The 265,283-nt window shown below is 48.9% G+C and overlaps 1 protein-coding gene across 4 annotated transcripts; it reads left to right on the top strand.

The window, feature by feature from the left end:
• Positions 1-102,495: 102,495 nt before the first annotated feature.
• FRMPD3 (FERM and PDZ domain containing 3) lies at positions 102,496-259,550 on the top strand. Of its 4 annotated transcripts, none has more exons than XM_050965756.1 (18): positions 104,217-104,301; positions 161,443-161,508; positions 172,056-172,147; positions 201,608-201,762; positions 203,073-203,175; positions 204,356-204,401; positions 208,870-208,974; positions 211,381-211,488; positions 212,446-212,577; positions 214,212-214,331; positions 215,021-215,157; positions 217,133-217,259; positions 218,108-218,197; positions 220,251-220,430; positions 245,550-245,697; positions 251,327-252,148; positions 254,786-257,630; positions 259,277-259,550. In XM_050965756.1, exons 4-18 carry the CDS (start codon positions 201,615-201,617, stop codon positions 259,371-259,373), a joined length of 5,208 nt encoding a protein of 1,735 aa, XP_050821713.1. In that variant the 5' UTR covers positions 104,217-104,301; positions 161,443-161,508; positions 172,056-172,147; positions 201,608-201,614; the 3' UTR covers positions 259,374-259,550. The 4 variants fall into 4 exon arrangements, with proteins under 4 accessions (XP_050821715.1, XP_050821713.1, XP_050821714.1 ...); XM_050965757.1 differs by having other exon boundaries at positions 172,056-172,175; XM_050965758.1 differs by lacking the exons at positions 104,217-104,301; positions 161,443-161,508 and adding an exon at positions 102,496-102,724 and having other exon boundaries at positions 172,056-172,175.
• Positions 259,551-265,283: the final 5,733 nt, after the last annotated feature.

The raw sequence follows: 265,283 nt of genomic DNA, 5'->3' as shown, positions 1-265,283 counted from the left end.
GCATCGACTAGGAAGGACAGTAGGGGTGCTTCCTCAGCTCTGGCTTAGGTACTGTCACCTCCAACTTCCATTATGCCAGCACCAGTGGAAAGGCCATGCCTGGCAACGACCATTGACATAGCCCCTTCAATATCTCAGGGTATGTTTCTGGTACTGACCCCTGTACTGTCATCGTTACCAACATTGCTGCATTCCCACTGGCTAAGGAGTCATTGGGACGTCTTATAGCTCCCCTGGGCTTGGCTCTTCTGCTGCCTTTGGAGTACTCAGAGGGTTCCTCAAGGTCTGGGTCAGAATCTTCCCCCACCTCTCCCTCAGCACAGGTCAACAAGAGCCTCCAGATTACCTTCTGAAAGGCAGTGTTGGTAACAAGAACAAAGACTGCTTTGGTATGGTGACCAGCCATCTTGTCTGAGTCCATTCTGGCTCCCAGTTCCATTGGCCTTGCCTTGGTGGTCTGACTGGAAACCTGAGGGGTTCCCAAGGCTTCAAGGTCCTGATCATCAACACACTTTAGGGGACGGTCCCCAACAGTAAGTTGCTCCCCACAGCCTATCTTTTGAGAAAGGTCAGCCAGAGAGCAACTAGCTAAAGTCTCAAATGGAAGGCCCATAAGAGCTCTGCTTAAGTCCCACATGGGAACAGGAGGCTAAAGATCAATAAAACCTATGAGGGATTGACCTAGCATTGGATCAGAGAACAACGACTTTCCCTCGAATGGAGGATGGATCACTGAGATTGCAGCTATGTGGACCCATAGGGAACTGAGAGAGACCTGAAGACTTGAGGTGTAATACGTACTCACGGATATCCTGAACCAGGGCTGGGTACCTTGAGCAGCTGACCAGATGGAAAAGTGCTTCCATATAGGCAGGTAGGTGGACTTAGCAAATTGTTTTCTACTACTTAGCAGGACGAGCTGAACTGCGGTTGAACTGTGACTGGCCTACCCATTCAACAGCTCTGCTGGGACGCTCAGGTTGCTCAAGTTTGGGTGCCATATCTGACCATAGTGTTGCGACAACAGGTCTGGAAGAGCCCTGGGGGCCAAATCAAGGGCCTACTTATGGGATGTTTCTTCTAGACATACATAGGGCTGTTACGTGGTCCTCTGTAAGTCCCTTACTCAGTATTGTCATGACGACTGCTTTCAGATCTCAAGCAAGTTTTGAGAAAACAGTTTTGAGTTGCTATTCAGGTAGACTCTGAGCCCTACCACCTATCCAAACATCTTGGGAGTCACCTGAGGGGAATACACCTGTGAACCATTCAAAAAAGAAAGAATGGTTACTTACTTGTAACTGTTGTTCTTTATTAATTCGAGAGTCCACCCTCCGTCCTCTCTGCACCAGAATTTCTAGCCTTGTATTGCAGTGTAAAGGAACTGAGGGGATTCTAGTGGGAGGGTGCCCTTCAATAGTCTTGAGAAGGGCCACAAAGACACGTAGGGCACATACACTGCTTCACTGGATGCTGCTATGGAAAATTCTCCAGCTTCAGGCGCACTAGGTATGCATACACCTGAGGGAAATACGACAGTTACAGATAACTAACTGTTCTTTCTGGAGAGAAAGAATCATAGCCATGTGGGGCACTGTCTGTATGCAGGGGTGTGTCATGTACACACATGGACACATCAGGTATGTGTAGGGTTGTATGGAGGTGGGTAATTTATAGGTTGTGAGAGCCAAATACATACCTGGTGCAATCAGCTGCAATTCCATCAAAATCAAGAGTTGCACCAGCAGGTCCCCAGGATAAATTTTGTGTCATATTTGGGTTGCCACCTGTGAAAGCAAGCAAGCGAGTCATGTACATGTGTGTGCATCACATATATGTTTGTAGGATAATCATGTGCAGATGATGGTCCATGTAAATAACATGGTTTATTGGACAGGGCACTGGATTGGGATTCAGGATTCCTCAGTTCTGTTCTCAGGTCTAACACTGACCTTCATCTATGCCTGTATTTCCACTCCTGTCTTTGTCTTGTCTGTTAGACTGTGGACTCTTTAGAGCAGGGAATGCATCTTATAAGATGTTTGCAAAGCATCTGGTGCCGGGAGCCCACCCTCAGCGGGCTTTTGTAGGTGTTACTGTGGAGGTTGTGGTTTATATGTCAGAACATGTGGGAAGGTTTACTTCAGGGCTGGCACAGGACTATGGAGCTGTGTGACCATGAGTGAGAGTCTGTCTCTGCAGCTATGCTGCACCAGCGCTCCTCCAGGCGTACCAAAGACAATGGGGGTTGTTGGCTCTGTGGAGGGACTGCAGATCATATGATGTCAAAAGAAAAACTGCAGCTGGACAGTGAAAACATCCCAGACTCATGGCCAAGGCAATGTGTGTGTGAAGAGCTGAAGACAGATCAAATAATGATCAGTGAAGCTGTCCAAAGCAGAAAAAGGCATTTTAAACAAGAGATTAAAAGATGCTGTGTGGAAGATCAGATACAGCCCCTCCCACCATCCTTAATTCGTTTTCTCTCTCCCTTCTGCCCTCCTTAATTTCTATCCTGTTCAGTGCCCTCCCGCCTATTAGCATGCAGCATGGCAAAGGTTACAGTATTGTCCCCAGAGCAATTCCCAAAGTAGGCGAAGCTGGTAAAGCTGATAACAGATGGATTATTTTATTATAGAATTAAGTGGCAGTATGACAACCAGTATGTGTGCGGCCCCCATTTTTGCACTCTCATGAGTCATGAAGACCAGACCCACTGGGCTTGTAACCAGCAGCTTGATCTCATCCCTAAGTAGGCAGCATTGCCTAGTGGATAGAGCACTGGATATGGGGAAACCTGGGTTCTAGTCTTGACTCTGCCATTGGCCTGCTGGCTGGCCTTGGATAAGTCACTTTGCCTTGCATCTGCTGCTGGAATGTTTGACGCCTAAGGTCTGTGCATGATTAAAATTTCAATCTACTTGGGGCAGGGGCCATCCTTGCAGGTGTGAGGCCAAGCACAGTATTGGCTTTCAGTGAAAAATAATTAATAGCAGAGCTGTTTTGGGGGATCCAGTAGAGGTTCTTCTTCCTCTACTTGTTTATGTAATTCAGCCAGGCTTCTGGTCTAAAAGGGTCAAACCACTGTCATTCTTCCTCTGGCGAAAATGAGGCAGCACTTCATTTCGTGACCTCAGTTTTATCCTCTGCCCTTCATTAGCACCAGCCATCTCTGTCTGTCTGATAGGGGGCTGCTAGCCTCTCCACATTGCTGGGACAATACAAATAGTGCTCAATTAAATGGTAATGTTCCAAATGTAATTATTCAATTAATATTGTAATTGAATTATTTCAGTTTAATTACTCCATTAGGAATTGTCTCTCTCTCCCTCTGTTTCAAGTCTCTTTCTCTCCCAGTGGGATGGCTGCACAATGCAGCATCTGGCCTTGAGAGGAGAACTGGTCTCATTCAGACTCTGAAGGGGCACTAATTAGGTTCAGAGAATTCTGACACTGCTGAGACACAACTGATTTGCTCACGTCCCAGCTGAGGTGAATGCACTATGATGGTATTGCAGGCGCCTTTCCTTTGTTTTCCTACAGCAAGAGCATTTTGACATGCAAGAATGTTCGGGGGAAGACAAAAAATGGAGAATACTCATGCGACTGTGCACTTGCATAGGAATCGGTGCCAGATGTGTTTGGCAGCCATCTTCTGGGCGTGGATGTCATCCAATAAAACATCAGACACAATGTAATCTCTTGTAGATGACCAATCACACAATGCAGCTGTCAAACCAGGACTAGTGAGCACTCAAAGCAATGGTTGCTGGGATTTGTTCATGATGAAGGTATTGCTCAAGACAGCAGCTGACTAATTCTGAATAATGAACCCATCTGCGCAAACAGAAGTTTCTCTGTAGAGGTTTTACAAGCAGAAGAAGGAACTACGGCTGGGATTAGAAAGGCAATAGGAATTGGGCATCTAATTCTCTTATGCGCCTTTTGAAGATCCCAGCCTGTGTGTTGAATGAATTGTCTGCTGGGATTAGTTTTTCCAGCTCTCCTCAAGTCATTCCTGGGGCTAATGGGACTGTCTGAGCCCCCCTTCCTTACCCCCCAGAGCACTGCCATAAATATCCCCAAATTTCCCCTTCATTCCCAACTTTCTCCTGAGCACCTATTTCTTGTTCATGTGGCACACTCTAATTAACAGATACTTTAAAGTGAACATCCTTTCTCTTTCTTCTGACCATTGTGAGCTTTTCAAATTCCAGAGTGTAGAACATTTTGACTTGCATAGCATTGGCCCTGGCTCTTACTCTTGTTAGTGTGGGACACTTGGAGCAGTCTTCGCTTAACAGCTCAGAGGTTCAAGTTCCATGGACAGCCTGGGCTTATGCTTAATGCTGACACTGCAGCATAGGAGTGGGAGAGGGTTGGTATTACTCCATTCTTCCAAGGGATACACTGAGGTCTCTTTGGCCTGTTCCTTGTGGGAGTGAGGAAGATGAGGAGTTAACCTAGGGTACGTCTAGACTACCCGCCGTATCGGCGGGTAGCGATCGATTTCTCAGGGATCGATATATCGCATCTCATCGATCCCCGAAAGTGCTCCTGTCGACTCCGGAACTCCACCAGCACGAACAGCGGTAGCGGAGTCGACAGGGGGAGCTGCAGACATCAATCCCGCGCCGTGAGGATAAGAGGTAAATCGATCTAAGATACTTTGACTTCAGCTACGCTATTCACGTAGCTGAAGTTGCGTATCTTAGATCGACACCTCCCCCAGTGTAGACCAGCCCCTAGTATCCTGACCAAGGTTCCCTCCCAGTGAAACTGGCCCTTTGTGTGAGGCAAAGCTGAGCATGTGTGGGCTGCTGTGTTTGCCTTCACTCACTCACCTCCCGTATCCTGGTGTCTGTCTGTGGGACTCAGGAGGCAGCGTGGAAGAAGCATTGACCCTCATGGAGGGGCCAAGCACATTGCTGTGCCTGGGCACACCTAGACACAGGAACTGCTCCCTGACAGCTCCCCCCTGCTGCACTAGCTACCCCAAAAGGATGGGGGGAGCATCACAGCAGATAGCTGTGCCGGCTGTCTAGGGAGGAGAGCATCCTCTACACCCTCCCAAGGGGTGGAGCTGACAGCAGCAGTGCTCCCACTCAGCCCTGGGAGGTATGACGCAGTGCCTGAGGTACATGCCTCCCATAGTTCCTGCAGGGGCAGGGGATGAGGGGTATCTCCCATGGCCTTTATTATGGGCAAGTACCTATGTGCCATAGGCACTACTGAAATAGAGCCACCTGGAGAGCGGAAAGCAGCCGTGGTTATAAGGGACACAGTGACAACCCTGCACAAGAGGTTAAGACAGGAAGTGATGAATGCCATAACCACATGAAACCACCGGGAGGGTGGGGGGTGAGAAAGTACAGCAGCTGGAATTCTGCCAGGTGCTGGTGGACAATCACTCAACACTTCCAAACTAATGACACGGGATGATTGTTTTAAAAGTGCCTGTGCATTGAGGTGTTAACTCGCCTGATAGCCCTGGAGAAGTAAATCCTGCACTTACACCCAGAATGAGTAGTGACAAGTACACTGCTCCCCTTGTGCCTCAATCTCATCCTGTGGGGTGAACTGAGAGTTGTCTCCATGGCCCACTGTCTCCTTGGCCTCTCTGCTGAGACAGCCACCATAGCACTGCATACTGGACTGACTCCAGCAAGCTCCTTTCCCCACAAGGTCTCTAATGGCCATATGCGATCAGGGACTCTGTTTTACATCACATCTGCAAGGAGGAAATACACTGGATGAAAAGAGCTAACGTCTCCACTCATCATGCAAAATGCATGGCGTAGAATTGCAAAGTACCATTCAAAACTACATCGAAGCTGGACAGACTGCAGTACTTTCCAAACAGATGGGGCCAAATCCCCCCTACTGTAACTCCAGTGACGTCAGTGGCTCGGCATCAGGGATGCATTTATCTCCTGGGGCCAGGCCATGTATTTTAATCTCCTACAAGCTGGCTGATTTTATATTAATTTCCATATTCTCCTATATTACAGCTCCTTATGCGCTCCCTCAGTCACACCCCTCCCACCTGCTCTCCCGCATCTATGACCTGCAGCCTTGTCTCTGTTCTAGGGCCTTTATCCTATCAGCATTATCTTCAAAGCTCTGCCTTTTCCAATTTAACAGGGAATTGGATTTCCTTAGCCTGTGGTATCTCAGCATCTCTCCTTTCTCCACTTCTCTCCTCTCCCCCCGCAAGCACACTTTATTTTTATATACACTATACATCAAACTTCATTGCACCGCGACCCCTTCTGACAACAAAAATTACTGCATGAGCCTAGGAGGGCTATGTGACATTCTGTACCTTGTGGGAGCACGCTGTAACCAAGGCTGGCTCCAGGCACCAGCTTATCAAGCAGATGCTTGGGGCAGCAACTCCAGAGCGGGGCGGCACTTTCAGGTATTTGGCGGCAATTCGGTGAAGGGTCCCTCACTCCCGCTTGGAGCGAAGGACCTCCCACTGAATTGCCACAGATTGCGATCACGGCTTTTTTTTTTTTTTTTCTTGGCTGCTTGGGGCGGCAAAACCCCTGGAGCCAGCCCTGGCTGTAACCTCCCATATTCCTCATCTGTATGTTATTGTGATACTACATATAAAGCATGCCTTGCAAGGTATCAGGGGAAAGGGTATGATCTGCCGAAAGTCATTCTCTATCCATATATGTGTAGCATTAATGCATATGAAGTTATGAGAATTGTGTTGTATAGTTGTCACTAAAACATGCTGTAAATTGGGGAAAATCAGCCAGATATTAGCTCCCCACAGGCAACAGCAAGGAAAGTAACCAATGCCCGGGCAGGGTGTGAAACAACCCATCAACAGCCACTGTCCAGCAAGGGAGACACAATGCAATGACTCACCGGCATGAGGCCACACCAGGGGAATTGCTCAACCTTGCCTGGGGACTCAGCAATACCCCCCAGACATGCCTGGACTTGTGTTTTCCAAGCACATGGACTGAGGGTACAAAACCGAACGCAGGGGGTCCATGTTGGGCCTTTCGCCTTTACCCACCTATGCTACAAGCAACAAGGAGACTCTGAAAACTCCAACTGAGGGGACTGGCCCACGTTTCAAGGGCGAAATCTATGTACTATGAATTGCAATATCCAGTGGGGTGAGAAAAACTGCTTAATCTAGATGTTGCCGAGTCTAACAGGGTTGAGAGTTTAGACTGCATACTTATATTTTCTTTTCTTTTGGTAACTAAGTCTGACTTATCACTTAAAAATCTATCTTTTGTAGTCAGGGGCAGCTCCAGGCACCAGCACGCCAAGCGCGTGCCTGGGGCGGCAAGCCACGGGGGACGCTCTGCCGGTCGCCGTGAGGGCAGCAGGCAGGTGGCCTTTGGTACTTTGCAATACCTAGAGCTGCCCCTGTTTGTAGTCAATACATTTGTTTTATTGTTTATCTTTACCAGTGAGTCTGTATGAAGTGTGTGGCAAATCTGCTCAGGGTTTGCAACGGCTGGTGTATGTCCAATTTCCAGTGATGAAGTGGTGAATCAGTCAATAAATCTGCATTGGTCATCTTGAGCAGTGCAAGACAGTATATTCCTGGGGTACAGTACTGGGAGCTGGGGGATATGGCTAGTGCCTTTCTCTGTGTGATTCATGAGGGGCTCTGGGAGCATTCATGCAATCTAGCTGGGTGTGGGGCTCCACATGCAGTTGTGCTGAGTGATAACAGCACCTGGAGGGGTATGCTACTGGTCACTAGCAAGGCATTGTGAGAGTCAGCCCAGGCTGGAGAGAGTCCAGGAGGCACAGCGGTCCCACAGTCCCATGTTGCACCCCTGGGATTCCATCACAGGGGGACTGAAGCCAGAGTCTGCCCGAGCCCTGCTGCCCCAGGTGAGGGAGCCAAAGCCCAAAGGCTTCAGCCCTGAGTTGGGGGCTCTTGGGTTTTGGCCCTGGGCAGCGGGGTTTGGGCTTAGGCTTTGGCCCTGACAAGTCTAACACCAGCCCTGGTGACCTCATTAAAATGGGGTCCCGACCCACTTTGGGGTCCCGACCAACAGTTTGAGAAGCGCTGCTATATATTATGGCTCCGCCGCTTTGGAGGAGCCTTGTCATTGGCCTGCATATGAGTTAGGTTCTTGGGGCCAGATTTTCAAAGGTATTTAGGCAGCAAAAGATGCAGTTAGAAAAGCTGCTTTTGAAGATCTTTTAGAGCCTAAATACCTTCGGCAGATCATACCCTTTCCCCTGATACCTTTTAGAGCCTAAATACCTTTGAAAATCTGGCCCTGAGGGACTAGAAAAGGAAATGTACAGGTTGCTGTGGTGGAAGAGTCACCTCTCAGTGCCTCTTCTTTTACCCTCATCTCCGTCCCTTTCTCCTTTCCTCTCTCCATCCTTCCCCTTCTGTGCACTTTGTTTCTTATTCTCTTCCTTTCCTTTTCTCTGCCCTACCATCTCCTCCATGCCTTTGACTTTACTAAGCAGTGGCCTCTTCTGTGGGCCCCACTGAATCTCAAACTCTGGCAGACAATTCTGCACTCCATCTGAAGGAATAATTTCAGTCTTCTGTCACCTATTTTACTGGGCCTGATCCATCACCCACTGGACTCTATGGAAAGACTCCAGTTGAATTGGATGGGCTTTGGATCAGGCCTTTTGTTTTTGATACGTCTCCCTTAGGCAACAGAAGCCAACGACACCTGCAAGTGCATAGACATAATAGACATGTCAGAAAGGTGCCTTCAAAGTCAATTTAAAGCAGCACATCATAATCCATGTACTCTGCAGCAACCCTGCCCTGAATTCTATGCAAAGGTGGCTGGTTTCTGCAGAACTCTCCCACAGTAAGACCAGTGGTTAGGGTACTAGTCTGGTGCCTGGAGATCAGGCTTTGATTCTCTGATGCGCCACAGATGCACTGTGTGACCTTGCGCAAATCACTTCCCCAGCTGTAAAATGGGAGTAGTACTGCCCTCCCTCGGAGCACTACATAAAAAAGGGGGGAACCCCATACTACAGCAATGGGGGCCACCTAAGAATGGAAATTCTGTGGCCGCTCCAGAGAAATTAGCAAATGGAATGTTTTCTTTAGTTTCATAGAAAAATGAATAATACAAGCAGGAGAGATTTCCTTATGAGAGTAATCATGAACCAGCGTCTGCTCATTGTTACTCATGCTGCTGCACAGATATTCCCCACCGACTTCAGTAGAATTATTCATGGCGTGAGGTTCCATATTCAGTGTGATATCAGAATGTAGCGCTTTGATGTGAAATTCAGTTCCTTTGACTCTGTCCCTGCATTTTAGTTTTTCACCATACTGGGCAACTTATTACTGCACTGAAGAAACCAACAAGGGGACGCTGGAAATTTTTGTAATTGACATCAGAAGGCTTCAGAGTTAACAATTATTGAGTTAAATGGGGCAGTTCATAAATATCATAGCTCGAAACAGGGTTTTCAGAAGTGCTCAGCATTGGCTTAAGTCTTCTCCTAGTGAAGTCTATTGAGTTCATGGACAAGACAGGACAGAACCGAGTGCTTTTCAAAGTTCCAGCCATTTTTAAAATTTTATTTATTTCTTTATTTTAAATCAGAGCCTTGCTTTTGGGACCCAGTTCTGTGGCAAAGGTTAGATTCTGATACAAAGTCAGTGGTTGTCGACTACACAGGGCCTTGATTCAAAACAAAATAGGTGGTGCCGCCTGCCCTGAAGAGCCTCCGCAGTCTACAGAGACATCATCAATTTAAAAATCACTCTTCTGTCTGGAAATATTCAGTCTCCCCTTGTCGCAGGCCATGCCTAAGGTCACTGTAACAGAAAGAGATTTTATTTTTGCATTGTTTTCCAGTGTGTTTCACTTTGGGCCTCTGGCAGCGCTTTGTGCACCTTACGCTTCTCCCCCGCTATGGTCAGTCAGTTTCCCCTGTTGGTGTGGGTCTTTCACACACACACCCGGAGGAGAGAAACTGAGGCCTTGGCTACACTGGCGCTTTACAGCGCTGCAACTTTCTCGCTCAGGGGTGTGAAAAAACACCACCCTGAGCGCAGCAAGTTACAGCGCTGTAAAGCGCCAGTGTAAACAGTGCCCCAGCGCTGGGAGCGCGGCTCCCAGCGCTGTAAGCTAATCGCCACGGGGAGGTGGAGCCCTGTAGCGCAGAGAGAGCTCTGTCCCAGCGCTGGTGCCCCAACTACACTCGCACTTCAAAGCTCTGCTGTGGGAGTGCTCCCTGAGTGTTAAAATATAGGAGAGTAGGAATGTAAAACTCCAAAACCTGGCAGGCAGGCTTAGGGATAGGGCACTGGTCTAAGACACAGAGTCTGTGGGTTGAAGTCCTGGTATAGCTACAAACTTCCTGTGAACAAGTTAATGAGGGGAACATTTCAAAAGTGTCTATGTGACTTAGGAGCCTGTTTCACTGAAAGTCAATGGGATTTCAACTCCTAGAGGCTAGAATTTTCAAAAGGTGTTTAGGTGCCTAGAGACCCAGCACCTAGGCACCCCACTCCCATTCATTTCAAAGGGAGTTAAGTGCCTAGGTGTTTGAAAGTCCCAGCAGGCATCCAGCTGCATCTTTAGGTTCCTAAAGGCCTTTAAAGGTCTGGCCTTTAGGAGTCTAAATCCCAGTGAGTGAAACAGGCTCCTAAGTCACGTTTGAAAATGGGTAACACTTAAATCTCTCTGGGCCTCAGTTCCCCAACTGTGAAATGGGCTAATAGTACTAGCCTCTCTCGCAGGGGTTCTGGCCGGATGAATCCATTCATGAGGGTGAGATATTTAGAGCCTATGGTGATGAGGAGCCTGACAAGCATTGAGATCATAGATCATGTGTTTCTAACCAACAGTTACAGCCTGTTTCTCACTGGAAATCAATTTTTATTCATTTTTTTAATTGATATTTTTGCTTACATTCTCTGTGTCAAGTCTCTCCCCCTGTCCCCCAGCTAGAGGATCCAGTCTTGCAACTGTTACCCGGGGTTCTTTCAACCCAAAGCTCTTGGTAACTTTACTCTGTGTGAGGAGGCATCAGGAAATAAATCAGGGGAGACACAGCCGTCCAACTGGTAGATGGCTGGCACAAACAGGACAACACAAGAGTGCTTTCACTTAAAGCTAAACTTTACTAGTCTCGAGCACTTACACACATCCACAACAAGATTAGTAAAAGACCCCTAACCCTTGATAATTACCAAAGCTGAGTGTGGCTCTTGAGTGATACAGTGGCAGCCTGTCTGCCGCTGGGGAACATAAGATGTATCCAGAGGGAGAGGCCAGTCCCCAAAGAGTCCCCCTAATGAGTCTCTTATTTATACATTAGTAATAGAATGACATGTCCCTTAAAGAAGCCTTGTTAAGTAAGCAGTTTCAAGCAAAAGGTTCCTTCTGATTATTGATTATCCAGATGTGAGTTTTTTCCAGAACTTGCAGCCTTGAGACCTAGTAGACATTCCTGGGGCATATCCTACTCTTTTAAAACACATGTATCAGCAACTTCAACAAAATTCTTATCAGGAAGGACGCGGGGTCAAGCCGCCTTTTCGGCGGCACCCAAAACCCCCCTCCCCTCCTGCCTTGGTCAAGCTGAGACTTGCTTTTAAAAGCTTGCTGACTAGGCTGTCTTTAACAATAAGCCATAGTGGTTTCAGGCACTTTACTGGTTTGTCAAAGTCTCCCCATACACAACCACTGCTCCCGCTGACATCAACTCACCAGAGAAAGGCTTATTCACATGAGTATGGATTGCAGGATTGGGGCCCAAGTCTTTGAAAGGGGCTAGAATTGCAAACAAATCTGCTCTCCGCCTGTCCCAGCCACAGGGAGCCCACACACTAAAAGAAGTGTCCAGCATTTCTCTGTATTCGTGATCGCCTCACTGATGCTGCTTCTGGTTATTCTTCAGATCCTTTCTTTCCTTCCGTGTTTCAGTCACTATCACGTTTCTTCATCGCTGTAGATTATTCTTTCCAGTCTCTTCAAGAGCCTCCTCTCGTCTCAAGTCTTTTCATTTCACCTCATTTAAATCTTGCAGCCCATTCCAAAACCCGATAAGGCCAAGTGAGATGTAGATTAGGTTTTAAATAAGTGTGCAGAAGAAAAGCTTTCATTCTACCCCAGGAGGTGCTGAAATTATTTTAAATATGGAGGCAGGATTGTTAAAGGGGAAAATCACTTTAGCGGTGATACTACACTGATTTACACCACTTTGAGCCCACTATACAGTCTTCTCAGGGCTTGAGCCATGTATCACATGACCTTTGGCTCTGATATCACCATCTAAGAGAGGTTGTGCCAAGCCAGGCCTTGCATGTAAGGCCTCCAAGGACGGCCCAGATGTTGCACTCTTTCCACTGGTCTAGCCTGGTGCTAGGGGATGCTGTGACATTGACAGTCTTTTAGAGGAGGCCATGTGCCACTTTTGTTTCTTTTCCCAATGTGGAGATTTCTAACCCTATGGTCCTGGCCAAGTTCCAGCTGGAGTAATTACATTTGTTCCTTTCCCCTTACTGTTCTGATGTACACAGGGGCACAAGATGAGCCTATAGTGACTCTGGGAAGAAACCTTCCTCTTCAATTTTTTTTAAATAAACATCTTATCCTCACATCCTGGTATTCCTTAACCACCTAGCCCTTCTCAATTCACCCAAAAGTTTTCCATTTTTCTCTGCACTGCAGGGAGAGTTTAATCTCCAGTCATTATTTCCTTAACACAGCGAACACTTTGTGCTGTGATTTAAACACTTAGGGTATGTCTACACCTACAATTTTGCAGCGCTGGTTGTTGCAGCTGTGTTAGTACAGCTGTATAGGGCCAGCGCTGCAGAGTGGCCACACTTACAGCAACCAGCGCTGCAAGTGGTGTTAAATGTGGCCACACTGCAGCACTGTTGGGAGTGGTGCATTGTGGGCGGCTATCCCACAGAGCACCTCGTCCCATTTCGGCGCTGTGGCTTGTGGGAAGGGGAAGGAAGTGTGATTGTCTTTCCGCTTCCTGTTCCAATGCCCCATGGTGCTTTGGTACACATTCCGAGCAGTGTGGCAGCATTGTGATTGTACAGCGCTTTTTCTGCGATTTTTTTTATAAATGGATCCTGAGCAGCTGACGACCTTATTGATGAATGTTGCCAGCACATCGCGCTTGGCAGTGGAGCTATTCCTTCAGTTGCAAAATGAGAGTGAGAGTGAGAGTGAGGAGTCAGACGATGATACTGAATCGCCTCACTGTGAAGACAGTAAATTGCTTGTGGCAGTAACAGACATGCTCAGCTCCGTGGACCGGCGCGTTTGGGCTCGGGAAATCAGCACTCAGTGGTGGGATCAAATCGTCCTGCAATCCTGGGATGACGAGCAGTGGCTGCAGAACTTTCGGATGAGAAAAGCCACTTTCATGGCACTGTGTGCTGAGCTCGCCCCTACCCTGCGGCGCAGGGACACGAGATTGAGAGCTGCCCTGCCAGTGGAGAAGCGGGTGGCTATTGCAATCTGGAAGCTGGCAACTCCAGACTGCTTCAGATCGGTGGCGAATCAGTTTGGAGTGGGAAAGTCTACCGTTGGAATGGTGCTGATGCAAGTTTGCAGGGCCATTAATCGCACCCTGCTAAGAAGAACCGTGACTCTTGGGAACGTGCAGGACATTGTAGATGGCTTTGCAGAAATGGGGTTCCCTAACTGTGGAGGGGCAATAGATGGGACGCATATTCCTATTCTGTCACCACCCCACCTGGCATCAGAGTACGTTAATCGCAAGGGGTATTTCTCCGTGGTTCTGCAAGCGCTTGTGAATCACCGTGGGCGTTTCACTGACATTTACTCAGGATGGCCTGGAAAGGTGCACGATGCACGCATATTTCGGAACAGTGCCCTGTTCAGGAGGCTGAGGGCCGGGACTTTTTTCCCAGACCACAAGATCACAGTAGGGGACGTCGAAATGCCCACTGTGATCCTTGGAGACCCCGCTTACCCCTTAATGCCATGGCTCATGAAACCATATACAGGGAAGCTTGACAGGAGCAAGGACCGGTTCTACTACAGGCTGAGCCGGTGCAGAATGATTGTGGAGTGTGCTTTTGGCCGTTTGAAAGCTCGCTGGCGCTGTCTTTATGGGAAGCTAGATTTGGTGGAAAGCAGCATCACTGCTGTTATATCCGCGTGCTGCACCCTCCATAATATTTGTGAAGGGAAGGGTGAAAGATTCAGTGAGGAATGGACCTCCGAAGTTCGACGCCTGGAGGATGAGTTTGCTCAGCCAGAGAGCAGGGCTAATAGGGAGGCCCAGGAAAGGGCTTCAAGGATTAGGGATGCTTTAAGGGAGCAATTTGATGCTGAGAGCCAACAGTAATGTTTGATGCATTTGATGTGCTTTGCTTTACCTTGCTGTGTAATATTTACCACTTCCAGCAACAATAAAACGTAGTGAAAGAAATAGAAAAAAAAAACTTTATTCAACATACAGTACATAACAGGCAAGGGGGTAGGGGTGGTGGACTGTACATTTACAGGTTTTAATATGTCCTATTTTGATCAATATTCACTGTCTGCTGCACTTCAGGATTACTATGCTGCAGAATAATGGGGGTGGAGTGAACAGGGTAAGAATTATAGTTATCAGGGCTGGTAGGTGATCTTATAGGTGTTGGGGCAGCTGGGGATAATACGGAACTGGCTGCTGGAGAAAGTTGTTTTGTGGAAATACTGGGGAACAAGGAAGAGGGCTTTGGGAGGGCTGTGGGTTACCACGGTACATATTTGTCTGCATGGCTACAAGAGACTCGAAAGACTCAGTTTGGCGAGACAGGAGGCTTATCATCTGCTTTGTGGTTTTTTTGGCAGACAATTCCTTTCTCCTGCTTTCTGTTTGCCTCCATTCATGTACACTCTTTCTCCACTCATGTACAGTCTTTCTCCACTCATGTACACTGCTTCTCCATTCATAGGTCTTCTGTCTCCATTCCTCTGTCTTCCTACTTTCTCTGTTGTAGTGGCTCATTACAGACTTGATCAATTCCTCTTTTGATTTCCTAGGATTCCGTCTCAAGTTCTGCAACCTGCGTGAGGCCGGTGATACGGCTGCAGTAGTCAAGGTCCCTAGAAAACAGAGAGATAGAACCATGTAATACACAGAGGCATCATTGTTTATTATCACAGTTTGAAGGACTTTTTAGACTTTTGGTAGCATCCTTCTCACATACCTCACATAACACAGGGAGGGCAGGCAAGCTAAGTCATGGCGAGCAATGGGGTGAGTGGTTTTGCCCCGATTTCCCCTTGGGAGTGGGAATTGACCGGGGGGGGGGGAAATGCGGTGCTGGATGCCTGCTTGGAGGGGGGTGCATAACACCGGAGCACACCGCGTGGATGCTTACGTGCTGGGAGGGGGGTCGGGGAACACCGGAGCACACCGCGGGGCTGCCTACGTGCTGGGGGTGGGGGGTGGGAAACACGGGAGCACACCGCGGGGCTGGATGCCTGCTTGGAGGGGGGGTCGGGGAACACCTGAGCACACCGCGGGGCTGCCTACGTGCTGGGAGGGGAGGTGGGAAACACGGGAGCACACCGCGGGGCTGGATGCCTGCTTGGAGGGTGGGTGGGGAACACCAGAGCACACCGCGGGGCAGGGATACCTGCTTGGAGGGGGGGTCGGGGAACACCGGAGCACACCGCGTGGCTGCCTACGTGCTGGGAAGGGGGGGGGTAAAAACAGAGCGCCATGGGCTGGGGAACCGCGAATCTTTCGCCCTGCACTCAATTATCCCTAAACTCTCAACAGGGTGTCCTACTGCCAGACATATCATTGCTGCGTGTTACCTGGGAAGAGAGGGAGGGTCTTCTACAGGAATGTGGATACCGCCCTGGCCCCTATGCAGCTTGCCTGTGTGCAGCCATGGTCCCCCCACCCCTCGTTGCACAGTGGATCGGACGAGTTAGCCTGACCGGGACAGGGACCACGGTGGCTATCCCAATCAATTTGAGAAAGCAAATTGCAAACGCTCTTGCAGCAACATTTCAAGAGATTACCGAGGCAGATTACAGAGACGTTATAGATCAAATCAATGGGCTATTCCACGTTTAGGCATGCATGCAGGCAGCCATAACCAAAATCCTCCTCTCACAAAACACTGAAATCTACTTACCACGAGCACGATCCTCAGCTTCCTCCTCAACATCAGCTTCCAGCTGCTGCGACTGGCTAGCCTCCTCCGGGCTTGAGAAGAGCTCCTGGCTGCATGTGTCCTGGGACTCCGGGGTGTCTCCCTCCACGCCAGTAGCTTCACTGTCTCCGTCCTCTACAACATCCCCCTCTTCTCCCTGCTCTGAACTCTCCATCGTGCTCCTAGGATTTGCAATGGGGTCACACCCAAGTATGGCATCCAGCTCCTTGTAAAACCGGCAGATTGTGGGAGCAGCTCCTGAGCGGCGATTTCCCTCACGGGCTTTGCAGTATGCACTCCTCAGCTCTTTAATTTTTACCCTGCACAGCAAGGCGTCCCGTTCATGGCCCCTTCTCATCAAGGACTGCGATATCTGCCCAGACATATCATAATTTCTCCTTCTGGAGCGCAGCTGTGTTTGCACAGCCTCCTCTCCCCAAACACTAATGAGGTCCTGCAGCTCTGCATTGGTCCATGCTGGGGCTCGTTTGGTGCATGGAGGCATGGTCGCTGAGTGATTGATAGATTAATTGCACTCCACACCTGGCTGAGCAAACAGGAAGGGGATTTTTAAAATTCCCGGGGCATTTAAAGGAGGGGTCAGGTGAGCACAGGGCAATGGAGTTTGCTTGATTACCAGAGAGGCTTCTTCAGGTATGCTGGGATACCTGCTTATGCCGCGGAGGTCAACAAAAACGCTGGTGAGTGTCTACACCTGATGACCAGCGCTGGTGATCCAGCGCTGGATCCTCTACACCCGAGGCTCGACCGGGTGTACGGCCAGCGCTGCAAACAGGGAGTTCTTCTTCGAGTGATTGCTCACATCCATTCCAGTTAGGTGTGCGCGCCGCGCGTGCACGTTCGTCGGAAACTTTTTACCCTAGCAACTCCAGTGGGCCGGCAGGTCGCCCCCTGGAGTGGCGCCGCCATGGCGCTCAATATATATCCCTGCCGGCCCACCTGCTCCTCAGTTCCTTCTTACCGCCGTGTCGGTCGTTGGAACTGTGGAGCGCGGCATAGCTGTCCTCCATGTCCCTAGCTCTCCTTGTTATCTCTCGTTATTGTTATAGTTGTTAGTTAGATCGTTAAGTATAGTTAGTTAGTAATTAAGTGTAAATAGTTGTTCGCCGGGGGCTGTAGCCCTTCCCGGCACCCGGCACCGGGCTCATGCCTGGTTCGCCGGGCTTTAAGCAGTGTGCGGCCTGTAAGAAGCCTATGCCTACCAGCGACCCCCACGACGCGTGCCTGAAGTGCCTGGGGGAATCGCACAGATCGGACAAGTGCCGCATCTGCAAGGCTTTTAAGCCCAGGACAAAAAAGGAGAGAGACCAAAGACTCCGGACTCTCCTTATGGAGGCGGCACTTGACCCGGCGGCTTCGCAGGCCGTGATCTCGGCGCCGGCACCGGATCGCACCAGCACCGGAAAGACTCCCCGGCACCGACCTTCCCCGGCACCGGGTGCAGAACCAAGACCGTCAGTGTCTGCTACTCCAGCCAGGCAGACCCGACTGGAGCGCCCGGCCTCAACATCGGCCGCGGCGCCGCCGGCACCGTCGACTCCGGGCCCGGCGGGTCCGTCGAGTCCGGTGCCGCCAAGCTCCCCCGTAAGATCTGGGGTTGAGATATTGGTCCCATCCACGCCGGAGACCTTCGCCTCGGCACGGGACCTTATTGCCTTGACAGAGCCTACTCAGCTGCCGCCCCCGGTACCTCCGGTGCGGGTCGCATCTAGAGGCAAGCCCATGATGTCGGCACCGTCTCGGGACTCGCGCTCGCGGTCCAGGTCCCGTCGTCACGGCAGGTCAAGATCTCATCGCCGCTCGCAGTCCCGGCACCGCTCCCCTCGGCGGTACCGGTCGCACTCGCGGCACCGATCGACCTCCAGACGGTCGCGGTCTGACTCCAGCCGCCGATACCGGCACCGTGACTCCAGGAGCCAGTCCCGCCGTCACTCGCCGCACCGGTTGACCTCCCGGCACCGAGCTGGTGGCAGGTCCCGGTCCCGGTCGACCTCCCGGCACCGCGTCGGTGGCAGGTCCCGGTCCCGATCCCGGCACCGAAGCGGCGGCCGGTACCGGTCCAGATCCCGGCACCGAGACAGAACCCGGTCCCGGTCCCGATCCCGGCACCGCCATGACTCCCGGTACCGATCCCCGGCACCGAGAAGATCGTCGCTGCCGACCTGCGCAGACCCTTACCAGCCAGGGTCGGCCCCGCCGTGGCCTTCTAGGCAGCCGTCGGTCTCCTCGCAAACGGACAGCGGGTATGCGCTGGGCACCGACCGGCAGGCGGCACTCTTTCAAGACCCGCCACAACAGGACCAAGGCCCGCAGCAGTGGGGGTTTTGGACCCCGTGGGCATACCATCAAGCCCAGGGCCCCCAACAGCTTCCTGCTAGGCCTGCGATGGCGGAGCACAGGGTGCCGGAAGCCTCGTTGTCTCGCCCCCCTCCCTCCCCGGATGGAGAGGAAGGGTCCAAGCAGCAAGACTCCGCTCTGGCTCCTGAGACAGAGGCGAGGGCCGAGGGGGACCCCCCATTGGACACTTTCTTGCCGGGGGTCTCCTCATCCTCCTCCCCTGATGAAGCGGTGGCTGGCACCTCCTCCAGTAGCCCCCCCCGCTGGATCTCAGGGCGCACCAAGACCTCCTTAGGCGAGTAGCTCAGAATCTGAGCCTACAAGCCGAGGAGGTCTCGGAGATCGAGGATCCGATTGTCACCATCCTCTCGTCGGATGCTCCCACCAGGGTCGCCCTACCCTTCATAAGGACGATCCAGGCCAACGCCAATACCATCTGGCAGTCACCGGCCTCCATCCCCCCTACGGCGAGGGGCGTCGAGAGGAAGTACATGGCCCCCTCTAAAGGCTATGACTACCTCCATATCCACCCGACACCATGTTCCCTGGTGGTACAGTCGGTAAATGACAGAGAACGTCATGGGCAGGAAGCTTCAGCCCCCAAATCCAGGGAGGCCAGGCGTATGGACCTCCTTGGACGCAAAGTATACTCGGCTGGGGCGCTGCAGCTCAGGGTTTCGAACCAACAAGCCCTGCTCAGCAGGTACGCCTTCAACTCATGGGTGGCAGCGGACAAATTTAAAGAGCTGCTGCCGCAAGACGCCCGCCAAGAATTTGCAGCCATCCTAGATGAGGGCAAGAAGGTTGCGCGTACATCATTGCAAGCTTCTTTGGACGCTGCAGACTCGGCTGCCCGCACCCTCGCTTCGGGGGTAACGATGCGCCGTATCTCCTGGCTGCAGGTCTCTGGCCTTCCTCCGGAGCTCCAACATACCATCCAGGACCTCCCGTTCGAAGGCCAGGGCCTGTTTTCTGAAAAGACAGACCCCAGACTTAAGAGTCTAAAGGACAATCGGGTCATTATGCGCTCCCTCGGGATGCACACGCCGGGAACGCAACGCAGACCCTTCCGGCCACAGCAGCAACAGCAGCGCAGGCCATATCCCCAGTTCCGCCAACGGCAGGACCTTAATAGGCGCCGTGGCAGGAATGGAAGGCGTAGGCATTCGGGGAACCAAGGGGGGCAGAATCAAGGCTCCTCTAAGCCCCCGCCTGGACCCAAGCCTTCATTTTGAAGGTGCGCCCGAGGGCGCAGTAACAGTTTCCCCCACGGATCCTTCCCCCCCGTTTTCCAACCGCCTTTCGTTTTTCCTCCCGGCGTGGACCCAAATAACATCGGACCGCTGGGTCTTACGCACGGTGCAGACGGGATACCGCCTGCAGTTTATATCGTTTCCTCCTTCCCGCCCCCCTTCCTCGTCCCTCTTCAGGGACCCCTCTCACGAGCAATTCCTTCGGCAGGAGGTACAGACGCTCCTCAGCAAAGGAGCTATAGAGGCGGTTCCGGAAAACGAGAAAGGCAAGGGGTTTTATTCCCGTTACTTTCTGATCCCCAAGGCCAAGGGAGGCCTCAGGCCTATCCTCGACCTGCGAGAGCTCAACAAATACCTGGCGAAGTTGAAGTTCCGCATGGTATCCCTGGGGACCATTATCCCATCCCTGGATCCGGGAGACTGGTACGCCGCCCTCGACATGCAGGACGCTTATTTTCACATTGCCATTTGGCCACACCACAGACGTTTCCTTCGTTTCGTGGTGGGCCCCCTTCACTACCAATTTGCAGTCCTCCCATTTGGCCTCTCTACGGCCCCGAGGGTATTTACAAAATGCATGGCAGTTGTTGTGGCACATCTTCGGCGCAGTCGTATCCACGTGTTCCCTTACCTAGACAATTGGTTAATTCGGGGCACGTCGGAACTGCAAGTTTGCAGCCACGTCCGCGTGATCACCGGCCTGTTTGCTACTTTGGGCCTCTTGATCAACATGGACAAGTCCACCCTGATCCCCACGCAGAGGGTGGAGTTAATCGGGGCCATCCTGGACGCCACCGTGGCCAGGGCTCTTCTGCCGTTGCCGAGGTTCCAGACATTGTCGGCGATCATTCAACGACTGCGGGCAGCCCCCTTGACATCGGTGCGGACATGTCTAACCCTGTTAGGCCACATGGCAGCATGCACGTTTGTGACCGGTTATGCTCGGCTCCGCATGAGGCCCCTCCAGTTGTGGCTCATCGAACATTACCGGCCGGCAAGGCAGCCGCTAGACATGCTGATCACGATCCCCCAAGGGGTGTTAGATTCTCTCGACTGGTGGCTAGACCAGTCCGTAGTGTGTGCGGGGCTCCCTTTCCACCAATCTCAGCCCTCGGTGTCCCTGACAACGGATGCCTCAGATCTCGGCTGGGAGGCCCACCTGGGAACCCTGAAAACGCAGGGCCTGTGGTCCCCGCAGGAGGTGAGGTTGCACATCAACATGCGGGAGTTGAGAGCGGTCCGCCTTGCTTGTCAAACGTTCTGTCACCAGCTTCGAGGTCGTTGTGTCGCGATATTTACCGACAACACGACGACCATGTACTATATCAACAAGCAGGGCGGCACCAGATCCTCTCCCCTGTGTCACGAGGCGATGCGACTCTGGGACTTTTGTGTAGCCCATTCCATTCACCTCACGGCTTCCTTCCTCCCCGGAGTACGGAACACGCTGGCGGATCGCTTGAGCAGATCCTTCCTATCGCACGAGTGGTCCCTTCGCCCGGACGTCGCTCTCTCCATCTTCCAGAGGTGGGGTTATCCCCGTGTGGAACTCTTCGCGTCCGGGGGGAACAAGAAGTGCCAGGCGTTCTGCTCCTTTCAGGGCAGGGAGCCCGGGTCGATAGCGGATGCCTTCCTTATTCCGTGGACGACCCACTTGTACTACGCGTTTCCCCCGTTTCCTCTGGTTCACAGGGTCCTTCTGAAGGTGCGCAGGGACAGGGCTCGCGTGATCATGGTAGCCCCGGCGTGGCCCAGGCAACATTGGTACCCCATGCTGCTGGACCTGGCCATAGCCGACCCAGTTCCCCTGCCCCTTCACCCGGACCTGATTACTCAGGAGCACGGGACTCTCTGTCACCCGGACCTGCAGTCGCTGCACCTAGCGGCGTGGTTCCTGCGTGGCTGACCGGCTCTGAACTGCGCTGCTCCACACCGGTGAGGGAGGTGCTTTTGGGCAGCAGGAAGCCTTCCACAAGAGCGACATACTCGGCCAAGTGGAAGTGTTTCTCCTGTTGGTGCGTGGAGAGAGATCTCCGCCCTATGGAAGTTTCGGTGGCCAATATCTTAGACTACGTTTGGTCCCTCAAACAACAGGGTCTGGCGATATCGTCGTTGCGGGTCCACCTGGCAGCTATCTCCACCTTTCACCCGGGTGGGGATGGTCGCTCTGTTTTTTCTCACCCAACGGTGTCTAGATTCCTTAAGGGGCTGGAACGTTTATACCCTAAAGTCCGTCTCCCTGCTCCAACCTGGGATCTTAACCTGGTGTTGTCTCGGCTCATGGGGCCCCCCTTTGAGCCGTTAGCTACTTGCTCCCTACTTTATCTCTCTTGGAAGACTGCCTTTTTAGTAGCTATCACCTCAGCTAGGCGGGTGTTGGAACTCCGGGCTCTTGTGGTAGACCCCCCGTATACAGTCTTCCACAAAGATAAGGTGCAGCTGAGGCCACACCCTGCCTTTCCCCCCAAGGTAGTCTCGTCCTTCCACATCAACCAAGAGATATTCCTTCCGGTTTTTTTCCCGAAACCTCACTCTTCAGGCAGGGAGCAACAGCTCCACTTGCTTGATGTCCGTAGGGCTCTCGCGTTCTATGTGGAGAGGACCAAGCCCTTCCGCAAATCCCCCCAGCTTTTCGTGGCGGTAGCGGACCGCATGAAGGGGCTTCCTATCTCCTCCCAGAGGTTATCCTCATGGGTAACGTCCTGTATCAGGACCTGCTATGACTTGGCCCACGTCCCTACGGGCCGGGTGACTGCGCATTCTACCAGGGCGCAGGCGTCGTCGCTGGCTTTCCTCGCCCGTGTGCCCATCCAGGAAATCTGTCGGGCGGCGACCTGGTCATCGGTCCACACCTTTGCTTCCCACTACGCCCTGGTCCAGCAGTCAAGAGAGGATGCGGCCTTCGGATCTGCAGTGCTCCATGCCGCGACTTCTCACTCCGACCCCACCGCCTAGGTATGGCTTGGGATTCACCTAACTGGAATGGATGTGAGCAATCACTCGAAGAAGAAAAGACGGCTACTCACCTTTGTAACTGTTGTTCTTTGAGATGTGTTGCTCACATCCATTCCACACCCGCCCTCCTTCCCCACTGTCGGAGTAGCCGGCAAGAAGGAACTGAGGAGCGGGTGGGCCGGCAGGGATATATATTGAGCGCCATGGCGGCGCCACTCCAGGGGGCGACCTGCCGGCCCACTGGAGTTGCTAGGGTAAAAAGTTTCCGACGAACGTGCACGCGCGGCGCGCACACCTAACTGGAATGGATGTGAGCAACACATCTCGAAGAACAACAGTTACAAAGGTGAGTAACCGTCTTTTGCAGCGCTGGTAGTGCCGTGCAGGTGTGTACACATCCTAAGTTGCAGCGCTGTAACCCCCTCACCAGCGCTGCAACTCTGTAGTGTAGACAAGCCCTTAGTGTTAATTAATATATCCTTTGGGGCCTGTTGTGCTTCATTTAATGCATAGCTTTGAGAGCCTCTCACCTAGACAATGAGACAACTTACCCACACCCTTTTGGATGAGAGCTTGTATTTGTAAAGTGCCTTCCATTCTGAAAGATGTCATTGTTTCTCACCAACTGTATGTGTCTCATTTCACTCACTCGTTGCTGAAATCTAGCCAACTCTGGGGGAGGCCTATAAAAGCAATTCTCCATCAATAACACCCACAGCAGTTAGAACAGGATGTTAAAAAGAATACTGCATCCAATTACATTTGTCTTGCAGCTCCACTTGTATGCAATATTTTTACTTCCTGTGCTAAGCTAATGTGCAGGGTTACAGAGCGTAAGTTGCATCCTAGTATAAACAGTTCTACCAGAAGGCCAATTCATGCCTAGATGGCCAGGACAGCAGCCAGGGAACTGGGACCTAGATTAGTGCCAGAGATCCCCCAGAAACCAAACAAGGTGAAGCAGGGAAGAAGCAGCTAGAAACAACAGCTGAAGGACTATCTATAGGTTAAGTTTGGGAGGTGACGTGCAGACTGACTGGAAAAGAGAACTAGGAGTCAAGAGTTCTACGTTCCATTCCAAGCTCGGTTACTGACTCACTGCCTAACCCTGAGTAAAAGTCACTTTCTTCTTTGTGTCTCAGTGCCCTCATGTGTAAGATGGGGAGGACACCTGCCAGAGGGGAGTTGTGAGGTTAAGTCAGAGCTTATAAAGCAAGTGTGGATGGAAGTTGATGGAGAAATACCCAGTATTACTGTCATTAAATATGGGCATAAAATAGCCAGAGAAGAAGGTGAGAGAAACATCAGTGCTATGTGTATAGCACGAGCATAAGAAACGTTTGCATCAGTGACTGGCAGGTTGACAGCAGGGCTCAAACTAGGAGGAAAAAGATCCCACTCTGTCTCCGACCATGTTCCAAGAATAGCTGGATGCTTCTACTACAACCAGCAGCACTGAAAGAGTAAACAGGGTTGACATTTGCACTGTAATCATTAGTCTTCAGACTGAACACTCCCCTAAAATGAAGGGAGTAGCTCACCCTTTCCAGGGTGGTTTCTGTTTATCCACAGACTCGTGAAGAGAGCACAGCAATAGGGCACACTCAGTAAGAGGTACCTCTGCCACCAAAGGCTAGCGACTGGTTTTCATTAATGAAAGCTTAAACGCTGCAGCAACCCATGGGGCCACCAAACAGATCATTTTCAACAGTTCTGCCACTGGGCCATTCATCATAACTGGAGTTGAGGCAAAAGTGTGAAGAGCCCTTGGATTCAGATAGGGGAAGGAAGACTCGCCGTGTTCAGAGGACACAATGTGATGAATATCAGACTGAGAATTAGTCAGTAGCAGAGCCAGAAATAGATCTCTCATCTGTCTCTGTGACCCTGGGCAAGGCACAGAAAGTGGAAAGTACGGTTACTTTATTCTCGTAGCTCAGCCTGTCCCGGTCATGTCAGAGCAGACAGGTGGCTGGCACCATTTCAGTCTGCTTTACGTGCAGGAGGAGTGTTTGCCTGCATGCCAACACAGCCGTGTGGGGGAGACCACCCACCGCTCCCATTCCCAGCCCTTCCAGACTGGTACATGGAGGAGGCTGCATGCAGCTCTCTGCCCAGGCACTCTCTTCTCAGGGACAGGTGCCAAGGTGGATGGAAGATAGAGCAGTCATCTAATATTGTTACTATTATTGTGCCTGAAACAAAGGGAAGTGAATGAGAGCCACAGAGCAGAGCCAAGAGCCTTGGGCATATGAATTGTGCGACAGGACAGTCAGACAACAAAAACTTAATTGAAGCTAATTAGTATGGGTCCAGCTTTCTTCTGCCTGCCTGAGACAGACCGTCTGGACAGGCTCCCAACAGGGCTGAGAGCAGAGTGGGAGGAGGAGGCAGGCATGGTGGAAATGGACAATGGACAGGTTGCAACAAGAGAGAGGGACAGGCCCACGTGGGTCCCTAAGGACTCTGGGTGCCATGGCTAGTGCCCTGTGGTGCCAGTGTGTGAGTGTTGCCAGTCAAAGGAAACCCCAGCTTGAGAACCACCTTGATTAAACAAGCAGCCCCAGACAGGTTAAATCCACACACATGCAAGGCACATACCAACCCCATCCCAAACAGAGAGCAGCCTTCGCATAACAGAGGCTGCAGGGGGTTAACAACAACAGCCACCTTGGTAATTGCCCAGCATGAAATGGAATACTCCAGTTTCCTGACTGGGGCTTTGAAATACCATTAATGGAGCAGAGCCTGTTTCTAGCACAGAGCCTGGTGCTCCCAGCCAGGCAGGCAGTGGAACAAAATAATTGATTGCCTTCTCGCTGCAAATTCAAAATTGTTTTTGATGTCGGGTCATTCATTGTCATAACTGGAATAATAACACAATTCATTTTAGCCATAGCCCTGCAAATGGATGGCTTTAATAATGGCTAATTTGGGATGATGAATGAGCCATTTGGCGTGACATTATTGCTGAATAAGGAGAAGGGAGAGGGGGAAAGGGACTGGCAGAGAAAAGGCTGCACTAACCTCAGACAGGGGAGGGTCGGTGCCTCTGCCTTCCCTAAGAAAATCCAGAGTCACTTCCTGGGGTTTGCAGCAAGGAGAGCGTGTGACCGGGATGGCTACATGGACAGCTGAGTGCGTGTGTTTGTACCATGGTGCGATGTCTGCAGTAGTGTATCTGGGATACCTGGCCTGTGCACACACGCAGGGTGCATGACTGGCCAGGAGAGGTGGGCATGCTATGGGTGTGTAAGGAACTGAGGCCAGGCCCACAATAGGAGCACTTAGCTAGGAGCTAGAGCACTGCTATACAGTAACTCCTCACTTAAAGTCGTCCCGGTTAATGTTGTTTTGTTGTTATGTTGCTGATCAATCAGAGAACATGCTTGTTTAAAGTTGTGTAATGCTCCCTTCTAACGTTGTTTGGCAGCCACCTGCTTTGTCCACTGCTTTCAAGAAGAGCAGCCCATTGGATCTAGCTGGTGGGGGGTTGGAACCAGGGTGGACCGGCAGCCCCCCATCAACTCCCCCTATCAGCTCCCCGCTCCCCTAAGTTCCCTGTGCAGCAGCTGCCCAGCAGGCTAGCAATTGCAGCTGTCCCTCCCCCTACTGCCATGTGCTGCTCCTGCCCCTGTGTTGGAGCTGCTCCCTGAGACTCCTGCTTGCTGTGCAGGGGGGAGGGAAGGAAGAGGAGGGCTAATGTCAGGGTGTTCCCCTCTCCCCTGCTTCTGCACCCTATTTACTCCATCTTCCATAGAGCAGGGGGGACACACAACAGGGCTCAGGACAAAGGGAGCTTGCTGGTAGCAGCAGCTGCAGTCTCAGAAAGCTGATCTAATTAACAAGGCAGTGTACTTAAAGGGGAAGTGCACATCGCTCTCACATACACACAGTGCATGTCTCTGTCTCTGATGTTCTCTCCCCTCCCTCCATTCCTGCTGCCTTGTAGAGTGTGAGAGTTAACCCTTGAGGGCTCAGCCGACTGCTAGTTCATCATTTAGCAGTAAGACATTCCCTGGAAAATATCCCACCCTCTGACTCCTCCACCTCAACCAAGCTTTTATATATATATATACATATATAATGTCTTTTGTCTGGTGAAAAAAAATTCCCTGGAACCTAACCCCCTCATTTACATTAATTCTTATGGGGAAATTGGATTCACTTAACATCGTTTTGCTTAAAGTCGCATTTTTCAGGAACATAACTACAATGTTAAGTGAGGAGTTACTGTACTGTACTGCCACAGCGTTCTTAGCCAAACTGCACTTTTACCAGTATATCTTATCCAGCACCTCTGAGCAAAATAGCCATTATAACTGCCTGTACACTATGGGATTCTGCCAGCACAGCTGTGGTGGTCAAGGATCCCACTCTGATTGGCATAACTATGCCAGCAAAAGTTTGCAGTTAGCGTGTGTGCACACGTCCGTGATATAATCTGGAGAGGGGTCTGTATGTGGGCACGCTCTTTGGGGCTGTTTGCCAGCTGGGGTGAATTGATGCAGTTCCATTACAGCCAGTGGAACAACGCTGATCTCCAGCAGCTGAGGAACTGGCCCTTTGTGTGAAACCCAGGTAGGGGTCTGTGTTTCTGGGCTATCATTGTGCATGATTGTGTGGCTGTCTGCACTAGCATCATTAGCTCCTGCTGAGACCGTGGGCCAGCGCTCAGGCTTGAGCAGAGCTGAAGAACTGAAGCAAAGCACCTCAGTAAGGGGCCTTTGTATAAGCAAATAGGAATAGTTGGTCAGGTTTTCAAGGCTGCAGTGACTCAGGATAAGAGCATCAGAGGATTCACATCCATCTGGAGGGCCTAGAAGACATGAATTTGGGAGGCTCAGCACAGTTGCAGTGGACAGGTGTGAAACTAGCAATATGTTGACTAGGAGAGTCCTGGGACTGACCTGAACAGAGACGGGGCACTGACCTGTTTGTCTCTGCAGCTGGGGGTAGGCCAGGCTCTACTGGGGAAGTATGGGGTAAACCTATGTCTGTGAGAACACGGAGGGAGGATTTTCTGCTCTTTCCCCCTCTGACTGGGGCAGGACCAAGCCCTCCAGGTCAGGGGAGTTTGTCAGTGAGTAAAGCTCACTCTCTGGCCATCCATTTGTGCAATATCTGCACTGTGCATTGAGAGCCAGTAAGTTCAGTTCCCATCCCTGCTGCTCCTGGAGCCAGTTATATAAATTAGATTTTCTTAATTAGATTTTCCCCCAGGGTTGTCAGCCCAGGCAGGTAAATTAAAGACAAAGATGAATATGAAAGAGGGGGAGCAAGAAACAATAAGATATTGAAAATACTCCAGGAGAATGTTCATGCTAATTAGAAGTGGGCAGAGACCGTTACACATAGTTCCATGAGCCTCCACCTGAATCTAAAGAGGAATTTGTTTGTGTCCCTTTTGGGTTGATTTAGGAGCTATTGGACCTCATTCTCCTCTCTTTTACACTTGTGGAAGCACATGGGACTTCTCTGGAGTTGCTCCAGATTGACAGAGAGGGGAGAATCCGGCTAACTGGGCCAGTCTCTCTCCTGCCCTGCACCAGTGCAAGGTGGGTGTAAAATATTACCATACCAGGACAGTGTCAATGAAAATGATGCCACCTGGGCCTGGATTCTCTGGTCCATCCATATGTGGGTCTGTGATGGGCTATGCAGGCACACACCAAAAAGGCAGAGGTTAGACGCTGCACTGGGCCCTGGATTGGAGAGAGTGAGCATAGATTCTCCTACCAGCCCCGAGGCTGTGCAGAAGGCAGAAAGGCTACCCCAATATGGGGAAATCAGGATGAGAGAAGGCCCCGAAGGGTAAAGACCCCAAGACCTTGGTCCTGGGGAGGCTGGAAGCCCTTTGCCTGACCACAGGGCTATCCTTTGCCAGACTATATATCCTAGAAGGGGTGGACATAAGTACGTGACCTAGCTAGAGGGCTGAGTCACCGGGGGCAGGGAGAGTAGACTGCTGAGCTGCCCCAGCTGTTGACAGGACACGCCAGGGAAGCGGAGGAGAGCCTGCCATGCCTGGCCACCAGGGAGCACCTGCAGTGAGTAAACAGCTTCACAGACTCACAGTGAATTTACTCCGGAGAGTCGCAGTGAATTTACTCTGGAGAGTCTCCGGGGAGAATGCCCCGAGTAGCGAGAACCTCTGCTGGCAGGCATCAGAGGCAGTGCAGCCACCTCTGCCACCTCATTCCAGCTCCTGTGCTGAGATTCTACTGCTTGGCCTAAGTGGAGGCAGGGTGCATCAGGGGGCAGGACTGGGGAGTGTCAGAGCAAAGCTCTGCTATGCCCGATTCCCTAATAGTGCTAAGTCCCAAGAGGCTTTACCAGTGCTCCAAGCTAAACCTTCCCCCTACAGCTTTATTTATACTGGGTTTGGGTTACTCTGAATTAGGGAGCTGCAATCACCTGTCACCCCCACTGGGACATGCTGGAGAAACAAGCCCTGGGAGCAAGGCAGTGGCTTAAATCCATCCCGTATGACCCGAATGAACGCTAGAGGAAAGCCAGCACTAGGCTCCCACAGCTGTGCATTCGCCCCAGAAATGGCACATGTGTCCGTGTGTCTAGGCATGGTTTTATTTTAGACAATCACTGGTAGAGAAGAAACCTCTCACTTCTATTTATTCATCCCATTGTTTCATATTTTTATCTATCTTTTAAATAAAATTACAGTGTGAGGGTAAGAAAAAGAAACATGTGCCATAAGATGCTCATCCTCACAAAAAACTCAACCCTCTCAAGAAGTCCAATAAAACACATGCGAGGCACAAAGAAAACGAAGAAGCAATTCAAAGACAAGATCGAAAATCATTGAAGTGACAGATACCTGCAAGATCAATTTACTATCAAATGTGTCAGCTAGTTAGGTAACAAAGCAAAACAGCCTCATCCAAACAGCCAACCTCATCAGAACCCGCGGCATCATCTTAATTTAGAATAGCTTTGTCTTGACTCTACTTCGTGTGTAGGAGGGCTTTGGCATCATCAGAGCAAGAACAAACCCAAACTCGTGTATTTTTGAAGCTTCAATAATGCTTCAACTGTGGGCATAAATGCTTCTGGCTTGTTCCTGTCAATGACAAGAATACAGGGCCAGAAATTTGCATCTACGTTTTCGGTAATTTTCCTACTACAAGGAAAAATAAAGAAATTTCTGTCTAAGATTTGTATATAACTGTTCTTTCCCCAAGCTATTATCATGGTACATTCCAGGCTCATGGCAGTGCCAGAATCCCTGTAACCGTTCAAGATGACGTGGATGAAATAGGCAATGATTTAACTGGGGGAGATTTGCAGTCTATGCAGCATTGCCAACTCTTGCTATTTTATTGAGGGACTTGCAATATTTAGTGGTTTATTTGAAGCCCCAGCTCCCAGAGTCATGTGATTATGTGACACTCTTAGCTTTCATTTAAAAATAAAATGAAGCTTCTAGCTCCCTTGACCTTTAGCTCCTTTCTCAGTGCTGATGCCACAGTGAGACAGGGCCAGCTGGAAAGAACCTCAGTAGCAGCAGGTTTTTTAAGATACACCCAGAGACGCGATGCTGTTTGAAAACAGCAGGGCGATGGATTTGTCAAGCGCCTCTCTCAGGATTGTAAGCTCTTTGGTACAAGAACCATCTCTTTGTTCCATATCTGTATAGGTCCTTGTCCCAGGTGCTATGGTAATACAAATAATAATGAATAATAAAGACCCCGCAGAGGCAGTCACAGACACGAGGCAAAAGTGACCTCTCCCTCTGCAGTCAGGACTGCTCATGTACTCACAGTCACCGTGTGAAGGTGATGAGAGAAAATTCTATTTGAACTCTGCCCTCGGTCAGTAAACCTTAGGGTACATGTTTACTTTGAGCGGGGGGTACAGACATACTCCTGTGAGCGCTGATCAAGCCAGTGTACTAACAATACAAGGGCAGTCACCACAGAGGGAGTGGCAGGAGGGGCTAGCCGCTCCAGGACAATCGCATCCAAGATGCTAGGCATGTACTCAGGGTACTTGTGCAGTGGCAGCTACACTCTATTTTTAGTGTGCTAGCTCTAGCATGGCTCCTCAAGCTGGGGCTCACACCTTCAGCTTGAGGTGTAGAAATACTCTCAGAGTAATCTAATTTTCCCAGGGATGATGCCTTGGGCAAGGCTTGCATGGCCCTAAAAGGAAAAGCGTTAACTTTCTCTCAAGTTCTCTCCTCTTGCTCTCTCTCCCTAAGAGATCCAAATCTCCAGTGGTTATTTCCTACCCCCTTTCTGATTATCAGTTACGCTTATCCAGTGAGGGAGCAGAAAAAAACAACGCATGACTGGTTACCCATCATAACTAACCAGTATAGCACCAGCATTGACTATCGAATGGCCTTGCAGCAAATGCAGTACGGCCAGCCCCAAAGATTCAAAACAAATCATGAGTCAGGGTCCCAAAAATGATCAGATTGTTTTAAAAATTCCTTAGATTTTTAAAATAATCAATGCTGGGTTCTTTCCATTTCCCCTCTAATTTATGGCCTTTAGGATTTGCATTCTCCATCTTTCCTGTGCAGTCATGAGGTCTAGAAATATTATTTGTTACAAATAGTGAAATCTCACTTTGACATGTAATCGTGTGACTCCAGGAGCTGGGGCTTTGAGAAAAAAACCCCACAGCAACTATCGTGAGATGCTCACTAAAATTGAGAGAGCAGATGTGATGGGATGCCTACCGCACACTGGGCTCTAAGGGGTTAATAGGCCCCTTAAAAGGCTGCAGAGGAAGCAGCCAATCAGAGAGGGTCTGCGAGGAGCAGCCAGTCAGGGCTGGGATGGCCAATTTAAGAAGGGCTGCAGACTTAAGGAGGGAGGTGGACTGGCTGCCTTGAAGGCTGAAGGCACCCTGGACAGAGCAGTGCTGCAGCTAGAGATGCAGGGAGCTAAATGCAGGTCCTGGTGGGCTGCAGGAATTACCAGACTGAAGCCCTGAGGCCAGGGCAAAGAGGATGCTGGGGCTGTGGGGAAGTGGCCCAGGGAAATCCATTGAGGAGTTGGAGGGGGTGCCACAAGCAGCAGCCATCTACAGGGTCCCTGAGCTGGGACCTGGAGTAGTAGGTGGGCCCGGGTCCCCACCACCACCACCACTGAGGAAGTAGCTGGACTAAGGGACTGTGACATTCCCTTGGAAGCGGGGGAGCACAGAGTGCAGCTCAGCCAGAGGGCTATGTTATGAAGAAGATGCTGCCCTCCTGGGAGTGGTGCGGGTCCTAGAATGAAAGTGACGGCAGTAAGGTACCACCAGAGGAGTGTGCCCTGGTGAGCAGAGCTAATTCCCATGACCACCAGCAGGAGGTGCCAGAGTGGTGAGTTGCACCCCATCACAACAGGTAACTATTTAGGATCAATCTATAGAGAAAACTATGTTGGCTGCATTTGAATAAGGAATCCACTCGAGGAAATAGCTGTGTTCTCAGGGGGCACTCCAACAGGCTAAATTCCTCCAATAAATTATTCATTGCACATTATTTACTCAGCTATGAACAGAACATGATGTTTCTTTAATGCCTGTGGCAGGGGATCTCAGGGAACGTTCCCACTCTTAGTGAATTAAAATTCAGAACCTCCCAGTGAGGTAGGTCAGGAAATACAGGGATCACTCACTATTGCCCACTGAAATAAACCCAGGCCTGAGATGGAACGTGGCAGCCATTTAACCATGCAAACAACACTGCACAACAGTCCAGGTGCAGGAGATGCTAAAGAACAGGAACATCATGGCAGGGCAGCAGCAGTATGGAAGACTGTCTTTTTGTCAAGCCACTCATGGGGTCAAGGGGATTTATGTGTCATTATCTTCCAATATCCATGTGACACTTTGGGATGGTACATGCAGGCAAATGGGGATGTAAGAACTGAAGCTGTCTCCCTGAGAGCTTTGTGAGAGTGCTAAATCCTCCATAGGCGAGGAGGTTTCTCCTTTCCCTGCACAGCTATAAATTGGAGAGTTAAAGCTGGGTCTACAAAGGTCAGCTCTGGTGTGGAAATGCCTGTTCACAAGCGCCACCCTAGTTGTTTGTACTAATGTATGGAAATTAAGGTTACTTGGATTAGAAAACAAGGAGTGTGATGCTTGCTTGATGCTGTCTTTAATTACTGTACTGAACTGTCTGGTCAGTGTGCGCATATGTCTGTATTCCATATAAAACAACTACAGTACATTCAGACATGGAACTGGGAGCCCTTGCCTATTCCACACATGCTTTCCTGTCATAGGGAAGAAGGCAGGACTCCTTAAAGCCCTGCCTGTCTCCTTCCCCAGGCACCTTGACAAGTGGCATAGAAGACAGCTCACAGCCCAGGAATGCTGTAAGCTCTACACACATGCATACTTGACAACAATCAGGTAGCTGATGTGCAGAGACCACTGCCTGTCATGCTGACGGTGATTCAGCATGGCCAGAGGGCAGCAGGAGAGTGTTAGCAGGGAGCCTTATTCCCTGCAAGGGGAGGAAGGTTTGTTATAGATTAATTAGAGCACCAGCAGTCAGTCATGTGATAAAAAACCCCTGCTTCAGTCAGACAGTGTGGGAGTTGGAGCAGGAAGGTTTGGTTAGAGCAGAGAGCAGTTTGAAGGTGTTGGAGAAGAGAACAGTATTGAAGAGAGACAAAAGGGAAGTTTGGAGGAGTGCTGCGGTGGGCTGAGAAATCCAAAGGAAACCCTAGGTGAGGGGCACCTGGCTTGTGTAGAAGGAGAGCAAGAAACCCCTTCCCAAGCTGAAGGGCAGGAGAGGGAAGTAGCCCAGGGGAAGGAACTGCTAGTTCAAGTGGTTCACCACAAACCTCAGGGCCCCTGGGTTGGGACCAGGAGAAGAGGGTGGGCCCAGGTCCCTCCCTCTTCACTCCCCTCCTCAAGGACACTAGTGGGGTAATTAAAATACTGGTTCAGAGGCAAGCAATGGCGCCCTGAACCTTCCCCAAAGAAGAGAGAGCACGAGACCCAGCATAACAGTACTGGCAATTTGCCACATGACCAATATTGTTTCATTGCTTCCTGTGCTTCCCCATTTCTCTGTATCTACCTCCTGTCTTATTTTTAGATTTGAGGCAGGGGTGGTGGTTGTTGTTGTTGTTTTTGTTTGTACAGCACCTAGTACAATGGAGTCCTGGTCCATGACTGGGACTTCTATGTGCTAGGGTAGTGGTTCTCAGCCAGGGGTAGGTGTACCCCTGGGGGTACTCAGAGGTCTTCCAGGGGGCACATTGGCTCATCTAAATATTAGCTTAGTTTTACAAGAGGCTACATAAAGCGCTAGCAAAGTCAGTACAAACTGAGAAAATAAGCAATTTTTCAATAATAGCGTGCTGTGACACACATTTTTAGGTCTGGTTTTGTAAGCAAGTATTTTTTAAGTGAGGTAAAACTTGGGATATGCAAGACAAATCAAAGGATAAATGGACACAAATCAGACATTAGGAATGGCAATATACAAAAACCTGTAGGAGAGCACTTCAACCTCCCTGGCCACACTATAGCAGACCTTAAGGTGGCCATCCTGCAGCAAAAAAACTTCAGGACCAGACTTCAAAGAGAAACTGCTGAGCTTCAGTTCATCTGCAAATTTGACACCATCAGCTCAGGATTGAACAAAGACTGTGAATGGCTTGCCAATTACAGAACCAGTTTCTCCTCTCTTGGTTTTCACACCTCAACTGCTAGAACAGGGCCTCATCCTCCCTGATTGAACTGACCTCGTTATCTCTAACTTGCTTGCTAGCACACATATATATACCTGCCCCTGGATATTTCCATTACATGCATCTGAGGAAGTGGGTATTCACCCACGAAAGCTCATGCTCCAAAACGGCTGTTAGTCTATAAGGTGCCACAGGATTCTTTGCTGCTTTTACAGATCCAGACTAACACGGCTACCCTCTGATACAAGACAAATCAGACTCCTGAAAGGGGTACAGTAGTCTGGAAAGGTTGAAAACGACTGGGCTAGGCCAACATAAGTGATTAATAACAATAACAGCAATTAATAAATGTGCAGAATCAAAAGAACACCAGCCAGCCATTCAGAGATCTCAGCACAGAACCCAGAACATTTCTAAACGCCTTATCGCTTTTGGCAAATCACAACCTGTTTTCACCAGACTTCCTGAAAGCACACCTGTAAGCAAGGGACTACCTCCCTGTCACATTTCAAGTTTCTGCTGTCTGCCACTGATATAATGGAGCTGTTAAAAAAAGAAGTTACTTTTTCTAAAGTAATAAGAAGAGTGGTTTTTTATTCACTCTTTTCACTCTTCAGAACGGCTGGCTGAAAATGTTTCAGAGTACATCAATGCTACGCACCGGATCGACAGGGGGTAATCGATCTATTGGGCATCGATTTATCTCGTCTCATCTAGATGCAATAAATCAATCTGCGAATCTAGGTCCGTAATCCACCTCAGCAGGAGGAGTAAGCAGCGTCAATGAGGGAGCCACGTCAGTCAACTCACTGCTGTGAGGACAGCAGGTAAATCAAACTAAGATACTTCGACTTCCGCTGAAGTTGCATGTCTTAGATCGATCCCCACGCCTCCAGTGTAGACCTGCCCTCAGTTCAAACTTTCCAGAAAAATTCACTCCCATATTGAGCTCAAATCTGCCAGATTTCAGTCAGAAAAGTAAGACTGGAAGAGTTTTAGGCTACCCAGAAAATTACCCCTTAGAATGAAAACTCTTGTGCAACCTTAACTGAATTGCTATAATCAATACTGTTATGAGGTGTTCACTCCACACTTGCTCTTAAAGGGTTAATGTTGATTGAGAAGAGGTCTAATTAACCTGACAGGCCATAGCTGAGGGGAACCAGGTGGCTAAGTAATCCCTGGACTGAGTGAGGGAGCCCAGTTGAGGAGGGGTTAGCTGGTTTGGGATTATTAAAACAGGAAATTGGCAGCAGAGGGGGCTGTTGGGAAAGGCTGCAGTCACTCCCTGAGAGGAGTGTTTAGAGTAGGGGCGGGCAAACTGTGGCCCGGGGACCACATTTGGCCCTCCAGAAGTTTTAATCTGGCCCTCGAGCTCCAGCCGGGGAGCAGCGTCGGGGGCTTGCCCCACTCTGCACGGGTCATAGAAGCAGTGGCATGTCCCCCCCTCCAGCTCCTACGCATAGGGGCATCCAGGGGGCTCCACCCCCACCCCAAGCACCACCTCCGCAGCTCCCATTGATCGGGAGCCATGGCCAACGGGAGCTGCAAAGGCGCTGCCTGCGGACAGGGCAGCGTGCAGAGCTGCATGGCTATGCCTCTGCGTAGGAGTGGGAGGGGAGACATGCTGCTGCTTCTGGAAGCTGTTTGAGGTAAGTGCTGCCTGGAGCCTGCACCTCTGACCCCCTCCTGTGTCCTTACCCCAGCCCTGATCCCTCTCCTGCCCTCTGAACTCCTCGATCCCAACCTGGAGCACCCTCCTGCACCCCCAACTCCTCATCCCCAGCCCCACCCCAGAGCCTGCACCCCCAGCCGGATCCCTCCCCACGTCCTGCACCCCACCCCCCAATTTTGTGAGCATTCATGACCCGCCATACAATTTCTATACCCAGATGTGGCCCTTGGGCCAAAAAGTTTGCCCACCCTGCAGTTTAGAGCCTGCAGAGAGAGAGATCCTGCATCTGCTCCTTGGAAGGAGGGAGTGGCGAGGCTGGAGCACCCAGGGGAATGCCAGATGGTAGGGAAAAGGTTCGGGGAAAAGTAGTAAGGCCAAGGAGGGAACAAACCTTTGACTGTTGGCTAGTGGGTCCCTGAGCTGGAACCTGGAATAAAAGATGTCTCTGGGGTTCCCCTGCCAGCCACTGAGGGAGTGGCACTGTGCAGCAGTGAATGGCAAGATTGCCCAAGTTTGCTGAAGAAAGACTTTGGTACCCTGGATGGGGACACCACATAGGGTGACCTGGTAGGAGGGCCAAGTCATGAAGAGGCTGCAGTGTGTGGAAAGAGATGGAGAGATGGTGGAAGGGAGTGCTGGCCTCATGAGCTGTTCCTCAGTGTGACCAGGAGGAGGTACTATCCTGGCAGTGAGTGGAGCACCCGGTCAGATATCTAGGATTATAGATGTGTACCACTTCCCTCTACTGGATAGAAGCAGAACTGCTCAGCTGTGTCATAGGTTATCTATGGCTATATGAAGAGTCTCTCCTAGCTCTAATAGGAGGAGTCTGTGCTACTGGAACAGGAAGAGCTGAGCATCTCTCTGCTACTGGCACTAAGTCCTGAGTGCTGGGAGGTGAAGGTCCTGGGGCCACTGATTTATGGGATGGGTTAATCATATGGTTCCATGCATTTGCTCTTTCCACTATGACCCCCCCTGTTACTTTTCTACTAAAACTACAGCCATGGGTTGGAGATCTTGAAAGTGGGATGGGGGGCTGTCAGAGGAGAAGGGGAACATCTCTGTTCTCATCTTCACAATCTGGCTATGCCACAGCATGATTGAGTACAGCCAGCACATGAGGAGTTAACTGCCCCCACTCACATTGCTGCCCCCGCTCTCATCCGCTCTCCCACACATCCATGTGGAACTCCAGCCTCTATTCCAAGTTAGCAGGAATGTGAGGGCTCCACTTCCAGTTGGCAGCAGCAGGCCCTGCAGCATTTTCTGGTGCCAGCGTTGGGGCCTCCATAAATTCAACTGCATACACTAGAGCAGGGGTCGGCAACCTTTCAGAAGTGGTGTACCGAGTCTTCATTTATTCACTCTAATTTAAGGTTTCGTGTGCCATACATTTTAACATTTTAGAAGGTCTCTTTTTCTATAAGTCTATAATACATAACCAAACTATTGTTGTATGTAAAGTAAATAAGGCTTTTTAAATGTTTAAGAATCTTCATTTAAAATTACATTAAAATGCAGAGCCTCCCGGATGGCGGCCAGGACCCGGCAGTGTGAGTGCCACTGAAAATCAGCTTGCGTGTGCCATAGGTTGCCTACCCCTGCACTAGAGCAAGAGACAGTGCTTGTTTCAATGACAGTTAGTTTCACAGTAGCTTCAGCCTGGAGGCTCTTTAGAGGCAGCAGACTGATATGGCTGCTGGGGTTTTACCTATACTCGCTCATCCTGCTTCCATGCAGCTTCACTAATGGCAAGGAGATAAGGTTCCTCAGATCAGTGTTTTCCCCAGATATTGAAATTAGGGGGGAGTGTTTGAATTTATGGGGGGGAGGTGTCAGGGCCGATGGGGGGTGAGACCCTGAGGGTGAATGTGGGCTCTATGGCACCACAGTAAAAACTGAAAAATGTTTCATGACCGTTTTATTAGATTCAACTCATGTTTTAAAATCATCACACAAATTAAAGTTGGCTACTCAAGCCTTCTATGAAGCACTACATCTACATCCTTCTTGGGTTCTTGTTATAATTTTGCACAGTTCTGGAAATGAACTTCTTGAATGCAATGCATTCATCTTTGGTGGCTTCTCGTGTGTCCGGTACTTCTATTCCTTCAACTGATATCCTCATTAGTTCATTCACATGATCAGGCAGGTCGAAGGCGACTTCTTTCAGAACACAAAATTCTATTCAATGATGAAAAAGAACGCTCAACTGTAGCTGTTGTGACTGGCAGTAGCAAGAGATGAATTCCTACTTCTTTCAGCCCAGGAAACATAACACAAAGATCGAGTCAAGCCACTTGTGGTGATAAAAAAGAAGTTGAAGTCAAATCTTCATTCATTCATTGTATGATATTCCACTCTGTGTTCAAACTCTGTTCTGTCCTGAGCACATGGCAGCCCCATTGCTGGTAGTGCCTCACTCCACTCAGCTGTCGGTACTTTATAAGACAGGGATCTGTAAAAGCTATGCAGAGGTTGAGTAAATCTAGAAGTCACTGTTGTAGATTTTTGAGAATCAAGTCTGTGTACTTTTTCAGTTGTCTTAACAAACACTTCTTGTCCTCTTCACTTAAGGATTCAATATAAATGCCTTCATTAGTCAACTTCTGGACTGAAGTCTTTGCTTCTTCCAGTACTTTTTCAATGGATAGCTCTCTGGTTGATCCAAATGTAGCTTGCATTGCTGGACAAAGATCTACTGTTGTAGCAGATGCCTGGATGGCACTGTTTAATGATCCAAGCGGTTTCAACAGTAGACTTACGAGAGAGAATGGCAGTAGTCTTCTCTGAATGTAGTAGCAAAAGTAATCCACCAGCCTCACTACGTAGATCCATCCATCTTGGTAGATACTTTCCAAAGCCAGTAATAATGGCTGGAGTAATTTTAAGACAACAGCCAAGGATTGCTCATGAGAAAGCCAGAGGGTTTTCCCAGGTTGGACTAATTTGAACTTCACTCCCAGTGTATCTTCTACATTTTCCAGGATATTCAGTCTTTTTGGACTCTTGCTAAAAAAAAAAAAAAAAAAAAGAATATAATGAAGACATTAAATTTATAGCTTTTTTAATGTCTTTTGAAGAGTCTGCAGCTCGTACTAGCACTAGTTGGAGTAGATGGCCTCTGCAGTGTGTATAGGAGAGATTAGGGTTACACTTTTCTCTGAGCAAAGCTTGTGCTCCACCATGTCTTCCAGAGAAGTTTGCAGCTCCATCAAATGCACAAGCAGCCATTTGTTTGGAGTCCAATTGACAAGCATTTAACTCTTTTCTAAGATGTGGTTGGTCACAGATGCAGCCGATGTGTCTTCTATAACTTGAACATCTAGAAATGCATCTACTGGCTACCACTGACATCAAGATAACGTACACAGTGACTTAATACTTGATGCCCACTTGCATCGGTGTATTCATCAGCCATGTATGCAAATTTTTTTTTGTAGTGAGAGTTCTTCACTTTTTCAACTGTTGAGTCATGCTTCTAGCCAGTCAGCTGAGTTTCTTGCAGAAAGATAGTGAGCATTTGCTGGTCTTGTTCAGAACCAGTGTTCAACTTCAGGATGAAAGTGACAGTGCACTTAACATTGGCCTCCAGTTTGTAGTGTGTGGTATCTCTTGCTTAAATAGAAAGTATGATGCCACAGCTGTTTGTTCGCATGAATTGTATTGTGTCTCCAGCATTCTTAACAGCCTCATTAACACTCACCAGTGTTGTCCTTGGGCAGTGGAGACTCAGAATTCAGAGGTGCTTTCATATAAGTTCACCTCCCAGGTGGTGGGCAAGAAGGCACCTTGCTCATTCCTCCAGCTGCTTACTGTTCGCTCTGGCCACTGTTGTTCATTGTGCCACTGTTCAATCCATCACTGTGTTGCCAATGGCCCTGCACTGTCACTTTCTGCTGCCCCTTGCCACTGTGATCTCTGCTAGTTGGTCTCTTGAGGTTCCACTCAGCTCTCAGTGATTTCAGCAGAGCTCTCAGTGGGGGAACCTCGCTGCTAGTGCAGACTGGGCCGTCTCTTCCACAGAAACACTGTCCCACAGCAGGTCTAAACACTTAACCCTGATTTCAGCTGTAGTGGTTGTCACGGAGTCACCGGGTGATGCTCTGGAACTGCTCCCCACCAAGCCAGTCAGGACTTTGGGGAGCCTCCTCTCCCTAGGAGCAGACTTGTTCAGGGCAAGAAGCTCACACAGCTTCACCTCCTGGGTCTCTCCTTGGAGCATTCAGCATCCTCTGCCCCTCCGTGCGCTTCCCACAGCGAGTCCACCCCAGCGGGGTCCTGGGGAAGCCACCGGGTTCTGCACCCCCACTTTGCAGTCAGACGTGACTCTCAGCCAGCCAGTAAAACAGAGGTTTATTCGACGACAGGAACAGGGTCTATAACAGAGCTTGTAGGTACAGCGAACCGGACCCCTCGGCTGGGTCCATTCTGGGGGGCAGTGAGCCAGACCTCCAGGTCTGCCCTCCACCCTTGGCCCCAGCCAGCTCCAGACTAACCACCACTCCCAGCCCCTCCTCTCTCCTCAGCCCCTTTCCCGGGCCAGGAGGTCACCTGATCCCTTTGTCTCCAACACCTTCAGCTGGCACCTTTGCAGAGGAGGGGCCCAGGCCATCAGTTGCTAGGAGACAGAGTGTCAGGCATTTAGGTGCACTGGCCCTTTGCTCTGCCAGATACTTAAGAACTGCCATGGGGACACTGAGGCACCAACACAGTATTCAGAGAAAACATTAAGAACTTTCCCAGTTCGTCACAGTGGTCACTTAACAAAACAAAAGACTATCTATGGAGCCTAATCAGCTCTGTCTTTAAACACTGGAGAGGGGCAGGTCAAATAGTACTTGTGACTCAGGCAGACCATCAAGCAAAACACCATCCCCACCCTGTCTCGACGCCCTCAATCAGCACAGGCTAAATACAGTTCTACAGCCCTTTACTCATACAATAAGAATAACATTTAATTACCCCTCATCTCGCATTCAAGTGATTTGTAACCCAACCCCAGCCAAAATCTATCACTTGGGCAATGTAGCTCTGTTTTCTGGATACCTAGGTAGATTAGGTGTGAATGTAAATACAGTCTGGTCCTGAAGCCTTTTCCCCCTGCCCCTAGCTCATCACTAGCTGTCAGGGAGAGCTCATTTAGACTTTGCTTGCAAATCATCATTTGAAATTATTAGGCTGGCCAGCATCACCGAAATGAATGCACTGACATTGTCATAAACAGCTGCATAAGGAAGCTAGTCTGTTTATACTTTTGAAATCTTTTATACTTTTTCAGATACACATATTTTATCATACACTGTATATGCTTTTAAAGTGTGTATTAATGTTTCAATTCCCAAACAATCACTAAACTGGCAACACTGCATGTAACTAGTTCACAAAACTAGGGAGCAGTGTTGGGGAAATTCGGGGGGGTGTACATTCCCCTGGCGGGGGGCGGGTAATAGGGAAATCGCTGCCTCAGATAGTCATGCTCTAAGAGCAGAGCCCCAGTTCCTGGGGAGATAGAGGAACTGGCAATGGCCTTCTGGATAATTAGGGAATATCAGTTATCTAGGTCTACCTGCCTTTTAGGGTTGCTAGCCGTGAAAGGCAAGTACTGAGATGACAACACTTTAACAGTCACGCTCCCCTTCACATGCTGTCTCCCTCTCCAACATTAGGAGGTGACACTGCCCTATGGAGTCTGCAGAGGAGTAAAGTATATCCATTTCTTCACCATCAACCCGCCCACTGTGGATTTCTGTAGGGTTACTGTCTCAGGGAAGTAGCATGAACTGCCAAGTGCCTAAATCCTGAACTAAAGCCATTAAAGGAAGGAATAAAAGCCTAATTCTCTCTCTGGTTAATGCATGGTCAGAGGCAGAGTTCAGCTGAGGACAAAGCAAAGGTGCTTACCTGAGGTAGACTGAAAATTCATTGCAAAAGACAGAAATTGAACTTCTTTTTCTTTGTCTCTGAAACCTGCCTCTCCACCATCTGATTTGAACCTGTGAGAGCGACATACAAGGAGGATCTCTGGGCCTGATGGGAGTTAATGGAAAGACTCAGTGACTTCAGTGAGCAGTCCCCAACGTGAATAGCACATCATAATTTAATTAGCAAATGATCATTCAAACTACAGAAAAATAGAGAGGAGATGGAGACAAGTACAGAGCTATGTGCTTCTGCTGTTATTCCCCAAGCAATACCCAGTTCCTAACAGCTCTCCTAGCTGCAGAATCCATCCCTAGCCCACGGATCTGTTCCCTGCCTCTCTCCCACCACGCACCATCTCCCTACACTCAGTTCAGTAGCATTCTTAGCCCTCGTCCAGACTAACCCGCGGCATCGGCGGGTTAAAATCGATTGCTCGGGGATCGATATATCGCGTCTAGTCTGGACGCGGTGTATCGATCCCCGAGCGCGCTTACATCGATTCCGGAACTCCATCAATCCGAACGGAGTTCCGGAATCGACGCGGAGAGCCGCGGACATCGATGCCGCCCCGTCCAGACTGGTGAGTACCTCGATTTTAGAAATTCGACTTCAGCTACGTTATTCTCGTAGCTGAAGTTGCGTATCTAAAATCGATTTTAATTCCTAGTCTGGACGTGGCCTTAGGCTCAGTGCTACTCTCATCAGGTCACCATAGAGCAAGACAAGGTTCACCCTGTTAACCACATAAACCAGTACATGTATTGCTGAGCATTTAAATCCCATCTGAATTTCCATTCTTACTGTGTTGGGGACCCTAACAGTAGAGCAGTCTCTGATGCAGTCTTTAAGATTGGTTTGGCTTTGCAGCAGACACAGGACCAACCTTGAACTGAATCACACTAGAGCCTGAGCCAAGCCATAACAGTTAGATCATGGCCTGGTCCCACCGACACTGCAGTTTGGGTCCATGGCCTTACCTTGTTGTGGACAGTCAGTCTGGAACTGTCACCACCATGCTAGAATTTACAATGCAGACAGGACCTTAGAGCAAGTGCGGGGGGGTGAGAACAAGCATGCATGTGAATATCCTCAACTCACTGCTGCAAATAAATCACTGCTCTCTCTGATTCTAATTATTGCTCTTGCCCCAGGTATGCACCAGCTTAGTAAGGAAAGACTCTGCAGGATTTATTGCTTCTGCTTCTTGATGTTTCATTTTTTATATTTAAAATATGTTTAATTCATTGCAGCATGGAGTCAAATAAGTAAAACAATGACTGGATTCCAATTGTATTTCTGGAGAAGCTGATTTCCTTTTCTGCTGTTCAAACCAGGGGCAGAATTGTGCTAGCTACAGCTGTGTTCCAAGCCAGTTGTCAAGCATGGTTCTGGCTGAATCATGCTTGACAACTGTTTTCCACTGTCTGTGGACAAGGATTTCTGGTTGTATAGACAACTCTGCTAGCAGAGGCTGTGCTGGAAATACATTATCCCTCTTAGGGTGACCAGACAGCACATGTGAAAAATCGGGCTAGGGAGTGGGAGGTAGTAGGAGCCTATATAAGAAAGACCCAAAAATCAGGACTGTCCCTATAAAATCAGGACATCTGGTCACCCTAATCCCTCTAGACAGGGAGAGGCAAGTTTCAGCATTGCTTGTAACCATGTTAGGCACAGGGAAACTCTTAGAAACATTCTGTACAAAGTCTTAAAAACACATGAGCACATTCTCTACTAGCGTTAATGGGTGCAGCTTATTGATTTCAGTAACGTTTCACCTATTCACACCAGCAGAGATTTTCACCCATGCTGTCAAATTTAAGGCCACTCTTCCACCATGTGACAGTATTACTAATGTGCTGTAGAAATATCTTTGAGGTTCTAAAGATTGGTTCTTTTTAAAAAAAGACTGCAACACTATACTGCAGATAAACAATGCTATTGGCTATTTGTAGAGGCCCTACACAAAAAACAACTGTGTGTGATCCATCAGCAGCAATTATGTGCCGTAACAAACACCGATGATTCTGTGCATGAGCATCATAAACCAAAGGAATGAATGTGGGCTGCTTTCAGCTACATTGGAAACACCCAACACAAGCACTGTTTACCAGCTGGGGAAAGAGAAAACCCAGGGATGGGGAATGTTAGGGCTAGTCTACAGTGGCAGCGCTTTAACGTGGCTTGTGTAGTGGCTCTCCTAGCGCTCTAAAAAAAACACTTCCACAAGAGGCATCGCTCCCAGCACTGGTGCACTGTTTACACTGGCAATTTACAGCGCTGAACCTTGCTGCGCTCAGGGAGGTGTTTTTTCACACCCCTGAGCAAGAAAGTTTCAGGGCTGTAAAGTGCCAGTGTAGACAAGCCCTTACTTTCACTCTTCCAGCAGGTCTGACAGTTGATGGGCCAAAGCCTGAGGTCTTGACTCAGGCAATGGCAGCCATCTTTCAAAAGGTCACAGGCATAATGCCTATGCGAGTGTTCATTCTTATAAATAAAAATGACTTGGTCAAAAGTGTTCTGCAGTAGATTGTACTGCGGCCACTATGTGTGTGGTTCTCACCTGTTTCTGTAATGGACCTCTCCCAGGCAGCCAGGATCCAGCTGGGACACCCCTCCGATCTAGCTGGATGGGAAGGGCAAGGTGGTGTCGCTCCCTGACACATGTCTGCAACCCCCTGGTTGAGGAACCCAGCACTAGACACTGAATAATACAAAGGTTTTTTTCCTGCATCGCTGGGCACATATGTGGGGGTGAGGGAAATCCGTTCTCCCAGTTACACAGGGGCCTGCAGGCAAAGGAGTTGGGGGACATGCTAAATCTGGTGGGCTGTGGAAGTAAAAGGAGTGGCCCCAAGTGCTCACCTGTATGCCAGATAGAGCCCAGGAGCTGGCGAGGAGTGGGATCATAGATCGCTGCTGCCAGGCTCTTGGATTTCATTGGCCCCTCAGGCCCCCTTTTTGAAGTGCCATTTCCACTCCTTTCTAGTCGTAGCCTTGCCTGGCTGGGCTGTGAGGCTGGCTGGTTGTTTCAAAAGCTCCAAGGAGGCTTGTTTTCCAGTGTGGGCTGTGCTTTGTGGCTCCTCATTGTTTCCGTGTAACTGTTTTTGATCACTCTGTGCTGCAGGGTGGCGAGCGTGCTGGGCTCTGCTGAATAGAGCCAGAGTGGGGGAGGTAGTACCTGCTTGAGAACGCTAGTGGGCAGGTGGAGAAGAAGTGGGAGGAGAAAAGTGAAGGAAGAGGATACTAGAGGCCTTGTCTTTGTGTTCGCTTGAATGAAGTATCCACTTTCCTCCTCCTCCTCCTCCTCACTGTTTGCAGCGAGTGGTTAAGGACAATGAGAGATCTGGGGTTTCCATCTCCCTATACGGAAGTGCCACCTGACAGCGAGCCCTGGCATTGCAACAACTCCATCCACTCTATCTCCCCTCCTCCGGCCTCCAGCTGTCCGTGCGCTGACTTGGTCCACCAGCCAGCTCCCCCTACAGCTCTGCCCCCTTCTGGGGGACCCTCGCATCCCATATAAACCCCAAAGAAACATAAAACTCTTCTGGGCTCAGCTCTCTGTTCTTTCCTGCTCACTGACAGAGCGCTGCCTCTTCAGGCTCTCTCAGCTCCTCCCTGAGCTACGGACTGCAGGGCTGCTCCAGGAGTCCTCCCCTAGGTTGACCCCTTTTCCCAGTCTCTCTCCAGGCCTGCCACAGGAGACTCTCCTGTGGCTCTCCTCTCTGTGCCCTTCAATTGCCCTGCAGTCCTTCCTGTACAGGAGCCCTCTAGCCTGGTTTCCGTGTCCCGCACGTCGCCTCTATACCTTCCTTTCCTGGTGCCACAGAGTGGGCTAACTAGGCTGTGTGGTGCCTCTCAGGCCTGCCCGTAGGGATTAGACACCCCATCACCAGTTGGAGTCGGAGCATGTTTTTGGAGGGGTCTCAAGTACACTGTAATTCCTGCCTCACACAGGGACAGCCAGGCGCATGACAGGGACACAGCCATTGCAGACTGGGGCACAGCAAGGGTCCGCCTAGTTCAGTGCCCAGTCTCTGGCCTCTGCCAGCAGCAGCTGCTTTGGGGGAAGGTGCATGCCACCCCCTCGACAAGAGTTAGGGAACAACGATGTGCCAAGGGGAAGTTTTTTCCTGATCCGTGGGGCTCGGCAACTCCGTCCTGAGTGGAGAGGGGCCTGGCTGCAGCAGGCTGGCTCCAAGGGGAGCTCCAGTCCCCTCCTGAACTGTCTGAGCCCCCTCTGATGCTTTCACAACTTCCCTGCTGCCCCTCCCATCCCACAAGCTATGGGTCAGCCTGCTCCCTGCCCCTCCCCATCCCACAAGCTATGGGTCAGCCTGCTCCCTGCCCCTCCCCCCATCCCACAAGCTGTGGGTCAGCCTGCTCCATCCCACAAGCCTCGGGGCAGCCTGCTCTCTACAGGACTTGGCTTGGGAAGTGGGAGGAGCCCTGGGTCCCCTGGACCTGGTTTCCAGGCCTGAAATAGGGAGAGGGAGCCACACTGCAGCTGACCCAGGCTTTGCAGAGAGGAACCCAGGAGCTGCAGAAGGAGCAGAGATGAGGCTTTTTGTGGGAGGGATCAGAACTGTAGTCACGTGCTGGGGAGGCTGGCTATATGTGGGGGCAGTGTTAATTGCTGGGCAGACGATGAGAGGTCCTGTAGCCAAGGGCCGAAATCACCTTAAGCAGCATGCGGGAGGGGACAGCACTCCTCATCTCACACACAGATGGCGGGTGGCGGGGGGAGTTCACCTATCGACAGACAGACTGAAAAAACACAATATCATACTTCTAAAAATTCTCATGATTTTTTTGCTCAATCTTGTGATTTTGGGGAACTGACTCATGAGTTTTGAACCACAGAGACTGATAATACTGCTTATGTTGGAAGCATAACAGGTTATATCCCTTCTGAACAATGTTTACTCTCGCTGCGGTAACTCTGGTTGTTCTCATTAGCTAGATAAATGTCCAAGCTTTTCTTGAGTCCTAAAACTCTTGGGTTCAGTGTTACCTAGTGGCAGAGAGTCTCCTAGGGTAGTGATGGCTTGTGCAAAAAAGCCTTTTCCTCTTCCAGTTTTAAATATGCTGCCTCTCAGTCACTGAATAACATCCTCGTCCTCTTGTATTGAGGGAGGGTGTCCAGCTGATCCCTCCACCATCCATTATTTCATAGCCCATGTCTCATCTGTCTTGACTCAGTGCTAATCTTTCCACTCTATCATCATATGGAGTTCTCTCCAGGCCTCCAGTTGCTCTGATTGCCCATTTCTGGACCCCTTCTCTTTCTGCTATATATTTTTGAGATATGCCAATATTCCAGTCAAGAATGCGCCATTAGTTTATAAAACAGCACTAAATAATTTCAGTACAGTTCAGGGATTGATATAGCAATGCAGATGGCTGTTTAAACCACGCAATCAAATTCTGCTACTCCCCAGTAAAGTGCAATGCTTTAGCATCATTCAGGACTGCAATGAAAGTACAGTTTGGTCTTTTCTGAATTACAAGACCAAACTGTGTCTTTGCTGGGTCAGAGAACTTCCTCTCCCAGTGCGGACAGGGCCTAACCACATTCTAACACGGCTTTTAAAATCATCCAACAGTGTAGGTGTGACCAGGGCCGGCGCCTAAGAGGGCCCCGTGCCCAGTGAGAATCCCTTTCCTGGCTAGAGATGCCTTTTTAATTTTTACTCACCTGGCAGCGCTCTGGGTCTTCGGTGGCACTTCGGTGGCAGGTTCTTCGCTCGCTCTGGGTCTTTGGTGGCACTTTAGCGGTGGGTCCTTCACTAGCTCTTGGTCTTCAGCGGTGGGTCCTTCAGTGCCGCCGAGGACCTGGAGCGAGTGAAGGACCCGTCGCCGAAGTGCTACCGAAGACTTGGAGCACTGTCCAGTGGGTACAAGCCCCACATGGTTTTTTACATGTGTGGTTTTGTTTTTGTTTTTAGTCATCCCTGCGGGGGGCCTGTCGAAACTGTTCGAATTGGGCCCCGCACTTCCTAAAGCTGGCCCTGGCTGCAGGGAATACATCACATCTCTCTATGTGAGACAGAGGCATGTACATGCCCCACAAATCGGGCCCGCACTGGCTAAAGCCGGCCCTGGGTGTGACCTATGTGCCATAGACCTTAACGTGGTTTTATGAGCCTCACTTATGCTCTAGCATGGTTCAGAAAAGATTTCAAGTTCGCTCTGGCCGCATCTACGCTAGCTGCTGAATTGTTTCAAACTGGGTGGTGGGGAGCCACGTCTGGCCTGGGGCTGGAAATGAATTTTAAACAGGGCTCCTGCTAGCATCGATTGGGGGTGGACTCAGCCAAATCTCTGGATCCAAACTGAACTTGGAAAGTGTTTCAAACCCAGTGTCCCAGATGCTTTTTGTAACTGGCCCACATCTCCAAACCAAACCCCCTGACCTTGCCATTTGGATCATTCTCCCAGGCCTATACACTAAGCTCGGAAGCCCACTGCTATGGCATTTGTCCCTGCCTTTCCCCTGTCCCATCAGCTTGAGAGTCAGCAAGCAGAGTCTGAAGCCGCCCGCCAGGGAGCTGCATCTCGGGGGTTTGGGGGTGGGGGGAAATGGGAGGATCAGTGAAATTGATTGCAAATTCTTTTTCAATTAAGTTCTTCCCCTTCTCTCTGTCTTACCTTCCCTGATAAATATCTGTTTAGAGCTGCAGCCAGAAGCACTGCCTAGCTGTCAATGCTGCTGGATGGTCGTTTGGAATTACTGTCACTCTGTGCACATTCAGCTCACACTCGGTGCTGGACGTGAGCTGGAGCCAAGCTCCAGCCATTTGCTCACTGCAGGGGCCCAAGGCCAGCCACTATCCTGAACTTTCCACTGCAGAAACCTCTGGCTCATGCAAAGTTTGGATATGAAAGTGAAGAGAAATCAAAAGCAAATGAGAGTGGGAGCAGTCTCGGTTGGAGTGTTTGGTTGGCCTTGCTGCCTGTGCACTGAAAGCTGGCTCAAGGCTGCCTGGTGGCATCCATGCTCAAACTAGCATAGGACAGAGGCTAGTGAGCGAGCATCAAACCATTCATGACCTTAGCTGGGGTTTTCAAAGGAACCAAAAGGGAAGGAATGTTGCTTAGTGGATAGAGCACTGAGCTAGGTTTCTATTCCTGCCTCTGCCCTGCCTGCTGGGTGACCTTGGGCAAGTCACTTCACCTTTCTATGCTTAGTGTCCCCATCTGTAAACTGAAGCTAATGATACTGACCTCCTTTGTAAAGTGCTTTGAGATCGAATGCTATATAAGAGCCAGTTGTTGTTATTTTATTTATTAAGAGATTGGATTTCAATGGGATTTGGGCACCTTATGCCCTTAAATTCCCTGGAAATGCCAGCCCTCACTGTTAACAAGACTCCAGGTGTAGCCAACACCACTGAGACAGAACTGATTTCTACACCAGGTCCTGTGCTGGCAGAAGCCTGCTGAAGGAGCTGATGAGGCATTGTGAGCACATTAGCCACCTCCATTGACACAATGGCTCTGTCTCAATCATCCCTTCCTACTCATCAGTGTCACGGAGTCACCGGGCGATGCTCTGGAACTGCTCCCCACCAAGTCAGTCAGGACTTTGGGGAACCTCCTCTCCCTTGGAGCAGACTTGTTCAGGGCAAGAAGCTCACACGTCTTCATCTCCTGGGTCTCTCCTTGGAGCATTCAGCATCCTCTGCCCCTCCGTGCGCTTCCCACAGCAAGCCCGCCTCAGTGGGGTCCTGGGGAAGCCACAGGGTCCTGCACCCCCACTTTGCAATCAGATGTGACTCTCAGCCAGCCAGTAAAACAGAGGTTTATTCGATGACAGGAACAGGGTCTAAAACAGAGCTAACCGGACCCCTCGGCCGGGTCCATTCTGGGGGGCAGTGAACCAGACCCCCCATGTCTGCACTTCACTCCTTGACCCCAGCCAGCTCCAGACTAACAACCCCCCCAGCCCCTCCTCTCTGCTCAGCTCCTTTCCTGGGACACGAGGTCACCTGATCCCTTTGTCTCCAACACCTTCAGCTGGCACCTTTGCAGAGGAGGGGCCCAGGCCATCAGTTGCTAGGAGACAGAGTGTTAGGCATTTAGGTGCACTGGCCCTTTGCTCTGCCCGATACTTAAGAACTGCCATGGGGACACTGAGGCACCAACACAGTATTCAGAGAAAACATTAAGAACATTCCTAGTTCATCACAATCAGACATACACATTTCCATGGTTCTTGGATACCTGGGGGTAGAAGAAGAAATGTAGGTAATGGTGGAAAAAAAACTCGGGCTGCAGCAGACACAGCATGCAGAATTATTCCTGCTTGCACTGGAATAATTCTGCATGCTGTGTCTCACTACAGGCCAGAAGTTACTTCTTTGCTTCCATAGCAGCTATCAAAACAAACCTGCAACTGCTCATGGCAGGGAGCTGCTTCCTCCATGATGAAAGCCACAGCAGAACCCTGCCCCACTAGTTGTGAGGGTCAGCCATCCGTGGCTGAGAAGATCATCAGGGAAGAGGACAACATGCACAGGTCTGACCAGCCTAGTCACAAGGAACTTGGGCCCCTATTGCGTGAGCCTACCAGCGGCTCATGCAAAGGGAATTCTGCTTCCCCGCCGCAGTCATGCATGGGCTAGCCCAGCCATCCCTGAACAGACCCTCCTAGTCATAACAGACCTTGCCAATCACCCCCCAGAATCAAGTCTCCTTTTCCTGAGCAGGCTTATCGAGAAGCTTTGAAGGTCCCTATCCAAACACACCAGTCCACAGCCTGCCTCCTAGTCCCCACTCAGGTTTAAGGCTGGGATTTGGAACAGACAGCACTGCTGGACCATCTCTTCTGACCTCTGTGCGCACTGGCTATAGGATACTGCCCTGACAAGCATCCTGGGCAGTGGCTGGGAAGCTGCATAGCAGTATAGGTGGTTTGATAGGAGAGAAGTCAGAGAAAGGTGTAACCCTTCTGCCCCTCTAGTTGGCAGCAACAAGGGCCGGGTTCAGTATCCAGGGGTTCCGTTTCAGTAACACAATGCATAACCGGCTCGAGCCCCCACCCAGTGACCTGGGACACTCACATACCACACCCCCCTGGGCGCCTCTAGGAGGCAATACTTCCCCTCTCGCAAGCACGGAGTCTGAGTGTAGCAAAATCTTTTTTAATAAAGGAAGGAATCAATGCGGCATCCCATTGGAGAAACACCACAAACAGGGTTATAACACAAACCATAAACAAAAACCCACCTCCAAGTACGTTTGGCACTGTCCTTTTTCCGCTTAGGGTTTTAAGTCCAATCACCCCAAAGTCCAACAACCCAAAAGTCTCTGGTCAATGCCACCCCAGAGTTCGAGAGTCTATCTGTAGAGGTCCCTCCCCCCAGCCTGGGTAGAAAGGGGCACCTTACGTGGTCCAGGGCCAACTGCCCTGCCTCTCCGTGGGATCTGCTTCCGCCTTCTCCACGAACTGCTCCGCTTCACCAGCCGTTCCACTCTGCTCCTCCAGCCGTCCTCAGGAACTGCTCCGCTCCACCAGCTGCTCTGCTCCATGAGCCGCTCTGCAAAACTGCTCGGCTCCGCTCACTCTGTGGGCCGCTCCACCCGTCCCACAGCTACTCCGCTCTGCCAGCCGCTCTGCTGCCACCAGCTGTCCCGTGATCCGCTCCAGCCGTCCCCGCAACTGCTCCACTCCACCAGCTGCTCTGCTCCACAGCATATCTTCAGGCTCCCCCACTAGCTAGCACAATGCTCAGTGCTCTCAGCTCAGTCATTTCAGCTTTTTTGTGATTTCAACTCTTAGTGATCTCAGCTCTTAGTGGGGGAGCCCCAGTGCTAGTGCACCATTAGCCCAAAGTGAGTTCAGCTCAGCAACCTGTATTTAGATTCTTGAGGGAATAAAAAAATCAACTCTGACATTCCACAGTGGAGAGAGGAGGGGGTGCATCTGGCTCCACAAGGAGCCTACACCACCAGGCACAGATACCTGTCCCCCAGCCTCTCTACTTCACTGGGTTTTGGAACCCATGTCCCTTGTCTAGCAAGTACCACCCAACTGAGGGTGAGTCATTTGTCACCAAGCAGTCCCACCGCTCAGCAGTCTGGGATAGGGTAGGCGTGTCTATGCAAATAAACTCTCTGACATTCTTTCCACCAGATGTCAGGGTAGAGCTTATCCTGACTCTGCTTACAAAGGGAAACTGCAGAGGTGGTGAGGGATCATCCCCTCTGCCCCCGCTAACTCAGTGCAATTGACTGCAGGAGCAAATGCTTTTCCTTTGTGCCGAAAGGTAGGTACCTTCTACAGGCTGTGGGGAGGAGGAAGGCATGGTCAAACCCAGGAAGCAAATGACGAGAGAGAAGAGAAAGGAGACTGAAATAGCAAAGGAAGCAAACAATGGGATGGACTATTAATTCACACCAGCACATTCTCTTAATGGGACCTTCCAGGGATCTGAGCCCTGGCTTGCATTTTTAAGAGAGCTTTTCATGTCACTTCTAGCTGATGGCCTAATGATCATGCTGGCAAAATCATCTCCTATTATGGAAAATATCGACATGAGTTCAACTTATTGATCAAAGTGGTTTTACCTTCTTTACTTACGCTAATGTGCAGCGTGCAACCCAGACTGCTATTTATACATATGTAAATAGCAGTTCATGAGGAGCAAGGCAACGGGAAGGCAATCAATAGGCTGAATAATTCATCATTTTCTGGCAATACACAGTGTTCCTCTCCTTCCCACAACACACACGTTCCCATAGTGTACAAAGACACACACACTCATACTGTATGCACACACATTTCCAGAATACACAGATGCACACATGCCCATAATACACACGCATGCATGCACACTCCCATAACGACACACGCATGTACCTTACTTGGCTGATACGAACTATGAAAAGTGCCTTCTTATAATACAGAGAAGATAAAGACAGGCTGGTCCCAGGAGCAAGCAGCAGGGCATCAGGACTCTGGGTTCCACATCACTTCCCCTCTGGCTCCACAACTGTGCCAGGTGCCCCTTGAACAACCCCTCTGCCCTCTCAGCCTCTCACAGGCGCTCACAGCTGACCACAAATTATGATGGAAGAAACCCGACATTAGGGATGTGGACCCATCCATCTCCACACGTGGTAGCAACAGTGGAAGACTGTAGGGCACACGGTGCATTTTTATCACTTTGCTTAGATCAGAGCTACAAGATACAGTAGAGAAAACTCTGGCAGCTGGCCTATGCTAGAATTTCCATCATTGCTGTCACCAGCAGAGAATTGTGCTAGTGTAGATAAGACCTAGCAGATAGAGTCCTTTTGAATTAATTTCCAGAGGATTTTGGGTGCTGGCAACTTAACTTAATCTTGGCTGATCCTGGACTTATCACACTGGAAGGTTTCTGGATAGTTGTGCTCTGCCTCCTCTTAGAAGCAAAGCCAATTGAAATCTATGACAAGTCGGGTCTAAATTCTGCTCAAAGTCCCTGGATTCTGCAGCTGTAGGGTGCAACAGACTGGAAATTCTACTGCAGCTTCATGTAACTAAGCCTCCCCCCATGCTCCCCAACCCAAACCCATTATCCAACCTATTGCTGCACAGACCGCAAGCAGGAACCTGCCTTTCTCTGGTTTGCAGGAAAGGTGGGATTCACCATGGGATCAACACCCAGCAATACAAAGCTTTTCTAAAGAATGTATTTATAGTTATTGGCTGGAGGGAGGGAACACTGTCAGTGGAGGGAGCGAGCAGCATGGGTGTTATTACCTCCATAAAATGTGTATTCTCTCTCCCTCTGCCATCTCATTTCAAATATAAATTGTTTTCTTGGGGCACCAATGGCTTTTTGACTTTCAGAGGATGCCCAGCTCTGGATTCCTTTCTGCTCTTGGTTACAAATAGGGAAATCTGATTTGAGTGGAGTTATTCCAGATTTCCTCTGGTATAAATGTGAGCAGGGTTTGTTCCTGAGAGCTTGAGGGAAAAACAATGCCCAGATAAATCTAGGGAAATGCTGCGCCCACCAGCCCCCTCATCCTCATCTGTCGCACACTTTAAAGTTGGCTGTGCTAAGCATTCTTCCAGCCCCAAGGGCCAGGCCCTGACCTGCACTCCATGAGCAGTTTGCCTGTGATGTGTTTGCATGCTGCATGGTCATGGGGTGTCTCTGCGATCCCAGCTGATCCATGTCCTGCTCTGCTTTTCAAATCATCCTCTCTCCCCAGGTCCCCCTGAATTTTTGGATGTGTCTGTATCAAGGGTAAGCTCCTGGGGGCCAGTTCTGCTTTCTGGCTCAGCTGCACTTCGTGCAGGAATGGAGGGGAGAGGGAGGTTGCAGTATCCCTGTTCTCAGCCCTGCTGTGGGCCAGCTCCCCTGGCCTAGTCTTGGGGCTGCTGTAACTCAGTGCATTTTAAAAATCTGCACCAGGGCTAGCGAGTGGGCAGCATAGAGCCATCCTGCTGGTTCTGCTCCATCCAAAGAACATCCTTACCCCAGAAAGATATTCCCCATCAGCTGATTGTTCTGGCTGGATGCAGGGATGCTGGAACAATTTGTATAGTGGGTGTGCTGAGAGCCATTGAACCAAACTGTAAACAATGGAAACCACTTTAAGCTAGGGGGTGCTGAAGCACCCCCAGCTCCCTTAGTTCCAGTACCTGTGGCTGGATGGTCCCTTTTATGCTGCTGGAGAGGCGTAAGGCTCTGCAGTGCAACAGAGCATCAGGCCTGTTGCCTTTCCAGATGCGCACAGAGCACTCAGCATGCTGTTGATGCCATGTAAACAAGGAATGCTTTCCAGAGTGCAGTGTGGCCCAAGGGCAGTGCCGGGAGCTCCTCTGTCTCCGAGTTAATTCCTCTTACAGAAAAGTCCTGCTGTATCCAACCATCCCATCTTACACTCCCAGGAGGTGGCGGTTGGAGGTGGTCTGTCCTGTTCTTAACAGGGTTTGTTCCCACCTCTGCTGCCTGCCATGAAGAGCCAGGGGAGAAGTGTGAAGTAGACACAAATCAAAGAGCACCTGTGCTGTCCCCACAGGACCAGAGTGTTAATGGAACCTCCAACTAAGCAAGGCTTCGAAAGGACGTGACGGGGGGGAGGGGAGGAACTGGCAACAGAGAAACCGAATTGTGCTGCTATGGCAACCCTAAGAGTTTCTTTGTATTGTTTGTACCCAGAAGTTAAAAGATTATCCTTGGCAAATAAATAACCCCATTCAGTGGTTTCAATGTGGTGGCGGTGTTTGGAGAGGCCGCCTCCTCCTCTGGTGTGGGGAGGGGAGGCCGGGCTCCTCTTCTACAGGCTTGTTTGTATCGATTTGTTAATCTGCTTTGGTACGATTGGATTTTGTTCCTTGTGTCTGACCAGCTGAGCTGGAGGGACGTCTCTGTGCACATAGATGGTTCTGAGAGACAGACACTGGCAGCATGCATGGCTGCTGCCCTTGCTCCCAAAGCTCAGGTCAGATCTTTCAAGTTGGCTCGGTGCCTTTTGAAAATCTTAATCCATCTCCAAGTCTTTTATTTTTCCGGGCTATGCTAGCTCCTAGTCTGCATAGCCAGGCCCTGTGCTGGGTAAGGAATCTTTCTGCTCTACAGAACTGCTCCATGGAGGCCGCATCTACTCTGCACCCTCTATACATCCCCCCACTGTAGGCTCGGTGTCTGGGTGTTTCATGGACCGACCGTCTGGCCACACCCCGCCTGCCCCCCCTCCAAAGCCCGTTCTCAGAGAGCCAGTCTATGCTGGGAACTGGCGGGACCCTCCCCAGCTGCATCCTTCCTCTCCCAGCACATGGGTGCATTCGACCCAGTAGGAGCAGAACCAGTGTGATTCTACTGTCACGGGACAACATTTGACGGGACAACAGGAGCCCTGTGCACCCTGGAACTCTGCTCTGCAGAGGGTCTGTGAAACCACAGTGTGGAGAGACAAGTGGAGGGGCCTTGGCAGACTCACCACCCACCTCCTATCACTGTGGTGTCCTGCAATCTGTAACCACACCACAGAGAGGAAGAAGAGTTCCATCCTGCCCTGGCTGCTGCAGAACGACCTGCCCTGTCTGTTCATGCTTGGGGGTGAGATGAAGGATTTGGCCAGAAGCTGTTGGGAACTTGTTGAGGTAAAGGCTAAGGGCAGATCCCTACACTTTGTCTGAGCTCCACTCGGCAAAGTGGCAAGGAGACAGCAGGGAGCCCTGATACAGAACCACACTGCACGGGGGCAGCTCTCACTGATGCTCCTGTGACTTTAAGGACTGAGCTTCCCAAACAGAGAGCCTGGGTGAGGCATTGTGAAGTTCTTGTTGTGCACAGCCAGCTGAAATCAGACACAGAATAAAGCAGAGCTCTTGCTAGCACCTTACGCTCTGAGTGATCACTGGACACCATGGTATCAGGAGTAAACGGAGATAATACCCTGAGTGGAAGAATGGAGCAGTTAACTCCCCACCCCGAGAGTTGAAACTCTCTGGAAATGCTGGAAGGAACTGCAGAAGGGTTAACCAGCACTTCACTCTGTGCAATGAACCTGCTCGCCTAGACCTTCAGTTTTCATAAAGGTTCCCAGAGCCCAGGCATCCAAGGGATTAATCGTTGAACAGCTGTTTCTATCATGGGCCCTTCCTCACTTACTAGAGTATCTAGGCGGTTATTGATTTTTAAAAAGGCCCTTCTTGGCCTGTATCCCCACTACATTAAAGATGCAGGAGCATTTTATTACTCAGCCTAACCCATCAGAGCAGATAGAGCCCAGTTTCAGGTCAGTTCTGGATGACGCAATCTCTTAATTAACATTCCCATAACCGATGTTCCACTTGTCTACTGAAAACCTGATAAAGGCAAGATGGTCTTGTAACATGGAAGGGCCCATGGTGAAACAATGGCACCAGCCATTAACCCCTCAGAAGCCAGGGCACTGGAAACCTTTAGGTCCAGGCAACTAGTTCATTGCACGGGTAAGGTAAGCACACAGCCCAGACTCCCATTGGCATGACGGCCCTGGCCAGCTCCTGGTTTCCATTTCTCACAGGAACAGGGAGAGGAGTCGTTTGCCATAGTCTCACACACAGACCTACCCACCCCACTTTATTATTATTTATGTGATGGCAGTACAGAGAAGATCCATAGTGCCAGGAGCTGTACGTACCTATAGCAAGAGACAGTCCGTCCTTGCCTTGAAGAGCTTACATTCTAAATATACCCATTTGACTGGCAAGGGTCTGAGGCACAGAGAGACCAAGTGACTTGCCCAAGGGCACCTAGGAAATCTGTGGCAGAGCCAAGAACTAAACCTAGCTCTCCTGAGCCACAGGCCAATGCCTTCACCATAAGACCCTTCTTCCTCTCAGCCTGAGCTTGTAGTGTCTCCAACACTCCTGCATCCAGCAAACTCTGGTGATTGCACTGGGGAAAGGTTTGACACAGGACTGAGGAGTAGTATTTTAAAACTCAAATGCCTGAGCAAATGCCTGGCTGGAGCCAGGGAGAGGAACGTCCCAAGGTGGGGGGATGGCTGCTGGTAACAAACAGCTACAGCATCTTGCGCACATTGGAGACCCTCGCCCTTCAGTGCCTGTTGATCTCAAAGTGCTGTGCCTTCACCTGTAGGAGGAGAAGACCCCTTAGCATCTCCATGAGCCCAGCCACAGGGGACAATGGGCACTGGAAACCGTCCCATGTGTGAATAACTTCAAGTGGCTGGAGTAACATTTCCACTCCCTGGGACTTTGTGATACCTGCAAGAGGGATTGTTTACTGGCTCCTGTTCCTTCCCAGGACCCTTGCAGCAGGTGTTGCTGGTTTAGCTGCTCTCTTTGCTGTCCCTTGGCCATGCCTCCTGGTTAATTTACCAGCTGATTTTATCACCTCCCTCTACTCCTGCATTTTATCAGCTACATGTGTCATGCGTGGGGCTGGGGGCTGTGTTTCTAATGAGTTTATTCCTTGTCACTGCCATTACTTTCAAACCCCATTCACATCTCATGGAAAATGTTTGCCAATACGCTCTATTCTTTCTTGGTAATTCCTGGAGCAGGGGCTGTCCCCATCTAGCAGAAATTCATCTGAGGCTGTTTAGAAACAGTTCTGCTTCCCTTGCATGTCGTTCTGGTTGCTGGCTCATTCCCCATCCTCTTCACTAGTAGAGAAACACAGATGCCATCCACATGTATGTCTTCAACTTGGGTGATCGGCAGCCCGGGCTGGGACCCAGCTTGACCTAGCCTGGGCGTGAGCAGCTGCACTGCAAAGCTGTGGCCGAGTTACAGACACCTGATTGGTGCACGCGCCTACCTGTGTGAGTCACTAGCACTTCTGGGGGTGCAGTTCGTGGGTATCTGGGTTTCAGTGCGTTGAGTTGCTTTGAGATGCTTTCCCAGTGAATTGTGGGAAGATGGTCTGTCCTCCTGGGCACTTGAGAGAGGAAAGAAGGGAATTGTGGGACTGTCTGGGAGGATTAGCCGTGCTTGATTGACTTAGCCTGCATCCTCACTGCAAAGTAGGCAGGTTCCAGCCCAAGTAAAAGACGCACCCAGGCACTAACCCACCACCTCCTGCTGGGCCAGCTAGCCAGGGTTGAAAGCACCACTGAACTTGGCTGAGCAGGTTGTGTATGTGGATGGGAGCCAGGTGGGGCTAAAACCCCGAGCTAATTCAGCAGCGAAGACATAACCTATGTTTCTTGGGTTCAGCTGCTCTTCACCCACAGCTACATCCCTCTCCTGGTGTGATTAGAGAAGGGCCCAACACATCCCCTTGGGCCTAAATGCTCCTGAACTTAGGGGGTGAGGGAAAGGGGCAAGAACCTGAATCCTGGAATTGGGCCGTGTATCTATAAAGGGCTGAACCAAACCCTGGCTCCAAACCCCTCGGCCTTTGGCTGGTTAGAGAGCAGGTCTGTCTCTTAGGCCTGGTCTACACTGGCGGGGGAGGGGGTCAAAGTAAGATACGTCGACTTCAGCTGCGCTATTCTCGTAGCTGAAGTTGCGTATCTTAGATCGACTTAGATTGACTTACTTCGCATCCTTGCAGTGCGGGATCGATGGCCACCGCTCCCCCCATCAACTCCGCTTCCGCCTCTCGCACTGGTGGAGTTCCTGAGTCGACGGGGAGCATGTTAGGGGATCGATGTATTGCGTCTAGACGAGACACGATACATTGATCCCCAATAGATCGATCACTACCCACTGGATCATGGGGTAGTGTAGACACACCCTCATTGATGTAACCCAGAACTGCAGTGTGCAGTAAGGATGAGCGACAGCAGCAGGCAGTCTGAGAGGAATGGGGCCCTATTTACAAGAGAGCTCTCTGCAGCTGGGTGTATGGAAGGGTTGATAGATGCGCTGCTAGTGATTTCACCTTTCCGTCTGCTCTGAACTCTTGTTTTCCTGCTAGTGTCCCTGTGAGGAGAGAGCGAAATGCAGGCACCATCACTGCAACTGTATCCGAGGGCAGGGCCTGTCTGTTCCACAAGCCATTAGCCATTTGGTGATAGCGAAGCAATCCCTGACGTTTCTTTTCCATCTCTCTGTATGCTTAATAAGAAGGGGCAGCTGGTTTATGTGCCACTGACCTGTCATACATCACTCAGCTGACTCTAAAACAGCGGATCTCAAACCTTTGTACTGGTAACCGCTTTCACACAGCAACCCTCTGAGTGCGACCTGCTCTTATAAATTAAAAACACTTTTTTATATGTTTAACACCATTATAAATGCTGGATGCAAAGCGGGGTTTGGAGTGGAGGCTAACAGCTCATGACCCCCCAGTATAATAATCTCACAACCCCCTGAGGGGTCCTGACCCCCAGTTTGAGAACCCCTGCTCTAAAACAAGTGACAAAGTGAAGGATTCCCAGAATGAGGTGATGTGGGAGCAAGGGAGGGGAGCAGTTCCATTACTGGCTCCCATGGGGAAGGGGGCAAGGAGGTAGTGGCTAATCGGCATTCCAATGCATTAAGCGGGTATGGAGAGCAAGGCTGTAGGAATGTAGGGCTGCATTGGGCCTGAGTGAACTATGGCTTTATTGAGCTTAGCTGTTAGCCTGATCGATAGGCCCAAAGCATGTGACTGAAAAGAATGATATAATGAGAAAGAAGAGTTGTTTGTGCTAAACGTGTAATGACTCTTGGAATACCAGCGTTCTCTTGTTTAAGGTTTGGGCTGAGATAATAGAAATAAAGATGTCCCTATCCTCCATGAACTTAGCTAATTCTTTTTTAAACCCTGTTATACTTTTGGCCTTCACAACATCCCCCAGCAATGACTTCCACAGATTGACTGTGCGTTGGCTGAAGTACTTCCTTATGCTTGTTTTAAACCTGCTGCCTATTAATTTCATTGTGTGACACCTGGTTTGTGAAGCCAGGCCCTGTCAGTGCTCTTCCCTGTAGCAGTGCCCTGGTGGTGCCAGGACTCTGGAGGGGACCTTCCCTCTCACCCCCTTACCCCTCCAGCAGCTAATATTTCAACCTTGGAAATATATACTTTCTGGTGGTGTCTCTTCTGTTTTAGTTAGCAGCCTGTTTGGCAGGAGGCTCAGGGGTAAATGAACATAGGGACAGACACTAGAGTGGATGCAACCAATTAACTGACCCCCCTGCCTGGTACCTAGACCAGCTACATGCACACCTTCTGCATATTACTGCAGCCAAGCCTCCAACTGGAAGCCTTCTGCTCTGTAGGTAGCCACTGTAGCAGATGAACTGAACCAGACCAAGCTAGGAGCGTTTGGAAGTTTGGGTGAGCTTGGAGTCCTTCCTTACCATAGCATTCACACAGCCCGTTCCACAGTCCAAGCATCCTGAAAATACTAACTCAGCACAGAGATCTGACCCCTCCCACTGGAGTGGGAAGCCCAGGAATCAGTCCCCTTTTTGTCATGCTGGACGGTAGCCTCTCCCTCCAGGACATGTGCAGATGGGAGAGCCCTCTCCACTGTGCTCCTCTGTTTCCTGTCTTAGTTTCCCACTGGACTTCTCTGGGACAGAACATGTTCCTACAGGACCCTTCCACACCTAGTCTCTGCCCCCTACCCCAGTGGGTATTTGTCATGCTCTGCAGACAAGTTTTATCAAGGAGGGGAGCAGCTCAAAGGCTTCTCTCACTCCCTCACTCATCCACTGTCTCAGTTTCTCTGATCGATTTCTTTTCCTTGTTGCCCTGCGTGTCTAAGGGAGGATACTGAGGGACATCAGAGCAGCTAAACGAGATAATAAGGCGGCTTGAACTGCCGGAAAAGGCTTTGAGTTTGTGCCAGAACTAGAAAGAATGATGGATAGGATCTTGATTTGTATGGAGGTAGTCTGGGATTGCTACGGTCCTGCCCAATCCATCCCACAATGGTGCATTCCCTGGCACAGGCAGGTCAAGCTGCTTTTTGCACTGGTGCAGGATGGTAACTGAGGCTGGTCCCCAGTCTAGACGTGGAAGGGCTGTGGGTCATATTAGCCTGTAGGGATTCATCCCTACTATGGCCATAGACAGAGCTCAGCTGTAGTGGATCTCTTGAGATCCAGCCAGCCCGAGTTGTTCACTGGGGCTGCACTGAGGCTCCGTTCTAGCTGGGCACAGAAATTCAGTTCAGGATTTTCACCTCCCAGGGATTGGATCTAGGGTCCCTTCCAGCAGTTAGCATGGATATGTAGCTGTCTGGCTTCTACTGCCCAGAACTGGGAGGTTGTACTGACTGGGAAGAGAGAGCTTTTCCATGCACTGTGTTCAATGCATCTTTTGAGAAGGCAAAGCTGGCTGCTTTACTGCAGCATGGACTATGGTTCCACCATCACCTTGCCGTTTAGGAAGGTCCCATGTGTTAGGATATAGATATTCAAGCCTGTCTGCAAAGGCCTATACTTTAAGAATTTAGGTGTATTCTTATCACTTAGCTAGTTATAGAGGTATAAAAGAAAGAATCAAAATCACCGTCTGCCGGTGTAAGGGCCTTCTCTTACTGTGAGAGTCTAAGGCCTGGTTCTTAGGCTAAGGCCTTCACTAAGCAGCAGAGACAAGCCATAAACTGGGAAGTGTATGGTCACATCTTCACATTCCAAACTAGTCACATTGAAATAAGGTGCTATCGGGCTGTTAGGAATACAATCCTGTCCTGATATTCCTATCACCTCCAGAAAAGGGAAGAGCCTAGAAGATGTAAAAGGAAACTTAGTTTAATAGCATCTTGTCTGGCAAAAACTCACTTATCAACAGGTGAGATGTGAAATGCTCATTTCTGTATTGTTCTATCACTGTAGTCTCCACTTCCCTATTGTTTGTTTGTATAATCTCCGTCTGGTTCTGTGATTGTTTCTACCTGCTGTATAATTAATTTTGTTGGGTGTAAACCAATTAAGGTGGTGGGATATAATTGGTTAAATAATCATGTTACAGTACGTTAGGATTGGTTAGTTAAATTTCAGTAAAATGATTGGTTAAGGTATAGCTAAGCAGAACTCAAGTTTTACTATATAGTCTGCAGTCAATCAGGAAGTAAGGGGGGAATGAGAACAGGGACTGTGGGTGGGGGACAGGGGCGGCTCTAAGTATTTTGCCACCCCAAGCACGGCAGGCAGGCTGCCTTCGGTGGCTTGCCTGTAGGAGGTCCCCGGTCCTGCGGATTCGGCAGCACGCCTGCAGGAGGTCCGGTGAAGCCGCGGGACCAGCGGACCCTCCGCAGGCATGCCACCAAAGGCAACCTGCCTGCCGCCCTTACAGTGACTGGCAGAGCACCCCCCGTGGCTTGTCGCCCCAGGCACGTACTTGGCGTGCTGGTGCCTGGAGCCGCTCCTGGTGGGGGAATTGGGATCATATTCTGCTAAGGGGGGGAATGGGAACAGGGGATGAGAACAGGAACAGGGACACAGGCAAGGCTCTGTGGTGTCAGAGCTGGGAAGGGGGACACTAAGGAAGGAAACTGGAATCATGCTTGCTGGAAGTTCACCCCAATAAACATCGAATTGTTTGCACCTTCGGACTTTGGGTATTGTTGCTCTCTGTTCACGCGAGAAGGACCAGCGAAGTGAGAGGGTGAAGGAATAAGCCCCTTAACGCCATGAAAAGACTCTTCCCTTTTTCTCTGGAATGCATGGACAGGTCACATGAACTATCTCGATCTCTCTACATTGCTGGTCACTTGGCTTACTGCTGCACCCAGGTACCCATCATCCACCATACCAGCTCTGGGGGCAATTCCATCCCAGATGCTGCTGCAGGACTCATGTCAATGGACTCATCTCAGGCTTAAGAAGTAGAAAGCCTATCCAGGGGGCAGATCCGCTCCCCCCCCCCGTGTTTCCCTTTGATCCCCACACGTCACTCCCTAGACATAGATGGGTATCTCCTTCCATACTAATGGCTGCTTGTAGTTACCTGACACTGTCTGATCCCCATCTGATTCCTGAAGAAGACTGACCAGGGAAGTTGCTGACTGTCAGGCTAACAGCTCCCTGTGTTCCCACTTACTGGGATGCAGCATGGAATAAGGGTCTGGCAGGATTTATTGCCTGACCCCAGTCATATGATTTGAAAGTAAATGACCCTCATAGTCATAGCGACATTAGCCAGGATGGAATTCAGACCTAATGCTTGTTTCAAAGTCTCTCTGGACCGTCCTTCTCCCTTGGGATCGCAAGAGCACACAGGGTAGCCGAGCCATGGCTCTGAGAAGTCTGAATAATACTAATCCAGAGCGCTTATCAGTAGATCTCAAAGCACTTTACAGTGGTGGTCAGGATCATTATCTTCATGTCATGCCTGGGGAAACTGAGGCACAGGCAGGGAAGTGACTTGACCATAGTCACCCCGCAGATCTATTGTAGAGCTAGGACTAGAACTCAGCTGTCCTGTACCCCAGTCCACTGCACAGCCACTAGGCCACAGAGTGGGTCTGTTGTGGTAATAGCTATGTGAGGAAGAGGCACTCAGACCACACGCCTCCCCCTTGGGGAGTCACATAGACTTTGGGGTTCAACACTCGGGTCATTGAAAAATGCCAGGCATTTTACACAGGAAAATTTTATTTTTATTCTTTTCAGTGAAAACTGGAGGAGGGAAGGTTCTGTTTGTGGTACATTTGTTTTTTTAAAAACTGAAACCAGAACATTTTTACCAAAAACATTTTGTTTCTGGTTTTTTTATGACAAATGGGAACATTTTGACCGCAGTGAAAATTTCCATTTTGGACTAAAAGCCATTTTGCATTGAAAGAAAACTTTCTGTGAAAAGCGTTGCTCAGTTCTATTCCCCACGAGTCCAGGGTAAATAGCCACACCTGGGCTCTCTGTCCTATTTGCATCACAGAGTCCCTCGGCTCAAGCACTCAGCTCTGTTGCACTGAGCAGCAAACCCAGACCAGCAACTAAAAGACGGTGTGAAATGGATTGACTATTCCAGCCACCCTGAAATGAACAGCAGGGATGGCAAAGGGGCAGTTCAGGTCAACCACAGGTTGTGGTGCTTTGTCTCTCCAAGTTGTCAGCTCCGATCCAGCTTTGGTCAGCAGTGGACTAGCATCGTCCCTCCCATGGCTTACCTGGAATGTGTTTGTGGTCTCCAGCCACTTCCTTGTGAATAGATATGGGCGTTCCAGTTCCGTGGCATTGAGATCTGAAGGGGAGTGACTCTCAAGCCCAAGGTGGGTGTGCCTGGAGGTCGACTCAGAGGTGAGCCAGCATGAAGAAAGCTAGCACAGCTACTGCCCCTTCTGGGGACAGAAGGGTTCATGCTCCAGGGTGCTAGGCTGGACCAATAAGTTCATATGAAAGGGGAAGGAATCAAAGTGAATGTGATTCACAGTAGTCATTGGGGCAGTGAAATCCTCCCCGCTCCTCTCTGGCAATCTGATCCCCATGTGCCATCCCTCCCGGGCAGTGTCTGGCCTTGCAGATTTGGGGGCTGGAAGTAGGAGTGTGGCTGTACCGCATAGTACCTCTGTGTGTGAGTGAGGAGAGGGAGATGCTAAGCCTGTCTCTCAAGTCTGTAACACTGGCTGCTGGCTAGGTGATCCAGCTTCTGCTAGATCTGCTCCTCTGTCTGATATGGCTGCTTAGTTCTATCCCTTTGCCAGGCTCCTTCTTCCCAACACAGAGTGATCAATGCTGAATTTAACACCTTTCTCCCTCTGTCTTCCCTCCCCCTCCTGCCGTCTCAGCTAACACCTGTTATTACTTCTTTGACACCCATCTCCAGCCCATCAATCTCCATGGCTCACTATTCTGCTCTGGCCCAGGGAGCTGAGAGCAGAGCATGGGGAAGGGAAATTGAGGTTACATTGCTTTTGCTCTGCTTCATTGCCTCCTATTCAATATTTTCCCCTCCACAGCATATATTTCACTTTTACTTAGTGCTGCCTCCTGGGCCTGCCAAATCTCTGTCTGCCCAAGGCGCCATCCCATCCCACCCACCCTGGTTAGCCAGGGCACAAGCAGCCTCACCACCAGGGACTGTCTTGGACCAAGGACACTGTCTTTGGAAAGGATGACGTTATCAATATGATGGCAGGGTCTGGCCTGATCTGGGCTCTTTTTGAGGCCATGAGTGTTCAGGCCAAGCTGTCTTCACTTTTATGGGACTGACATATGACAGGGTGGTAAACAATAACCAGACCTGCAGTCGGGCACAATCACAAATCAATGTCACCGAGAAGCAAGTGCCTCCATTAGCCTCCTAGACCCCTTACACACTCCAGCTACAAATGAGTCACTGGACCCATGTACAACACTATTGCCGTGCAGACATAATGTAACTGGCTAAACTACCTGCACAAGTTAGGTTGTTAGTCTGGTGATGGAGATGTGGTTGATCCAGTGTGAATGAGAGTTTTTACCCAGGCTGTAGTGGGTCTCCTGACTCTGTTGTAATTGTGGTACAGATGGGGCCCTAGATGGTTGCAAGGTGTCTTCAGTTGAGATAGTGGAGATCCCTGGTCCTCAGCTCTTGTCATGACTTATGGTGTCCAGAGAACCTGACCAAGATCCGGGCTAGAGCTGGAAATCTTTGATTAAATGGTTTTTCATCAGAAAATGCTGATTGGTTGGGAAGGTTTCTCAGGTCTAGGAGGGACTTTCTGATCAAAATGAGAGAGATTCCAGCATCACTCATAACATGATGGTTGGGACAGGTCTCTTGGAGTTGGGAGACCTAGATTCATCTCCCTGTTCCAACCAGTGCAGAGCTGGGACTTAAACCTTGGTTTACCACCATGATGCTGGCAGACCAGTGCCAGCTCATGCCAAAGCCCCTAGGCCTCAGGCCAGATCTACACTACAAACTTACGTCAGTATAACTACGTTGCTCAGGGTTGTAAAATATACACCCCCTTACTGATGCAGTTATACTAATCTAACCACCGATGCAGACAGCGCTATGTGGAGGAGAGGACTTCTCCTGTCTCTATAACTACCACCTCTCATGGAGGTGGATTAACAATGGCGACAGGAGAAGCTCTCCTATTGGCATAGTAGTGTCTTCACTGAAGTGCTACAGTGGTGCAGCTGCAGCATTTTATGTGTAGACCTGCCCTTACTGCACACTGACAGATGCATAGCTGGAAACCAGTCTGGCTCACCTCTGTCAGTGTTGTTAAGAGATGTTAAGGAGGGAATACAAATCCTTGTGAAGAAGACATGGGTATCCCTATGCTGCTTGAACTCTGCAGGGTGACGATTTCTAAGCATAAGCAAAGGATCCCCAGCAGTTTGGGTTAGCCCTAATGGACTTGTAGAGCTTGCATATTACAGCAGCTTCTGTTACCTTTTGGAACCTAAGACTGTAACTCGTGTGTGTCTGCTTACCTGCTTTAACCCTGTGAATAACTCATGTATTTCTTTTTCCTGGTTAATAAACCTTTAGTTAGTTTATTATAGGATTGAGTACGAGCATTGTCTTTGGTGTGAAATCTGGAGTGAGTGACTGGTCCTTTAGGACTGGGAGTAACATGAATATTATTGTGATTTTTGGCATAAGAGACCATCTATCACAAAGGCAGACTTGCCTGGGTGACAAAATAGATGGGAGTACCCAGGTGGGCTGTTTCTGACTCCATGTTAAGGCTGTTCTGGTGCTCAAGGAATTCACACTCGATACGCAGTAGGTGAAATCTTAGTATAGAACTCACAACCAGATGGGGTTTCTACCTTCATTCTTCACAGTCTGCCTCGAGGCTAGTACTCACGCTCATGAGCCACTCTAAACAGCCTGACACCTGTGTTCTAGAGGTGTGCCTATTCAGACCCGGGTCACATGTGAAGAATACAGAAAGGTCATGCTTTCATCTTCATGCAGACTGAGAAGAATGATACAAATCTCTAACCAGCTATAATCAGAACCCCACTGTGCAAAGTGTCATACAACTAGCCATAGCAACCCTAACCCTACCTCCAAGGACCCTACCCAAAGAAAAGCTAACCCTAGGGGGGAGCCTATCCATAGCAACCCTATCTCTAGCTCCCAGTACCATACACATAGCAACCCTAACCTAGGGAGGGAGACCTACCCATAGCAATCCTGACCCTAGCTCCAGTATCCTACCCATAGCAACCCTGACCCTAGCTTCAAGAAACCTACCCATTCCAACCCTAACTCTAGGGTGGGCAACCCTACCCATAGCAGCCCTAACCCTAACTCAGAGTACCCTACCCATTGCAATCCTAACCCTAGGGTGGGGAGCCCTACCCATAGCAGCCCTAAAAGTAGCTCCAAGTACCCTAAACATAGCAACCATAACTATAGGGTGGGGAGCCCTTCCCATAGCAACCCTAACTGTAGCTCCAAGTAACCAAGCCCTAGCAACCCTAACCCTAGGTTGGGCAACCCTACCCATAGCAGCTCTAACCCTAACCCTAGCTCCAAGTCCTCTATCCATAGCAACCCTAATACTAGCTCAAGGAGTGCTACCCATAGCAGCCCTAAGCCTAGAGTGGGGATCCATACACCTAGCAGCCCTAACCCGAGCTCCAGCTACCCAACACATAGCCACCATAATGCTAGGGTGGGGAGTCCTACCCATGGCAAGCCCAACTCTAACTCCAACAACCCTACCCATAGCAACTCGAAGCCTAGGATGGGGAGCCCTTCCCCTAGCAGCCCTAACCCTAGCTCTAAGTCCCCTACCCATTGCAACCCAAATCTTATGGCCTACTTATAGAAACCCTAACTGTAGCTCTAAGTTTAGTCAGAGACAGCCCTGACCCTGAAGAGCATACATTCTAAATTGGTAAAGACTGGGAAGGGAAAAATGAAAACAACTTGCCAAAGGTCAAGGAGCAGCCGTGCTTGGAAGAGACCACAGGTTTCCAGAGTCCTTATGCTATAGCCTCACCACTGCCCCATGGTAATGTCCAGCTCTACTTATGTGACTAGCCCTGCTCCCAACACCTCTAGTTACACCTGCTACGCAGCTAACCAGACCTGGCTCTACAGCTGCCCCAAAGTGTCTCTATGCCCCACCACAGTCACGGGTGGAGCCAGATCACTAAGCCAGCCAGCCTTATAAAAAGGTTAGTGCTTATAGGCAAAGCCGTCTTCTGGGAACCCTGCAAAACCGACCATATCTTCCAAATGTTGTGTTCTAACCTGAGCTTTCCACAGCAGATCTGAGGTCACTTCTGGGAAAGCAGCTGTGTTTTTTGCAGCAACCATCAGCTGCCAAATCTATCCCTAAACCACAGATTAGCTCAGTTAGGGCAAAATTAAGCTCACTGAAAAAAAAGGGGGAAATAACTATTTCAGAAATGACAGTAAGAGCCAATTTGCTTCCCACAGACTCCCAAGTTGCTATCGGCAGGGTGCTGGTGGAGTCTTGGATAGGGCCGGCTCTAGGATTTTTGCTGCCCCAAGAAAAAACAATTTTGGCTGCCCCTCCTTTTTTTTGTGCCCCCCTGCCCCCAGCCCCGCCCCAACTCCACCCCTTCTGAACCCCTTCCCCAAATCCCTAGCCCCGCCTCCTTCCCCAGGCGTGCTGCATTTCCCCCCCCCCATTGCTTCCTGGGGGCCCCCTGCGACACCCCACCCTAGTTCACCTTCACTCCGCCCACTCCCCCTGGGGCACCACCACTCCGCTTCTCCCCCCTCCCTTTCAGGTGAGGGAGGGCGGAGAAGCGGAGCAGCTGCACGTTCAGGGGAGCAGGTGGAGCGGAGGTGAGCTAGAGTGGTGGGGCACAGGAAGTAACGGGAGGTAGAGGAACCGCTTCCCACTCCAGCACCTCTGCTCCACCACCGCCGCCTCCCCCAAGCATCTGACACTTGGCTTCTCTTCCCTCCCTCCCAGCCTTGCAGCGCAAAACAGCTGTTTCACGCACGGCAAGCCTGGGAGGGAGCGGGGAGAAGCTGAGTGGCAGTGGCACACTTAGGGGAGCAGGTAGAGGTAGAGCAGAGGCGAGCTGGGGCGGCCGAGGCACTTTTTCCCCATGCCCCGGAGTCGGCACCTATGATGGCCTTCACCAGAATGCCACCCCTAGAAATGTACCTGGCACAAGCACCTGCTTGTTTTGCTGGTGCCTGGAGCCGGCCCTGGTCTTGGGCACCAAGTCAAGTTAGCAGCCAGCACCTGACCAATCCAGGGAGCGGGACCAGGGGCTTATGCGGCTACCAAGATTCAAGATACTTCATTAAGGCCATGTCTAAACTAGAGAGCTTACAGCAGCACAGCAGTACTGATGCAGCTGTGCCACTGTAAGATCTCATGCGTAGCTGCTCTATGCTAATGGTAGAGGGCTCTCCATCGATATAATTAATCCACCCAAAAGAACAGTGATAACAGGTCTTCTGCCAACATAGCGCTGTGCACACTACCATTTATGCCGGTGAAATTTACGCCACTCAGGGCAGTTCCCCTGGGTGCCATAAGTTTTGCTGACTCTGGTGTTAGCTAGCTGGGAGTATCCTGACCTGGTGAGCTTTACCAATCACGTGGCAAGGAATGGCTTGACTTGGGGCTTCTTTGAAGTGCATTATTGCACTCAGCGAGGCTAAGATTTCCTCCATGGTCAGGGCTGAAGAGAGGAGGAGAGCAGCGATGGACTAAGCTGCAGAGAGGGATCTGTTGAGGTTGGAAGGAAGGGAGCAGCTGCATAAACAGAGTCTACTACTGCAGGGCGCTTTCCCTGGAGAAATGTTCCCCTCCCTTATATTCAACCTGTATGGTTTAAATATGTGCCTTCTGCCCTAGCACAGGGTCAGCACCATTGCCTCTCAGAGCCATACGGAGCTCATCTTTCCACAAAGTACAGCATGCAGCTTCCAGTAATAGAGGGGGCAGGAGTGTGGCTGAATACAATGACTGACCTCATAAAGTATCCTTGGCCTAACAAAAAATCCAAAGAGAGGGTCTCCCCTTTCCTGCAGATGAACACAGCTGACAAGAGTACCAGCTGCATGACTGTTACTCACTGTGTTCATATGACGCCTTTGGAGAGCAAGTGGTTTTACACACACTGGGAACATAAGAACTGCCAGGCAACATTAGACCAAAGTTCTGTCTTGTCTTGTACATAGTTTCCAACAGATGCAAATTCCACGGTAATGGACAATTATACAATAACATGCCTATGAGGGAAGGCAGACTTTCTTCCTGACCTGTAAGCAGCTAGTGCTTAGCTTATGACCTGAAGCATGATGGTGCATCACTCAGAAATATTTCACCTAGCTATTCAGCTGCCAGTGATGTTGTGATGCTGTACCCCATAATGCTTTATGGGAATATGACATAACTGGAATATGTTTTGTGCTGCCTGTGCCATGTAACATGTCTCTGTAAAAGTTGTTGTCTGCTATATCTATTCATCCTATTTGTACACATATATCATTTTGTACTTGAGGTTAAGAATATTGACTGTATACTTACTTAGAAATCAAGCAAGCTTTGTAAGGCATATGGTCCGCTTCTTTAGGAAAGAATTCACAAGGTTAAATATCCGATGAGGAAGCACTTGAGGAACAATGCATCTTGGAATGCTCCAATCCACATAAGAAGTCTTCCTGGAGACATACAAGATACCATGTGGACAATGGCTTCTGCCTGTAAAGACTGTGAGTCATGTATGGATATGTGACTTGCCCAGGTGACTCCAGAACTCCGTCTTGGAGCTGGACTTTGCATAAAAGTAATGAGGGGGGTCTCCACCCAGAAGAGAAAGTCTATTTAAACCCGTGGGAGACCCCTCCATGTTGGTCTTCAGCTGGCTAAAGAGGGAGCCCCTCCACTCCACAGAATACTTGAAAAAACTAGACCAAAGGACAGTAACGACAGGGGGTGTGAGTGATTGCTGGACCCAGGCTAAAAGGAGATTAGTCTGTAAAAGGGAGCATTCTGGAATCGGTGAGGATCTTATCTGTGTTTAGCTTGATTAAACAGAGATTTGTGCATTTTATTTTGCTTGGTGACTTTGTTCTGTCTGTTACTACTTGGAACCACTTAAATCCTACTTTCTGTATTTAATAAAATCACTTTTTACTTATTAATTAACCCAGAGTATGTATTAATACCTGAGGGAGCAAACAACTGTGCATATCTCTCTATCAGTGTTGTAGAGGGTGAACAATTTATGAGTTTACCCTGCATAAGCTTTAGACAGGGTAAAACAGATTTATTTGGATTTAGACCCCATTGGGAGTTCAGCATCTGAGTGCTAAAGACAAGCACACTTCTGTTAGCTGCTTTCAGGTAAACCTGCAGCTTTGGGGCAGGTAATTCAGACCTTGGTTCTGTATTGGAGCAGACGGGAGTGTCTGGCTCAGCAAGACAGGGTGCTGGAGTCCTGAGCTGGCAGGGAAAACAGGAGCAGAGGTAGTCTTGGCACATCAGGTGGCAGCTCCCAGGGGGTTTCTGTGATCCAACCCATCACATATGTTATCTGTGGAAATGTCTAATCCTTCTGTAAGCCCTAAATCAAATCATGTGTCAGCAAGCTCCCCAGGCTAATCATACATTGCATGGAAAGATATTTCCTCTGATCAGTTTAAAATGTGCACTATTTCATAAGAATGGCCATACTGGGTCAGATCAACGGTCCATCTAGCCCAGTATCCTCTCTTCTGACAGTGGTTGATGGCAGATGCTGCCGTCAAATGAACAGAACATGGCAATTACCAACTGATCCATCCACTGTCATCCAGTCCCAGCTTTTGATCATCAGAGGCTTAGGGACACACAGAGCAGGGGGTTGCGTCCCTGACCATCTTGGCAAATAGCCATTGATGGACCTATCCTCCATGAATGTATCTAATACTTTTTTGAACCCAGTAACAGGTTTGGCCTTCACAACATCACCTGGCAATGAGTTCAACAGGTTGACTGTGCGTTGTGTGAAGAAATACTTCCTTTTGTTTGTTTTAAACCTGCTGCCTGTTAAATTCATAGAGTGATCCCTGATCCTTATGTTATGTGAAGGGATAAATAACATTTCCTTATTCACTTTCTCCAGACCAGCCATGATTTTATAGACCTCTATCATACCCCACTTAGTCGTCTCTCTTCCAAGCTGAACAGTTCCAGTCTTTTTAATTTCTCCTCATGGAAGCTGTTCCATTCCCCTAATCATTTCTGTTGCCCTTCTCTGTACCTTTTCCAATTCTAATATACATTTTTTGAGATGGGGCAACTACATCTACATGCAGTGTTCATGGTGTGGACGTACCATGGATTTATATAGTGGCATTATGATATTTTCTGTCTTATCATCTATCCCTTTCCTAATGATTGCCCACATTCTTTTCACATTTTTGACTGCTGCTGCCCATTGAATGGATGTTTTCACAGAACTATCCACAGTGACTCCAAGGTCTCTTGTTTTTTCAGTGGTAACAGCTAATTTAGACCCATCATTTTGTGTATATAGTTAGGATTATATTTTTCAATCTGCATTACTTTGCATTTACCAACATTGAACTTCATCTGCCACTTTGTTGCCCAGTCACCCAGTTTAGTGAGATCCCTTTGTAACTCTTCACAGTCTGCTTTGGACTTAACTATCTTGAGTAATTGTGCAAACTTTGCCACCTCACTGTTTACCCAATTTTCCAAATCATTTATGGATATGTTGAAAAGCACTGGCCTGAGTATAGATCCTTGGGGGACTCCATGATTTACCTCTCTCCATTGATTCCTACCCTCAGTTTCCTGTCTTTAACCACTTACTGATCCATGAGAGGACCTTCCCTCTTATCCCATGACAGCTTACTTTGCTTAAGAGCGTTTGGTGAGGGACCTTTAAGTACACTATATTCACTGGGTCACCCTTATCCACATTTTTGTTGCCCAGACAAAAATTTCTAATGGATTGGTGAGGCATCATTTCATTTTACTAAAGCCGTGTTGACTCTTCCCCAACAAATTGTGTTCACCTATATGTCTGATAATTTTGTTCTTTACTATAGTTTCAACCAATGTGCTGGTACTGAAGTCAGGCTTACCGGCCTGTAATTGCCAGGATTTCCTCTGGAGCCTTTAAAAAAAATTAGTGATACATTAGCTATTCTCCAGTCATCTGGAACAGAGACTGATTTAAGTGATAGGTTACATACCACAGTTAGTAGCTAGGCAATTTCTTATTTGAGTTCCTTCAGCACTCTTGGATGAATAACATCTTTTCCTGGTGACACATTACTGTTCAATTTATTTGAAAACCTCTTCTATTGACACCTCAATCTGGGATAGTTCCTCAGATTTGTCACCTAAACAAAGGCTCAGGTGTGGGAATCTCCCTCCACAGAGAAGACTGATGCACAGATTTCATTTAGCTTCTCCACAACAGCCTTGCAATTGTCTGGAACAATTTTCATAGTGGGGCTGTTGAAAGCGGAATCCATGTATTTGGGTTGTTATTACAACTTCAAGCTTGGGGTACGGCAGCACCTCTAGTTCCAGTACCTATGTGTACCTTGTGTTCCTTGAGTGCTCCTTTAGCACCTTGATCATCCAGTGGTCCCACAGATTGTTTGGAAAACTTCTTGCTTCAGGTGTATTTTAGAAAAAAAATTGCTGTTCGGTTTTGTGTCTTTGGCTAGTTGCTTGCTGTGATAGGCTGCCTGCCCCACACTGGGCTCTAAAGGGATAATAGAGCCCTAGGGAGGTGTGCAGGAGGCAGCCAATCAGAGAAGGGCTGAAGGGCACAGCCAAGCATGACCATCTAAAAAGGGAGCTGCAGGGCAAAGGAGGGCAGTTCTCTGTTGGGAGCCCGGGAGGAGAGACTGTGTCTCTGGAGGGCTGAGAGAACTGCCAGCACCCTGGACAGAGCAGGAACTAGGGGAGCGAGGGACAACTCCTATCTGGCTGCTGGGGTTTGCAGGCTAAGGCCCTGAGGCAAGGGCAAAGAGGATGCTGGGGCCACAAGGAAGTGACCAGACAATATACTGCAGTAGCCACTAAGGGAAGTGGCTGAACAGCAGACTGCAGTACAGTGCGTGGCACGGCCTGGCAGCTGTATTGCTGAAGAGGATGCCATGGTCCTTGGAGAGATGTGGGTACTAGAGCAGGAGTGACAGTGGTGAGGCACCACCAGAGGAGGGCATTAATACTGGTGAACAGAACTAATCCCCAGGACACTCAGCATGAGGCGCCACAGTGGTGAGTGAACCCCGTTACACTCGTCACATTGTTTATTGGTCTTCCTAATGGTACTTTTAGACTTGCCTTGCCAGAGTTTATGCTTCTTTCTATTTTCCTCAGTAGGATTTGACTTCCAATTTTTAAAGGGTGTCTTTTCTCTCAGACTGCCTGTTTTAATCTGTTGTTTAGCCATGGTGACATTTTTCTGGTCCTCTTATTGGGGATTTTTATTGTTTGTTTATTTTGGGGTATATGTTTAAATTGAGCTTCTTATTATGGCGTTTTCAAAAAGTTTCCTTGCAGCTTGCAGGCATTTTACTCTTCGGAGTGTTCTTTATAATTTCCATTTAACCATCTTCTTCATTTTTGTGTAGTTCTCCTTTTTTAAGTTAAATGTGACTGTGGTGGGCTTCTTTGGTATTTCCCCCCTACATGGATGTTAACATTAATTACACTGGTCTACAATTTTTGAGAAGTCATCTGCTTCAGAGATAAAATGTGATATTTATTATGTATTTTAATGTGCTAAATTCAAGTATGACAATTAAAACAACTGATTGGCTACTGTTTCTAAGATATTTAAGTTTTTACATTTTATGTCTATGTATATTGTGTAGATAGTAGAGTTTTAATCATAAATTGTAAACCTAGGTCTTTTCATGTGTTTATGGTTGCTTTACATGATAATATTTCACCTGTCCTGTTTATGTAACACTTTAAAAATCAGCAAAAGGGTTATATAAACAAAATTTATTATGAAACAAAAGGTAAAAACCTATTATGTACATAGTTTAGTCCTGTTCAGTGTCTACTCGGCGCTTCTTGGCTTGTCTCTTGTATTCATTAAATGGAGCATCTCTTGTCACTGTCCAGCAATAGTCTGCAAGCATTGATGGGCTCCATTTGCCCTGATAGCCTGCCAGGAGATTCCACTGCTGTAGTCTGGAGCCCAACAGCTCTGCCTTACTCTTGGGTAGTTCCAAATCCCTGAAAGGTCATTCAGTTCACCTTGTGTTATGAGGTGTGGTTCAGAGGAGGAGGATGGGAGAAAATGTGGGTCCTGTGACATTGATGGTTCAGGACCAGAAGTTTCATCCTCTTCCTCGTCTGATTCAAGTGAGAAGGATTCTGGTGCATCAGGAACTGGCAGTCCTTCTCCGTATGATACTGGGCGTATAGCTGATGGAATGTTTGGATAATGCACAGTCCACTTTTTCTTCTTTGACACACCTTTCCCAACTGGAGGCACCATGCAGAAGTAACAATTGCTGGTAGGATCTGTTGGCTCTCTCCAAATCATTGGCACTGCACAAGGCATAGATTTCCTTTTCCTGTTCAACCACTGGCAAAGATTTGTTGCACAAGTGTTGCAGTATATGTGTGGGGCCCACCTCTTGTCCTGATCTCCAATTTTGCAGCCAAAGTAAAGGTGATAGGCTTTCTTAACCATAGTGGTTTTACTGCGCTTTTGTGATGCAAAAGTCACTTCACCGCAAACATAGCAGAAGTTATCTGCACTGTTCACACAAGTACGAGGCATCTCTGCTCACTTTGGCTAAACAGAAATGTGTCCCTTTGCAAAATCAAACACTGACAAATAAGAGAGCACGACACTGTATGATTTCTAGAGCTGATATAGGGCAATTTGTTCAGCAGAGTGATGTAAGCTTCATTATGATTGCATCATCCATGACTTCTAGGAATAACATGATGCAATTCATATCATGTATGACGCAATGCCAGCTTCAGATTGCATCATTCATTGTTTTGCCTAAAAAGCAAGTACTGTCCAAACCCAGTCACAGATTTATTCATAGATCCAGTCAAAGATGTATTTTAGTCATTTCTGGTTTAAACTGAGATCCCTTCCCTTTATAACTCACTTATCCTCCGCCATTCCCAAGTCAAGGGTCGTATATACTGACCCAATAGCATATCTTGAAAACTAGAGCCAATCAACAATTTTAAGCATCATTTTCGTTCTCAGTGACCCAGAATTAGTAAAGTTGGATTACATTTATTTCAGAAGCATTTTGGCTGTAGAGCAGTGTTATTCCTCCTAGGGGAATTCTACCCCCCAAAATTAAAAATTCTGCAAATTTTATTTGTCAAAATAATGCAGTAGAATCATACCAGTTTCAATTGTTTTGGTAAGTTATTTAAACTACAATACAGAAAAGTCACAATAACTACAGTAACTCCCCACTTAACGTCCTCTCACTTAATGTTGTTTCGATCTTACGTCCCTGCTCAACTACAGAACATTCTCCATTTAAAGTTGTGCAATACTTCACTATAACATCGTTTGGCTTCCTGCTTTGTCCACAGCTGGCAGCCCCCCATCAACTCCCCTATGCCCCCCCAGTGCCTCCCACCCACCAGCAGACCCCGCGGATCAGCGCCTTCCTCCTCCTCTCACCTCCTGCCCGTGGCAATCGGCTGGTTTGCGGCATTCAGGAGGGATAGGGGAGTAGCGAGGGCTCGGCGCGCAGGCCTCCCTCCTCTGCCTCCCGAACGACACAAGCCAGCTGATTGCCACAGGCAGAAGGCAGGGGAGGGAGGGAAGGAGGGGAGAGCTTGCACACTGAGTCCTTGCTCCTCCCCCCCTTCCTCCTGCCCCCGAACGCTGCAAGCCAGCTGATTGCAGCGGGCAGGAGGCAGGGGAGGGCGCGGGGAGGAGAGAGGCTGCAGCATTCGGAGTAAAATGGGGAGGAGGGGAGGAGAAGAGGCGCGTTAAGGATGGAGTCTTGGGGGAAGGGGTGGAGTGGGCGGGCCAAGGGTTGAGCCCCCCGCTCCTGGTGCTTGCAGAGTAGGGGAAGCTGCTGCTGCTGCTGCTGCACAATGTGCTTCTCCTAGCGCGCAACACCTTCAGCCTCCTTACCTGCCTCATTGTCTCCAGTGCCAGTGGGCTGTGCCTGTGTGGGGTAAGGCAGGGGCACCTCCCAACTATAGTACTGTACTGTATGACAAAAAAAAAATCCCTGGAACCTAACCCCCCAATTATATGGAGAAATTGGATTCGCTTGTTTCACTTAAAGTCGCATTTTTCAGGAACATAGCTACAACGTTAAGAGAGGATTTACTGTATTCAGCATTTCCTAAACACATGAAAGTTAAATTAAAAATACTTGGTAACTAATACCCTGCATTTCTATTATAATCCTCAATTTTCATTTAAATTACATTATACAACACCAATCAGAAAAAAAAAGTAGAAGGTCATTTTAAATTGCTCAGACTTTCGCACATGAAAGTCATACCATTTTGCTAATCATTGTCCTGGAGTACTTTGGGAAATGCTTGGTTTTGATTGTCCTGACATTTTATTGACTGCTTGGTAAATGTTTTATTCGTCCTCAAAAGTCTTTTATTTTTTTTAATGAGTAAGTAAAAATCTAACCCCATTGTGCCACTTTGGCACAGGAAAAAAGTGAGAAAGTGCATAGACCTTCCTAGCTGATTCCCTTACTATCATTTATAAGGCTTTACATCACTCTGGCAATGTAGGGGCCTTAAAACTTCTACAGGATTTCATGCTCCTGGGGGGATTGACTGAGAATGGGAAGAGTTAACTAACAATAGACTAATTAACAATGTTACTATGCGGACAGGTTGCTACATTTCTGCCTCAGAGAATGAGTTCAATTAACCATCAACAGCAACATTAACAAAGTGTGGGTGGTGGTGGTTTTTTTACAAAAGCTATTTTCTTTAACTTAAAAACAAACAATTTTCAATAACATGATACTAATATTTAATTGTTTTTTCCGTTCTCAAGAAGTAACATTTTACTAGGCAGGCAGGCTGCTACACTTCTGCCTCAGGGACAGAGCCTGCCTTCTGCATAACAAAAAGACCTACCCTTCTCCGTGCCCCTGGAGCTGCAGTATCAAGAGAGAAGGCCAGCGTGTCTCTCACTTGTTGGCCAGCCCTGCCCCCTGACAGTGATCAATGTCTCCCCCGCAGGCACGCATGCCGAGCCCCTTCACCCCACCGCAGTGTTTTGTGTCTCTGAGCTTGGCTACACTCGAAACTCCAAAGCGCTTTGAAGTGCGAGTGTGGTCGCCGTGCCAGCGCTGGGAGAGAGCTCTCCCAGCGCTGCAGGTACTCCACCTCCCTGAGGGGATTAGCTTACAGCGCTGGGAGCCGCGCTCCCAGTGCTGGGGCAGTGTTTACACTGGTGCTTTACAGCGCTGTAACTTGCTGTGCCCCCCCACATAACACACACCTTAATTAAACCCTTCCTCCCAAAGCAAGTCTTTATTCTTTATTTATGCTGTGGCAGAAGTGGTCAAACTGTTCCTTTTAGCAAAGGGGGAAGGGAAGAGGCCTGCCCTGTGCTAGTGATCATTTTATGAACCCAAGATGAGGGCAGTAAATAACATTTCACTCTATTGTAATGATTGAAAAATCTTGAACAAGACCAATGGGCCCAGCAAAGCTGCAAAGAAGGCACCCTCCAAGTAGAGATTAAAGACCTGCAATCTGCCAGGACAACACTTTGCTCTTTATTTATCTTCCCGCTGGGCCAGCGAGCCATTTCTGAGTGTCTCCTCCTGTCCACAGCCTCCGAGGCAGCGTGATTGCAAAAGCCCATTGTCTTGAGGTGTGACGTGAAGGCGGGCAGTGAGTTTTCCCTCGGACTCTGATCAACGGGGTGACCTATGCAAAAAGGGCTTAATTTCATGTCGTAAAAAGTTGATGGTGTGAAACTCCATAGGATCAGGATGAATTAAACATCATTAAATTTGAAGTGTGGTTCTGGACAGAAGAGCACCTTGATGGAGGGTCTCCGTGGGATTTAGTCTCTCTCTCATTTCAGCATCAAAAGGGACACGGATGTGGCTTTAAGCACAGGCCTGTTCTTAGCTCTGCCTTTAACTTCCTGCATGACCTTGAGCAAATCACTTCAGTCTTTTTGCCTCTGTGGAAGTAATGCTTTCCTGCCTCACCTAGCTGTTGGGAGGCTTAATTCATTAGTGTTAATGAAGCATGAGATCCTCTAAGGGGCAAAGTATTGTATTTATTGTGGCTCTGCGTTAAGAGAGAGGCTGACATTTCAGCATTGGCAGCTCAACAAGTCACCCTGGGATCTTGCAAACCCAGCTGTGTTTTGTCTGGCTTCCTCATCAACCTCAGGCTGAGATCCTCCGGTCAGTGCATGAGGCAGAGGAGAATTCAGTGCCTTCTTCCCGAGCTCAGCAAGGCTACCAGGAGCGAAAGCGTGTTTGTGCCAGTCAAGTCAGCAGACAGAAGGAGAGGAGCCACACGGAGCAGATCTGTTCGGTGAGAAGTTGCCATTTTGAGACCGGCACCGCACCGCTCTGACTATGATTGCGCTTGACATACTGAAGTTGTGCCGCTCTTGTGTTGTGAAATTAGGGCAGATTTGCAAGGGTGGGAGGTAGGGGGGCATGTTGATGTAAATGCGCCATCTCTTTGCCCAGCTCTTGAAGAACTATGAGCCTGATTCACTGCTATGGCTGCATGGGGCTAACTAGGCTGGTGCAGAGGGCCTGCCCTGCCCAGGGAATGCCCCGTAGGCATCTCTTACACCAGGGCTGAGTCCATGCTGCCTCCATAGAGGGCACAGAGGTGTGCCAGGCCAGGCCGTGGGCAGAGTGGGATTGGCCAACGGAGGAGGGTGTGGCCTGGGCTGCTTGAGGTGCAAGTAGCCTTCTCCTGGGCTGTATGATTCTGCAGCTCTGAAGAGGATGAGGCACAATATGCCTCCTTCTGTTCCTGCATTGGCACAGGCATGAATCTGCCCCAGAGCTTATTCCACATACCAGTAATGATCCCCAGCTATTATGCAGCCAGAGATCTCCCCTGCTCTCCCCCCACCCCCCACACACTTCAATGAGTTGGACAAGGGTCGTCATACCCATTTTGTATACAGGGAAATGAAGGCACAAGGAGGTGAAGTGATTGGCTCCAGGTCACACAGGGAGTCCGCGGCTGAGTGTAGACCTCCAGCCGCCTGCCCAGCCCCCTGGGCCACGCTTCCTCGCATAGATCCCAGCTGTGGCTCTGACCTTCCAGCAGTGGAGGCGCTCTGGCTGCCAGCTCTGCATGGCATCTGGGTCATTCCTCTTGGTGTACATCGCTGGACTGGCCCTGGTGCAGACGCTGTCTGGCGAAATGATTGATTGCAGCCCATGACCTTGGCAAAGCAAGGAGTAGAACCCAAGGCTCTCTGAGCTGCCCCTGCTGAATATCTCTTGGTGTACATCACTGTGGGATCACTATGGTGCAAGGGATACCTGGCCACCCCACCTTTAGCCTGCCATTGCCCCCCAACCCCTTGCACTGCTGATTCATAGGAGTCAGGTAAAGGAGCAGTTCTAGTCTACACTGCCCGGATATTTCCCTGCCGTGGGGAGTCCATTTGCAGCTGGATCCAAAATTTGTGCCACCAGCATGCAGGGCAGGAGCTCACTCATGATGTTCTCAGACCAGTGGCTCTCATGGTCCTGCCTAGAAGTGCTGCTGTTCAGCAAGGAAGCAAGAACCAAGCTGTCACTTGACTGTTATTCACTCCTCTTCTCGGTAAGGCAGGCTCATCAGTCATGCCTCATCCTTCCCCTCCTCACCTGGCTCCTGAGACAGCCTTGTGCACTGTGATCTGCCACTTCCTTATTCCTGGGAAGCGTGAAATGCGGCAGAGGAGAGCAGCTGAGCAGGATGCGGAGAGGTAATGGGTATGCAGGAGGAAGGATAACAGTAAATCCTCCTCCGTCCCTTCACCTGCCATTACAACGGTTATTAATCAGCACTGTCAATAAACCCGCAGGTTCAAATCACGCCGGGGCAGGCAGTGAGTAAAAGCCATCATCTGACATCTGTTTGATGGCCTCTGTGAAATGAGTCCGGTTCCCAGTGCACAGGTGCTGCTGAGGTCAAAGTGCACCATCACAACTGGCACTAATTGGCACCCGTGTTCCAATCTTGTTGGAGCAGCCATGGAATGACCAGGCTGCGGAGACTTTCCTCTAACCTGTTGACCTCCCCATATTGGCTTGAAAGACTTGCTCTGTGGGGGGCTAATGTAACAGAAGCTTACACAGTCTCTACCCATGCACTACCTGTTCTGTGACAGAGCATTTCAGCGTCTGCTCCTATCATTCCTGCACTAAATTCACATTAAATCTGCGTTTAAAAATGCAGTCACCCGGCAACTCCGTGTATGGAAGAATGGTTTCAGTGATCAGCCTGAACATGTTTCATACCACACGTGTTCCATTAAGAAAAAAGGCCCACGTTCCTGGGAGCTTAAAATAGCAACAGCAGGCAGTGTTTGGATGAGGAGACAGCGAGGGAAGCGGGGGTGTGAGGAGGCAGGTGTAATTTCACTGCTGGCTCATCCAATAGCAGGGTGCAGGGAAAACGGTAATGAATCAAGAGTCTGTCATAGGGAAGGTAATTGATTGCCAGTGACTGAGAGAGGAACGTGTTTTTCATGCTAATTCAGCACCAAACTAGGGAATGCACTGCCAATGCTTGCAGCTGAATGAAGTGCGATTCTTGCAGCCGTCAGTGTTCTGGATGCTACACAGCATATAGCATAGCTATAGCTAATGCACGTCAGAACAGGGGGTTCCCAGGTTCTGTCCTATAACCTAGTGCAGGTGACACACATGCATGTTGTTGGTGGAGGTCCCCAGGTGCTGGGTGTGCTCAGACAACACAGTGATGGGCATTGGATAAGAACCCTGGCTCTGTGGAGCAGAATAGAAATGTCTCCTGGATGACATGCCACAGCGATGGAAGGTGATGCAGTCATGTCTTAGGGCTTGTGTACCCAAACAATTAGTTCACGGGAAGCTGGCATGTGAATCTACCTCACACTAGCCTGCCGTGGATTAACTGTCCATGTGGAACCTGCTGATGCACAATAACAGTTCAGTAATGTTCTCTATGAAATGGGACTAGCTCCATGCACATTAACAAACTTGTTAATAGGCATCATCAGGGTCCACATGGACAGTTAGTCCACGGCAGACTAGTGTAGGGTAGAGTCACACACCAGCTTGCCGTGAACTAATTGTTCGTGTAGACAAGACCTTAGTGTCAGGTGTCACTGGGTGCTGTGCTGTGATATAGCAGAGAGGATGCAGTGGTGTCTCAGTGCTGGGGGTTCCTGGGGGCTCTGCTGTGATATAGCAGAGGGGTTGCAGTGATATCTCAGAGCCGAGTGTCACTGGGTGCAGTGCTGTGATATAGCAGAGAGGATGCAGTGGCATCTCTGAGCTGGTGATTCTGCTTTACCCTTCAGTCAGAACATCTACCCCTTGCACTAAACTGTGTCTGAATCACCTCTATGTTATTACAACCTGCTCCAGCATGGGGGGGAGGGGCATCGATGTTGATGTTGCAAACCGAGAACTAGGTTCAGATTTGGGGTTAGTTGGAGTAGCAGGTTTCTTAGTAAGTCATAAGTCTTGTTTCCAGGTACAGTGTCCTTTACCCTTAATGAATGTGAAAGAGAGACAGGAAATGCAAGCTACAAATAGCTTTGTTCCCATACAACCGGCTTTTTGGAATTTCCTGGAACTGTCAAAGGCTCTTTAACAAATATCTCCATCTCCCTTCAATAGCAGAATCAAAGCAACTCATTTTCCCCTCAAGAGCCAACAGTTTTTGTTTTCCCACTAATAGAATGGCAGTGAGGAGCAGCGGGAGAGTGGGACAAATAGGGGAAAGGACAGAACAGAAAGAGGAGTGGGAACAGGAGATGAAAGGTGGAACAGAAGAAGAGGCAAGAGCCCATCCCAGCAGGCTGTCTCTGGGGAATGTCTGTAATGAGTGATGCCAAGAGGCCAGGCTCAGATTTACATGTATCGATTGGGTGGTCATTAGACAGGGCTCAAGAGCTGTCACTTCAAATCTCCCTTGACGAGTGGACAGACATTTCTTCAACTCTCACACGAAAGGAGTCTCTAAGGCCCGGTCTACACAGATTTTGTTTGGTGTAACTGTTGGTTAGGTGTGTGGCTTTCTTTTACCACCAGGATCCTTATACTGGTATATCCCCACCATGGATGCAGGTATACTGCTATATAGGTGCAGTATACTGGTATAGCTATATAGGAATAAACCATATAGGTATCCACACATTTACACTGGTATAAGTGTCCACGTTTTAAATCTACTGCGATAGCTCATGCAGGCCAACTGTGTGTGTAGCCCAGGCCTGGGAGGGTGTTGCAGGGCTCCAGCCTGCAGAGAAGTCGGGCCTTTGCTTTATTGTAGCCTGGAGGGAAAATGCATTATAACCATGGCAACGGGTCCAGTTAGCCAGGCATTTAGCTTTTGAGTGACTCTCCCCCCGCAGTTAATTTTGAGGGGGGAACAACTTTGCACAAATGGGCTAATTTACTCCGGTAAAGAGCTGCTTGGTTCACTAGCTGGGAAGCCTGATGTCGCCAAGGGGTCGTTTGTCAGGTTCCTTCGCTCTTTAATTGCTGCTGCAGCTGGGAACAAAGGACCACTAAATGCCGCCTCCTCTCCACACAGCCCTTGCCATGCCCGTGACACTGCGAGTCTGGTGAGACTCAGAGAGATCGCCGTGGGCAGCTGCTGATTCAGAGTAGCGAGGGGCTAGAAAGGAGCATGGGGAATGTCCCCTCCCTAGGAAGTGGGGGACAGGTTATTTTGCTTCAAAGTCTAATATATCTGTGTGTTGATAGATAGTATATGGCTTAGGTGTTGGCTGCACACTGTCAATTTGGGGGTCGAATTTTTTAACAGATATAGTTATACCAGTACAACCCACCCCAGTTTTTCTATGTAAAGGTGTCTTATCTCGGTATAATTTCCTGTGTGGGAGCAGCTATGCCAGTGTATGCCCACGTCTGTACCAGGAAGGCTGTAGCTATAGAGGTGATTCTTGGGCTGCATAAATTTACTAGACTGATAAGAGCATAGCTTGGCCAGGATAAGTTGCATCTGCACTAGGGGCTTTTGCTGGCACAGCTATGGAGGCACAATGCACTCCTCCTCACGCCCCTGACTGACATAGTGATGCTGGCAAAAGTTTATAGCCTAGACATGATTTGAGCACTTTTACACGGATATTATTGCATCCTCACTAGAGGCGTTGTGCTACTCTAACTATACCAGTGTATCGAAGACAGTACAACTTTTGTGTGTGGATAAGGCCTCGTATAATTTGTATTGCAGTATGTTGCCTCTGGGCACTACAAACCCAGCACACAAACGGTCCATGGTCTGGCGAGTTTATAGAGATCTGTTCAGTGGAGCAAAAGATCATTCCAGGTACTAGGATAGTCACTTTTACATATAAATCATCTCACCCCCAACCCCTCCCCTGCCAAAATGCTCAACGCTCTATGGCAAATTAGGTCTGGTCTACACACAGACTTGCACCGGGCTGGTTAAACTGATGTAATCCACTGTGTGAATGTTCTGTTTGAATGGCTAATATTGGTTTAGTCTGAACTGGTTCCTAACTGACTGTCGCTAACTGGGGGAGGCGGGGGCAGGGGCAAGGCAAGGATCGGAGGGATGGGGAGGTGGGGGAGACAAGTGGAGGAGCGATAACTCAGTGGTTTGAGCATTGGCTGGTTGTGAGTTCAATCCTTGAGGGGGCCATTTAGGGATCTGGGGTAAAAAAAATCAACCAACCAAACAAAAAAACCTGTCAGGGACAGTACTTGGTCCTGCTACTGAAGGCAGGGGAATGGACTTGATGAGCTTTCAAGGTCTCTTCCAGCTCTGTGAAATAGGTAAATCTCCATATATTAAGTTCATGTGGGTCTTGAAAATAAGTAGGAAAATGTTGAGCTGGATTCTGGCTGCCTGGGAGCTCTGAGGTCACTGTGCATGACAGAAACACTTCTGCCCTTGAAGCAGGGCTGTGATGAGCGTCTTGCTCATGTGATCTGGGCAACTCTGGGGTACATGCTTCCATGAGACGCTATTACAAGCCCTCCAGTTCCTTTCTGAGAGCCAGTTCCTCCTGTCTAGCCAGCTGGTAACTCCCTAGCTGTGCCCAGCCTACACTGCCCATAGTGGCCTTGGGAAGGTTGTGGGTTTGTGCTCCCTGCAGCTGATGCAGTCTGCTGTGCTGAGAGGAGTGGCCCTGGGTTGCTGCAAAGTATATCAAGGGATCTATTCAGAGCTAGATTGAGCTCCCTCTAAGGTGGGACAGAAAACCCACAACAACTGGTCCTCCAAGCCCACACAGATCTATGCATTGTGTAACTGTCATGCTGCATGTCTCCTCCTGTCTCTCTGTGACAGGGCTGTGTGGGCTGGGCAGGGTCCTAGAACCCCTAAAGTCACCCCATCCTCTCTCTGAGAGACAGGAGTTACAGTCTTGGTGGGGGAATTCCTGGGTGACATTTTCTGACTTGTGCTAGGCAAGTAGGTCAGCCCAGAAGATCAGAATGGTCCCTTCTGGTCTGAAAAATCTGTGAGTGATCAGACCCTCCAGAACAGTGGGGCCAGTTTAGTTTCTGGTTGTTATTGTCAAACTGCAGTAGTGCCTAAATGCCTAGTCAGGGATAAGGGCCCTATTGTGCATAGTGCTGTACAAATAAGCAAACCAAAAGCCTGCACTGGAGAGCTCAGTTTGGGAGTGTGACAGGTGGTTAAACAGACAGATGGGGGTGGGGGGCAAGGTAACAGGACGAGGGGAGGAGGACGAGGTACAGGTACAGGTACAGTTGGGGAGTGTCTGCCTACAGGGGTCCTCTCAATGGTCAGAGCAGTCATCCCATCTAAAATCAAGCATGAGGGAGATGAAATCAATCTGGGAGCTGGGGATCCACTGGGGCTGGGAAGAGGGAGGCAGAGGATGGCTGTTGATTGTGAACATGTGGCCATGTCTCTTAGTGCATTGAACAATACCTGCAGCCTAGCAAGTCTTTCAGTGCTAGCGTTTGTCAGGTGAGTGGTTCAGGTGAGAACAAGTGAGGGCTAAGTGGTTCTGTCTCACCTGGGCAGTGAATGGAAAGATACGCACCACATCTGTGGCTTTGTCTAGCCCATGGTTTAAATACGGAGTGTGCTATCTAACTTGCTCTAACGCCTGAAACTCTAGTCCAGAGAAAACAATTTGTACCCCCTGCTTGGCTGGGCAAGTTAAAGTCTAGCAGGGATCTTAGGTTTTAACTTCAGATGCTAAAATCAAGCTGATGGTGTTAAACGCTACGGAACAGAGTTAAGAAGGCTTTTCAACTAACAGCTCAATCCAACTAATTTAACTTGCTTGGGGAAAAGAATCTCTGACCTTAGTCTAGACAATGCCAAAGCTGCCATCTGGCGCAGACGTGAATATGAAACACCTTAGCCATGGCATTCAGTGAGCCAGGGTCTCTTCTCTGGAAGCCTGTTGTTTTCTGCAGAAATTAAGATTTAATCCATGTTAAATGGTATTTCTAGCTCTTCCAGTTGTGAAGAAAATCTCTGGTCACTCATCATAGTGCAGCCTTCTTGGGACAGACTGACAGGCATTTCCATTACACAGGTTGACAGATCTTAAACTGCTCTGAGAGTTGCCAACTACTATCTCCATTCATAATAACTAGGTGTTGATTCTTAACCCTAATGTCGATTTTGGTTAACTATTTCACTGCTGATAATTTTATCCAAAATACCCAGCTAATATTTCCATATTCTTTGAATTGCGCAGGGCTTGCTATGAACAAATCTCTAAGCACCTAGACGAGGGGTGCAATTTTAAAGTTCCTTCTGACTTTAGAGAAGTCACAGGTTCTAGTAGAAGTCCCCGTGTTCAGAATAGGGAATATCTCTGAAGCCTTTACAGTATCTGAAATCAGAAGGAATTTTTAAAATGTGTCAATTGTATGTACATTAAATATGCACAATGATCAAATTTACATCATGGAAACCTGCCTTCCTCCCCAAACACCTGCAGTGGCTGAACCTCCCAACCCCATCTAAACCCCATCATGCAGCCTATTTCAAATCCTCACTGTCACGCTGTCTGGAGTGGCTCATGACTGTGAGTGCCAACCTCAGGGCAGACTGTCATGAAGCAGGGCAGAGACACCAAACTGGTTGTATGTTCTATAATTAGATTTTACCAACCCAGGAACAAATGTGAACTCCTAAAGTACTGTAACAGCTTTACCATGGAGTCACAGACTGGAACTATCTTGCCAAAGGGACTATCTTGCCACCCAAGCAAGCTGGACTAAGACCCTGTCTACCCTGGCAAGTTTCTGCACAGTAAAGCAGATTTCTGTGTGGTAACTCCTGTGGTGTGCACACCGCCAAGCCACTTAGTGCGCAGAAATTGTGCAGTTGAGGCGCTGTAAAAAACCACCCCAACAAGAGGCGTACAGGTTTCTGTGCCGAGGGTAGAGCACTACAGTGCCAGTGTAGAAGCCATGATCAATTACAACACGGCGATTGGCCTCCAACAGGGAGGTGTCCCACAATGCCTGTTCTCGCCTCTCTGGTCATCCGTTTGAATTCTACTGCCCTGCCATCAGGTGATCACCATCATCTCCACCCTGTAAATTCCTTTGGAATTTTTGAAAGTCCCCTTTCTGTTTGCTCGGTGATGTGTGCAGTGTTCTCAGCACATCTTTTCAGGTGGCCATGCCTGCTCCATACACCACGCAATCCCCCGCTTGGAGCAATGCCAGGTTGCTGGACTTCATCAGCATTTGGGCAGAGGAGGCTGTCCAGTCCAGCCATAGGAATTATGATACCTACGGACAGATTTCACAATGCATGACAGAAAGGGGCCATGACCGGGACATACTGTAGTGCAGGGTCAACGTGAAAGAGCTGCAGAACGCCTACCACAAGGTGCGAGAGGCAAACTGCCACTCTAGTGCTGCGCCCACAAGCTGCTGGTTCTAAAAAGAGATGGATGCAATACTCAGTGGCGACCCCACCTCCACTGCGAAGACCACTGTGGATACTCTGATGGCTTATGTGCTGGTTGAGAGTGGACCAAGCCAGGAGGAGGAAATCTTGGACGAGGATATGGAGGGGGACCCAGATTCACAGGATGACTCAAGGCCAGAGATGCATGCAGCCAGGAGCTCTTCTCTATCCCGGAGGAGGCTAGCCAGTTGCAGCTATCGGATATTGGCGAAGTGCAAACAGGAGAGGAGGCCCCTAGTAAGTGGATTTGATTTTGGGAATCACTGAAGCATGTTGTTGGGAGGCAGGAGGGTTGCAGAAAGCAGGCTTTTCTCCCACCACCTGCCTGGTCTGGGCAGCAGAACATGCTGTTGATTGACTCCCTCACTTCATGGGAATCTGCCTCCAAAATCTCCAGGAAACTCTCATGGAGATACTGGGCAATCCGCTGTGGCAGGTTCTTTGGCAGAGCTGCTTTGTTTCTTGCTCTGTTAACAGTAACTTTCCCACACCACTCTGCCATCACGGGGTGGGGCGGTGTGGGGAGGGAGGGAACCATTGCTGCACACAGGCGAGCTGTACAAGAGCCAGGGTGGAAGCCACAGTCTTGGAGAAGACCCTCCCTTGATTCCCTGCTCCCCCTCAGCAGCGAGATATCTTCCATAATGACCACATCCTGTAGAAAGTGTGGGGACAGGAATGATTATCAGGGCCCCCCTACAGTGCTGGCTCTACCCAAGAGCCACATGTCCAGTGTACAGCAGGGTCTGGGAAGAGTGATTTACCCTACCCCTGTGGCTACTCACCATTTTGGGGGTCTTGTGGCTTATGGTGCTTGCCTGGGGTCAGCCAGTTAGTGACAGCTGTATGAGTACTGGCTGTGTTTTAAATCACTGAATCAGTGTTCTGTGTGTTGCAAACAATACTGCTTCTGTAAAATGTTGCATTTAAACTTCACAATCACAGAGATAACCTTCGGAGCTCAGCCTCCCTCTTTGGTATCGGCGGCTGAACGGCTGCACAGAATTAGAAAGCAGCCAAGAGCTAAATAGGACTTTCTATGTGATGTTATGATGCACTCTGCAGCCAAGAAACAGGAATTGAAGGAGTGGCGGGACAGTGAGAAGAGGGACCAAAAGGAGAACGCGGCACGCCAGAATGAAGCCACGGAGCAGCTCTTAAATGTTATGGCGTGCCAGGCGATACTAGCATGGCAAACCAAGCAGCTCCACGCCCGTCCTCCCCTGCAGCTGCTGTCACAAAACTCTTTCCCATGCTCGCCCCAGACACCGCCAACACCCACTTATCAACCTCCTAGCTTCAGTCTATACCCGCAGCATTCCACTCCTCCCCTGTCACAGTCCAGCACTGCGGACTCCCACTACCCACTGCACTCAACACCCATCCTTCTGCAGTTTGGCCCTGCTGAAGTACAGTACCTGTGCATTGTACTCCAAAGGAGAAGGTTGGATATGATCCCTAGACATACACAAATCTTTAGGCATCCCAGGAGCCCACCTCCTCCCGGGACCTTCCCTTCCCCCATCCCCCTCATTGCAGATATTTTTATGTTTTTGTTTGACTCTTTCCTTGGGTTGTTGTTTTTTTAATAAAAGCATTGTGGTGGTTTGAAAGTAGCCTTCATTTTATTAATTGAAAGCAAACAGAGCCCTGCAGAGCAACAGACAATTATGTTAAACCTTCACAGTACATCATCTGCACCAATCACAATCATCTCCTAGCATTACAAGCACTGCAATCCTGAGTATAGCAACAAATATTAGTGGCTTTCAGCTTCAAATTGCTGCCTCAAGGCATCCCTGATCCTTATGGTCCCGTGCTGTGCCCCTCTAATAGCCCTGATCTCTGGCTGTTCAAACTCAGCCTCTAGGGACTGAGCCTCAATGGTCCAGCCCTGAGTGAAGCTTTCACCCTTCCCTTCACAAATATTATGGAGCATACAGCACACGGCTATAAGCATAGGAATATTGTCATCGGCCAGGTCCAGCTTCCCATAGAGGCAGCACCAGTGGGCCTTTAAACAGCCAAAAGGACACTCAACAGTCATTCTGCACTTGCTTAGCCTGTTGTTGAACCACTCCTTGCCGCTAACAAGTTGCCCCATGTATGGCTTCATAAGCCACAGCATTAAGGGGTAGGCAGAGTCTCCCAGGATCACAGTGGGCATTTCGACTTCCCCTATGGTGATCTTCTGGTCCGGGAAGAAAGTCCCTGCTTGCAGCTTCCTGAACAGGCCAGTGTTCTGAAAAATGTGTGTGTCATGCACCTTTTCGGACCAGCCTGTGTTAATGTCTGTGAAACGCCCATGGTGATCCACAAGTGCCTGGAGAACCATTGAGAAATACCCCTTGTGATTAATGTACTCAGTGGAGAGGTGGTCTGGTGCCAGAATTGGAATATGAGTAGGGTGACCAGACAGCAAATGTGAAAAATCGAGACGGGGATGGGGGGTAATAGGAACCTATATAAGAAAAAGACCCAAAAATCTGGACTGTCCCTATAAAATCAGGACATCTGGTCACCCTAAATATGCATCCCATCTATCGCCCCTCTGCGGTTAGGGAAGCCCATTTGTGCAAAGCCATCCACAATGTCACGCACGTTGCCCAGAGTCACGGTCTTTTGGAGCAGGATGCGATTAATAGCCCTGCACACTTCTGTCAACATGAGTCCAATGGTTGACTTTCCCACTCTGAACTGGTTAGTGACCGATCAGTAGCCAGCTTCCACAGTGCAATCACCATATGTTTCTCCAGCGGCAGGGCAGCTCTCATTCTCATGTCCTTGTGCTGTAGGCCTGGGGGGAGCTCATCACACAGTCTCATGAATGTGGCTTTCCTCATCCGAAAGTTCTGCATCCACTGCTCATCATCCCAGACGTGCATAACGATGTGATCCCACCACTCAGTGCTTGTTTCCCGAGCCCAGAAGTGGCGTTCCACTGTGGTCAGCTCCTCCATGAATGCCACAAGCTAGTACCTGTGGCAAGATCAATGTCACACTCCTCTTGCCTTTGTAGTTTAAGAAATAACTCCGCTGCCACTTGTGACATGTTGGTCAGAGCGAGCAGCATACTGGTCAACAGTTTGGGATCCATTCCTGCAGACTGAAGAGGCAGGGCACGCAGTACAACAACCGTTCAAAGATGGTGCCAAATGTGGATGGAAGCACAGGGATTGCTGGGATGTGAAGCAATGCATCATGGGACATTTGGACAGGACCCAGGATGTCCCGTGACACCTCCATCTTCCCACAACTCTTAGTGGCAGAAGAGGAAGAGATGCTCTGTGAGATAGCTCCCCAGAGTGCACTGCTCCGAATACTGCTGCAAGTGCCACAAGTGCGAACAAGCTATTGCGCAGGCAGCTGACAGTGTGAACACACAAGAGCGGTTTCCCTTCAGTGCTCTCTGAGCGGCTTTGTAACTCACAGTGCTGTAAGTTTGCCAGTGTAGAAATGCCCTTAGTGATAGCTGAAATACACAAAAGATCACACAAGATTTAGGTTGCTTCTGGTCCCAAGAGACCAGTCACTCACCCTAGGTGTGATGGAGTAGGGGCTGTCTGTGTGGGGAATGGGAGAGCAGGGGAGGACTTTAGGGGATGGACGATACCGGAGCCTGTAACCTGAGCTAGGTAAGGGAGGGGAAAGGTCAACACCTTTGCCCGGGAAGGAGGACAAAGGAAGGGAGTGGCAGGAGGGAAGTAGTTTTTGAGTTTGGGTTTGGGGCTTTGTGGGCAGAATTCAGGGTATCCTGGCTAAGATCCAAGCACCCTGAAAGCCCAGAAGGACTCGATGGAGGGGTCCTGACTGTACCTGCAAGCTCTGCTGTAACCTGTGTTCCTGTTGTCCAATAAACCTTCTGTTTTACTAGCTGGCTAAAAGTCACTGTGGGTCCCAGGAAGAGGGGTGCAGGGCCGGACTCCCCCACACTCTGTGACAACTCCCTAGGTCAATTTGTACATCAGATCTCACACCAAAGACAACACTTGTGGCCAGTCCTATGTAAACTAACTAAGGCTTTATTAACTGGGGAAGGGAAATGAGAGACATGTAAAGCTTAAAGCAGGCAACATATATACACAAATGGGTTACAATCTATGGTTCCAAAAGGTGACAGAGATGTAGCAATGTGTCAGCTCTGAATGTCTTTTAGGGTAAGCCCAAGTTTGTCTCTGAGGATCTCTGCTTCTGTTTCATAGCTCTGGCTCTGTGAGATTCCAAACAGCAAGAGATGAACATTTCTCTTGTCTCACTGCTGCCGCCCAGATCCTGCACCCCACCCCACTGCCTTCTGCCCTGGGGAAGCGACACCATGGTGGGTGCAGGGTGAAATGCCTCTGGGCATGTGTGACCTGCCTACACCCTTCCCGCAACCCACTGGTGGGTCAGGACCCACCATTTGGGAAACAGTGCCCTAAATCCTAGAATGGATTTGGAAGTCATGGAAAGGACATGGGCTAGAGCTGGGCGAATAGATCTGGGTTTTTCTGTTCGCTGGAAGTCTGAAACATTGAAAAATTTGTTTTAGGTTGACCAGAAAATGATTTTTTTTTTGTACTTTTCAGAAAATCCAAAAGAAAAATTCATTTTGGGTCAGTGGAAAGGTTCTGGTTCAACAGAATCAAAGTGTTTTGTGATTTCGACCGTTTTATAAACTTTTTTAATTTTAAGAAAATTAAAGGAAATTTCAAAATGTTGATTCAAAACATTTTGATTTTCTGGGGGGAGAGAGGACCAATTTTTGACTAAAACAATTCCGTGAAACCAACATGAATTTGGTACATTTTTCTGTTTTGTCAAACCTGCATTTTTCACTTGAAAAAGTTTCAGCTGAAAATTTTCACCCACTTCCCCTGCTGACACACTGCCCAGCACGTGTCCAAAACCCCCAGTTAGCACTTGTGCTGTGGATCGAAAACGTTGCACGGAGCTTGTCGTGCTTCCGCCCTTGGCTTCTGTCTGTGATCCCTGGGGGAGTGCAAGAAGTAAATGTGGAGGCAGACTTGAAAACTCCCAGGACTCACGAGCCAGGCAGTTTGGTGACTACAAACGCCAGCTACACTGCCTGCTCCCCTCTAAGAGCCCATGCAACAGGGCATCTCAAAAAGCCCTCTTAGCATAACTGCATAGGAGGACAAATCCTTTGGAAGATGACGCTGTCCCCCTTCTGTTTCCATTCTGCCTTTTGTGCCTGCTCTCTCCTTTCTCAGTGAGCCAGGCCGGCAGTGACAACAGCTGTTTTCCCAGTCCTCGACAGAACTGTTTAGTTCTCCTACCCTGCTGGGTATTTGTGGGCTGATTGTATTTTTTCTTTGCTTAGCGGAATGGTGCCACCGGAAGAGGGCTGGAGCCCATGCGGCCCTGCAGAATGGAGTTTGGCTCCCCTGCCAAGCCGGCATGGCAAAGGTGAGGCTCCACCATGTGCCAGCTTAGATCCTACTCACCGCTTTCGGCTGAGTGAAGCCCAGTGACCTACTGAGCTGCTTTTTAATGGGACACTCTCTCCATTTAGGTTTCAGAGTAGCAGCTGTGTTAGTCTGTATCTGCAAAAAGAACAGGAGTACTTGTGGCACCTTAGAAACTAACAAATTTATTTCAGCATGAGCTTTCATGGAATGTTCCATTCTATGCATCTGAAGAAGTGAGCTGTAGCTCACGAAAGCTCATGCTGAAATAAATTTGTTAGTCTCTAAGGTGCCACAAGTACTCCTGTTTTCTCTCCATTTAGTGAGTTTAGTGCGGGTGAAAGGCAGTCCAAAAGCCTCCCTCTCCACAGAGCAGCCACAGCCTGGGTCACAGAGCATGCTCCCGCCACACTGCTTTGTGGAGTGGCGCTCGAGGGACTGCTTCCAGGGGTGATCAGGTCCACACCGCTTTGGCACCTCTGCTGGGATTGCAGTTAGGGCGAGTTCTCTGATTCCCAGAGCAGGAGGACCTGGCCTGAGAACCACCACGCTCATTATACATCAGCTAGTAAGGGCTTCTGCCCACTTCTGCCTTGGACACCATTCCAACCAGTGATGTACGTGGGAAAGTGCATGGGTAGTGGCTTTGGCGTGTTACATTTTGAGGGGGAAACCACAGATGAGCTACAAGAACACAGAATACATGTCCCGTATTTGAGCAGAACCTGCCCATTCCTGACGTTTTGGGTTTAGTCTGGCAAAGCCCAACCCCCTGCTTGGCCCATTACTGGTCCCCTAGCCATCCCTCTTCCTTTTTCTCCTTTTTCAGAGTGTTTTACACCAGTTCCTCCAAAGCCTCTCTGGATCTCTCTTTTTCTGAATGGTGAGTCTATCTGTAGTGTCTGCAGAAAATCAAATTCAAAGGGGCTCAGTCATGCCTGTCCAGGACATTCCTGTAGCAAAACTTATGAAAACTGCAAGCTCAGGGCTACTACATAAGCCTGTCACCTCGGGAGCTCGACATGGACAGCCTGCCTGGGGCAGCAGGGAAGGATTTTGCTAGTCCTCCATCTCAATCCCGAACATTTGTCTGCATGCAGAATCACTACAGAATGCTGACTTGTTTTCTGCCTGCTTAGGAAAAGTACATGGCTGGACCCTGGCTGCAGGGCCAGGACTGCAGTGCTGTAGCAGTGCTATGTGGGTCCATGAGTGCAGGGCCGTAGCAACAAAGAACGTGGCCCCCTCCGAACGTATGTCCGGGGCCCCTTACAATGCAGAAACTGGAATGCGGTATTTATTTTATACAATATACTGGGTTCATATTATGTATACATAGGCCTACAGTGTACATGTATTCCGTATTTACGCAAAGCGCTTCTTTCGAGCCTTGTTCTCCGCAAATTGGTTAATCAATGCGTCATAGTCCAGAGATCTGGCAATCTTGTTTTCGATTGAGATAACTGCAAGCGCAGAAAGCCTGTCATCTGTCATGGTTGAGCGCAGGATATTCTTGATCAGTTTCATTCTGCTGAAGCTCCTTTCAGCACCAGCGACAGTAACTGGTGTGGTCAGAAGAATTCTGATGCAAATGCAAAGATTTGGATATATCTCCTGAAGGCTGTTCTTGTATATGTACGTTAAAAAATTGTTTGCCGTGACAAGTCCTCTCTCTTTCTCGATGACATAAATAAAACGATTCAATTCCATTATGAGTTCGTTGGCATCAATGTCTCCCATTTTTCTTTCAAAATTTTTGCTGTGATTCTCCAGTTCATTTTCTCTGTGACCCTGCTTCAGGCTGTTAGCGTGGTACAAAAATCCAAACAATTTATACCACTCCACGAGTTTGTCAAATCGTGACGAAACAGAAAATATGGCCTGATCAGTGAGAACAAGAAAGAACTGCGATTTGAATTTTTCTTCGACAGAAAGACGACTCGAATCATCAGCACATTTGTAATCAAACATTCTCTTCTTACGTCACACCCTGGTTTCTGGAAACACCTGCTCAATACCCATATGCTCTGCTATTTCACGTGCATTTGTGACCACAGAGTTATATCCTGTATTTCGATAGTCTTCCAAAAACTTCATTGTAGCACCGACTTCTGCCTGCAGTACGTAAATTGACACATCTGGTGACTGAATTAATTTGCTGGTTTTATTGCCATGAAATAGTATATCGTACCACCTGTACACAGTCAGAACAAAAGGCCACGTAGTAACATGGTCTAAAAGCGCACCGGCTTCTGTTGCTGTATTGCCATCTTTCTTTTCGAGCGCATATTCTCGCAAAGATGACAAAGCATTGCACAATTCTTCAAGGTGATAACGCAATGGCTTCACAGCATCGATTCTCGACTCCCAACGAGTGTCCGATAACCCTTTAACAGATATTGGCATATGTTCTTGAAGTATATCCCAATGTGAAGGTGAAGAAGAAAAGATAACGTATATTCTGTTAATCAGACCGAAAAAGTCAACGGCATATTTCGATGACTTTGCCGCGTCTGAGATCACAAGATTCCAAGTGTGAGCTCCACATGGTACATACAAGGCACGGTCATTTATTTCTAGCATGCAGGCTTGAACTCCTTTATTCTTTCCTCTCATATTTGCGCCATTATCATAAGCTTGGCCTCTCATGTCAGCAATGTCTATTCCTAAGTTGTTTGCCTTTTCAAGAAATGCTTCCAATAAGCCCTCGCCAGTTGTATCATGAACATTAAGAAAACCAACAAACGCTTCACGAATATTGACACCATCTTCACCGTTGCATTCAACAAAGCGTAACACCACAGACATCTGTTCTTCATGTGACACATCGGGAGTACAGTCCAAAATAACTGAATAATATTTTGCTTGTTTAAGCTGCGCTATGTTGGCCTCTTGAATGTTACTGGCAACAAGTTGAATCAGCTCGTTTTGGATCTGTGGACTGAGGTAGTGAACATGTGTCTCTGCCTTCTTAATCCTCTGTAAAAGTTCGCTGAGGACAGTATCATACTTTGCAAGCAATTCAAACAGTCCCAAAAAGTTGCCATTCGAAGGATCGCCGAGCTTTTCATTACTTCCTCAAAATGCCAATTTTCTTTTGGACAAGAAAATAATGACATCAACCATGCATTTGACAACATTTCTCCAGAAATCTCTTTCTTTCAGAAAAGCCTGCAATTCGAGTTGGTCAATAGATGTACGGTTTACTATGCCTGACCGAAGGTCAAACCATTTCACCATACAGTCTTGATGACCTTTGCCTGTTTCATGCTGCTGAAGTCTTTTTGACAGTGCTTTCCAAGCAGATGTTCCACGACGTAGCGGTATGTCGCCAGTGCCAAATAATTTACAACAAAAACAAAAAATGGCATCTTTCTGAACTGAGTACATTAACCATGAACGTCTTATTTTCTCGCCATTTGCCATGGTTCGATAGAAATGAGTACTTGTGAACCTCCGTCTTTCCTCGTTAAATGGAAATTCGTAACTTTCATTCTGCTGCGGTGGGCCACGTGCAACAATGTCCACACACTTGCCTGTCCGATATTATAGACGGCCAATCTCCTGGATCATCAGTCAGTGGTTCAGATTCAGATACTTCTTTCCCGGCAGCAGTTGGAATATCTGTCACAGTTTTTTGGTAGAACAACTAGCTTCACCTTCGACCTCACTTGGAGCACGTCTGGATACTTCTGGATACGATTTGTCGCTGCTAGCACTGTCCGTTTCATGTGCCTGTACCTGTACGTTGGATTGCAGTGCAAAATACGTTGACAACTTTGGAATTTTCTCAAGTTCCTTCTCGGCATCTTTTGCTGCCTTTCGTTTACTAGCTCCCCTCTTATACATTCTCTTAGACATCACAAAGCACGCTTCTGCGTTGGAAACGATAAAAAACTAAACAACTAAATTAATAAAATTTATCCGCCGACCGCCATTATGAATGCAAATACACATTCTTTGAATGGGTCCAACTAAAATTCGAAACTGACCGACAGACAACTGATGTAGCCAATAGCATTATGATGTATCATAATGACTTCACGGTTTTGTCAGTAAAACCGACATGGATTGTGCAATAGCGTCAATAAATGTCACTTACCTAGTTATACCTTACATTTTTTTTGCCACTTTTAGGGGCCCCTTTCCTTGCGGGGCCCCCTCTGGTCGGAGGGTACGGAGGGCGCTCGCTACGCCTCTGCATGAGAGGAACAGCTGGGGGTCAGGAGAGAGGGGAGTGGAGGGTAGGACTGGAATACTAGAGGATCTGCAAATTGGGATCATGAAGTCTCAGCAAGGGGCAGGAATGGAGTAGGAGGAGGATGCTGTGGATCAGAATTGACTATGCTCTTTTAAAAGAGAAAACAATTCTACACAGACACCCCCGCCCCCAGTTGCATGCTTCTGCCTGGGCAAAATAAGAGTAACAAAACTCATTGTTTCCTCACTCTCCCTGTCCTTTCCTTCTGTCATCCCCAATTATGTCCTGGCTGCATTCTGAAGGGTGAGCAGTCTGGGGCAGGAAGGTTTGGATAGTGGGATCCTGTCTGGGGTCACAGGTACAGCTGGAATAGAAATAAGGAATATTAAACCCACTGTTTTCTTCTGGGCTTTGTGGACTTTAATTTTGTACACCGATAGCCCGATGAGGGGTGCTAAGGCAGGTAGGCCAGAGGTGCGTCAGCAGAGCTGTGTCTGGTGGAGGCCTCCCAGTGACATCTAGTGATGCTGCTCATCAACAAACCAAGGGCCTGGTGTGGATATTATCACTCTTAAGTTTGGGTGTGTCCGGGGGTGGGGGGACAGCTAATCTGATTGGCTAAAATTAAAGAGCTGGCTCAGGCTGAATCCTCCCTAAAGGCTGAAAGAATTTGGTTAACTTAAAAAAAAACTTAAAAAAACTTAAAAAAAAAAAGTCCCTGCATCTCTGCACTTCTTGGCTCCTGCTCGGAATAGGAGCTAGGATGGCAGGTGGAAGAGCTGTGGGAGATGGGACCCCAATTATTTGGACTCCTTAGGCTTGTGGGTAACTGGGAAACAAGGTGAAGGAAGGACTGGATTGTCACGGACTGGCATGCCCAGTGCCCTGTAGGACTCACACTGTCATGTGGTGTTTCTGACCTGATGGGTGATCTGAGAGAGCCTGTTCTTCTGCCAGTCCCAACCCTGTCTTGCAGGAAAGTGCTCTGGACTAGACTTCCTGGCTGCTGCATCTCCAGCCCTTTGAGGTTGGCCTGTCCCTAGCCATGAGGAGACAGTGACCTGGAGCGCATGACAAGTCCTGTCAGTGCTCCAGTCCATCCCTTGTGTCATAAACAGATGGTTAAGGGTTAATATCTCTTTTACCTGTAAAGGGTTAAGAAGCTCAGTGAACCTGGCTGACACCTGACCAGAGGACCAATGGGGGGACAAGATACTTTCAAATCTCGGTGGAGGGAAGTCTTTGTTTGTGTTGTTTGTTTTGTTTGTTGTTCGCTCTTGGGACAAAGAGGGACCAGACTTACAACCAGACTCTCCAAATCTTTCTGAATCAGTCTTTCACGTTTCAAACTTGTAAGTAGCCAGGCAAGGCGGATTAGTCTTATGTTTGTTTTCTTTCAACTTGTGAATGTTTTTCCTTTTGCTGGAAGGATTTTTACCTCTGTTTGCTGTAACTTTGAATCTCAGGCTGGGGGAGGGGGGCGGGGGAGTCCCTCTAGGCTATATGAATCTCAGAACCCTGTAAGCATTTTCCATCCTGATTTTACAGAGATAATTTTTACCTTTTCTTTCTTTAATTAAAAGCTTTCTTTTTAAGAACCTGATTGATTTTATTCCTTGTTTTGGAACCAAGGGATTGAGTCTAAACTCACCAGGGATTGGTGGGGGGAAAAGGAAGGGAATGGTTAACTCCTCTTTGTTTTAAGATCCAAGGAGTTTGGATCGGTGTAGCTTCCCAAGGCAACCCAGGGAGGGGAAAGTCTGGGGGGCGGGGAAGAAGAGGGGATTGTTTATTTCTCCTTGTTTTAAGACCCAAGGGGTTTGGGTCTTGGGTTCCCCAGGGAAGGTTTTTGGGGAACAGAAAGTGTGCCAAACACTATATTTTTGGTAGGTGGCAGCGTACCAAATTTAAGCTAGTAATTAAGCTTAAAAGTGATCATGCAGGTCCCCACTTTTTGGACGCTAAAGTTCAAAGTGGGGAAAAAACCTTGACACCTTGGGTTTGCATCTCCTGCTTGCTGGCATTTCTCTAGTGCAGTTCTATGCATGGTGGGAGGAGGGGGTTCCATCCCACCTGGCTTTCTTTCTAGTTCTGGTCAGGGCTGGCTCCAGCTTTTTTGCTGCCCCAAGCGGCGAAGCAGAAAAAAAAAAAGATAAAGCCACAATCGGCAGTACTTCGGTGGCAGCTCTACTGCACTGCTTCAGTCTTCGGTGGCAAACCGGCAGCGGGTCCTTCACTCCGAGAGGCACTAAGGGACCCGCCGCTGAATTGCCGCCAAAGACCCGGACGTGCTGCCCCTTTCCATTGGCCGCCCCAAGCACCTGCTTCCTACGCTGGTGCCTGGAGCCGGCCCTGGCTCTGGTTCTCCCTCTGGATTTCAAAAGCAACAGCTGGATTTTATGTCTGATTCCTTCAGTGTCAAGTTCTGCAGTAAACCCCTCTGTCTCATCATTAACGATGACAGGAGTCCCTGCTGGGAGAATGATAAAACAGCTAATTAATGAGAGAGCCTAATGCAACTCTGAGCAGAAAAAAGGGAAAACAGAGACCCGAGATGTCCACCTAGTAATCTGCCTCTCACTTCCCCCAGCACTGGGGCTGCGAAAGGCAACACCGGTACAGTGCTCCTTGCCACCTCCCCTGGCAATGTGGCCATGAAATACATGGAGAGTGGAGATAAGAACAATGATGCTAACCAGGTGGTTGTATGAAATACGGAGAACTGCAATGCCCGGATAGGAATCTCTGTGTGATGGGCCCTGCCAATGATGTCATGAAACACATAGGCACAGGGAAGTCACTCTGACGTGGCACTCCCTGTACAAGGCTTGATGCACAAGCACAGGAAAGATGTGCCATGCCAACATGACATGCAGTGTTCCCTGGTCATGCTGCCATTGAGCAAGCAGCTGTGTGCGTGGGTGGGGGGGTTGACGCATATCATCAGTGCAGCACAGACACTGACTAACTCTTTCAGTTCTCCCGAGATGAGAAAAGAAATGTTGACCATTGGCCCATCTGCCTAACTGCAAGCGTTAAAATGGTCGCCCTGCAGGCTTCTTGGGGAGCTGGCACCGAAAAAGGCAAACAAGCCAAACCTGCAGGGTGAGAGGAGCAGAGGGGGTCACCTGGAAGCAGTCCCCTTGCATGTAGCATCCTCAGGGAGCAGAGAGGCCGAGGGGCCGTGTGGAAAATATTAGGTAATGTGCTCTGCTAATTTTATTTTGTGTGTGGGTGTGGGAGGAGAAACCTGTGCTGGACATGAGATGTGGTTTCACATCCGAGGACTCTGCAAAGCCCTTTTTGATTACCAGGAGGCACTTTGGGGTGTTTGTTCAGTCAGGTGAGGATGGCTGGAAGAGGAAGTCTTGGGGCTGGCAGGAGGGAGTTAGAAGGTCTCAGGACCTGGCTGAAGGGGACCTGCATTAGTTCATCCATGGGGATTATTTGTGATGAACAAAATAAGAATTTGCTCCTTCAGTGCGGAGTGGAGCTGCGCTGACAGGGTTTTCCTGCCATGGCCTTCAAAGAGCACCTGCCATCTTTCAGTGCGCACCCTGCTCCTGAGGTCTGGGCCTTGGAACCAGGACCAGAGCGAGGGTGACAGGTGGTGAAATGTCCTAGTGCAAAGCTCCATGGTGGTGGCAGCAGAGACCCAAGCCCAGGATTGCAGGAAACCCAGGGCTGTGAGCAGCCCCTGGGCCAGGACACTCCCAGCAATCGGAAATGGCCTGTTGGACACGTGGTGCAGTTGGGTGTGCACAGAACCATAGAATATCGGGGTTGGAAGAGACCTCAGAAGGCCAACCTCAACTATGCAGTCCCCCATCAGGTGGGTCCTCTCCGGATGGGGACCTGCCTTCTGTCCAGCAGCTCCCAGCTGAGCCCTGTGCTTTGGGGAGAGTCCCCCCAACCTCCGTCTTCCCTTTCTCCGCAGGGCCGAGGTGTGGCGGGGGAAGGGGTAGCCGTGGTCCCGGATCTGGGCTGGCCGGCTGCTGCTGGAGCTCTGCTTGGCCCTGCAGCTCTTTAGTATCCGCTCTGCGCCCCTCCGGCACCGCTGGCTGTGCGGCCCCTTCCCCTCTCCGCGCTCTCCCTGCTGCCCCCGGCTCCCCGCCTAGGGGCGGCTCCGCGGCGCTCGGGGGAGGGCGCACGGCGCAGGAGGGCTCCGGAGACACAGCGCCTCCAGCCAAGGTCACGGAGCGGAGCCGCAGGTCTCAGGAGAGGAGCAGCTTCGCTCCCAGCCACGCTGCTGCTACTGCTGCGATTCCCGTCGGGGCCGGGGGCTCGCCGGGTGCCCCGGCCAGGCGCTATGCGCCGGGCTCCAGCCACGGGGCGCGGGTCGGGGGCCGGCGGGGAGCTCGCTGCGGAGTCGCTGTGGATCGGGGCCGAGGGGGCAGCCGCCGCGGGGCGTGTCTAACCCCCTAGCGGGCAGCGTTTTTCCCGGCTGTCTTTGCCCCGAGATCAGCGCCCTCCGAGCTGTCCGGCCGCCTGGTCCTGCGCCGCAGCATGGACACGCCGCAGCCAGGGGGTTGAGCGGAGCGCGGAGATGGAGACGGCAGGAGCCTGCGTGCGTCGCTCCCAGCCCCCTGCAGCTCCGGCAGAAACTTCCCGGGGCAGCCCGCTCCTTCCTCTTGCCCAGCCTTGCTGCTGCCCGGCGCTGAGCCCTGGCCGGCCGCGCTGCTGGCGGGGAAGGCGGGAGGAGTAGGAAGCGCCGAGGGGGCAGCCGCCAGCCAAGGTAAGACGCGCGCCTCCCGGGGCAGCTGTGCGGCGGGTCTGTCTGGGGAGGGAACTGGGGGCGACCTGCAGCTGTGTCCGGCTCGGCCCAGCCCAGCCCCTCGTTTGGAGTCCGAGGCTAGTTCTGCAGCACGGGCCAGCCCGAGTCCTGCAGTGCTGCCGGCTTTGCCGGCTGTGTTCAGAGCGCTTCGCTCGGCGCGTTTGCCCTGGCTTTCATTGGGGCTGCCGGGTGGGCGCCCCGCGGGACAGGTATTTGCGTGGAGACCTGGGGGACTGAGGAGGAATGGTCATGGTTTGTGATGATCAAACAACCATCGTGTGTGTGTGAGAGAGGGAGAGAGAGAGAGAGAGAGACTACACAGTCCCTTTTCAGGAACACACCCAAGCACACACAGAAACAGTATATCCCTGTACTCTCAATCCACATACACCACCCCCCTTTGTATGCACACACAGCCCTTGCCACACAACCCCCCCCCCGCAGCATCCCCTGTCCAACTTGCACACTCCCACCCCACCAAGTGCAGAAAGTCCTCTATGCATATACACAGCTCTTTACATACACTCAAAGCTCAGCCTACTCCTATACACTCCTGCTCCCAGAATACACATATATGTCTTCCGGGCCCTTTCTGGGGGGTGTAGGGGGTAGGCCCCATGTGTGTTGCTTTGTGCCTGGAGTGCACTGTGTATCTGCCCATTGGCTGGAGCAGAGAGGGTGCGATGTGTTCCAAAGCCACACCCTGAAGTGAATGTGTGCTCCTACACACAGTGACCCCCCAAAACCACTGTCCCTGAAATAGAAGTGTGCTCCTAGTGGGGTGTGCAAGCACGTAGGCTGGGGCCCCACCAGAGCAACTTGGAAATGGATACATATGCACACACCATAAATGTATGCACATCCCTATACATGCATGCTGACAGCTCCAAATTGCATCTGATGCTGGGATGTGCACACACTTCTCAAAAATGTGTGTGCATTCCTGTGCCTACATGCTGAGACCCCACGTGTGCATGCACACAGATGGTCTCCGAATTTTCATCTCTCTCTAGGAAAATAGGTGTCACTTTTAACTCCTGCAGCTGCTGCTCCTCTGCAAAATGGCACACCAAGGTGGGCCCCGCAAGCTTGTTCATTACTGGCCAGTGCTTGTCTTTGAAAGTGTTCCCTACTTTTGAACTGAAATGTTTGGGTTTGGGAGCATTCATGCAGCAAGAGTAAAGTGCTGGTGCATTTAATACTCTGGTCAGTGGCCCTTGGCTTCTGCTGTGCCAGCATTGTGCACTGAAAGGCGGGGGGTGGCAATTTATAACCAAGGGACCATCTTGTGAAACCTACTGCGCTGCAACCATGGTAGCTCAGTTTCTATGGAGATGGCTTAAAGCCTTCTTCTGAGTGTAGATTCCCAGGGAACTGTAGCTTTGCTTGGCAGTTCCTTTAGCTCTGGAAAGACCAATGTTTGATTCTCAGGAGGATTGGTGTGCTTGAGAGAGGGCTGTTTGATGCTCAGGGAGTAGGATCTTTGATTGGGAAGTTGTTTATTGCACTGCAGAGACTGCAGCTTAGTTGTTCTGGAAGTAAGATCCTTGCATAAGTGCTATCCTGAGGCATTGCATTTGGATTTTGCATACTGTCTCTCCTGCATGTCTCGAGTTTGATTCAGCCAGTGCTGGGAGAGATGGTTTCCTGTTGCTTTCTGCAGACTGCCCATTTGACAACGTCCCCTTCCCCAGGGTGAGTGGAAATTCATTCTCTGTTTGTTCAGCCCTGGGATCCCTCACTGGTCTCCCAAGCTTGGGTTAGAGGAGTAATTGTTTTTTGAAAAGACAATGGATCTAATGAATAAAACCAAAGATTGTGTCAATCACAGGAATTAGATCAGTGGCTGGCCCTGCATTACTCCTCTTTGTAGTTATGGTTTTAATAGTCTCAGCAGCGAGTTACCTCTGTTCCCTCATTGATGCGATCTTTGTGTTGCTACTATTGAGACCCCTGGTGTCGATTAGGCTGTATCACTTTGACTCATTTTCACCACCAGGCTAGCTAAACGTGCTGAGACATGGCAATAAAAGAGGGTTCTGATCACTGAAGCCTTATCCACATTAGAGACAAAATATTCAAAACTGGGTGCCTGACATTATGCTCCTGTGTGCAGTGTTGAGGAGCTAAATAAGTGCCCTGATTTGCAAAAGTGCTGAGCGCTCAGTGTCTCCTATCGACTTGAATATGAATTATTGGGTGCTCAGTGCTTTTGGACATCAGGTGCAGATGCTGCCGTGTTCTAAGCCGGCAGAACCTTTGGTGTAGCCCCCTGTGGCGCTCTTGGGAATAATCCAATGGGACATTGGGATGTCATATCAAAAAGAAAATGTCCCAGTTGAGTGTGAATGATAGTGCTCTATGACCACTGCATATTGGCAACCCAGCAGAGTCCCCAAGATTGGGAACCTGACTAACAGGCAGACAGCGCCTCCTAGTCAGGGCGCTGGTACCAACTCAGCCATTTCTTCAAGGGCAGACTGACCGTTGTTTGTCTAAGTGTTCAGAAAGTACAGTGAATTGAAAGGGAGCTGTGCAAGGGGGACATGCAGGGAAGACTCAAACACAAACACCAGAGGCACTTCCACTAACGAAGGAATGGGGAATACTAAGGTGAGGGCAAAGTAATGGGCTCTCACAGCTGATAAGAAAAGTAATGATAATACTAATAAGTTAGGCCTCTTCTCCATCAGTTTCAGTTTCCAGCAAGAGCTCTCACATTCAGCCCAACTTCCTGTGCATCCTGAACAGAAGCAAAGGAAGAGTGAGGAGGGAAATGATGAAGGCCTAGAGCCTGAGTCTGGCTCAAGCCAGGCTGTAAGCTGCTGTGCTTCAGAGCGGAAGTGTAGGGCTTAGTGATTATCTCTGGCTCTGGCAGGTGGCAGGTTCTTGACAGAGATAAATGGCTGGGGAAGAAGAGTGCCACCTTCTGAATTAGCAATGGAAGAGGCTGAGCTGGGCTCAGGTGAGAAAGAGACTTTTCTGTCTCTGTTGATAACATTTTGTACTAACTCAGACATCTGTGGCGCTGATAAACTTCTTCATGTATGCGCCAGGCTGGTTCCAGGCTGGGCCTTTTGAATAATGCATAGAAGCAAAAGGGTCAAATCCGCTGCTGTGAGAAATCTCAGAGCGGAATGGAATTTAAAGATAAGGCAGATACGAGTGGTGCCTTATCTTATCCGGTACCCATGGCAGGCCTTCTGGATCAATCTCAGGAGCCCTTCTGGCTATGATGGATGCATGGAGCATGCTTGGTGGGTTTGCTGCCAGGTTCCTGAGAGATTAACACCAGAATCAGTCGCAAATGAAAGGAGCATCAAGATCAAGGGAATGCTTTCCACATTTGCTTTTCGTTCACCCCCGGCTGTTGAGGAATAGAGCTCTCCTAGTGCTTACATGGAGCTTTGCAAACACCTGTCCTGCTGCTGCTCCCCGTGAAATCAGTGGAAAACTCTCCTGGCTTTCAGTGGAAGCGTTAGTTAACCTTGCCTCACAACCACCCCCTGGGAGTTAGCTGTAGTTAAAGCCAGCTCTCACACAGCAAGATTACGCTGTTGTTATAAAGCATTTATACAATGCCATAAATATACACAGAAAGAACAGGAGTACTTGTGGCACCTTAGAGACTAACAAATTTATTTCAGCATAAGTTTTCGTGGCTACAGCTCACTTCTTCGAATGCATAAATATACACAGTGCTCCCAGAAATGCATGAGACTTGTTCCCTGCCCCGAGGAACTGACAGGCTGAATGAGACAAGGCACAGAGCAGTAGACTTGGCAAGGCTGGGGTGTGGATTATTGAGGAAGAGAAGGGAGTTGGGGTCGTCTGAAGAGATGATGCTTAAGGAGGGATTTAAAGGGATGAGGAGGTGGTCAGAACCCTCGCTTGGGACTTGGGAGACCTGGATTCAATTCTCTGTTCTGCCATGGACTGTGTCTGACCATGGACAAGACTCATGATCTTCCTGTGCCTCAGTTTCTGCATCTGTAAAATAGAGATATAGTGCTGCCGTGTCTTCTCATGAGGATCAGTACACTACAGATTGTGCGGTATTTGGTACTGTGGCACTGGGGGCCAGAAAAGAACTTACAGCTAGAAGGTGACACATCCGATCATGACAGAACTGAGACTAGCACTCAGGTCTGGGAGCTCCTCATCACTGGGTGTTGTATCGTTGCCTCACCAGAAGTCTGGGAGCTGAGGGAAGGCTCTTCACATTTGTAGTCCAGTTACGGATTGGAGCTATAGTCTGGCTGTACTGTGCACAGTCATCCACTCCCTCTTCACCACCTGAAGGGGAGACAGTCAGTCCTCTAACTGTTACAGTTGCTACTGCCCAAGTTCCATTTAACAAATGCTGTGGGGTTTGGGAGATGGGAGGCAGAGAAGGAGAGCTGACCTACCGTGATCCTTCACACCTCTAAGCCATCCATTCAAATCCAGTTCAGGTCAAGGGTGGTGAAGAGGTGTGACCATCAGCTCTTTGGCAATGTGCATGCAAAGTGGTGTTGGCATCAGTCAGGTTCTTAGTGTATGGGTGTCCCTGTCACAAGACCAAGCGGCATAATTGGCGCCCTTATTGGCAGCCTGAGTAGAGCATGTGAGAGCTAACGGGGACTGGCTGCCCCCTTCTCATCCCAGAGGTGGCTCCTCTAGGCCAGGGTCACAGCACGTGGTAGGGCAGTGTGGGGGAAGCTGTTCTGAGGACAGGGGAATTCGGTCTCCACAGCGTGTCAGTTAGCCAGCTGCTTTTGCCAGCCCTAAATTGCAGTGGAAACCAAAAAGATTTGGCGGCTTGTGTCATAACCTTAGTCCCAGATTTGGACCTTAGCGTCCAAAATATGGGGGTTAGCATGAAAACCTCCAAGCTTAGTTACCAGCTTGGACCTGGTACTTGCTGCCACCACCCAAAAAATTAGAGTGTTTTGGGGCACTCTGGTCCCTCTGAAAAACCTTCCCTGGGGACCCCAAGACCCAAATCCCTTGAGTCTCACAACAAAGGGAAATAATCCTTTTTCCCTTCCCCCCTCCAGGTGCTCCTGGAGAGATACACAGACACAAGCTCTGTGAAACTACACAGAGTGACTCCCCCTCTCTGTTCCCAATCCTGGAAACAAATAGTACTTTCCTATTCCCCCAGAGGGAATGCAAAATCAGGCTAGCAAATCCAACACACAGATCTCCCCGATTTCTTCCTCCCACCAATTCCCTGGTGAGTACAGACTCAATTTCCCTGAAGTAAAGAAAAACTCCAACAGGTCTTAAAAGAAAGCTTTATATAAAAAGAAAGAAAAAATACATACAAATGGTCTCTCTGTATTAAGATGATACAATACAGGGTCAATTGCTTAAAAGAATATTGAATAAACAGCCTTATTCAAAAAGAATACAAATTAAAGCACTCCAGCACTTATATTCATGCAAATACCAAAGAAAAGAAACCATATAACTTACTATCTGATCTCTTTGTCCTTACACTTAGAAACAGAAGACTAGAAAGTAGAAGCTGCTTCTCCAAAGCTCAGAGAAAGCAGGCAGACAGACAAAAGACTCAGACACTAACTTCCCTCCACCCAAAGTTGAAAAAATCCGGTTTCCTGATTGGCCCTCTGGTCAGGTGCTTCAGGTGAAAGAGACATTAACCCTTAGCTATCTGTTTATGACAGCTTGGCATGCCCTTGAGCATCAATTCCAGCTGCAGTACAAAGGCTCAGGTCTAAGCAAATAAGAATTCTTCAGGGATTTCACACACATAAAGGGCCAGATCCTCAATTGGTGTAGATTGGTGTCGTTCTGCTGGATCCAGGCTTATTTACATCGGTGGTGGCTGTGTTGCACACACCAGCATGGCTGCATTTCTGCTTCCCCATCTGCTCTGTACTTGCCCCACTTCCTTCCTCTCTCTTTGTCCTTCATCCTGGCTCCTGATGGGAGGAGTTCCTGCGGTGTGCACCAGGGCAGGGCAGTCCAAGGACTTTGAGTGCCTTGGTAGGCTGGGGAATGGGAGTCTCTGGGCACTGGTGTCTTGCAGGGCTTTGTGTGGAGCCATCTCCACCAGCTGTTCCGACCAGCTTTGGAAACAGAAGCTCCTGTCCGTCTACATCCGCTCTTCACAGCATATCTCGAGCGGGGTGGATTAATGCCCAATGACGTTAAAAACACTCTGAGCTCTTTGGCGTTCTCGCTCACTCTTTTAAATTAATCAAAAGCTGGCTTCCGCAGCCAGTCAATAGTGAGATTTATCACTTAAACAGCGTTATTGATTGCCTCGGAAGCCTGGTTTCATATTGATAGATATGTACGCATGCTGACAAGCTGGTGAGCCCTGTGCCGTTAAAGGCACAGAACTTGTTGTGCCTGACCTATCCCCCTGCAGCTGGGGAACCACATCTGGTGCCCAGGGGGTATCAGCCCGCCAGAGCCAGCACTCCCTCTTTGAGTGAGAGCGGTGGTCTCTGTGTGTGGCACCGTGGCCAAATTTGGCCTTTCCTTCCTTGTGCACTGGGCCTTCTCCAGGCGGCACCTTAACAGGGCCTGATTACTGCTTGGCTGTCAGCATTCAGATTGCTGCTTATACGGGAGCCACCTGCAGCCTGCTGTGTTAGCCTCTCTTGCACCCTCATGCTCACACCTTCGGATAAGCTCACCGTGCTAGTGGGGAGAGATGGAGGGGAGTGGGTCGGCGATATAGGCAGAGCACCTTCTTAGCTCGCTATGGAAATGTTTGTCCACAGCGCTGGTTGGGCCGGTTAATGAATTGTGGGTGTCCTACTGCAAATCCTGCTGCTGCCGTCAGTGCCCCCTAGAGGAGCAGCTGGCCTGGCAAAGAGCCTTCATCTGGAAAGTTGACAGCAAGGCTGGGAGTATGTTAACATGTGGGATGAGCATCTCAAGTGGGATGAAGGAACCTTTATTAGCCGTCACTTTGATCTTTCTGAGCAGACCTTGTGGTTGACACATCGAAGGAGCCCTGCGCTGCCCTCCTCACTCTCCATATATTCCCACAGGGTGGCCATGATGCCCATCAGCTAAAGAGGCAGGGAGAAATGTGAGGCTTTGCCAGGCTGAAAGCAAGGGAGACTGAGCTGATGTTACTGTGTAGGGTGCTCATGATGGTATTTCTCCATGAAAAGAGCAAGGTGTCATAGTGGTCTGAAATGGCTCTTCTTGTAGATTAAGGAAAACAACCAAGAAAGAACCAAGTTGAAGTCCCCACGAGAGACAGCTGTGTATGTGCGTTCTAACAAGGCGCACCAACTCTGTGAACAAAACGGCAGCTGTCTTTGCACATGGGGAGAGTCCTTAGAAACTAAAATAAATGAATGCATATAAGTGAAAGGCGTCCATTTCATAGCTGCGTATGCCTTGCACGTGTCTGTGCAGGCCGAGGATACTGATATGTTCAGGGTGGGTTTCTTGGTACTAAAACTTCTCCAGAGAGGAATGGGCCCGTTGTTCAGAGGCTCAGGGGGGTCTGTGCTCAGGGTATTTTGGTAACTCTGCTAATCCTGGGAACTGTCAGACTGTTCCAGCAGTACCCAGCTTCCCACTGCCCTTCCCCACCCTCTCTTGGAAGTAGGGCTACCAATCCATCTGTTGCACCATCTGAGGCCAATTGCTGCAGTGGTTCCAGGGCGTTTTTAGGGATATCAGGTCCAGACTGCTCCAGCAGGGCAGTTGTTTGAGTGATACCAGTCGAGGGGAGGCCCCAGAGAGGGAAGGTGTTGTGGAGGTATTGGTGCAAGGGGCTCTTGGTTGAGTGTGTATTCTCAGATAACTGGTATTTCCGTTCCTGCTCCTCTGTAAATGGTCTCTTTGAGGTCACCACCATGTAAATCTTTTGGGGGTTCCTGCCTGAGAGCTCACATTTCCTAACAGGTAGTTCAGTGGCCTCTGGAAAAGGAGTTTGGTGACCTCAGTCCAGTTCCCATGGGATGGGGTCTGCATCTCAAACCATTATGACAACTGGCGTAGTATCGGCAGAGAGGCCAAGAACTTGAATAGTGCTGGAGGCTGAGCTATCCCCATACCTTTAGACAGTGCCACCAGGCCTGATGTGAAGCAGTGCTGAGCTTGAAACCTCTTTCTCGGGAAAGGCTCTGGGTCAGTGAAGCCTAGCCACAGTAGGGTGGTGCTCAGGATAGGATTAAAAACCAAGCCAAGGTTCTGCTTTACCAGACTTTTCACTCTGAATGTGTTATGTGTACTGCACCGTGTTGTACTGTGTTCCATCCCCACCGCATGGTAATACCTGTCTCTGCAGCACAACTTGCCTCGCACTGCTCTGCATTATAATTTGCTCTTGCTGCACAGCAGCGTTTGTGCAATGTACTGGTCTGCATCCTCTGCTGCACCTCTTTTTATACTGCACTGTCTGACACTTGAACTGCTCTCTCCCGAGCTGTGCTGCAATCTCCAAGGCTGGTGTGTGCTATACTGTGCCTCATTACACTGTAATTACACTGCATTGCCCTGTGTGGCCCCGAACTGCCCTCACCCTGCATTGCACTGAAAGGCACTGCTTTTTGCTGTGGTGTGCACTTCATAACACCACACCTTCTGCCACTGTGTATAGGAAAAAAAGGGGTTGGCTGGGGTCTGAATGAGACGTTACCCTCTTTTAGTTTAAAGTAGGGAGAGATGGGCACGTGGCATCCTGTCCAATGCAGAGGCATGGGCAGCTTTGGAGGGGAAATGTGGGGGGCTTCACTTGAGTTCAGCTTTGCCCCGTTGTCCCTTAAGTCCCTGCAGTATGACTAGCCTGAAACTGCAAGTCCCTGCTCCCTTAAATTGCACATCTGGTAGCTAGCGCAGCAGGTCTGTCATTGAATAATGAATTCTCCATGAATAGCAGAGGGAAATTACCAAAAGCCCCGGAGTGCGAGTTAGTTGCACGCCCTACCTTGAGATTTCATGGTACAAGCCAGTTAATGTAGACAGAAGACCCCAATCTTTAAGGCAGTTTCTGCTCCAGTAACTTTCTTCAACCCCCAGGAGCAGTGCAATGCCCACAGTTACAGAGCAACCTCCAGCAAGTCCTGCCTCACCCTAGAGGTGGAATCATGCATGCGTGGAGTCAGGCACCAGTTTACTCTTCTCAGCTAATGATATGATTTGTCTGAGTGTGTTTATAATGTTCCCATCTCAGTAGCGGCTGGGCATATTATCCAGATTGTATGCAACATCACATAGAGATAATCCCTTACTCTTGATAGTCCAACAGTTCTGGCTCAATCACTCATACGTACACCTGTGGCAGTCTATAGACAACCCAGTGTCTGATGAAGGAGGTGTTTCTTGCACTCAAAAAGGCACTAAACTTGGGTTCTGGATCTAGGGACTCTCCACTAAAAATACTGTTTCCCCAGCCCCCATCTAGGGATTATCAGCAAAAGTGCTTTAGCCACTGTGAGGCCAGTGTAATGATACACAGGGAGAGAGGCAGTGCTGAAGGCAGCCAGCTCCCAAACCAAGTTGATCTTCATATATGAGCATCAGCACCTGGAATTGTGCTGGGCAGTTTAATGTTCCCATACCAATCCAGTAGCTATAGCAGATTGAAGCCGGTGGGACGCTTTGGTCTTCACAAGTAGCCCCAAATATGTTGTTGCCCCTTTTTTACCCAAGAAGCTAGTCAAAGTTTGGAGCCTTGGGGACGTTCCAGTTGGAGGTAGAAATTGATAGTGTGGAATTTTTTTAATGCAGTCTTGTTTATGTAGAGGAATGTACCAAGTCCTGCTTCTCCAAATACAGGAGGAGCCAAGAACCAAAGGAGCAATTTATTTTTTTCCAGATCTAAGCCCTTTTAGCCAGCTACCGCTTAAAGCTCTCTCTCTAGTTTGTCCCAGGCTCGCACTGTGCTCACAGGCTATTGCTGGGCTTTCTGCCTCTCTCTGTGTTCTGTCTGTTCTCAGTTTCAGTGTGCAATGCCTTCTTTCACACACACGCAAAACACAAACAGTATTCAGCAAAGCCTCTCTCCCAATCTGTCGAAACTCCTGGGTGGATTCACAACCCCTTTTCGTCTTCAGTAGGGGGACTTCTCATGAGCTCACCCTGGCAGTTATGTGAATTGGTAGGTGCATTCACACCCACTTCCAATGGCTTTTTAACTCAGCCCAGAACAAAGTTTCACCCAGCCCATAATGGCATCACTGCAGCAGGCCAGCCTGAAAGTGACAAAAGTGCAGTTGATTGTGGTGAGGGCTGCATCCTCAAGGAAACCTTTTAGCTTGCCACAGATGGATTAAAAAGCCCTGAGCAACTGCTGCTACCTGGGAATCCAAGAGTGGGCAGGGCTTCCGATGTGCCCTTTGTTTGTGTCCATCTTTGCAAGGGGAACTTGCATCTATACCTGGAGTTTTCAGGATCTTTCTCCGTTCCTCGAATGATTTCCCCCTTTGCAACCCACATCCCCTCTGTCTTCTTCGTGCTGAGTTTGAGCAGCTTTCTGACCTTCACATAACTGCCCGGTCAGGCGCTGGGAAAGCAAGGAGACTGCACCACCTGGAAAAGGAGACATAGCCCAGAGGTGACGTCCACATACTGAATGCATTGCAGCCAAAGGTCTCTCAGTTTCATCCAATGCTTCACCTATATGTTGAACAGGAAGCGTGGCAGAATGGAACCCTGCAACACTGGCATGAATGGGACCCTGGGATGGCTTGGCATGAGAGGGCTCCTGGGATGGCTTAGCAGGTAACCACAATCACCACCCCCGTAAGTCTTCCCAAGGACAGTCTCCTCCCTAGCCTGTATGGTCTCACAAATGGATCAGTAGCACTGTGTGATCAGTGCTGATAAAGCTAATGAAATCAGCCTGGATAGCTGACCTTTGTCCAGTTAGGGGAGTTAGACTATCAGAAGAGAGGCTTTGGCAGGGCAGTGTTGCCTAGTGGATGGGACACTGGACTGGGACTCGGGGCCTAGATTCTGTGCCTGGCTTGGACAGGGTCTCTATGTGTTACTCCAGACAGTATCTTCCAGAAGTAGTGATCGTCCAGTCCACCCTTACCTACTTGACGTTAACAAAATAATGTTGTATTTTTATAAAGCTAGCATAATTTACAGCTAAAATAACACACAAGAAACATGTCCAGTCCAATCTCCTTTGTCATCTCATCTTTGTTCACGGCCAGGGTGCTAGGAGGGAGGAGGAATGAAGAAGACAAAACACAAAAGGAAGTTTACATCCCGTGTCACCAAGATGTGCGTAGTGCTGCCTAATGTTGCCATCTCACAGGGCTTCAATTTGTGGATGTTAAACCTGTATAAAAAGCTTTTCCTCAAGGAGGGGTGTGTCCCCCATTCCCTTTATGGGACTTGCTGTGAATCTGCTTCCAGATGGTTATGTGGCATGCTTGCACTGTTCAAAGGTTGAGGCAGTTCCAAAGCCTGCTGCAGATGGACAGAAAGCACTTTTGCAATCTATGAGTGACCATTGTATTTCTGTTATCCCAGCCAGGACGCCAGGAAAAGAAATGAAATGAACTCACTGCTACTACTTTTATGGATTCATTTCTCTCTAGCATTCAAGCCACACATTTTCCCAGATCCCCTGCCAATAGCAGGGAGCTAACTGATAATGCAGATGCTATTAATAAAGCAAGTGTTGTTACATATTCATATCAGTCAGATTTCTAATTCAACTGCATGAAAAAAACATTCTGTAGCAGAGAAACATTAGGGAGGATAATGTAAGGTTCATTCTACCAGCATTGGCACATCCTACTCTGTTCAGAATCCTTCGTTTCAGGATTCCTCAATTAAATATTTCATTTGGCCCTCTCTGATCTCTCTCTAAACGAATCTCTGCTGGTTTTCATCCCAGCACTAGGGACATTTTGTCTGACTGTTTAACTCTGTTTTGCTGAGAGGAGCAAAGATCCATCATTTCCCATTCTAACAGACCTTGCTGATTGACAGTAATGTTGTCCTCTTAGCAAGGTACCTGGCAAATGTGAGTTCCCCATAGAGATTTCCTTGCCTTGATTTGAGTTAGATACATTGATCTGCACTTAGTCATTCTTGCCTAGCACTGTCTGAGGCCACCAGGCTCCGTAGGCACTGATAATTCCCTGGGCACATCAGGACGGAGGGAGGACTAATATCATACATGGGAGGGTGTCTGCATGAGAACTGGAGGTGTAATTTCCAGCTTGAGGAGACAGCTCCATGCTCAGTCTGTTGGAATTAGCGCACTGAAAACAGAAGTGAGGCTACAGCGGTGCCTGGGGCGGGAGGGATTAGCAGCCCTGAGCATGCACCTCTGGTCTTGGATGGAATCATACTGGGTGTACCTAGCCTCTCCCACCTCTCCTCCTGCCGTGGCTACGCTTCTATTTTTAGCTTGCTAACTGGATCAGAGCTAGCCTGGGTGTACCCCCTCCAGCTGTGAGTCCCAGCTCCAGTGTAGTCACACGCTTCAACTCTTTCATGATACATAGGCAAATCAGCAGAGCCCGGCAGTTCCACTGCCCAGAGCTCGGAGATCTGGTCCCCTTCCAGGTACTATTAAACTAGAGCTGGAGGTGTGATTTCCAGCTGTGCTAGCTCTGATTGCTGGAATTAGCAGTGTAGGCATAGCAGAGGGAGGCACTAGCAGCCCGAATATGTACCTCCGACAGGGTCTACTTGGGGTGGCTGAGCCCCTCCCACCGGTAGTGTCATGGTGGGGGTTACACGCTGTCTTTAGCACTCTAACTCAGTTCAAACTAACTTGGATCCGTCTTCTCCAGTTGGGAATCCCACCTTCCAGCTCCAGGATGACACATCCTTCCCCGTAATCCCTCGCTTCAGTGCCTACAGCTGGAATGAGCTCTCTCTGTCCTTTATAGGGATCGCCTGACGCCTTCTCAGTTGGGTCTGATAATTGTACGGGGCCGTCTGGCTCCAGCCCCTCTGGCCCTTCCAGGGGCAGAGCACCGTGTTATCTTTCTCCTGACATCCCATCCCCACCATGGTGGAATTCCTCTGTGAATGCATGTTCCACCCAAGCCAAGCTGTGTGGGTATCTGTTTCCTAGTAGCTAAGCTGTTCCCTTTTTAGTGCAGGTTCTGCATGTTAAGTTGCTGTCCAGACCTAGCTCTCGAAGTGCATATTACCTTTATTCACCTTGATCACTGCTCTGCAGAACCGGTTGATCAATTTGTCCTACTATTCTGTTTCCCTTCCTGACTGCGTCAGCTGCTCTTCTACCGTGTCCGCAAGAGTCTCTGTATTAGGAGCTCCGACTCTCAGAGAGCTGTGCAAGTTTAACGTCGACTACGTGGACGGGGTCTATTTCTCTGCTTGATTCCTGCACTGTAGCATTTTGTTAAGGACAGCTTTGGGAGGACTGTGTCAAATGCTCACGCCAGCCAGCCTGGCTGGTGTTTATGCCATTTGTCACCATTCTATATGATCAAACAGGAGGAATGCCTTCTCAACAACATTAAGTCGAGGCATTGCATCTCAGGGCTGACCTTGCACAGGGCCTTAGGAATATGACGGATGGATAGATAAACAGAGAAAAGATTAGGGCAGACGCCTTCCTTCTTTATTTTGTGTATTTTCCAGCAGTAGTTCTCAGCCAGGGCCACACATACCCCTGGGGGTATGCAGAGGTCTCCCAGGAGTACATCAGCTCATCTAGCTTTTGTCTAGTTTTACAACAGGCTACGTAAAAAGCCCTAGCGAAGTCAGTACAAACTAACATTTCACACAGATAATGACTCATTTGTACTGTTCTATACACTGAAAGTACAATATTTATATAAATATGGATTTATATAAATCCAACGGATTTATAATTCTATGGTAAAAATGAGAAAGTCAGCAATTTTTCAGTACTAATGTGCTGTGACACTTTTTAGTATTTTTATATGTGATTTTTTTAAGCAAGGAGTTTTTAAGTGATGTGAAACTTGGGGTTCACAAGGCAAATCAGACTCCTGGAAGGGATACAGTAGTCTGGAAAGATTGAGAGCCACTCTTCTGCAGCACCAAGGATGTTGTATAGGAGCCAGATATGACTGCAGGATCCAGGAACATCACACGAGAAGTGCTTGTGATGGGTGGGCTCACACAGATGAAATGGGAATGAGCCATTCGATAATGGGACACTTGCAATGCTAGGCTGGAAACAGATGTACAGTGCTGTTTGGTTTTACAAGACTTATGCTCCCCAGCATAAGTTTATATATATAAAAAACAAAGTGTACCTAGAAATCCCAGCAAAGGGCTAAATACACTTACAGAGTTGTTCCTACAACAGGTTATGCTTTTTGTCATCCATGCCTCTCAAATTGCAGCAGCATTTTACAGTAAGCCATAAATTGGAAGAAATACCTTATTATTCATAAAGCATTATGGATGTGTCTGTAAACAACCGCACAGTGAAGGCTGCATTGAGAAATGCGTGTAAAGCACAACTGAAATCTTACATTTTAATGATTGAATTCAGTCTCCAAATTTGGCCCAATAAATCATCAGAGGCTGATTGAATTTTTCATGTAAGCTTTTTCAGAAAATCTTTACTAACATTTGCAGAAGGAATGCTTGAGTTTGACCTTAACAATTGTACTTTTTTTTGCCTCCCTTGAGGTCTTCAGGACCTACCAACTTTTCACAGACATGGTTTCAGGTTGGGACATGCCTTCGATAGTCCATTCAAGTCTCAACCCGGGGACTGCCCTTCTTCACCATAACCTAGTTGATCATCGCCAAAGAAGGGAAATGCCCAGCTCCATCCTCTGGAAGATCCATCCTACCACAGGAAGAAGCTGCCTCTGTAGCAAAGCTGCAAGTTCTATGTGTCTAACAGGTTGTGTTTCAACTCTCCCCCTTTCCACCCCCTTTGTTGTGGTGGGAAGGCATGAGGCTTGCTGCTGAAGTGCCACAAGAGTGGGGTTATGAGCCCTGCTCTCCAGCTTCTTCCTTTGGCCAATTCCCTGTGGTTTGTAGAGGGGATCCAGGTCCATCAGACTGGGATTCCCAGAAGGGTGAACCCTCCCAGGAAGCATTAAGGGAAAGGGGGCGCAGAGATGGATTCCCTCATCCTCTTCTCTCCTGTTCAGTGCCCTTCCTCCCTTTAGAGCACCACCCTTTAGAGCAGCACAGGAGACAAAGACAGCTGGCTCTGGGGGCAACATGGAGGAGTGGAGCTCTGGGCATGAGTGTGGGGAAGTGGGACAGATGGGAGACAATGGGGCTTCCTGCAGGAGGGGATGGCACATCAGCATTGACAGCTGTCCCTGTGTGTAACAGGCTGGCTTGCCCAGGGCTTGGAGAGCCTGGCCTAAGCCAGCCCTGATTGCGAGATGAACCCCACTGGGGGGAATCGGGTAACTCCAGTATGAAAAGGCTCTGGAGAAGGGGGTAGATCAGAGGCAGGAGGAGAGCGTATGGAGCTGTGACTGAGGGAAGGAGCAAGTTTGGCTCTTCCAAAGCCCTAGCAAGGTAAAAGCTGCAAGCGAGGGTTAGAGGAGGGGCAGTGAGCTGAAAAACTCTGTGTGGGTTTGGGACTGTTGAGTTCTGTGTTTTGATCAACTCTGTTGCCAGCCGGAGGAGAAGGTGTGAAGGGCTGGTTAAAGGATGCTCTGGGAAGGTCAGTGGAGACTGAGGGAGTTATTGGAGGGGCCTGGGTGAAGGGGAAATAGAGATGGAGAGACCACCCTATGAAGTGCACTGAATAACTATATACTGACTAAACAGCTTGACAGAGTCCCTGACACAGTCTTCATCAGCCTGTTGTTCAGAGAGAAGGCCTTCCATTAAAATGCAGGAGACCACCCCGTTAAGGCACTGTCACTGTCCAGCCACCGTTCATTAACTTTACAAACCTCCCTCTCCTGGCACGGGGAGTTAGGTACCATTATCCCCATTTTACAGATAGGGAAGCTGAGGCCCAGGGAGGTTGAATGAGAGTGACCCAAGTTTGTACAGAAAATCAGCAGAAATGGTCAGATTAGAACCCAGGCGTCCCTGGCTCTCCGGCCCGTGTTCAGTCTGTTAAGACATACCCTTGTATGAAACTTATGGGCTGATGGTGTCAGGGTCGGCTCTTGCTGGGGAAGATGGCAGACGGGAGACACACAGTCTGATTTGTCCCTCTTTCAACTTGGCATTCTCCAGTCACATGTATGCTACCAAGTATCAGAGGGGTAGCCGTGTTAGTCTGGCTCTCACGCTACCAAATCCAAGTGGCAAATCCATGGAGAGGAGTTTACAATTTGCATAAAGGCAGCAAAAATCCTAGGGCCATCTCAGTGTCCAAATTAGGCACCACAGAGGCAGGGCTGACTGCACCATACTGTGAGAGCTGGCTGCTGCTTGGGGCAGCAAAAAGTACGGGCTGCAGCGTGTTTACTGGGTGGTTATTGCAGGGGAGTTTTGAGGGATAAGGAGCTTCTTTAGAGTGTCAAACCCGTACCCACCCCGGAGAGGATGCAGGTTGTGAAGATAGCACAGTACAGAGAGGCAATACCCTGTTCTCATTCACAGACAGGAGCATCTTGCTGAGTGTGAATAGTGGAGGGGAAGTGCAATACTGTAGAGCACTATGAGATCTGTTGATCACCAAGCTGCTGCCAAAGGGAGGTGAGCAGAGTTTTCCCCATTGGCAGAAGGTAGGGTGAGGCAGACTTACCCAAGACCACAGAGCCAGGAATAGACCCCACCTTTGCCAACTCCTAGGTGGGTGCTTTAAGCCCTAGACCAGGGATCAGCAACCTTTCAGATGTGCTGTACCGAGTCTTCATTTATTCACTCTAATTTAAAGTTTCGCGTGCTGGTAATACATTTTAATGTTTTTAGAAGGTCTCTTTCTATAAGTCTATAATATATAACTAAACTATTGTTGTATGTAAAGTAAATAAGGTTTTAAAATGTTTAAGAAGCTTCATTTAAAATTAAACTAAAATGCAGATCGCCCCGGACCGGTGGCCAGGACCCGGGCAGTGTGAATGCCACTGAAAATCAGCTCATGTGCCACCTTCAGCACACGTGCCATAGGTTGCCTACCCCTGCACTAGGCAATGCTTCATATCTAGGGAGCAGATCCTCCCGGGAGCTGAGTGACTTAGACACCTCGCAGAAGGCATGTTAGGCCTGGAGGGGTAGATCATTGTCACTCCCCACAACAATTGTGATCCACTAGCGGGATGCAAGCTCACAAGGCTGTGATGTGCTGTACGTGGTGTGCAGTGTCCCTGCTTCTCACGTAAACACTCCCTGCCCCCCAGATCAATCAGCATAACTGCTTTGGAGAGCCAAGAGCCTAACTGAGGACTAGTGCTCAGCATTAATGTAAAGAGCCATTGGCTTTCTCAACACTTCTCAGCTGCTTGGGCAGCTCCCTAGCACTTTAACTAACAGTTCCCCATGCCTTCTTGCAACAGGCAGCAGGTCTCCTGTCACACCAGCCTAGAATGGATCCTGCTGGGGCTGATTGTGCTTCAGCTGTGTCGGAGCCTTGGCCAGGAACACGGAGGAGGATGGAATCTGTCATGGTATTCAATGAACTCATCCCTGTGGTGAGTGTAGGTCTGAGTGTAATTCCCTGGGTCTGGTCTCTTGCACCCCTGAGGCTGTGAGTGTCTTTCAGGGCTGGTCTACGCTATGGAGGAAAATCGATCTTAGATACGCAACTTCAGCCACGTGAATAACGTAACTGAAGTCGAAGTATCTAAGATCGAATTACTCACTGTCCTAATGGCGCGGGATCGATATCCGTGGCTCCCCCTGTCGATTCCGCAACTCCATTTGGGTTGGTGGAGTTACGGAATCGATATAAGCGCGTTCGGGGATCGATATATCGCGTCTAGATGAGACGCGATATATCGATCCCCGAGCAATCGATTGCTGTGAAGACGTACCCTCAGTCTACTTTAAATGTTTGGACAATCAGCCAGGTGGAGGGAGCCTCATCCAGCTTTCCATGGGACAGACGTGATTTTACTAGGACGTGGGAGGTGCCACCTAAGGGAAGAGAGGCTCTGGGCTCCAAATAGCCAATAATAGGCACTTTGCCCCACCCATCCTCCATAAACCAAAGGAATTAGCTGAAACAAAATTCCTGGGGAGCGCATGGAAAAGCTGTCTCCTTCCATCCCCAAACATCAGGCTCAGTGCCATAGGGACAGCATACCATGTGTCAACACCATGTGAGTGATCCGGAGGAATTCCTGAGAGAGAGAGAGCCATGGGGCTCACTGACCAGGGCAACCTGGGAACAAGTGAGACTTCCACATCCAAACGTGTGCTTGGGGCCCTTGCTGTGAGCTGGCACCAGGGAGGGGGCATGATCTTGGAGCTCAGGGAGCTGATTTTTCAGCTGTGATGAACACCCAAATTCCAGTTGAAAGTCCTAGAAGCTGTGGGTGCTCAGGACTCTGCAGCTCTGACCTGAGCACATCTAGAGATCCATTAACACAGCCAGGAGACTCAAAACACCAGCTTAGGGCTAAACGCAACTCTGTGTAAGAAGGCATCTGTGGAAGTCAGTGGACTTGCACCCACTTACACCAGAGGATTATCTGGCCCAGAGTATGCTGGGTGCCTTGCAGGACTATGGGTACGTGTTCCTTCCTGTTCCGAGCCCCGGTGATTGCAGAACTCACAAAGCCCCAGTGCTCCTTTGGACTCAGACTGTCTCATTTTGAATTAATTTTAAGGCCGTTTGAAAACTCTCAGTGGCGAGGAAGGATATTACTGCATACTGCAGCATCTCTCAAAGAGACTTTTACAAAGGCGTGCTCAGCAGCAAGCACACGGGGCAGTTAAATGAGATCTGAACCGGGGTTAATAACAGCTGGTAGCAGTGAAAGGACTCTACAAAGCCAAAAGAACAGTCCCCATTGAGGCTCTCTGGTGACTTAATGCAGCTCATTCAGCTTGAAAGGTGGAAGAGGTCCAGTCATTTCCACTTCTTTATCTTTGAATTGCACTTTCTACTTCTCTGGCATTAGCCCAAGCTCTGGGCTGCACCGCCAGGTTTCAATTGAACAAATGCAGCTATTACAGGTGGGGGTGTGGAACAGTTATATTACAGTGGTGCCAAGAGGCCAAACAGCTCCGGGCCCCGTTGTGCTAGATGCTGTACAGACATACAGCACATGACCGTCGCTGCTCTTGGGAGCTTGCAGTTTAAAAGACAGAGCATAATAGGTGGAGGAAGCAAACACACAGAGAGGGTGGGGGTGGAGGAGGGGAAGTAACAAAAATAATCAGATGGACATATTTCTTAGGCAATAATCACAAGTTACCAACTGCCCAGTTGGTATGCGACGGCAGTGCTCTGTATGTGTTATGGCAGAGCTTTTTTTTGAAGTGGGGTAAAGAGTTGGCTTTATGGGGTTTTGACTGGTTGCTTTTCCCCATGTGTAAGTGATGATCTGGGTAAAGCCCAAATATGCTTGCGAGTGAAAGAAAGACGTGGGCATTCAAAGTGGGCAGCATTGGTGGAGCGTGTATGTGTATATCTGTGTCTATAGTTCTATCTATATATACAGACACACACACAAACTCCTATTACTTTTTGCTGGTGATCTTTTGTTTTCTTCTTAAAGAGATTGTCAGGTGATGCTGTCTGAGTGGCCAGGGCTGGGGAAAACTGCAAGCAGTAACAAGTGAAAGCAACTCCCTTGTCTAACCCATTGGGGATTGAGCACTGAGACGATTCTGTAGCAGCAGAGCTGTCTTGTAATTTAGGTGATAATTTTATTTTGGAAATAACATTAGGATGCTTACAAGCTGGGGTTTTGTGAAGGCAGCTGCTGCCACGGGTTGAGCAGGCAAATTTGTAGTTATTTGCTCTTCTGCTAGGCACTTTCCACTTTCATTTTCTGCAGCAAGGCTATCATTTAGAAAAGGCTCCACTAAATTTTCAATTTCTTCTTGAATGATGATCTCCATTTGATTTGATTTGCTTTTACATTTTTCTAAAGCGGCTGCGAGCCTGTGAGCACGAACTAGAGTGGTGCATGTCTGCATATGCGTGTGATGCCAGAATCCTGCTATCGGCCACATGAGTGTTTGTTTGTAAACAGACTGTGCTGGAAAGAGGCTTGAGGGGCATGTCTGATGAGATGGGGGAGGAGACTGATCCCTGCAGAATGTGGAGTGGGACAACCCCTCTTGTGGTTTAACGGGTGTGACAGGAAGTCAGAACAGTTGGGTTCTGTGCCTGGATCTGGCACTGATTTCTTGTGGAATCTTGGGCAAGGCACTTGATCTCTGTGTGATCTATAAAATGGGGGTGATGCCCATCTGTCTCACTGGAGTTTAAAATAGTTCATTATGGAGGCTTTTGTCAAAGTTAGACTCAGGACTCACAGTTTGTCAGACCACTCTGTTTTATTAGCACAGCGCTCTGCTAATAACATCCAGATAATGTGAGCACCATGCAAGACACAAACGATCTTATTTATACAGATAAAAGAGTGGGAATTAGACAAAGGGACAAAGAAGGCAAAACAGTAAAATTCACCTGGGGCACAGCATGCATATCCTACTTCTTTACTAATTCTTATCGATCTAAGGCTAATACTTCACCAATTGCCCTTAAACGGTGCAATTGTTCTACGTTAATGTCTGTATTCCTGACACCTGGATTGCAGCATTCCAATAATTTTGCTTAAAGGTACAGACAGCATTTCTTTAATCCTTTCTATTTTCACAATATAATTCATTCTATTTTCACAATCTCTCCTTTTGGTCAAGCGCACGCCATGACCAACAATTACTGGGTTCCACAAATTAACCGTTCCTTATCTCTTTGTTCATCAGTGATATTCAAAATCATCATATTAGCACTCTGTTTTGGGGCAGTCACCTGGGTGACACAATTCTGGATACAACAGGAGGTTAACTGAAAGCATACAAAAATCACTAAGATTCCAAACAGGATAGTTAGGGCTCCCTGAAACAACCAGTTTCCTATGCCAGAGAAATTGAACAGGTTACTTAGCCACTTCCATAAAGAACTCGGCTCTACTTGGAGAAGATATGCAATTTGTTCTAAGTGGCTAGCGTGATCTATTACCGCATTGGTATCGTCAGGTATAAACAGACAACATAGTTTTCCAATGAGAGCACAGGTCCCTCCTTTGGCCGCCAGCACTATGTCTAATGCCTGACGGTTTTGGAGGGCCACCTGTCGGATCGCCCCGGTTTCTTTGGCCAGGGCTCTTAAACTTTCTCCGGTTTTATTTGCCATTATTTTAACTATTGCTTGTAACCTCAGGAGCCTTTTTGCCTGATGGATTACTCCCCCAAGTGGGATAAAGGAACTGCCAATAGCCTCTTCCCAGGTGTCATTACTGTTCCATATTGTGTTAAATGGACAAGGTCCTCCAGTGAGGTCTGGGGAATTGAGTGGGATAGCCAGGACAGGAACACCAATTTGAGAGTGGGCTGAGATGTGGCTGCAGACCCAGCATTTAGAAATAATAAAGGTCTGAGGTATCCACACTTGTTGCTGGATAAAAGAATTGTCATTGTGGACTCCCCAGACCTTAAGACACCAGCAGTCGAGGAACAGGCACCACCAGAGGCGCATGTTGGAGGCAGGGCCCTTCTGGTTCTGACAACCTCAACTGCGGAAACCGCAGTCACAGTTTTATGTCCACCAGGCAGCAGGCGCTAGGCTCACTACTGCTTCTTCTTGGGCCTTGCTTTAGGTTGTCGCCTGCTTCTGGCAACCCTTATGAGAACGTAGATTGTAAGGTATTGCAGGCTGTTCCTCTAAGTCTTCTTCTGGAGTCACAATTGACTCTGTGTGGTCCTGAGGTGATGATTGGTTCACTGGGGGTGGTGCATTTTTACATGACGAAGCATGTATCCACTCTGAGATGCCAGACAGTTTAACAGCCGTCGGGGTAGTAAGCAGTGCCTGATGATTCTTTGATGTTCTTTAAGTCTCTTTACTACTTCTTCCTTGACTCTGGCTATAACAATGGCCTTCACACCTTATCTTTTCCTGATGCATACATTCCTCATTCACACAAATAGATTGAGAATACAAACAGTAGTATTTTATATCGAGCAAAAAAGCATTGCAAATTAAACCTTGCTAAGTTTTACAATTGATAACCAAGACAATTTACATTGAGACCCAGGCCTTCAATGTTTCTCTAATTTACTTAACATAGACACAATAGAGAATCCTGTCTCTTACTACCTAAATCTTAAAACAAAGCGTTAGAGAGGGCCCAATTTGTAATGCATATGGGAAAACAGAATCTTATAGTCCCAGGGGGTCATTTCTTTCTGCTATTTTTAAAAAAGGTGGCTAGCAGGATGAAATCAAATTATACTTTAATTCTTATGGGACATTATAAAATCCTGCTCCTACATATCCTCATTTTGACACTAAGATTATTAATCGCCAGTGTCACTTCTTATTTAGTCCACGTAATAGAAAATACTGGGAGGTGATTTGGGCCTGTGGCTTTAGCTTTGCATACATTTGTTTTATCCACCAGCACATTTTAAACATTTCAATTAAACACATACAATTTAAAACCAAAAACAATTAGGGGTAGTAACGTTAGTATGCCAGTAGTTGTGGGAGACCATCCAGAAAATATGTTATACCAATGGTAAGCTGTTATGTTTTTCTGCAGTGGCAATTCTTAACACGTCCCCATTTGCGTGTATAATATGAATGGTCCAGTTTTCCACATTTTTTTTTCTAGGAACTATGTTACCTTTTTACCTTTTAACAGATGATTGGTAACTATTTGCCATTCAATGCCAAGATTGATAGAGAACTCAACTAAATCAGTGCTTACAGTAAGCTGAGACTCTTTTGTTGTTGTTATTGTTGTAGCAAATAGTAAATGTGATTATTGGTAAACACAGTACTTACAGTACATTTACATTTGTCTTCTGGTGGGTTGCTAACACTTTTTAAACACTTTTCCCCAAGAATTAACACATACACGTAGCCCATTATACAGTACTTTGGATTATCTGAAAGACAAAAATAACATTTTTCTACCCCTTTTGGGGTGGCATTGATTATTATTTAAAAGTTTCTTTTCTTTTACAAATACCCTTGCTGATTGCAGGCAAAACAGAGGAATTACCCCCATATTTTCTTGTGTTTTTTGTTCTATAGGCAGGCCAGGTTTTAATGGCTTCTACTTTTTAAGGGTTATGCGGAAATTATTCCACTGTTTAGTTATTAAATTCATGAGGTGGTGTACCTCAAGATTTTCCTCTTATATAGCAGACCAAGTTTGTAATGTTTTTCCTGCTGTGTTAAGCTTTAAGTTTATTCACAGGTAATAGCTGAGAAGCATTATTACCATATTACTTTAAAGGATTTTTCCAAAAATCATACACACTACAAGTTGTTACAGGGTTACTTACTAACATTAAAGTTATTGTAATGTTTAATATTAACAGTAACATTAGCATCAAATCTATTAAAGGTATCTTGTTATACCATGCCTTTTATGTAGGCAGTTTGTTTGCTGACCAGGTATGTTCTTTATTTGCGGCTTCTTTTGTGCTGGCAGTTCTCACCTTTCTTTATCAGTTAGGTAATTTGCATCAACACAGGCTTGGCTTTTGGATTCAAAGCCATCAGCAGAGCTCAGAGTCTCTGTCTTAACACACAGGGATCTGAAAAAGAAAACACAGCCTATTGCGGCTCTTTTTGGAGCCCTAATAGGATTTTAATTCAGCAGCACGTTTCATTTGCATTTCTTTTACCCCTTTCTACAATATACACTGCACATGTCCTAGGGAAAATGCACATTCCTTCTATACTATAACTTTTTAAAAACATTAACCATATCAATTTTTACATAAGGTGTAACTGTTTCTTTTGTTCTTACAGCGTTTTCATGTACTTTTATTAAAGTGACGGTCTGATTACACAGAGCCATTTTAAGGCTCAGTGTTTTTAACATGGCTTCTTTTTGTTTTGTGCACCTCACCTCTGCTGTTGCTTCAGAGGGTCACTGTTAATTTCTTATTCTTTCATTACAGCTCTTATCTGCTATTGTAAAAAAACAAACAAACAAACAAACAAACAAACAAAAAGACTCCAGAATCTCTACCTATTCTCCTGATTTTGATTGCCCTATTGCAGCCATGACTTGGTCTTTATTTAAAAACATTTTAATTTTGTAAAGAATCAAGTTACCCCTTAAGGGTTAAATGCTAAATCCCAAAGCCAAACAACACTAATTACCTGTGTCTTGCAAAAAGGTCTATCAGTTTTGCAACTTTGAATTAAAGAGTCAAATGAATTTGTAGTGGCATTAAAAACAAAAACAAAATCAATTTATCTTACACCTACAAAACAGGAGTTTTACAAACTAGATGTGCTGGTTTAGATTCTTAGAACTTTACATATTTTCACAGACAAATAGATACATACACATTTTCTTTTCCTTAATATTTCTTTACACTGCTTTGTTTTTACATAGCTGTATATATATTTGGATTATTTATAGGCATTCTTCTGGAAAAGGGCCCATTTCCCCTTCAGAATGACTGCAAAGAAACTAAGAATTCTCTCTCTTTAACATGGTCCTTTTTTAACATTTTCACAAAGTTTAACTGCTTAATTCTCTCCAGCCTCTGTAGAGTTAACTTTTCACTCTCTTTCCTTAAATCACTTGTTTATGTCCCAAAATGACACCTTTATCACCTCAGATTTCACCATTTTAAGTATTGTTCCAGGGGTTCATGCCTGCACTTACTGCTTTTCTTACTCCTGACACTATTCCCTTAGGGCTTTCAACCTGTTGCTTTATCTGTTGCTTGCCTGCTTTTCTGGGCCCGATCCTGCTTTTTCCAATGAACCGTTTGTGAGTGATATTGTGGTCATTTCACAATTTTGAAAGAAATGTTCAAGGAAAGGGACCGGGAAGGGTGGGGGCTAGTTGAGGAGCCCACCCTCCTTGCTGAATTGGTAGTGGAACACTAAAGAATCAGTTTTTGAGGCAGACAACAAAGGGGAACAGAACAAGGGGCTTTTTGTCCTTTTTACAATGAGATGGGAGTATGAAGGGGGTTGGATCGATCTGGGGTTTGGAGAACGGGGTAAAGGGGAGCGCTCGGTCTAGTGGTGGGAGAGGAGGCTTTTAATAAAGCTTTTAACTTATTATTTGAATAATTGAGAGAGGCAAGTTTTGATTTTGTCCACCTACGATTTGCCTCTTCCCACCACTGCATGAAACAATTAACCTCTCCTTTAGCCAATTTAGTTTTAGGTTGGCCGAGTTTGTCTTTTAAGACGTCCACTCAGTCTTTGTTCCAAGATTTTAACAGTGGCCACTGAGTTTTGGGATCACCCTGAGTTAGCTTAGACCATTTTTCCAGAAATTTACGGGAGTCTGGACTCTTTTTACAGGAGTCTGGACCCATCCTAAATACATAAAATGAGCCGGCGTTCATTTAGGGAACTGTCCCGACTTAGACGTCTGGTTACCAATACAGGAGGACTTCACACACCAATCACATAAGAAGGAAATTCAGGTTCGTCAGAGCAATGCCTGCTGCAACACACAAAAGGAGCCCACAGGCTACTGCCTCAATTGCCCTTGCTTTTACACCAGGGGTTTTATCCAAAGTGCGGTGCGGCTGCGATCGTGCAGATTCCACTCACTCAGACCGCGGGGACAGGAACCCCTTGGTCGGCCGATCCCCAGACAGAGACGGCACCCAGACTCAAACACTCCACAAGAGGATGGATAGACACAGAGACAGGACAGTCCTCAGTCCGGACAAAACACAGAAATACTTACCTGACCAGATTCCTGATGTCAGATCCCAGGATCCCTACCAGAGCAGAGTGGGAACCAACAGGTTCGATGGCGTAGACTTCACTGTGGTCATGTGCCTTTCCGCCCTAGCGGAGGACCGCTCGGGCCAAATGCCCAGGTGCCGGCTGCCACGGTCATCCTACAAAAACGGTCAGGAATCACATGGCCCCAGTGAAGATGGTTGCCATCTCGGTGGAACCTCCAAATTGTCAAAGTTAGACTCAGGACTCACAGTTTGTCAGACCACTCTGTTTTATTAGCACAGCGCTCTGCTAATAACATCCAGATAATGTGAGCACCATGCAAGACACAAACTATCTTATTTATAAGATAAAAGAGCGGGAATTAGACAAAGGGACAAAGAAAGCAAAACAGTAAAATTCACCTGGGGCACAGCATGCATATCCTACTTCCTTACTAACTCTTATCGATCTAAGGCTCATACTTCAACAATTGCCCTTAAACGGTGCAGTTGTTCTATGTTAATGTCTGTATTCCTGACACCTGGATTGCAGCATTCCAATAATTTTGCTTAAAGGTACAGACAGCATTTCTTTAATCCTTTCTATTTTCACAATATAATTCATTCTACTTTCACACTTTGCACCTTCCCCCGACACGTCTGCTGATGGCTGCTGCCAGCAGCCAGATACTGGCCCAGCAGAGTCATTTAGTCCAGCTGGCATGACAAGGCCTGTGGTGCTGTTCTAGCTTATGTGGATAGATGTTAGTGTGGTGGGTGACGTCTGGATAATATGAAGAGCACGCTGATTTATTTACTGCACTTTCATTCCTCTGGGAGAGGAAATAGCAGACAGTGGCCGAAGTCTGCTGACATTTACTGCGGCATGAGTGATCCCATCTCCCCTCGCCGGGGAGGATAAATGTCACGAGAGGGACGTTTGTGTCTTGGTTAGTAATGGTGACAAGGCAGGTAAGGTATCACGCGCGAGGGACCAAGCCTCCTGGGGCTTGGAGTTTAAAATCACTAAGGGGTCTGGCTGCACTAACGTAATGAGTGGATTCCTGCTCACACCTAAGGTCTCTACGTTAAATTACAGTGCTCAAGGCTCTTTGCAGACAACGCTTAACTGATATCGCTGAAGGGCTCTCTCAGTCCAGGCTTCCCTTGTGCATTAGAAGGCTCTGGTGGTCAGGCTGGGCCAGAACAACTCATTAGAGTCCCCTCCTCTAACAGCCCGTTTTAGGATACACACTCTGTCTGAGCCCAGGCTCATTCCCATCATGGCAGCATTTCCAGGCAGCTCTGGCATGCTCTCCCTGTGGAGAGCATTCACCTTCTCTAGTCTATTTCCCCAAAACCTCTCCCACACGGTTCCCCAAAAACTCAGTTTGACTCCAGTCTCATCGCTCAGGTCCATGTATCTGGCACACAGCAAAGCTAGGCTGAGTTGATCAGACTCAAACGCAGGAGATGGATGCAGGATACATCATAGATGCCAAATTATACAGAAAACTTCTTCCTTTGTATACATTTACTCATCACATTGTGTGACTGTATGTTAAATCACACACTTCATGATTGGCTTGGTTCCTTGTTAGGAACCAATCTCTGTACAGCATGCTTTGACCATAGATAACCTGACGTCTACCATCTCTTATATTTAGGCTTGTCTATTAATACCAGGATGTTCCTGCTGCTCATAGCTAGCCATCCTGACTCCAGAATACAGCTTGTGATGGCAATTTAACTTTCCATTCACTTTCCCAATCGTGCCCACTAAGAAATGAGGCAAGTTACTAATGTCAGGTCCAGCCTACACTAGTTTATTCAGGTTCTTGTACCACACTCATCACTGTAGTATCTGAGACGGTCTGTTTACTACATTGCTGTTACACACAATGCCGTATTTGGTTCCACAAGTCTTCAAGATTGTGCCTGTCCCTGGCAGAGAAGGCATTGCACCAGGTTGCAGCTTGCCACTGGACCCCAAATGAACAGGAATGGCAAATGTACAAAGAGGGTCAAATCCAAAAGACTGTGTAACCTTGTTCTGGGAGGGGGTGTCCTACCCCCCTCTTGACTTTTCCTTATATTCTGACAACACTTGTATAGCTTGTCATGAAAAATGACCTTTGACTTGGACCAAAATAGCTTTTGGTGGCACTTGGAGAAAGCTGGGGAGGTGCTAGGAGTGAGGGAGAGGCTAGGAGGTTTGGTTTGGGATATGATTGAACTTCTAATAATCTGTTAGCTGCTGCCCTGTCAATGAAATTACAATAGATATGTGAAAAACAGCACAGGGAGATACACACATTGGAATGGGAGGCAGCAGAGCTGGAAAAGACCTACAGAGCCATCCACTCCCTTTGACTGCAACAGAGCATCATTCTCCAGTAGTTAATTCCCCTGTGATTTTTATCTAACCTATTTTTGAATGCTGCTAACTTAACTGTCTCCACTAGGCAGCATAGTCCATTGCTGTCCTAAATGTATCACTGTTAGGAAATGTGTTTAGTCTGTATTTTTTGTTCTGATCCATTACTCTTTGTTTTGCCTCTCTCAAGATAACCAAAGGCCCTTCTCTTCCCTATAAACCTGACATGAGTGGTTTCAGATTGCCCCTAGTCCCACACTCATAGGTCCTATTTGTGAATGGGGAGGTGGCATGACCTTATGGTTACAGTGCAAACCTAGGAGTCCAGGGAGCATGGGCGGCAGGTATCATAGGCCAGGGGAGGCTGAACCTCCCCAAACAGCTCTTTGTGGCCCCACCCATGCTCCGCCTCCAGGCCCTCACCTGCGTGCTTCCAGTTCCTGCTTCCAGGCCCAATCTGGGGCTGATTCGGGGCGGCTGGGACTGGTGCTCGCAAGGCCCAGGGGGCGCTGTGGCCAGGCTGTCTGCCCGGCACTCCAGTGCATGGGTTGGGCTGGGCCCGCCCAGCACTCGGGGGCTGGGAATGCTCAGGCAGTCCGAGGCTGGGGCAGGGAGGCCAGCAGCCACAGTGGGGGTGTTCTGGGCTCCAGCAGAGGAGGGAGGGGCAGAAGAGGAGGGAGAGGGGCAGGGCCTGGGGCAGAAGGGAGGAGGTGAGGGACTAGCTGTCCATGCCAGGGAGTGCTATTCTTATCTCATCTCTGCCAGTGTATTGCTGGATGACCTTGGGCCAGTCACTCGTCTCTCTGTGCCTCTGTTCCCCATCCCAAAAATAGGAATGTCTCTTATCCTCACAGTGCTCTGAGATCCTCTGATGAAAAGTGCTGAATAAATGGAAAGCACTGTCCTCTATCTCCTCTGTTATTTCAGATGCTTGTTTTTTATCCATTTTAAGGCCAGCTGGCCAAGATGGGACTATCTATCTCTTAGTGCGTGGAAGAAATGTAATGGAGCATTTGGCTAAATTGATTTTTTTTTTCAAACTGCTCTTATCTTTGCTATTCTTCATGCAGGCAGCGTCGTTTTGGTAACCAAGGTATTTGCATAATATGTATTTTGTGGTAATTGTTCCAGTCCTGAAAAAGTACACATTAGCACACAGTATTCTGATGGCTCATGCTGTCTCTAATGCAGGGGCAAGAATAGAAGGAGGTGTCCAAAGGAGCATAATCTAATCCCTCTCTGAACCACAGCTCTGCTGCTGGTAGGATTCCTCACCCTTCCTAATGGCGTTCAGTAGAAATGAGCTCTGGGGAGCTATTTGCCCAATGTCGGCACTTGACACTTTCATTCAGAATATGCATTTAATGCTATTCATGCAGTCTGAAAGAGCACCAAAGCAAGCAGTTCTGTGGTTTTGCCAGATTGGCCCAATGGATAGGCACGGGACTGGGAATCAAGATATCTGGGTTCTAATCCCAGCTCTGCCACTGACCAGCTGGATGACCTTGGGCAAATCACTTCCCTTCTCTGTGCCTCGGTTTCCCTTTCCCGCCCTTTGTCAGTTTAGAATGCAAGCTCTTCAGGACAGAGCTATCTCAGTATGTGACTACATTTTGCCAGCTGACTTCCATCCAGCATCTGGACTCGCTCAGCGGGCAGGCTTCGTGCTGCTACAGCAGAGACTGACATCTTCATGTGTGCAATAGCTGGTTTCTGGCTATTCGGATGCACCGCAGAGAGCTAGCGAAATATGCACACGTGGGTAGATGAGACACGGGAATGTTTTCACTGATGAAGGGCTGAGGAGAAGCTATTTGTTGTGGACCATCAATAGAACTGGGTGATTTAAAAAAATTTTTTTTTTTGCCAAATAGTAAATTTGTCAAAAAATTGATTTTTCTGGGCACTAAAACTAATTGCAAATTTGGATTGAATTCTTGAATAGTTTCAGCCAAAACAAAGGGGAGAGATGGAAATATTTCAGAAATGTCAGAATGGTTTGACCCAAATGAATTTTTTTCAGTTTTTTTGTTTTGGTGAAAAAAAAAAACACAAAAAAAACCTTCCATTTCGCTCCGAAAGTCCAATTTTTGTTTTTCTGGATTTATTGGCTCAGCCAATGAAATGAAAAATCAATTTGTCACTCAGCTTGAATCATCAGCATGCTGCCCGTGAGCAGAGACAAGGGGACAAGGATGAGCAGCTTCATCTCTGCTGCTCTGTGAGCGTCTTGTGGGTTTGATGCTAATTAACTTGGGGGATGCTGAGTCTGTTTTGGTTTTAAATCATTCCAGTTTCTCACTATTGCCAGGCCCAGAAAAACTGTCAGGTTCAACGTAACAAGAGCTCCTCAGGGGCTCATAACCTGTCATAAAAGAAACAAAGTGCAACCCAGCCTTGGGATTTGTGATTTAGGTGCATGGGATAGCAATCTGCACACAGTATAATTGGTATAGAAAACCAAAATTCCCTTTTAGCAGTGCCATCTACAGCTGTAGTCAGCGTTGGTTGTGCTAGCTGGCGCTTGTGACAAACAAGGGACTGTGAATTTGCCCACAGCACTCTGAGTGGCCTTCCCACTCGGCGTGAAATGTCTTTGTTACACGTCCTTTTGTTCCTAAGCGCTCCCTCCATATACATGCCCTACGATGGCATTTGAGTCTTTTGCGAGATGACTTTGCTATGCAAATTCATATCCAATTTATTATCTACTCTGACCCCCAGGTCTTGCTTCTGCATTACCACATACCAGATTGCAGACTCCACTTCTGTCTCTGTGTTGATTACGTCTCCCCTGCTATATTACCTCACGTTCTATCTGTATTAAATCTCATCACGTTTATCTCCCAAAATTTTGGCAACTCATTCTGAATCCCTCCTGGGGCATGGCTTTCCTCCTCTCCCTCTCTCCGATTGTTTGATATGCTCTTCAGATTTAATCCGCGTGAAATTTACATTCAGATCCCTAATGAATTATGTTGAGGAGCTAAAATTCTAAAGCTGATGCCTGTGGGAACCACGTAATGCTTCTTCCCGTTTGGACGCTGCACTGTTAACAATTACTCACTGCCTGCATCTTGTCAATCGTCCTCCTTACACAGTCTGGGATCTTTCTTTCTACATAATCTTTGCAGCTCCTTTAAGGTTTCCATGTAATTCTGTCTGTGTAGATTCTGTGTATATACCTTACATACTAATAACACTGTAACACAGCTGCATGTTGTCAGCATGCTGGCCACTTGGAGCTGCGTATAAATACAGCAATGTAGGAATTGTCAGACTAAGATCCCTGCTGATTTTAGTGGAAGTTAGGTATCTTTAATTCTTTGAGGATCTGAGACAAATCTCTTTGGGGCAGGCGCTTTCTCTCACTCTGGGCTTGACTACACTCAAAACTCCAAAGTGCTGCCGCGGGAGCGCTTTGAAGTGCGAATGTGGTCGCGGCGCCAGCTCAGAGAGAGAGCTCTCCCAGCGCTGCAGGTACTCCACCTCCCCGTGGGGATTAGCTTGTAGAGCTGGGAGCCGCGCTCCAAATGCTGGGGCACTGTTTACACTGGCGCTTTACAGCGCTGTAACTTGCTGTGCTCAGGGGTGTGTTTTTTTCACACCCCTGAGTGAGAAAGTTGCAACGCTGTAAAGCGCCAGTATAGCCAAAGCCTCTGTGTTTGTGCAGGATCCAGCAGGGTGGGGTCCCAAAGGCAGCTGGGGTCTTGGGTATGTCTACATTGCACACTAAGCCGAGGAGTGTGGGACCCAGGCTAGTGGACTTGGTGTTTCCGCACAGAGTTGTACATCTGGGTTTACAGTTGTTAGCCCTGGGTCTCACAGCCATGCTAACACATCCATACTGCACTATGCAGACCTCCTGACTCGGGTGTGTCTTCACCTGCATCCACACTGCAAAATGACAGAACTTGGACCTAAGTCTCAGCGGGACTCAGGCTCTGACCCACCCACCTTCTGGGACCCTAGAAGCCAGGTCTTGTATGCTTGCTGACCTGAGTCAGACAGATCTGTGTGTGGACAGAATGGGGGCTTGGGCCAAAACCTGAATCACAGCCCACGCTAGTGTGCAGTGTAGACGTACCCTAAATGCTACCATAATAGAAATAACTTAGCTGTGTTCACATCCCTGCTAGCAAATGAGATCACTGGCAGGAATGTTGCGGGAGGGATGGGGAGGAACAAAGAATTTTAAATGAATTTTGAAAAATATACAAAGGAAGCAACTTTTGATTTTGTGAATATTGTAGGAAATCTGATTCTAAGAAGCTGATCAGGGAACAGAAGTGTCATGTGACTTAAATCCTCACAATTTAACTTCTTGTAAACAAACTCTAGGTGGAGGAATATTGTGGAACTTGGTGAGTGATTCTAAATAGCATGTTTGCTAAAATCACAACCTGCAGATGGGTAGTTTGCAAGAAGGCAGAATTCATCAGATAAATTATTCACCTCAGACTGCTCACCCAGATCTAGTTATCACCATACACACTTCATAATAATGAGTCCGTAGCATCCATGTGTTTGGTGTCTCTTCTGCCAGGCCACATCTTTTGGCCTCTGACATGCAGCTGCTGCATGACGCAAGTCATCGTTGCACTTCCCTGTTCAGTCCTTTCTCTGGTCTGGTGTGACCTGACTCTGGGGTAACCCTGTAGACTCTTGGTCCTATGGCATAAGACAGGGGTTCTCAACCTTTTTCTTTCTGAGTCCCGCCCCAGTAAGCTGTAACGATGGTTTTCAACTTATTTACCATTGTGAGCCACATCCAATACTACCTATCTGGCCCTGAGGATGTCACATGGGCCTCAGCTCTGTGCTGATTGGGCCACAAGTGGCCCGTGGGCTGCAAATTGAGAATCACAGCGCTGTAAAAACTCCACGGCCTTCCTGTGCCACAACAACTGTTTTTCTTCATGTAAAAGCCAGGGCCAGCATTAGGGGGTAGCAAGCAGGGCAGTTGCACATGGCCCCACACCACAGGGGCTCTGCGAAGCTAAGTTGCTCAGGTTGCGTCTTCAGCCCTTCGTGGGGCTCGAAGCCCTGGGCTTCAGCCTCATGCAGTGGGGCTTCAGCTTTTTGCCCCTGGGCCCATCAAGTCTAATGCTGGCCCTGCTTGGCAGACCCCCTGAAGCATCCTCGCCTCGGACCCCTGGTTGAGAACCATAGGCATAAGAGACCCCTGTTACCCTCTGCTCATAATAGCAAAGGAGGAGGTTTTCAAAAGCACCAAAGAGATTTAGGAGCAAAAGTCCTGATTAGTGTCACCATGAGGTGAGCTGATGGTTCCCATTCCCGCTCCAGCGAGTGGCCACCAACCCTTTTGAAGATCTCCTCCATGGCTTCTGAACCCAGATTATCGCTTGAAGCTTCTAATACAGGGCTCGGCAACCTTTCAGAAGTGCTGTGCCGAGTCTTCATTTATTCACTCTAATTTAAGGTTTCGCGTGCCAGTAATACATTTTAACATTTGTAGAAGGTCTCTTACTATAAGTCTATAATATAGAACTAAACTATTGTTGTATGTAAAGTAAATAATGTTTTTAAAATGTTTAAGAAGCTTCATTTAAAATTAAATTAAAATGCAGAGCCCCCCGGACTGGTGGCCAGGACAAGGGCAGTGTGAGTGCACTCGTGCCATAGGTTGCCTACCCCTGTTCTAATAGCACTTGGTTCTTATGCAATGCTTTCTACAGTCACTGTGCTGTATAAAAGTTAACTAACCCTGTAGATAGTTAAGCATCAGTGTTTGTAGGGCCACACAATTCAGTGCTAGTGGGATTAGAACTAAGGAGCATTTTATGCTCATTCCATTAAATATGCTGCCCTTTGCATCATTACACTTGTCAGACTAGCGGCAGAAACCATTCAAGCATAATCCATAATGACTAGGCCTCTGTATATGGGCAAGCGTGGAGCCATAAGGATGTGGGTTCGAAGGGTAAATCTGCTCCTTCTGCTGCTGTGGGAGTCTGTTCCAGAATGAGCAGATACACTGGGTCAGTGGTTTCTTCTTCCTCCTTTGTAATCCTATTGGGGATAATTAGTTTCCTGGTAGGAGTGAACACAGAACATCAGTGATCAAAAGCACCCCTCACCCCACCACGGTTCCCTCCAGGAGCTTTACTTGACCTAAGTTACAATCTTCCCCTATTCTCCCCATGGTGAAAGAATTAGCAGGTCTGTAGCTTATTTTCTGCCAGTCCATAAACTCCACTCTGCAATGAGCCAGCAAGTCAAGCAGCCTTGAGGCTGACAGGAAACATTCCATTGTGTTAGGAATGGACACAGGTCCTTAGACAGGGAACTCCTCTTCATCTTAGTTTGGAGAGGCTGCCTCCTGGCCCTGCTACTGCATTGTCAGAGTACGTTGTAATAAAACTCCTCCTCTTCCTGGGCTGAGTCACCCCGCTCATGCTTGAGGGAGCCCACTATCATTACTAATTAACAGTGACTATCCCCTGTGGAGCATTTGAAATTAACGAGATGAAAGGGAAGGGCGCCTACATGCCTGCCACCAGAAGGGGGAAGGGAGGGGCTGGGTTTTTTAGTTAATTTAGTGCTGAATTGGCAACCCTGGAGACCAAAAGCTGCCCTTGGAAGAACAGATTCAGCATGTCCATTGATGGTGCAACTTCCTCCATCACTGCCTTGCCAACACACTTCAGCCCGGACCCAGAGTGACTGCTCCTGTGGGTGAGAAGATTGTTCAGTGGCTGTGACCCACACCATTCTGGGGTCTTCTGCTGGGATGCCTGACTGGTGCCACTCGGGGTGTTGATGGTCACCCGTTGGAACAGGAATGGGAACCATCAGCTCACCTCACCGTGAGTGGTCATGACCTCATTCGTTACCAGCCAGGGCTAGGTTGGAACCTATGGCCTATTTATGGCTGTAGGAAATCTTTGCATGGCATGATCAGTCCCCTGACCCAGCAGTCCCCTAGAGGGATGACCTCTGTCCTCCCAGTTTCATTAGCTGCAAGTGATGGAGTAGGAAGGCAGAACTGTAGGGGCGAGATCTGTACTGAGCATTTAGAGTGGCCTATGTTACCTACCAGCAGCCTGGGCCCAGCTTGCCTAGCTGAGCCCCTGGTGCCATGCTGAACTGGGTCCCCCCTGAGCCTCACCCACCTCCAGTGACATTCATCACTCTGCACTCCCCAGACATGGTGATGGTGTGGCTTGAAACCCAGCCTGCCTTTTATGGCAAGCAGCTGCCATCTCTTTGTGTTTGTAGCCCAGGAAAAGGGGCTGAATTTTCATAGAGCAAGAGGCTGATGAATTCACCTCCTGCTTCCTTCCATATTCAGATGCCTAGTGCCCCTTCAGGACTTGAGCATTGGCCTGCTAAACCCAGGATTGTGAGTTCAGTCTTTGAGGAGGCCATTTAGGGAACAGGTTCAAAAAAACCCAACACTGTCTGGGGATTGGTCCTGCTTAGAGCAGGGGGTTGGACTAGATGATCTCCTGAGGTCCCGTCCAACCCTGATACTGGTCTACAATTTTTGAGAAGTTGTCTGCTTCAGAGATAAAATGTGATATTGATTATGTATTTTAATGTGCTGAATTCAAATATGACAATTAAAACAACTGATTGGCTACTGTTTCTAAGATATTTAAGTTTTTACATTTTATGTCTATGTATATTGTATAGATAGTAGAGTTTTAATCATAAATTGTAAACTTAGGTCTTTTCATGTGTTTATGGTTGCTTTACATGATAATATTTCACCTGTCCTGTTTATGTAACACTTTAAAAATCAGCAAAAGGGTTATATAAATAAAATTTATTATGAAACAAAAGGCAAAAAACTATTATGTACATAGTTTAGTCCTATTCAATGTCTACTCGGCGCTTCTTGGCTTGTCTCTTGTATTCATTAAATGGAGCATCTCTTGTCACTGTCCAGCAATAGTCTGCAAGCATTGATGGGCTCCATTTGCCCTGATAGCCTGCCAGGAGATTCCACTGCTGTAGTCTGGAGCCCAACAGCTCTGCCTTACTCTTGGGTAGTTCCAAATCCCTGACAAGGTCATTCAGTTCACCTTGTGTTATGAGGTGTGGTTCAGAGGAGGAGGATGGGAGAAAATGTGGGTCCTGTGACATTGATGGTTCAGGACCAGAAGTTTCATCCTCTTCCTCTTCCTTGTCTAACTCAAGTGAGAATGATTCCGGTGCATCAGGAACCAGCAGTCCTTCTCCGTGGGGTACTGGGCGTATAGCTGATGGAATGTTTGGATAGTGCACAGTCCACTTTTTCTTCTTTGACACACTTTTCCCAATTGGAGGCACCATGCAGAAGTAACAATTGCTGGTACGATCTGTTGGCTCTCTCCAAATCATTGGCACTGCAAAAGGCATAGATTTCCTTTTCCTGTTCAACCACTGGCAAAGATTTGTTGCACAAGTGTTGCAGCATATGTGTGGGGCCCACCTCTTGTCCTGATCTCCAATTTTGCAGCCAAAATAAAGGCGATGGGCTTTCTTAACCATAGTGGTTATACTGCGCTTTTGTGATGCAAAAGTCACTTCACCACGAACATAGCAGAAGTTACCTGCACTGTTCACACAAGTACGAGGCATCTCTGCTCACTTTGGCTAAACAGAAATGTGTCCCTTTGCAAAATCAAACACTGACAAATAAGAGAGCACGACACTGTATGATTTCTAGAGCTGATATAGGGCAATTTGTTCAGCAGAGTGACGTAAGCTTCATTATGATTGCATCATCCATGACTTCTAGGAATAACATGATGCAATTCATATCATGTATGATGCAATACCAGCTTCAGATTGCATCATTCATTGTTTTGCCTAAAAAGCAAGTACTGTCCAAACCCAGTCATAGATTTATTCATAGATCCAGTCAAAGATGTATTTTAGTCATTTCTGGTTTAAATTGAGATCCCTTCCCTTTATAACTCACTTATCCTCCGCCATTCCCAAGTCAAGGGTCGTATATACTGACCCAATAGCATATTTTGAAAACTAGAGCCAATCAACAATTTTAAGCATCATTTTCGTTCTCAGTGACCCAGAATTAGTAAAGTTGGACTACATTTATTTCAGAAGCATTTTGGTTGTAGAGCAATGTATTCTATGACTCATTCGTGACTGCGGCCTAGACAGTAGCTGCTGTGCTGAGGGGATTTATAACTCCTGTCTCCTGATGGAGTGGGCAGCTGGGCAACAGAAGAGTGCTTAGCTCAGGATTTTTGGTGTATTATGGGTTGGAGTCGGGGATTGTGATCTGAAAAGTGGGAGGAGCAGTTCTGGTGAGCAGAGCTCTCAGCCATGCGTTTGAGCACTGAGCTGGGAATGGGATTGACCATCTGAAGTGGACGGGAGTGGCTCTGTGCAGTAAGCTCTGGATAGGGCCCCTAAGACTGATCCTGAAATTCCTGGCCAAACTAGAACGGATGCCAGGATGAGATAATCCTGTAGCTAATTCCTGGGTCTTTCTGAAATGCAGTCTGTGTCCTTCTGGCTATTTGTAGCACCATAGGTGTCTAGTGGGCCTGTTGTACTTAGAACTGGACATTATAACTCGATCAGAGCTGGACTGGGTATGTCTACACGTCCTACAGTCTCACCTCTGACCTAGTGTAGATATCCCCTAAAAGACAGTCTCTACCCCAAAGATCTCATGGCCTAAACAGACAAAGGGAATGTTATTTCCACATTACAGATCAGACAGGGGCATGGAGATTAAGTGACTGGCCCAAGAACGTGCAGGCAGTCTGTGGCAGAGCAGGAATTGGACCTAGATTTTCTGAGTGCCAGTCCAGTCTCTTAACCCCAAAACCAGCCTTCCTCTCATCCACCTCTGTGTGACCTGGGCTGTACAAAGTGTACGTGTGCATGAGCGAGAGTGACTGAATGAAATTAGTGGGTATATAAACTGCCAGATTAACAGCCGTGGAGCTGGAAGCCCTCTGTTTGCTCATAGATCAAGAACAGTATGGGCCACAACACTGTAAACTCCATCTAATGTGCTTCCATCTAGGGGGACTCCCTCAAGGGCTGAGAAAGTAGTTCAGCCTCCACGGCCCACTCTGAGCTGGGTGTATCTCTCCGGAGCTATCCAAAGAGTGCCGGTTGGTGATGGTTTTTGTGATGCCCACTAGCAGTTGGACTGAGACCTACAAGGTCTCCAATAAGTTGCCAAGAAGCAATAGTGACTTCCAGCCCCTCTCAGCCTGCATGGATTTGAGCCTGTGATGTAGAAGTGGAAGGTTGTTGCCAACCCCATGAGTAAGCCAACCTCTTGGTGCCGTGTGAACACAGGAACTGCACCACAGTAAACTCCCCTGTGCAGAGGGCCTGCCCAAGGCCAGTGTGCCACTTAGAGTTTCACCCAGTGGCTGTGGGACATGCCAGGCAGGAATGTTAAAAGAACGTTTCCTTGGTCCTGTCTCAGTGCAGGGGCTGGACTTGATGACTTCTCAAGGTCCTTTCCAGCCCTGCATTGCTATGAGTCTATTATTCTACTCCAGCGAAGGAGACGGGACATATGTTTCTTTCTTAATAAATGACAGATCTGTACCAGTATGGGGCAGAAGGGGCTGGGTGAGGAGACAGAGCCAGCCCCTCCCAGTGTGGGGCAGAGGGTTGCTGGGGACGGGATGGGCAGAGCCAGCCCCTCCTGGTGTGAGACAGTCATATACCATAGGAATATACCCATCTGGAAAAACCCAGAGAAGCAGGAGCTGGTGAGTGATCACATGAATTATATGTGTGAGACAAGCATTGAGCAGCTTATGCCCCAAACTCCTCGATAGCAGCTCTGAGCCAAACCCTGCTTGTGCAGCTTTTAATCAACTCCATGACAGATACCAGCCAAAGTTAAATGAATTTTCAAGATTGATGAGCGAATGCCAGGGCATTTTGCTACTGCGTGCTGCAAGTGCACCAGGCAGCCTCTAGGAGTAGGCACTGCACTGCCTGCTGTCGTAGCTCCTCCTGGAGAACCTCTCCACTTCTCATCCAGTTTAGTGGGGCCTGTCCAGAGACGGGCTGCAGGGGTGGGGCTCTTCCCCTAGCTCACCAAAAACCTAAACTTTTCTGTTGCTTTTGCAGTGCTGGGGGCGGGAAGGCAGTTTCATAAAGTTAAAGCATCAGGTTTTATTGGGCACTAGAACTACCTGGAAATGAAACACAATTGACATTCTCCCTCCCTCTCCCCCCGCATGGCAAATGCCACCCTGTGCTGGGAAAGCATGAGGCTCAAGTAAGCGTGGAACACAACAACCATGGGAGCAAGCAGTAGTGAGATAAGCCCTAAACGACCTGTGTTTCAGTTTGATGCAATTGACATGCCCTGGATAGCACAGTCCTGTGAGAAATCCAAGCAGATGGACAGAGAGAGTGACACAGCCATTGGGGCTGGATGCTGAAAGGAGTATATGGTGCACTAGGTCTTGGTGTAAGAGATTCCTGGATGCTGCTGTGCTGTGAGCTAGCAGAGGGGCTGCAGTTCTGTCTCTGTGCCGGAGGCTGCTAGGAATTGTGCTTTGATAGAGCAGAGGTGATGCCGTCATGTCTCAGTGCAGGAGGTTTCAGTGTGCCATACTGTAATATGCTGAAGATAATGCCTGGTGACAGTTTGACAGGTTCTCCCGGGACAACCCTCACTGACATTCCATCTTCAGAGCTGACAGGTTTTTGCTTCTGCGCCATAGCATTTATTGTAAACAGACAGAGTGGGTAATTCCTTCCCTAGTGTTTAAGGAGCAAGCTGGACCATGGCGTCATTTGCATTTTCTCTTGGGGATATTCTGTCCCTGTGTCTCCACTAATCACTGCTTAGAACAGATTCTCTGTGAGAGGCTGGGAAGGGAAGGTGGGGAAATTACGTATCAGTTCGGAGTTAGGGGTGACAGTAAAAACAAACCCTAAGAGAGTCCTGGGTCGGCTTCACTGGCATGTCGCTTCCAGCTCCAGGTCTGTATAGGGCTGAGACTTTGCCATCCTCTGAGAGTCTGAGACTGGCTTCTCGATGGGACATACTCAGCACAGCTTGTGCTGGCTCAGGCAGGGCTGGCTTACATGGTGGAGATGCTGCCCACAGATCACCAGATTGAGTCTTGACTGCTGGAGCACGTGCAGTGTGCATGCAGCATTTATGGCCTTCAGCATGTGCATGTGAGTCTGTTAATGGCTGATCAGCAGCTGGCAGGCATGCTGTTTGTGGGATGATGCTGTGGGGCAGACCTCAGCGATAACCAGTTTGGACAGAACAGATCTTAGCCATATTAGAACCACATGAGGATGGATTAGAGATGGGCCTGAATCAAACACCTGAGTCTGAACAGACCCAAACTTTAAACAAATCTGGATTTGGATCTAAATTTTGTTTCTCGGGTCCGTCTCTGGTTTAGATAGACTCGCCCCACACTCACTCCCCCCAGGCCCACAGTGGAATCTCTGATTTAAAGCCAGCACTCCCAATTCATATATTATATCCCGCACAACAGAGGTCTGATATGAAAAAGGCAAAACAGGCGAAGTTTGGGGTTAGACTGTTGGTTTTCTTAGCAAGTGACAGGGAGCCACATGCTCTCAAGTGGAGCTAGCAGAAATTCAGAATTTATAGTTCATGGGAAATTTCAACATTTTAAACTTTGGATTAGGTCCGATTTGGACTGAAGCGAGAGTTTTAAAAAAATTTCCTGCAACCCATGGATTCTGAAACAGCGTTTCCAAAACCAAATCTACTCTTCAGGTAGCTTTTGTGTGAAAGTGACATGATTTGTATCAATTTCCCTGGGATTTGATGAAAATGCATTGAACCAAAAGCATTTTCGCAAATCATTTTGAGTGCCACAAATTGGCATTTTCCGATGAAACTCTTTTGTCAAAAAGTTTGCAACTAGCTCAGTTCCTGAGTTCTGATCCCAGCTGTGACTTCAATAGAGTTACCCCAGGGAGGAATTTGGCCCAAGATATATTCACATCCTTCAAGCCTGCTAGAGCAGAAGAAACCTGGGACTGTTCCACCAGCTTCATGCTCAGTAATGGTCCTCATGGGGACTGAAATCTCAGCTCCAGGGGCCTTTGTCTTGGCTGCTTCCCAGGTCTCAGTCGCACCAGCTGGGTCCCCCTCACTCACAAGTTTGCAATGAGCAGGTTCACACCAAGTGACTTCTCGACATAACATGCTTTTGCATTCACCACGAAGGGGCTAGCCCCGGTTCCGGTCCCAGCAGCGGAGAGGAAAAAGGAATAGAGACGGGTCCATTTTCATGTCGGCTGGTGAGTGGATCTGCACACTTTTGCAAACCTGGGCAGCCCGCCGCCACCACCCCCTGATGCCCAAGCCGGCGGCAGCTTTGACTTGCGCGTGCCCCAGGCAGATCGACCAGGGGACTTGGATGTGTTCAGTCACAATGCGCCTCTCTCCAGTTAGGTAGGGCCTGAGCTTGTTCTGGTGCTGCTTTCCACTCTAAGAGCCACAAGGCTCCCAGCTAACAAACCTTTTGAATATTGGAAATAAACAAACCGGGAACACAAACAATGAGGCCCATGAATTACCATCCTGTCTGGAGGGGCATGGAGCTGGAACGAGACAGGTGCTGACAGCTGCTTTGATGAGGTTGGGCAGAAACGGCGGCAGCAGTCGCATGTCAGCCGCTAACATCCCATCTTTACAAGCTTTTAACTCCCCTCCTTTTGTCTCTGTTCCCCTTGGCAGGCGGTGTCTGTCAGGAGCGCAGCACTGCAGTGGAGATGCCCAGGGACACAAGTGCCAGCCGCTTGAGTGCATGTAGTCAAATAGGGACCAGGGTCTCACCAGCATGAGGGGGTGGGAGGAGGATGCAGATAAACAGCTGTTGGTCCTGGAAGGGTCCAGTCCTTCACTGGAGGGGCAAAGAGGAAGTGAAATAGACTAGCTTGGCCAAATGGCATTGAAGGCAGCAAGGGAGCAGTCTACACGTATTTCAGTGAAGTATTTTGTATTTGTTGTTTAAGTACTCAGAAGTAAGCTATGCATTATGCCGAAATTATCTATCCAAGTGTGATTTAATGCTGGGCCCTGCGTGATAGTTCTGCGCAGAAATAAGGTCCTGCCTTGAAGAGCGTATGTGATGTAAATTCAGACCTAACTCAACCAGTGAGGGTCATATACAGGCAGTAGAAGAGGAGCTGGGGGGCATGAGTGACCATGATGAAAGTAGGCAGTGACTCAGAACTCCCTACTCCCAGAGGACCCGGCAGAAGTGAGCCCTGAGAAGGGGGTGGAGTGAGTTGGCTCGCCGAAAGTTCTGAGGTCGGAGGGTCCATACACAGAAGGTGTCGTGAGGGAGGCAGGCCCAGGCGTGGAAGTGGCGCAGTGCCGTGGGTGTGCGCATGGCGGCTGCTGTTGGTGGACTGGAGCTGGGGAGGGGAATGTGAAAGGAGGCAAGGCCAGAGATATGAGCTGGGGCTCGATGACATGACAAGGATAAAGAGCTGGGATTTGAAACCCTGAGCAGCAGGAGCCAGTGAAGGGATCTGAAGGGCAATGGAAACTCGGGTCTATTGAGCTGAGTGAGACTAGGGGACAAGCAGGCCATAAGGAGAGAGTAATGATTTGCTTAGGGCCGAGGGATGGAATCAGTGACTAGGGTGAAATTAAGCCAAAGGAAATAGAGGCTGAATCTTTGGGTGAAATGTCCTAGTGGTGAGATCTGTGGGACAGTCTCCCTAGGAAGCCATCTTGTTCTAAAACAGGAGTGAGCAAACTAGTGGGGAATATACGGTAGGAAATAATCGTACATTGACTCTCCTAGTTTGAGGGGTGGGGCCGGTCAGTACCCCTTGCTCTTCTCTAGTGACTTCTTTTCAAGCCCTGTACCATTATCAGTGAATTAACCTTAATCCTTTAAAGGAAGGAATCGTTGTATACCGACAGGGAAGCTGAGGCACAGAAAAGCTTGAGTGGCTTATCCAGGGGACCACAACAGTGAGTGGATGAAGAGTAGAACCCAGTGGGTGAGGAGTAGTGCCGATGACCTGACAGGGCTTTTCCCTCTCTAACTCCTGTGATTCTCACTGTCCTTCAATGGTGTATGAGGACTGGGACTCCAGCTGGTAACAGTCACTCTGGACAGCTCCACTAGCCAAGATGTGCATGTTAAGTAGGAGAGCTGACCATGGGCTGAGTTGGGAGGGAGACAGCAGTGGAGCCAAGTGTGCAGTTAGTAGATGCAGGTACCTGAGGGAGGGGATGATGTAGCGAGGGCTGAGGTGTCAGTTCCATTCTGGGACAGGGCCGTGTGGAGGACGGGGAGACAGGCTGGTGGGTACGAGGTTTCCCATTTAGGGCACTAAGTGAGTAGGGAGGGAGGTGGATCATAGATGGGCATGGCTGGATGAGGAGTGAAGGGTTGGATGGAGGAGTGAAGGAATGAGGAGGGAGGGGAGAGGGCTTTGTGAATCTCTGCCTCAGCTCCCTTTTAATGGTGGATTTTATTTTCCATCAGTCATTTCCTATGTTCTCTTTGCGTCAGTCTGGTTTCGAAATGGTTTTGGTTGAAACTCGGCTCCTGTTTTCAGTATGTAGGAGCCTCATTGAATGTGTCAAAAAACCTACTCGTATGTAGTCTCAGATGAGCTGGAGTGCCTCGAAAAATGGGGTAGGAGCTGGTGTTCATCTGGAGTGGTCACACTCTGTCAGCCTCTGAGGACTTTGGGATTCGTCTCCTTTCCTCTTACTTCCCTTTCTCCCACCACCTCCTTGCCATGGCTGTGGGGAGCTGGCGAGAGCGTGCTGCCGTCCTCCTGACAGCTTTTTCCATTAAGAGAGCTCATTTTTCACATGTAGCTTCAGCAGACTAGACAGACTATCTATCCCCAGCCTGGCCCTCTAAATGCTGGGAAATTGACAGCTGCAAGGAAATGGGGTGTTCCATGGCTTCACCTTCCCTGCTCTGGCTGAAATGCTGATTCCAGCCCTGAGAGTGATGGAACAGGTGCTTACAAGTTAGCTGGGTAGGCTAGGCTCATTTTAATAGGACGCACAACATCATAAAGCGGGAGGGAGCCGAACATACAAAGACAAAGCAGACAGTGAGGGCGGTGTGTGGCGAATGTAGACTTCTTCTGCACTCCGCTCAGAGCTGTGGTGCTTGGAGCCCCGGGGGGGGGAGGGAGGAGAGAGGAAATACAGATGTTTTCAGTTGGCCCATGTGTACAGATGTGAAGCCATAGCACTTTGCAGCTTCAGAGTACTGCCACCTTTGGGGCTTGACCCAAAAGCCACTGATTTCAGTGGCTGTCTTGCCACTATTTTCAGTGGGCTTTGGATCAGGCCCTAACTGCTGAGCATTGATACTGTGGGGTTCAAACCAGAGCCATAAAGGGTTGTCACCACCTGCCTTGCTTTAAATGCTATGCTACTCTGGCTGACAGCCCTGCCGCCATCAGCCAGCCTTAGAAGCGTACAGGTCTCATCCTGGCTTCCACTGCCCCGTTACTCTTGCAAGGTGATCCCAATGTCCCCCCAGTCCTGAATTTCCCCCAAATCATCTGCCAATGTGACAGTCCGCTAGGGTTCCCAGAATCAGGAGTTACTCTGTTATCCTCTCAGCCCCAGCAAGTCAATTTTGCTACAGCTAAGCTCTATGACAACTCCCTGACCCACCCGCTTGTCTGCTTTGCCAACCAACTCTTCCCTCCAAACCTTGCCTAGCAGGTAACAAACAGTCCCTTCCTGGAAGTTAGGTTTGCTGCTCCTGTAAAGATACACTAACAGCAGCTTATTTATTTAACTGGAGTTTGACAAACACTTATTTCGATCACAGCACTGACCTGGTTTATAGCAAAACAAGTTTATTAAACAAGAAGTCTGAGGGTTAAATGATACCAAGTACAAGGAGTAAACATAGACTGGGGGCCACACACACAAGTGAAAATATGCTTCTCAGACTAACACTTTCAGCATGTTCCAATCCTTGCCTCAGCGGGTTTCTCACCTATACCCAGTTCCCAGAGACTTCAACCCCTTTGGCTGAAGGACCCAACAGTCTCTAATTTCAAGAGCTCTGGCCGCTGAAGCCCCCCAAGCAGAGACGACCGTGTCCCCCAATAGCATGTGTGAGTGGGACAGAATGAAGGCAGCCATCTTCAGCACGCTCAGTACAAGTCAAGCAGCAAATCTGGGGAGGAGAGAGGGGGACATGCCTCCCCACTCATCTCCTCTGCCCCCAAGTGGTGGATGACTGTGGGGTTCTTTGCCCTTTCTTTTCATAGCCCAGTAAACTTCTGACATGTATTTGAAAATCACGCCCAGACTAAGCTGCTCTCCCCTGCTAGGGTGTAGACACCAGGCTGTCTTCCCAAAGCTCATTGACCATGTTAGAAGAAGCAAGAAGGCTTCCTGTTGTTTTTCCCTTCCTGTTGACTTCCCATCCCGCCACTGCTTTTTTTGTAAATGCTTCCATGGTTTTGATTCCATAAAGCTTAATTTACACAGGAGACAGGTGAATAGCTGCCTTCCCTCCTGGCTGGGGGAGAGCCTGTTTCTCCCTGTCTTTGGTCACCGACTTCAAAGCATAATATCATGGAGTATCCATAATTCCCCACAGGGTTAACACAGCTATTTCACAATTATATTAATCACCTTTCATAAAAGACCTTACTCAATACCCTATTATAATACAGTGACGCTGTATACGGTCAATGATTCAACTGCTTATTGTTTGAGGTTATAGCTAAGAGGCTATCTCCTCCACTTGCTAGGTTGATGGCTTTGTTTGCTTTTTATGTAAATATACCTTTATTGTCTCTGCCAGATGATCTGGCTGGTCAGACAAGCAAATATTCATTCCTTTGATTAAGGCAGACTGAGCTTATGCATTGCTTGCCAAACACATTTTAAGAATTCCATTCTTGCACATATCCATACCTCTTTGTATACACCCCATGCATACACCATGCAAGAATATTAGTGATCAGTGAGTCATGAGTTTTGCAATGATATCTCACATGCCACCTTTTGGGTCTATATCATGAAAACAGTGCGTTAGGTGTAGTGAGTGTGTCAGGCCTGTTGAGTAGTGAACCAACAGTGGGCCTCCACGTCACATCCTCTGAGGGACAGAAATGCAGATATTTCTATTTGTTCTAGTGGTGGTGCCCTTTGGTGGTAACAGGAACTGAAATGCAGGTGATCCCGGTTCAGTGCCTGCAGAAACATCCTATTGTCAATGCTGGTTACTGTACTTTATTAAACTCTGATAATGTGCTGAGCCTTCTACAAGACAACAGATGTCAGGACAAAATCTCTGCCCCCAAGCACTCCTTATCTACAACACAGACAAAGCAGGTTCCCAGGTGAGTAAGAGGATTTAGTGTTAAATCCCAACTTGTTTCCTGAGAACTCCATGTTTGATCACCGTGAAAGGTGATTGTGCTGTTTTATAGGGGGTCCAAAGGATAATTAGTAGCATAACTAGTAGCATTGGGGGCAAATTAACAAACTATTAAATAAAATTTTGGGCAAGAATGTATAAAAATTGGCATTTCCTTTACAACTTGGACTTTACAAAACTAGTAGCCTCATATGAGACTGATTTTCATATGCAAAATAGGCTGACAGGGGCTGTCCCTTTGAACTCAATGACACTAAAAGCAAGTGGTATGAATTCAGATATATAAGTACCACTAAATGATAGGAATTATCTGATTACATTATCCAGGCCATTTTGCCAAAGGAGACATTTTCCAGATCTGGACTCCTTTTTTCCCCTGAAACCAAACCAACTGGCATATGAGAAATGAACTGTATAAATTGCCCATTAGCTGTCAGAGTCTCATGCTGATTTATGCAAAGGTACATAATTTGCATATTAAATGAAGCCATTCCACTTTCCAGTTGTCTTTAACACCTGAAACCTAGAAGACTGATCTGTTTGAAAACTTCATGAGGCAAATATAGCGCATATCAGATTAAATAATGATGGATTCAAATAGATACTGATTTGCATAGGCTGATCAAGCTAATTACTACAGTGTCTGCAGGAACTCAGAATATCATCACATTCTTATGCAACAGGAATGCTAAGATCTGTTGCTATGAGACTTGATGCGTAAATTACTGCAGGCCTTATTAATACATCCAGTAGGATGCCAATTTGCAGTTCCTTGTTTGAAAATCCTGTGTGGGTTCTTTATCAAATGGGGCAGCATTCTGTGGGAAAGAGATGCAGGCCACTGGGCACGGTGGTGCTGTCGGCAGATCTAGACCTGCACGTAGGATGGTCCCAGCACGGCGGTGCTGTTGAGGCTAGCATTTCTAACACGCTAACAACATTCTGGCGTTTTGCTCTTCATCATCTGATGAGAGGCCAAACCTTCTCCACTGATAATTTAATAAGTATTTAGTCTGTTTTTAAAAGTATCTTTGTGTCTCGGTGCATTATTAATGCTGTCAAAATGGTTAATGCATACGGGGTTAGCTGGCCCTAGGATATGAGCAAACCAATGAAAGCAATGCATGCTTTGTGAGGAGGTAGAGTTAGTCCAGGTAGTGAATAGAGAGCAACTGGGAACTGGATCACTCACCCAGGGGACTGGTAATGGGGTGTTCTGTGGCACGTTTGACTCCAGCCGGAGTCAGCAGAGACCAGAAATCATTGCAACTGATAGCTGTTTGGTGTCCGGTGTGAAATGAATTCTTGGGTAGATCTGGGAGAAGAATTTTCAGCAAATAGTAAATTTGTCAAAAAATGCATTTGTCAGAGACCCAAAACTATTCACAAACAAATTCTGTAAATAATTTTGGCCCAAATAATACATTCAGAAATGTCATACGTTTTGTTTTGAAAAAATCAGAATGTACGGTTTGGAAAATATGTTATTTTTGAAACAAAAAATGTCAAATGTCATTTTGATTCAACACTTTGTTTCAAAAATGTTGATTGGAATTAATATTTGAAATGTTTTGTTTTGACCCAAACACTCCCCCCCCCTCCGTTTTTTGTTCTGGCGAGAAAAGCAAAAAAATTCAGTTTTGGTTCAAAGTGAACTGACTGTTTTCCACCAGTTCAGCCACTAAGCTAAAAACTCATTTACTTGCTCAGCTCTATCCATGGGCTCTGTTCAGTTCCCAGTGGGATATGTTTCACTTGGCAGCTTACCAGAGGAGGGGAAGCTTCCATTGCGGATTCCTGGGCTGGATTCTGCCTCTAGGATTGTCAGTCCCACACCTTTCACCAGTACTACATTTGTGTGTGTATAATACATATGGATGCATACAGCTAGACACACACACACGTACCTTGTTCTCTGTATAAATAGAGAGCTGCTGTCTTCAGGGTTGTCAGTACAGCACTAAATTTATAATTGTGTGTGTATAAAACGTGGGTGGATGAGTGTAACTAAAGATAGACCTATATACCTGTGAAATGCATGCCACTAATTGTGTCATGCTAGCTGCCTCAACTGCTTTTTGCCCACTAATCCATCTCCCCACCATTTGCCCGAATGTTCCAAATCCATGAGCACCTTCTTGTGGGAGGAAATTTTCCTCCTTTCCGGAAATGCTCACCTCAACAGCTCCTTTCCAGACTGGCGATATTCAGTCCTGCACTAGGTACGTGTCTCAGAGATTTGCTTGCCTCTACCCTTGATAGGTCCCACAATAGCAGACCGTAACATTGTGAGATGCTGGGATGGTTCCCCAGCTCGTAATGATTAAAAGAGACAGAGCTATGTGCATTTACATCAGCTGATGATTTGTCCTGATGTGTGGAGATCTATTTTATGCCATTTCAAAGAGGTTTTAAAACATATTTGTTATAACTTTTCTCTCTCTAAGGCGTATGCAGCCACACTCCTGGAGTGAAGGGAGCTTGGCTTCACAGATGGAGGGGTATGAATAATACCACCAATACACTGATGTGAAAAATCTTTCATATAGCATTCCTGTTAAATACATTCCACATCCAGAATAAACTACTGGGTGTCGTAAAGGTTTTATTATTGGTGTTCTTTTGGGCTGATCCTATGGCCTTGCCTCTTGTCATACAACCATGCTGCACTCCGGCTGGTCAGACTTTTCTGCTGGATCCCCCACTGTGCGTTGAATAGATATACCACATGAGCAATGAAAGCTTCATTACTGGGCACTCCTGCAGGGGGCATATAATTAGCTTATGAGGTGTTGCCTATCTCTAAGGCTGCGAGTCTGTCAGGGAGGTCATGAAAGTCATGGATTTCATGACTTTCCATGACTTCTGTGACTTTTGCAGCATCTGGTGCTGGCTTGGGTTGCCCAAGCTGTGCCTGCAGGCCCCGCCCCTGCAGTTCCCATTGCTGCAGTTTCTGGCCAATGGGAGCTGCGCAGCTGGGACTTGTGGTGGGAGCAGCGCACAGGGCCCCCTGACCCCTCTGTCGCCTAAGAGGTGCAGGGACACTTGAAGCTGGGTAGGAAGCCCCTGCCTGCCCCGCCAACCCAACCCCCCCCCGCCCCAGCATCAACAGGGGCCACACACCGCTGCCTGCTCCTCCCCAGAACCAACGGGGGTCCTGGCCTGCCCCCCCCACCAGCACCAGCAGTGTCCCGGGCCACCTTCCCCAGCACCTGCAGCACTCCCGGGCCACCACTGCAAGCACTCATGACCCCCCAGCTCAAGTTTTAGTTAGGGGTATATAGTAAAAGTCATAGACAGGTCACGAACCGTGAATTTTTGTTTACTACACATGACCGGTCCATGACTTTTACTAAAAATACCTGTGACTAAAACATATCCTTACCTATCACTCCTTGCCTAGTATGTATTTCCTGTCTATTTCTTTGTCTTGCCTAGTTCACCTGGAGCAGGAGTTGTCTCTTGTTCTTTGATTGTACAGCACCTAGCATGTTACACTCTGATCTTGACTGGGATCCCCAGCACTATCATAGTACATTTAATAAACAATTATCCTATTTTGCCCATGTGACACTGAACCCCACATTCTTCATAGAAATATTGTCATGATATGAATATGGCATAACTAATATATGTTTTATGCAAGGTGGGTCATGTGAGGTATCATTGGAAAGGTTATGATCTACTGAATGTGTTTATCCAATTTGTATGTGTGTATCATTTCTGTATCTAAGATTAGGAATATTGACTATGTAACAATTACAACTGTGTGTGTACTTGGGGTAATGCCTAAATCAGCCTCGATGGGCTATTAGGAAGAACAATAAGACTTGGAAGATACTAACCTCCTGCCTTCCTGAGAAGCTCCCAGTGTTGCTGTCTTGACACTACAGGGTCAGGTGATCTGATCACCTGGTACTAGACACCCATCTTGGGCTTTCAGTGTTTTTCCATTCAAAGGGAGTGGGGGTCAGACTGTGAAACAAAAGATTCCGCCTTATGTAAATTCTATTTAAGGCTGGGAAGTAAGTCAGTCAGGACTCTTCTCAATTGTCTCCCTGCCCAAGAAGGAAGAGGCCTGAAAGCACCTGAAGAGAGAAAGGAACTAAGCTGGGGAAAGGCTGAGACAGGGGTCCAGGCTGAGATAGGGCTCTAGTCTGTTAAGAAAAATAACTGGAATGCTAAGCTGCAGAAACTCTGCCACCTGCCTAAAACAACATTTAGGGTGAGAAATTACATTTTGTAACCTGTTTCTTTAGTTAATGAAGCTTAGGTTGCATGTTTTGTTTTATTTGTTCAGTAATCTGCTTTGTTCTGTTTGCTATCCCTTATAATCACTTTACATTGACCTTTTGTAGTTAATAAACTTATTTCTGGTTTATTCCAAAACCCAGTTTGTGCCGTTCGTATGTGGGGGTGGAGGGACAAAGCTGTGCATATCTCCCTCCGCATTGAGGGAGGGGGTGATTTTTATGAGCTTGTGTTATAGAGTTCTCTATATAGCGCAGGACAATATTATTTTGGCTTTGTACCCCCAAAGGAGGTGTGCCTGTGAGTGCTGCCCATTCCCCTTGCTAAGTCCCCTCACACAGCTGATTTCAGTCAGTGTCTGCAGCTGGGTGTGGCCTTACCTGTGTGTGTGCTGGAGAAGGCTTGAGAGCCTAGCACAGCAAGAACAGGTTGAGGAAACCCAGGGTGGTGGAAAAGGCAGGCTCAGTGAGACCCCAGCACATCAGATGGCACCCCAGGAAGGGGGTTCAACCTGTCATAGCCCCATTAGACTAAGGAACAGCACAGGAAGCATTCAGATTAAAAGGAGATTTTAAGGAACTTGCTTGAAACACTGGCATTGCCAGGCAGAAGACACCGTATTCTTTAAAAAACAGCTTTATCTGAAGTCAGCTCAAGGACTTTACTGAGTCTCGAAGACTCAAATTAGGTGCCATAAACCGCAGGATTGAAACATGGGATCTAATGTTGTTTTTATCACCTCCCATCAGTCCTGTCAAGGCAAGGATCCCATCCAGAACAGCAGGGTTCATTGTAGCTATGTCCCAGCTGATGATGACCATCTCTGGATAGTGGTTAAGCCTGAAAGGTTTCAGAAGGACAGTTCGTCTTTTGCAAAATAGACGTTCTACTCCAGGTGCATGATAAAATTAAACACCTTTTGCTCTGTGTCTCAGGCCAGCAGTTATACCAGCAAGTGAGTGGGCATGAGACACCAAGAATAAAACCTTGTGGTCTGATTTTTGTGAGGGGCAGAGCACCTGCAGCTCCCACAGACTTAAAGAGGCCTTGCAGGGGTTTGGCGTCTCTGCAAAGGAGGCCATAGGTGTGTTGATCTGTGTAGCTGGTGCTCATTACTGCAGTAGCTAGGTAGGTGCTAGGGAGTATTCCATATATCCATGTGTACTCCTCTCCCCTACCATTGTACCCCTGCTCCACACAACTTCCTCCATGATGCTGACAAAATCCCTCTCTGGCAAATGTTCGCTGCCAGTAGGTGGTGACACAATCCCCTTGGGGAAGAACGGGGACAAGCTCACCACCATGGGGTACCGCTGTATGTATGCGCTGTTTGTTTTGGGCCCAACTCAAAGCCCATTGACGTCAATGGCCCTTTCTGCATCCAGGCTGGACCTGCCAGTGAGCTGGAGGATAGGCAGGGACCAAGAGGAAGGGTCCATGCCCGAGGCAGAGTCTGGCAGCCCCTCCCATCGTCCCAAGAAGGAATCGACTGTAGGGGCTAGGCTACTTCCTGAGCCTACCGCCCTCCCCAGTAGAGGAGATTGAATGGAGATCTGTAAGAACCTACACTGGGAGAAGGCATTGATACTAGAGGGCTCTTTAATGTAGCAGCCAAAGACAGAACAAAATCCAATGGCTGGAAGGTGGAGTCACCAAAGTTCAAACTGGAAATAGATACCAGGTTTTAACAGTGAGGGATAATTAACTAGCCACTGGGCCATATTCCCAAGGGAGGTGGGAAATTCTCCATTATTTGGAATAGTTAATTCAGTCTAGATATGTCTAAAGTATCTGTGTAGCTCAGCCACCACATGTCTAGAGGTAGCAATCACGGGAGGAATTTCCGTGGCCTGTGTTGTGCAAGGTGTCAGATTAGATGACCACTTTGATCCTTTATGAGTTAAAAACCTATAAAAGACCATCAGCCTAGCAAATGTGTACTCATAAATCTGAAGTAAAACAGCCAAGATTTGGAAAAACCCAAAGAGAAAGTTGTATTGAATTTTAAGGCTGTTATAAAAGGCTTTGGCGCATCAGGCAAGAGGGACCATCCTGCCATTTTTGAAGGAATTCAGACAGATTGCACCCTTACAATAATAGAATATAAACAATCTATAACTCTCACTCCCCTTATTTAACTACTCTCTGAAGTTTATATGCAGTAATAAATTCCTGCTCTGCAAATCCGTCTGAACTGATCAGGTAGTTAAGCATCCCCCTTGGTGTTCATTTCCCAGTTGACTCCCTCCCCATAATTTTTCTGAGCAGCGGAGGGGAGGGGAGGGAGGAGGAGGCTGGAGGATGGTGGAAAAGCTCAGTATTTTTCCTGTCTGAAAAAGTCTGTACAGTAACATCCTGGAGGACCAGGGCCGGTGCAACCATTTAGGCGGACTAGGCGGTTGCCTAGGGCGCCAAGATTTGAGGGCGCCAAAAAGCAGTGCCCCCAAATTTTTTTAAGTGGTTGAGCGGCCGCTGCTGCTGGGATCGAGAGGGACTCGGAGCTGCCGGCAGCATCCGCAGCCAGCAGCCCAGGATGTCCCCTGGGTCAGGGCGCCGCCGTAGCAGCCAGCAGCCCAGGATTTATAGGGGGCAGGTTATGTCTGTTTGCGGTGCTCGAGCACCAGCAATATTCAGGGCTGGGGGCCCTGCTCCAGCAATATTTGGAGCTCGGTCTCTCCCCCGGCCCTGCCTAGATCGGGCCCCGGCCCCCGCGGGTCTCCCCCCTACACGCCCCGCGTCCGTGCCTCACAGAAAGCAGCGCAGCACCTCTCCCCTGCCTGCTTCTGTTACTGGAGTAGAGCGGCTCCCGGCAGAACTGCTGTCTGCTGTCCCAGGGTCCTAGTGCCCCCCATCTCCTACTGGCAGGGCAGGCTGCCCTTACCCTGTGCTTCCACCCTCACCCTGAGTCTCTCCAACACCCCAAACCCCTCAGCCCCCCACACACTAATCCTCTGCCTCAGCCCTGAGCCCCCCCGCATCATGAACCCCTCATCCTCAGCTCCAACCCTCATCCTCCTGCACCCTAATGCTCTTCCCCAGCCCTCAGCCCCCCCGCATCATGAACCCCTCATCCTCAACCCCAATCCTCATCCCCCTGCACCCTAATCCTCTTCCCCAGCCCTCAGCCCCCCCGCATCATGAACCCCTCATCCTCAGCCCCAGCCCTCATCCTCCTGCACCCTAATGCTCTTCCCCAGCCCTCAGCCCCCCCTGCAGCATGAACCCCTCATCCTCAGCCCCAACCCTCATCCCCCTGCCCTCCCTCCTATCCCCAAACTCCCTCCCATAGCATGCACTCCCTCCCCTTTCCCACACACTCCTTCCCACCCCCAAACTCCCTCCCAGAGCCTGCACCCCTCACCCTTTTCTACACCCGCACCCCCAGCCTGCACCCAAATTCCATCCCAAAGCCTGCACCCCTCACCTCCTCCTGCACACCCACCTCCTGCCCCAGCCTGGAGCCTGCACCCAGCACCCAAACTCCATCCCAAAGCCTGCACCCCTCCTGCACCCTAATCCCCAGCTCAGGACCTGCACCCCAGAGCTCTCCCCCCAAATCCCTCCCAGAGCCTTAGGCAAGTGGGGGCGGAGTTTGGGGGGCAGGTTCTGGGCACCACCAAAATTTCTACAAACTTGCCACCCATGCCTGGGTCAGCATGCCAACCGGCAGCCCAGGGGTTCCACTGCGCAGTTGCTACTTCACTTCTCCCGCCTCCCAGGCTTGGCGCCCCAAGCCTGGGAGGAGAATTAGAGCAGGACAGCATGCTCGGGGAGGATGCGGAGCAGAGGTGAGCTGGGGTGGGGAGGTACCGCAGGGCTCCTCGGGCCAGGGGGTGGGGAGCTGCCGCGGGGGCAGGGGGCACACTTCAGGGTGGGGAGCTGCTGCAGGGCTGGGGGGGCGCAAGATGGAAGTTTCGCCTAGGGCGCGAAACTTCCTTGCACCGGCCCTGTTGAGGACCAAGAATCTTCCCACTCCCCGCGATGAGCTGAACACAAGTCAGGCAACAATAATGGATTAATAATTTGTCTCTTAAAAGGAAAGCCAATCGAAATCAGAACTGTTGAGTCTGAAAGAGATCCTCCAGCCACCTAGCGTGGCTCTGCGTCCATTCCCCGGCATCATGGCAGGACCAATTCAGTGATAGGCATTGCTATGCCATCTGACCGCTAATATCCCATCTCTGACAGCAGCGATATCAGCTACTTCAAAGGAGGGTACAAGAAATGCCATGTGAGTGACTAGGGCCCTGATTCAGCAAAGCACTCAAACCTGTGCTTAAGTACCATTTACTTCAATGGGATAAGCACATGCTTACATGCTTTTCTGAATCTAGGCCTTACGAAATAAGCTGCTCATGGGGGAGGTTGCATCCTACCTCCTACTAATTAGAGGTTCGTTTGTGTTCTGAAGTAGGAGGATTTCTAGCCCTCTGGGGTTGGGCTTTTTCTTCTGTCCTAACGTAGCAGTGGGCTCTCTCATTAGCAGTAGGAAGATGTGATCCTGATAAGTGTCCTTGATGACCCTTCCTGCTAGTCCCAGACCAATGTGTCGCTATTGTCAATGATGGTGTTTTGCACCATTCCTGTGCCACGCTGCCTCATTTCATGTAAGGTTATTCTAGCCTGGGTATAGCCAATAAAGGGCATCCCTCAGCCTCCATTGGCCGTTTATTCCATTGCCAGAGTTAGTCTTTAATAAACTTTCCCCTGCTGCAGAACCATTCCTGCTGTTTCTGACCGTGCTGAAAAGTGAAGATCATGTGTCTCTGCCCTCCTAGATCATCCCCACACAGTTGTAGACACCAGACAGGGAGAGGGGACAGGTTAGTCCCCTATGTATCAGGCTGGGAAGAGTTGGAGTCCCAGCTGAGAGTCACAAGTTCAGCCCAACCCTTCTTCTTTCTGAGCTAGATTCACTAAGGTCCAGGCAGTTGAGGTGGAAATTTTTCAGGACCTTAACTAAACTTCATTGACCGCTCCTGGGTCCTTCAGGTAATTAAGGTCTGAATACCTAGTGCTGGACTGAATATCGCCAGTTCTGAAAGGAGGAAAACTTTCTCCCACAGGAAGTTTGGAAGCTGCTCATGGGGTGGAACGTTCGGGCAAATGGTGGGGGGATGGATTAGTGGGCAGAAAGCAGGTGAGGCAGCTAGCATTACACAATCAGTGGCATGCGTTTCACAGGTATATAGGTCTATTTTTAGTTACATCTGAGAGAACCAGGAGCCCGCTGCCCATCAGGACCCCCAGTTCTATCTACCATAGGAGCTCCCTGCCTCTCAGCAGCTTTAGTACACCTCATGAGCCCCCAGCACCTACCCACCCACCTCTCCCCAGTTTCCAACTCAGACTCCCCCCGTCCCTAGCTTCACCTTCAAGCGCTCAACTATCCAAGCCACAACTGCCTAGTTTTGTATGGCTCCATGTACTACTTCCGCCACTGCTCAGGATAGATTGTGTTTATGGCCTGGTGAAAATAATGTGCAAATAAGATCATGCATTGATTTGCATAGAATGTCACACGTGGAGCAGCACAAAACTTGGCAGATATGCTCTTTATCCAGCAGCGTGCCAGTTGGCCCCTGGCATCACATAAAGTAGCCTAAAGGAAGCTGCTGTCATGGCCCGAATGGATTGTTGTAACGGCCAGGCTGCATGGAAATCCCAACCGCCCTCCTACTGGGAAGGGAGTGCTGACACTGGCATTGTGCACCAGAGAATTCCCCGTAGGCACCCAATTTAGGGCCATGCCCTGGAGAGGGCATAACATAAAGCAGCCTCTGTGCAGAGAAAACCTGAGCCATAGACTCGTCCCATGTGCTCTTGCCCTTGGAACTACACAGAAGCTGACATCCCCCTCCCCCAGTCTCATCAAAGGCTTCCCATTTCACTCCTGTGTCTTAGACTTGGATACCCTGGAAAGAGCGGGCTCTTCTTTTAGTGTGTTAGCTGGAGGTCTGAGGTACTGCAGTAACTGAACCAGCCTGGGAGATTCAGCCTGAGTGAGGCAGCAGCTGGCCCGAAGCTAGGCGATATGGTGGCAGTCCTAGGGAGATTAAACCCTGCTCCCTCCCCTACTCTGTGCAGCATTGATTACTGAAGCCTGGTGAGACCAGGCCTAGCTCCCTCATGTCCTCAGACTCTGTGTGCCCCTCAATTGCAGCCTGCTGTCCTTGGGGCACTGTTAGCCGGGATCCTGCGAGTCCCCTCACGGTGACCAAGTGTTTTGTGCTTTGCCTTTTTTCTGAGCCCTCGTCGCCGTAGGTTTATCTTGCCCAGTTCTTCTGGCAGGCTCACCCCTCTTCCCAAGCCAGGCTGGCTCAAGCATAATGAGAGCCCTGGCTGAGCTCACATGTGCCTCAGACCAGCATGGCTCAAAGTATGGCCAGAGCGGCAGTATGTGTGAGTGAGGCTACTATGGCCTGGCTTTAGTGTGGCAAGAAAGATAGGAGGGTCCTTCTGCTCAGAAACAGAGTCTGCCTAACACTCCCTACCCCAGCTGTCCTTCATGCTGCTTGGTCAAGCCACGCCCAGCTCCAGGATGGGATGTCTCTGGGCTTTATAGGAAAATCCTGTTCTCCCAGCAGCCTCAGCCTTTGTATATCCAGTAGCGGGCGCTTACTCAGGCGCCCAGTCCGTTGTCATCCCACACCAGCTCCATGTGACTCCTTTCATCCAGCACCCAACAACCATAGTCAGTAATCTGCCTCCCCTTGGATATCACCAGAGGTACAGCAACTCTGGAATGGGATCTCTTGCTAGCAGCTCGTCGGCTATTCCTTCCCAAACCATGATAAATACAAAATGGGAGTCTAACTACTTTTCTGACCAAGAGTCTGGAGCTGTCACATGGTGTCTCAGATCCATGCGACTCATGTTTCCGGGTATGATTGTCCATTACTTTGCCCAGCACCCTCACCAAAGGCAATAATATGATAATAATAATAATACCTTTGGGACTGTCCAACCCCTCCCTAGCGACAGACCTGTCTGTGATAAGGGCTTCCTTCCTGAGACCATCCACATTAGCTTAATGACCCCATGGAAATCAATGGGATGGTTTTGGGGGCTGATCATGGTCTGGCCCTATGCAACTGCCCTAGGAGTTCAAGACGGAGTTAGATTCACCCGCATCCCTGCCTGACCTTCCTGGATCACCAGTGCAGCATGGTGAAAAAAGCAGGGGCAGCTTGGCCAGAATTTCCACCTATCCTCCATGCAAGTGGGTGGGGACTGGGGAGGACTCTGGAAGGGCCTTTACTCCACCCCAATGCACCAGCCTGTGTAGCTGAGCCAACGAAGAATAGCGGAGTAATGAGCTGTTACTGGTCAGTGCAGTTAGCAGCTTACAACCATCCAGGAGCAAAGGAGGTGCGGAGAACTGTGATTCTGAGATACATTTCCACCCAGATACTCACCAGCCCTTACGCAGAGGTGACAGGGCTAAAAGCAAATGATCTCATTAGCCCTTTGTTTGTAGCTGATTGGAGCAGACAGCAAAGTAACTGATTCCTTGTATGTATTTGCTGAACAGTAACATGAATCAAGGGGAGAGATATTTAGGCTAAAGTTCCCCTTAACTGCAGTAACAAGGTAAGGCCAACCTAATGTCGGGTCAGCACAGCTCTGAAGTCAACGGTGCTAACCCTGGTTAGCTGAGGATGTGGCATGCGATGTTTATTTCACATAAAGCCAAAAAGCCACGTTGATGCAACATGAAGGTTGCACAGGTTAAAGATCACAGAAGTCAGGAAATGCCAAAGCTGAGAGGTTCAGCAGCAGCCTTAACTGAACGACAGTGCAAGGCCAGTACGCTTTATGGAATACGTTAAACACAGAGCACACACTATGTAGCTAAAATGTCGAGCGAATAAGCAAGGAAAGTGGATGCAAAGTGGTGCAAAATTGTATTGCTTCTTATCTTTGATAATCTTCTTACATATTGTTTCTCTTTTATCCAGCGTGTTGTCTTTCGAAGGTACTGATTCAGCCCCCCATAACTAGTATCTGAAGCCCAGATCTCAAAGGTATGTAGGGCCCTAACTCCCAAGCGCATTAGGCACTTGTGTACCTGAGGGTGTGGGCCTGTGCGAGGTAGGGCAGTGCCATATTTCCAGTTTGACAGGCAGATCACTGAGGCAGTGAAAGGCAAAGTGTGAGATTCACAAAAGGGACCTAGGCACTGCAACCTTGAGGCCAGCTTTTGGTACCCTACAACCTCATGGAATCCACAGCCTCGAGCTGGGACCCACAGTATGTGGGGGCAGGGGAGAGGTCTCTAACTGGGATCCACAGAAGCCAAATATGGAATGGGGAGTTGCCTACACTAGCCAACAGGAAATGCTGGGGGGTGGGGGGTGTTAAGTCAGGAGAGGGCCTTAGCCACTGTCCCTGAACATCTGCTGAAGTCGTTCCATTCTGTACAAATGACTAAATCACTGGGACGGGGCCTATCATAGCATTCCTTCTCAGATCTGAACCTTAGAGTTCAGAAAATGAGATACTAGCACCTGAATCCTCTAAGCTTAATTACCAGCTTAGATCTGATAGCGCTGCCACCACCCAAAAATATAGTGTTTTGGGGCACTCTGACCTCCCCAACCTTCCCTGGGGGCCCCAAGAACCCAGATCCCTTGAGTTCTTAAAACAAGGAGAAATACACCATTCCCCCACCTTTCCCCCTCCCAGAATTTCCCTCCCTGGGCTATCCTGAGAGATACTGATCCAGCCTCTTAAATCACCATACAGAGAAGCATCTCCTTTCCCTTCCACAAAGAGGCAAACAGATTCAAGGAAAACAAAGAGAGATTCTGTCTCTCCCCCTCCCGTCTCCCCCCCACCCATCCTGGTGAGTTATCCCAATCCCCTGGAATAACACAAGGGAAACAAGGAAAAAAAAATCAATCAGGTTCTCTAAAAAAAGAAATCTTTTAATAAAAGAAAGGAAAAAGTAAAGAATTATCTCTGTAACTTCAAGATGTAAATATTACAGGGTCCTATAGCTTACAGACACCAGAAAGAAACTTTCCCCCCAGTACCAATACAAATCAAAATATTCCCAGCAACTACACATATAAAAGTTAACCAGCCAGATCCACAATTGCAAATAGAGTAAAACAATCAAAAAGCCTAAACCGCCTGTTTTTACTTACTATTTGAAAAGAAACTTAGAGAGCCTGTAGTAATGTCTGGTCTCTCTCAGACCCTCCGAGAGAAGAATACACAACGGACAAGGAACACACACAAAAGCTTCCCTCCGCCCAAATTTAAAAGTATTTTGTCTTCTGATTGGTCTTCTGGTCAGGTGTCCAGTTTCCTGCTTGTAACCCTTTACAGGTACAAGAGACATTAACCCTTAACAATCTGTTTATGACAGGGCCTCCCACACCCTAACCACTGGACTAGAGGGTCATTCTCACTCTTTGGGCCAATGAATATTCAGCAACTTATGCAAAGTGGGACAGGTTCACTAGGGCAGATTGAGACCCCCCCCCTTCCTAAAATATCCCATAGCCTGGTGGCTAGGGCACCTCCTAAGGGGGTGGGATCAAGGGTTCAAATCCCTGGTCTGAATCAGGCAGAAGGAGGGTAGGGTTGAACCCCCATCTCCTGCCTCAGTAAGCGCTCTACCCATTGAGCTAAAGATTGGGACGGGGCAACGACAACTCTGGCTGTGCCTGTGCAGGACCTGGTGTGTGGGGAGGTGGGGGAGTTTCCACTAGGCTGGGCACAGCAGGCAAGACAGGTGCTGAGGCAGTGCATGTGCTTGCTGGCAGATTTTTTTATGCCTAGGAGACACTATTGACAGAAACTTGGGTGCCTAGAAGGTTAGGTGGCAGCTGAACAGGGGGTTCCGAGGATCAGAATTTTGGACGTAGGCACCTAACACGGCAGTTAGAGAGAGATCCACAAAGGGATGTAGGCACCTCCGTCACTTGCCCGACGTCAAAGAGGAAGTTTGTGGCAGTCGGGAGGTGGTGGAGAAAGTGCCTTTAAAACAATGCCTAAAAATCCCACACCAAAGTGTTTGACTGAGCCCTTGTCAAGCCCTGCTGAAAATTCCCAGCTCTAGTAGAACACATTTATGGTATTTGTCCTGCAACAGGAACAGCAAAAGAGTCAATTTCCCGCTTGAGTTGCTCCTAAGTCTGGACTCAGGGTAAAGCCATGATTGAGCCTGTAATGAGCTACCCATTTATCCAAGGAAATGGGAGTAGAGAGTGCTCCACATGAGCAGCTTGGCCATGTTAATTTACCTCCTTTCCTGCCTTTGTGTGATTTTTTTTTTAAATATTCAATTCATGGAGTTCTTTGCATTTAACGGCATATGTTTTAAAGGACAGGAGGGGAGAATTGCCCATGCTTAATAACTGGTACATTTCAGATCATCTCTGAATTTCATACCTGGTTCAGTGGATGGGGTGTGGAGGGTTGGGTTCCCCTTTACTGCTGCTCTTGGCCTAGGGATAGTTGACTGCTAGGCTGCTCTAACAGGGTAGCAGCGCATCTGTTTGCACGGATGGCTGCAGAACAGATGTGTAATTAAAGCTTGGAATTTGCAGTTTTGCAGAATGCAGAAAGACTTGCCCTTAAAGTTGCCTTGTTTGTGATTCAGCTTCTGTGACTTTTCCTCTGTCCCTGTTGTTACAGCAGGGGGGTTTGGGGATAGTTTTGCCAGGTGTGTAACTCAATAAGCTACTTAACATCTCCCTCCCGCAAATGATTCCAGCAGGAGCAGCAGTTCCTCCCCCTTCTCCTAGCACCTTGAATGAAAGGACCAGACCCCCACTCCACTCCAGCATACACTGACTGTTATGGGTGGTTCACCACCCCAGGCGAGGCAGGGAAGTTGCCAGGGTTGGCTCTGGTTTTCAGAGGGGGTTCACTGATCTCTATTTCCATAACTGGGAAGTGTCTGTCCTCAGCCGGGCTGCCCTCTGACTGAGCAGAAAATACAACTCAGCGTTTGAATGGGGGGCTCGGGAACGTGGTGGAGGGGGATATGAAAGGCCCCTGTATGTCTCATGCACTCAGATAAGGAGCTGTATTTCTTGGGTCTCCGCCGACTGTCATGGTTGTGACCTCCTGTTGGAGTGGTAACTCTTTGGGGATGGGGAGCAGGTGGAGAGCGGAAGGCAGTAGAGGCTAGCTGGAGTGCTCTAAGGGATGGCCGTGCCCAACACATCTGCTTTGAAATCCCCACACACCCGAGGTCGACTTGGCTCTATGCTGGCCGAGGCAGGGACACTGAGTGCGGGGCAATTTACCATGTGCATGTCTCTGTGCTGAGACCTCCGTCCCAATCCACTCTGCAGCAGTGGTTATGATTCCAGACGCTTCTTGCGAGAGGAGTGATTTGGTCTCTTGTCCCTGGCTACCTCCTCACCCCACCGCTGGGTCAGGTGCAGTTAGCACGTTGTGTGCCTGGCTGTAGCCCTCCTGTCCTTAAGGTGGCTGTCGCAAGGATTGCTGGGGCTGAAGGCCGATTTCACTTACAGCGGGGTAATTCTGTTGCCTGGAATGGAGCTGTTGTGGATTTACACTGGTGTTCCTGAGATGAGACTCTAGGACCTGGCGGCTTTAATGCTGAACCACTGTGTGAGCTTCCACAAGTCACTCATCTGTGTTTCAGTGAAGGAGGATTATCACTTTCCCCACCTGGCCTGGGAGGGAGGGGAGCATAATTCATTAGCATCTGTAAAGAGCTTGGGGATTTTGTGGCCTGAAGCTGGGGGTATTGTGCTAGCTGGGAAGCACTTTTGGATCCTCCGAGATGGAAGGCGCTAGAAGACTGTGAATTTTTATCGCAGATCTGGCGATGGGGAAGAGTCTTGCAATTACAGAGCACTTTTCCTTTTGCGACACCCTGCTGGCGAAGGGACATGTGGATTCCGCCTTGCGCTATCAGCTTTGTTCATTTTTAGGACGTGTAAAATATAGCCAAGGCTCATTCTAGGCACTGTCCATGGCAGCAGGCACAGAAATGCCAAGCCCTTCTCCATTCGAGCCCGTGTGATGGATCTGGTAATGTTCAGAATCAGGGATGGCATGAGGCAAGGCGGTTGTTTCTTGCTTGGCATTCAGTATATAGCAGGAGGATCTGACCTTACTCTCTCTCATGGTCCTATACCAGCTATGGGCTGGCTACAGAGCTTGCTTATATACACCAGACGTATTCATCGTAAGATTCTTTAATGCTCTGCCAAGTATGGATGGGTTGATTTTTAAATCAAAGCAATTTAAATCACAAGTTTAAACCATGATTTAAATCAGCAAGCAGGAAGCCTTGATTTAAATAATTTATTTTAATCCTGTTTTACATTGTTTACTTAATTATTTTCCTAAAGAATGGTTGATTCTGATTGGCTGGTGACCATTAAAACATGTTGTTTGCAACTAAAAATAGTCTTTACCCTAAATATGGTGCTGCTTTTTGCTAGCCAGGAGGAAACACTGTATTTATACATGCTTATTTAAGCAATTATATAGCTTGCCTTCATTTAGATTCTGAATTTTTGAATTTTTTTATGTTAGAAAATGGTGAATGATGCATTTCTCATTTACTAGATGGTTCAGTTTTTACTTGGGATTTGTGTCAAGCTCTGTTTGGATGGAAATTCAAAGTCAATTAAAAATACACCAAAAATAGCATCTTAAGGTAGTTTTATTCAGTTAAAAATATTAAGTACTGGATACATAAGAGGGAAAAAAAGTTCATCAAAACATGTTTTTGTTTTCCATTTAAAACTAACTGATTTATTAAACAAAGGAAATATTAGCTGTAGTGAATTAATTGAACAGATTGTTTCTGATGACCCTGTCCTTCAGGATTTTAGAACTAGTAGATCTCTTCTTTTCACAACTAGTTGTTTGTAGATTGAAAAAGAACAACAAGCTTTCCTGCTTTTTCAAATCAGAGTTGATTTGAAAGAACTAGATGTTCTTAGATGTTGGCATAGAAAGTACGCGTATTAAGTTTGCAGACGATACCAAACTGGGAGGGACTGCAACTGCTTTGGAGGACAGGGTCAAAATTCAAAATGGTCTGGACAAATTGGAGAAATGGTCTGAGGTAAACTGGATGAAGTTCAATAAAGACAAATGCAAAGTGCTCCACTTAGGAAGGAACAATCAGTTTCACACATACAGAATGGGAAGAGACTGTCTAGGAAGGAGTATGGCAGAAAGAGATCTAGGGGTCATAGTGGACCACAAGCTAAATATGAGTCAACAGTGTGATACTGTTGCAAAAAAAGCAAACGTGATTCTGGGGTGCATTAACAGGTGTGTTGCAAACAAGACACGAGAAGTCATTCTTCTGCTCTACTCTGTGCTGGTTAGGCCTCAACTGGAGTATTGTGTCCAGTTCTGGGCACCGCATTTCAAAAAAGAGGTGGAGAAATTGGAGAGGGTCCAGAGAAGAGCAACAAGAATGATTAAAGGTCTTGAGAACATGACTTATGAAGGAAGGCTGAAAGAATTGGGTTTATTTAGTTTGGAAAATAGAAGACTGAGAGGGGACATGATAGCAGTTTTCAGGTATCTAAAAGGGTGTCATCAGGAGGAGGGAGAAAACTTGTTCACGTTAGCCTCTAATGATAGAACAAGAAGCAATGGGTTTAAACTGCAGCAAGGGAAATTTAGGTTGGACATTAGGAAAAAGTTCCTAACTGTCAGGATAGTTAAACACTGGAATAAATTGCCTAGGGAGGTTGTGGAATCTCCATCTCTGGAGATATTTAAGAGTAGGTTAGATAAATGTCTATCAGGGATGGTCTAGACAGTGTTTGGTCCTGCCATGAGGGCAGGGGACTGGACTCGATGACCTCTCGAGGTCCCTTTCAGTCCTAGAGTCTATGAGTCTATGAGTCATTCATCTGAACTAGCTGAATAAACAGAAATTAAGAAAATATTCTCTCTGCACCCGCAGAAGAGGATACTGTTCTCGAAAGCTGGTTTAGCACTTAAACTCTAATTCCAGGGGCATAACCAGTGACTTCCCCCAGTTCAGTGGTATGGCTTACTTTAAAACTTAGCAGCAAGAATGTATTAGTTAATAGTATTTTTTGTAATTAATTTAAATGATTTTATTATAATAAGTTTAGGCTTTAACGGAGGTTGCCATATTTTGAAATTTAATTTTAAAGAGGTTTATTATTTAAAAAAAAACAAACAACCCTATGGTAATTTAATTTTTAACTCATGGGGGTTTTGTCCTCCTAATAGAAGAGGTTTGGGGCCCATCTGGTGGTTACTGGGCAGGAACTGCCAATGTTTCCTGCTTTCCCAGCCATGCCCAGGGCTGCATTCCACAGTGCCGTCAGGCTCAAAACTTTACATGCCCTTGTCAAGGTTCCTTCCCCACTCTGAACTTTAGGGTACAGATATGGGGACCTGCATGGACACTTCTAAGCTTAATTACTAGCTTAGATCTGGTATCGCTACCACCATCCAGAATTTCAGTGTCTGGATCACTCCCTGCCCCCCAAAACTTTCCCCTCCCTGGGTAGCCTTGAGGGACTTCACCAATTCCCTGGTGAACACAGATCCAAACCCCTTGGATCTTAAAACAAGGAGACATTAACCATCCCCGCTCCTTTCCCCCCACCAATCCCTGGTGAGTCCAGATCCAATCCCCTTGGATCTAAAAACAAGTAAAAATCAATCAGGTATTAAGAAAAAAAAGGCTTTCAATTAAAGAAAGAAAGGTAAAAATCATCTCTGTAAAATCAGGATGGAAAATACTTTACAGGGTAATCAGATTCATATAGCCCAGAGGAACCCCCTCTAGCCTTAGGTTCAAAGTTACAGCAAACAGAGGTAAAATCCTCTCAGCAAAAAGGAACATTTACAAGTTGAGAAAACAAAAATAAGACTAACAGGCCTTGCCTGGCTGTTACTTACAAGTTTGAAACATTAGAGACTGGTTCAGAAAGATTTGGAGAGCCTGGACTGATGTCTGGTCCCTCTTAGTCCCAAGAGCGAACAACTCCCAAAACAAAGAGCACAAACAAAAGACTTCGCCCCACCAAGATTTGAAAGTATCTTGTCCCCTTATTGGTCCTCTGGTCAGGTGTCAGCCAGGTTTACTGAGCTTCTTAACCCTTTACAGGTAAAAGAGGCATTAACCCTTACCTATCTGTTTATAACAGCTCTGCTGTTGGACCCTGAGCACTGCAGCTTCTGGCATCTGGCTGGTGCAGAGATCAGAGCTGCAGCTGCTCCAGCCGTTCTCTGCACTGAGCTTCAGATCCTGGGCTGCCCTGGTTAGTGCAAGAGCAAAACTACAGCCACTGCAGTGGCTCCCTTCCCAATGCTGTGGGCCCCAGGGTCACAAGCAGGATGTGGGTCTGCTGCTGGTCTCTACTGCCTTCAGCTGTCCCAGACCCAGAGCAGCAGCTCTTTGCCATGATAACCTCTGTGAAGCTGGTCTAGTGGTAGCAGAGCAGCAGTGCAGGGTCACTGCTGACATATTCATGAGCAGGGATGATGGTTTTTGTCAGTAATATATTACGTGGCCAAGAACTGCAGCCTGGGGGTTTGGAGCAATGATCTGTACACGCTGGACAAACCTTGATCCGTCTGAGGTACCCAGCCCCGCCCCCATCCTGCAGTAGTTCTTCCTGGTGCTTCCCCCATCAGATCTGGGCTCTGGGATAATGTGTGAGGAGTTGACAGCCTGCCCTAAATCTCTCTCCCTCCGCCCCGCCAGAGAGAGAGGGGCGGGTTGTAGAGCACAACATCAAGATGGTTACAAATATTTACCCTGTGGCAGTGCCCCACTGAAGCCAGCTAGGAGCCCCCTGCGGTGTGAGCTTCCCCATGGCAGTGCCCTGTCATAAACAGAGTGTTAAGGGTTAATGTCTCTTATACCTGTAAAGGGTTACAAGCAGGAAACTGGACACCTGACCAGAAGACCAATCAGAAGACAGGATACTTTTAAATTCGGGTGGAGGGAAGTTTGGGTGTGAGTTCTTTGTTCTTCTCTCGGAGGGTCTGAGAGAGACCAGACATTACTACAGGCTCTCTAAGTTTCTTTTCATATAGTAAGTAAAACAGGCAGTTTAGGCTTTTTAATTGTTTTACACTATTTGCATTTGTGGATCTGACTGGTTAACTTTTATATGTGTAGTTTTGGGAATATTTTGATTTGTATTGGTACTGGTGGGAAAGTCTCTTTCTGGTGTCTGTAAGCTATAAGACCCTGTAATATTTACATCTTGAAGTTACAGAGATAATTCTTTACTTTTTCCTTTCTTTTATTAAAAGATTTCTTTTTAGAGAACCTGATTGATTTTTTTTTTTTTGGTTTCCCTTGTTTTTATCCCAGAGGATTGGGATAACTCACCAAGACGGGTGGGGGAGATGGGAGGAGGGAGTGATAAAATCTCTCTCTGTTTTCCTTGAATCTGTTTGCCTCTTTGTGAAAGGGAAGGGAGATGCTTCCCTGTATGGTGATTTAAGAGGTTAGATCAGTATCTCAGGATAGCCCAGGGAGGGAAGTTCTGGGAGAGGGAAAGGTGGGGGAATGGTGTATTTCTCCTTGTTTTAAGAACCCAAGGGATCTGGGTTCTTGAGGTCCCCAGGGAAGGTTGGTGAGGTCAGAGTGCCCCAAAACACTATATTTTTGGGTGGTGGCAGCCTATCAGATCTAAGCTGGTAATTAAGCTTAGGGAAATTCATGCTAGTATCTCATTTTCTGAACTCTAAGGTTCAGATCTGAGAAAGAATGCTATGACATGCCCTGACAGAGCCGGCTACGGGGCTCCCACAGTGTGAGCTTCCCCATGGCAGTGCTCTGAGAGAGCTGGCTACGGGGCCCCCTGCGATGTGAGCTTCCCAATGGCAGTGCCCTGACAGGCCGGCTACGGGGCTCCCACAGTGTGAGCTTCCCCATGGCAGTGTCCTGACAGAGCCAGGTAGGGGTCCCCTGCTGTGTGAGCTTCCCCATGGCAGTGCCCTAACAGAGCCAGCTAGGGGGATCCCACAGTGTGAGCTTCCCGATGGCAGTGCCCTGACAGAGCCGGCTACAGGGCCCCCCCACAGTGTGAGCTTCCCCATGGCAGTGCCTTGACAGAGCCGGCTAGGGGGCTCCCACAGTGTGAGCTTCCCCATGGCAGTGCCCTGACAGAGCCAGCTAGGGGGATCCCACAGTGTGAGCTTCCCCATGGCAGTGCCCTGACAGAGCCAGCTAGGGGGCTCCCACAGTGTGAGCTTCCCGATGGCAGTGCCCTGACAGAGCTGGCTAGGGGGCTCCCACAGTGTGAGCTTCCCCATGGCAGTGCCCTGACAGAGCCAGCTAGGGGGGTCCCACAGTGTGAGCTTCCCCATGGCAGTGCCCTGACAGAGCCGGCTACGGGGCCCCCTCACAGTGTGAGCTTCCCCGTGGCAGTGCCCTGACAGAGCCTGCTAGGGGGCTCCCACAATGTGAGCTTCCCCATGGCAGTGCCCTGACAGAGCCAGCTACGGGGCCCCCTGCGGTGTGAGCTTCCCCATGGCAGTGTCATGACAGAGCCAGGTAGGGGGGCCCCCACAGTGTGAGCTTCCCCATGGCAGTGCCCTGAGAGAGCTGGCTAGGAGCCTCCAGAGGTGTGAGGTTCCCCGTGGCAGTGCCCCACGGAAACCAGCTAGGCAATGCCCTGTCCAAGCAGTGTGAGCCGCCTCACAGTTACAGCAGTGCCTGTCATGCAGTGTGACCTTCCCCGCAGCAGTGGCCTCTCCCCCTTCCAGCCACTCCTTTTCCATTCTTGCAATGGGAGATGTTGCTTTAAGCAGGCCAGTGCCTCCCACCATAAGCCTCTGCTCATGTCTTCATGGTCAGTCTGGCCCCATAGCCCCACAGAGGAAGGGCCTTCCTCACCTCTCACTGCATAAAGATCTCCTGAGTGGAATGCTGCTGCCAGCACCTGCTCCAGGGCATTGTGCCTCAAGATGGGTACAGTAGTGGCAGCAACACTGCAAGTCTCTCCCTGCCTTGGCCTGGAGGGACCCCATAGGGGGTGCCAGGGCAGGTCAGTCTCCACGACCCTTTCGCTCGTTGGCCTTTGTGCTGCTGCCCCCCTGCCCACGAGGAGCTGCGCTGAGAGCTGCCAACTCAGTTCACGTTGCCATCAAACAGACATGGCTTTCGGTGCATGCCACCCAGGCTGAATTCAAACCTTCAGCCCAGAGGTGAAAGCCTCTGACTGAGCCATTCCAGTCCCCCATCAGCTCTGGCTTTTTATGCCCCTGCCCCTTGTTAGAATAAGCCCAAACCCACCCCTCATTGGAGAAACAAAGCAATAGAAACCAGTTGAAGGGGACATCTGCTCCTTAAGCCTACAGTATGAGTCCTGGGGTCTAGCTGCCGGCCCCACCTAGAAGCTGGTGAGTTGCAGGTCACTGCTCCTTGGTGGGTATAATGTACTAGCTCCTGGTGTAGGCTTCCTGATTTGAGAAAGAGTGAGAGGCTGCTGTGTTTACCAGCTCGCTCTCTGCCGTGTTTCTGGGGCTGAGCCAGCTGGCTTCTTTAAGATTCTGGTCACAGCAGGTGCTGAATTTCTAAGGCTGAGGTGATCTTCCTCTTTCTACACAGACACTGTGGTCCATCCGTGCTGGGCAAAGAGAGAAAGGACAGGGGAAGAGGTTAAATATCCCGCCAACCGCTTCGGCCAGAGGGAGCAGACAGTGAGTATCATGCACCACGAAGCAGCTCGTAAGTAGACAAGACTCTCTTGGCTTTTATTGTGTTTGGCTTTGTTTTGGGAATATTTCCATCTCTGCAGAGCCCAGGGGAGAGGCTGGGGCTGGCGGGGACGTGGCAGCAGGGTTCAGTCCCCACTTTGCTCAGTGATGGCTAGAATGTTGCAGCGAGATGCCGTGTGTCCCTTCTCCACTGTGTGTGTGTCTGTCACACAGGCAGATGAGTGGCTGCGCTCGATCTCCTTTAAAGCACCACTAGTCCCTGTTCATTAGAATCAGATTTATTAGAGTCACGGGGGCGGCGGGGGGAGAGGGAAAAACTAAATCAAGTCCTTAATGAAATGGTCTGCCAGGAAGGCTGTCGGCCACTTAACCTGTCAGCAAAACGGAGACACCAAAATGCTGAAGGGGGAAAAGGAGCAGAGGGAATCAAATGCCGATTTCGCCTCCTGCTCGTTGCAAGAAGAGTGCTGGGAGGAGGGTGTGGGCTGTTTGTCTTTCTGAGGCTTGGTATTGTCTGTACCCCCTCCCCCAAGGCACTCAGCTTTGCCCCACTCGAGACCTCCTTATTTTAATCAAGGATGGGATTTCGTTCCCCATGCCCAGTCAGTCCCGGGCTTCCCTTCATGGCTCCATCAGGAGACCCCCCACTCTGTTCCAGACGCAGGGGGAATTCAGGCTGTCAAAGTGTCCCCTCCAGGCCTTTCCCACTCTCCAAGGGTGAGAGGAATTTGGGCTCAGGGACCGTTCAGTCCAAGGATTCCCCAGCCAGATCCATGGTAATCCATCCCTCTGCTTTCTGTTTGTGTATGGAACGGAAGGGTAAGCCTTTTAGGCATAACAGCAGCTCTAAGGATTTCACTCTGATCCGGTGCTTCTGTACATCTAACTGTGGAGAACAAAAACCCTGAAACCTCTCCAAATCTGAGAAGAAATGCAGGGAGCCTCCAGTTATTGATAGGAAAACATTGACTGGAAGGATTTGCGAATCAGGCAAGCCCCCTTCTCTGAGAGGCATTCAGACAGGTTTCATTGGATACAGACAGATCCCCTGTACCCACGCACACCCATGGGATTAAGTCCGTATGGCCACCCCTTGTACACATTGCCCAGGACCCTTACAAATATATCCAAGCATCCTATACTCATGCACATGAGCACACTGCATGGAGCCTTTGATATGCTTCTGCGTAGAGACACTGGTCCCTAGAATACGGTCATGCCCAGGGTCCTTGGATACATGTATGCATGAGAGTGTCCCTGCTCCACACAGACACTTCTCTAGCATGTGAACATACAACCCTATGTGCTGTTATAGCACACATGCGCCAATGGACAGGCTGGTCTAACACACATAGATACACACATCTGTTCAGGGGCAGAGCACTGGATCGGGACTCTGGAGATCTGAGGTCTATTCCCAGCTCTGCCACTGAGCTGATGGGTGACCTTAGACAAGTTCCCTCCCCTCTCTGTTCCTCAGTTTCCCGTCCCACCTTTTCTCTGTGTCTGTTTGGAGTGCAAACTCTTCAGGGCAAGACCTGTCTCTTCCTATGTGCATATGCATAGTGTCTGGTCCAGTGGGACACTGATCTCAGGTGAGGGTCTCTAGGTGCTCCTGTAATCCCAGTAGTAATAATGCATTCAGGCATGCAGTCCCCTGGGGCAGACATACCCATGCATGGACATGTGATCACCAGCACGGCCACCCAGAGCTGTGAGCATTGCAGACTTGCCCGTGATGTTGGCCCCAAGCAAGAGATGATGTTTCACTGAGATGTGATGCTGCTCACAGGGTTATTAAGATGCTGCTAGCTCTCTCTGGCCATCTCTTCCTCTCCGTGGACCTGCTACTCTGGTTGAACCAGGTTTATTAGCCTTATAATGTCATAGAGAAGGGTGAGGTGCTGGCTAGCAAAGGAAAGTAGTAAAGTATGACCAAGAATTAGGAAGGAGAGAGAACTAGGCTCTGGCTAGCTTGGCAAACCGGCATGGGGATGGGCTTACTGAGGTGAATGCAGGCCAGGAAGCAGTGGCTGAAGATCATTCTCATTTGCCGTCCATCTATGTACAATGACTTTGGTGGATCTCAGTCAAGTCCCCAGGGAGACACTTGGCCCCATCACAAACACTTTCAGCACAGTGGGCACTGATTGGCTTCCTTGTCAGTCTCACAGAATGGCCAGTGACTGGGTAGGCCCTGGAGATTGAGCTCCCTTCTCAACCACGAATGGGGCGCATTGGCATGACCGTGGGGGGAATGCTTGTCCTGCGGCTAGGGTGACCAGACAGCAAGTGTGAAAAATCAGGGTGGGGGTGGGGGGTAATAGGAGCCTATATAAGAAAAAGATCCAAAAATCGGGACTGTCCCTATAAAATCTGGACATCTGGTCACCCTACCTGTGGCTGCAGCTGAGCGGGAGATTAAAAAGAGGAGCAGTCGCTCCCTACTGGTTGCCTCTCTGCTGCAGGCAGCTGGCTCCCGCTGCAGTGGCCACCAGGGCTATGCTCACTACAGCGGGGCAGGGGTAGTTAGAGAGCTGGGAGCCAGCTGCCTGTACCCGTTGCCTGCCACACAGTCCTGGCCCATCAGCAGGGATGGACAGAACATTGCTGAGATGGATTCCAATGTGTGGCCACACCAGGGCTGCTGGCAGGTATTGCCTTTACCACTGCTAGAGTCGCTAAAGAAGGGAACCTGCCATTACATGAGATGAGCATTCCTGTGGTGATGGCTATACGTGTCAGAGCAAAGAATCACAGAGTCTATGGCTGAGTAGCATTCAATCCACCGGCCTACTGTCCAAAAACACAGCCCCTCCTATCTCCCCTTAATGGACACCACTACCCTGGAGCCATAAGGCAATTTCCAGTCCTAAGTGATGTAATAATTAAACTGCCGCTAGAGGGCATTTCACACTGCTGCTTAGTTTGTCAAGTATTTACTACTGTGGATGCCTGCTTGAGAGGCTGTGGCCCCTGCTCCTGGTGGATGGATCTGGGGGCTGGTTGCCCATCAAAATGAGAGGTTATTTTTGTGCCTGTTACTTCATTTCTTATGTTCCTGCTGTACTTGCTCTTCATTAAAGCTCTGTTCCTCTGGGAACGACGCAGCACTTTAGAAGGAGGGGTGGCTTCTTGCTGTGCGGACAGCCCCAGGAGCTAGATTTCCCAAAGAGCTCAGTCCTCAGCATGCACAGTGTTTGAGACTCTTGCCACTTATGGCAGTGGAGGTCCCCTGGGCTGCCCAGATTTTGGAGGAATAGGGACCAGTCTTCTGGAGACAGGATCAGCTGATTTATAGTATCCCCTCCCTTGCTGGACCTCTGTCTATCCTGTGCTCACAGCATGGGCTTTCCTGGCGATAGCCCTGTGCACCCTAGTGCTTTTCTCAGCCAAGGACCTCAGTGACCTGGAAAGGTCAGCTTTGCCTCCAGCATCCCATGTGGCCTTATTCCCAGTTTGCAGGAAGCAGAGAGGAGCAGTGACCTCCCCATAGTCACACACTGAGTCAGCGGCTGAGCCCTGTGCCTTAGCCACAAGACCCTCACTGAAGATGGAAGCTAAGGTTCAGCCAGGTTAGGTAACATCTTCTGAGCTAGCTGAGGAGCTGAGACCTGATCCCAGTCTCTTGGTGCTCTGAGCAGTACAGGCTCCACCCCTACATATGCTCTTAGAGCAAGTGAGTTTGACCCACATCGTCCTTATGTGGTAAACCAGGGGGTTGTGCTCAGTGCGAGCGTGAGCAGAGGCTGCCTGTGAGTGCAGGGCTCAGTCGTAGCTATAATCCCACTCTGAGCCACAGCGACTCTCACCCCCTTATTGCAGGGTAATGAAAGGGAGGAGCAAGGGCATGTCTGAGGGAAGATGGACTTAAACCCACTCTCCACCATGCTGAGGCCCCAGGCTCCTCTCTGTGCTGTAGTAGCCCCTCGAGGTCCCATTGTGCACTTAGTGAGACACAGTCCCTGCTACAAAGCGCTTCTGATCGAAATGGAGGGAGGGGGCAGCGGAGGTACGGAGAGAGAAGGTGCCGTGCCCAGGGTTCCGTGGCTGGTAAGTAATGCAGACAGGCATAGAACCCTGGTCTCGTGCCCCCCATACCAGTGTCAGAGCCACCGGACCGCACTGCCCCTCTGCTTCTGCTCTGAGGCAGGAGTAACTGGAGGGTCCTAGCAGTGCTCTCATCAGTGCAGGATCAAGCTCCCCAGGCTCCCAGTGCAGCTCAGCACTTGTGGTTTTTACTCATACGTACAACTCTGAGCACCTGTGAGGTGGAGGAGCCAGCCCAACTGGATCAGTGAGGCAGCAGGTATTAAGTGCCTAGCAGATTGGTAAGGGATGGCAAAATGTGGCAGAAGAAACCTGACCTCTGGGGACTGACGGCCTGGCCCACCATGAGGTGTTGCTGCCTGGACTCATGCATGGCTCCTTCTGAGAGCTGCAGTGATGTCATCATACCTGTCTTGAGCAAACTGCACCCTCCAACCATTTTCTTGCTCACATCATTAGCTGAGATTTCCATTTCATTTTAAAAACTGCAGGCTGAGCAGCAGGTGCCGAATTCATTGCTGGGAGCCAGGCTGCCTCTTCTGCTTCATTATTTACAGCTGCGTTTGGCTGCCTTGCTAACTTCTCCACTACCTCTGACTTCTGGCTGTACTGGGGAACACTGCTTGCCTTCTGCTAGCTCCGGTGCTAAAAGCCTGGAATACGTCTGCCTTTTCATGGCTGCCATCTGGCACTTGACCTGGCACACAGTGATGCAGCAGCATAGCTGACTCCGGCAGGGAGCTCAGCTTGACCCTTCCTGTGCTGGTGGTCGAAGCATGTGCCACTAGCAGCAGTTAGATACGCCCTCAGGCTGAAGGGCTGCAGGGGCGCTGTTCTAATGAGGCAGGGTAGAGGCTGTGATGGTAGTGCAGGCACAAAGGGGTACTATTGCAGTCTAGGGGTTGAGTGGCAGCTTCCCAGCATGCCTTCCTGGAGCTGCTGTCACCACACGATGGAGTATTTGGATATGGTTGACACCCACGGTGGGAATAAGAAACTGACCAAATGGCTGGGGGCCAAGCCTAACTGGGGAGGACAGAGAGAGTCATAGAGCTTGGGGACTCCATTAATTCAGTGCTGCCCTTTCACACAGGCCTAGGCAGAGCTGGCTAAAAGGGTGGACAAAATCAGTGGCTTCATTCCCAGCTGGAGGTTCTTGGCTCACTGAGTGCTCCCTGGGGCTGGGGGGCATGCAGCTCTCGGTGAGCTGAGTAGCCGTGGTGGGGGTGAGGAGGGATGAGCAGCTGGGAGTTCCGGTTCATGGAGAGGAAATCTGAAGGCCAGACCTGAATGCAGGCTGTGATGTGGAGCGTGAAGCTGAGAGTGAAGTGTCTCCAACCACCCAAGAAGCAGGGCATGCAGGATAACGGACGATCCTGAAGTATTTTATTGATTGTATCTTTCTTCCTAACACCCCTATAAATCCCGACTAGTGCTGCGGATGCTGGTGCTAATGAAAGCCTCACCAGCCAGCCCTCTTCCCCCTGGCATCATGACTATTTTAGCTGCACACAGGTTTCAGCTCTCTGGGACCTACCCGTTCCAGCCCCACCGTCTGACCCCTTCCCAGTCCTTTGCATGGGGACTGCCCCTGCTGACGCTTCCATATGCAGCTCAAGTTGAGGCAGGAACCTGGAATGCAGCATTACATGCAGGTCAGTCTGGCTTTCTGTTTAAAGACTCAAGCGGCCTCCTGTTTTTTACCCTCCTCCTCCCGCCTCGTTGCAGGAAGACAGCGCGGGCTGGTGACGTGAGCACAGTTTGGGGATACAGGCCTCCTCTTGAGTTCTAACCCTGGCACTGGGACAAGGTTCCTCTCTGGGCCGCCGATCGCCTACCTGTGAAATGGGGACATTAGTTCGTGGCTGGGGTCATGCGAGGGGTGATTACGTAATGTGTGGAAGGCGCTGCAAAGATGTACTGTGTATTCATGTCATGTCAGAGCACTGGGTTTCTGTGTTCTCCATCCTGTGGCCCTCCTGGAACCCCCTCCTCCCGTTGAGCAATCTGGGAAGGGCTTGGGTGGTCCCACCCGCTGACACATCAGCTGAGAATCCAGCTCTAGACTTCTCTTCTTGCTCCAGCTGTTAACTGATGTGCCTGGATCCTGCAGTCTGCCCTTGCTGTTCCTTGGAACGCTGACTTCTGCACCAATCCAGCTCCCCGCTGGCCTAGGGGTAGATTATTCTTTGCACCCAGGCCAGACTGTGGGCATCTTACACGTCGTGCAACCCTACAGGCAGAGCGGGTGAGCTCCTTGTGCCTTGTTGAGTCTGTGGGAGCAACTCCCAGAGTGATCTGGCTCCATTGGGTGGGGTGATCTGCTGCCATTTCTCTTGGCAGCAGGTGAGGAGGAAGAGGATGGATTCCATATTCTCATGAGAGCACCCATTCTGCCTCACCACAACCAGCATCAGGGCTGCACTGTTCTGTGGAATTAGCCTCTCCCCAGCTATCAGTCCTCTAGAACCTAAGTAACAGGGCGCCTGTGGGCTCCCATCCAAGATGGAGATCAGGACGTGAGGCTGGTGCTGCCATGTGTTCCCTATAAAAATGGTTCTTGGCTATTTCCCAGTTCTCCTGCCGCACGTGCTCCGGATCCCACATGCATTGCAAGCAGAACGCCGAGTGCAGACGGGCAGATGGGGGAGCCAGACCGTGTTCTGCAGGAGAGCCAAAATTTCAGCTGCTCTGTTTGGGGTGTTTGGGCAGAAAAGAAGGGTTGAGGGGAGCAGGATCAGTAACTTTGGGCCTGATCCTGCAAGATCTGTACATGCAAAATGCCCGTGGACTTCAGGGAGAGTTCTGTGCATAGATTGGGTCCATTGGAAAAGAGATGAGACCTTTAAATATCTATCCATGGGCTCCTGCTCCTTCTGATGATTCCCTCCTGAGCTTCTTAGGTTTTTCATCTTCCAGGGAGATTGCCAAGAAATAGACACTTTTCTCTGAAAATAGCTGATCCGGTTACTGAGTAGTTCGCTGGAGGCAACGAGACAGACCAAAACAAAGCCCTGCTGTGCTCGGTCCTGCTCTTCCCCTCTCATGGAGGGGCTGAAAGGGGAGTCCTCCCAGGAGCTGGGCATACCGGAGGAGGGACCCTTTCCAGCTCAGAATGAGGTTTAGAGAGTGGCGCCTCGGCAAGGTTGTGTGGAACCATTGGCAACCCTGTCATACCCCTCTGGAGCCGAGGATGTGTGCCAAAGGTGTGTAGCATGTCTGCAGCCTGCTTCCTATTCAGCATGAGCCCCAAGCCTTCCCCAGTGGAGGCAGACGTACTCTTAGGCCCTGCGCACTGCATGCTGACTGAAGTTAGCTCAAGTAACAACAGCAGGGAAGTTGCGGCAGCTCAGGAGCTATACAGCCCTGCCTAGAGCCCTGCATTCATACTCGGGCTGACACCCCTGTGCTGCCGTGGCTTTACTGATGCTGGTACTCAAGCCAGCTTTGTTCCACCTCCCAGTTGTAGCATATTCATACCCTTACACAGCAGGAGGAGCCTGAGCACGCCTGCCTCAGGTTAATAGCAGGCCTGATGGAGAGCCTGCCTGGTGGATCCCCTAGAAAATGGAAATTCTGCATCACCTGGCAGGGACGAGGCCTGACCATTGACCCCTATGTTTGAGTGTCTCCCTGAGCACCCCATGGCAGCTGACACCTGAGTTTGGGAATGGGACTCCTTTCTGAGGAGATCTGTTCAGGCCTGGGGATGTGCCCGGTGGGTCTCTGCACCAGCAGCTTCTGTGATCATGATCTGGAGTCTCTCCCCTGGGCCCGTGTAACATCTCCACATTTGTTCAGTATTCAGGGTCTGGCCCAAAGCTGCCAGCACCCCTGGCATCCAGGCTTGAGAAAGAGTCTCTGTCAGGAAGCTTTGTGCTAGCATAGCTGGCTCCAGGACAGAAGTTCTCTCCTCAGCCCCATGCTGCCAGCACGTGTCTTTTGGAGCTGGAGTCTCCCCTGAGGGACTCCACAGGCCTGACCCTCGGTGTGATCTGGCAATGCCCGATTGACCGCTGGGGAGCCTGCTGCATGTCTCCCTCAGCTGTGGTTCAGAAAGGGCCCTCTCCTGCGGCTTCCTGTATGCTGCTGGCAGGAGGGCTGGAGAGCAGGGCTCTGGCTTGAGAATCCCCGGGCTGCTACTGGGTCCCTGCCTGGCTGCCACCTCCATTAGGAGGCAGGGGTTTCCCTTGAGAGTCTCCAGGCTGCCATGCAGAGAGCATACCTTGTTATGGAGACTCTTCCTTCTGCCCTGTCCCTTTGCCCCAGGGCTCCACAGTCCATTCCTCCTCATGCCAGGGAGCAGCACCACTACCTGGCAGCAAGAGGGGCCTGTAATGAAGAAGAGGCAGCCATGTTGTTAGCAGCACTTGGGCTCCCCAGAAGGGGCAGCTGGGATGTCAGGAGGTCTTTCTGGCCTGGCTTGGCTCAGAACATTTCTCGGGGTGCCAACGTGATGAAAAAAGACCCAGCCTTGATAAACATGTTGGGGATTTTTTCTGCTTTCTAAAATAACCTGAGATTACATCCTCCATCCATCAGGCTGGCGCCTGGGGCCAGGCCATGCAGGCTGCAGCCTCTGCTTGATAGCTAGGCTCAGAGAGACGGGCTGGCTATCGGGGACCAACTGCAGGAGCCAGCTCTAGCACTTCCCCAGGTAATTTTCAATAGTAAGAATCCACCCCAGGCTGGATGGCTGAGTGCTGTGAAGAGCAGAGGGGAGAGGATTTCACCAGCTGACCTGCCAGTGGAGTCTTTCCATACTCCTCTCCCTCGGCTGCTCAGAGCTGGGACTCTTTCCACAAGCTCATGTACTTGGGTAGCTCTGACCAGGGTGAGTGAGACGCTTGGTTCAGTATAGCAGACCCAGAGCTCCCACGCAGAGCAACATGCATCTGCTCAGTCTGTCTCAGCTCCATGCTGGGGAGGGAAGGCAGCTTGTGGGTTTTCAGTAGAGCTGGGTGTACAATTTCCAGTGGAACAGTTTTCCATTGGCAAATGCAGTTTTTTTGAACTCAAAACATTATGTGAAAACGAGTCGATTTCAGGGACATTTTTAACAGGAAAGGATTGAAATGAGAACAAATGGTTTTGATGTTCTTGTTTCATTTCCATTTTATCAGTTCATTTTCTTTTGTTTCAATGTAGATATGATTAATTGTAATAGCATATTAGTAGTATCTGACATATTAAGAAATGTATTTTTTTGATGTTATCTAAACAAATTGTTTTTACCATAGCAAAACAAAATGATTCAACGTTTCCAAAGCAAACATTTTTGGCATTTCCATTCCCTGAAAAATGTCAATGTTTTGGTCCAATCTGGAACAAATACAAATTTTAAAATGTCATAATTTCCCACAACGTGGAAGATTTATTTTCCAGTGTTCAGCTTCAGGGGCAGAAATCAGGGCCTGGTGCTGTCTTGTGTGTCTGCGACTAGCAGTCAGTAAAATTGGGCTCTCTGCTCCCAAGGCTTGTGATGCTGAGGGTTTCTGCCCAGATGCACCCACAGTCTACACTGGTCTCTCTTCCCCTCCCTTTGCGCCTCACGCTTCCTTTCTCACTTTCTGCCAAGTCCACTATAAGGCTGTGCCAGGGACCCCAGCTCCTGGACTCATGTGATGTGATCAGAATCTTAACTTGCATTGAAAAATAAATTGTTTTATCTGCCTGAGTCTGCAGAGAGCCTGCTCTGATCGCTCTGAGAGGTGGCAGCTGCCCCATGCATCTCCAATGGGATGGTAGCTACACCTGGGAGAGTTGGGGGGCCACCCTGCTAGAGGAGTCTGAGTATGGCTGGAAGAGTAGTATGCAGTAGGGCCAGCTCACTCACCCCAGCAGATACAGCCCAGCATCAGGAATCAAAACTGGGAGGTTCTTTGCCACCACCCCTGTCTCTGGCTGTGTGGGAGGGGATGGACTCCCTGCCACTGCAAGTGCTGGATGGGGCCATAGCATGGGCTTGGAAGGTGCAACCATGAGTGGCTGCGAGCCATAGTGTGCCCAGGGCACAGGATCACCTGAATCCAGCCCTGCTCTGTGCCCTGCATGTCTCGTTCTCCCCCATCACTCTGTCTGTGCCTCTCCATCTCCTCCTCTCTCTTTCACTGCTGTCTGTCCGCTTCCCCCCTCCCTGCTGAACATCTGGGAGGAAGATTCTATGTGTGACACAGTTAACTAGCAGGCCCATGGGTATCTCACAGCTCGCTGGCAGTGAGCAGAGCTTCCAGGACCCTTCCTGCACTTTGCCCTCAGCCCTGACACAGCACCGACCACCCAGGAGCCTACGAGATCTGAGCTCATCAGCCCTCTCACTCCACAGCTGCTGCAATGTGCCTAGGCCAAATTCAGACGTGGTGTAAGTGGGCACAACTCCAACGGAGTCAGTGGTGTGTTACCTGCTTAGAATCATAGAAATGTAGAACTGGAAGGGACCTTGAAAGGTCATCGAGTCCAGTCCCCTGCCTTCACAGCAGGACCAAGTACTGTCCTTGACAGACTATTTTGCCCCAGATCCCTAAATATCCCCCTCAAGGATTGAACTCACAACCCTGGGTTTAGCAGCCCAATGCTGGTGTGTCATCTCCACGCCACACAAATCTGAGAGGAGTTTGATTCCACCCCATTGCTGCATCTTGTGATGCCTGGGTGTTGGTGGCAGTGTGTTTTATGCTGCATGGTCATCATGAAGTAAATGTTCCCAACAGTTACGGGGCAGGAGTGTGGTCTAGCAGTTAGAGTGGGACACTGGGAATCGGGACTCCTGGGTTCTAGACCCAGGTATGTCACTGTCCTTGGGCAAATCACCAAACCATTCTGTGCCTCAGTTTCCCCATGTGTAACCTGAGGGAATAGTGCTGACTTGCCTCACCATGATGCCAGATTATTAAGGTTTGTAGTGCACGCTGAGCTGCTGGGGTGGAAGGTGCTAGGAGAGGGCAAGGAGTTACTGTGGGCCTCAGCTCTGTAATCGGTGCCTTCCATGCTGAAACCCATTTTCAGGCTCTTTCTGTGGCCCAGAGATATGGACAGCCTCTGGCCTCCAGCCTCCCTCTGGTAAAGACAGCACTACTGTGAACTGTGTAACACCCTGGGAGCATCCCCACTGTATTCCTGAACAGGGCTTGGAGTCCTGGGGCAGGATTTGGGAACATAGCCAGTGCAGAATGGCTGCTGAGGCACCACAGACATGATGGTCAGCAGAGCCGCTGTAGGGCAGGTACTGCCCTCCTCATTGAGCCTGCCCTGGGACGCTCTCTCCTGAGTGCCCACGCAGGCTAGATGACTAGAGGATTTTAAGTCAGGAGAGAGTGTGAGGCCACAGATGTTTCCTAGGTACTGGAGAATGTGGCACAGACAGATGTGTTTTTCCCAGCCAGCAGGAGCTAGGACAGTGTGAAAGGGAAGGCTTTGGTGCAACCTGAGACTATACTAGCCAGCTCATGTGTAGAAAGTGTCACTGGCTCTTCGGGCACCAATCCCGAGTGGATCAGATTCATGCAGGACACCAGGGGATGCATCTCCTTTTGATGTCAGCGGGAGCCGTGCCTGCTTTTGCCGGGGCTGCATTTGAACCATTGTCCGTGAATGAAAGCTGCGGGTGGAGGTGTTTGTTTTCTTCCCATCCTGAGTGTCCCAAACTCTGCCCAACGTCAGGGTGTTTGCCTCGTGCCATTCTGCTGCAATGATAATGCAGATGGCCAGTAAATAAAACCCCTAATGTTGTTTGTCTCTTATCAGAGAGATTAAGCAAGGAACTGAGGGGAATTTTAAAGCATTCCTGATGAGACTGGGTCTCCCAGGATGAGACTGAACAAGGACAGGTAAATGCGTAGCAAACATAGGCACCCGCCCTAAGCACAGCTAAACATGAGCTGCCATTGCAACTGCTTAGCACGCCTGCCCTCTACCTTGACACTGTAACCTCCCTTCTTGCTCCCTTTTTCATGGTTAATTGTAGCAAACCCCTGGCACCAGCTGCAGTGGGATTAGAAATCAGGCCCAGGTTCTCTTGATTCAGTGGGAGTCAGGCACCTAAGTACCTCTGAGGATCTGGCCTCCATCTCCAAGAGCAGCAGCCCATTCCACATGGGCTAGAGGAGGAATCTCATTAAGCTGCTGGCAGTAGAGGGCCCATGACATGCACAGCTGAGCAGTTCCAGTTCCCTCCCACAGAATGCAGTGTTGCACGGATACAGACCCGCCAGCTCATAACGATAATATAATCCTTAATGGTGGCTTCTCTGGAATAATGTACATGGAGCCACTTCTCCTACCCTCCAGTAGCAGGTAATCCCTGGAGACCGGGGCAGATTCCACTGGCAGACCTCACTAGTTCTCCTGGTCAAGTGGAGTGGCCTTGATCCAGCAACACACTTAAGCATATGCTTAGCTTTAAACCCAGTCCCGGTTCCACTGAAGCTAATGGGAGCATTCACATGCATGAGTGCTTGGCTAGATCAAGTCCTTGCTGCCCAGACAGCAGACAACCCAAGGAGGGTCAGTGCAGAACAGGCACATGACAACGCAACTGAGCAGGGAAAGCCTGGAGGGAAGTCTGGCAGGGGAGAGTCTGGGCACCGTAGGAAGAAGCAGAGGCAGGGTTTGAATCTGGTGACAACTGACAACATGATGATGGGGGAAAGAAATGAATAATCAATGAGTGCCCAGTGCAGACTCTGTACTTGTTCTTTATTGCAACAAAAAAAGAACCAGAACTGGGTTAGTAACTTGGAAGAGATGCTGCCCTAGAGTGAACTTTGCCTCCTTTCTGTTTGCAAAATGTCCCTAAACAGCCTGTAACTGACTAATGTTAATGAAAATTTGGGGAATATGGTCAGGGAATTATTCTTCCCAAGCTGTTCCGTGCAGCTATTCAAACTGTGAGAAGTGCTGGTTAGTTTGGATTGGCAACATAGGTCACAGGGGATGCTTCTGCTCCCCAGTTGGCTGACTGTAACTCTTAGGGCCAGGTTACTGGTTCAAATACTCACAGTTGAAGGCTTGGCTGTGTGGGAAAGTTGCACCTACTGTGTAAACCAATTTACTTAAACCTGTTCAAACCTCTGTGTGGACGCTGATTGACGAGGGGCTTTTCTAGTTTAGCTTCAGTTGACTGGGAACAGTTTATGCCAAACCAAAATAAGAACGGCCATACAGGATCAGACAAATGGTCCATCTAGCCCAGTATCCTGTCTTCCAACAGTGGACAATGCCAGGGGCCCCAGAGGGAATGAAAAGATCAGGTAATCATCAAGTGATCCATCCCCTGTCACCCATTCCCAGCTTCTGGCAAAGAGAAGCTAGGGACACCATCCCTGCCCATCCTGGCTAATAGCCATCGATGAACCTATCCTCCATGAATGTATCTAGTTCTTTTTTGAACCCTGTTATAGTTTTGGCCTTCACAACATCCTCTGGCAAAGAGTTCCACAGGTTGACTGTGCATTGTGTGAAGAAATTCTTCCTTGTGTTTATTTTAAACCCGCTGCCTATTAATTTCATTTGGTGACCCCTAGTTCTTGTGGTGTGAGAAGGAAAAAATAACACTTCCTTATTTACTTTCTCCACACCAGTCATGATTTTATAGACCTCTATCATATCCCTCCTTAGTCGTCTCTTTTCCAAGCTGAGAAGTCCCAGTCTTATTAATCTCTCCTCATATGGAAAAGGAGCAAAGAGTCCTGTGGCACCTTATAGACTAACAGACATATGGAGCATGAGCTTTTCATGGGTGAATAACCACTTTGTCGAATGCATCCGACGAAGTGGGTATTCACCCATGAAAGCTCATGCTCCAATACGTCTGTTAGTCTATAAAGTGCCACAGGACTCTTTGCTGCTTTTACAGATCCAGACTAATACAGCTACCCCTCTGATACTTGTCCTCATATGGAAGCTGTTCCATGCCCCTAATCATTTTTGTTGCCCTTTTCTGAACCTTTTCCAAGACCAATATATCTTTTTTGAGATGGGGCAACCACATCTGTATGCAGTACTCAAGATGTGGGAGTACCATGGATTTATATAGAGGCAACATGATATTTTCTGTCTTCTTATCTATCCCTTTCTTAATGATTCCCAACATTGTGTTCACTTTTTTGACAGCCGCTGCACATTTTGTGGATGTTTTCAGAGAACTATCCACAGTAACTCCAAGATCTCTCTCTTAAGGGGTAACAGCTAATTTATATGCCATTATTTTATGTGTATAATTGGAATTGTGTTTTCCAATGTGCATTGCTTTGCATTTATCAACATCTCCCTTATTTGACTGAAATATGTGTGTCCATGTGGGTTTGTACCAGTTTAACTGGATGGGCTTAAAAACCATTTGAAGTTAAACTGGTGCAATTTGCCCAAGTTGACCTGAGAGTGAAAAAAAAATATTTTCTCAAATATTATCTAATAGTTTGCTGTTCCTGCAGCTATTCTTGCCAGTGAAGACATTGGCTCAGCACTAAAAATAACTAGATAAAACCGAACCATACAGGGACTGTAGGCTTATCGCAGTAAGGAAGCTGCAGAATGTACCGCATCACTGGAAGTGGTGTAACTTTACCACTGTGCGCGCTATGAGGCGGAGGAGGGGAGAAGGATTGCTCTGAATTTCCATCCTTTACTATAGATTTAGAAGGTCCCTGCTGTGCATCTTGTGCTTAGAAGGTGGAGAGGTATTCCCATGGGTTGGCCTTACCACATTCAGTCATGAAAAACACATCATGGACTATGAAATCTGATCTCCTGTGAAATCTCCTGTGTGCTTTTACTCTATACTATACAGATTTCACAGGGTAGACCAGTGTTTCTCAAATTGGGGGTCCTGACCCAAAAGGGAGTTGCAGGGGGGGGGTGTCACCAGGTTATTTTGGGCGGAAGGGGGGGTCTCAGTATTGCCAGCCTTACTTCTGCGCTGCCTTCAGAGCTGGGTGGCAGGAGAGCAGCGGCTGTTGGCCGGGAGCCCAGCTTTGAAGACAGTGCCACGCCAGCAGCATCACAGAAGGGTGGCAATACCATGCGTCCCATCCTTACATCTGCACTTGCTACCTTCAGAGCTGGGCGACCAGAGAGTGGTGGCTGCTGACTGAGGACCCAGCTCTGCAAGCAGCAGCGCAGAAGTAAGGGTGCCAATACCATACCATGCCATCCTTACCTCTGCACTGCTCCTGGAGGTGGTTGTGCCTTCAGAGCTGGGCTCCCAACCAGCAGCCACCGTGCTCCAGCTGCCCAGCTCTGAAGGCATATCTGCCATCAGCAGCAATGCAGAAGTAAGGGTAGCAGTACTGCAACCTCCCCTACAGTAACCTTGCGACCACTGGACAACTCATTTTTGGGTCAGGATCCCTACAGTTACACCACCATGACATTTTAGATTTAAATAACTGAAATCATGAAATTTATTACTTTTAAAATCCTGTGACCATGAAATTGACCAAAATGGACTGAATTTGGTAGGGCCCTACCCATGGGTGAGGTAAAGCAATGTGTGCGGAAGACCAGATTAAAGTAATGTCTGTCTGATCTTATCTGGAATTTACACCACACTCATCATCCTAGGCACTCAGATACTAACATGGAAGCTACGTTACCTGAGAGGGTGAGGTCTTCACGCCAGAGCTGGAATCCATTGATAGAGAGGTTTAGAAGAGCCCAGTACTGAATGGTCATGGCAGCTCATTCTCCCCTCCCGTGGAAGAAGTGCTTCCATGTCGGGGTTAATGTCCCATGATGGAGTAGTAGAGGGGACTGCATGTGCATCCCTTTAGTACAGGGAATCTCAAACTCTTTGCTGGGCCCCCCTTTGAAAATATTTCAGGCTGTGTTGACACCTCTATCCCACCCCTGAAAAAAAAGTGACAGCAAATTACTGTACATACTCATAGCACTAAATTAAGCATGTAGTCATCATCCCTGCAGTCGAAGGTGCTGAAGCCTTTCAAAAAGCGTAAAGTAGGCTTACCCAGGAGCGCTGCCAGCTTTTTTGGCGCCCTAGGCGGCGGAAGGTCCCACCCCCAAAATGGCGCCCCCGACAGAGGCGGTGGACGGTCCCGCCCCCGAAATACCGCCGGAGACCGGGGCAGCTGCCGCCCCCCAAACGTTAGCACCCTAGGCGACTGCCTAGGTTGCCTAATGGGTTGCGCTGGCCCTGGGCTTAGCTTATTTCAAGTTCCCAAATAGAGGACACGGCCGAGGGGATGGGAGAGTTGGGCATGGGGTTACAGCAATACTGTACTATGCCACTCTTACTTCTTTGCTGCTGCTGGTGGCAGCGCTGCCTTCAGAGCTGGGTGGTCAGACAGCAACTCCCACTCTCTGGCCATCTCCCAATCCCACCTACAAAAGCCTTGCAAGTCCCTTTTGGGTCAGGATCCCCAGTTTGAGAAACACTGCTTTAGTTACTGTCCCATAACACAGGCCTGTCTCCCAAAGTTCCCTCACCAGCCATCGTGCACTCCAGCGAGCTGAAGGGGCAGCATCTGGCCTCTAACACTTGGGATGCACAGGCCTGAGTTATGCCCTGAGACTTGAAGGATATTTTAAAAATCCAAGGTGATAAATCTCTCTGGAGCTCACTTTTTCTGCGTGACACTGTCTCCTCTTGAGAGGATCTAGTGCTGGAGGCAGGTATGCCTGGGAAGAAGAGCTAGCTGGGGAATGCAGACGTCTTCAAAATATAATTGTGGCAAGCAGTTATTCAGGCCCCATCTTCCTTACTGCATCGGAGACGGCTCCCCCATCTGTGGTGCTAAATAAGGAGAGGTCGGTGAAAGAAGAGCTAGAAGGGAAAGTTCACAAGTCTCTGTGGCTTCTTTAATAACCACAAGGGGATCCTTCATCACACGCGGTGATAGCTCGGCCACCAGTGAGTGCTGCACCTGGATGTGAAGAGGGCTAGAGAGTGTAATGACCATCAGTGGTCCTCACAGCTCAGTGAGGTAAGCAAAGGGGATGGAAGGGTGATCAGCTGTCATGCTACAGGGCACAAACTGGTCACCAGCAAGGGACAGGAAGGATTTTTCTTAATGCTGTGTGCAGTGATATGACTGTCCAGGTTTCTGTGGGTCTCTCCTTCCTCTGAATGGTCAGGTGTAAGTATGGTTGGCACCTTCCAAGCCGTGCCCTGCAGGACAGTAATTATAACCCTGATACTAGGAGTGGTTAGGGTTGGGTCGTTCTTGGTATGGGTCAGCAGCCACCCACCCTGTAGGGGTCAGTGTGTTTTGGGCCCTATGTCCCATGGGTCCCATTCTCCCATCATCCGGAGCTGTGCTGAGCACAAGAACTGGATGGGAGATGGCTTGAAGCCACCTTTGTGCCTCCCACATTCTTGGCTTTGCTGGGTGGCCTTCTTGGCCCCAGTGTATATTAAAGAAGCCTTGTACCTGCTGTTGTTTACACTGGGCCAAAGCAGTCTGCTGAGGCCCATCCCACATCCCTGAATCACCAGAGCACAGCAGTACCCAGTCAAACCCCTCCCTCAGCATGTTTCTATGCCACGAGCTATAGGGCAGGCAGTGTGGAGCCCTGGGCCCGGTTCTTCGCAGCCCAGGGGGACCCTTACACCAGGGTATCTGCCAAGACAGATTCTGCTGGGTTTGTGGCAGGGTCAAGGGGCCAGAAGGGGAGCGGGAACCTGTCCCTTGCCTCTCTCTGCCCTTGCCCTGCAGCAGAGATCAACTGGAACACTTTGCTGACAGGCCCTGGATTTCCTGTCAGAGCGTTCAGGGAAGGGCCCTTGACTCTGGAACTCATCCCGCCTGTGAACAAGCAAAGCCCTGAGCCTGTTGATCTTCAGGACAAGTTGCAGGGCCTATCTGCTTACCCTGGCGCTTTTCTGACAGGGTTGGAGAGGTGTTTGGGGGTTTGGTTGGTTTCGGCCTGTAAGAGGCTGGTGGTAAGTGCATTGCACCAGCGGGAAAATAAAGAAATCCTTAGCATGTCCAGAGCATGAAGCACTCACTTGCTCAGAGCACTGTGCAGAGGCAGGTTTCATTGGGAGTCAACATGTCAGGCCGTGTAATTGTGTCCTGTAATGCATCTGTGCAACAGCCACCATGGCAGGGCAGCAGGCAACAATGCAGCAGCCCAACATAACGTCTTCGGGGCAATGCAATGGGAAACAGGACAACAGGCAAAGCTGAGCCTTCCCCGGGGAAGTTCTGGATATAGGACTGTAGCGAGGCGGTGTGGCTCCCCTCCCCCTCAGGGAGGGTCGAGCCCCGTCAGTCATCCATGGGGGCGGGGCTGCTGGGCGGAAGTCCCGCCCCTCAGAGGGTCAGGCAGCGACCCGGAAGAATAAAAGCCAGGCCCCAGCCTTCAGTTGCAGGTCTGCCACCGGCAGGAGCAGACATGTCCGCCGACGTCTGTAACTGGGAGACTGCCCAAGCCAGAGGCCGAGACCAGGAGCTGCCAGAGCGTCCCCACGGTTGATACGACGAGGAGCCGCTGGAGCGTTCTCGAGGTTGCGATGACGAGGAGCTGCCAGAGCTGCCTCGCCCCTACTACTGCCCCGAGGAGCCCCTAGGCCCGGCTTGGCCCGAATTCCCAGAAATATTACTGGACCTGCCGCCCAGCCTGGACTGGGAGGAACTGATGGTCCTGGACGTCCCCGGAACGGAGGCTCCGGACCAGGTAGGAATAGAGGGGGAGGTAGGAAGTAGCCCGGGGGCACCTGACTCCAGTCAGGCTGCAGAGCTACCGTTGCCCATGTCAGTGTGTTGCGGTCAGGACCCCCACTGACCACTGGTAGCGGTGACAACCGCTACCAGGGCCCCGGGCTGGAACGCAGAGGAGTGGGTGAGCCTACGTTCCCCCTGCCACCCGTGTTCGGGTGGCAGACTCCCCCTCTCCCCAGCCTAAGGTCAAGAGCTCTGCCCTGCCCCAAAGGGCCAGAGCTGACTGTAACTGTGTTTGGTGCCCCGCCTGAACCAAGGGCTGGGCCCCTTTTGACTTTGTCTCTGCTCTGCCCTGCCCCAAAGGGCCAGAGCTGATTGTAACTGCAGGGAGGACAGTGAGGCCGGTGTGGCTCCCCTCCCCCTCAGGGAGGGTCGAGCCCCGGCGGAACCCGTCTACAAGGACCCTTTTGTATAGTCTGAGGCAGACCCTTCCTTGCTGCAGGGCTCTGTGCTTTATTAGCTCCTAGACAGGCTGTTAGGTTGCTTCGATGACTTGCAGAAGAGAAATCTCCGGCAAGATGGCTTGGCACAGGAACTACTAGGCCAGACAGAATCTGGGGACACACGGGTGGTGCAGGACGTAGGCCCCTATCCAGATGGCTGTTGCCCCCATGAGAGGAACAGCTAAAAACAACACATGCTTGCTTGTAAGCACATAGCACAACTCCCAAAGGCAGGACACTGGGCCAGATGGACAATTGTGTGATACGGTGTGGCAGCTCCTACAGCATGTTCCCAAGTTGAGATCAGGTCAGCAAGGAGGAAGTACCAGGACAGGTGGGTGCAGTGGGGTGAGCATCCCATCATGATCCAATAAGTGGAAGGAGAGGTGTGGGACCCCACGTGTGGGACATTTCAGCCCACTGCTCGCACCAAACCGTGACACAGGCCATATTGACTCGGAAGGAAAGTGCAGCAGCTCCACAAATGGGTGTGCTTGCAAAGGAAGTCTGTCCTTGGAAGGTTCATTCACATGAGAGAATCTTACTCAGGTGAGTAGCCCCACTGAACATGATGTGAATGTTTATGTAAGGGTTACTTACATGAGTAAGGTATAGCAAGGGCAGACCCATGATATGTGTCTTCTCCCCAGTGACACAGGCAGGAGACCCAGTTGCATCTGCTAAGCAATTTATTGTCTGGGCATTAAATCTTGTCCCGTCAGGAGGTTTCCCTCTACCTGAGGAGATGTCCTAGTTCCCTCTGAGGTCTATACATGCAGAAGATGAACATAGCTAGTTACTGGCTGGGGTAGGGAGTGCAGTTGCCACATGAGAGAAGCTAGTACAGACTGAGGCCTCCTCCACAAGGAGAAGGACAAATTTCTCTTCTTACCTAAGTGGGCAGCACAGAGGAGAATTCAGCTCAGTCAGAGGAGGCAGAAGCTGCTTTTCCCTGAGAAGCTTCTGTTTGTTTGCTGGGACCTGAGGTCAGCTACCCAGTTGGCAATTGATGTGATGGAGAAATCCTGCCAGCCGTCCTGTGTCTGGATTTTTAAAAGGGCTGGCTTGTTCCATGAATGCTAACATGGGAGCTGTATAAGCTATGGGAACAAGCAAGAGGCAACGTGAGGGGAGTGCGGGGGAGCATAGCTTCCCCTCCTCTTCCTGGCTTGCGGGGAGCACCCAGAGTTACACAGAGGATCAAAGGTAAAAGGGCTATAAATGTTCATGGTCAGGGAATGACCCAATCACTGGCTTCTGGGGTCAGGAAGAAACTTCTGTGGGAAGGTTGTTCCACAGTTGTCCAACAGGGAGTTCCTTGCATCTTCTTCTAGAACAGCTGGTGCTGGCCACTATTGAAGACACGATACTGAACTAGATGGACCTTGGCTGGACTAGATGGGTCTGATCCAGCCTGAAATGAAACAAAGAGGAAACACAGCAGACTTGAGAGACGTAGAAAGATGGTGATGGTACTTTATTGCTGCGCAGAAAACCTGATGGGTTCCATTTAGAAGCCGTGGCCATGACTGAGTAGGAGGAGAGGTTCTGAGAGGACCTGGGTTTGGATGGGGAACAAGGACTCTCACATATATTTCTGGGTTCCACATGGAAGCATGGATTGGGGAGGGAGCATGGCCTGATGGATGGAATGCTGGACTGGGACCTGGATCTCAAATACCTGGGTTCTGTTCCTAGCTCTGGTCTGCTGGGTGACCTTGCACAAGATCATGTTGCCCTTATGTGCCTCAGTTTCCCCATCTGTAAAAAAGGGGAGGAGGGCTAAAGATACTGATCTCTTTTGTAAAGCACTGAGCTCCGTTGATGGAACAGGCTATATAAGAGCTAGTTATTATATCAGGGATACATTAGCTTGCGCTGGATTTATATCACCAGTTTTGGTATTTAGTATGCTTTTCTGTATTCTGATAGGGGGGGGGGTGTAAATTTGGGGTCCAGTGGTTTTGTTGGGTTTGCAGCATGCTTTTTTTTTTTTAATGAAACATAACCTGTCAATGGCAAGTCACAATGAGCTGTGAGGTGGCTTTGCTTTTTTATTTGGGAGATGGGAGGAGTCGCACTGGGTATTTCTGGATTTCACAGAGGTAACCCATGCTGTGGCTTTTACTCTTTAACAGCTGTTTTTACATCAGTGCCAGATTCACTGCTGCCCAGCTCCTTGGACAGACATTTCCATTAGTGCAAAGTGGGTGGAAAGTGCAGAGCTGGTTGGGACTATTTTGACCAAACTTTTATTTTTTGGTTGCAAAATGCCAATTCATCAAAACCGAAACTTTCATGGGAAAGGGTTGACTTTGACGAATTTCTCAGTTTGAAACATTTCTGAAGTTTCTAAATTGTTGAAACATCTCATTGCAACGTTCTTTGAAATGAAAATTTTCAGTTTTCCGACTGGAAATGCCTTTCTGCTTCAAAATTTAAGCTAATGATAGCATTAAAAATGTGAGGGAAAAAAATTCAAAATCTAACCAAAAAGTTTCAAAAAACATTGTGACTGACCTGAACCACATTTTGTGGAGAGGGGGATTTTTGGTTCATGAACATTTTTGAAGTTTTCAACTTTTCATCCCAGTTTGGGTCAGGAAAAATTTCTGAAATCCTGACAATTTTCACAGGATGTGAAAAATGTTTTCTACCCAGCTCTGGTAAAATGCTCCAAATGGTGATCATTCACATGCAGTTTGCACTGCTGTAGAGGACTGCACAAGGTGCAGGGCAAAGGAGAACCAGGCTCCCAATCTTGTTGTCAGTAAGAATGAGGCTGTGGAACACCAGTGATATCAGTGTGTGTAGCTGGACAGGAATATATTTTTGCTTGTCTGGCTATCCAGTGGCTCAGGGATGTGTGCGTTCCAGACACAGTTCTTCGTTTGTCCTCATTCATACAGCACCGTGTGATGATGAGACCAGTACTGCTGAGCTCCCCTTCCTGCTTGGATCTGCTTTAACCACCAGTAAAGAGGATTACCCAATCTCATGCTTCAGAACATCACCTGATCACTTGCAGGGGTCAGGAAGGAATTTTCTTCAAACACCATAGTACCATTACCTAGGTACATTATGGTAGCATTTCATAGAGTTCCCTCAGGTGCTCAGACACCACAGTTATTTATTGGTACAGAATAAGAACTAGATTAGAAGAGATGATTCCTCTGAATATCAGGTATTAGTCACAACTGGGCGCAAGATACTGAGGGCAAGGGTCATGCTGGGCTCTGGGGAAGTGCTGGTTCTGTACATGAGCTCTCCCTGCAATACCAGAGCAGTTGGATATTTCTGCTAATTGATAATCACTGAAATAGTTAATAATGGTGTTGTCCATTGTGTCATCAGTAGGCTTCAGAATAAACACCTCATGTCCCTGTTCAGTGCAATTTCAAGCTGCTGTTACAGTTTGCTTGCCTGCAGACTCCGACACGCTCAGCTTTCCTTTACAACCATAAGGGACAAAAGATATTTTTGGTTTTAAATGTAAGCTTAAATTTGGCAGATGCTGAAAGGGTCCCCAGAGAAGTGCAGATGCAGCCAGAGTCATTAACCACTCGCTCTGCTCTCTGCCTGGGTTTGATGGAACAATGATCTGAGTTAGTAGAGCAAATCCTCTGTGTTCCTATGGAATATAGGTGGGGAAACCTCTGGTTTCTCCTTGTTTTATTCAAGCCTGTGTCCTGGAGTAGGATGTTCCTGCTCACTCCCTGCTGCCTTCTGTGATGCTGTGCTGAGGCTAAAGCCGATTAGTGGCTGCCTCTCATCCTAAAGCAATGGAATACTGTCATACTGTGCCTGTAAACAGATAGTTAAGGGTTAATGTCTCTTTTACCTGTAAAGGACTAAGAAGCTCAGTAAACCTGGCTGACACCTTACCAGAGGACCAATTAGGGGACAAGATACTTTCAAATCTTGGTGGAGGGAAGTCTTTGTTTGTGCTCTTTGTTTTGGGGGTTGTTCGCTGTTGGGACTAAGAGATACCAGACGTCAATCCAGGCTCTCCAAATCTTTCTGAATCATTCTCTCATGTTTCACAATTGTAAGTAATAGCCAGGCAAGGCGGATTAGTTTTATTTTTGTTTTCTCAACTTGTAAATGTCCTTTTTTGCTGAGAGGATTTTACCTCTGCTTGCTGTAACTTTGAACCTAAGGCTAGAGGGGGTTCCTCTGGGCTATATGAATCTGATTACCCTGTAAAGTATTTTCCATCCTGATTTTACAGAGATTATTTTTTTTTACTTTTCTTTCTTTAATTAAAAGCTTTCTTTTTAAGGACCTGATTGATTTTTCCTTGTTTTAAGATCCAAGGGGATTGGATCTGGACTCACCAGGAACTGGTGGGGGAAAAAAAGGGGGATGGTTAATTTCTCCCTGTTTTAAGATCCAAGGGCTTTGGATCTGTGTTCACCAGGGAATTGGTGAAGCCTCTCAAGGCTGCCCGGGGGGGGAAGGTTCTGCGGGGAACAAGAAGTGATCCAGACACTGAAATTTCTGGATGGTGGCAGAGTTACCAGATCTAAGCTAGTAATTAAACTTAGAAGTGTCCATGCAGGTCCCCACATTTGTACCCTAAAGTTCAGAGTGGGGAAGGAACCTTTACAGCTGTGCTGAGGCTAAAGCCGATTAGTGGCTGCCTCTCATCCCAAAGCAATGGAATACTGTCATACTGTACCTGTTTACCTTCCAGAGGACTCATATAAGAGGGGACATGATAAAAGTATATCACTAATGATTGGTAGAGAGAGGAGAAATTGAGGACTTCTCTTCCCCTGTCTCCCAGAACAAGGGGGACAGGCAATGCAGCTGAAAGGTGGCCAATTCATAACTGAAAAAGGAACTACTTTTTCCACACAATTAGCCTGTGGAACTCACTGCTACAAGATATCATTGAGCCCAGGAGCCTAGCAGGTTTCAAAAAAAACCTGGGCATTTATAGGGAAAACAAAACTATCTAGAGTTAGTATAGGAAGTATTTAAACAAATAAACATGAGTTTTAGAAGGGATCTAAACCCTTCTGTTTCAGGGCATAAACCAGCCTCTGTTGGGGGGCAGGAGAACACTCTTCCTTGGGCAGGTCTGGGCTGTCCCCTCTTGGAGACAGGATACTGGACTAGGTGGCTGATTGGTCCCATCCAGTCTAGCATTGCCTGTCCCTACTGTCTTCTCCTACATTAGTGTTGAAGGATTGCTAGCAGGGGGCCAATTTGACATGGAGGTTCTGGCAGACCCTGCTCCCCTGCTGATGAGATGTTACTGCTTCTCCAGAACTACTGGATTAAGTCACGCTGGTCCTTTATTATTAATTACACTTGTAGTGTGTCTGCTGCATCAAAGTCTTATCAGAGGAGAGGCAGCTTAAGACGCTGGGAAAGGCGTTTGATTGTTAATATCCAGCATTGCATGCGTTTTATTCCATTCTTCCATTTCATGGTAGCTGACTGCATTACAGCTGAAATTAGGCCTTTTTTTAACAAAATTGGGTCCTTTAATCTGAGTGCCGTTAACTTGTTGAGCTGATGGTTTGCTGCCTGAGAAGTAAAGGCAGTCTAAGACCAGCCCTAGTCTAAGACTAGCCCATCTGGGCACCATACGGTCCGGGGCCCCAGTCCAGAGCTCACCTCTGTACCAGCGATAGTAGTACTTGGTCTGTGGTGGGAGCGCTGAATGAAAGGGGTGAGCCCAGAGCTCTCAGGGAGCTGTGGCTCTGTTCCCAGCAGGAAGGAGGCTCTGAAGATGGCTCATAATAAGAATGATAGGGGTCTGCCTGTCTCTTAAGGCCCTTCGTTCAGGGCTCTCCTGTGCAGAGATTAACCCTCGCAGCGTGCTGGTGGGGGAGGTCAGATTTATCCCTATTGTACAGGTGGGGAACCTGAGGCCCAGTGAGCGACCTGAGGTCCCACAGGATGTCTGTGCAGAGCCAGGCAGAGTTCCCAAGCGTCCACCCTCCCGTTGGAGAGCCATGAGAACACGCTCCCTCTGGAATGGCGAAGAGGTACAGGAACAATCCTCGTCTAAGCCATGCTGCAGCCTGGAGTCGTTCCTTGCTTAGGGATAGTTGTGCTACAGGACAAGTTTTCCCTACCTAGTGGCCTGGTTCAGGAGTGCTAAGTTCCAGCAGGCCCAGAGGCCAGCGGGTATTGGAGCAGGGATGAAGCTTGGGGAACACCTAGGAGAGAGAGTCATGCTGTCATGGAGAGACAGCTATTGGACTGGCTTTGAAACCAGCTTTCACCCCCTGCGGTGGTAAAATGCTGAGAAGCTGCTGAGCCAGTCCTTCCACTCAGGTGATGACAGCCAGTCCCTGTCCCCTGTCAACCTCCTGAAAGCCCATCCCCAGGTCTGAGGCTGGCGCTGGACTGGGCGCCCCAGCCAGGCGATTAGCAGCCTTGGATTTACAGTGTCGGGGATTAGCATTTTAATGGACTTTACTGCAGCTCATATCTGCTGATAAAGGAGCAATGTGGTTCTAGCAGGGAGGGGGGATTCCAACATTCATTTCTCATGTTTGTGGCAGGGACTGAGGTGTATTTTATCAGCACCACAGCTGTGCAAATCCCAGCTCGGCTGCCAAAGCAAAATAGAAAAGTTTTCTCATTATATTCCACTAGGCTAGAGAAAGTAAAGGTGCCCCCGTGCCTTTCCCTGCTGTTATGTCAAACAGCAGCCTCGGAGGAGCAGTGCACAGGGATAATGCACAAGGGGATGGTCCTGTGCTCAAAGCACAGTACTAGCAACAAGGAATCCTGGGTCCTGTTGCTGACTCTGCCATTGATCTGCTGTGTGAGCTAGTCACTCAATCTCTCTGTGCCTCGATTTCCTTTTCTGCAAAATGGGGGCCTCACAGGCTAAACTCAGCCATGCTCCTGAGGGGCTTTGTTATCTGGGGTTGTATATTGCTGCCCAGCTGAGCACTGTATCTGTCAGTCTTAGATGGCAGATAGCTAGAGTGGGATTCATATGGCGGAGTGTAGAATTGTTCGGGGAGGGGTGTAAAGTGAGGAGGTCTCAGGCTAGAGAAGCTTTCAGATGTGCTGTCTAGGCTGGTAGATACAGTTGTCCCCCTCCCCCCCAACAGCAGGAGTTTCTGTTGAGTCAAGCTGAGCGGGAGCTGCTGTGATGCTTTCAGTCAGCATTTCACCTTCCCACGTTTGTTTTTGATATTGTTTTGTTTTTAAAATACTCATGAGAGTAGCAAAGCTGATAACAAGCTACTGTAGAGCCAGGCACAGAGCTACCATAGAACCAGTGGCTGTGCCAGCGTCCCCTCCACAGCTCTGTCCCTGTACTGCGAATCTGACCTGCAGCCCCTTCTGCTACTCTGTCCCACACCTGAGCCCTCCCACAGCTCTGCCGGTGCCCCTCAGGTCTGACCTGTAGCTGCCTGTCATTCCAGTCGTTGAACTCCACAGCTCTGCCAGTGCCCCTCAGGTCTGACCTGCTGTATCCCTGAGGGATGAAAAGCTAACGATTTGAAGCAATACTACTACCCCGCAGCCCAGCCATGCCCACTCCTTTCCCCCTGCCTGGCATGTTCCATAGTGCTGCAAACCAGCTCAGGAGCATGAAAGTATGGCAGACCCGGTTTGTGGAGTGACAGCTGGCTCATGCCAATGACCCTGCAGTTCCAGCCATATATTCAACCCTTACATAGCCCGCCCTGTTTGGAATAGCTGCACATGAACAATGGGTGTGCTGGCTCCTGGGCCTTTTTCCCAATAAAATCGGGGTGTGCTTCTTCAAGCAGCAATTAGGTATGGAGACTGTTTTATATGGAAGCCATATTCTGCCCTGATGACCTCAGGGTAATTACAGCTCCAGTGAATTGGCCAATTAAGTGCAACCAGTGCTCTAGGGGTGAGTAATGGCGCTCTCCTCCCTCCCCCTTCCCAAGGCCTTTTTTCATTTTTTCTTTCTTTCCCTCTTTCTAAGGCATCAGAACTCCGCTGAGAAGGTGAGAGAACTGATAGCAAAGTTGCAGAACACCCTCCATTCTCTCTCCCTCGGCCCAGGAAAGTGCATGTCACAGAGGGCTCACCCAGAGCTGAGCTCACATGCATGTACACACAATGGCTCCATTTGCAGGGAAGGCCATGACCCATCCTCTGCTCAACAGTTTTCTTTATCTGTTCTTATTTTTATCATTTATGTCACTGCGTCCTACCAAACACATTTGACACGTTATTATGCAATGGTGAAGTTAAACCATGGGTTCTTAGCCTGGGGGTTACGACTGGGGTAAACAGATATCAGGGAGTTGCAACCACCCCGCCCTTCCCAAATTGCAAAATAAGAGGGGCATCCCAGCTGGATGAGAGGTGGGACAGAAGGTGCTGTGAGCCCTGGAATGGTTTGAAATCAATCAGTGGAAAAGGTTGAAAATCACTGATGTGGACAATAGCAATAGATTGCAATGGCGGCACCTATGCTGCATTATTACTATTAATTTAGTAGCATAGATATAACATAGCATCTAATTCACGTATACTTGGATTTGCTATATACCTAGGTATCCACAGATATGGGCTGTAGGTGTTGGGGATCTAAAAGACCTACTAGCTCCCATCAGGACAGAGGCTTTGGGCCAAAGGGCTGGGGGTCAGAGCTTTCTCAGCAACGGGCAGCCAGCTGGTCAACATGCTATTACTGAAGATCAGAATGAGCCGGAGTTGAGTCATCGTCTCATTCAGGGGATCTTAACTTAATCATGGAGCCGCAGGGTAGTTCAGCAGCATTTCTCGTGGAAGAGAATTACCGAGATGAATCCCATCTGAGGAGGCATCTTCAAACAAATAGCTCAGTTCTTGTTTCAGCCATGCTGTGCTGTCACTCTTAATTTTGTATCTGGTGTCAAAATATCACAGTGCTGGGGGCCATTGGAAATGCAGATGGATTAGAGTTGATAGAGGATGTATCACACGCTAAACTGCCAAGAGGGAACAACTGACTTGTAGCCAAATGGCCAAGAAGAATCTAGCAAACTAAATAGTCTGGACAGTAACACTCAACCAACAGCACAGAAGCAACATTCACTTTCAGATACTTGAAAACTATTTACCAAGAGTTGTGATGGATTCTCCATCACTGACAATTATTAAATCAAGACTGGGTGTTTTTTTTAGAGTTGCTCTGGGAATTATTTTGGGGCCGTTCTTTGGCCTGTGTTATACAGGAGGTCAGACTAGATGGTCACAATGGTCTCTTCTGGCTTTGGAATCAAGGAATCTGTAAAACTCATTCATCATTTTATTCTTCGGGTTGCAACCATATGCAGTTTCATCTGTCTCTGGTACAATTGTGCACCAAAGCCACCTTTTCATAGCAAGACACTCTAGGAATCAAGACACCAATGAGATTGTTATCCTTTGCATTAGTGGTCTGGGAAGAATATAGGTGTCAGCATGTATTTGTTTTGTATCATGGCATTTGCTACAGGGGGTAGGGCATTGAAAATGTGGCAGTTAGAAGGTGCAAACCATAGGGGATTAGGTCATGACACAGAATGAGACAGATGATGCAGAAATCAGTGCCCCAGGTCACATGATGTGCAAAAGTCTGACTCCAGTGAGGTTAAGCTGGAAGAAGGGTGATGTGACTGTCAGACCCCCTTACATCACAGATCCATTCCTTGTGCGTCTCTGAGTCCATGCTTCTGACATTGCTGACAGAAACAAGCATTGGCTCCCAGGAGCCCTGCAGAGTCTGTACAGCTCTGAGAGTTGGGGCTGGATGCCTCAGGTATCATCAACCAAATTGTCAGCTAAATTCCAGCAGCAGAATCCTAATTTCTGATGGTGATGTAGGAGGCAGGCAGAACGGGGCTGGCTGTTCAGAGCCTGGAAAGAGTTGGCAGTGATTGCAGTTCGGGAGGGGTGCCACAAAATGTTTGGATGCATAAACTCAGTAAAGCTGAGCGGGAAGCCAAGGAGAAAGGAGAACTGCACTTCCAGCAGGCCTTCCCGGATTCAGATCCCACCCTTGATTCCCTTTGCTTCCTGGCTTGGGGCACCTAAGACGTGAAGCACACTCTCAGAAGAGAAGGCACTGGTCCCGTGGGGTTGAACTACATCAGAGCTGCACTCCTGCAAGCAGCATAGCTCCTCTCCCTAGCGGAACGAAGCTGGTGGGGAATGAGCCTGGTTGAGGGAGGTCAGTATAATGACTTAGTGCCCTGTGGCCTTTTGGCGCCCAGCTCCCTGCCCTGCGTTGTCACCAGGTTGTGTTCAGGGTACAGCTCTGTTACACGCCCTGTCTCCCTCTCCAGTCATGTGATGCAGGAGGAGAGCTGTGATGATATGGAATGTGGTCAGCTGCCTTCAGACGCTCTCCGACAGGTGAAAATCCAGCGTGACCCCCTCTACGGCTTTGGTTTTGTGGCCGGCAGCGAGAGGCCAGTGGTGGTGCGCTCAGTAACAGCAGGTATGTGCTTGGCTCACAGCCACCTTGGGGAAAGGGGCTGTTCTGAGTGGAGCAGATCAGACAAATGGGAAGCAAGGAACGGGCAAAGGAGTGGGAACTGCTTGGCTGGGATGATACTGCCATCCTGCCTGGGGTATGGGCGCTGCAAGCTGGGAGCTGGAACCCTCAGGCAGACGCTGGAGTGCAGGGTGGGAAGGCTGTGAGTGTTGTAGTTCTCTTGCCTGTAGCTGACAATGGGGTAGAGGCTGGGAGGAATTGACTGTTTAAAGGCAGGGGTCTTCAGACACACAGTCTGCAACTGACAGGATGGTGTCTGAGAGATCTTGGAAGTACAGCAACCATGCCCCCTCCATGCCCTGTGCCCCAGAGTGCCTTGCCCATGGTGGAGAGGGGGCAGCAGGAAGAAGGGGGCCTCATACTGCCCGTCAGCAGCCACAGGGTCCACGGCAGCCAGGACCTGTGTGAGCCAGCCCCAGCCCATGCTGGCGAACAGGGCGATCGAGTCGCTTGGAGCTGAGTGAGGAGGAGTGATGGAGAGCATCCACTGAGGGGAAAGAGCAGAACCCAGGAGGGCAGCACTAGAGGAATGCAGAGCACAGACGGGTGGCAGAGCAGCTGAGGACACGGGGGGCACACAACATGCCACTTGTAAGTGGGCACTGGCAGCGCCATGCTTACCTGTCCCTTCGCCAGACCCAGGGGAGTTTTCACCTCCAGGGCCCCTTCCAAAAGAATCTCTGCTGCTGCTGAGTCAGGAGCTGCAGGTACAGCAGGTCCCCTGCCATGCCATTGCGAAGGGTTCTGGGGCAGGCTGGCCGAGGAAAGTGGCTACAGTAGAGCCACAAGCAGAAACACTGGATGGGTTACACCGAGCGGGTTGGTGGAGGAAGAGAGCATGGAGTAACTGGGGAAGCCAAATCACTTCTTTCCGGGATACCAGTAGACACGTAGCCAGTTCCTCCTGCTGGGTTTCAGCCCAGCCTGTGACCGGGCCCCTAGCCTTCCCAGCCCAGTTCTTTGAGACGTTGGAACTAGCCCTTCTACGTGGCACCGGTTTCTCGTTGAACAACAGGAGCAGGCCACATAGGAGGGTTATTAGATGAGCCACTGCCATTCATCCCAGTAGGAACTGTGTGCAGGCCAGCCGAGCTGAGAACAGAGCCCCGTCACTGGGCTCTGAGAATGTGCTCCCTTCATTCCAGACAGCACAGAGCCCCATTCCCCTGCTTGCTCCCCCGCACCATGCTGAAACAGGGCACGCTCCCTGCTGCAGGCAGGGGCTCTAACATCTACTCTCCTCTCAATGGCAGGAGGCCCCTCTGAGGATAAACTCTTGGCAGGAGACCAGATTGTGGCCATAAATGATGAGGATGTGAGTGAAGCCCCCAGAGAGAGATTCATTGATCTGGTCAGGTAATGAACTTCTCCCCCACCTCATCCTGGGTGCAGGGGAAAGGGTGAGCAGAAAGGGGTGTTAGCACTTACATCTCTCAGAGGGCTGGAGGGGGTGATCCCAGAACCACTAGCCAAGAGAGCTGATAACTGGCAGAATCTGGGCACCGCTGCAATGGAATTTGCATGGCTGCAGCCTCAGCAGCCACTTCCAGGTACTGCAGTGATCAAATTGGCCCTGTTGGAGTCAGCACTGGCTCAGCACTGCTGTAAGGAAGCGCACCTTGCCAGAGAATGAGTTAGCATGAGCAGGGCAGTACTGTGGGGAAGCCTACCCCCTGAAGGCTGGCACTGACACGAAGTTTGTTTGATTAACCTTCACTCACACCACACACTTGTCCACCTAAGTCATTACCCTTTCTGGCACCCTTCCGGCTCTGAGGGCTATGGAGCCGCGGGATTTTTATATAGGTCAGAACACAAATGAGACTCAGTCCCTGCTGTGCACAAAGCTCATCCAGGACCCCTCTCAGCAGTGGCCTGAAACCTGGAATGGGTCCCCGCTTGCGCTCTGGAGAAGACCATGACTGGAATATGAAAGGCAGAGAGCTTTAGGAGAGATTCAGGCTGGTATGAGGGAGGAGAACTTGGCCCCTTCATCCTATCCCATTTCCCCACCAGCTTGCCTATTCTCTCAGCTCTGGTGTCACAGCTGGGAAAGACCTAGGTGCTAAGAGAAGGATCTTTATTTCAGCAGGGGAATCCCCAGCAATCCTCACTCCTTTGAGCCCTGCCCAAGCCCAGGAGCCACACCTCAGACAGTTATCCACCTGGACTGTGTGTGTTTCAGAGCAAGTCATGCTGGGCTCTGGAATAGCTATGATTCTCTAGTTAACAGTCTATTCAATAATATCTCTATAGCAGAGTAAGAAACTACAGAGATCCAAACATCTCCAGCTGGCAGAGATGTTTGCAGCAGCTGTATGAGGCACTGCCAGCACACTTATTACCTGGCACATAAAGCTGCTGTAGGAGACCGAGACAATCTGAGCCGCTGGCTGGGGAGAGAGTTTGCTATGTGAACTCTCAACCAGGCTCTTCCAAGTGGTGTTTTCATCCCATCGTTTCCATACGTGTCCTGTGTCGTGGGGCTGAGAGCAAATCTGTCCATTAACCTTCCCTCCTGTCCTCTCTCTTGTAGGAGTTCCAAGGACTTCATCATCCTCACTGTGCTGCAGACTCACCAGGTGAGCTCTGGGAGCCCCATGCTCTTGTAACACAGGACTCCAGCTCTGATAAGGCAGACACAGTTTGCTGCAGGGCTGGGGAGGTCTGAAATCCAGGCCTATGCAGATGGCCATTGAACTAGGATGTGACCTAGAGAACATACGGCTGCTCCATCTAGGTCACACTGATGCTTCCGAGAGAGAAGCGCGGTTTTGCAGGGAGCCAGTGAGTGCACAGGGTAAGAGCACTAGAGTTTCCCCTTTGGAGACGTGATCCTATGTTCTGTGATGGCCCCAGATGAATACGCTCAGCCTCATTCTCAACCAACCTTTATCCAAATCCCAGAAGTTCATCGTCCAGTCTGATCAGAGCAGCAGGATGTGCACGAGAGAGACCCAGGAGAGGATACCAAGTGGCACTGCCAGCCAGAATGAATTGGCTGGGCTGTAGGGGCAGGTGCTGCAGGTCAGAACTGAGGGGCATTGGCTGGGCTGTAGGGGCCCAGGACTGGCACAGCGGGGGCAGGTGCTGCAGGTCAGGATTGAGGGGCATTGGCTGGGCTGTAGGGGCCCAGGACTGGCAAAGCAAGGCTGGGCTCTGCAGGTCAGGCTTGAGGGACATTTCACAACCCTCTGGGGAAGCTTATCCAACCCTGCTCACCCTCATCATTCCTGGCTTTCAGCACTGATACTACCTCTTCCGTACTCACTGGAATTTATTACAATTGGATAAAATAATCCAGGAATAATCTCCAGGCTCCAGCATCCCATCTGAGGGAGAGGATCTCTCGAGCTCTCCCATCTCCTGTGGCTAGTAAGGCCATGAAATGCTCTCTCCATGAGAAGGAATAATAAAAATAAAAAAGTCCCTGGGACGACTGCACTCCCCAGGGTTCCTGGTGTGTATTACAGAGCCACTAGTGATGCCAGAGGGAAAATATTTGACTCTTTAGCCTCTGGTGAGATCTAACAGCAAATCTCAGCCTAGTGATTCCTTTGCCAGGGTGACCGTGCTGTATTTTCCTGTGTCTCCTCTGGACCTCTGGATGCCTGGATAGAGCAGGGAAAAGGGCCGTTCTTTTTAAAGCATTCTCCAAGTGGCTGCTTTGACTGTCTGCCCTGAGTAGCTTGCAAGAGCAGAGGAGGCAGTTACATATTCCAGCACCGTATCTGAAGCCAAAACTCACTGCAGTTAGAAAGGATGGACCCATCCTACTGCCAGGCTACAGCTGCCTTGAATGGCATTTAGGAATGCTGAGCAGTGGGGAGCGCATAGCTACTGCAGGACCTGCCTCCCCCAGCAGGAGTCGTCGTAAGGGGATAGCATAGGAGTGGTGGAAGGAGGAGAGCCTCCTTCAGTGGAAGTCTGTGGGGAAAGTGGTGCAGCGGTGCTGGGCGCCTTCCTGGGGTTCAGCCATAAATGCACATCTGGCATGTTTGTGGTCAGGCCCAGGACCCCTGGTGGACTTGGTGTGGTGACACCTGGTGGGAATCCCTTGGAGAAACAGAGCCACTGAGCTCCCTGATTCCTCTCGCCTCATTTGCATGCCATGCTGCTGGAGACTCTGCCCAGCAGTGACAGGTCTGGCACTGAGTGGTGAAGTTGCAGTGGAGCGCAAAGAGCCTGTGGCTGTGGAACAGATTGAACTGTCATGCCACCAGCAGTGAAGGCAGGATGTCATTTCTGCTTTCCCGAATGTTTTGATCTCGGTGAGAGAGAGACGTGTGAGAGCCGCTTTCCATTCTCTCCTGCTTTCTTGTTCTCTTGAAAGGAGGGTGCCACTGCCCAGTGCTGCTCCCTAAAGAATGGTGTGAGCGCCGGCCTCTGACACAGCTTTTCTCCTTCCTCTGGAAAGCAACTGGGCGAGGCAGCATGTTAGCCCCGGGCCAGCCGTCTTCACACTGAAACCTCAGACACCCACAAGAACGGCTCGCAGCCTGCAGCACACTTTGAGAAAAGTGCTGTGTGCTGGTGACATGTGCCAGGCTGAGAGCTCCAGAGACCCAAGTCCTCTCTCTAAAGACCCGGGGCAGCACAGGCCCAGGGTGGATAAAAAGCAATGATTTTGTTTTTAAATACAAAAATAGATTTTTTTAATTTAAATCAGATGTTTTAATTTTGTCATTTACATTATAATCACTTTTTCTTTTTAAAAATAAACCTATTTAAAATGAAATCTGAATTTAACGCAAACTATATTAAAAGCCTACATTTATTATAGTCTCTTAAAACGTTTAAATAAAAAAACTTTGAGTTGAAGGCTGTTTTTCTATATAAAGAAAGAATCAGGGGAAACATCTAACTTTTGAGATCAAGCTTTATAAATATGGCACAACAGTAGCGTATTAAGGGCTTGGTTTGTTTAATAAAAATAAATTGTATATACTGTTTTTTGTGCTTAATTAAATTCTAGTTACCATTCTAATACAGCTTGAATCATGAGAAAAAATAGAGTAAATAAGCAATATGCCATATTCTATCAGGCTAAAAATGTATAATAAGAATCTGGAAATATTAAGCTAGATAATTGCTTAATTAAATGTGTATAGTTATAGTGTATCCTCGTAGGTAGCAAGAAGATGTACCAAATCTAATGTAAAAGCTCTATTTTAGTTTTAAATCAACATGTTTTAATGATTCTATCAACCAATGAGAATTCAGTTATTTCTAAAGAAATGTGCAGTGCAAATGGAGAAATTGATTTAAATTGATTATTTAAAATGAGGCTTTCACCTTGATGTAAATCGATCCAACCTGTGCAGGCCGTTGCAATGCAAACTTCTGTCCCCTACCCCTGACAGTGTGACTCCAGACCAGGAGAGACCACCAGTAAAGGAGAGACCACCAGTAAAGACAACACAGATCAGTAGCACTCCAGGGTTCCGTCCAGCCTGAGAGCTATGCCAAAAACTGATTTCTTTTTTTTTTTTGTTTTGCTTCACTGGGTGTTTCAAAAAATCAAGAAAAAAATTATTTGGGGTCAACCCAAAATGAAATTTTTTAAAAAATTTTTTTGGCAAACTGAAAAGTTGAAAAAAATTCTTTTGTATCTAAACTAAGCATTTATAGACTTCAAGGTCAGAAGGGACCATTATGATCATCTAGTCCGACCTCCTGCACACTGCAGGCCACAGAATCTTACCCATCCACTTCTATAACAAACCCCTAACCTATGTCTGAGTTATTGAAGTCTTCAAATTGTGTTTTGAAGACCTCTAGCTGCTGAGAATCCTCCTCATTTTTGAGCTATTTTTAAACATTTTGGGTTCTTTTTACAATTGAAGTAAGTTTCTAAATGAAAAGTGGTTAGAATCAAAAATTCAAAACATTGCAATTTTTTCTGAATTTTGTAGGGCTTTTTTTTTTTTCTAAATGAAACAATTTGGCAAAATCACCACAATTTGGCAAAATGTTTCAGTCAACCAAAATCTGCACTTTTTATGAAAAAAGATTTTGGCAAACAATGTTGCCGAGCTCTGGTCCGTGGGCCTGTGTGCTGAGCCTGTGAGGTTTTAGTGCCACAGTGATGCTTGTGAGGAGGCCACCTGACCACCAGTCCCTGGAACGAGACCACCAGACCATTTCACATGGCCATCACCAAGCAATGCAATTCACTCACTAGCAGCCTGGACTGTATTTAGGAACCAGTGAATTAGAGGTGGAAAGCCACATCTGCAGCTGGTGTCAGTCAGCGCAGTCTCACTGACTTCAGTGGAACTTCCCTGATACTCTGATCCAAAAGCTCCAACTCTCTTCCTCAATCAGTCTCCTCTGCTGCCACCCGGTGCTTGCAGACTCATACATTGCTTCTGCCAATGTGCCTTTGTACCTCCCCTCCCCTCTCCACACAGGTTCCTGAGGGTTCTTGATCATCATCAGGCAGGTGGAAACTCAGTGAGTTGTGATGGTGACCCCAGCTTGGGGAGGTGGATAGGACATAGACACCCATCATGTTGTTAGTGCCTCCAGCTGGTAGTGAGAGTGCACTGCAGACATGGATCCATGACTGCTAACATGTACCAGGTGCTCTCATTCACTGTGCTGTGTGCCTCACCTTGCTACTACGAGTGCCATAGACATGTCACACAGAGGTGAGGTTTGTGTCAGATGGAGCAGCCCAAGGCATGCTAACTAGGCTTTGATTTAGGCAGCCATTTGCAGGTCCTTGTCCTCCCCCACGTGCTCAGGAAAGTAAGGATGAAATTTATGGCTGTTTCCCTCCCTGTGGATTGTGCCCATCCCTGCCCCAGTACCATGCCTACTCTTCTATGGGACTGGAGTGGTGGCCCTCCCTAGGGGGCCTGTCTCTCCAGCAGGGCATGTGAAAACATGAAGAATTTCTGCATGTGTTCTGTTACCTAATATTATCAATGCTTCTCTTCTGCCTCTCTCTTGCACTGCCTCCAAGGAAAGTCTCTCTCTCTCTCTTCCCCTCCCCAAGGTCCAGCTTCAAGGACAGATGTTTAACACCCTGTGTTCTCTTTGCAGTCCCCAAAATCTGCTTTCATCAGTGCAGCCAAGAAGGCAAAACTGAGGTCCAATCCAGTGAAGGTCCGATTTTCAGAACAGGTCACGGTTGGTGAGACAGATCCAGTAAGTGCTGTTCCTCCTTTGTCCACCATTGCACTGATGTGAGTATTCCTGCTGTAAGTCTGCTCCTCTGAAAGATGGCTCTTGCTGGGCTGGTGCAGCAATTCCTGTGGGCCATTCCTGCCAGAGGGTTCTTGAATGATGCCTGAGAGACCTCTGCTAATCAACTTGTAAGTGGTGGACTGTGGTCCGTCTAACTTCACTTATAGTGGACAAAGGATTGTGATGTGTGTCATGACGGAGGGATTCATGAGTACAGGTAATAGGGCTGGCATGTGATCCACAGCACTCTGCAGGAGTCTGATCTAGTTGTAAAGTCCCCCTGTGTCCTAGATAAGCTTTTTGTGAAGGAGATGCAGCTGCTTTGTAGCTCTCTGTAAACTGGATGGGTAGACCGGTATGTACATCTCACGTGTACCCGTGGCTGATCAGGCCACAAGTGAAGGGGCAGGCTCTCTATCTCTCAGGGTAGCGTTGGTCCATGTCAGCGTGTGGCCTTGGAACTGCCCTGTGGCAGAGCAAAGCAGGCTGGGAGGTGGCTCAGGGCTATGAGTGCAAGGCTGTAGCTCTCTCCACGGATTCGCCTCCCCTGCACACATGCATAGATTGACTGACTGGTTTCACTTGCAGATGCACCACGCGGGGAAGTAGGTAGTGACTCTCTCATTTGGTGAATGTCAGGTTGTATTATGTGTGTGTGCAGTGCAGATTACAGTGTGCTGCCCTATGACAGGATCGCAGAGCACCTGACTATCACTCCGAGAGAAGCACTGAGTACATAGATTATTATTTAGATGCACCAGCAGCCTGTTCAGCACCCTAAGGACCAGACAGCCCATAGAGAGAGAGCACAGACAGCAACATTCATGAGAAGGCCCACCAGGCAGGGCTAGCTGAGCTTCTCTTTCTTTAGTTGTAGTAATGATTGGTGTCAACATTATACAGACATGGCCTAATGTCTGTAATAGGTTAATATTTGTTTAGTGGTGGTAAGAGGGTGGTTTTTTCCTGCTTGTTTATATATTAGAAATATGATTAGTGTTAAGCCTGACCTTGTCTGGAGAACTCCTTGGAGGTCTCTGCCCTTATGTGGCGGAACAGCAGGTGTTTGAGATTTACCAGATCTTTCTTTCTAGGTGTTCATCAGGCATTTGAGTAAAACAGGTGTTAACAAAAAACAACAACTTTTAAACAATCCATATCCCCATCGTCAGGTTTCATTTCTTGAGTATCTGCCAGTTCTCCATTCATCCACAGGATCTCCCCGGGGGGGGGGGGGGGGAGAAACGGATAGAAAAGATCTGATTTCTCATGTAAAGAGTGTGCAACTTTTTTTAACCTTGCAAACCTCCTTCATAAGGAATCAAAAAAGGGCACAAGCCCAATTTTCTTTCTCTTTACAGCTCATCTTAAAAACTTAAGTTGGTCCCAGGCCTGTTTAGTCCCATCAAGACAGTACACTTTAAGTGTGCTGTGCTTGCACAGAGAAGTCTAGCTCTGATAGGTTGAAGCACCCAGAAAGTCTGTCCTCAGAGCCAGTCAGACGGCAGAAGATCTGTTACGATATTTTCGTGACGGAATGCTCATCAAAACGATGTCACCCAGATCAGGCATTTGGTGTCAAAGAAACTGAATCCTTGGCTGAGAAGGTTCCCGTGAGATCAGGGTCTCTTGCTTCGACCAGGAGGGTGTTTTTCAGAACACTATGTGGGGTTTGGCGTTGACTTTAATGAAGAGTTATATGGTTTAAACCCCAGTGCAAAGGGCTTTGAGACTGTGCCTGTGAATGGGGCCATTTTGCCTGGGTATTTCTGCATAGCCATGAGAGACTGTACTCCTGCGATAATGTTTATCCCAGTGACATTCCTTAATTGCAGAAAGATTTTGTTAAGCAGCGCTAGTAAAAATAAATCTTAAAGTGCTTCTAGCAAATTCTATTTTTAAGCCAAATCAATTAAGTAATTATCTGATTCAAACATTGCTTGCTAAATAAAATCATTCTTAGCTGTGCTGCCCGCATGAGATGTGCAGTTCAACAGATGGGTTCCTGTACAGCTTGAGATGGGCTGGGGGCTGAGATGGATCAAGGGAGATTCATGTATGTGAATCCACCAGACAGCTCTGAAATTCTCAGCCCTTGTGCTTTCAAAGAGCTCAACACAGATGCTGTATTTTCACAGGAAATTTGCCTTTTCTTAGTGCATAATTCTGAAGGAGCAGAGGCTCCACTAACTAGTATATCACTGACATTCTCTCTCATATTTCATGGGCCTCCCTTCTCACTCCCTCTCTTTCCCCAATTTCCTGTTCCCATGCTCTTCCTTTCACCCCCACCCCCTTTCTTTGCTGCATTCCCTCCCTGTTCCACACCCATTGGGGGTCTGCCTTTCCCCTGGCCCTGTTTGACAGGAGATGTTGAAGAAGGAAGCTCTCCTCCTCATCCCCAATGTATTGAAGGTTTTCCTGGAGAACGGGCAGATCAAGTCATTCACATTTGATGGCCGAACAACCGTCAAGGTGCGAGCCCTCCTCTGACCCCACAGGCCCTTCCTTGGCTTCTGTGTTTCCCTTATCACATTTGCTTGTTCTGTTTCCCAGTCTCCTGCGGCCTTGCACAAAGCACGTTGCTGTCTGTGCACTGGTCCCAGATAATAAATAGCATGTTTCCCTCCCTGAGTGCTGTATTTTCCATGGTACAATATTCTGCTCTTCTGTGACCCCCGTCTTCTCTCCCTCCCCCATTTCACCAGCCTCCACCTTTGTTTTGGGGCCCAGTGCTGAACCTGTTCCAGTCAACAGGAGATTTGCTGTTGAATCAGGCTGTCGGCATCCACTGTGCTACACACCTTGTTGTGCTACCCTCATGATCTCCACTCTGGCACTGGCTATGGCTCTTCAGAGCCGGGTCTGACATTCCTTGTACACAGCTGGCCTGGGGTGGGGATACATTTGCAGCATGGTATGTGGATTATTATTAAGCCTGTAAAGCCCATTAACAATAACAGGCTGTTCTCCTAATTCCCAACACAGCCTTATGGTAAAGACACATCCCCTGTGTTGTAACAGTACTGACCAGTCAGAGATTTACATCTGCCCAGCTAATACTCTGCCTTCTGTCCTCCCACAGGTAGCTGAATGGCCCAAGGTCTCTTTTCTAAAGAGATGTCCCCTAATACAATGAGAGATCGCTCCTTTACTGTTACTGTAAAGGAGGTCCCCTTAGTCTCCCTTTGAGCTAGGTGCAGAGTAATACATTGCTATTGCACAGGCCATTGTCTATTTAGCTAGTAGCTCTCAGATCACACTCTCCCAGGGTGTAGCCTATGGAAAGGAACACAGAGCTGGGCTGCATAACAACAGTGCCCTGTTATACCTGGAACAGCAGCTCTTGGACCTCCTGCAAACATGCATACAGACATTACCTGCTGGGCCCATGTAACCCTGCCTGTGTCTCTCTCTGGGTTACATTGCCAGGACGTGATGGTGACGCTACAGGACCGCCTCTCCCTGAGATACATTGAACATTTTGCCCTGGTCCTAGAGTATTCCAGCCCAGAGCAGAGCCACAAGTTCCTCCTCCTCCAGGAGAAGCAGCCCCTGGCCCACGTAAGCTTCTGAGCTGCATGGCTGGACACCTGCCACCAGGCCGAGCATTGTACTTGTAGCAGGAGGTCTGGTTCCATGAGGGTAGGGGTGGGGAGGTTTCTACCTAGGAGGAAGGAGCTCAGGACTAGGCTGAAGGTGTAAGATGGAATCAGTTTGGTGCCATCAGTCACTGCTGGAAAAGGTCCAACAGGCTCAGTTCTGCATGTGGGAGTCAGTGCTCTGGGGAGGTCCTGATGGGGCTGCCCAGGGAGAGGAACATCTGTCATACACTTTCCTATGGCAGCGTGGAGATTCTTTTGCCCCCAAGACTGGGAGAATTGGGAGGCCAGTGTTAACTAACATCCCTGGCAGAGCATAGGAGAGCTAGGCAGCTGCCTTCAGGCATGGCCAGGAGATGAATCCAGGACTGCTGGTTATAGTTGCCAGGCATGGTTCCTTACAGTGTTAGACCTAAATGAATGATATGCTTTAATCCTGCCCCGGAGGGATGAGCTTCTGCTGGGGCAAGAGGGGAATCCAGTCTACAGGTCCATCCAGCCTGGGGTCCCGGGGGCTCACTGGCCCTGGGGTGAAGGGCATTCAGACTCGCAGTTGTACTTTCTGGTTAGCTGATGCAGTGGAGACACTTTTAGTGCCACATGGGCAAGGAAGGGTTTCCACTGGCAGCCCCTTCGCTGTCAGGCTCCCACTGGCACTTCAGCAGGCACTGGAACCAGTAAGACAGAGGAAAGAGGCTGACTGAGGGGCCTGTGGGTCTGCCCAGATCCATGGGAGACTCAGGCTTGATACCTGGACTGGATGAGGTTGGGAAAGGCGTGGAAGGAAGCAGTGTCCTTAGCCCCGTGATAGGGAGGGTGTGCCTCACACTGTTCTGCAGCGCCCCCTCTGGCCAACTGAGGGGCAGTTCTGATGGCTTGCAAGGAGAGCCCGACCCATTTCTCCTTGGCAAAGGGCAGGGGCTTCCAGGACAGCTTTAGTGAGAGTAGTAATAATGTCATCTTCGGGCTGCTGTATAAACACTGGCTTAGTGTAACCGGGAATCCTCAGCATCCTTCTGGGACAGCCTCACCCGGGAGAAGATTAAGAGATGGCAGGCCACATTCCCAAAAGGCTTTCCATTTGGGTTCCAATTTTGCAGGCACAAATCCTCGATTGTAGACCTCTAACTGCCTGGTCTGTGGGTGCAGTCAGGTAGCAGGAGGTCTGAGTGTTAGTTTGCGCATCTGCACCTATCTAGTCGAATCTGATCTGATCTATGGGGTTGATATGAACTTGGTCTATAAGTGCCTACAAAACTGGGCTTGTAATGCCTCTATAACTCTGCCAGAGCCCCACGGCTTCTTGCAGGAATGGCCCTGAATGCTGTCAGCTCCTCTCAGTGAGGCTGCCTGACCTTCCTGGCAGAGATGGGCTGAGCTGTGAAGCTCTAATCCAGCTCTGAATTCCCTAGAGCTTGCATTGTGTCCCAGTGTACCAGTATGGGCAGATCTCAATTTCCAGGGTGGGTAAAGTGGGCAGGGAAGGACAGGGAACAGCAGGGGAAGGGGGCTGTGAAATGCACGGGGTGCAGAGCTGGATAATGGACTGCTCCCCACTCTGCTGCCTCACCTGCTCTTGTTCGTCCCCTGGGACAGGTGGTGCAGAGGACACATTATCAGGGGATGCGATGCCTCTTTCGTGTGAGCTTCTTCCCCAAAGACCCGGTGGAGCTGCTGCATCGAGATCCAGCAGCGTTTGAGTACCTGTACATCCAGGTAGGGGGAAGGACAGACAGAAGGTCAGGCCAGTGGCCGATAGAAATACAGCCTCATTACTGTTCTCGGGTCACTTCAGTCCCAGCATTACCCAACGTGCTTTGCATTGCCCTGCCAGTGCCACTCAGAACTTTGCCAGTGTGAGCTTCCTGCTGGCAGTGCCTTGCCAGTGTCCCTCAGAACAGTGGCACTGTGAGCTTCCTGCCAGGGGTGCCCTGCCAGTGCCACTAAGAACACTGGCTCTGTGAGCTTCCTGTCGGCAGTGCCCTGCCAGTGCCACTCAGAACTCTGGCAGTATGAGTTTCCTGCTGGCAGGGCCTGCCAGTGCCCCTCAGAACAGTGGCACTGGAGCTTCGTGCCAGCAGTGCCCTGCCAGTGTCAGCAGTGCCCTGCCAGAAGTAAATCTGATCCGGGATGGCTGTAACGTTGTTTTCCTCCCCTGTGTTTGATGGAGATGTCTGATACCATGAAGGCTGGCAGATCGGCTGAGGTGGCAGATGGTAGAAGAAGAAGCCAGCCAGTCCATTACTGTCTGCAGAGCAGCCGGCCTGTGCCTGGCAGCTCAGAGCACTGCCTTCCCAAAGCAGAACTATCTGGCAGCAACACTGGGATGCTCAGGTGTTGTGTTTGTGAAGCAGCCTAGGGGCCAACTCCAGTTTGATTCTGAGCGGTCTCCTCTCTTACCCCAGAGCCGCAATGACGTGATCAGGGAGCGCTTTGGGACGGACCCCAAGCCAGAGACGCTACTGGGTTTGGCTGCCCTCCATATCTACATCACCGTCTCCGCCACCCGGCCAGCCCAGAAGGTGTCCCTCAAAACTGTGGAGTGAGTCCTGCTCTCCCAATGCCTCCTTCCCAGCCCTGCCCCCATTCCCCAGCCACGTATCTTTACCTGGCCAGGGGTCCTCCCTTGTTGCTGGGGCTCTGCAGGTGAATGTTTCAGGATGAGGAGACGTAGGGTGAAGCTGGAACGCAGGTCAGAATCAGCTGATGGGAAGTGGGTTTGGCAGCAGGCCCAGCACAACGCTGTTAGAACACACAGAACATTTGCAAAGAGATGCCTGAAACCAGCAGGCTTTCATTACAAATGCCAGACCCAGCACAGGCTGGTGGAGAAGTTTGCTGTGAACCTGGATCAATTTCCTGATTCACAGCTTAGCGTCCAAAGCAGGCAAACCTGTTGGGGCTGTATAATTCCAGCATACAATTGTAGCGATGCCTTGCATTTCCCTGTCCCGGGTCATTTGAGGCTTCCAGATTATGTTTCAATCAATAACGAATTAGCCTTCACAGTCCTGCCCTGCCCATCCTATGAGGGAGGTAGGTAGGTATTATCTCCTTTTCACATATGGAGAAACTGAGGCATACAGGGGTTAAGGGACCTGGCCAAGGCCATACAGTGAGTCAGAAGTAGACCCAAGCTCTCCTGAGTCCTGGTTCCCAGCTCTAACCATTAGACAATCCTTCCTTGCTAGCTGAAACTATGTGGTTCTGAATGTTGCTTTGAAATCAGTGTTGGTTCAACCCCCAAATGCAATGGGTGCAGCACTCCTTGAAGGGAGGCCAAAGAGTCCATTTTCTTAGCCCTGGCAGACCAAAACGGCCAAGGTTCAGCCTTCCTCACTGCTTGTGGTGCCTTGTAGATGCTTAGCAATGGCTTTGGCTCCCTCTGTTGGCAAGAGGGTGCTTCAGTGTCCCAGTTCCTGTTTCCCGCTCCTGTCTGCCTCTCCACTCCCATCCTTTGCACCCTGCCAGCTGGCTCCCTGAGATCCAACCAAATATAGCCAGAAGTAAGGAGCTGTGGCACATCAGGCAATGCCTGCAGATTGCACGGGAGGGGAGGGGAGGAGAGCGCAAGCTTGGAACTTGTCAGTTCGGAATCATCTTCGCTGCGGTCTGGGGTCAATAGTCAACCTGCAGAACGTTCCCCCTCCTCCCGTGCAGTAGATTGCAAGGCAGAATGTGTGCCATCCCATGTAAGCAGGGGAGGAATAATCCAGCCATCATCCTGGACGTGCACTAGGCAGCCAGTCCTTGACAGACTGAGGTTTCTCATCTCAGCAGTAGGAATCCCAAAACTCTAGCCCACTTGATGCAGGCTGAAGTGAAGCATATGAGCTATCAAACTCTGTGCTAGCATCGCACTGGGAGATTGGGAGCCATGTGAGGCAGAGACCTTGTCTGTAAAGCACCTAACAAGTTAAAAATAATACACAATTGTAATAATGGTGGAATGAGAGAGAACTCTTCCTGTCTGTCCAGTCACTTGGAGTAAGGACAAGCTCTGGATTTGTTTGCCTCTCTGGAGTGAACTTAGGTACTTACTGGTTTGGAAGCAGAAACCATGTAGTGAAGTGGGGGATCAACACTTACTTGGTTATAAATGTGGCTGGGTCTTTATAAACCAGCAGTAGCATTAGAAACCGTGGTCCAAATTCAGACCTGGTGTCAGTGGGTGAGGCTCTGTTGACTTCAGAGTAGTTACACCCACTGACTGAATTTGGCCCCAGATTTATATCTTGCAGTGAAACCCTGCCTTGCTTCCCATCCCCATCCCCTACACCAGAACTCCCCAGTGGTCGGATCTGCATCTGACCACTTCCTGATTCATTCTGCTGAGGTAGCAGGAGGGCTTAGAGGAGGCCCACTGGTGTCTCAGAGCTGCTCCCAACCCACCCACACCTGCCCTCAGGTTCTGGCCATATGTATTGTTCTCCTCCCCCTCTGTTCGCTGTCACCTTCTCTCCCTTCTGAGCACCTGCCGCTCTCTCTCCTCTCTCTGAAGTCATTTCTGCTTGCAGGAAGGAGTGGGGGCTGGAGCCATTTCTGCCTCCTTCACTTCTGCAGCTCATCAAAGAGAAGAGCCTTCGGAAATCTCTCTCTCAGCAGCTGAAGGCCCATCAGAACCAGCCGCCCAGTGGCACCAAGGTAAGCAGAAGCCAGCACAGCCCCACCATGGGTTCTGGGTGGGGAGTGCTGCAGCTGGTATGTGCCAGCAGGAGCTTTTATGTTTTTCACTTGCTGTTAGTGTGCATGGCTAGCCAGGAATTCATGTTATTGTATGCAATTGATGTTTAAGTCCATTACAGTGTGCTGTAAATCCCTGGGGGTGACAGCCCGCTTGCCTGCTCTTTTTCATGAATCCATTTGCCAGGGTGATCTGGATTTCACAGCAGTAAACAGTGGTGGAGCATAGTCAGTTCAGATAAACTAAGAACCAACCTGAAACTTGACCAAAAAGTCACCAGTTTAGTTAACTTGGCTTTAGGATTATTTTCCCATTTTGTGCTTTCAAGCCAGATGTGTGGCAATGCTCCGGGAGAGGGGCCTGTCTGCCCATCCAGCCCCTGCCATTGCTGGAGTTCCTGTGAGGGAAGCCACTTCTCACAGGAGCTGTAGATCCCAGAAGGACACATCATCCTCTAAGGGTTTACAGAAGTACCTGCATGTTTGAATGGATGTTCTTCTTCTCTGGGCCAATAAACTTTTAGACGTTTGCCCTGTCCCACTGCAAAATAAAATATCTGTTTCCAACAACAGCAGCTACTTGCCTTCAGTTGTTAAGGGAGCACAGCTGCCATTTCCACATCACCTGGGGATGTTTCTATGTCACGAATCATTTTAGGCACAATGGCAAATTCTAAACCCCCCAAAACTGTGCACGAAGCACTCCCCAAGCTTCTAGAGAGGACCTTACTTGACTCCTCCTTCGGGATCCTCCTTAGTTTTTTCAGTCTCTTGAGTCTTTGCCTTGTTACACTGATGTATTTCCTCAGGTTTCAACAACCCAGGCAAAGCTCCAGTATCTGCGGATCTTGAATGAGCTTCCGACCTTTGCAGGAGTCCTCTTCAACACAGTGGGACTGGTATGGTAATTCCAGTACGATACAGAGTAGACCATCCTCATGATTTTGGGTGGGTCTTTATGGATTCTGAGGGTGCCGCATAATGGGCAGTTGGCCTTTGGCATGCACAACAGCGTATGTACACTCATGCACATGCACGAATGTGCACAGGTGTCCATGATCTCCAAATAAAGGACAGGACATTTCCCAGATTCTAATGAACTCCCCCTGTGTGAGGTGACAATACTAGTCTGCCCATAAAACCTTCAAAGTCTCCACTGACTACAGACTAGATCCTCAGCTGGTATGAATTGTAACTCTTTGGAAGTCAATGAATAGTGACAATTTATACCAGATGAGGATTAGGCCCTTTGTGTCTGTAGTTGTTTAATTAGATTATCTTCTACCCAATTAATTTTAAAGGGCCTCAGCCATGCTGTTAAATCCCAGCTCCACTATAGAAATCCTGTTTGTCAGGGTTTGCAGCTGTAAAAGTTTAGTGGCTGTCCTGTCGTTGGCCCTTGGACATCTCATCTTCCCCTCCCCCTCCATGAGTGTCTGTGAGGCCTGGAAGCATGTGACGGGATCCTCAATGGAGGACCGAATCCCAGGAAACATTCCCTGTCCTGTCTTTGCAATGAATACATCAGACAGCCTTGAAATTTCTGTGGTTAGCAATCCCAGCCTGTCTATTGGTCTGCAGTGTCTCAGAAGCTGTTGCAGTGATATAATTTGCCTAAGCATAGTCCACTCCTTCCACCTACTTGTCATCCCCATTAAAATCATCCTCATCAACACAGCCTCATTTTGTTCACTGCAGGATGAAGGCCACGCAGCCAAACCATGAGCACATAGGACCTGCCAAGGTTCCCAGTTGCCTGGCTCATCTCCATCTCTAGTGGCCCTTGTGCCACCTTCCATCCATGGCTCTCCATTCTGTTGTAAGTTTCATCCATCTGCTATTGTTCCTTCCTGCCACACAGGCTGTACCCACTTTCACAACGTTCTCTTACCTTGCTTCCTTCCCCATTGGTTTGGTCTGCAGCATGTTTTTTACTTGCTTCTTCGTAATTATGTAAAAACTCCAAAAGCACCTATCCCAACAGCTCCAAGTGCTCCATAAAAAAAAGATCCAGACTATATTAAGCACAGTGTGGTTGAGGGATTAGAGCAGGGGAGTGGGCATCAGGCCTCCTGCCTCCCATTCCTGGGTTCTGATACTGACTTGCTATATATCCTTGAGCAAGTGACATCTCTCTGTGCCTCAGTTTCCTCAAAAGTAAAATGAAGGTAGGAATATTGATCTAGCATGTCCAGGAGGGGCCCAGAGAGTTAATGCTCATAAAGCACTTTGACATGCTCAGATGAAAGGCTCAATGGAGGTGCAATATATGCATTGGGGCAATAACAGTGTGATCTTCATCATTATTTTCCTGTGTATGTTTGTCCAACCTGTAGCTTTCCCTTCACATTCCAGTTTAGCACCATGTATCATGGCTGGAATGGCCAGGTCAATACTGATTGCCATTGTTAATCAGAGATCAGCATTTTATTTTCCTTTATTGTTCTGTAAAATTCCTCCCCAGCCCCTCTCATCGTCCTCCCCTTTCACTGGCTTCCTCCTCCTCAGAGGTGATTTAAAACCTGCCATCTCTGTAACATGCTTTTACTTTTCTGTAGCATGACAACAGGCCTGAATATTTCATGCAGACAATCAGTTCTGCTATTTATTTTTAAATAGTCTTGGAAACCTGCATGCTGTTCCGAGGTGCCATTCCCAGCACTGCGGAAAAGGGAGCTAAACTGTTGGCAAGCTCCAGGTGTGTTCTCAGCATTGGCTGCCCCCCTTGCCATGCATTAAGTATCTCTGGTGCTGTGACCTCTCCCCCAGGCCCAGATTCAGGGTGGACTTCAGCCAGCTGAGTAAATAACGTCTTAGCTACAGGCTTGGCATAGTGTAAGGAACAGAGCTCAGCTGGGATTGGGCAGGCAGCCTTTTCACATACAGCTGCATGGCATTTTTTCACACGTGTGTCTCTCTCTTTTGATTCGGCTGGGGTGGCCGCCCTCTCAGGACGAGAAGCAGCCGGCCACCATGCTCCTGGTGGGCCCCCGCCACGGTATCAGTCATGTCATCGACCTGAAGACCAACCTCACCACAGTGTTGTCAGAGTTCAGCAAGGTCAGCAAGATCCAGCTGTTCAGGGAAAACCAGGGTGTGGCACGAGTGGAGACCAGCATCCTGGATGCCAAGGTAGGCACAACTTCCTCCCAGGGCAAGTGCCGAAGGAGTCATGGTCTTCAGCTGGGAGAAGGGCTAGCAGGGAGGTTCACACGAGGAGGCTCAGAGGCTAAGGGTCAGGGCTCCTCTGAGGACTTGTCTTCAGGTGGCATGAGTGCAAATGTGTTGGTTGATCTCATCATTAATGTCTCCTGGACACTGGGTCAAGTAGAGAGTGCACTGGACTGGGAGTCAGAAGACCTGGGTTCTAGTCCTAGCTCTGCCGCTGGCCTGCTGGGTGCCCTTGGGCCAGTCAATTCCCCTCTGTTTCCCCTGTGTCTGTCTTGTCCACTTAGAGTGTAAGTTGCCTTGAGTAGGGACTGGCTCGCTATGTGTTTGTAAAGTGTCTGGAGCTCTGGTCCTAGTTGGGGTTCCTAAGTGCTACTGTGATACCGTGTGCTTTGACCAGATGTGGGGTTGCAGGTTGGGACTGAGATGAATGAGCTGGGTGGAGATTCAGGACATGAGTAGCAGGAAATTCTGTCTGCCACCAGACCAGGAACAGACAATGATGACAAATGGACATGTCCTGGGTGGTCATACCCCTCTGACAGGTACCCGAGGAGTCTGTCTCTTTCTTACACATCAGCAACACTGGAATAACTTGGCATGCCAATGAAGCCTCATCGAATTGAACTGAAAAAGTGTCAGTCAGGACTGGAGAGCATTGACAATGCTGTTTGAGGGCCCAGTGGGAGCAGCAGAGGTGCTGCAATCGAGACAGAGGCGCACTGGCAGGAGCTGGCACTGCTTTAGCCCTCACTGAACCCCTGCAGTCAGCCCCTCACCTCCACAAGCGGCCATGCCTTCTGAGAAAGGCTGCAGGAAGGAACTGTTTTGAGAATATCACCTCCGAGGCCTTTCAGCCTCCGTTGGCTTGGCCAGATTCTCCAGCTGTGCCTGGCAATCGCAAACACAGGTGATCTCCACAGAATCCTAGGGGCTGGATTCAGAAGAGACCCTTCTCTCTGCCAGTGCATGATGACTGATTCCATTCACTAGGGATGTGTCTCATCATGGTTGCAGAGTCACAAGCGCTAGGATCTTCATCGTCCCCTGGGAGATGCTTCCCCAAGAACTCACTGTCAGGAAGTATTCTTGATACTGAACCTAAACGTTCCCTTTCTTAATATCAGCCCATGATTGAGTCTCTCCCCCTAACCCGCATGTACTGTTCAAAGCAGATGGTCTGTCTCCTTGGTGTGAACATCCTGCTGAGATCTGTGGACTGTTAGCATGTCATCCCTCTTCAGTTGCGACTTAGCCAGGCCTTAGTACTTTTAATCTCTCCCCATCAGTCTCTGCCACTGGCCCCTGATTATTCCTCTAGCAGCCCTCTTATCTGCCTCTAAATTGGCACAATCCTTCTGGTAACAGGGCACCCAGAACTGAAGCAATATTCCAGGCACAGATCTATAGAGAGAGTAGTAGGATTGTTACCTCTCTGCTGTGGGATGAGAGACCTCTGTATATGCAGCCCGAATCTGCATTGGCATTGCTTGCTGTGGAATTACATTGCAAGTTCAGGTCTAACTTGCTGTCCACAGACACCTCTAAATCCCTGCCAATACCTCCATGCACAGGCTGAAATTGTGGAAAGGCAGTATCACTTGCCCCATAACCTCAGCCATGCAGAACACAACGCAATCCACAGCCTCAGGAACAACTCTGACATCATAATAAAAAAGGCAGACAAAGGAGGTGCTGTTGTCATCATGAATAGGTCGGAATATGAACAAGAGGTTGCTAGGCAGCTCTCTAACTCCACCTTCTACTGGCCATTACCCTCTGATCCCACTGAGGGTTACCGAAAGAAACTACACAATTTGCTCAAGAAACTCCCTGAAAAAGCACAGGAACAAATCTGCACAGACACACCCCTAGAGCCTCAACCAGGGGTATTCTATCTGCTACCCAAGATTCATAAACCTGGAAATCCTGGATGACCCATTGTCTCAGGCATTGGCACCCTGACAGCAGGATTGTCTGGCTATGTAGACTCTCTCCTCAGGCCATTTGCTACCAGCATTCCCAGCTATCTTTGAGACACCACTTTCCTGAGGAAACTACAATCCATTGATGATCTTCCAGAAAACACCATCCTGGCCACTATGGATGTAGACTACACCAACATTCCACACAAAGATGGACTACAAGCCATCAGGAACAGTATCCCCAGTAATGTCACAGCAAACCTGGTGGCTGAATTTTGTGACTTTGTCCCCACCCACAACTATTTCACATTTGAGGACAATATATACCTTCAAGTCAGCTGCACTGCTATGAGTACCCGCATGGCCCCACAATATGCCAACATTTTTATGGCTAACATAGAACAATGCTTCCTCAGCTTTCGTTGCCTAATGCCCTACTCTACTTGCGCTACATTGATGACATCTTCATCATCTGGACCCATGGAAAAGAAGCCCTTGAGGAATTTCACCAAGATTTCAACAATTTCCATCCTACCATCAACCTCAGCCTGGACCAGTCCGCACAAGAGATCCACTTCCGGGACACTACAGTGCTAATAAGTGATGGTCACATAAACACCACCCTATACCGGAAACCTACTGACTGCTATACTTACCTACATGCCTCCAGCTTTCACCCAGACCACATCATACAATCCACTGTCTACAGCTAAGCTGTAAGATACAACTGCATTTGCTCCAGTCCCTCAGACAGAGACAAACACTTACAAGATCTCTATCAAGCATTCTTAAAACTACAGTACCCACCTGCTGAAGTGAAGAAACAGATTGATGAAGCCAGAAGAATACCCAGAAGTCACCTACTGCAGGACAGGCCCAACAAAGAAAGTAACAGAACGCCACTAGCCATCACCTACAGCCCCCAACTAAAACCTCTCCAGTGCATCATCAAGGATGTACAACCTATCCTGAATGACGATCCCTCACTCTCACAGATTTTGGGAGGCAGGCCAGGTCTCGCTTACAGACAGCCCCCCAACCTGAAGCAAATACAAGCAACCACACAACAAATACACTAACCCAGGAACCTATCCTTGCAACAAAACCTGTTGCCAACTCTGTCCATATATCTTTTCAAGGGACACCATCATAGAACCTAATCACATCAGCCACACCATCAGAAGCTTGTTCACCTGCACGTCTACCAGTGTGCCATCATGTGCCAGCAATGCCCCTCTGCCATGTACATTGGCCAAATTGGACAGTCTCTACGCAAAAGAATAAATGGACACAAATCAGACGTCAAGAATTATAACATTAAAAACCAGTCGGAGAGCACTTCAACCTCCCTCATCACTCAATTACAGATCCAAAAGTCACAATTCTTCAACAAAAAAAACTTCAAAAACTGACTCCAGCGAGAAACTGCAGAACTGGAATTAATGTGCAAACTGGACACCATTAAATTAGGCTTGAATAAAGACTGGGAGTCACAAAGTAAAAACTATTTCCCCATGCTAATTTTTCCCTACTGTTACTCACACCTTCTTGTCAAATGTTGGAAATGGGCCATCCTGATTATCACTACAAATGTTTTTTTCTTCTGCTGATAACAGATAATTAATTAGTCTAATTAGAGTTGGTATGGCAACACCTATTTTTTCATGTTCTCTGTGTATATATATCTTCCTACTGTATTTTCCACTGCATGCATCCAATGAAGTGGGTTTTAGCCCATGAAAGCTTATGCCCAAATAAATTTGTTAGTCTCTAAGGTGCCACAAGTACTCTTTGTTCTTTTTGCTGATACAGACTAACACGGCTAGTATCTGAAAGAAGTATCTCGTGGGGAATGGTTCACATCATTCCATCCCCACTAGATGCATTAGCTTGAGGTTTTTCAAATCTCATGCTGTTATTTTTTTGTCCTTGTTTCTAAACCTCCAGGTGTCTTTGTATGAATGGTCTCTCCACAGAGGTATTCAGAAATGCACCATTTGGAATCATCTCCTGAATCCATCAATGTGCTGCTTATTCCCTCTTCTAGATCATTAATGAACATGTTAAATATAGACCAAACCTAACACCAGTTTGTGGGTCACCCAGCTCAAAACTCGCCCCTTGGATACTCAATGCTTTGCTCTTTACCATAACCTCGTCTTTCTGGTCCTTCAGGCAGTTTGCAGCCCACATGCCAGAGTCCATAATCCAAACAGTCTGAATTAACTAAGGAGTGAGATTTTATAGGACACTGTATCAAATGTTTGCCTAAACTACAAGTAGTTCCCATCCTCTGCTTTCCCAACCTCTACGAATTCTGTAACTGTATCACAAAAGCGATCAAGTGTATCTGGCCCAATTGCGCGTGGTTCCACTGTAGTACCAGGTTGTTTATTTTTCTGTCTATTTGTTCTATTCATTTACATATGAATAGCTTTACGGTCTTGTAATCTCTCCGATTGCTCTCTTTTCCTTTACGGAAATTCAATATTAGGTTTGCTTTTTGCCAGTCTTCTGACACTTCCTAGACTTTCCCACAACTTTTCAAAATTCATTGTCGGTGAGATGGTTTGTGTGCTGATTCCTTTAAGGCCTGATCCAATACTCATTTACCTCTGTGGAGATGCTCCCATTGACTTCCATGGACAGTGGATACCCTAGCATTCATGTCATCCAGATTAGCCGATTGATATCAGTACAGATTTTCCAAGTGTTCCCTCATCTGGTCTTTATCGGTAATTGTTGTTTTAACGAGGACTCCTGGTTTCCATGTTTTTCCAACTTCTTTTCTGTATTTTTCTGGAAACATCCAAACAAAGCAGTTCAGGTTCTCAGCTATTTTTGAGCCCTCGTTAATTTCATTCTCCCCTCTCAGTTATAAATGGGTCTGTTTGAGAGGCAGCGATCCAACGAATATCCCAAGCTACTTCATTTATCTGTGTCTCCGTTCCCATTCCCACCCTTTCTCTGCCTTGTCTAGTTAGTCTCCAAGCTCTTTGAGCCAGGACTGTCTCTTGCAATGCCTCTGAACACCACCTAGAACCCTGGAGCTCTAATCTCAGTTAGGGAGGCTGGGCATTATAGTCATGCAAATAATAAATAATAACAGAGTTTATTTTCCCCTTTATATTTATAAAAGCCCTTTGCCCCTTTAGCATTGAGTCACCAGCTTTATTGATGTGTTGATCCTTCCTCTGTGAACAGTAACTGAACTCTGTGTGTCTTTCCGTGGTTTCCTCCCCACCTCTGGGGGCAGGTTCTTCTAACCTCAGATCTCTCAGCAGCCCTTTCCTTGCATCCTGTATTTGTAGAGCCAGTCTAGTCTGTGGAACTGGAATTATGATGGGTTTGTTTGGGATTCTTCAATTGCCTTCTCTGCTGGTGGATTTTAATATCTCCTCCCATAGCCTTGGTAATTCCTGAGAATCTGCCCTCCTGAAGTTAGACACCTTTGTGTTGCTGCCCCGAGTGATCCCATTGCTTACTCTGCTGAATTCAAGTAGCACATGGTGGTTGGTTCCAAGCTTGCTTTTGATTCTCTCTGCTCCTGTCTCTTGGGAAGTAGCTGATCCATGACGACTTCCCCTTTGCTTGGAGTTTCTACTTTAGCATCCACCTATATAACTCAGGAGCCTCTTTGATGAAGCCTGTTTGGCTGTAGTTGTTGTTCAGCAGGTATCTGAGCAGTTAAAATCCCCAGAGAGTACAGCATCCTGTGGTTCGGAGAGCCTCACAGGTTGGTTCTTGCTCTTGTCCAGTCCTGGTAGTCTGTGGCAGATGCCACCTGTCATTCCTCCTTGATCTTCCATCCTCTGCATTCTTACCAAAATAATTCCATCACCACACTCTCTCCATTGTCTAGTTATGTCTTGCCAAGGTTGCAAATACTTGTGAAGAGATAGTGGTATATTCATATCCTCCTATTTCGTCTATGTGGATTGCACCCCAGGCCATTCTACTTCTACAGATGTTGAATGTTTAAACTGTAAGCCTCTGGTTCATAACTTCAGATTTTTTATTTTTTGTGTGCAAAGATACCTCTCTTGCACTAATAACTTATTTAAATCTAAATCAGTAGATAGATGTTGGTGCAATACAAGTGTTTGTGTGATGCATTTCTCTAAAAAACAAAAAAGTGTCAGTTATAACAACTGCATGTGACCTTTAGAAGTTGTTAAGAAGATCAATTGTCTATTTCAATGCTGACAATAAGCATTAACCTCATCCCACTAGGTTTCTGTTATGCCTGCTATGTAAAAAAATACCTGATCTCCATCATGAATAACACTTCTGGTTCTTCCTTGCATCCAGCCCCTTCCATTTGTGGGCAGATTGTGGCATTAATACATCAGTAATAGAATGATAACCATCCTTTGATTGACTTTTTGTCTTTGACTAGCTATTAATATTTGAAAGATGGTAAAACACTGGAGTGAAGTGTGTTCCCAACTGCCAGATGAATTCAAGGCAGCCTCGTTTCGTGTGTGTGCATTCAGTGCTCCTTAAAGAGGCCAGATTAACAGCCCTGAGAACCGAAGCCCTCTGTCTCTCCACAGACAAACACTGAACATTCAGCGATAGAGCACGCAGTTCGCCGCTGACAGTGTGCTTCAACCCAGGGAGGGAATGTCTACCATTGGGATGAGAGAGTAGTTCTTTGTCTATGGCACTTTTAGTCCTCAGCCACTCACCTGAGACTGGCCACAAGAATGACAAATACGATGGCAGTTTGTGATGTTGATACTCATCTGCTATGAACCAGAATGAGACCCCCCCAGATAGCTGTCCCTCGCTGACCCCCCAAATTTGAACTGGCGACTTGGACAGGAAATGCTCTGTATGGCATTATGAGTCCCCTGAGTCAGACAGTCTCCTCAGCTTTAAATAACTTTATGAATAAGGTCCCAAGTCCTCCTCCACTGTAAAAGCAGACCCACTTCTGGTTCCTGCCACGTAGCGCAAACATCTGCTGTGAAAACAGTTCTCTTGTAGAACTTCCACCCACCCACCCAGTGAATTCATCCACAAATTGTGACTTCTTGTGAAATTCAAGATGGTTGCCCAAAGTTACCGAAAATGCCCCCATCCCTTCCTCAAAGGAGGAAAAGGGAAAGATATCCCACTGGTACAGTCAAGCAGGGTCCACCTGTATCTTAAGGCTGGAATGTGCTAGGAGAGGCTGTTGCCACCTATCTTTAAATTATATCCACATGCAGAGACAGGGATTCAGAGTCAGAGTGTCTGGCACAGAATGAGGCATATGCTAATCTTAGAACTGCAATGGCTGAGACAGGCTAAAAGGAGAGGGAGAAAGATCATTACCTTGAAGTGCTAATCTGCTTTCTGTAATTATTCTATTGTACTGTAACTCCCCCTGCTCTGACTAAATAGTGAGATGCAAATAAATCCATTTCCTCTGTGATTTTAAACCATTAGAGGGCTGTGTTCTAATAATGCCTTTTCCACTTAAAGCCCTGGAATCAACCCACATCACACTTCTAAACCTGCAGGCACTTTGCAGAATAACAACAGCAGGGAAGGCATAGGGTGACCAGATGTCCCAATTTTATAGGGACAGTCGCGATTTTTGGGTCTTTTTCTCATATAGGCTCCTATTACTCCCCACCCCCATCCCAATTTTTCACATTTGCTCTCTGGTCACCCAGGAGGGCATGTGAAAGATATTCATTTTAGGCATAGGTGGGTTGTGATGCTCTCTTCTCTGGGAATTCCCCTAATTAGCTACAGGCATCTACTAGCACTGGGTGAATACCTTAAAAAATCTTCTCGGGACAGTCACTTGAATAAACAATTGAATCTGCTTTGCTTATGTCCATGACCCTTTTGCAATTACTTTCTGCAGATATTTGAACAACTGAGGTTACCGTGGAAACAGCAAAATTTAAAGTGACCGTTAAAGGATCTATGTAGAAAGGCCGTGTTCAGTTCTGAAACATCAATGTCAGGTGCCCTACAAACCCAATCCTAAGGGTTAACATTCATCCAGTCAGGAAACAGGCACCTACCATGTGATTTATGTGACAAAGCAAAACTAATCAATGCTTCTCAGACTTCTAATAACTGGTCATGCACAACTACAAACCAAGGGTTATTTGCAGAAATGAGTCAGTGAATAATTTCAGATTACAGTTACGCTTGAGAATATCGTAAACCACTCATGGATAGTTCATGAGCAGGCGTTGCAGCTATGTTGTCTAATGAATTATTCACTGTGAAATAACTGCTTTGCTCTCAAGCTTCTCTGATATAGCAGGCTCTCTTTTCGAGTTAAAGACAGCACATGCTAGTTAGATCTGTAAGGTTTTACAAATCGAGGTGTGTCCCAGTGAAAGCTGGGGATAGGGGTGTGTTGTTGGCTTAAATGTCAAACTTCGCATGCAGGTTCTGCAATCCACACATTGCAGCATTGTGCCCTGCACGGGAACCTGAAATTCACACCGACTAGTGGAGAGAAATGTGAAAAGTAAACCAATGTCAGACAGCAGGCACTATTGCAGTCATGCCTGTTACTGTAGGTGGTTGCTGATGTTCCGGCAGCGTTGGTGATGTTTCCCCGTTGCAAGTATTGCACTGCAAACACCCTAGGGCAAAGTAAATAGCATGGTGGTGTGATAAAGGTCAGGATTTTGTAGGTGCCCAAGCAAATAAGGGGCCAGATTCTCAAGTATACACAGTGCCTAAGCCAGTGCACGTTGAGGTCAACAGAGGTGACATCCTGGCCCCACTGTAGCCAGTGGCAAAACTCGTACTGACTTCATTGGGGCCAGGGTTTCCCCTACAAGTCTATCCATTGACTTCAGTGAGCATTGGATCAGACCCTAAGGATGCAACACACAACTTGCATGGCCTCTGGTGAATGACACCTGCACTGGACCGTCCTCAGCTGGCGAGGTACTGCCATAGTGGCTCCCAAACAACCTCACCTGCCAGCCAACAGCACAGGGCATGTGGCTGTGGAAAAGGGAGGTGACTGGAGCATCCCTGGGTCCCAGCAATCCCCAGATGCTGGAATGGCCGTTGGAGTCGTGGGCACACCAGTGCGCAGGTGGCCCCAGATCAGTGGGATAAAGAAGTGGCCTAAATCCACTTTCACACGCCACCTTTCTCAGCCGAACCGAGTGCTGCTTCCCTATTCGCCACTCCAGGGCTGGGCCATGATTTTTAAAGTGACAGTGTCCCGTTAAAGGCAGCCTAGAGGCTGTTTAGCACAGTACCCTAGCGTTTGTTTTTTTCTTTATTTTTGCTGAGGAATACAAGATCTTTTCTACATACCAGTGTCATGAGAGGGGACACTGGCATCGAGGTCCAGACAGAGATGAGACTATCACCATCTTGTTGCACCATTTAAAAATCCATATGACAATCCCAGCAGGATTTATTCCAGGCCCAATTTCCAGTGCAAAGGCGATAGAGAGGCAGGTTAGTTTAATCCCAAGGAACTCAAACCTAGGTTTTCCATAGAAGGGTGGTAGTTGCCCTAGAAATAAGAGTATCAATCAGACAGACAGTTGATTCGATCCATGGCCTGTTCTTTGAGTTCAGATCTGACATTCCTTTCCTTTCTCACTGCACTCATGATTTGATTAATCCATCCCTTTCTGTTGAAGCAATCATTACATTGGGTTTTGACTCATTACAGCTGTGTTTACAATAAATTTTTATTTTTATGACACAGCCACTTTGTAGTTGGTTGCTTTTTGTTATTATTATTGATATTAGCGGAGACACCCTGCTGTATCCCTCTAAAAAATACATTGGTGCAGGAACTAGGGGTGTTGGTGTAGTAGCCTGAAGCAGTGATGAAACCCAAATACGTGGTTTCCGCCTTCAGCACCCCCACTATGAAAATTGTTCCAGCACCACTGGTGTCAGATTTGTGCATCCAGCCAGGATGCCACTTGGAACTGGCTAATCTCACAGTGGCATCTGTGGGTTCAAAAAGGTCCATCTTTTCCCAGTGGAAATTCCCACCTGGGCAGCAGGTCGTACCCAGCTTAGTTGCACATCTGAACGAGGAGCTAAGATGAGGTACAGAAGCAGCATAGGGGCTGGTGACTAGCCAAGCACAGTTCAGTCAAAAGCATCAGGGTAATTGATTTCATGTCTCCCAGCAGGGCCTGCAGCCAGCTAGCACTTAGCAGAGATCAGGACTTTACAAAGGAAAACAACGAAAAAAATTAATTCAGAAAGATCCCTGGCTGCTACTGTGCCTAGAATCTGGCTATTGATTTCAGTGTCTTGCAGGGGCCTTGGGGCTGCTTCTAGTGTATAATGGAAATAAAAGGCCTTTCTACAAGTACAATCTGTAGCTTTCTAATTCTTGCATTGACTGGGCTAACACGTCCCCTCCTGCTTCCACAGGGCCCCCTCCCGCATGTAAGTGACAAAGCAGGTGAACAGTTGCAGTGCACATTGAGGAACCTTCCCTGGTGGGTAGAAGAAATGCTGGGCCAGATCCTGGAGAAAAATCAATAGAACGATGCTGGTTGGCACCAGCTGAGGATTGGCCCATCCTCACTGCTATTTGGAGGAGCCAGGACTTCCTGCAGTATAGCGTAAGATCTAGGCCTTCCCAGTTGTCATGGTGCTGCTCACCATGGTCACTCAGAGCTTCATGCTGGCAGCAGGGACAGAAATAAGACCCTGCTTCTTCCAAAGCACAAGTTCAAAACAGCTGACGTAAAAGACTCTCTCCACCAGCAGCATTGTACCTATGACACACAGTGAAGCAGTTCTGATTCTAGCCAGTAGATGGCATTGGTATACATACACCCATGCCCATGCATGACAGTACTATGATGACTTCATAGATCTTAAAAACATTCTGAGGCAGCAGTGGACTGAGTTTATTCACAAACATTGCTACCAACATCTGTTTTATAGGAACTACTGGTACAATTATAAAGACTGGGAGGGAGGCAATCAGATATCAAGCAGGCCTTCCTGTTATGCAATACACAGGCCTTCCTAGAGGTGATGGCGTGGGGAGTACATTTGTATAAGTAACAGGACCTGCTACTCTAAACTGCATGAATCCCATTAGTTTTATTTGCACTGAACCATGCTGAAACCCTTCCTTCTGGAGAGAGTGAGAGGAAGATTGAGACTTTTTTTGTCTTAGGCTTCTAGTGGGGAGGAGCAGAACACCATGGATATTGCTGGCTTCCCTGCATTCAAAATGGACTAGGAATCAGGCAGCCATCCAGAAACACGACAAAGATTCAAACAGCTTGTGGAACTGACATTTTCTGGACCATAAAAAGGCAAATCTGAATAAGAAACAAATGCCGCTATCCAAGACTGTGGACAGGGGCAAAAGCAGAGGCACTTTCAGCATGCAGTCCATTGGCGCAGAAGATTGGAAAGCACTGAGAACTTGCTTTGATAAATATAAAGCATATACTATGCCAAAATAAACCCAGTTTTTGATAGTTCAAAACTCCACAGCAAAGTACAAGGAGTCAGAGAGACATTTGACTAGTCTGTAAGAAAATGTAAGATTACAGTGATATCACAGATGTTGATGGGACAGTGAGAGACTGTATAGTTGGTGTAAATAAGAGAAACTTCCCTGCAAAGGAGCCATGCTTTCCCTAGAAAAAGCTATGGAGATAGCTAGTGCTAAAGAGTTAACAGAAGCCCAGCTAAAAACAGCAGCCACTGAAATCAAGGTGGAGAACGATACTCCAAATTATATACCCATGGGGGTTCATACCCAAGGCTCTGAAATTGGACAGACGCTGTCAGAAATTAAGCAGATGACCAAATTTGCCCTGCAAAAGGTGTTGGTGATCAAACTGGAATAAACAGAATGACTTTACAAAGGCCTGCAGATTGTATGCAAACAAAGCTAGGAATTCTATTGATCAACAAATGACAGAGAAATAATGTTCCTGATCGCAGTGAGCTTTGAATTGATAGAGTCAGAGCTAATAATGCTTAAGGGGGAAAAAGGTCAGGCACCAGTGAAGAACTGACTAACTTGTTAGGCCCAGATGGTCAGATTATTAACTATGAACTTGACACTAGAAGTCAAGTAAACCATAAAATGTAAATTATGTATATTCAGACCTCAAGTTCTATTGCAGCACATGAATGTGCATCGCTCTGGCTATGGATGGACTGTGTAAAGTACACTGAAACAGATACAAAAATAACGACACTTAAGCTTGAAGTTCATATTGTGGTTATGTCTGTTCACAGATTCATGGATTTAAAGCCATAAGGGACCATCTTGATTATCTAACCCAGGAATCGGCAACCTTTGGCATGCGGCCCATCAGGGAAATCCGCTGACAGGCCAGGTCGGTTTGTTTACCTGCAGCGTCCACAGGTTTGGCCGATCACAGCTCCCACTGGCCGCAGTTCGCTGCTGCAGGCCAATGGGGGCTGCGGGAAGTGGCGTGGGCTGAGGGATGTGCTGGCCACTGCTTCCCGCAGCCCCCGTTGGCCTGGAACGGCAGACCGCGGCCAGTGGAGCTGCGATCAGCCAAACCTGCAGAAGCTGCAGGTAAACAAGCCGTCCCATCCCACAGCAGATTTCCCTGATGGGCCGCTTGCCAAAAGTTGTCGATCCCTGATCTAACTAGACCTCCTACATACATAAGGCAGGCAGAGAATTTCTCCCAGTGATTCCCCCAACAAACCCTATCACTTCTGACTGAGCTACAGCATAACTTTTACCAAGGTATCCAATCTTGATTTAAAGACATGGAGTGATGAAGAATGCACCACATCCATAGGAAAGCTCTTCCAAAAAGCTGCCCCATATTTCCCATGTGAATTTGTCTAATATTAATGTCCTGATGTAGCTGGTTGAAAAATAGGAAAATGTTAATGGATATTTTCTTCAAAAAATTCGTTCTCTCTTTTTCCATTAAAATTTGAAATTTCAACATAAAAAATAATTGAAAAATCAAAATGTGGAAAAATTCTGCCAACTCTGTTTCCAGGCCTTCTGGATTTTATTGCACTTTTATCTGTAAGCGTAAAGCATCAGACATCCTTGCCTCATGAATGTACTTGTAGTTTTGGGTCTGGATGGACGTTGAAATCTTGAATGGACTAAACTGGTGCAATGTGTTAATCCAGCTGAGACGATGAAGTTTGAAATTTTCAAAGGAATAGGATTGGTCCGTTAAATGTATCCTAGTTTCTCTTGAGCCAGCATTCATCCTAAAGTTGCCCTGCATGGCAAAAATCAGATAAATAATTCAGTAACAACGTCCATAGAGAGCATCATCCAGGGAAGGGTAGAGCTGTTGGTGATATGTGGTGAGGAGACTCCAGCAGTGATACAGTAATGATCCCAGTGGAAGAATGGGCACCCAGAACATGCCAGTAAGTGATCAGAAGATGGCAGCTATGAAACAAGCCACCATGAAAGGTCAGCACGTGAAATGTGAAAATTAAATGGTCAGGCATTAGAAGGAATAGCCTCTCATTGGAGCCAGGGAGATGAGCACTCAACCTTGCAGTAGAGTTTAAGGGTGAGAAAAGATTTCCTGTGCATGAAGACAAGATACACCAGTATGAAGACACATGGAGCATGTGCCATGGAGAACGGAAAACAAATGCCCTTGACATACTCCATCGACTGGTGCATATTAGAAATGAACCAACTTGTCTCAAGACATCCCGTATGCTTCAGTTTAGCATCTAACCGTATTCAGCAAAGCACTTAAGCACGTACTTCCATTCCATTTACTTCAGTGAGACTTAAGCACATGTTTAAAGTTGAGAATGTACTTGTGTTTTGCTAAGCAGAGAAAGATTTAAGCAAGTGCTTGAATGCTATGCTGAACTGGGACCTAAAAGAGTGTGCCAATATAAAAGGATCAGTAATACCACATGATCTGCCCTGAGGACTACAACAGACCACTGGCACTGATTTGTTTATGTGGAACAACACAGGCTGTATAAGTGTTGACTACTACAGTAGTAGTTAGAATACCAGAAGCCCCGCAATAATCCAAAGGAGTAGATTTTCCAGACATGGAATACCTAGGGGGAAATAATGATCTTCAACAGTAGTCCTTGCTGCTCCTTACAGAACATTGCCAAACAGTGGGATTCTAAATCTATCATGGTACATCCATGCTATCCACAAAGAGAAAACAATCAAAGCCATAAAACACAGCTCAGTTCCTTTATTATTATTACTCAGCAGCTCATTGAAAGCAGTTCAAAGCTAGTGCTGCATCAATTCCCCAGCAACATTGATTGTAAATTGAACAACTGACTATTCCAAATGGAAATTTTTCCAATTTATTCCCAAGTCTGATTTAACAAAGCATCTTTTTAATAACTCATTTTCCTTGCATGCTTGAAACATAAGGACCTAGATTGCTAGGATTTTAAAGTATCTTGGATTATCCTCTCCTTTGTGTCTCATTCGTATACCTTCTCTTTTTTTTTTATCAGCCCGGTTAGGGTGTAAGCAGCTGGATCAAGTGTGATGTTGTACAACTAACAATGTAATTTAATTTGCAATAATAAAACTTTCACACTTAACCAATTGTATAACAAAACTAGCACCCATCATTTGCCTAAATGTCATTATCGTTTAATTAAGCAATGTGTTCTGCCGAATAACAAAGCAGTAATGCTAAGCTAGTAATGCTAATTGATATTAAGACTTCTTTCTTGCAGAATAGTAATGCTATAGTCAGCTAGGATGTGCATCTTACTAATTACCAAACAAAAACTGAGTAGCTGTGCTCATGTGGAGACATGGCAAGGGTCACTCAGCATTAGTAATCCTCAGACATTCTGCCCTTTTGCTTTCAGTTATCTGCAGAAAGTGCCAAGTTGCGCTGATTGCGGAGTCACTTAGAACCCAATCCTGTTTCGTTCCTGATAGAATATACAGATTGGGCTTCTCTGACAATGATTGGCACTAGAAAGATTGTGGACAATCTGGCTCTCTGATTCATATGGTGGAATTGTCCAAAAATCAAAATATTCTGGTTTTAGTAGAAAAAACCCTTGAGGCTAGGTTCTTACTGCATCCGCTCCACTTGCCGCAAAGGAGTGAGGAGGTATCAGGGAGCTGGTTACCCAGCTCTGGCATCTCTTGAGCTCTGCCACTCTTGCTGTGCAAGGGTGGGCAGGCAGCTGGTGCAGAAGCCGGGCTCCATCAGATTTATGCCAGTATGGAGTTCCCTTCCACAAGGAGACTATTCCGGCAGCCATTTATGACCATTGCTTGGCTGGCTGGTTCTTGCTTACATGGTCAGTGTCTAACTGATCGCCATATGTGGGGGGTCAGGAAGGAATTTCCCCCCAGGTCAGATTGGCAGTGCCCTTGGGAGTTTGTCACCTTCCTCTGCAGCGTGTGGGGTGCCAATCACATGCCAGGATTATCTAGGTATATCTCACTTCATTGTTTCCCTGCCATTGCAGGGACCTTGGGCGCTGGTGTACCTTGGTCCTTCCAGTTCTTCGAGTGATTGCTTATATCCATTCCAGTTAGGTGTGCGCGCCGCGTGTGCACGTTCGTCGGAAGATTTTTACCCTAGCAACTCTGGTGGGTCGGCAGGTCGCCCCCTGGAGTGGCGCCGCTATGGTGCCTGATATATACCCCTGCCGGCCCGTCCGCTCCTCAGTTCCTTCTTACCGCTGTGTCGGTCGTTGGAACTGTGGAGCGCGGCATAGCTGTCCTCCACGTACCTAGCTTCTCCTAGTTCACTTGTTGTATATAGTTATAGTTAGTGTATAGAATACTTAGTTAATAGTTGTAAATTAGTTATTGTATATATAGTTTAGCGGGTTCGGGCTCTAGCCCTTCCCGGTGCCCGGGCTCATGCCCGGGTCGCCGGGATTCAAGCCGTGCTTGGCCTGCAAAAAGCCGATGCCCATGAGTGATCCCCATGACGCCTGCCTAAAGTGCCTTGGGGAATCGCACATATCCGAGAAGTGCTGCATTTGTAAGGCTTTCAAGCCGCGGACCAAGAAGGAGAGAGACCATCGGTTGAAGACTCTCCTCATGGAGGCAGCTCTCAACCCTCCTTCTTCGGCACCGAGTGCCGACACCGTGCCGGCACCGGACCGTGCCTGCACCACGAAGACGCCTCGGCACCGGCCTTCCCCGGCGCCGGGTCCCGACAGAAGATCATCAGCGGCTTCCACTCCTGCGATGCAGACTCGTACGGACCGCCCGGCCCCGACTCCTGCCGCGGCCCCGACGCCAGTAATACCGTCAGCTCCGGGCCCGAGAGGTCCGTCGAGTCCGGTCTTGGTGAGCTCCCCGGTGAGAACCGTGGTAGAGCTGGCTGTCCCTGCTACGCCGGAGACATTCTCGTCGGCCAGGGACCTGATTGCGATGACCGAGTCTGCTCTGCCTCAACCCCCGGCACCGCCAGTGCGGGTTCTTCAATCTAGAGGCAAACCGGCTGCCATGAGACCTCCGTCCCTGGAGTCGACGAGCCGGCACCGATCTCCACCTAGGTCTCGGCACCACTCCAGGTCCCGTGGAAGGTCTCGGTCGAGGCGCCGCTCGCAGTCCCGGCACCGCTCACCACGGCGGTACCGATCGTACTCGCGATGCAGATCCACCTCCTGGTACTCTCGGCACCGTTCCGGTTCTAGTCACCACTACCAGCACCGAGACTCCCGCAGCCACTCGCGCCATTGGTGTTCCCGATCCCGGTCGACCTCCCGGCACCGCGCTGGTGGCAGGTCCCGGTCGCGGTCTCGGCACCGTTATGACTCCCAGTACCGGTCTCCGGCACCGAGAAGGTCTCAACCATCGGGGTCAGGGGTCCCGTACCAACCTCGATCGCCCGCCCCCCCCCCCCGGCCGTCTCGCCAGCCATCGGTGTCCTCCCAGGCAGATAGCCTATATGCCCCAGACACAGACGTTCCTGCCACGTTGTTCCATGAACCCCAGCCTCAGGAGCATGGACCGCAGCAGTGGGGATTCTGGACACCTTGGGCGTACCACCAAGCCCAAGGCCCTCAGCCAGGTCCCTCACGCTCCACTGTCTCGGACCACAGGGTTCCTGAGGCCACGATTTCCCGTTCTCCTCCTCCTACTGCGGAGGAAGGGTTGTCCCAGCCTCAAGACCCTGAACCGCCTGCGGAGCGGGACGCAGTCCTTCAGGCAGAGCCCTCCGCAGACCCACGCCTCCCGGATCTCTCCTAGTCATCATCTCCGGACGAGGCGGTGGCTGGGACATCATCAACCAGTCCGCCTCCGCTTGACCTTAGGGCGCACCAGGAACTCCTCAGGCGTGTCGCACAGAACATGAACCTGCAGGCCGAGGAGGTCTCGGAGATACAGGATCCAGTGGTGGACATATTATCAGCAGATGCCCCCACTCGGGTGGCCCTCCCCTTTATTAAAACCATCCAAGCCAACGCCACTACCATCTGGCAGTCTCCGGCTTCTGTTCCCCCCGCTGCACGAGGGATGGAACGTAAATATATGGTCCCCTCAAAGGTGTATGAATACCTGTATGTCCACCCTTTCCCTTGCTCCCTCGTCGTCCAATCTGTGAACGAGAGGGAGCGACATGGTCAGCAGGCCCCGGCCCCAAAGTCCAAGGAGGCGAGACACATGGACTTACTCGGCCGCAAGGTCTACTCTGCGGGCGCCCTCCAGCTCCGTGTCTCAAATCAGCAGGCCCTTCTTAGCCGCTACAATTATAATACCTGGGCCGCAGCGGACAAATTTAAGGAGCTGCTCCCTCAGGACGCATGGCAGGAGTTCTCTGCGATCCTTGATGAGGGCAAGAAGGTCGCAAGAACTTCCCTGCAGGCTGCCCTAGATGCTGCGGACTCAGCTGCGCGTACTCTGGCATCTGGTGTCACTAGGCACCGTATCTCATGGCTCCAGGTCTCCGGCCTTCCCCTGGAACTCCAATATACCATCCAAGACCTCCCATTCGAGGGCCAAGGCCTGTTCTCTGACAAGACTGACCCTAGGCTACAAAGCCTAAAAGACAATAGGGTCATTATGCACTCTTTGGGGATGCATACACCTGTTAGCCAGCGCAGACCCTTCCGGCCACAGCAACAACGCCGGCCCTTCCCCCAACTCTGGCAAAGGCAGGATTTCGCCAGGCGGCGAGGCAGGAATGGTCGCCGCAGACAATCCGGCAACCAAGGGGGCCAGAACCAGAACCCCTCCAAGCCTTCTTCCAGGCCCAAACCTTCCCTTTGAAGGTGCGCCGGAGGGTGTTGTACCAGTTTCGTTAATGGATCCATCCCCTCCTTTTTCCAACCGCCTTTCCTTTTTCCTCCCTGCGTGGTCCCAGCTAACATCGGACCGCTGGGTCTTATGCGCGGGGGAATCTGGATACCACCTGCAATTTGCTTTAAATCCTCCCTCCCACCCCCCTCCCTTGTCCCTCTTCAGGGACCCCTCTCACGAGCAACTCCTCCTACAGGAGGTACGAGCGCTCCTCACCAAAGGAGCCATAGAGGAGGTTCCCGAGTTCGAGCGAGGCAAGGGGTTTTATTCCCGATACTTTCTAATCCCCAAGGCCAAGGGAGGTCTCAGACCTATTCTCGATCTGAGGGAACTCAACAGATACCTACTAAAGTTGAAGTTCTGTATGGTATCCCTGGGGACCATTATCCCATCCCTGGATCCTGGAGACTGGTACGCCGCCCTCTACATGCAAGATGCCTACTTCCATATAGCCATCTTCCCACCCCCCAGGAGGTTCCTCCGGTTTGTGGTCAACCGGCAACATTTCCAATTCGCAGTCCTCCCGTTAGGCCTATCTACAGCCCCAAGAGTGTTCACCAAGTGTATGGCTGTAGTCGTCGCCCACCTTCGCCGCAGTCGTAGTCACATCTTTCCCTACCTGGACAACTGGCTTATCCGGGGGACTTCCGAGGCGCAAGTCCTCAGGCACATCCGCATGGTCACGAACCTATTCGTAAGCCTAGGCCTACTGATCAATGTGGAGAAGTCAACGCTAATCCCCATACAGCGGATAGAGTTTATCGGTGCCATCCTGGACTCCACCCTTGCCACAGCCTCTCTGCCTCCCTCGAGGTTCCAAACTTTGGCAGCCATCATACGGAGACTGCAAGCAGCGCCCCTAACCTCGGTGCGCACCTGCCTTACCCTCCTGGGCCACATGGCGGCCTGCATGTTCGTCACGAACTATGCAAGGCTCCGCCTAAGACCCCTCCAGTCCTGGATCAACACCCAATACCGTCCTGCCAGAGATCCAATCGACATGATTGTCACAATTCCACAGGGCGTCTTGGACTCCCTTCAGTGGTGGCTGGACCCTCCCGTGGTGTGTGTGGGGCTCCTGTTCCATCCACCCCAACCCTTGGTGTCCCTGACAACAGACGCCTCTTCCCTGGGTTGTGGGGCTCACCTCGGGCTCCTGCAAACACAGGGCCTGTGGTCACCTCGCGAACTAGCCCTCCACATCAACGTCCGGGAGTTGAGAGCGGTCCGCCTTGCTTGTCAAGCATTCCGTCACCATCTGCAGGGCCGTTGTGTCTCAGTGTTCACTGACAACACGACGACCATGTATTATATAAACAAGAAGGGCGGCACGAGATCCTCCCCCATGTGTCAAGAGACCTTACAACTTTGGGACTTCTGTATAGCCCATTCCATTCACCTCATCGCGTCCTTTCTCCCGGAGGTGCGGAACATGCTGGCGGATCGTCTCAGCAGGTCCTTCCTATCCCACGAGTGGTCCCTTCGCCCGGATGTTGCTCTTTCGCTCTTCTGGAGGTGGGGGTTTCCCCAAATGGACCTCTTCGCATCCCGCGGGAACAGGAAATGCCAGATGTTCTGCTCCTTCCAAGGCTTTTCACCGGGTTCGGTGGCGGACGCCTTCCTTGTTCCGTGGACGACGCACCTGCTCTATACCTTTCCACTGTTTCCGCTCGTCCACAAGGTCCTGGTGAAGGTGCGCAGGGACAGGGCCTGCATGATCATGATAGTTCCAGCGTGGCCTCGGCAGCACTGGTACTCCATGCTGTTGGACCTTTCCATAGCCGACCCTGTCCCACTGCCCCTGCATGTGGACCTGATCACTCAGAACCACGGCAAGCTCCGTCACCCGGACCTGCAATCACTCCATCTCACGGTGTGGCTCCTGAGTGGCTGACCCGGTCTGAGCTCCGTTGCTCTACCCCAGTGTGACAGGTGCTCCTGGGCAGCAGGAAGCCTTCCACTAGGGCAACGTATTTGGCAAAATGGAAACGCTTCACCTGCTGGTGTGCGGAACGGAGTTTCGTTCCCACCGAGGTCTCCATTGCTCAAATCTTGGACTACATATGGTCTCTCAAACAACAGGGCCTGGCGATATCATCTCTCAGGGTTCACCTGGCAGCCATCTCCACCTTTCACTCAGGCGGGGATGGCCGCTCGGTGTTTTCTCACCCTATGGTGACTAGATTCCTTAAGGGCTTGGAGCGTCTCTACCCCCAGGTTCGCCGCCCTGCCCCTACCTGGGACCTTAACCTGGTTCTGACCCGGCTCATGTCCCCTCCATTTGAACCATTAGCTACTTACTCCCTTCTCTACCTCTCATGGAAGACTGCTTTCCTTGTGGCCATCACGTCAGCGAGAAGGGTCTCGGAGCTTCGAGCCCTCACGGCAGATCCCCCGTATACCATGTTCCATAGAGACAAGGTGCAGCTGAGACCACATCCAGCCTTCCTCCTCAAGGTGGTATCGGGTTTCCATATTAACCAGGAGATCTTCCTACCTGTCTTCTTCCCAAAACCCCATTCGTCTCGAAGGAAGCAGCAGCTGCACTCACTGGACGTCCGTAGGGCGCTCGCCTTTTACATAGAGAGAACTAAGCCATTCCGCAAAACCCCCAACTCTTCGTTGCGGTGGCGGAACGAGTCAAGGGGTTACCCGTCTCCTCCCAGAGAATTTCCTCGTGGGTAACGTCCTGCATCCGCACCTGTTATGAATTGGCGCACGCCCCCCCGGGCCGCGTGACTGCGCACTCCACCAGGGCTCAAGCCTCATTGGCTGCTTTTCTGGCTCACGTGCCCGTTCAGGAAATATGCCGGGCAGCAACCTGGTCTTCTGTCCACACCTTCGCTTCCCATTACGCCCTGGTCCAGCAATCTAGGGATGACGCAGCCTTCGGCTCCGCCGTGTTGCACTCTGCGACGTCTCTCTCCGACCCCACCACCTAGGTAAGGCTTGGGAATCACCTAACTGGAACGGATATGAGCAATCACTCGAAGTAGAAAAGATGGTTACTCACCTTTGTAACTGTTGTTCTTTGAGATGTGTTGCTCATATCCATTCCACACCCGCCCTTCTTCCCCACTGTCGGAGTAGCCGGCAAGAAGGAACTGAGGAGCGGACAGGCCGGCAGGGGTATATATCAGGTGCCATAGCGGCGCCACTCCAGGGGGCGACCTGCCGACCCACCGGAGTTGCTAGGGTAAAAATCTTCCGACGAATGTGCACGCACAGCGCGCACACCTAACTGGAATGGATGTGAGCAACACATCTCGAAGAACAACAGTTACAAAGGTGAGTAACCGTCTTTTCTCTGCCTGTGGCACATAAAAATGATGTCTTCTGCGGGCTGTAATACTTTGATCTAATTTCGGCTGCTGGGTTTAGTGTGCAGATGTTGGGTGGTGGTGGTGACCTGAGAGATACAGGATGTCAGACTGGATGATCTGGGGAGTCCCTTCTGCCCTTAAACTCTGTGACACTCCGATCAGAAGCTGCCTCTGCACCGGCGCCGCACAACCCAGAATGTGGCCTTTGAATTGAATTTTATCCCTTCCATTAGCACCAGGAGGTGCTGACAGTTGCTTCTGCGGCCTTGGTCAGGTCTCACCACGTCATTTCTTCTCGTTAGCTCTCAGATTACTCTTGCTGCCGACTGGTAAAACCAGGGGTTCCCTCCTTCAACAGACAGCTTCAAACACCTGGGAAGTCTTCAGCATGGAGAAAAGGGACTAGCCTCAAGCAGAAATGTGAATACATGGGCTACCTTACCTCACTTCCGCTGAACCTAGGAGCTGGGTTAAAAGGGGCAACGCTCCTCACAAGTGCGTGAAGAATCTAGATCCTGTGAGCTCTCCATTGTGTTGTACGATGCAGCCACTTCATTTCCTTGTCTCTCTTGTTACCCTCTTTGATTCCTGTAATCTTGGTTTTAGTGTTTATTTGTGACCACAGTAAAAAAACCCATAAACCGTGCTGGTGGCAAAGATTCCTGCTTGAGCATATTTGCTTATTAGGCACATGCCAAATCAACTGCTCAGCTGCTGGTGAGCCAACTTCTTTACTCAGTATTGCTCTTTACACCTGAGAGAGTGAAACCCAGCCAGATGCAAGCATAGCTGAGAGGTAACAGGAACATCTGTTCTATCTGGAAAGGCTGATGGCTTCCTGCCCAGGAATACTGCATTGCTGAGGCTGGAAGGGAGGGGACCAAGGTGTGTATAACAGGCCAGGTCACCATCAGCCAGGAAGAGATGGAGGTTCGTAACCAACCCAAGACGTTAGAAAGTGAGCGTTGTTATGACAAATCTGGTAAAGCACCCTGAACACTAGTCTGAAACAAAACTGTGGGCGTTGGAGCCCTTCTGTCATTATGTCACAGGCAAATACACCTCCCACAGGATGGACTTAATTATCTTTATAGTCATCATCTGCTTGCTTTGGAGAGAAGAATATTAGCCATTCTTTGAAGCTGCCACTGCAGCTATCCCTACTCAGTTCCCTTATTATTATTACTCAGCCCTACTAGTATAGGCTCTGAGAAGATGATAAAGACATAACCATCAGACTGGTGCTTCCAAACCCTGCATCTCCTGTTACGTTCACAGCTTGTGAACCAAAAGAGTAGCAAATACCAATCAACACTCCCTATATTTCCTCTGGGGCTCCACGGACTGCTCTGCGTATGAAGCCACATACTTCCAAAAATGGCCAAGCTGTGCTTCAAAAATGGCCTAGGACAGTTTTGGGTTTGTCTCTGAGAGGCAGCATGGTCCAGTAGATAGTGCACTGGACCGGGACTCAGGAGACCTTGGTGCTCAGCTCAAGCACTCACCCTCTATGTGACATTGGCAAATCACATCTCTCCCTGCTCTTTATCAGTCTTGTCTACTTAGATTGTAAACTCTTTGAGGAAGGGAATTTCTCTTACTTTATGTGTGAATAGCACTTAGCACAACAGAGACCCACAATTCAGTTGGGGCCTATAGAGCCGAACTGTAATAGGAATGTTAATCAGTTCGGTTCACAACTATCCCTGAAATACCAAGTCATCTCAGACATAAACTGTTTGTCTCATTGCGAATACCTGAGATGGTCCTGCTCTATGTTTACATGTTACATTTTTCCCAGTTGGTGGCCTCTTAGTACTGTTACTGATGAGGTGATAACAGAAGCCATTTTCATGTTGTGAAAGATAGTGATGTGTGGCTCTCATTTGCACTGATCTCAATTTGTTTACATTTAAACGCCTGGAACCACTCTCTTCTCGAGAAGTTGACTTCTATGGACTGGCCAGTCATAGGCTTTGTCTGTACTGAGGATCTGCCCTGAGTCCAGCCATCAAAGAGCTGCCACTCTGCGCCTGGGCAAACCCCTAATATAGTGGTTTTCAAACTTTTTTTCTGGCGACCCAGTTGCAGAAAATTGTTGATGCCCGCATCCCAACGGAGCTGGGGATGAGGGGTTTGGGGTTTAGAAGGGGGCTGAGGCAGGGGGTTGGGTGTGGGAGAGGGTGCAGGCTCTGGGCTGGGGCCAGGGATGAGGGGGTTGGGGTGCAGGAAGGGGATCTGGGTTTGTGGGGGTGGGGGCTCAGCGCTGGCACTGGGGATTGGGGCACAGGGTTGGGGTGCAGGCTTACCTCCAGAGGCTCCCAATCAGCAGTGCAGCCAGGGTGCAGAGGCAGGCTTCCTGCCTGTCTTGGCAGTGCGGACTGCGCTACATCCTGGAAGTGGCCAGCAGCAGGTCTGGGTCCTAGGCAGAGGCGCACAAGCAGCTCCGCGTGGCTCTCGCCTGCAGGCATTGCCCCCTCCAGCAGAGCCGGTGCTTGGGGTGGGGGCAGTGTGCAGAGCCCCATGGCCCCCCTGCCTGCAAGTCAGACCTGCTACTCACTGCTTCCAGGGCACAGTGCAGTGTCAGAACAGCTAGGGACTACTAGATTTTACTGGCTGGTCGCCAGGGTCCCTGGGTGCTGAGCAAGGCGACCCAGTGCTTTGCATTCCACGACCCACTACTGGGTCGCAACCCAAACTTTGAAAACCACTGCCCTAATACATACAGGTAGATGCTATTGCATCAGCAGAGCTGCTTGAAACCGAGGTTAACTGCGTCAGTGCAAATAGCCATTCTGCCTGTCTACCTAAAGGGTTTACACTGGTTCAGCTTTGCTGTGCCAGGCCACTGATGGCAGGAACTGTGGCAGATTCCCAGTGTATCCAAAGCCTTATCTTTGCAGGTGGAAATAAAGTCTATTCCTAACAACAGCCTCTTCCTAGCGTGGCTAAAACAAGATGATGAGGGGGAGAGCGGGGTGATGGTGATCATGACAATTTTACCATATCAGGGTTGCAAGAGCACTGTTCTGTACATAAAATAGCTGAGATTGTGTCTGAGTTTTCCCTTAAAGCAGGGATTAAAATTCTTCCATAGCATGAGAATAAATGTTTCTCCTGAACAAAATGACACTGCTTGCTTCTGAGGCACAGATTTAACTTTCCAGATGGCTTGCAGTAAATCTTTGCCATAGGTTAGGAGTTGGGAGGAGTGAATAATTCACCCTTCCTGAAGTTTCATTGCTGGGAGCTCACATTTCTTCAGACCTCTCTAGGTCCTGGTGGCTTCATTTTAACACTGGGGGGCATAGGTAGAGTTGGAGCTATGTGAAATCTCACACCTCGTTTTTCTATTTGGAGATAAGGAAGAGGAAGCGGTGTTCATTCACCCCACTATACAGCCGAGTTGTGTTTCTTGAGTCACTGTGTTTCTCTGTGGATCTGGTTGTGTGACAGAGCCATGGCTGAGGGGGGAAGTGGGGAGCATTCCCCTCTCACCTAGAAAGAACACAATCCAGTGTAGGACCCGCATACACAGTCCTCTTTGGCGCACTTGGCTTAATTTGTGTATCAGCTGAAACCCATTGCCTTTATTTGCTTTTCCTTTTTTCCTTTCCAGCCGCTGGTGCTGCTGATGGAGTGGCCCGAAGCCACCAATTTTGCCTGCCTGATAGCAGGCTACTGCCGCCTCCTGGTGGACACCAAGAAGATGATCTTTTCTAGGCCGTCCAGCCAGCCGCCTCCTCCTCCTCAGATTTCCAAGGCAGGTACGTTTCAGCCTCTGCTTTTTGTGCCCCCTACCCCGCTGTTTAGCATAGTTAGGAAAAGAGATGAATTCCTGCTGAAATCTCCTCTGCATCAGGATGGAAGCAAAACCAACAGGGGCCCTTTCGACACAGCAGGCAGCATTGGCTAGCAGGAAAAGACCGGGTTTCAGAAGACAGAGGTTCTAGCTCTGGGTATACCACTGACTCACTGAGCGCCCTTGGCAAATCATTTAACCTCTTGATTCCTCTGTCTGTGAAAGGGTATCAGTAATTATACTCCCACCTCTTGTCACATACAAAGCAACATTTAGTATCATTATATCCAATCCACATTGGAAGATCTAAGCTGGCTCAGCACATTCCTGTCATTTAGAAAGACTTGGTGCCACCGGCAAAAATCAGCACTGGATGCCCACAGGCCAGCTTGCAATGTTCCTGCAGAGATGATGTGCAGATGCTGTGACTCACGATCCTGCAGTTGGCATGAGTTTGCAGGGTTCTTCGCTGAGGAGACTGTCCTGAGCATCTGTGCAGAACAAAGAGACCGTACTTGGGAATGTTTTTCTGCTGCCTTTACTTATCTGCAGAGATGCAGATTCAGACACACTGACCTCCTCCAGTGGGTGTTGGAGGAGTTACGCTGGGGACTTCTGGCACTGCTGCTATTGTGCGTTAGAACCAAAAGTGTATGGCCCAGATTCCCAAAAGTGACTCATGATTTTGAGTGCCTTAATTTTGAGGTGTCCAACCTGAGAACCTTAGGGGGGCCTGGGTTTCAGGAATGTGTGCTTAGAACATCTGGAAATCATGCCACCTTTCAAGGGGACTCGTATTGGGCACCCAAAATCACCAGTCACTTTTGGAAATCTTGGCCTATGCAGGGGGCAATACAGAGTGTAGAAGCAGAAGCATTAGCCAGGCAAGGAGATTCTTCCTAACTAAGATGCGTATAGGGTTTCATGTCTCCATTTGAGATGGGGCTAGCTGATGCTACCTTAAAGGGGCAGTACCTGTCACAGGGTCCCATTCTGTAACTGAAACAAATGTGTCAGGGTAGATCCGGCCCCTTCCTCTGCAGCCACAAAGGACTCAGTGCCACACTACATAGGGGTGGGATTGGGGAGCTCTCTCTGTGTCCTCATGCAGCTGGATTTGGGGGGTAGGACAGGAAAAGAAGTGGAGGGAGGCAACGCATTGGTGGCTGTTTGGATCTGACAGCCAATTTATCCCTGTAACATGGTGACGCAGGAGCCCCTGTGGCCTAAAGGGTGAAATTCTTTCCCCCTTCAGCCCCACTGGCACCCAATGCACCAGCCCAGATGCCCAGGTTTGGTACGGAAGGGTAGGAATTTAGCCTACAATGACAGTTGAGATTCCCTCAGGAGAATGTGTTTCTGCAGGAGGGGTCAGAGAGCCCCAATGGAGTGAGTCATATTACCTGGGCTCTGAATTTCCAGGCTGCAGTCAGCCTGTGTCAAAATCTTAACTGTAAAATCAAGCCCTGGTTCTCACTCTTTGCTTGAGAGAGGAACACATCTGTCTTCCTTGGGGCCCACTGAAGTCTCCTGTGGAACTGTAGCTGTTTTAAGGGTGAGTATCATGTGCTGGTATTATCAGTTAAATCCACCTACCTTTGATGAGGTCAGCAGATCAGCTGTCCTTAGCAGGAGCCAGTACACTTCGCTGCAGAATTGTTCAGTCAGGTCATGTGCTTCCCCCATGAAAATCCTCTCAAAGCTGGTGTTAACACCAGTGGTGACAGCTGATAGCTCAGCTGTTTGCCAGCTCCTCCTTACCCCCCAGGCCAGAAACATACCCAGCTAGCCCACAGAAGGAATTCAGATATGCAGCAAAGGTCCCCTCCTTGCTCCCAGCTTTCCCTTGAAGCAAATGGACTCTGGTTCTGTGCCATGGGCAGGTGGCTAGTGCCCTGTAATAAGTCACCATGGTCAGATGGTATTCACCCAAGAGTTCTGCAATTTCACAACTGAGTTCCTTCAGAACTGCTAACTGTAGTCTGTAACCTATCATTTAAATCAGCTTCTGTACTGAATGACTGGAGGATAGCTAATGTGACACCAATTTTTAAAAGGGCTCCAGAGGGGATCCCGGCAATTACAGGATGTAAGCCTAACTTCAGTACTGGACAAATTGGTTGTAACAATAGTAAAGAACAAAATTGTTAGACACACAGATGAACATAATTTGTTGGGGAAGAATCAACATGGTTTTTGTAAAGGGAAATAATGCCTCACCAATCTACTAGAATTCTTTGAGGGCATCAACAAGCACATGGACAAAGACGATCCAGTGGATATAGTGTACTTAGATATTCAGAAGACCTTTGACAAGGTCCCTCACCAAAGGCTCTTAAGCAAAGTAAGCTGTCATGGTCTAAGAGGGAAGGTTCTTTCATGGATTGGTAACTGATTAAAAGATAGGAAACAAAGGGTAGGGATAAATGGTCATTTTTTAGAATGGAGAGAGGTAAACAGTGATGTCCTCCAGAGGCCTGTTTGCCAGAAGCTGGGAATGGATCACTTGATGTTTACCTGTTCTGTTCATTCCCTGTGGGGCACCTGGCAATTGGCCACTGTCGAAAGACAGGATGCTGGGCAAGGTGGACCTTTGGTCTGACTCAGTATGGCCATTCTTATGTTCTTTGGCAGTGAAAGAAATGCTCCTCCTGTGTTAGGATGGTGGGGTCACACTAACCATGTGTGCTTAGTGCGTTCCACAATGTCAGTCTCCTAAGCTAGAATGCTGTATTCTAATAATAATTAGTGATGATGGTAAATAGTACTTCACACTTACGCAGTGTCTTCTGCAAAACACTTTAGAAACATTAATGAATCAGGTCTTGCAACTTTCCTATGAAGACAGTAAGCATTGTCATTCCCACTATACAGCAGGAGAAACTGAGGCACAGAGAGGTTTAATAAAAATGCATATTGAATAAAAGACTTTCCTTGTGTAGTCAATACTTCCCTCAAACTTTATCAGTGGTAATAGATGTTTGGCGATATAATATATCCGAAGATTAGGCAAAGAATGCTATTCAGCATTATGGTTTTTCTTAGTAATGTTTGATATGATTTGTTCTCCCCATTCAGAAAGTAAATAAACAAATTTTCTAATTTAACGCTATTGAAGAATTCAGAGTATGTTCCTTAAATGAAAATACACATTCCTCATCTGCAGAATACTGAAAATGGAAATTTTTTCCTGCTGTCCACATCTTGAATAGCAACCTATTCAGTGATTTACATGTAAAGGAAGATGTACTTTCTAGATCTGGGGAAATACTGCCACCATGAATATTCATAAACATTGCCTTGCATGTTTTAATGAATTTGCTTTGGCTGTGCTCTTGCTCTGCCTGCATTTTATTTTCACATTAGCTTGATGGAGTTTATGGGCATACAAGTTTGTGAAGACTTAACTTCATAGATGCATCCACAAAGATGCACAGGTAACTGAAATTTAGATTCAGATACAAATATTTGCACCACACGTGGTTGTGTACATTGTGAAATAAAAAACAAGTAACAGTGTAACTTTCCTAGTTGGTCACAACTAACCAAGGCCCTGCTCCTGCAAGGATACTTACTTGGAGGCAAGCACCCTGAGCTCAGTTCCTGGAGCCACCCTCCTGCTTTCCCCTTGCTGAGGGGTCTGCAGGTGCAACAGTGTGCTCAGCCTGACACTGGGAGATGGGGGAGGAGGGAGTGCCTTGCGCTATGCTGCAGTATGGTCATTTCAGGAACGGGGACCATGTAGGCAGAAGTTAGGTGGCTGTGATGTAGGGATGTGTACAATGGGTCCCACTCCCACACAGACAGGTTTGTCACTTGAGCGTTTCACCCCATCTGTTCACTTCAGCCTAGACCTGGAGGTTGCACACTTCTGGAAGAGAGGGAATAGTTCAGTCTCCATGTCCCATTCAGTCCTCAGCCTCTCTCTTGAGCCTTCCAACGAGGGAGCTGGCTTTGAACTGGTGACCTGGAAGTCCCATCCGAGTCGCCAGAGACATACAGTTCCTAAGAGAAGAGGGGTTCATGATGGAGGAGTTGCTGTTTAGCTACACAGATTTCGCCCCTAGCCACTGATGTCTCCATTTAAATTATACATTTATTCTTGTGGCACCTTATAGACTAACAGATGTATTGGAGCATGCTAGCCTATAAGGTGCCACAGGACTCTTTGTTGCTTTTTACAGATCCAGACTAACCCGGCTACCCCTCTGATACTTGACATTTATTCTTGTTGGGGTTTTTATATTGCAGGTGATGAACAGTTTAATTCAAATGTGCAGATTGGGAGACAAATTGCCCAAGTTGCTGAGCTAATGAATTCAGTTAGAATTTATTTGATTTTGTTTATATTTTGTTACAAGGAACCTATGTCCCCGGCACTAGTTCTCGGCAGAGTTGCTGTGCAGGTCTGCTGGGAATGCAGTCAGAAATCCCCCACAAGGCCTGGACTTTGTCTCACCTGCACAAAGAAATCTCTGGAGAGTGGAGGACACTCCATACATAATGTTTACTACTGATGCTAGAGGGCTGTAGTTGGTTTAGATGGTCTTGGTATACTTGGTCCTGCCTCAGTGCTGGGGGCTGGATCAAATGGCCGCTCAAGATCTTTCCAGCCCTACATCTCTGTGATCAGCAAGATCCAATGGCTGGAAGCCAGAGCTAGACAAATTCAAGGTGAACATAAGGCACAACTCTTTAGCCATGAGAGTAATTAACCAATGGAGTAGAATCCCAAGTGGCAGATTCCCCATCACTTGGGGTCTTTAAGTTAAAAGTAGATGTCTTCCCAACAGATAACTAGTTCCACCACACACTGTTGGGCTGGATGCAGGAACTACAGGGTGGGGTTCTCTGGCCTGGACTAGATGATCACAATGGTCTTTTCTGGCCCTAAAACCTATGAACCATTAGAATGAAGCTGGCAATTCTAGCTGCTGCATCTAGGTGGGAAACTCCAGTTCTGCTGACTGTCCCAGCTGGTTCATTCACGTAGAAGACATCTGCCACTCTGCTTAATGCACCTGGTGTTCTGGCTGTGCCATTACCTGAGGTGAGCCACAGAGCATATGAGCACGGCACACATCACTGTGCAGTTTGTCAAAGGATCCTTTCTGCTGGGTCGCCGCCCACCTGTTTTTGTTGCTGTTGCCCAACACAGAAATGATACTTTTATGCATGTCCTGGACTGTATATAAATTCTCTTACCCATCTGAATACTGGTGAATGTGCCCCAGAGCTGGCAGGAGACTGCAGAAGCTGCGTTGGGGAATGCACCAGGTGCATTGCTGGAGAGCATCTCAGCCGAGCTGGGAAAAGCTCTTGGCATACTGCGAGGGAGGGCTAAGCTTGGCTTAGCTGGGCTGGGAAGTGGGTGTGTTGGAGGAGAACAAGTAGCTGTGTCCCCATAGATTGTGCCCTTTGTGCTGTTGCATGTTCCATGCCCACTGTGCTGTCCCAAGGATTTTAATGCAATAGGTTGACTAGCAGGAGGCAGGTGAGTGTTGGTGGCTCCCTACAGCACAGGGTAGATTTCCTGACTGTCCCTTCCTTCTCATGGGTGCTGCTCTAACATGGTAATTGCTATTTTGGTTTAGATTACATCAACGCGCACAACACCCACCGGCCGGCTGCAGTGGGGCACTCGGGAAAGAAAGAGAGCGGGTTCGTGGGTGGCGCTGCCTCCAGCCCCAGGGAATCCAGCCCTCGAGTTCCCAAGGGGTCGGACTCGGAGCTCATCAGCTTTTGTTACCTGCACATGCAGGAGCAGAGGAAGCGGCGAGAAAACAGGACAGACATCAATGAAAACCTGATCTTCTTTGAGGAAACCAGGCCCAGAACCAAATCCGACCCCACTTCCAAAAGCTCCGGCCAAGGCTATGACGGTGTTGCCAAAGAGTACAACCCGGATGGCCTTGACCGGGACCACCAGGCAAGTAGGGCAAGGGCCAACACCATGGACAACCACATGAGGAACGACGCCACGCACTTCTACTGTAACTCCTGCAAAGCCAAACTCAAGAGCCGGCTAGCCACTCGAAAAGGTGGCAAGCCTGGCAGCTCCCATGACAACATAGTGGACTTGATGTCCCTCCCGCCTCCGGGGAGCGATGAGGAAGAGGACGAGACCACTGCCCTGCTCCCCGCTATTGCTGCCCCGCCTCCAGGTTTTCGAGATAATAGCTCTGATGAGGATGACCCCAAGCGCAGGGCGGCCGCACAGAGCCAGGAGCAGGGCCGTCACCTCTGCAGCATCCTGTACGATGAGATCCCCGTGACACTGATAGACAGCGTGCAAACGAGGACGGTCCGAGACCACGCCCAGGAGCTGGACGATGCCCTGGTGTCCACCCTGCAGGCTCTGGAAGCCCTGGCTGCTTCGGAGGATTGTCCGCACCCCCAGCCACAACAGACAGCAGGTAGTGGAGTAGGCTGAGCTTTTGTGCTTCCATGTACCATCTGGGGGTGAGTCTCCCCCTCCCTTTCTCTCTCCTCTCATTCTTGCCTCTCTCTCCTTCCTCTGTCTAAACTTTGATTAATATTTGTAGGAGATTCTGGAAGCACAGGCCTTAGTGAGAGCCCCAACTGGAACTAGTGCAGAGAGGGAGCAGCTGGGCAGGTGCTGGGAAGCTTTTGGAGTGCTGGAGGATGGAATCCTCCTGTTTGACCTGGAGAGCAACAGCATCCCCATGGCTGGCAGGGTGCCTCCCTGCAGCTGGGATCCATGTAGCTGCCTGCACCCCAAAAGCCATGCAGGCTTGGGCACAAGAAACCCCTGCAGAGCAGAGCAGAGCTCCAACATGCAGGGTGTGCCCTGGGCTGTGAGGGGTCCCCCAGTCCTGGCTCTCTTCTCTCTGTGGTGTACCTAGGGTGACCAGATGTCCCGGTTTTATAAGGACAGTCCCGATTTTTGGGTCTTTTTCTTATATAGGCTCCTATTACCTTCCACCCCGGCCCGATTTTTCACATTTGCTCTCTGGTCACCCTAGGTGTACCCTCCGTGGTGCTGCTGAGATAGCCATGAAGGAGGGGGAAGTGGGGTAAGAGCTGCAGGTTCTTCAACACGCTGCTGGAAAGATTACAAGCAAACTTGGGGAATTCTCTCCAGACAGTGTAGGGTTAGTGGTGGTCTCAGTGACTCTCTGATCTATGACCTCTGTCACCAACAACAGCACAGCCAGTGGATGCTGCCCAAATGGCCAATACCACAACATGCTTTGACAGCCCCTCAAAGAAACTCAGCATGATGTTCCACTGGAAGAAGCTGCGGGATCTGCTGCTGGCTGCATGGTGTGGCAGCTAACACAGCACTGCTGCCCTCCCTTCCCCCAGGGAACTGAGAAAGGGGCTGAGTTGAGAGCTCTGTCTGTGCACAAATCAGGCCCAGCATGGGTCCAGAACTCCCCTCCTCAGATGCGCTCTCACGCTGGAACGAGAGTTCAATCTTTGCAGCACATCTGCTCCCTCAGAGCAGCAATCAGTGTCAGTTGTGCTGGGGACACCTGTCCACTGTGAACTGGACTGGAACCACATTGATTTCACACAAGCCAGCAACAGTTGTCAGATGGTAATGACTTTCAGTCACCAGTGAATTTGAACCAGCCACCTAGAAATGAAAGACTCCATAACCCTGTATCAGTTCCCTGAGAAACCCTCACCCACTTCCCTTGCACCCAAGGCTGATGTCAGAGACAGGGTGTCCTGTAGAGATGACGCCATCTGTCTCCAGTACACTGCAGCATCTTCACTGTTCATAATGAAGAAGGGAAGGAAATCTTGGCTGGCAGTATGCAGTAATATCCTGGTTACCCTGCACCCATAGACACCGACTCCGTGGGTGCTCCGGGGCTGGAGCACCCACGGAGAAAAATAGTGGATGCTCAGCAGCACCTGTCAGCTCCCCCCCCACACACAACCCCCAGTGCCTCCCACCACCAGTGGGCCCCACGAATCGGTGCCTCCCCTTCCCAACCTCAAGCCCACAGCAAAACAGCTGGTCATGGCAGGCAGGAGCCTGGGAGGGAGGGAAGGGGGGCGGAACTGGGTGGGAAGAGGCGGGGCAGAGCCTGGGGGGATGGGATTGGAGTGGGGGCAGGGCTTGGGACAGAGCCGAGGTCAAGCACCCCCTGGCACTTGGGAAAGTTGGCACCTGTGCCTGCACCTGTTTCTGGGAAGCTTTGTTATAACCCCTTCCCCTCATGCATGGGACGTGAGAGATGCACCTGCTTTGGAAATCAACAGCCCACTCCTTTCCCAAGCACAAACCATTCAGTCAGCCTTTCCTGAGGCAGCTCTTTTGCCTTTGGGCAAAGCAGAGCCTAAGCATGCCTCTCTGTGGGACTGATGTGGGCAGATTAGTAATGATAGTGATGAGCCATCAGAGCATCGCTGTGGGATAAACTCACCCCTGGTGTAACCCCACTGACGTCAGACATTTGGCCCTGGGCGTTCACAGGGTTATCCTGCCCTGGTAGATTCTGCAGCTGTAAGCCATCTTGGCCAGGTTGCCCTTTTAAGTGCAAATGTGTTGTCAGTTGGATTCCTTCAGGCTGAGTAAAGGGTGATCGCACTAAGGCCTGCTGAGCATGGGCAGCAACACTGGCCTCCCTCAATTCTCCCAAGTCCCCCTCCATGCTCCAGCAGCGTTGTTACTGCCAGGTTTCCCTGAGTGCACCAGACGACTCCCCATCGCTCTACTGTTCCTAGTGCTGGAACCCTTCCCAGGGCCTCTTTCCAGGTTAAATGCTCTTGTTGAATTAAGTCAGCAAGCCAGAGTGAAGCTGGCAATCAATCTCAGTTAGACTTGCCTGGACATAGTTCCAGTTCGCTCACAGAGGCATTGCCCAGAGCAGGTGAGCCAATCAAGATCTCTCCTAGCCCCCATCTGTGCTTCTCCTGAAGATGGTGAGAGGAGGGAGCTGAGGTTTCTCTGCTGAAAATCTCTTTCCTCTAGTGGGTACTGTGGTGTCTGGGACTCTCCTACCCCTGTGCGTTGCTGACTCCTCCAAGCGGTGATGAGAGCATAACGTTCCCATGTTCCTCTTGTGTTTTCTCAGGTCTGATTGTTGTGGCTGCCATCACGCCCGAGTCCTCCTTGGACTCCGGCCACGAAACCAACTCCTCAGAGCTAACCGATGTCTCAGAGATGGTCTCGGCCATGAAGCAGCACCAGAACGCAGCCTACTTCCTGGCCCAGCACATCAACAAAGAAAAGCTGCTCGCCAGGAAGGACCTTCCCTTCCGAATCCAGAGCTGTGCTGCCCAAGCCGTCCTCACCTCGCCATACCTTCTGGGGCGCCAGGAGCCAGGCCCTTCGCTGAAGCCAGCTTTCTCTAACCAGCCCCCCAGCCTCGCTTGCGGCAAAACTAAGCAGGAGCAGCAGCACGGAGAGCAGGGTTACACCTTGGCTGTCCAGCCAATGCGCTCACCGCAGCTGAATGAGCAGAAGAACAGAGCCGTGACAATGCCAGGCTCTGAATGCAAAGGTCCCAGCCACTCAAAAGCAGCTTTTGAGATGTCACTGCACACTGCGGCTGCCTCCAGCAGGGACCAGGTGCAGGATCTACGGGAGAAGATGCCCAAAGAGGTCCGACTGAGCCCTAAACTAACCCTGGATCCTAAGGGTGGAGTGACCATTTCAGCTGCTCCGCAGCAAGTGGTGAGCAGCAAAGGCTCCCCTGCCCAAGTGGCAGCCGTGGTGGCTAGTCCTCAAGCAGACAAGCAGGCCATTGGGAGCAGCAGCTGTGTGCCTTCCAGTAGCAAGCATTTAAAATTTAAAGGGAGTCAGCAAGCTGTGGAGACCTTGTGTGACTGCCAACCACAGCCGCAAGGCGAAGCCTCTCTGAGCCCGAAAGAGCCTCATGGCAGTAGGGGCGACGCTTTCCATCCCTCCCCTGTGGATGGCGAAAGACTGCAGCCCAAGACTCTTCTTTTGAAGAGCTATCCGCAGAAAGTGAGCGGAGACCCTGGAGGGAAGCCGGCAAGTGGGGAGCCAGGTCAAAAAGCAAAAGGCGACGCTGCTAACCCTGCCTACCAGAAACACATTAGTCCTGCGAGCCAAGGGGAGGAAATGCAGCATGAAAGTTGTGCCAAAAGCTTAAAAACAGAGGGTAGCAGTCTGCACTCTCTGTCCACCAGTGGTACTTCCAGGAGCACCAGTGAGGATCCCAAAGGGCAGATCCAGCTGGTGTCCAGATCTGAGGGCTTGCAAATTAGTACCGTGCCTTCCAAGAAAGCAGAAAAGGTCCTGGAGGTGACCCATCAGGACTCTGACGTTCCAGCTAAACCCAAAGCCCCAAAAGCCCATTTCAGGTTGAGGAAGCTGTTTTCTGCTACCTTCCCGACGCGGCTGAAGAAGGAGACAGATGAGCGGCAGGCCCAGCTGCAGAAGGTCAAACAGTACGAGCTGGAATTCCTGGAAGAGCTGCTCAAGCCAAAGACCAAAGGTGACCTCCCGCCACCGGAATACCTGCACCCTTCTGTGCCTGGGCGCTGCAGCTGTCAGCTGAAGAGCAGCCCTGTGCAAAAAGTCCCGGGGATGTCCAGGGAGCAGAGGCGCAGCTGTGACTGCAAGCGGATCAGTAGAGGGGTGAGACCGCACCCCAACCAGATAGCAGCACCGGAGCTGGAAAGGCGAGGGAGGGAGAAGGCCCCTGACAACCAGAAGCAGGCGGAAGCAGGTAGACTTACAAGCATGAGCAGCCCTTCTAAGAGCAGGCGAATACGATCCACAAGCTTAGAGTCCAGAGACTACCGGTCAGATCCAGAGAATGGCATGTCTTGTTTGACAACATGCACCTCCCATGGAGAGTGCATGGGGGCACCACACTACAAGAAGCTGATGCGCCGGTACAGTGTCAGTGAAATAGACCAGACTGACCGAACGTCTCTGTCCTCTGACATCTACCAGGACACCTATCCAGCCAAGCAGACAGGCCTGCAGAGTGAGGGTGACCCTGGGGCCCATAGCTCTGCGCCTAAGAGCAAGATCCAGGAATCCCCAAGAACAGGTGACCCATCTTACGTTCAAATAGCACAGGAGAAGAAGAGCCAGAAGGGCCCAATGGCTTTCTCCATCCAGGAGGAGATGTACCCTAGTCACGCTGAGCTGCCGGAAGAAGACATGGAGGACAAGAAGTGCTGCTCCATCCGGTATTGCTTCTACTATAGGAAGTGCGACGTGGCAGATGACGGGAGTGAGAAAGATGAGCTCTCTTATTCCATCCCCATGCAGATCCTGCCAGGCATGAAGCTAGACAATCAGATGGTCCCAGTAATGAGCAGGACCCTTCAGGTCCTAGATGCCACTGCCTGCAGCAGCCCTGAGGACAGCCAGACCCAAGAGATAGACTTAAGAACCTCCACTTTTGAGGGGAGCCTGGCTAAGGTCCATGCCCTTCGAGGCCATGCCTATGCATTGCCAGACGGGTTTCTGGCAGTGCAGCTGGACACTAACGAGCTCCTGACCATCCTAAGGCAGTGCGTGGTGAGCCCCGAAATTCGGGACTGCAAACCCTACATCTTTCACCTGGCCGAATACAAGCAAGAGCTTGCCCTGAAGTTCAAAGAATTCAGGGCATCCTGCCGCAGGGTGGCAGCTGTGGACAAGAGCCCGACGCACATGCTCTCAGCAATCGCAAGCAGCTTCCAGGTGCTGAGCAGCCTCATCGAGACATTTGTGAAGCTAGTGTACATCGTGCGTTCTGAGTCCCAGCGCCAGGAGCTGCTGACCAAGGTGGAGGAGGTGGTGCGGAATTACACCTTCTTGCTGAGGGCGGCAGAGGAGTCGACAGCCAGAACGCTGAGTCACCACCAGACGGCGGAGCAGCAGTCCCGCCAGTCAGCCACGGTTGCAACTGTTATGAGCACATTCACCCGCTCCTTGAAGACGCTGATCAATAAGTAAGCCGGCTACGGAACCGAACGAGCCAGTGTATTCCAAGCTGTGAGTCAGTGGTTCTTGTAGTGAGAGTGTGTCCGTAGGGAAGGCCTGTTTGTAACGGGGCTGCAGGGGCAAAGACATTCTTTACTTCTCTGTGGAGTGAATAGCTGCACTGGTGGAGTTCGAAGGAGAAATTTAAGTCTATAGATAGCTGTCTGCCAACCTGTAGGTGGGCTCCAGGCAGCCACTCTGCATGCTCTCCCATGCTGTCTTATCAATGACCTTACCTGGGAGATGTAGCAATTCACTCCCCCCTGCTAATTTGGTTCTGGGTCTCCCCTGTGCAGACAGCTGAAACTTTTTACTTTAGCATGGTGCACTGAGCCAGTCTGTAAGTAGGAACCGAGCTGAGACCCTCCAGCTTCACTTGAGTCTGAGTCTGCTTGGATCCAAGCCAGCATCTTGCCATGTAAACAGCTCTTATGCCTCCAGAGACCCTCAGACTACAAGTTTTGCCCTCAGTTAGCAGCAGGATATAAAAGTCCCCAAGGCCACATTAGAGGGAGTGAAGTAGTCTCAAGGAGGGGGGAATCCTATAGACCTGATGCAGGGAGTTGGGTTCCCCTAGCAGATTTCAGAATGCCAGCCCAGATGTGCATGCACTTGCTCTGGTCACAGGCACTAACTGGTGCAAGGTAGCAACCCAGTGTTACAACTTAATGCATCCAAGCAGGGTGTCTTTTCCTTCTTCCTTGGCTGGATGGATATAGCTGAGTTACAGAACACCTGGAGAACCCAGCCTGTTCCATAATTAGCCCAGCCTGTGGCTTGTTATAGCAGTTAGGGGTAGACCTCCTTCACCCACCTCTCCAGTGCTGTGAAGGCTCAGTCCTAGCCCTCTCTCCACAGCCCTGTGGGACGGTGTGGTAATGTCCATTAGGGAGTGAGCAGAAGAGAATAAAAACCAACTGGCTTTCACCTATAGCAGAAGGTTGGAATTCAACAGCTGTTCTGGAAGGGAGATACACTGGCTCCACCTCTTGAGCCAGTCATTCCCACCTGCCTGCTGATCGAGGTGGGGAAATCCTGGGAACTCTCTTACTATGCCACTGGATCGATTGCCAAGAGAAGTCGTTTTTAGCATTTTGGGGTTTTTTTTCTTCCAGATGTGTGGTGAAATGGTGCCTACTTGCTTTCCGTCATCCCCAACACGCCCCCAAACCTAGCATCTGTTGCTAACAAATCAGAGCGCCGTAACTGGTGTGTCAGTGCACCTCCCTCTCCTCCAAAACAGAGTCGAGGGGAAACCCCAAGTTTCTGCATCCACCCTAATCACCTCACCCACTCCGCCTCATGCGCACGTGAGAACAGGCCATGGTGGAATCCCTGTGTTGCTGTGTTTTAGAGCATATGCATCCAAGTCTAAAAGAAAGAGAAATTAGTTTGGCTAGTGAAGGCAGGTGTCAGAAGGGAGATGCACACTCACTTGTAGAGTGTAAAGAGATGATTAGGGATCTCAATCCAATGGATCACCTCCTATCTCTATTTTTTTATATGAGACACATACATTTGAAATCTCTTGTTTTCCATACGAGTTATGGAAATGCACAATGTGCTTTTAACACGTGTCCTTTACGTAGTGCAATAACGTTTCCCTGGTCCGCAGCTTCAACCAGCCTTTGGCCATTGTCATCAGCAAAGAATGGAGGATCTCACTGTATGGACAGAGCACCTCTTGCCTCCGGCTTTCAAGAACCATGTAGCAAAATATGCAGTGGAATAGCCAAAGCAGAGTTCAGTCCATGGCAGGCGATGCCTATTACAGTCCTGAAGGCCAACAGGGAGCTGTTCCCATCCATTATCTACTAAGAAACGGAGAGTTTCTTTGAGCTCCCCATCATGCCTATATCATTCCTCCATAAATCTCTCAGCCTAATAGAGAGGAGACTTTTTTATTGTCTGTATATAGTATATATAAATAAATAATATATATATATATATATATATATATATAAATTATATATATACAAATTTATGTCTTGTTTACAAACAAGAAAGATTAAATATATTAATATCCAAACTCGTACTTTGTGTCTGTTTTTAGGACTGTGATTATGTATTATTATTATTTATACACAGCGCTGTTTGCAAACATTGAAGCCTACCTCCCCACCACCGAAAGACACCCACCTCTAGAGGGAAAGCAGTAGCCATTTACAACACAGAGCACCACACAACACGTTGGTTTTAGGGTCAGGAAATGAAGGAAATCAAGCAAGTGAATGGGGAAGGCGATAGTAATGACATACCCAAATTGGAATTTAATTAGGACACTGGAATTAACACCATTATGAAAGGTATCAAGGGCTCTTTAATAGCCACTGATGGTCAGGACCTTGGTTTTATGTCTCATCTGAAAGATGCCACCTCCAACAACACAGGTCCCCCTAATGCTCTAATAGGTCACTGCATCAGTTCTGACTCAGAGGGAAGAGCACTGTCTATTGGATCGTTTTAACAGACTATTGGAAAAGACATTAGTGCTAACTGCAGCAGATATGGTGTAAGTGCCCGGTGCATAGAAAGGTCAGTTCTCCAGCTGTTTTTTTTTTTTTTTTTTAATTGTAGCTAAGCATAACAGTTATACTAGAAAACATAATTAGCGGCACATTCAAAGGGATTCCATCAAGTGCTTCCTCAAAGCACTTTTTAATTGTTGGTTTTTAACCTCTCAGTGTTTCTAATGGAAGCTTGAAAATGCCATTTATTTCCCACTAGAAAGCCTTTTCCGTGACTAACAGTGGACAAACTCAGAAGTCCAAAGTGCAGACAATGCGATGGTTATTGGGGTTAGTTTCCAAGCAAGTATATTTCGAAGCCCTTCACACCAGTCAATCTTATCTCTATATGCCGATAGGTCCCCAGTGTTCCGTTTCCATCTCTCATGCCGCAGAGCGTTTACCCTGTCCCCCTTCCCAGCTCTGATGCTGCAGAGCCTTGCCTGTGTCGCTGTTCCCCATTCCCTCTTCCCGTTCCCCCCCCTTAGCAAACATGATTCCAATTTCCCTTCCTCCCTCTTCCTGTTTGACCCCAGTTAATATAGTAATACTCTCTGCTATACCTTAACCAGTCATTTTACTAAAATGTAACTAACCAATCCTAACATATAGTAACATAATTTTTTAACCAATTATATCCCACTGCCCTAATTAACTTACACCTAGCAAAATTAATTATACAGAAGACAAACAATTAAAGAACCAGACAAATTAACAATAAAAAAGTGAGGGCCATAAAAATAAAACAATACAGAAATACAGAAACAATACCATTGATAAGTGATTTCTTGCCAGATGTGGCTATCAAACTATATTTTCTTTACCCATCTTAAGAACTGTTTCTTTATCTGGTGTTGATGGGCACCATCAGGACAGGATCGTCTTCCTAACAGCCCGATAGCACCTTATTTGAATATAACTGGTTTGAAATTAAGGATGTGACCATACGCTTCCCAGTCTATGGCTGCTGCTGCTGCTTAGCCAAAGGCCTTAGCCTAAGAACAAGGCCTCAGACTATCCTAGTAAAAAAAGGCCCATACACAGGTGGACTGTAATTTTGATTCTATGTTTTTATACCTCTATAACTAGCTAAGTGATAAAAAAAATGTAAGTTCTTAAAGTATAGGCAGGCCTGAATATCTGTATTCTAACATACCCCAATGCAAATCCAGCATAATTTAATGGAGTTCAGATTTACACCACTGTAACTGAGAGCAGAAAGTGGGTCAAAGGAGATCAGGCTAGATTTCAAGTATCAGAGGGGTAGCCGTGTTAGTCTGGATCTGTAAAAGTGGCAAAGAGTCCTGTGGCACCTTATAGACTAAGAGATGTATTGGAGCATGAGCTTTCGTGGGTGAATACCCACTTTGTTGGATGCATGGCTAGATTTGACTCACTGATTTTCTTTACAAAATAAGGGGCATTGTGGTTGAATGCACTCAGCACAGGGTTGAAAGCATGAAACTTCTGACTTAACCCTAGTGGCTGTGATAGTGGGGGAGAAAGGAGCTACCCTAAAAAAAATCCCTACGAATAAATTTGAGTCAAGAATGCTGGGAGAGAACAACTGGGCAAGCCACTAAAATTTTCTTTAAAACTTATGGGCAGCTCACTCCCAAAACTGGCTACCCTGTAGAAACCCAGTTTTAGGAAGATATCATGGGGTAACAGAAACCTAGTTAAAAATCAGAAGTTCACAACATTATGGAAATACGCAATAAGCCACGTAGTCAACATGCAGCAGCATGAATTCATGTATTTAAAGTGCATATAATTGAATTGTTAATACTGAATGCAATTCAATTACAATAAGAGATGGTCTATTACAGGCTATTGCACCTGCTCACAGAGATGACAGAAAAAATAGCATTCAGCAACACACATTTGGCATGAAAATACATCCTAGGTAGTAACTGAGGGCTAATTTACACTTAAAAATTAGTTTCACGTAGCTCCATTGCTCAGGGCTGTGAAAAACTTTGCACCTTGAGCAACATAGTTAAATTGACCTCACCCGTGGTGTAGATGCTGCTAGATCGATGGAAGAATTCTTCCATCTACCCACCTATCACCTCTTGGAGAGATGGATTAACTACATTGACAGGCAACCCCCTTCCATCAATATAGGCAGTATCTACGCTATGACACTACAGGCTTGAGTGGCAGTTGTACTCAGCCATGTGCCATAAGAGCAAAGGGCTAAGTGTCTTGCTTGACATCACTAGGCGAGTGATAACACTAATTGTGCTACCTACGGCTTCCCTAAATAATTCAATTTCAGGCCAAGAGACAAAGACATTTCAGACTATGTGGACCTCCATGTAATCAGGTTTAATAAACTAGGAGGTTTAAAATAAATATTTTCAGATCATCCGTGTGTTGGCAGTAATTTAATCCTTAACCTCCAAAGGTTAATAACCACAGCCAAATCCAGGCACTATTTCTCTCTTCCCGGTACCAAACACAACTGAACAAGTAGCTCAGTGGATTTCAAAGGCACTGTGGCCCAAGTCCTCAGCAGTATTTAGGGTCTGGGCCTGTCTCTGCCTTAAAACCATATAAGCTTCAGATGGATCTCACTCCTCTGAATCCAGGCTCCTGCTCATGTTGCCAATGCACAGGCTACCTGAGGGGAACCTCATGAGCAACTGCTTTGGAAGTAACTGATATTTTGTTGCAGCCTGACACACAGGACCGGCATTAGGGGTTTGAGCGCCCTAGGCGCACGACAATTTCACCGCCCCACGCGCTGGTCCCACGGCTCCGGTGGAGCTGCCGCAGTTGTGGCTGCGGACAGTCAGCTGCTCCGCGGCTCTGGTGGAGCTGCCGCAGTCGTGCCTGCAGGAGGTCCGCTGGAGCCACCTGAGCAGCCGACCGTCCGCAGGCACGACTGTGGCAGCTCCACCAGAGCCGCGGACCAGGGGACCCTCCGCAGGCACGACTGTGGCAGCTCAATCAGAGCCGTGGACCAGGGGATCCTCCGCAGGCACGACTGCGGTAGGTCCACCAGAGCTGCCTGCCGCCCCCTCCGGCAAAACACCGCCCACGTATAATCCTGGCGCCCTAGGCGATTGCCTAGGCTGCCTAAATGGAAGCACCAGCCCTGCTGACACATATTGGGGGGAGTGTCTAGCCTTTTTCTCCTTAAAATTCACTTCATTGTTATCCCATAAAGCTCCACCAGTGGTAGCAATAGTTAAAGCACGGGGTAGACTGGCTTCTGGCATCGCAGCCAATTTATCTCAGCCAGTTAAGCACAGTTCTGGGCATCATGGCAGTTAAGACACTCATGGGTGATGGAGCCTTTTCTAGCTAGCACTTGCACTTACTATTGCTGATAGAGCTTCACCGTGCCAGTGAAATGGTGGGTGATTTCCCGCTAAATGCTAGTGTAGATGGACCTAAAGAATTATGGGTCAGATTCTGTCTTTGGGCTATGCATACTCCTGAAAATCCCATCCAAAAGGCCAACAAGGAGTCCGGTGCCACCTTAAAGACTAACAGATTTATTTGGGCATAAGCTTTCATGGGTAAAAAAACCCACTTCTTCAGATGCAGATCCATCCAAAAGAGAAACCGATGGAAATGATATGCCACAAACTCTGTGTAAGGGGACTTCTAAGATGGGGTTTATAAATCAGAGTCATGGTCTGCCTGCTCTAGTGTATACCTGATGTACCCTTCTTCAGACTACTAGTGTCTGTGGTGGGAGTAACTGGGCAGGGGCTGGCTGCAGGCCACAGTACGGACATAAAAGAATACTGCTTCTGCATGCAGAAGGAGAAAAAGATAACAGCTAGAATTTAACCCACAGTTAAAGCAAAATTGTTCAGAGATAGAAACAAACCTACGCTTCCAACTATTACAATCAAACTGGCAGTTTAAAAACTGTACAGTACTCTGTAAAAGGCCCAAATCAAAAGACTGAGGGCAGAGAGGGTTTTTTTAAAAAATGCCTTTCTAACAAAGGCTGACAGAAAAGGCAATATCGTAGCTGGTTTAGCCGTGTCAGGCACATCTTTCTAGGTGGAGTTAGCACTTCTGAAAGTTGCAAGATTAACAGCTCTGGCTATTGGAGTCCTGTTTGTCCACAGAGCAAGTAGAGGAGTATTGAGGTCAGTAGTGTAAGTTTCCCTGCAGTATATTACCAGTGTGCCTCAACCCTGATCTGGACAGGTTATCTTTATGGGAGCAAGAGGAGTTCAGAGACTCAATGGCCCATTCAATCTTTCCCTCTCTGCTGAGACCAGCAAGAAGACCAATTCAAGACAATTATTGTGGTGTTTTTTGTGATGTGGACAGAAGTCTGCCAGAGAGTTGGAAGACCCCAACTCATTCCACTTGGGCCACCAAACAGCCATGGTCATGACTTTTCTTTATTACCAATCTGGGCAAAACTAGAACAAGTAAACTAAAGCACTTTATTCCTCTTTACCAAGTCCCTGATCCATCTAATCCCCTCGCTTTCATGTATATCATAGGCATGCTGTAAATTGCTGCAGTAACATCTGAGTACTAGAAATCATGATCAGTATGATGCCCCATTTTTCATTTTCAGCCTCTCTTGAAAGTGTAGGAATTAACATCTTTTTGATCCTATCTGGAACATAGGTTTAATGAAACAGAGCTAGAGGCCTTCACAAAATGGGATTTCCTGTTCCCAATATTGCCAATCCTGAATGTTCAAAAAGATCATGAGACTGGCTTTGAAACCATGAGATTATGTAAACATAATAGATTTGGTGTTCTTTTTCTTTCTTGTCATCTTTTTGAGCCTTTACAGTGCACTGGGGTCACATTTTGAAGCTTTCTCCAGCACCACGAGAGCTAGACACTCACCTTTTCTGTAAGAACGAAGGTTGAAATCATCACATATTCACTTGACTCCAGGAGCTGTGGCTTTAAGGAAAACAATGACCCATAACAAAATCATGAGAGTTGGCAACACTGCGTTCCTAATGGGACAGCAATAGAGATTTGGCCAGAATAGTTGGAAGGAATGTGGCTGACCTCTAAAGAAATACAGGGAATTTTTCTAGCTAAATTCTCAACCTTCAAAGAAAAGCATCATTAACCCTTAGTTAATTGCAACACTTTGTTATTTACAAATAGATA

The sequence above is a fragment of the Gopherus flavomarginatus genome, chromosome 8 (assembly GCF_025201925.1).
Source record: "Gopherus flavomarginatus isolate rGopFla2 chromosome 8, rGopFla2.mat.asm, whole genome shotgun sequence".
Classification (NCBI taxonomy): Eukaryota; Metazoa; Chordata; order Testudines; family Testudinidae; genus Gopherus; species Gopherus flavomarginatus.
Note: the sequence above shows the minus strand (reverse complement) of the source record. Positions and strands in the feature narration are given on the sequence as shown.

Coding starts and splice junctions, on each gene's coding strand:
- FRMPD3 (XM_050965755.1), top strand. CDS start 184,022: ATGAGACTGAACAAGGACAG. Junction 204,402..208,869: donor CTGTGCTGCAGACTCACCAG/GTGAGCTCTGGG, acceptor TTCTCTTTGCAG/TCCCCAAAATCTGCTTTCAT. Junction 220,431..245,549: donor CCAGCATCCTGGATGCCAAG/GTAGGCACAACT, acceptor TTTCCTTTCCAG/CCGCTGGTGCTGCTGATGGA.